We start from the raw sequence: 288358 nt of genomic DNA on the forward strand, positions 1-288358 counted from the left end.
ATTATGCTATCACCAAAAACATCAGCAAGCAGTGACATTGAAACGCGAGCTGTATTCGCGGTTGCACCTTCTTGTTGACAATAACCGTTCAGTATTTCACTTACCACAAGTTCTATGAATGTGTACAGAATATCAGTGCAGTATCGTTGTGCGTTTGTTTCGTTGAAAAATACGGGACCCACATTCCGACGTCTAGAAATTGCAATCCAAACTCCTATTTTCACAGAATGAAGTGTTTCCTCACGAATACGCAATGGATTCGCAGTACTCCACATACGAGAATTTTGCGAGTTCATGTACCCGGATAAATGAAACCACGCCTCATCAGTCAAAATAGTTTCATTAAGAATATCCTTTCCACTTTGTTGAACGAAATTTTTGAACCATTGACATTAATGCAGGGTCTTGCCATCATCCGTATTTTTCAGTTCTTGCACGACTGTCACTTTGTATGGGAAAGATCTAATTTTTTCCTTACGGCTGTGTGGACCGTTAACATAGATTTCCTGGGCGAGTTTTCTTACTGACTTGTTCGGACTCATGGACATTTTATCGGAAATATCGAGTAGTTTAGCCTCAGACAAATCGGTGCGACGACCACTTCTCCTTGCATCTTTCACTGAACCCATATTTCGAAATTTGTTAGTCAAATTTCGCACAGTATCGCGATGTGGGAGTGTTGTCTCCGGGAAAACTGAATTAAATGTTGGACGAACTGAAACTGTATTTACCGCCAGCTTTGAACACTTCTTCGACTAAAAACACGTGCTTCAATGGTTAACATTTTAACAGTGACAAAAACAAACAAAGGAACTAAACTTAAACGTTCACGTCTACACGTAACGACACACCAACGATACTACTGACGCTGGGTGAGATAAACGAAACAGTGGAATGTTGGGAGAGTCCACTTGAAGGGAAGTAACCCAGGCATGCGGACAATCATACGGCACGCGCGGCTAACTATCATACGGCATTGCGGAGATACTTTTTGAACACCCCGTATAAAGCCGAAATTTTGACCGTTAATTTTGACCGTCTTTGCAGCGGTTCTCTTCTGGGCGACGAAACTGCTGAGAATAGTGTGAAAGCGTCAGCTCCTATGTTACCGTTTCAGTTCCCCGAGTATCTCTGTTACGATGACGTGCACCTCTAAATGCGGAAAAATGTAAGTTAATCCGGGTGAGTAGGATGAACAAGCGCGTAATCTTCTGATACACCATTAGTAGTGCCCTGCATGACAGGTTTTTAACTACCTGGGCGTAGCATTGCAAAGCGAGCGTGTGACGATTATCATAGGGCAGGCGACTGGACGACTTCGGTTTATTAGGAGAATTTTGGAGAGTCGTGGTTCACCTGTAAAGGAGACCGCTTTTGCACCCTAGTGTGACCTATTCTCAAGTACTGCTCGAGTGTTCGGGATCGTACCAGGACGGGTTAAAGTAAGGCATCGAAGCAATTGAGAGACGGACTGCTAGTTTTGTTACCGGTAGATTAGAGCAACATGCAAGTATTACAGAGATGCTTCGTGAGCTCTGAATCCCTGGAGGGAAGACGATCTTCTTTTCGAGGAAAAATTAGAGAACGGCTTTTGAAGCTGATTGCGGGACGATTCCGCTGCCGCCAACATTCATTTCCCGCAAGGACTACAAGGATAAAATACGAGAAATTGGGGCTGATTCCGAGACATATAGAATGTCGTTTTGTTTCGATTTATCTGCAAGTGGAACAAGTAAAGAAACTACTAGTAGTGGTACAGAGTACCCTACGCCACGCAACATACAGTGGCTTCTGATGCATGTAGATCCAGGTGTAGATGTAACTATGGCAGAAGTAATTCACATATAAAACGTATGTTAGTAACACGAAGAAAAGCTTCCATGAAAAGGGGAAATGCGACACTAATTAAGCATTATGATATATTTTCTGAAAGTGTTTGTGTGGAGCATAATATTATACGTAGGTGATCGTGGTCGATAAATAGTACGGACAGCGCGAGGATAGAAGCTTTTGTAATGTGGTTGGCCGAATAACTAATGACGTACTGAACTGAACTGGCGAGAAGAAATTAAAAGAACACATAGGGTGACGGGGCACATCGTGACGCATGAAGGAATAGTTAATTCGGCATTGGATCGACGTGTAGTACGTGAAAATTGTAGCAGGTTCATGGTGATGCGGGTTACACGGAGATGCAAAGACACCTGAAGAGTTTAGGTTGTGTGGAAAGCTGCGCCAAAGCAATACTTGGACTGCGAACAACAACAACAGCTACAGCAAGCATGTATTTAGTGATCTCCGCCCCTACTGAACTGACTAATTTGTGTAAGAAAATTAAGTGACGCTAGTATGGGGCCCTGAGGAACACCAAACGTCTCAGTCCGGCACACAGTTTTAAAGAGTCATATTATTAGAATGAAATTTTCACTCTACAGCGGAGTGTGCGCTGATATGAAACTTCCTGGCAGATTAAAACTGTGTGCCGGACAGACACTTGAACTCGGGATCTTTGCCTTTCGCGGGCAAGTGCACTACCATCTGAGCTACCCAAGCACGACTCACGCCCCGTACTCACAGCTTTACTTCAACCAGTACCTCGTCTCCTACCTTCCAAACTTTACAGAAGCTCTCCTGCGAACTTCCCCGCGAAAGGCAAAGGTCCCGAGTTCGAATCACGGTCCAGCACACCGTTTTAATCTAACAGTCACATATTGTCAGCACAACTTCCCGGTTGATAGTGCGGCTCCGTCGGCAGCTGCGGCGTGGTAAGGATCTCGCGTCCCGCCACTGCGCATGCGCCGGCTTCGGCTTCCATCAAGCTGAGAGCCGGCACACCACGTGTGGCTTTTATCACGCGTAATCCTAAACTATCGTGTCTGATGCGAGGGGGCGGGAACATCACCCCGAGCTCACATCGGTGTAACAGTCTGGCTAACAGTGCGAAAACAACAAATTTAGCGAACATTTTTTACATATTTTTTTCGTTTGTCACTTCTCAGCCATGCTATAAGAAGAAACAGTCAAAGTATAATTATAAATACACTACTGGCAATTAAAATTGCTACACCAAGAAGATGACGTGCTACAGACGCGACATTTAACCGACAGGAAGAAGATGCTGTGATATGAAAATGATTAGCTTTTCAAAGCATTCACACAATGTTGGCGCCAGTGGCGACACCTACAAATTGCTGACATGAAGAAAGTTTCCAACCGATTTCTCATACACAAACAGCCGTTGACGCGTTGCCTGGTGAAACGTTGTTGTGATGCCTCGTGTAAGGAGAAATGCGTACCATTATGTTTCAGACTTTGATAAAGGTCGGACTGTGGCCTATCGCGATTCCGGTTAATCGTATCGCGACATTGCTGCTCGCGTTGGTCGAGATCCAATTACTGTTAGCAGAATATGGAATCGGTGGATTCAGGAGGGTGATACGGAACGCCGTGCTGGATCCCAACGGCCTCGTATCACTAGCAGTCGAGATGACAGGCATCTTATCCGCATGGCTGTAACGGATCGTGCAGCCACGTCTCGATCCGCGAGTCAACAGATGGGGATGTTTGCAAGACAACAACCACCTGCACGAACGGTTCGACGACGTTTGCAGGAGCATGGACCATCAGCTCGGAGATCACTGGAGTGGTTACCCTTGACGCTGCATCAAAGACAGGACCACCAGCGATGGTGTACTCGACGACGAACCTGGCTGCACGAATGGCAAAACGACATTTTTTCGTATCAATCCAGGTCCTGTTTACAACATCATGATGGTCGCGTCCGTGTTTGGCGACATCGCGGAGAACGCACATTGGAAGCGTGTATTCGTCATCGCCATACTGGCTTATGACCCTGCGTGATGGTATGGGATGCCATTGGTTACATGTCTGTCATCTTTTGTTCGCATTGACGGCACTTTGAACAGTGGAAGTTACATTTCAGGTGTGTTACGACCCGTGGCTCTATCCTTCATTCGATCCCTGCGAAACCCTACATTTCAGCGGGATAATGCACGACCGCATGTTGCAGGTCCTGTACGGGCCTTTCTGGATGCAGAAAATGTTAGACTGCTGCCCTGGCCCGTACATTTTCCATATCTCTCACCAACTGAAAACGTTTGGTCAATGGTGGCCGAGCAACTGGCTCGTCACAATACGCCAATCACTACTCTTGATGAACTGTGGTATCGTGTTGAAGCTGCATTGGCAACTGTACCCCGTACACGCCATCCAAGCTCTGTTTGACTCAATGCCCAGGCGTATCGAGGCCGTTATTACGGCCAGAGGTGGTTGTTCTGAGTACTGATTTCTCAGGATCTAGGCACCCAAATTGCGTGAAAATGTAATCACATGTCAGTTCTAGTATAGTATACCTGTCCAATGTATACCCGTTTATCATCTGCATGTCTTCTTGGTGTAGCAATTTTAATGGCCAGTATTGTACTAATGTATATGTCCTGTGAATATGAACGTCCTATCACTAGTCGTTCAATGTTTTCCGTTTGTTCTGAACATGAGTGTAGTTGACTGTGGGAGAACAGAGCTACGAAGAGACTGAAGGAGGTAGTATCGGTGGGACAGGAATAAAGAGGAGGAGACACCGGAAGTGGGTGAGAGCCAGCGATAATGAGAGACAGTCTATGGCACTGACAACGAGGAAAAGAGACATAGCGACAGTGAGAAGAGAGCAGGAGTGGAAAGAAATGAATGAGACAGTAGAAGTAATAGGTTGCACGAGGGAGATAGTAACAGTGATAGGATACAGCAGTAGGACAGAACGAAGGGGATTGTAGTAGTAGGACAGGACGAAGGCGATATTAGGGCTTGATAACCTTGCAGTCTAGTCCCTTTCATCTACAAATCAACCAAACAATCAACGAAGGAGGCCGTGGCTGTGAGATACAAAACGATGATAGACACGTTGACCATAAGAATGGGGGGAAATCGTTCGCGGAATTCACGCCTAATTTCTGACGAGACGCTAAATTACACTCCTGGAAATGGAAAAAAGAACACATTGACACCGGTGTGTCAGACCCACCATACTTGCTCCGGACACTGCGAGAGGGCTGTACAAGCAATGATCACACGCACGGCACAGCGGACACACCAGGAACCGCGGTGTTGGCCGTCGAATGGCGCTAGCTGCGCAGCATTTGTGCATCGCCGCCGTCAGTGTCAGCCAGTTTGCCGTGGCATACGGAGCTCCATCGCAGTCTTTACACTGGTAGCATGCCGCGACAGCGTGGACGTGAACCGTATGTGCAGTTGACGGACTTTGAGCGAGGGCGTATAGTGGGCATGCGGGAGGCCGGGTGGACGTACCGCCGAATTGCTCAACACGTGGGGCGTGAGGTCTCCACAGTACATCGATGTTGTCGCCAGTGGTCGGCGGAAGGTGCACGTGCCCGTCGACCTGGGACCGGACCGCAGCGACGCACGGATGCACGCCAAGACCGTAGGATCCTACGCAGTGCCGTAGGGGACCGCACCGCCACTTCCCAGCAAATTAGGGACACTGTTGCTCCTGGGGTATCGGCGAGGACCATTCGCAACCGTCTCCATGAAGCTGGGCTACGGTCCCGCACACCGTTAGGCCGTCTTCCGCTCACGCCCCAACATCGTGCAGTCCGCCTCCAGTGGTGTCGCGACAGGCGTGAATGGAGGGACGAATGGAGACGTGTCGTCTTCAGCGATGAGAGTCGCTTCTGCCTTGGTGCCAATGATGGTCGTATGCGTGTTTGGCGCCGTGCAGGTGAGCGCCACAATCAGGACTGCATACGACCGAGGCACACAGGGCCAACACCCGGCATCATGGTGTGGGGAGCGATCTCCTACACTGGCCGTACACCACTGGTGATCGTCGAGGGGACACTGAATAGTGCACGGTACATCCAAACCGTCATCGAACCCATCGTTCTACCATTCCTAGACCGGCAAGGGAACTTGCTGTTCCAACAGGACAATGCACGTCCGCATGTATCCCGTGCCACCCAACGTGCTCTAGAAGGTGTAAGTCAACTACCCTGAACTAGCAAGATCTCCGGATCTGTCCCCCATTGAGCATGTTTGGGACTGGATGAAGCGTCGTCTCACGCGGTCTGCACGTCCAGCACGAACGCTGGTCCAACTGAGGCGCCACGTGGAAATGGCATGGCAAGCCGTTCCACAGGACTACATCCAGCATCTCTACGATCGTCTCCATGGGAGAATAGCAGCCTGCATTGCTGCGAAAGGTGGATATACACTGTACTAGTGCCGACATTGTGCATGCTCTGTTGCCTGTGTCTATGTGCCTGTGGTTCTGTCAGTGTGATCATGTGATGTATCTGACCCCCGGAATGTGTCAATAAAGTTTCCCCTTCCTGGGACAATGAATTCACGGTGTTCTTATTTCAATTTCCAGGAGTGTATTTTTGTAGAAAGAAGCGGAGGAAGTATTTTAAATGGCGGAAGCAGATGTTACAAGCGAGTAGTGCCCACAATATCTTGCTGAAAGTTTCCTCGTCGGGCGCATTGCGAAGAGGAAATTGTCATAAAGCAGTAATTAATGCCTTCTTTTCCCCGCGGACTGCCAAGCGCGGCTTCCGCCACTAGTCTTTTAGGTCAGCGGTGGCCACGAAGTGCGTTCAGGCCGTAGAAGCTGCTGTGTCGCAAGCAGAGCTCTAAATCCGCAGAAACTGCAATGGAAGGGAGTGGCTAGTTTGCGGTGTGGCTCTCGTATCGACTTGGATGGCGGTTAGTTTGCAGGACTCGTGGGGTGTATTCAAGAGTTGCAGCACCGTTAGTCCTCAGCGAAACTGGATGTTGCTTTATTGGTTTGCAGCGGTGACGATTAATCACTTCATTGCTAATAGAGGATCAGTGATTAACATTTTTTCCTTTTTTTCGCGTTAGAACCCGAATCCAGGTACAGAAGTAGTGACAAAATGTTGTACCGTTTGTATTCGTTATTTTCGAGACACGTACCCGTTACAATGTATTGATTCATTATTTTTTACTTTCGGTACTGATCGTCATTACGTATAAAGTCTCTAAGACAATGGTCGTCAATCTGTGGCCATAAACAAGTGTTCGTGCGGCCTGCGGTTCTCAGCCGCATTTTTCAATAATATGCTTCTAGTAACTAACAACCGAACCATAAGAAGGTCAAGTAACTTTAAATGCTTGTTAAAAGAGTATTTAACTTGCTCACTAACAAACACAGATGCTTACGGAGACAGTAATGTTTTAAGCTGTCCATTTTAATAGGCGATGGTGAATTCGGCCGTGAGCTAAGATACAGGCAGAAGTAAAGCTGTGGGTACCGGGCGTGAGTCGTGATTGGATAGCTCAGTTGGTAGAGCATTTGCCCGCGAAAGGCAAAGGTCCCGAGTTCGAGTCTCGGTCGGGCACAGGTTTAATCTGCCAGCAAGTTTCAACTCTGGTGTTAATTTCTCCGTTTCCAAGGGGTACAAACAGAGGCATGATATGTACACACTGGCACCAGATCAGCTGCCTTCTGTTTTCATTATAACTATGAAATGTTCAGTTTCAAGTTTTCCCCTCGTATGTCAAAAGTTTGTTGTAGGTCTTCCTGTTTTCAATCTCTTACAGCAAATGGAGCAATTATTGATACCCTCTTCGTGGAATAATTCCAAACCAAGAATGGTGCCATTCTGTAATACGGGGTGTTCAAAAAGTCTCTCCGCAGTGCCGTACGATTGTTAGCCGCGTGTTCCGTATGCCGCAGTGAATAAACCGAAATGACACTCAGTAAAATACAAGTTATTAATTTATGGAATATTCATTTTTACTTACCAATTTTCACATTAAATGTTGAAAGTGTCCCCCCTGTTATTGAATACAAAATTCAATTAGTCTAATCATGTTTCCAAACAAGCTTCTGTAACAGAAGCAGCGAAAGTGAATATTATACTTTTCAATTCATCGATGGATTTTGGATGGTTTTTATAGACAGTTGCTTTCGCTGCACCCAGAAGAAAAGGTCTGGTGGTGTTAGGTCAGACGATCGTGGAGGCCAAAGTCCCTGTGAAATTATGCGATCACCAAAAACATCAGCAAGCAGTGACGTTGAAACGCGAGCTGTATTCGCGGTTGCACCTTCTTGTTGACAATAACCGTTCAGTATTTCACTTACCACAAGTTCTATGAATGGGTACAGAATATCAGTGCAGTATCGTTGTGCGTTTGTTTCGTTGAAAAATACGGGACCCACATTCCGACGTCTAGAAATTGCAATCCAAACTCCTATTTTCACAGAATGAAGTGTTTCCTCACGAATACGCAATGGATTCGCAGTACTCCACATACGAGAATTTTGCGAGATCATGTACCCGGATAAATGAAACCACGCCTCATCAGTCAAAATAGTTTCATTAAGAATATCCCTTCCACTTTGTTGAACGACATTTTTGAACCATTGACATTAATGCTGGGTCTTGCCATCATCCGTATTTTTCAGTTCTTGCACGACTGTCACTTTGTATGGGAAAGATCTAATTTTTTCCTTACAGCTGTGTGGACCGTTCCGACACTCTCATAGATTTCCTGGGCGAGTTTTGTTAGTGACTTGTTCGGACTCATGGACATTTTATCGGAAATATCGAGTAGTTTAGCCTCAGACAAATCGGTGGGACGACCACTTCTCCTTGCATCTTTCACTGAACCCATATTTCGAAATTTGTTAATCAAATTTCGCACAGTATCGCGATGTGGGAGTGTTGTCTCCGGGAAAACTGAATTAAATGTTGGACGAACTGAAACTGTATTTACCGCCAGCTTTGAACACTTCTTCAACTAAAAACACGTGCTTCAATGGTTAACATTTTAACAGTGACAAAAACAAAGGAACTAAACTTAAACGTTCACGTCAACACGTAACGACACACACCAACGATACTACTGACGCTGGCTAAGATAAACGAAACAGTGGAATGTTGGGAGAGTCCACTTCAAGGGAAGTAACCCAGGCAGGCGAACAATCATACTGCACACGCGGCTAACAATCATACGGCACTGCGGAGAGACTTTTTGAACACCCCGTACAACTGAAGTCCGACGACTATAGTGAGAAAGTTCCATATTAATCAGATGGGGCAAAAAATGGTTCAAATGGCTCTGAGCACCGTGGGACTCAACTGCTGTGGTTATCAGTCCCCTAGAACTTATAACTACTTAAACCTAACTAACCTAAGGACATCACACACATCCATGCCCGAGGCAGGATTCGAACCTGCGACCGTAGCAGTCGCACGGTTCCGGACTGCGCGCCTAGAACCGCGAGACCACCGCGGCTCAGATGGGGCAAGTCTTGCACGTTGCATGTACACGCATACCGTCTAATTGGCCACGCCATGTGATAACAGCTCTCAACAGAGCTGTACCAATTCTTATATCAGGTGTTTGTTGCTCTTTTCTGTCGGCATTATTATGAAAGTAGCACTGATCGATTTTCCCTATTTTTGCAATAACGCAACATTTCAAAGCAACACAGATTTTACAAATAAAAATTAATCGTTCTCTAAATAGAGTTTTAATTAAAAACAAAATTTAGCACTGCTGCTATGGCTAATTGATAATTCTGTTTTTTTAACCGGTTATTAGTAAAAAATAAAAACACCACTTACAACCGAGACGAAAGAAATACCGAAGATACCAGTTATTCAGAACTAAAATGCTGGTATCGTTGTTGACCAGACGGTTTTTTGCCGTCCGTTTTACGGTTCTGTTCGTGCACCAATCCGTTCGTGCATGCAAAACTTGGAAAATGTAGTAGTTTGAAAACGAATAATCGTTTATAATGCCTCGTTTTTCCCGCGCGTCGTTCGAGTGGAACGGCAGAGAGACAGCTTGAAGGTGGTTCATTGAACCCTCTGCCAGCACTTTATTGTGAATAGTGGAGTAATATCTTGGATGTAGGTGTAAACAAATATTTTAAGCCTAACTTTTTCCAACGCATTTCAGTTAAAATAAGACAAGCTGATGGCACAAAAGTATTAAACATTCGTTGAGGAAGAAAAGTAACGTACGAAGAATTTTCTGTTTCGTTTAAACATGCTGAATCCTGGCCCATTATTTGTTCTGCAGAAATGGCTGCTGTTTACAGCATCAAAAAATAAAGTACGGTTATTTAAAGGGGGCAAATGATACCACACCGGCACGTACCTTGTCTATGACGAGCTCGCGATGTTGCAGAGGAATGGGACGAAGCCCAGCGTTCCAAACAGCACGGCAACGGAAACTGAAGCGTTCGTACAGGGGCCGGTGGCCAAAGCCTCCCGGACCACAGGTGGCGCTGGTTTAAGGGAGGTAGATGTACGTCACTGTTGTGACGTCATCCGGCACAGCGGAGCTCTGCATGGGTAGGGCATTGCCGGGGGACGGGCGGCAACGTTGCTACCTCCCCTCTTCCCTTCCAGTGTGGATGACTAGCGGGCACGTGATGGCTGGCGTCACGCAGAGTAACAGTTGAGCAGCCCCTGCTACCTTGAAGGATACGCAACACGTGCAGTTCCGGAAGTTGCAGTAGCCGAAGCTATGACACAGCGGTCTCGTGCAGAGCGGGGGGAGGGGTAGCTCTGTACATTCCCGCACAACTTCAGGCCGCTTCTACTGAGCCTTGGTAAGTAGCGATAGGCTCACCAAGGAATCGTAAGCGCTAGGATTTCACCCGGAACAAGTCCCGCCCACTCACCCCCGGTTTTTCCGGTCTTTGTTCGGCGCCTGGGCATCGTTTCAGTTGACCCACGTGGCTTACCACGTTCGGCTGCACTTGGAGTGAATGTTACATTAATATCTTGCTAGGTCTTAAATTTTCCCAGGTAGTTAAAAGACACATTACAAGAAACGTGCACAATTGGCCTCAGCTGTGCCAGGTACTTCCACAGCAAACATAACAGAAAACAATGTAGCACTGAATTCTTTAAATACGAGAACTCAGTATCCAGATGAATAGCCTATGAAGAACCATACTTCTATGTTAGGAAAAGCACCCAAAGCTAAAACAGGATAAACCTACCCTCAAAGAATAATTTGTTTGGAGAAAGAGGAACCACAGTATACTTGACACTTAAGTTTCAGAACTCAGACAGTATATGTGAAACAAGCACCAATGTTCACTATACTTCCAGAGGGCATCAAAATTACTTTGTTGTTGCTAGATCGATCCAAGCTGATTTCGCATGCTATTCACTAAATAGTTTTGCTGAAAATTTTAGGGATGAAAGAAGAACTAGCACAGCATGAAGGACGTTTTACAGCCATGAAACACCGCAGCATATATTTCCTCCATAACTGCTCTGTGACAAACATAAACATCACATTATTATTTTTTTTGAAATGGTTTGAATGACATTTACAGAATTAACAAATCTTTTGGTTAAAACAGACAGGACAAAGAATAACGACACATTATTTTCCTGAGACGTTTGCAACAGCATACAGGTCACTAATCACACAGAAACAGCTACAATTCTTTGTAACCTCGTTTATAATGCGCAGGTATGGTACTGGAAGAATTTACAAGTTAAAATTCACCCATTATCCATGCAAATACTAACGAAATATGTCATACATGCAAATATCTTACTGCTTTCATTAGGCATTTCTACTTTATGACATTCTTATATTCTTTAATTTTCGTGAGCTATTATGAGGGCCTACATAAACAAAACAACCTTCACTTATTTCTATATAACGATGAATTTAGACAACAGAGTTATTCGAGTGCATCCGTGGCTTTACTGCCGACATGACAGATTCAAGACCATTGTTTTCGCATTGTATGTTTGCTCTGCTGTTTCCCTCAAATAAACGTATTATAATAAGTGAATTAGTTAATGAAAATTTCTCTTTATTGCCCTTAAATAACATCACGTTATTTTTTGTTTTCTATTGCTGGCGATGCTTCCAATTCTCTACAAATATTTTTATTTCTTTAATAATGCAGATTCATATTACATTACTATCCAGAAAAGCTTAAATTTCTTATCGTTACTGAATTTCATCACAGTATAACACGTGTTGGACTGCGACAATAACAACTTTGTTGTAGCTTCCAGTTTGCGGAACTGGCGGCCGTTTAGGGAGGGCCTTACACTATGGATAGGCGTGGAGGGGGGTTGAATGGGCGGGACTTGTTCCGGGTGAAATCCTAGCGCTAAGGGCACGTGGCTCAGCAGGCTTCTGTTCAGTGGAGGGAGAGCGGTAGGATTAGGGTTCACAGCTTGTCCCAACATGCGGCTGTGTCCTATTTCTTCTGTCGAGTCCGGCCAGACATATACCTTTCATTAGGCACAGCTATGGCTCATTCTAGGCTCATGATGAAAGCGCGAGGGACAGCTATAACTAAGGAGATATTACGATTGAGATGTGCAAGGTGATCCTTATTAACTTCTAAAAACCCTTGAAGCGACGTAGATGATGCTAAGACGAGAAATTTAATATAAGACACATGGGGCCGCAACTGTTGGGAAATAGGTCAAAAGTGGATTACAAATGTTGGACATGTGACGTCACCAGATATCGCACCTCTCCCCACGTGCGACGGTTGTGATTGTCGATCCTACCCTCGCCTCCATATCTTTTCCTCAGTTAGTCTTTTACTTTGTTTACTCTGTTAGTTGATGAGTTCACTCGTTAGTAAGTAGGATGTTTGGTTAGTTAGTTAGCTAGTCAGATGATTTCTTTGATATTTAAAAGTTGTGTGGCCTCATGACCACGAAACAAACAACACTTATCCGAATCTGCGGAAAAAATTAATATTTGTGTCAGCATTTGCAAAACTCCAATTCCTCTCTCTCAAACCCCACCCTATGGGAGAAAGGGAGAGTTTTAGTTTAAACGAATCAAAATTTACGAGGTTAATAAGTATTTTTTATTTAACCGTAACAATTTTCCACGCAAAAATGAGAACATGGATTTTCTTGAATTACAGCGCCAACTACCAAAAATCAAAGCAAATGTTTAAGACAAAATATACGTAGTTTTTTTATATAGAATCTGATTCTGCAATAAAAATGGGGGATCCCATTTGAAATTTTAAAGTTACCTCCTGCCCCATCCCCAGGGGGCTGGGGTGGCGGGCTAATTTTAGCACCAGCAGTTGTCCTCCTCGAAAAGAATCAACTTTGGATTCTACACATTTTTTCGTGTGAAACTTATTTTTCGAGTTATTCTGGTTTGTCAATTTAAAATTTACATCCTGTATAACAAAGTCCTCTTTTTATAAAACAGTGCTTGTAGAAACCACGGTTCGTGAGTCGAAGCGGCCTCTTTGTGACAGAGCTCGCTCATGCAGTGGGCGTCCACCACAGCTGTATGTCGCACAGTCGAATGACGTCAGGATGGCCAACCCACTGCTGTTTCTGCGCCTCGGTGCTGCATTTGTATTCCCCGCCAGATCCGGCGCTGCATTCCTCTGCCGGCATCTATCTCGACATACGCTGCAGTGTCGAAGGTTTATGGTTGGACGTACCTTGTCATTGAAACCACAATGTCTCCATCATGAGACATTTATTTCTCGGTAATTCTGACATTTTCTCATCTATTAGGTCTACAACTTTGCTTCCGCCGTAGTGGAAAGTAGTGATGCAAGTCGTTCGTCGTAAGTGACATACAGTAAGCTTAGGTATTTGAGAACGTAATGCCATCAAAATATCAGTCGATTTTTGAGTGCATCATGAAGTTATTCTCGACTGAATGCGTCAACTTATGAGCCCAATTCTCGTCATCTGCGGGAGTTTCTAATTTTCTGCTTTGATATGAAGAAATCTGCGGCTGAGGCTCATAAAAAGCTGACCTATTATGAGGTGCCTGTTAGTGACAGAACTTCGCAGAAAATGGTTTCCATGCTTCGAGAACGGTGATTTTGACTTTAAAGACCGGTATGGTTGTGAAAGAGAAGCTTTCGATGCTACTGCAACCGACGGGAACAATCACATGAGATCGTTATCGGAAGCAACTGATGTGTTTGAGCCGAGCACTGAAAGACAAACGGCCACACTACAGCGATAGACATGAAAAAATGATTTTGCATCATGACAGTGCACGACCCCATGTCGAAATTTCCGTCAAAACATACTTGGGAACGTTGAAATGGGAAGTTCTTCCCCACCCGCTGTATTCTCCAAATATTCCTCCCTCTCACTGCCACCTTTCTCGATTTATGACACACGAACTAGCTGGTTAGCCATTGCGGTCGTATGAACAAGTGCAAAAGATACCCAGCTTATACACTGCGGGATTCGTATGCTGCCCTAAAGCTAGGAGAAAGCAGTGTCCAACGATGGCCAATACTTCGAAGCGTAAATTTTTTGTAAGTTTTTCACAATAAAGTCTCGAACTTCGGGAAAAAACGGCGGAAGCAAAGTTGTGGACTCCTATATGCACTCATGTTCAGAAAAAAACAGAACATCTTGAACGACTGGAGATACGTCGTTCATATTCACAGGGCGTGTACATTAGGACGTTCTGCACAAATGATGAGCACCTCGGTTCAGCATTTGTCTGTTGCCTAGTAGGCACAGGGTCCGTCGTGTACCCTGATAACTTGTTCCACGTATGATGGCATCGACACCTGCTAGACGCGAATGGCGTCCTGTGTTATAGCCATGCATTCCGGATTGACCACCATTTGTGGTGCATTGGGTCACAGTGCTGCACCCATCGTGTCAACATATGCGACACATTTTCGATTGGCGGCAAGTGTGGTGATCTGGCGGGTCACGGCCATAAACTGATATCCTGTAACACCAAGAAAGCACGTATTCGTGTAGCAACATGTGGTCGTGCATTGTCTTGCTGAAAAATGGCGCCTGTGCAGAAAGAATATGGCTACGGGTTGCAATATATCATTCACATAGGTCATACTGCTCACAGGGCCCTGGACACACACCAGCTATGATTTGTCGTTGTACCCAATAGCACCCCGCAACACAGGGCCTTGAGTTGGCACTGTACATCTCGTGCGAATGCAGTCATTGTGATGTGCTAAGAAACAGAACATGGATTCGTCTGAAAACTGATGCCATTCCTGTCCCCAGTGACACTGTTCCATACACCATTGCCGTCTAGCATGTTTCTGCACATTCGTCGCTGGCCGGTGTGGCCGAGAGGTTCTAGGCGCTGTAGTCTGGAACCGCGCGACCGCTACGGTCGCAGGTTAGAATCCTGCCTCGAGCATGGATGTGCGTGATGCCCTTAGGTTGGTTAGTTTTAATTAGTTCTAACTTCTAGGGGACTGATGACCTCAGATGTTAAGTCCCATAGTGCTCAGAGCCATTTGAACCATTTTTGCACATTCGTCAAAGGTATTTGGAGATGTGGACAACACACACGTAACCCATGCCATAAAAAATGGCGGCTGACTGTCACCCTTGATAGTGTACGATGTGTTACATTGTTCGTAGATCTGTCCTACAATGCCACTCGCATGAGGTTTCGATCTTCTCGGGGGGGGGGGGGGGGGGGGCTGGGTGGTGCGACCTCACCCATCTCGCCGTGTTCTCAACCATCTGTAAACCATTCTGATTCTGCACACATCTGTTGCACTGCCGAACAGCAATTTCCCGGATGGATGCATCATATTCTCTCACGCCAACAATGTGCCGTCTTTCAAACTCTCTGATCTGACGGTACGATTCGCGCATATGTCTGCGAGGTACCCTGCGTGTCTGTTCGAATCACACTGATCCATTACCTTCGGTTTACAGCGACAACGAGAGCCGCAGGTACATTTTATCGATAGGTGTGCCACGCTATCGATGTTGTCCTTGAACTCGCGGGCCAACTTGGTTCAAATGCTTATCATGTCCTGTGAATATGAATGTCCTGTCTCTAGTCGCCGGCCGGTGTGGACGAGCGGTTCTAGGCGCTACAGTCTGGAACCGCGCGACCGCTACGGTCGCAGGTTAGAATCCTGCCTCGGGCATGGATGTGTGTGATGTCCTTAGGTTAGTTAGATTTAATTAGTTCTAAGTTCTAGGGGACTGATCACCTCAAAAGTTAAGTCCCATAGTGCTCAGAGCCATTTGAGCCATTTTTCAAACACTTCCACTGGCCAGACATCCGGGGTGCCTTGCAACGAGCTTTTCGGAAGCGATCTCCACCCCCTCGCACTCTTACGATTTTATGGACAGCGTTGCAGGGTTCATGATGTCATTTCCCTTCAGCAGTACTTCAGACATTAGTCGAGTCCATGACACGTCGTGCTGCGGCACTTCTGCGTGCTCGCAGGAGTCCGACACGATATTGGGCAGGTATAACAATTTCTTTAGTTCTTTCATTGTTGCTTGAAAGTGGTTCGATGAACCCTCTTCGAGGGACTTGATCGTGAATTGTAGAGTAATTATGGAGATGGAGATGGGTAGATGTAGACACTACCCAACTGGCAGCTTGGACTGTGAGTTTTCTTTGGTCAGAGATTGCTCACTTTTCAGTACGAAAATATATGTACCGATTATCACATAAATCGCCATCACCAGCATATGCCTTACAAGTGGTGCAGACCACCTCTGAAACGTGTATCTTTTGAAAATGCACTAGTTGTAAATCACATGCTGGATGCCGGCGATTTATCGTGAGAACGATACATATTTATATCCATATAGATAAGGAACAGGAGGGGCCTATAACAATTCCATGGGGAACCGCAGATATCACCTCGGTTTTAATAACTGACAGTCCACGCATTGCTACGAAATCTGACAGTAAATCACGAACGGGGTCGCAGAACTGAGATGACATTCCACAGGGACGCAATTGAATTTGTTGGCGCTTGTGAGGAATGGTGCCCAAAGCTCTGTGGGCCACAACATTCCGGCTCCCAATGATGACCAGGAAAAACGGTGCGGACTGTGTCCCCCTCCGCTACCTACCGCGATAAGCATTTCCGGTCAGCACTTCCTGCGGATACAGCAGTCCCGAGCTCAGCAGCCAAACGTAACGCTATGAATGGCAACGGCAGAACAGAGCGTAGGATGTAAAGCGGACGAGAACTTACGACGGCTCGTTGCCAATTGTCGTTGTGGCTGACTGCCAGATGTGTGTGAATGAGCACTCCAGATTCATTCATCTACATTTACATGATTAACTCTGCAATTCACAAACACGTGCCTGGGAGAGGGTTCATCGAAAAACCTTCAAGCTATTTCTCTACCGTTCCACTCTCGAACAGCGCGTGGGAAAAACGAACTTAAAATTTTCCGAGCAATCCCCGATTCTGATGTTTTATTACGGTGATCATTTTTCCCTGTGTAGGTGGGGGCCAGCAAAATAAGGAGAAAGTTATGATTGAAATTTCACCACAAGATTCTGCCGCAACGAAAAACGCCTTTATTTCATTGATTGCTACACCAGTTTGCACATCATATCTGTGGCACTTCCTCACCTGTTTCACAATAACACAAAATGAACTGCTATGTTCAGCCCTACATGAGAGCTGTTAGTATGGACCAAAACAGGGAAAAATGTCCGGTAAACGTCGGCTGTAAAGTGCGTGTCTTAACAGGTATGAGCACGTGTTCATTTTCGCTACTGTGCAGCACATCTTTGCTACCAAACAAGTGCTCATAGAATGAAGGCTTTCACGACCGTATCACATAGCTGCTGGCAGCAGAGAGTTATTTTGACCACACCCCTTTTCCTACAGTGTTTATGAGGGGTCACTCCAAAAGAAATGCACACTATTTTTGTAAAAATACAGTTTTCATTCTGCATGTGTGAAAGCTTTACGGTGTGTAGATACATCCTTCCCGCTTGTTTTCAAACTTAGTTCAACCTGTTCCCGTGAGTGGCGCCGTCAGACCATGTCTTCAAGATTGCTGCTACACTTGACGTTCGTCAGAAGCAACGTGCTGTCATAGAATTCATGTGCTGTGAAAACGAGACAGTGGGAAACATCCACAAGAGCTTGAAAAAGGTGTATGGAGATGCTGCTGTTGATCGCAGTACAGTTAGTCGGTGGGCAAGCAGGTTACGTGACGAAAGCGGGCACGGCAATATTGAGGATTGTCCTCGCAGCGGCAGGCCTCGTGCTGCACACACTCCAGACAATGTGCAGAGAGTTAACGAATTGGTGACTGCTGACAGACGCATCACAGTGAACGAATTGTCACGCTATGTTGGGATAGGGGAAGGAAGTGTTTGCAGAATACTGAAAGTGTTGGCGTTAAAAAAGGTTTGTGCCAGGTGGGTTCCCAGGATGTTGACAGTGGCTCACAAAGAAACAAGAAAAACGGTATTCAGCGAACTTTTGGAACAGTACGAGAATGGTGCAGATGAATTTCTTGGAAGAATGGTGACAGGTGATGAAACATGGCTCTATCATTTTTCACCATAGACGAAGATCAATGGAGTGGCATCATGCAAATTCACCCCAAAAAAAATTCAAAACCACACCTTCTGCTGGAAAAGTTATGGCTACGGTGTTTTTCGATTCCGAAAGACTCTTGCTTGTGGACATCATACCAAGTGGAACCACCATAAATATTGATGCATATATGACGACACTGAAGAAACTTCAAGCTCGACTGAGTCGTGTTCGACCACATCGGCTAAAGCAGGATGTTTTTCTGTTGCACGACAATGCACGGCCAGATGTCAGTCAAAAAACCATGGAAGCGATCACAAAACTCGGATGGACAACACTGAAACACCCGCCTTACAGTCCTGACCTGGCTCCATGTGACTATCATCTCTTTGGGAAACTGGAAGACTCTCTTCGTGGAACAAGGTTTGAAGATAATGACTCCCTTGTGCACGCTGCCAAACAGTGGCTCCAACAGGTTGGTCCAGAATTTTACCGTGCGCGTATACAGGCGCTGGTTCCAAGATGGCGTAAGGCAGGTGAGAGGGATGGAAATTATGTGGAGTAATGAAAATATTGTTCCTAAAGGATGTATCTACACACTGTAAAACTTTCAGACATATAGAATAAAACATGGATTTTAAAAAACATAGTGTGCATTTCTTTTCGAGTGACCGTACGTCGCTCTCGGACGTCCGATCGGTCAGTCAGCAAGATTCAGCGGAGTAGCGACTCTGAGGATGTCCAGCGCAGACCTGGACGAAACGCCAGGAACAGAGGAGTTTCTTGGACTACGACTTTACATCCCGAAATGCTTACGAGCAGATCTCATAGCTCTTAAGGTATGCATTTTAGAGACCACGATTACTAGTTTTTTTTCCATACTGCCTCCTCCGAAAATATGGAACACAAAGAGGTTGCAGTAGAAGAGATTTGTTTCATAGTATCAAAGGTAAAGTACTGCTCATAGCTCTTAAGAAATGCATTTTAGTTTCCGTGTTCACTAGCCCCCCCCCTTTTTTTTTCGAACTGTCGTTCTCGTCATATACCCGAGTACTGACCATTGCTCCTGGGACACTCTGTATGTTAATTAAATACGAGCGTTGTCAAACAAATTTCAGCTACTGCCTTCATCACCGAAACCCAAAATAATGGAGTCGACGCTAGAACTTCCACACTGGTATACAGCACTGACTGGCCAATGTGGATGTAGTGTTCTGTTAAGCCGTTTTTCTGGGCTCTGTGAGCCAGGTGTACCTTTGGTGATCCATGAAGCTTTCATGGACTGTACGAGCGACATTAATGGGTGATATCTTGTAAAACTCCAACTTTGCGGCATGGACGGAATCGAAAAGGTGCTGCTCTCTTTGGTGCAGGGCGAAACATCGCTTTAGCTTGGTACTTGGTGAGGATGTGACCTACTTTTGTCGATTGCCTTCGCACTTATGGTAGCAAAGACATGGATTTAAATCTTTCTACTTAATCTTCTTCGTTCCTTAAGAGGTGCACGGAACACAGAGAGCACATCCGGAAGTCAGAGCCCAATAAATCGGTAAACATAGGTACAAGTAGTGATGGGGAGCTCGTGAATGAGTCGTTCAAATGAACGCTTCACTCCATTGAAGTGTGAACTAACCACTCAATTTCAATGAACTGCTACTTCAAACTCTTCACAGATAACACACTCCACACTTCCTTCAAGTTCACTCACTCTCTTCCCCTCTCCCTCATCCCATTACATCGGCGTTACGTCACTCATTCTCCCTTCACTTCAGTCCCCCCTCTACTGCCTGTCGACGAATCGCGCGGCGTTTGTGGGAAACTATAGGTTTGCGATGGGTTGGGGAGGTGAGGAGCGATGGGAAGGCAGCGTCAGCTGCTTCCTGCAGTGCTGACATCATTACCCGTGACTATTTGTGCAGTTCAGTTATACTTCGCGTCTACCGGACGCCTACCGTTGGCAGCGCTTTCGGACAAATTAATACTACAGATACAAACGAAGAGGCTGGCTGTGTGAGCACGCACAGCCAACATGAAAATAAAAGTTTTGTTAATAACACTGAAAGAGGGATTTTACCTGAAATCGTATCTACTACAGGTGACAGTTTACGTTTTGAATTTGGAGGGTTATATTATTCTCAACAAAATAAAATCTACAGGGAAACTTATGAATAATTACTTAACGCAGATATATAGACTTTGTGACAGTGGTAAACATACTCACTCTACTTTGAATTAAATTTTAAAAGGAACATGAAATTGGACTGCATTTTGTTGGTGGCCCTAGTTTTTGTCCATGAATACAACAAATAATGTTTCTCTTAGCTGATAAAGACTTTTTTGGGCGTTTCATGAGAAAATGTCGAGCAAGATTAAATGTGATACTTTCTTTATATGTGACAGGCTTCTCTGTTTATCTTTCCTTTGTCCCCTTCGACCACGTTCTATTTAAGTTAGCTCAGACGCTGTAAGAGCGTAAAACGTTGCGTGCACGTTACTGCATAGTTGGCCATCTGTTGGTAAAATTATGAAGTATTACGAAGCTTTATTGTACGAGCAAGGCGAAGCGAGCGTAGCCGCGGCTGAGCGGCGAACTGGGCAACTTCGCCAGGCTTCGTACTTCATGAATGAACTACTTCATTTGAACGCTTCAGGGCAAAGAGTGAAATGAATGAAGTAGTTCACGGGAATCAACGAGTTCGACCCATCTCTAGGTACAAGGAAGGTGACTGCGAAGAAACCTTGACTTGAGGAGGTTGACAAAAGAATCAGGTACAGAACTGTTCAGGGAAGGACAGAAATACACCAATACGAGGGATGTTCGGAAACTTAGGTCCAATAAGTCACGAAACGGAACCCACTGTGAAAATCAAAAACCTCTTTATTTGTGACAGTCAGCTATAGCTTTCAGCTACGTCTTTACACAGTCGCCGCTCCATGTTCGGCACTCGTCGAAGGGTTTTACCAACTTTCCCACGTCCTCGTCGCAGAAGAGATCCGCCTGTGCTTTCTACTAATTATCTATGTTGTTCTGCAACTCGTAGTCTGTGCCAAAAGTCTTCATGGTCAACGGATCATGTGAGCAGAGATCAAACTCAAGGAGAGCTGCATTGTGGGTTATCAAACTCTTCCCACCGAAAACGGTGAAGGAACAGCTACAATGCCCCTGCAGAGTACGGCCGAGAATTGTCACGAGGGGGGAAACACACGACAGTTATGTTATGCGGGCTGCATCACATCAGACGAAATCTCACCAGGCACTAGTACTTGGCGGGAAACACTATTTTCTAGGAATCTGTATGTGCTCACTGTGCGCTCTGAAGTGAAAAGAGTGACATGACGCGATCGACGGGCATGCTAGAGACATTGCCCAATATAACTGGAGAAAGCTTTATCGGATTTTCATTGTGGTTTCCATTTCGCACGCGATTGGACCTTACTTAGCCCTCATATATGTCACGGAATGCATAGGAAATGCAGGGAGGCCAGGGACAAATGTCTGCAGGAAAATTGAGAAGAAATCGAAAAAGAAATGAGCATCAGAAGGACTGATTCAGTTATAGAAAAGTCAAAATTAAGGACGGCAACAAGAAGAGTGCAATGGTAATTCCACTGTTTTGTTCGTTTAATAAATTTTATCGGGTTTTATTAAACGAACAAGACAAATTAAATCTACATGGGTTCTTCCAGTTATTTGATGAACTGCTGTAGATGTTGTTGTTGTTGTTGTGGTCTTCAGTCCTGAGACTGGTTTGATGCAGCTCTCCATGCTACTCTATCCTGTGCAAGCTTTTTCATCTCCCAGTACCTACTGCAACCTACATCCTTCTGAATCTGCTTTGTGTATTCATCTCTTGGTCTCCCTCTACGATTTTTACCCTCCACGCTCCCCTCCAATACTAAATTGGTGATCCCTTGATGCCTCAGAACATGTCCTACCAACCGATCCCTTCTTCTGGTCAAGTTGCGCCACAAACTTCTCTTCTCCCCAATCCTATTCAATACTTCCTCATTAGTTATGTGATCTACCCATCTAATCTTCAGCATTCTTCTGTAGCACCACATTTCGAAAGCTTCTATTCTCTTCTTGTCCAAACTATTTATCGTCCATGTTTCACTTCCATACATGGCTACACGCCATACAAATACTTTCAGAAATGACTTCCTGACACTTAAATCAATACTGGATGTTAACAAATTTCTCTTCTTCAGAAACGCTTTCCTTGCCATTGCCAGTCTACATGTTATATCCTCTCTACTTCGACCATCATCAGTTATTTTGCTCCCCAAATAGCAAAACTCCTTTACTACTTTAGGTGCCTCATTTCCTAATCTAATTCCCTCAGCATCACCCGACTTAATTAGACTACATTCCATTATCCTTGTTTTGCTTTTGTTGATGTTCATCTTATATCCTCCTTTCAAGACACTGCTGTAGATAGGCAACCAAAATATAATACCTGCCCTATCATCCTAACAAATATTTTTAGAAACGGTAGTTTTGAAAGCATTTTTGTATAGACATTTTTAAATTGAAAGATATTTTAATTTTTACAGGTGTACTCTTGTTTTTTGAAAGATAAGCAGATACGTACAGGTATGAGATGTCTATACACGCGCTCATAAAACAGACTTTCGTTTTCTGTAGTAGTAAATCATCCTTGGATGGGCTAAACAATGGACGTTACAAGTACTGTTGTACAGTCAATTTCATCTTTGGCGCAGTCAGTGCCGCTATTTACTTCTGTACTTAAATATGTACTTCAAACGAAATAGTATAGCCAGGTTAATCCTTAGAGTCAACTTTAAAGGCAATCTTTAATGCTGACAGCCAACTTTAAACTAAGTCATTATACATTTCACGTAATGTCAATGTAAGTTTTTCCATATTGTCTCAATTGTACCCTTTCCATGTTTATTCTGATGATGCTCTTGTTCATTAAAGTTCAAAACCGATCTCTAAAATATATAAAGTTCGACTTACGGCTGTTTTCAAACACTTTCTTACTGTGTACTGTCCAAGTTTCATCGACTTGTGTTAGTTGGCCGTGACACATCATGCGAAAGCTACTTTCGTCCCTGAGTTTTGCACACCAGTGGACGAGGCACAGCACGATCTTCTCACAACCAAATAACATTCAGATTAGATTTCTGTATCTTACATCGTGCGCTTTTGCTGAAGTGCCATTATTTTGAGTGTCGAAGCATGTAGTACACTTGCCGACAATTTGTCGTGTACTGTGTACCGTCTTCAAATTGGTTCAGTCCTAATAGCGAGCAATGTGCTTTCCTGCCCGGCGTGTGGAAGCGTCTCTTGCCGCCCTTTGCTCATCTCAGCTGCAAATCGTCTGTTACGCCGGCGAGAAGTGAGACGGCCAGTTCATCTCAGTGGACAGCAAAAAAACGCTGCAGTTGAACGCTTGCGTCATGCCGCAGTTAAAGAAGGCAACTGGCACGTGGACAAACCGTGCAGTGGGTATTCAATTAATAACAGCGTAGCTACTGCATGACAGCGAACAGAGGTCACGTCGCACTCCGAATTAAGGCTGCTGCAATTACTGCATAGAAGCGCTTTCCGGTTCCAAGAGTATAGCAGCCGGACTGACTGTGTCTCTCTCAAAGCGACACCTACTGTTCATCTCGTAAGTCAGTGGCTTTGAAGGGAGCATTTAGCTACCAAATAATAAACAGCAGGTCGTATCCAAAAGGTCCATACATTTGAATTTTACTTGGAAATGGTTACATATAGTCCAGAATAGTGCTGGATGGCGCCCCATACATCCTTCTTATACAGGAGTGGCATATGTCTACAAGCTGAACAAGGTTTGCTCTTCCTTTTTTTCTTTTTCTTTTCCACGACGTGGCAAAAAGTTTTTCTTACACGTTGCTGCAGCGTATATGCGATGTAGTGCAACTCCCATTCGGATATACGAGGGACGTTCAATAACACAGGCCAACGATGGAAAAATTTTTTTTGCTGAAATTACTTTATTCTCATGTTTTTTAGGGTGGTAAATTCAAATGATATTTAAAAAAATGTATCATCCACCATTTCTTCACATTTTACAGTTAAATTTATTAAATTAAGCGATTTTTTAAAGAATTTAACAGCTTTTATGTATCAGGTTACCCCCCATTCAGAGGCTGTTGCACGCAGCGACTTGTAAATAATAGATTTCAGCTATCTGTCGTCCTTTGGAATTTTTATTGGCAGATCTAGATTTCAGCTAGAAACTAGCCATTCTCAATGCACTATCCTTTTTTGGTCAATGCATGTAATGCCTGTTGGTCTGGCTTTGTACACATTGTTATTTGATTTCAGAAAAGAAATGTTGCATTAATAATTGAATTCACCTCGTATAATCACCGATATATAGGCAGGAGATCTGTGTAGCACTCGTGTCGTTCCGACGTCCTTGTGCTAAATGCGGAATTATACATGAACTATAGCAACTCTATTCGCAAATGGGTCCAAAAAAGAACGACGGGCTGTTATTCTTTTGATGATTGCCGAAGGACAAACGCCGGTGGACATCCACCGTAGAATGAAGAATATGTATGGGAACTGGTGTCATCCATCGTTCCCTCGTCCCAAGAAGTTCAAGAGCCAGCCAGTTGCTGGAAAGGTGATGCCCACCTTGTACTTTGATTATCGGTGCCCGTTGCGTATGTTGTTGTTGTTGTTGTTGTTGTTGTGTTGTTCAGTCCAGAGACTGGTTTGATGCAGCTCTCGATCCTGCTCTATCCTGTGCAAGCTTCTTCATCTCCCAGTACCTACTGCAACCTACATCCTTCTGAATCTGCTTAGTGTATTCATCTCTTGGTCTCCCTCTCCCATTTTTAGCCTCCACGCTGCCCTCAAATACTAAATTGGTGATCCCTTGATGCCTCAGAGCATGTCCTACCAAGTGATCCCTTCTTCTAGTCAAGTTGTGCCACAAATTTCTCTTCTCCCCAATTCTATTCAGTACCTCCTCATTAGTTATGTGATCTACCCATCTAATCTTCAGCATTCTTCTGTTGCACCATATTTAGAAAGCTTCTATTCTCTTCTTGTCTAAACTATTTATCGTACACGTTTCATTTCCATATAAGGCTATACTCCATACTTTCAAAAAAGACTTCCTGGCATTTACATCTATAATCGATGTTAATAAATTTCTCTTCTTCAGAAACGCTTTCCTTGCCATTGTCAGTCTACATTTTATATCCTCTCTACTTCGACTGTCATCAGTTATTTTGCTCCCCAAATAGCAAAACTCGTTTACTACTTTAAGCGTCTCATTTCCTAATCTAATTCCCTCAGCATCACCCAATTTAGTCGACTACTTTCCATTATCCTCGTTTTGCTTTTGTTGATGTTCCAGGTCCTTCGCTGTCTTGACAGAATTACAATGTCATCGACTAACATCAAAGTTTTTATTTCTACACAATGCAATTCAATTCCTACTCCAAATTTTTATTTTGTTTCCTTTACTGCTTGCTCAATATACAGATTGAATAGCATCGATGATAGGCTACAACCTACAAGCCCCTCTCACTCCCTTCCCAACCACTACTTCCCTTTCATGCCCCTCGACTTATAACTGCCATCTGGTTTCTGTACAAATTGCAAATAGCCTTTCGCTCCCTGTATTTTATCCCTGCCACTTTCAGAATTTGAAAGAGAATATTCCAGTCAGCATTGTCAAAAGCTTTCTCTAAGTCTAGAAATGCTAGAAACGTAGTTCGCCTTTCCTTAATCTATTTTCGAAGATAAGTCGTAGGGTCAGTATTGCCTGACGTGTTCCAACATTTCTACGGGATCCAAACTGATCTTCCCCGAGGTTGGCTTCTACTAGTTTTTCCATTCGTCTGTAAAGAATTCGTGTTAGTATTTTGCAGCTGTGACTTATTAAACTGATAGTTCGGTAATTTTCCCATCTGTCAACACCTGCTTTCTTTGGGATTGGAATTATTATATTCTTCTTGAAGTATGAGGGAATTTTGCCTGTCTCATACATCTTGCTCACCAGATGGTAGAGTTTTTTCAGGGCTGGCTCTCCCAAGGCTATCAGTAGTTCTAATGGAAGTTGTCTACACCCGGGGCCTTGTTTCGACTTAGGTCTTTCAGTGCTCTGTCTGACTCTTCACGCAGTATCATATCTCCCATTTCATCTTAATCTACATGCTCTTCCATTTCCATAATACTGTCCTACATCTACATCTACATTTATACTCCGCAAGCCACCCAACGGTGTGTGGCGGAGGCCACTTTACGTGCCACTGTCATTGCCTCCCTTTCCTGTTCCAGTCGCGTATGGTTCGCGGGAAGAACGACTGTCTGAAAGCCTCCGTGCGCGCTCTAATCTCTCTAATTTTACATTCGTGATCTCCTCGGGAGGTATAAGTAGGGGGAAGCAATATATTCGATACCTCATCCAGAAACGCACCCTCTCGAAACCTGGCGAGCAAGCTACACCGCGATGCAGAGCGCCTCTCTTGCAGAGTCTGCCACTTGAGTTTATTAAACATCTCCGTAACGCTATCACGGTTACCAAATAACCCTGTGACGAAACGCGCCGCTCTTCTTTAGATCTTCTCTATCTCCTCCGTCAAACCGATCTGGTACGTATCCCACACTGATGAGCAATACTCAAGTATAGGTCGAACGAGTGTTTTGTAAGCCACCTCCTTTGTTGATGGACTACATTTTCCAAGCACTCTCCTAATGAATCTCAACCTGGTACCCGCCTTACCAACAATTAATTTTATATGATCATTCCACTTCAAATCGTTCCGCACGCATACTCCCAGATATTTTACAGAAGTAACTGCTACCAGTGTTTGTTCCGCTATCATATAATCATACAATAAAGGATCCTTCTTTCTATGTATTCGCAATACATTACATTTGTCTATGTTAAGGGACAGTTGCCACTCCCTGCACCAAGTGCCTATCCGCTGCAGATCTTCCTGCATTTCGCTACAATTTTCTAATGCTGCAACTTCTCTGTATACTACAGCATCATCCGCGAAAAGCTGCATGGAACCTCCGACACTATCTACTAGGTCATTTATATACATTGTGAAAAGCAATGGTCCCATAACACTCCCCTGTGGCACGCCAGAGGTTACTTTAACGTCTGTAGACGTCTCTCCATTGATAACAACATGCTGTGTTCTTTTTGCTAAAAACTCTTCAATCCAGCCACACAGCTGGTCTGATATTCCGTAGGCTCTTACTTTGTTTATTAGGCGACAGTGCGGAACTGTATCGAACGCCTTCCGGAAGTCAAGAAAAATAGCATCTACCTGGGAGCCTGTATCTAATATTTTCTGGGTCTCATGAACAAATAAAGCGAGTTGGGTCTCACACGATCGCTGTTTCCGGAATCCATGTTGATTCCTACATAGTAGATTCTGGGTTTCCAAAAACGACATGATACTCGAGCAAAAAACGTGTTCTAAAATTCTACAACAGATCGACGTCAGAGATATAGGTCTATAGTTTTGCGCATCTGCTCGACGACCCTTCTTGAAGACTGGGACTACCTGTGCTCTTTTCCAATCATTTGGAACCCTCCGTTCCTCTAGAAACTTGCGGTACACGGCTGTTAGAAGGGGGGCAAGTTCTTTCGCGTACTCTGTGTAGAATCGAATTGGTATCCCGTCAGGTCCAGTGGACTTTCCTCTATTGAGTGATTCCAGTTGCTTTTCTATTCCTTGGACACTTATTTCGATGTCAGCCATTTTTTCGTTTGTGCGAGGATTTAGAGAAGGAACTGCAGTGCGGTCTTCCTCTGTGAAACAGCTTTGGAAAAAGGTGTTTAGTATTTCACCTTTACGCGTGTCGTCCTCTGTTTCAATGCCATCATCATCCCGGAGTGTCTGGATATGCTGTTTCGAGCCACTTACTGATTTAACGTAAGACCAGAACTTCCTAGGATTTTCTGTCAAGTCGGTACATAGAATTTTACTTTCGAATTCACTGAACGCTTCACGCATAGCCCTCCTTACGCTAACTTTGACATCGTTTAGCTTCTGTTTGTCTGAGAGGTTTTGGCTGCGTTTAAACTTGGAGTGAGGCTCTCTTTGCTTTCGCAGTAGTTTCCTAACTTTGTTGTTGTACCACGGTGGGTTTTTCCCGTCCCTCACAGTTTTACTCGGCACGTACCTGTCTAAAACGCATTTTACGATTGCCTTGAACTTTTTCCATAAACACTCAACATTGTCAGTGTCGGAACAGATATTTTCGTTTTGATCTGTTAGGTAGTCTGAAATCTTCCTTCTATTACTCTTGCTAAACAGATAAACCTTCCTCCCTTTTTTTATATTCCTATTAACTTCCATATTCAGGGATGCTGCAACGGCCTTATGATCACTGATTCCCTGTTCTGCACTTAAAGAGTCGAAAAGATCCGGTCTGTTTGTTATCAATAGGTCCAAGATGTTATCTCCACGAGTCGGTTCTCTGTTTAATTGCTCGAGGTAATTTTCGGATAGTGCACTCAGTATAATGTCACTCGATGCTCTGTCCCTACCACCCGTCCTAAACATCTGAGTGTCCCAGTCTATATCTGGTAAATTGAAATCTCCACCTAAGACTATAACATGCTGAGAAAATTTATGTGAAATGTATTCCAAATTTTCTCTCAGTTGTTCTGCCACTAATGCTGCTGAGTCGGGAGGTCGGTAAAAGGAGCCAATTATTAACCTAGCTCGGTTGTTGAGTGTAACCTCCACCCATAATAATTCACAGGAACTATCCACTTCTACTTCACTACAGGATAAACTACTACTAACAGCGACGAACACTCCACCACCGGTTGCATGCAATCTATCCTTTCTAAACACCGTCTGTACCTTTGTAAAAATTTCGGCAGAATTTATCTCTGGCTTAAGCCAGCTTTCTGTACCTATAATGATTTCAGCTTCGGTGCTTTCTATCAGCGCTTGAAGTTCTGGTACTTTCCCAACGCAGCTTCGACAGTTGACAATTACAATACTGATTGCTGCTTGTTCCCCGCATGTCCTGACTTTGCCCCGCACCCGTTGAGGCTGTTGCCCTTTCTGTACTTGCCCAAGGCCATCTAACCTAAAAAACCGCCCAGGCCACGCCACACAACCCCTGCTACCCGTGTAGCCGCTTGTTGCGTGTAGTGGACTCCTGACCTATCCAGCGGAACCCGAAACCCCACCACCCTATGGCGCAAGTCGAGGAATCTGCAGCCCACACGGTCGCAGAACCGTCTCAGCCTCTGATTCAGACCCTCCACTCGGCTCTGTACCAAAGGTCCGCAGTCAGTCCTGTCGACGATGCTGCAGATGGTGAGCTCTGCTTTCATCCCGCTAGCGAGACTGGCAGTCTTCACCAAATCAGATAGCCACCGGAAGCCAGAGAGGATTCCTCCGATCCATAGCGACACACATCATTGGTGCCGACATGAGTGACCACCTGCAGATGGGTGCACCCTGTACCCTTCATGGCATCCGGAAGGACCCTTTCCATCTACATCTACATCTACATCTATACTCCGCGAGCCACCCTACGGTGTGTGGCGGAGGGTACTTATTGTACCACTATCTGATCCCCCCTTCCCTGTTCCATTCACGAATTGTGCGTGGGAAGAACGACTGCTTGTAAGTCTCCGTATTTGCTCTAATTTCTCGGATCTTTTCGTTGTGATCATTACGCGAGATATATGTGGGCGGTAGTAATATGTTGCCCATCTCTTCCCGGAATGTGCTCTCTCGTAATTTCGATAATAAACCTCTCCGTATTGCGTAACGCCTTTCTTGAAGTGTCCGCCACTGGAGCTTGTTCAGCATCTCCGTAACGCTCTCGCGCTGACTAAATGTCCCCATGACGAATCGCGCTGCTTTTCGCTGGATCATGTCTATCTCTTCTATTAATCCAACCTGGTAAGGGTCCCATACTGATGAGCAATACTCAAGAATCGGACGAACAAGCGTTTTGTAAGCTACTTCTTTCGTCGATGAGTCACATTTTCTTAGAATTCTTCCTATGAATCTCAACCTGGCGCCTGCTTTTCCCACTATTTGTTTTATGTGATCATTGCACTTCAGATCGCTCCGGATAGTAACTCCTAAGTATTTTACGATCGTTACCGCTTCCAATGATTTACCACCTATGGCATAATCGTACTGGAATGGATTTCTGCCCCTATGTATGCGCATTATATTACATTTATCTACGTTTAGGGAAAGCTGCCAGCTGTCGCACCATGCATTAATCCTCTGCAGGTCCTCCTGGAGTACGTACGAGTCTTCTGATGTTGCTACTTTCTTGTAGACAACCGTGTCATCTGCAAATAGCCTCACGGAGCTACCGATGTTGTCAACTAAGTCATTTATGTATATTGTAAACAATAAAGGTCCTATCACGCTTCCCTGCGGTACTCCCGAAATTACCTCTACATCTGGAATGACTCCCCCCGGTATGCACACGGAGTGCACATTGGTTTTCTTCCCCTCTCTTGCTGCCATTTCCCTAAGGGGCCCCATTACGCGCCTGATGTTGGAGCTCCCAACTACCAGTAAGCCCACCCTCTGCGACCGCCCGGATCTTGCAGACATCAAGTACAGCGCTCTTGTATAGACTCTCTATATACTCCTTCCTTCCTTCTACTTTTCCTTCTCTGCTTAGAACTGGGTTTCCATCTGAGCTCTTGATATTGCGTATTTATTTCGTATTTATTTGAAAGAACGTGGTGTCCCCACCACTGGGGAATGGTCCCCGTGCGATTGTCGCGGCTTCGGTGCCTTAAAAAAGGCCTAAAAGGTCATCGATTCGTGTTGGACGAGGATATGCAGCAGGCAGTTGTGCCCTTCTTTATGCAGCAGGTCACGACATATCTTCAACCTTGTGCGTTGGTGGAATGAAAGGCGCGACAGGTACCCGTAAAAATGATCCTCCATTTGGATAATTGCAAAACAAATCTAGAAATGCGTCAAAAAATGTTCAAATGTGTGTGACATCTTATGGGACTTAACTGCTACGGTCATCAGTCCCTAAGCTTGCACATTACTGATCCTAAGTTACCCTAACGACAAACACACAAACCCATGCCCGAAGGAGGACTCGAACCTCCGCCAGGACCAGCCGCAAAGTCCATGACTGCACGCCTGAGACCGCTCGGCTAGGAAATGCGTCAACAAAATTGTTAAGTTGTCCTTTTAAACTGATAATTGTATTTCTGGGTACCTAACGGAAACGTCTCCAGCGGTAGTCCATAGACTGGAGGGCTCTCATATCTGGTGATCACATTGCGCTTTCAAGCTGCTGAGCATTTGGAAGGAAAACGCCATCAGTGCACATTGGGCGTTGCGGAGAAAGACCCCACTAAGGGCTAGGCGAGCAAACATTGTCAGGAGACTAATTTCCGGATGAGCTCTCGCAAGTGCTGCGGAATTACAGAGCGTAATTTCCGGAGTGAGTGTCGTGTGTGCGGCTTCCAGCGGCCATCGCTGCCACTCGCGGGCAGGAATGACGTTTCCCTATCTGGAGACTTCGGCTTCATACTGTTACTCCTTAAGCCGCAGCATGCTGAGAACAAAGTATTCTAGCAGTTTCCTTTAATTTACGTCTATGGTCACAAACTTTTTGTTAGCAGAGTACCGGTTTCGGTCTTTAATGACCATCATCAGATCTGCAGCAAAAATGGGAAAAACATAAATGCACTCGCAAACTGTATACAACTTAAGAACAATACATAGACCATAATGAAAAGTAGTACTGACAAAATTTATATTTGTGCGCTTTAAAGAAGAAGAGGCATGCTTGTTTCATAAAAACAAAGTCCTAATGTAGTGCAATCATAGTGGCATCGTCAAATGTTAAATGCGGAATCTGCACCAGCATCGTCAAATATATATATAAATAACATCATATGCACGAGTCATGGTATCAGTAGGACTACTGTTTAAAACAAGCTGCCGCACAGTAGTCACAAGATGTTTCACCATATGTCGCTAATGTCGGCATACACTAGTTTCAATAATTAATTGAAACAGCGAAATTAAAGGGGGATATCACATGTGCTCTAGTGCCAATATTCTAGATAATGACATAAATATTAAACACCGTTGATAGAATATTAAACAACCATAAAACAAATCGCTAAAGGAACCACAAATGAAAGAAAACATAGTGCTGCATTAGCGACATCTGGTGGAACATCTTGTGGCTACTGTACGGCAACTTGTTTTAAACAGTAGTGCTACTAATAACATGGCTCGTGGATATGATGTTATTTATATGTACACTCCTGGAAATTGAAATAAGAACACCGTGAATTCATTGTCCCAGCAAGGGGAAACTTTATTGACACATTCCTGGGGTCAGATACATCACATGATCACACTGACAGAACCACAGGCACATAGACACAGGCAACAGAGCATGCACAATTTCGGCACTAGTACAGTGTATATCCACCTTTCGCAGCAATGCAGGCTGCTATTCTCCCATGGAGACGATCGTAGAGATGCTGGATGTAGTCCTGTGGAACGGCTTGCCATGCCATTTCCACCTGGCGCCTCAGTTGGACCAGCGTTCGTGCTGGACGTGCAGACCGCGTGAGACGACGCTTCATCCAGTCCCAAACATGCTCAATGGGGGACAGATCCGGAGATCTTGCTGGCCAGGGTAGTTGACTTACACCTTCTAGAGCACGTTGGGTGGCACGGGATACATGCGGACGTGCATTGTCCTGTTGGAACAGCAAGTTCCCTTGCCGGTCTAGGAATGGTAGAACGATGGGTTCGATGACGGTTTGGATGTACCGTGCACTATTCAGTGTCCCCTCGACGATCACCAGTGGTGTACGGCCAGTGTAGGAGATCGCTCCCCACACCATGATGCCGGGTGTTGGCCCTGTGTGCCTCGGTCGTATGCAGTCCTGATTGTGGCGCTCACCTGCACGGCGCCAAACACGCATACGACCATCATTGGCACCAAGGCAGAAGCGACTCTCATCGCTGAAGACGACACGTCTCCATTCGTCCCTCCATTCACGCCTGTCGCGACACCACTGGAGGCGGGCTGCACGATTTTGGGGCGTGAGCGGAAGACGGCCTAACGGTGTGCGGGACCGTAGCCCAGCTTCATGGAGACGGTTGAGAATGGTCCTCGCCGATACCCCAGGAGCAACAGTGTCCCTAATTTGCTGGGAAGTGGCGGTGCGGTCCCCTACGGCACTGCGTAGGATCCTACGGTCTTGGCGTGCATCCGTGCGTCGCTGCGGTCCAGTCCCAGGTCGACGGGCACGTGCACCTCCCGCCGACCACTGGCGACAACATCGATGTACTGTGGAGACCTCACGCCCCACGTGTTGAGCAATTCGGCGGTATGTCCACCCGGCCTCCCGCATGCCCACTATACGCCTTTGCTCAAAGTCCGTCAACTGCACATACGGTTCACGTCCACGCTGTCGCGGCATGCTACCAGTGTTAAAGACTGCGATGGAGCTCCGTATGCCACGGTAAACTGGCTGACACTGACGGCGGCGGTGCACAAATGCTGCGCAGCTAGCGCCATTCGACGGCCAACACCGCGGTTCCTGGTGTGTCCGCTGTGCCGTGCGTGTGATCATTGCTTGTACAGCCCTCTCGCAGTGTCCGGAGCAAGTATGGTGGGTCTGACACACAGGTGTCAATGTGTTCTTTTTTCCATTTCCAGGAGTGTATTTGACGATGCTAGTGCTGATTCCGCATTTAACATTTGTCGATGCCACTATGGTTGCACTACATTAGGACTTCGTTTTTATGAAACAGGTATGCCTGTTCACATTTAAAGCGCACAAATGTAAATTTTGTCAGTACTACTTTTCATTATGGTCTATGTATTGTTCTTAAGCTGCAGATCTGATGATGGTCATTAAAGACCGAAACCGGTAATATGTTAACAAAAAGTTTGTGATCATAGACGTAAATTATAGGAAACTTATTACATATACGGGTCACTGTTTTTTCGCGACGGTGTCGCAGCTTGTATTCTAGCAGTGTTACACCGCGCCCTCCCTACTGCAACCGCAAATGTTCGGTGCGGGAAGCATTATCGAGTTTAATAAGGTGTAGGAAAACCGTTGGCGTTCAAAACAGCTCACCCGTCGTCTCCCTGTATTGTTGTCAAAGGAATCCTACACCCTTCTTCCTGTAAAATAGTGGCAAATTTAGGCAGAGACGGGAAGACAGCGATCACGCACCTTTCTCTTCAAAGTAGACCACAAAATGCTCAATGGTTCTGATCTCTGGTGATCCCGGTGGCCTTGTACTCACACCAGTCGCAAAAAACAGACAATACCGTCACTGCGCGATAGCGATGGAAATGTTACCGATGATGGTGCCACTAAAGCGGAGTTACTAAATACAGTTTTCCGTAATTCCTTCACGAAAGAAGACGAAGTAAATATTCCAGAATTCGAAACCAGAACAGCTGTTAGCATGAGTGACATAAAAGTAGATACCTTCGGAGTTGCGAAACAACTCAAATCACTTAAGAAATGCAAGTCTTCCGGTCCAGATGGTGTACCAATCAGGTGTCTGCAGACACAATAGCGCCTTTCTTAGCAGTCATATACAACCGCTCACTTGACGAAAGGTCTGTTCCTAAAGACTGGAAAGTAGCACAGGTCACACCAATATATATATTTTTTAAAATCTTATGGGACTTAACTGCTAATGTCATCAGTCCCTAAGCTTACACACTACTTAACCTAAATTATCCTAAAGACAAACACGCACACCCATGCCCGAGGGAGGACTCGAACCACACAAATATTCAAGAAAGGAAATACCCATTGAATTACAGACTCATTTCACTGACGTCAATTTGCAGTAGGATTTTGGAGCGTATACTGTACTCGCACGTTATGAATGACTTATTGATACATAACCCGGTTCTAGGCGCTACAGTCTGGAACCGCGCGACCGCTACGGTCGCAGGTTCGAATCCTGCCTCGGGCATGGATGTGTGTGATGTCCTTAGGTTAGTTAGGTTTAAGTAGTTCTAAGTGTGGTGTCACCGCCAGACACCACACTTGCTAGGTGGTAGCTTAAATCGGCCGCGGTCCATGTAGTACATGTCGGACCCGCGTGTCGCCACTGTGATCGCAGACCTAGCGCCACCACCAAGGCAGGTCTCGTGATACGAGAGTGGACTCGCCCCAGTTGTACGAGAACCTAGCTACCGCCCCAGTTGTACGAGAACCTAGCTACCGCCCAGTTGTACGAGAACCTAGCTACCGACCAGATGTACGAAGCCTTTTCTCTCTCATTAGCCGAGAGACAGAATAGCCATCAGCTAAGTTAATGGCTACGAACTAGCAAGGCGCCATTTGTATCAGTGCCTATAGCTTACGAGTATTCAAGAGAGATGTATTCCAAGGACTAATAAAAAGATAAGTAATAAGCATCTACATACTTTTCTTCTTATTCATTTATAAGTTCTCATGTTCCAGACTTCACGCCCGTCTGCTTTATGCCGTGCGTGCACTATCGGCTACAGCGTTAGTCTAGAGTTCATTTTCAGCAATCTCAACTTCACGGTGTCGGCCCAGCTACCGACACAACATTTATTTCTAGGGGACTGATGACCACAGCAGTACTGAGAGCCATTTGAACCATTTGATACATAACCAACACGGATTCAGAAAATATCGTTCTTGTGCAACACAGCTAGCTCTTTATTCCCATGAAGTAATGAGTGCTGTCGACAAGGGATCTCAGATCGATTTCATATTCCTAGATTTCCAGAAGGCTTTTGATACCGTTCCTCACAAACGACTATTAATCAAATTGCGTGCATATGGAGTATCGACTCAGTTGTGCGACTGGATTCGTGATTTCCTCTCAGAGAGGTCACAGTTCGTAGTGATAAATTATCGAGCAGAACAGAAGTGATATCTGGCGTCCCGCAAGGTAATGTCATGGGTCCTATGCTGTTCCTGATTTACATAAATGATCTAGGTGATAATCTGAGCAGCCCCTTTACATTGTTTGCAGGAGACGCTGTAATTTACCATCTAGTAAAATCATCAGACGATCAATTTCAATTACGAAACGATCTAGAGAGGATTTCTGTACGGTGCGAAAAGTGGCAATTGGCACTAAACAAAGAAAAGTGCGAGGTCATCCGCATGGGAACTAAAAGAAATCCGATAAATTGTGGGTATACGATAAATCGCACAAATCTAAGGGCTGTCAATTCGACTAAATACCTAGGAATTATAATTACGAGCAACTTAAATTTGAAAGACCACATAGATAATATTGTGGGGAAGGCGAAACAAAGACTGCGCTTTGTTGGCAGATCACTTAAGTCTACATTACACTTGTCCGTCCTCTGCTCGAATATTGGTGCGCGGTATGGGATCCTTACCAAGAAGGATTGACGGAGGACATCGAAATAGTGCAAAGAAGGGCAGCTCGTTTCGCGTTATCGCGCAATCGGGATGAGAGTGTCACTGAAATAATACGCTAGTTGGAGTGGCAGTCAATGAAACAAAGGCGGTTTTCTTTGCGGGGAGATCTATTTACGAAATTTCAATCACCAACTTTCTCTTCCGAATGCGAAAATATTTTGTTGGCACCCACCTACGTAGGGAGAAATGATCATCATAATAAAACAAGAAAAATTGGAGCTCGAACGGGAAGGTTTAGGTGTTCCTTTTTACCGCGCGCCATTAGAGAGTGGAATGGTAGAGAAGTAGTATGAAAATGGTTCTACGAACCCTCTGCCAGGCACTTAAGTGTGAATTGCAGAGTAATGATGTAGATGTAGTTGTAGATGTTGCTGTAGAAGCCAGTCCTGGACGACGCGGGATGTGTGAACAGCGAACCTGTCGTTTAGGAACGCAGCGTAACCTTTAGGGAACAAACATTGTAGAATGCAGTGGAGCTTATTAGCCAAATGGTCACATAATCCTTGGCAGAAATACGACTTGACTAATAAACCTTGGGACCCTTAGAATACCACGATATCGCTGCCCAAATCGTCACCGAGCGCCAGCTACGTTTCTCTCATGGAACGTAAACTCGCCCACAAGTTGTCAACAGTGTCAAACAAGACGCATCGGGCCAGCTGATACTCTATCATTGCTCTATGGTCGAAGTTTTATGGTTTTTCCTCTTACGGGCATTTGCATCACTGATGAGTGGTTTTGGAATTCCAGCTCGTCGTGCGATTCCCTAATTCTGATGACCTGAAATATGCCATCGACAATCGAAAGGCAACAATATTGACGCTACTGGACTTCAGCAAAGCTTTTGACACAGTTAACTTTGACATATTGCTCAGAAAAATGCAACAGCTTAATTTCTCTGATAATGCAATGAGATGGTTTGAAAGCTACTTAAAAGACAGACAGCAATGTGTTGTCTGCGTAAATGAAAAATCTTCCTGGAAACATGTTTCCTCGGGAGTGCCACAAGGATCAGTCTTAGGACCACTTTTGTTTTCTTTATATGTCAACGATATTTCGTCGGTTCCGTCCTCCTGTAAATATCATTTCTATGCCGACGACCTCCAGCTCTACCTAAGCGTCAGACCTGAAGATGTAAACACTGCAATCGCTCAGATGAATGATGATCTGTCTTCAGTAGTGAGATGGGCGAAAAACCTGGGGCTTAAACTAAATGCAAAAAAGACGCAAGTAATCTTAATAGCCCATCAGACATTAATAAGTTCAGATTTCCGCGAACGGCTACCTCCTATTCTGCTCGACGGTACTCCAATACCATATCAGAAAACAGTGAAGAACTTGGGTGTAACTTTGGATGAGCATCTCAACTGGGCGGAGAATACAGTCGCAGTGTGCCGAAAGACGTCTGCTTGTCTCTATGCTCTCAAAAAGTTTCGGAACATATTTCCACAGGACTTGAAACGCCAGCTCGTGCAAGCACTTGTTCTACCGAACCTCCACTATTGTGATGTGATTCAACAAGGCATGAGTAGTGAAAACAAAAGACGGCTAGAGCTAACCATGAATGCCTGTGTGCGTTACACTTGCAACATTCGCCGATATGATCATGTTAGTGCTTCATACTCCGAGCTAGGGTGGCTGCGGCCGGACAAATTGCGTGACTACCACACTCTATGTCTACTCCACCGACTCCTCATCGCGCAAGCACTCCAGTACCTTGCTTCAGAGATTAAAAACCTGTCATGTCATTATAATCGAAACACGAGGTCACTCTTATTTGGTATCCTAACTGTGCCCACTCACAAAACAAAAACTTTTGCAAACTCCTTCTCAGTTGCCGCTGTCCGCCTCTGGAACAAACTGCCCCTTACCTTGCGCAAAATTCGATCTCCTTCTGCTTTTAAGAAGAAGTTGAAGCATTTCCTACTATCATCCTCACAAAGTTCTCCACAAAATTAATGTACAAGGACAATCCCTTCATCAGTCAAATAGCAAAGCTAGCGTCTGCTATCTTGCTCCTGAGATGCCTTCCTCTTCATCTTTCTCTATTAGCCACGCAATCTTCTTTTCCTTTATATTTCCTTAATTATGTTTCATCATGTCTCTATTCTTCTCCTCCCTTCACCATGAGTCTCCCTCATACTCCCTGCTGCTGGTACTCCTATCTAAAATCTGTCTCTTCAATAATGTCTAATTATAACAGTACTTGTGACCTAAGAATATAAACTCTATATGTATGTATTTTTCCAGGTGTACCTTTCAAATTGTTTATTTCACTTTTTGTACTAGATGTAGTTTAACATGCCTACTAAAACATATGAATGTAAAATAAGTAGAATGCCTGGTTAGATGTAAGAGAGGGCCTGATGGCCTTAATCTTGCCAGGTTAAATAAATCAATAAATAAATAAATAAATAATTCTGGAGCTCTGTTCATGTTGTTTCGGTGCTGACAGGGTTCACGAGAGCACATTCGGGTCTGCGGTCACTTCTGAGCTGGCGTCTTACTTTTCGTCATAAACGTCGTCAACGACCGTCCGCCACGATCACTCAACAACACACACTTTCGTGCGAAAAGTGGCTGTTGACCCTAAATAACAAAAAATGTGAGGTCATCCACACGAGTGCTAAAAGGAACTCAAACTTCGGTTACACGATAAATCGGACTAATCCAAAAGCCGTAAATTCAACTAAATACCTAGGTATTACAATTACGAACAACTTAAACTGGAAGGAACACATAGAAAATGTTGTTGGGAAGGCTAACCAAAGACTGCGTTTTATTGGCAGGACACTTAGAAAACGTAACAGACCTTCTAAGGAGACTGCCTACACTACGCTTGTCCGTTCTCTATTAGAATACTATTGCGCGGTGCGGGATCCTTACCAGATAGGACTGACGGAGTACATCGAAAAAGTTCGAAGAAGGGCAGCACGTTTTGTATTATCGGGCAATAAGGGAGAGACTGTCACAGAAATGACACAGGATTTGGGCTGGAAATCGTTAAAAGAGAGGCGTTTTTCGTTGCGACGTAATCTTTTCACGAAATTCCAATCACCAACTTTCTCCTCCGAATGCTAAAATATTTTGTTGACACCGACCTACATAGGGAGTGTAACGTCCCCTTAGAAAAATTAATGAATTAAAATGTAGACTTTCACGGCATAACAGACCGGATAATTATAATGGACAATTAATGAATTACTGTGCTAGAATGAGATTTTCACTCTGCAGCGGAGTGTGCGCTGATATGAAACTTCCTGGCAGATTAAAACTGTGTGCCCGACCAAGACTCGAACTCGGTAGGAGACGAGGAACTGGCAGAAGTGAAGCTGTGAGTACCGGGCGTGAGTCGTGCTTCGGTAGCTCAGTTGGTAGAGCACTTGCCCGCGAAAGGGAATAGGTCCCGAGTTCGAGTCTCGGTCGGGCACACAGTTTTAATCTGCCAGGAAGTTTCATATCAGCGCACACTCCGCTGCAGAGTGAAAATCTCATTCTGGAAACATCCCCCAGGCTGTGGCTAAGCCATGTCTCCGCAATATCCTTTCTTTCAGGAGTGCTAGTTCTGCAAGGTTCGCAGGAGAGCTTCTGTAAAGTTTGGAAGGTAGGAGACGAGGAACTGGCAGAAGTGAAGCTGTGAGTACCGGGAGTGAGTCGTGCTTCGGTATCTCAGTTGGTAGAGCACTTGCCCGCGAAAGGCAAAGGTCCCGAGTTCGAGTCTCGGTCGGGCACACAGTTTTAATCTGCCAGGAAGTTTCAATTACTGTGCTGATAAACCTCTATTTATTTGATTTTCAAACAGCTGAGCAAAATTGAACACACTCAGGCATTACTCTCTTCACTTATTCTGATCAACACTAAACTGACACAATATTTTTAGCGCAATGCAATCTGACTTTCAAAAATCCCTACAGAAGAATGGCCCCGACTAACACTAACTTATACTTTTCATGAATCACTTACGTCACAAAAATCTTCGTTACTCAAACTACTGCAATACAGCGAGCGCCAATACTGCCAGCTAAATAAAAGATTCTAACTACTGAAGGCACTAACTACTGATAGGCATAGTTAGCAAATGAAAGATTTTGATAGAGAACAAACAATGTATTTACCTTAATAGTGTTCAAAAGTCATAACATATATATCAGTTCATGATATCCAGCATTACAAATTTACACTTTCTGGCGGACACACCTCCAGATCGCCCGCTCTTAAAATTCTGCCATCTCTCTCCCTACATCACCACTGCTGGCGGCTCACCTCCAACTGCGCAATGCTACGCGCTGTTCACATCCAACTGTCCAAAACTACAATAGCGAGTATTTCAACAATGCCAACCAGCCACAGACTGCACACAGTCGGTAATTTCCATACAGAGCTCTACGTGGCGATACCAACATAGAAACCTAGACAGCCTACTTACAGGAGGAACGATCACCACGATAAAATAAGGGAAATCATAGCTCGTACGGAAAGATATAGGTGTTCATTCTTTCCGCGCGCTGTACGAGATTGGAATAATAGAGAATTGTGAAGGTGGTACTATGAACCCTCTGCCAAGTACTTAAATGTGATTTGCAGAGTATCGATGTAGATGTAGACTTTGCGGATGACGTTTTTCCGCTTTTTCCGCTTTCTGTGTTTGCGGAGTAAATCTTCGATACGCCGCCTTTCACTTCCGCTCCCTTGGTTGGGGAAGCACGCACCGTATAAGAACAAATAATTCGCCCAAGTTCGAATTCACTTACCGGCGGCACAATGCACTCACAGTTACCTAGAACCCTGTTTGACCACAACTGATACTTACGACGTATTGAGGATATTGGACAATTACTCATCGTGGTCAGATTTAACACAGCAACATGGAGGATTGGCCAACGTCCACGTTTTTCACTTCTGCCGGCGTTTCCATATTTTTGTCCAAACCCTGTAGATGGTCGGCATGCTTGCGTGTTAGCCAGAGTATATCTGCTGTTGCCGACACGGTAATTACGCCAGTGGGAGAAAGCTGATACGTTGCCTGAGTCTTCGCGGAATGCCCGCACCCGGAGTTTCAGAACTACATCTTTCCGTGATCCACCGCACTTCCCTTCTAGCGTCTGCCACTCGAGTTTGTCGAGCATTTACGTAACGCTCTTACTGAGCGAACCAGGCGTGATATAATTCTGCTGAAATCACCCTCCTTTTTTTTGTAGTGAACAACAATTTCACTCATAACTTTGCTTCGCTATTTATAATACTAGTGGACCCGACAGACGTTGTCCTGCATTTTTTGTTTGATATTTAAATGATACCCATCTTCTCCTTCTTCCCAAAATACACTCCTGGAAATGGAAAAAAGAACACATTGACACCGGTGTGTCAGACCCACCATACTTGCTCCGGACACTGCGAGAGGGCTGTACAAGTAATGATCACACGCACGGCACAGCGGACACACCAGGAACCGCGGTGTTGGCCGTCGAATGGCGCTAGCTGCGCAGCATTTGTGCATCGCCGCCGTCAGTGTCAGCCAGTTTGCCGTGGCATACGGAGCTCCATCGCAGTCTTTAACACTGGTAGCATGCCGCGACAGCGTGGACGTGAACCGTATGTGCAGTTGACGGACTTTGAGCGAGGGCGTATAGTGGGCATGCGGGAGGCCGGGTGGACGTACCGCCGAATTGCTCAACACGTGGGGCGTGAGGTCTCCACAGTACATCGATGTTGTCGCCAGTGGTCGGCGGAAGGTGCGCGTGCCCGTCGACCTGGGACCGGACCGCAGCGACGCACGGATGCACGCCAAGACCGTAGGATCCTACGCAGTGCCGTAGGGGACCGCACCGCCACTTCCCAGCAAATTAGGGACACTGTTGCTCCTGGGGTATCGGCGAGGACCATTCGCAACCGCCTCCATGAAGCTGGGCTACGGTCCCGCACACCGTTAGGCCGTCTTCCGCTCACGCCCCAACATCGTGCAGCCCGCCTCCAGTGGTGTCGCGACAGGCGTGAATGGAGGGACGAATGGAGACGTGTCGTCTTCAGCGATGAGAGTCGCTTCTGCCTTGGTGCCAATGATGGTCGTATGCGTGTTTGGCGCCGTGCAGGTGAGCGCCACAATCAGGACTGCATACGACCGAGGCACACAGGGCCAACACCCGGCATCATGGTGTGGGGAGCGATCTCCTACACTGGCCGTACACCACTGGTGATCGTCGAGGGGACACTGAATAGTGCACGGTACATCCAAACCGTCATCGAACCCATCGTTCTACCATTCCTAGACCGGCAAGGGAACTTGCTGTTCCAACAGGACAATGCACGTCCGCATGTATCCCGTGCCACCCAACGTGCTCTAGAAGGTGTAAGTCAACTACCCTGGCCAGCAAGATCTCCGGATCTGTCCCCCATTGAGCATGTTTGGGACTGGATGAAGCGTCGTCTCACGCGGTCTGCACGTCCAGCACGAACGCTGGTCCAACTGAGGCGCCAGGTGGAAATGGCATGGCAAGCCGTTCCACAGGACTACATCCAGCATCTCTACGATCGTCTCCATGGGAGAATAGCAGCCTGCATTGCTGCGAAAGGTGGATATACACTGTACTAGTGCCGACATTGTGCATGCTCTGTTGCCTGTGTCTATGTGCCTGTGGTTCTGTCAGTGTGATCATGTGATGTATCTGACCCCAGGAATGTGTCAATAAAGTTTCCCCTTCCTGGGACAATGAATTCACGGTGTTCTTATTTCAATTTCCAGGAGTGTATCAATGGATATTGCAAAGCGTCGTAAGAGCGATGACTGTCTTCAGTCATATGCACTGTGTTATCTCTGCATTGGATTCGTATATCTCGACGTTCAAATGCGTCGCCAACCATAGCAACTGCAACTTCATTAATGGTCGGTGCATTATATCGGCCCGCCTGCTACGCAGATGGTACTTCGTCTGCTGTATACTTGTCGTTTTGCAGTCTGTTTGAAACGGTATTAAACAACTGGACCAACTGGTTGTGATTCTGTAAAAACGGTTCTAAAATACCCACAATTTCTCGCTCCTCCATCTGCTCGATGTGGTTGTACTGGCAGCGTGCGTTTATTTGGTGCTCCTCATCACCCACGAAGTAGATTTGCACAAGTTTCGAATCGGTATCAGGCATCGGCATTAAAGAACCAATTTGGTGATACCCTTGACCGTGAGTCTTAAACGCTGAATGAAAATTGCGACCATCCTCATTCTGAACGATTTTTGTTGCTTCAAATGATGTCACTTGAAAGCATGAATTGAATGGTTCCGGCGGCGAATTCAGTGGTGGCAATACAACTTTTCCAGACGCGCAGCAGAAACCGGCCGATTCACATTTGTATTTGAGTGCATGGCAGTGTTGGCATTGTTTGTTCATAGCACCGATTACAGTTTGTGAATGTGACGAATAATCGATGTCCGACTCATATTCAAACGCAAGGCGAAGACGTTATGCACGTGTCAATGTGCGATACACTTGCAAACTCTGTTGTTCACGTGTTCTCAATGCGTCATGGACTCGTTGACAGGCCGTTCTTTGTCTCAATGCATGAGCTCGAAGGCGTTCGTTGCGTTGCTCTCTATTTAACCGACGGCTCTGGACTAATTGTGAATTCCGAGTCCGTCGACCAATTTTTCCTCCTCGTCCACGAACACATGGCATTGTTTTATGTATGTAACTTATATGTGGATATAATACACTTAATATTCAGTGAAATGCGACACCTGAAATATCAAAAGACACCGTAAAAAAAATGAAAATGTCAAAATAACGAAACACACATAATGTAATACACTCAAATTAAAATGTCGAAAAATAAACGAAATCCTATGCGCGTAACTTATATCTGAATACAATACGCTCAATATTGCACACAAAACTGCAACGCCACCTACCGTGCTTATTTAAGAATGTGATTTAAGAATGTAAATTTTCCAGGCCCCCACTTGAATGCATACACAAAAATTCATTCAAGTCGATCCAGCCGTTTAGTTGCACTATGGATAAATAACTTAGGTATCGACTGCAGCGCCATCTGCCGGGCTGATTTGTGAATCTAAATCATCCAGGCCCCCACATGAATGCATTCACAAAAATTCATTCAAATCAATCCAGCCGTTTCGTTGCAGTATAGATAAATAACCTAGATACCGACTGCAGCGCCTTCTGGCGGGATCATTTGTGAATCTAACGCATACAAAAAAATTCATTCAAATCGGTCCAGCCGTTTAGGAGGAGTTCAGTGACATACACACGTACAGTAGAATTATATATACACTCCTGGAAATGAAAAAAAGAACACATTGACACCGGTGTGTCAGACCCACCATACTTGCTCCGGACACTGCGAGAGGGCTGTACAAGCAATGATCACACGCACGGCACAGCGGACACACCAGGAACCGCGGTGTTGGCCGTCGAATGGCGCTAGCTGCGCAGCATTTGTGCACCGCCGCCGTCAGTGTCAGCCAGTTTGCCGTGGCATACGGAGCTCCATCGCAGTCTTTAACACTGGTAGCATGCCGCGACAGCGTGGACGTGAACCGTATGTGCAGTTGACGGACTTTGAGCGAGGGCGTATAGTGGGCATGCGGGAGGCCGGGTGGACGTACCGCCGAATTGCTCAACACGTGGGGCGTGAGGTCTCCACAGTACATCGATGTTGTCGCCAGTGGTCGGCGGAAGGTGCACGTGCCCGTCGACCTGGGACCGGACCGCAGCGACACACGGATGCACGCCAAGACCGTAGGATCCTACGCAGTGCCGTAGGGGACCACACCGCCACTTCCCAGCAAATTAGGGACACTGTTGCTCCTGGGGTATCGGCGAGGACCATTCGCAACCGTCTCCATGAAGCTGGGCTACGGTCCCGCACACCGTTAGGCCGTCTTCCGCTCACGCCCCAACATCGTGCAGCCCGCCTCCAGTGGTGTCGCGACAGGCGTGAATGGAGGGACGAATGGAGACGTGTCGTCTTCAGCGATGAGAGTCGCTTCTGCCTTGGTGCCAATGATGGTCGTATGCGTGTTTGGCGCCGTGCAGGTGAGCGCCACAATCAGGACTGCGTACGACCGAGGCACACAGGGCCAACACCCGGCATCATGGTGTGGGGAGCGATCTCCTACACTGGCCGTACACCACTGGTGATCGTCGAGGGGACACTGAATAGTGCACGGTACATCCAAACCGTCATCGAAACCATCGTTCTCCCATTCCTAGACCGGCAAGGGAACTTGCTGTTCCAACAGGACAATGCACGTCCGCATGTATCCCGTGCCACCCAACGTGCTCTAGAAGGTGTAAGTCAACTACCCTGGCCAGCAAGATCTCCGGATCTGTCCCCCATTGAGCATGTTTGGGACTGGATAAAGCGTCGTCTCACGCGGTCTGCACGTCCAGCACGAACGCTGGTCCAACTGAGGCGCCAGGTGGAAATGGCATGGCAAGCCGTTCCACAGGACTACATCCAGCATCTCTACGATCGTCTCCATGGGAGAATAGCAGCCTGCATTGCTGCGAAAGGTGGATATACACTGTACTAGTGCCGACATTGTGCATGCTCTGTTGCCTGTGTCTATGTGCCTGTGGTTCTGTCAGTGTGATCATGTGATGTATCTGACCCCAGGAATGTGTCAATAAAGTTTCCCCTTCCTGGGACAATGAATTCACGGTGTTCTTATTTCAATTTCCAGGAGTGTATAAAGATGAATCAACAATCAATCAACCAATAATCAATCAACATATGAAGGGCTTATTTCAATAGTGGTACAAGTCCATTATCTCCACTTTCCGGCCTATAATGCTTCTGACATTAATGATCCAAAAAAACAGAAAGAAAGGTTCATCTCTAGCAAGAATCTGTGTGCTTGAATATTTCTCGTACCTCAACTGCAGATTTTTCAGCGCTCATTTAACTTTAGGACTCTGTATCTCAAAATGAACAAAAATGGACTTCTACCACTATTAAAATAAGCCCTTCATATGGAGACGTGGATCTGCTAATGTGAACAACAAGCGACCACAAGATAAGTATATCTACAGGAGATGTGGATTTGCGATTTTATTACAGGCATAACCCACAGCGACGAAACGCTCCGGTTTTCTTTGGATCTTCCTTGTCTCGTCTGTTAATCCTACGCTTTATGGTTCCCGTACCGATCAGAATCGTACTCTGTAGAAAGAAGGTTTCGGGGGCCACTTCATTCGTGAATGAATTAGATTTCTTCAAATTAATCTCGGTCTTGCGTCGGCCCTTTATGCGGTCATTCCACGTAAGGTCGCTGTGGACGTTTACCTGATGGATATTTCATGGTTATTACCGTATCCAGTGGTCCATCGCCGGATGGTTATTCCTTGAAATTCGGTGTGCGAATGTATACCTTTGAGGCAATTGTTGACTGTAAGCTGAAGACATTGATAAAATTACCATTGAAAAATACACACATCAAAAAAGTTTTGCATCACTCCGGTTCCCAGAACTCCTGAAGATAGACGTTGACTGTCGATATTGTATAACAGATACAGTCCCTTTGTCTGTTCAGAAATGTCACTAAATCCGCCCAAAGATGGAAACAACCATGCATCAGCAGCGCCTGTTAGACGGTGGGGTCCGGCAGCCGATCAGTTCCAGTCATTCCACCAGGAAGGAGGTACACGGCTCGTGTTGTCTGTAGTTCAACCATGCCTGTATGGTTAGTTACTTTGTGCCAGGAAGGGCTCACAGCACAGGAAGTGTCCAGGCGTCTCGGAGTGAACCAAAGCGATGTTGTTCGGAAATGGAGGAGATACAGAGAGACAGGAACTGTCAATGACATGCCTCGCTCAGGCCGCCCTAGGGCTACTACTGCAGTGGATGGCCGCTACCTACGGATTATGGCTCGGAGTAACCCCGACAGCAACGCCAGCATGTTGAATAATGCTTTTCGTGCAGCCACAGGACGTCATGTTACTACCCAAACTGTGCGCAATACGCTGCATGATGCGCAAAATCACTCCAGACGTCTATGGCGAGGCCCATCTTTGCAACCACGACACCATGCAGCGCGGTACAGATGGGCTCAACAATATGCCGAATGGACCGCTCAGAATTGGCATCACGTTCTCTTCACCGACGAGTGTCGCATATGCCTTCAACCAGACAATCGTCGGAGACGTGTTTGGAGGCAACCCGGTCAGGCTGAGCGCCTTAGACACACTGTCCAGCGAGTGCAGCAAGGTGGAGATTCCCTGCTGTGTCGGGGTGACATTATGTCGGGCCGACGTACTCCGCTAGTGATCATACAGGGTGTTTCAAAAATGACCGGTATATTTGAAACGGCAATAAAAACTAAACGAGCAGCGATAGAAATGCACCGTTTGTTGCAATATGCTTGGGACGAAAGTACATTTTCAGGCGGACAAACTTTCGAAATTACAGTAGTTACAATTTTCAACAGCAGATGGCGCTGCAAGTGATGTGAAAGATATAGAAGACAACGCAGTCTGTGGGTGCGCCATTCTGTACGTCGTCTTTCTGCTGTAAGCGCGTGCTGTTCACAACGTGCAAGTGTGCTGTAGACAACATGGTTTATTCCTTAGAACAGAGGATTTTTCTGGTGTTGGAATAGCACCGCCTAGAACACAGTGTTGTTGCAACAAGACGAAGTTTTCAACGGAGGTTTAATATAACCAAAGGACCGAAAAGCGATACAATAAAGGATCTGTTTGAAAAATTTCAACGGACTGGGAACGTGACGGAAAGGTAGGGCGACCGCGTATGGCAACCACAGAGGGCAACGCGCAGCTAGTGCAGCAGGTGATCCAACAGCGGCCTCGGGTTTCCGTTCGCCGTGTTGCAGCTGCGGTCCAAATGACGCCAACGTCCACGTATCGTCTCATGCGCCAGAGTTTACACCTCTATCCATACAAAATTCAAACGCGGCAACCCCTCAGCGCCGCTACCATTGCTGCACGAGAGACATTCGCTAACGATATAGTGCACAGGATTGATGACGGCGATATGCATGTGGGCAGCATTTGGTTTACTGACGAAGCTTATTTTTACCTGGACGGCTTCGTCAATAAACAGAACTGGCGCATATGGGGAACCGAAAAGCCCATGTTGCAGTCCCATCGTCCCTGCATCTTCAAAAAGTACTGGTCTGGGCCGCCATTTCTTCCAAAGGAATCATTGGCCCATTTTTCAGATCCGAAACGATTACTGCATCACGCTATCTGGACATTCTTCGTGAATTTGTGGCGGTACAAACTGCCTTAGACGAGACTGCGAACACCTCGTGGTTTATGCAAGATGGTGTCCGGCCACATCGCACGGCCGACGTCTTTAATTTCCTGAATGAATATTTCGATGATCGTGTGATTGCTTTGGGCTATCCGAAACATACAGTAGGCGGCGTGGATTGGCCTCCCTATTCGCCAGACATGAACCCCTGTGACTTCTTTCTGTGGGGACACTTGAAAGACCAGGTGTACCGCCAGAATCCAGAAACAATTGAACAGCTGAAGCAGTACATCTCATCTGCATGTGAAGCCATTCCGCCAGACACGTTGTCAAAGGTTTCGGGTAATTTCATTCAGAGACTACGCCATATTATTGCTACGCATGGTGGATATGTGGAAAATATCGTACTATAGAGTTTCCCAGACCGCAGCGCCATCAGTTGTTGAAAATTGTAACTACTGTAATTTCGAAAGTTTGTCCGCTTGAAAATGTACTTTTGTCCCAAGCATATTGGAACAAACGGTGTATTTCTATCGCTGCTCGTTTAGTTTTTATTGCCGTTTCAAATATACCTGTCATTTTTGAAACACCCTGTAGGAGGCGCCGTAACGACTATTACCATACGTGAATGCCATCCTCCGACCGACAGAGCAGCCACATCGGCAGCATATTGGCGAGGCATTCGTTTTCATGGACGACAATTCGCGCCCCCATCGTGCACGTCTTGTGAATGACTTCCTTCAGGATAACATCGTTCGACTAGAGTGGCGAGCATGTTCTCCAGACATGAACCATATCGAACTTGCCTGGGATAGATTTAAAAGGGTTGTTTATGGACGACGTGACCCACAAACCACTCTGAAGGATCTACGCCGAATAGCCGTTGAGGAGTGGGACAGTTCGGACCAACAGTGCCTTGATGAACTTGTGAATAGTATGCCATGACGAGTACAGGCAGACATCAATGCAAGCGGACGTGGATATTGGAGGTATCAGTGTGTACAGCAATTTTGACCACCATCTCTGAAGGTCTCGCTGTATGGTGGTAGAACAGGCAATGTGCGGTTTTCATGAGCAATAAAAAGGGCGGAAGTGATGCTTATGTTGATCTCTATTCCAATTTTCTGCATAGGTTCCGGAACTCTCGGAACCTAGGTGATGCAAAACTTTTTTTGGTGTGTGTTTAAAAATTGTAGGAAATAACCTCCGCTTAGTTTGCATTCGCGTAACAGCCTCTTACAGTGTACGATGCGCCACGAAGGAATTATCTTAATGGGACGGCAGTTGTTATGTACATGCACAGGCAAATAAATGATTACAAGTTCAAAAACTTTAGATGATTTATCCTACAGAAAGAAGTTTGCAAACTTAAGAATGCATAGATCCACTTATGGCCCCTTATTGAAGCAGCTACTCGGCTCGGCATTGGTTGATAGAGTTGTTAGATGACCTCCTGAGGGATCTATCTATCTATATCCGAATCCCGCTCCAGCTACTGCCAGGTCTCGGTGCTGACGAGTCCTCTCCATTTGGCTCGGTCCTCCCACCACTTTCCTTCCTCCACTTGCTGCCAGGTCACACCTCTCCGTTCAACAGATATTCTTACTCCCATTTTCCACCGTGTTCTTGGGCGCCCTCTAGGTCTTTTCCCATCCATCTTTAGTTCTTCCATAATTTTGGGGAGTCTCTGCCCATGCATCCTCTTAACATGCCCATACCATCTTAATCTCTTTCTTTCAATTTCTTCTCTCATACTTTATTGTTTGAGGTCCTTTCTAATCTCTACATTCCTTACTCTGTCCATTCTTGTTTTTCCCTTAACTGCTCTGAGAAATTTCATTTACCCTGCTTGCAGTCTGCTCCAGTCCCTTTCTGTCATTGTCCATGTTTCTCCACCATATGTGACAATAGGGATGTAATAATTCTTATACATAAGGAGTTTTGCTCTTTCTGAAACCTCATTGTTCCAAATCAGATGTTTTATTGTTTGATAGAATTTGCCTCGCTTCTGTAACCTCCTATTAATTTCGTTAGTTATTCTTCCATCCCTAGATATTTCACTCCCTAAATAAGTGAAACTTTCTACCACTTTGAGGGGTTCTTCATTCAAGGTAATATTTCCGTTGATTCCTTTCTCCCTTCCAAATACCGTTACTTCACTCTTATCTTTATTTATTTTTAATCCATACCTTTTCATTATTTCCTTCGACGCATCAAGCTGTAACTGTACATCTACCTCTTTATCAACCCATATTACCATATCATCTGCAAAAATCATCTTTTTGTCTTTTTCTTTTACTATATCTTTAACTGCCCTATTCATTCCCTCCATCACAACATTAAAAAGCGCAGGAGATAGAATACTTCCTTGCTTAAGTCCTTGTCTTATTTCGATGTATTCAGAGTTCCCCAATGGTGTTCTAATTCTACAATTGTGGCCTCTGTACATTGTCTTTATAACATTAATGTATCCGTCTTCTATATCTATCTTCTTCAGTTCTTCCCAGAGTCTTTCCCTGTCAACTGAGTCATATGCCTTTTCTATGTCTATAAAAACCAGTATCACCCTTTTGTTATACTCCCAACTTTTTTCCATCAGTTGACGGATAGAAAATATCAGGTCGATCGTGCTCCTTCCTTTCCTAAACCCATGCTGTTCTTCACTCAGCTCCTTTTCTATCTTTTCGCTTATTCGATTTAGTAAAATTCTTTAAAAAATCTTGGCTGTATGACTCATGAGGGTTATTCCTCTGTAGTTTTTACAAAGTCTTTTATTGCCTTTCTTGAAGATGGGAACAATGTCTCCTGTTCTCCAGTCGTCAGGTATTTTACTATTTCTCCACACGCTTGATAGTACTCTATACAGCCACTGCATTCCCACTGGACCTGCTGCTCTTATCATGTCCACTGATACTTCATCAGGTCCTGGGGCTTTACCCCCATTCATCTTCTTCACAGCTTTTTCCATTTCTTCCCGTGTAATTTGTCCTAATTCTGCTTCCCAACTTCTCTCCTGAGGGATATCGTGCCAAATTCTGTCCATTTGGCGCATTAGACCGCCAACATACTCCGGATAGTTGGAGCGCTCTGCCCATAATGCTGTAAACGTTCTCAGTTGGCGAGGGATCCATTGAGCTTGCTGGCCAAGTTATGATTTGGCAAGCACGGTGACAAGCACTCTAAAATATTACCGTGTGCGGGCCTGGAATCTCATTGGCTGGAGTGGAATTATCTTCGCTTATGAGTCCCGCTTCGAAGCTGAACCCCGATGACCAGCGTCTAGAGACGCCCCAGGCATCGGTGGGATACCAACCCGATTATGGCCCGCCAAACCGCCCGACAGCGAAGGGTGATGTTCTGCGGTGCCATTTCATTTTATAGTAGGGACCCCTTTGGTTGTCATCCGCGGCATCATTACAGCACAGCGGCGGTCGACGATGTTCTACAGCCTGTTTAGTTACCCTTCATGGCAAACTGCCCTGGGCTTATGTTTCAGCAAGATAATGCCCTCCCGCACGCGGGTAGAGTATCTACTGCATGTCTTCGTGATTGTCAAACCGTACCGTGGCCAGCAAGATCGCCGGGTCCGTAATTGAGAACGTTTGGAGCGTTATTGGCATGCCCCTCCTACAGGCTTGGGATTTTTGCGATCTATCGCATCAATCGGACAGAATTTGGCACGAATCCCTCAGAAGGGCATCCGACAACTCTACCAGTCAATTCCAAGATCAGTAACTGGTTGTGTAGGGGCTAGAGTTGGGCCAACTCGTTACTGAATTGCTCAGTTTGTGAAGCTTCTCTTGAATAAATCAATTCTTCACATCTACCGATATGCGTCCCATTCTGCTAATTCTTTCATGGTGCGTCATTTTTTTTTCTTTGAGTGTATTTTTGACGTGTCATGTAGTATTTAATTATATTTTAACTGAAGTTCAGTCATGATCACAACACTTACGTCTCAATAACATAGGTGACCGGCTCCGATTATATTTACATAACCATCTTCAGACCTGTGAATTAATTTTAGAAAATACTAGAGACCAATCTTAAAATAAAATGAAAAGTGTCTAATGACGACAAAATTTTAACAAGATAAAATAAATCTTATTATACCCATGACTTCCTTGGAGGATTGTAGGCGGAGCTCTCCTCAGCTGCTACAATGTCAGCTGACGGTTATGAGTGCTGAGCATGAGCTTAAATATGCAGAGGCTCCGAAACCGGTCACCTATGTTATTGAGACATAAGGGTTGTGATCAAGACTGAACTTTAGTTAAACTATATACCCTATTGATCACTGTTTCCAAAAATGTTTACCAAAATTGTATATAGTATTTAATTACTCTTTAAGGATGACCAAAAGGCGGAGGTTACAATTGTGAATAATTGAACAGTACAGTCCGACCGCAATACGTCATTTAAGACCCATCTAAAGTCCGACTATGTATGTTTCATGTTAAGGACAATCAGACATATCGCAAGGCATTTAATTAGTAAATATGCCCCATCCAAAATATCTGTGAGCCACTCTAGATTGTACTCTGCCGTACAAGCAGCATTGTCAGAAGACGAGAATGAAGGTGGGAGTCAGAAATATATCCTTGACAAGGTCTCTGGTAGCACGTGGGGCCTTCGACCACAGACCTTAAGAAGGGTGACACTAGCAACATGTTACAATGCTGCACAGTTTGTGTGCGCAGTCTGGTACAAATCTAAACATAGTTGACAAGGCGCTAAACGAAACTTGCAGGCTTATTACCGTTATCTTCAATCTTCAGCAACTTGGAAAACTCTACCAAACTACCAGATATTAGTCGTGAAATAGGTGCCAATACGCAGAGAAATAATCTGGCGTATGAGGAAAGCCAGCCAGTATACAGACAGGTTCCAGAAGCCACTTGGTTGAAGTCCAGAAGTACTTATCTCAGGATATCCTCAGGTTTCCAAACAGGAGCAGCTATAGCAGGAAAACAATAATTATTGTCGTTCTCTCGACTTGAGAATAACTGTGTCAGGCCTCTCCATTCGGGAACCCGCCAACCTGGTCAGAAGCAGAATTGAATCTTGCGGTCTATCAACCGTATTCGTTCAGGAGTTGGAAATCCAGGTATCATCTCCCCCTGCACAGGATAAGAGCTTCTGCTTGTGTCTTCGAGCGCAGTTAAAGTTGCAAATTTTTGGTCTACAGTAGTGCAACATGATAGTTGTTTCATTCATTTGCTTGGCAGAGCGGTCCTTGGCGCATCAGTCCGGAACCGCGCTGCTGCTACGGTCGCAGGTTCGAATCCTGCCTCGGGCATGGATGTGTGTGATGTCCTTAGGTTAGTTAGGTTCAAGTAGTTCTAAGTCTAGGGGCTGATCACTTCAGATATTAAGTCCCAAAGTGCTTAGAGCCATTTCATTCCTTTGCATGTAATGTTAATTACAATGGACTGTATTTGTCTTTGACTGGAATAAATAATAATAATAATCATGTGGCCACAATACAAGAGACGTGATACAAATTTTTGTATCTAATTAATCGTTCAGTTCATATGACTCCCACAGCACTAACCACAGCAGCGAACATATGTTTTTATATCGCGATATCGTCGACAGGAATAATGACGGTAAAAGGACGCCTCCGCTATCGCACCAGTTCGTACCATACGTTCAGCTGTCGCAATGCCTAATAAAAGATAAGTGTTTCGTCAGACACTACGCTTCATGAAACAGGTTGCTCTTGTTTCGAAACAGTGCCTCTTTTTTTTTAGTGGAGCACGTTCTTTCATCACACTTCAGTTTCATAGTTGACGTTTGATCTCCATTTTTTGGAAAAACATTAATGAAAATAACAAACGAAGAGCTTGATAGCCAGTCTATCGACAGGGCAAATTCAGATTTTGGTGAGCATGATGATACTCCAGACGGGGGAATTTTGAGGGGCGGAAAGAGCTTAAACATAAAGACTTGTTATATTAGTGAATAATCACTAAAGGCACCCACACTCGTTCAATAATATTGTCAAACCGTCAATATATTGATCGTCTGAGGGCGCGTATTGACGTATTGCCAATAGTAGAAATTCTGACGAGCAGTATTGGTGGCCCTCAAATATTATAAGTATTGTCAATCCATATTGAAAGGATAAGGTTATTTATTGACGCTTTGACAATATTCTCCTGTAGGACGTTAAGAGAGCTTCACGAACCAGCCGGTTAGTGTGCGCTGTTTGTGTTTTCAGTTCGCCTTTGTGCATTACATACCTCAGATCCAAATTTTCGAATAGCCTTTTAACACACAAAAATTTTAATAGACCAATGCGAGGGTAACATGGTATATAGCATTTTAGGATGTTCAGCGGAGGATTCTCTATGACACTGTTTACTTTATGCATTTGAAAATATAGTATAGGTTGGTCAATTACATAGCAGTTTGCTAAAACTGCTTTCACTTCGAAAAAATACGTCATGTATATGCACTGACTTGTTAGAGGTCTGCGAAATGCATGTAAGTTTCACCAAATTATTACCGCACAGAACGTCAAAAATACGTTTCACGTTAATTGCCTGGACATTCTCTTGCCAAGCAGATGTAACTGTTTCACAGATTTTCGTAGAATTTCGTCAATTGTGTTTGCTGATATTACAAAACAAAACTTGGAGCATTCGGAAGATCTGACTTTCACCAGAAATCTCACAGTTATTACAAATGTTTCGTCACCGCCAATTGCCTCTGTGATTAAAGTAATTTTTTTGTTTTTTTTGTTTTATTTCCTGTTGTTGTTGTGGTCTTCAGTTCAGAGACTGGTTTGCTGCATCTCCCCTTGCTACTCTATCCTGTGCAACCCTCTTCATGTGCGAGTAACTACTGCAACCTACATCTTTCTGAATCTGCTTAGTGTATTTATCTCTCGATCTCTCTCTACGATTTTTACCGTCCACGCTTCCTTCCAGTACTAAATTCGTAATCCCCTGATGCCTCAGAATGTGTCCCACCAACCGATCCCTTCTTCTAGTCAAGTTGTTCCACAAATTTCTCTTCTACCCAATTCTATTCAGTACCTCCTCATTAGTTACGTGATCTACCCATCTAATCTTCAGCATTCTTCTGTAGCACCACATTTCAAAATCTTCTGTTCCCTTCTTGTATAAACTGTTTATCGTCCACGTTTCACTTCCATATATGGTTACACTCCATACTTTCAAAAAAGTCTTCCTGACACTTAAATCTAAACTCGATGTTAACTAATTTCTCTTTCTCAGAAACGCTTTCCTTGCCATGACCAGTCTACATTTTATATCCTCTCTACTTCGACCGTTATCAGTTATTTTGCTCTCCAAATAGCAAGACTCCTTTACTACTTTAAGCGCCTCGTTTTCTAATCTAATTCCCTCAGCATAAGCCGATTTAATTCGACTACATTCCATGATCCTCGTTTTGCTTTTGTTGATGTTCATCTTATATCCTCGTTTCAAGACACTGTCCATTCCATTCAACTGCTGTTCCAAGTCATTAGCTGTCTTTGACAGAATCACAATGTCCTTGGCAAACCTGAAGGTTTTTATTTCTTCTCCCTGGATTTTAATTCCTACTCCAAATTTTTCTTGCTCAGTATACAGATTGAATAACATAGGGGATCGGCTACAACCCTGTCTCACTCCTTTCTCAACCACTGCTTCGCTTTTGTGTCCCTCGACTCTTATAGCTGCCATCTGGTTCCTGTAAGAATTGTAAATAGCCTTTCGCTCCCGGTGTTTTATCCCTACCACCTTCAGAATTTGAGAAAGAGTATTCCAGTCAACAAAGGTTTCTCAAAGTCTATAAATGCTACAAATGTAGGTTTTCCTTTCCTTAACCTATCTTCTAAGATAAGTCGTAGGGTCAGTATTGCCTCGTGTGTACCTACATTTCAACGGAATCTAAATTGATCTTCCCCGGGGTCGGCTTCTACCAGTTCTTCCATTTATCTCCTATCAACATTGTCTTACTGTACGATGCAGATCTCATCGGAAAATAATTTATGAAATCTTTCGGGTTCGTAAATGTAATTAGTTAGTAAATGAACATGTGACCAGTCCCTCCTTTTTAGTAAATGAACATGTGACCAGTCCCTCCTTTTTTCCATCCATTCTCTCACAGATTTTCTCTTTTTCACTATTTTCTGTTGCTTGCAAAACATAGCTCCTTCTTTCTTTTGGACGTTCGACATCTTAAAGTTGTAAAACTGAGTTTTTAACTGAGAATTTTTTGTATATTGTTGATCGAGTGATATCGCTTCATTATACTGAAGGCTTGACATTACTATTATTAATAAATGTTGAACGTGTGAAGGCCCCATAATAAGGGTTGTAGCAACAACAACAAAAAAAGCACGTTTGCAGTCACAGGAATAAAAAGTGGTTCAATGAAATTTGTTCTTTTGTACCGTACCTGGTGATGACATTACATAAAGTGAACATTTTTATTTGCTGAAATATTTTTGACTATACGCAAAGACTTTGATAGTGGCGTGCGTGAAGAAGAAAAAAGGAACTAAATTTAATTTAAGAGTAATATCGATAAGATCGGCATAGGAATTGTATAATAATAAAGAAACTCTTTGTTCGGGGTAATTAGAATGACAATCTTTTTTCAAGGCCAAAGAATTCACTATTAGGTTTCTCTCGTTCTGGAATGCAAGCAACGGTCGGCCATTGAACAGTATGAGTCCGTAATAATTTAATAATTGTTAAAATATATAATAGAAAGAGTTATTACTGTTTCATTTAAGTACACAGTCTTTCCCATGCAGGAAGTAGTAAATTTACTAATTTTGATTGACTGCACCAGCGCGGAAGGATCGCACGAATAATGGTCGTCGTTTGCCACCGTTACCGGCCGTAACATTTCTTTTAATATTTTCACAGCTTCTCTCAGACGTTTAACAATTTCTCTTTCACACGAGTTATACGAATATATCAGCAACTTGAGGCATTTGCAGTATTTCTCGTCATTTGTGGACTATCAGTTCAGTGATTCAAACAGGCCGCTTCACGGCGATCGAATATCATTTCAAAGGCAATATTTTGAGGTAAAAAATTATAATTCACGTTCCCTTACGTAGAAACAACAATATTTCGCTACGCGACATCCACGAATAATAATATTTTATCATGCTTTGAATGCCCTGAGATGTTTAGCTTTTCGATAGACGACAAGTATTTCACGTAGGGGTATAATATTTTAAGGCGCCTGACGCCACCCATCCTTAGCAAGACTGTGCGCCGTAACGTAAAGCAAAAGTTACTTTAATTTAAAGAATCAGAGCAGATTTCAGTATAATGCTTTTTTATTCCAGCCACTGATCACAATCTGAATTCTTTAGACGATGACCGGTTTCAGTCTGTAACGACCATCCTCAGATCTAAAATAAATAAATATGTACATCTAGTGAGCAGTGTGTCTTTTAACATAAAACAGCAATATGTATTACAATATACTGTCATGCAACCAGGGAAATGTACCGATTTAAGATGCTATGCTGATTATATGTTTTGACGATGCCATTATGGCTGTATCACTTTAGGACATGGTGTAAAAAAGATACGTTATACCATATTTTATCTGTACATTTCCCTGGTTGCATGGCAGTATATTGTGATACATATTGCTGTTTTATGTTAAAAGACACACTGCTCACTAGATGTATATATTTATTTATTTTAGATCTGAGGATGGTCGTTACAGACTGAAACCGGTCAGCGTCCAAAGAATTCATATTGTGATCAGTGATTGGAATAAAAAGAGCATTTTACAGTATTGGATCACTGTTTGTATACGCGATTATGTCGCAGTTGGTGAAATTTCAGTATATTGCCCGCCGTTTGTAACTGCAATTCTGTCCTTTTTTGTAGTTTATCTTTCACTGCAGTACTTGTCAGTATAATTTTGCCCCGTTAGAATACACGTCATAAGAACCAGTACATTTAGGCATTAGTACCCTTTCAACCTGATAAAGACAGGGAAATCTCGTAGAGAGAAACATAGTCGCCACCCTGTAAGCACAAAATGTTACAGCTAATCTGATGGTCAGCTGGCACTGACTGCGTTTCGCACAATTTTCAGGCGGCGCACAGTCAAACGTAGTTCACTGAGAAAGTCATATTACACTCAGTCGCAAAAGTATTCACACTGCACGCAACGGCGCATAATTTTGCAGTTTGCCGCATGAACAAATGCAGAAATTGCACTTTGTAATGTATTTGGGACTCTGGGTACGATGTCGCAACGTGAAACACGCGTCAAATACGAAGAATTGTTGTTGGACATGTGTCTGTTACGTAATATTTCCTGAAAACGACATGGGAAGGTTCAACAACAGTATTCGGACAAAGGCGGACAACGTGAGAGAATAGTTCATTCCGAGACGCACAGAGGGTGAAGCGACTGCAGTGTGTCCGACATTTCCGCGAGACGATAGCGATGATTAGCGAACACGTATCGCGAGCCTGTGCAGGTCGACGATGGGACGTTCGAGCAAAGGCAACTTGTCGTTTATCATCACGCGAAGGGGAAAACCCGCAGGGAAATTGCCGCAATAGTGAACATGAAGAAAAGTACAGTTCACGACATTATTAAACGGTTCGACAAAGAAGACCCATTGGAATTCCGTTGCAGTACAGGACGGCCACGGACATTTTCACAGAGAGATGAACGTGTGATTGTGCGAAAGGTACAACAGAATCCGAAAATATCTGCCACACGAATTGCAAGTGAGGTGGAGGGAGACCTTGGTATAAAAGTTCATCCCGAAACCGTGGGGAGTACGCCGAATACGATCAGGCTTGGTGGAATAGGGTGATATTTTGCGACGAATGTAAATTTACATTATGGCAAAGCGACGGAAAGGCAAACGTGTGACGAAAGACCAATGAAGAGCTGAATCCTAGGAACCTCAAACCAACAGTAAAGTTTGGAGGTGGGAGCATCATAATGTGGGGATGCATGTCCGGCAATAGTGTGGGTGATTTAGTGTTCATTGATGATACGATCAACAAGGACGCGTATTTGAATACACTGCGAGGACATTTGAAGCAGAGTGCACGACATCTAGGTATTGCGAACAACTTTCATTTTTATCAGGATAATGGTCCCAAGCATACCGGGCATATTGTACAAATGTGGTTGCTCTTCAATTGCCCGAAAGTATTGCACCCCCTCCCCAATCACCAGCCCTTAACCCAATCGAACATTTGCGGGATAGATTGAAACGGACCCTCCGCGCGGACATCATCTATACGAAGGAGAACTTGTAAGACAAACAGCGCCAAGAATGGGCAAATATAGGCCCAGATTTCACGAAAAAACTCGTGGAAAGTATGCCTAGTAGATTGGAGGAGGTATTGAAAATGAAAGGTGGACCCACAAGGTATTGGCATTTTCGTCGGACAACTTATGAACATTTATTGGACAGTGTCCGAATACTTTTGTAGCAGCGGGGTGTGCCGGATGTTTCATTTTTGTTGTTATTTTTCTGTTATTTATGTTTTGGAAACGAAATAATACAATAATTCTTTTGTAATTAATGTTGTTACGCATATATATATATATATATATATATATATATATATATATATATATATATATATATATATATATATATATATTGCTAATAAATATGTTTGGGTTTCATAGTGTTTGTCGAGTACTCATTGTGAAACTTCCCACTGTCCGAATACTTTTGCGACTGAGTTTATACGTTGTGCAGCTCCAACGCTAGGTGGTGACGGCCAGAGACTGCGAAGAGAGAGTTTTGTAGCCGAAGCAGATAGCTGCCTTGCCTTAACGGAACGCTGTTGGGAGGGGGCCAGCCAGATGGACGCGCGGATACCGCCAAGGTGACCCTGACGTCATCGGCAGCGGCAACGTGGTGGGGGTAGAGCGGGGGGTCGCACTGTTTGCAAACCGCACGTCGCCACGACACGCTGCGGGAATAAAACTGAGTTACTGAGGCTCTCACCTCACACAGTAGTAGTAGTAGTAGTAGTAGTAGTAACTGTTGTGGTTGCAGCAGCTTTATTCATCTGAGGGTCACTTTTATAAGGACACCGGGCATGTGGGAAGTTCCTTGAGGCTTTTCGTGAATGATACTACTGTACACAGAGAAGTCACAACGCTAGAAAATCGTATCAAAATGAGGAAGCTGCGGTTCAGTAGTTAGGGTACAGTACACAAATGACGTTGTAAACTGTAGGTTTAGCGGTAGTATTTGTAGCATTGGTAGGGAAAGAAACACAAATGATAGTGTGTGACAGGAACAGAGCACCGTCGACTTCTCTTTTTATTTTATTTATTTTTTTTTTCCTTGCGCGTAATTAGGAGCACACACAGTTCAGTGTTAGTCCGTTGCGAATTTTATCCTCGCAAAATATGAAATGCATTTTACAAGTAACAAAATTTAGCTGCTCGCGTCCCTTCTGCGCTTTCATACCACGATAATACTTTTGATGTAAGTATAGTTTACCTGGTAAACCCAAAAAAATCTATATAAGTATTGTTGTTTTGTACTCAACAGAACGTTCTACCTAATGATCAAAGACTTTGACTTTTCTGGAGACTAGAAATCTACTCTGTAGGAATCAGCATGGGTTTCGAAAAAGACGATAGTGTGAAACCCAGTTCGCGCTATTCGTCCACGAGACTCAGAGGGCCACAGACACGGGTTCCCAGGTAGATGCAGTGTTTCTTGACTTCCGCAAGGCTTCGATACAGTTCCCCACAGTCGTTTAATGAACAAAGTAAGAGCACATGGACTATCAGACCAACTGTGTGATTGGATTGAAGAGTTCCTAGATAACAGAACGCAGCATGTCATTCTCAATGGAGAGAAGTCTTCCAAAGTAAGAGTGATTTCGGGTGTGCCGCAGGGGAGTGTCGTAGGACCGTTGCTATTCACAATATACATAAATGACCTTGTGGATGACACCGGAAGTTCTCTGAGGCTTTTTGCGGATGATGCTGTAGTATATCGAGAGGTTGTAACAATGGAAAATTGTACTGAAATGCAGGAGGATCTGCAACGAATTGACGCACGGTGCAGGGAATGGCAATTGAATCTCAATGTAGAAAAGTGTAATGTGCTGCGAATATATAGAATGATAGATCCCTTATCATTTAGCTACAAAATAGCAGGTCAGCAAGTGGAAGCAGTTAATTCCATAAATTATCTGATAGTACGCTTTAGGAGTGATTTAAAATGGAATGATCGTATAAAGTTGATCGTCGGTAAAGCAGATGCCAAACTGAGATTCATTGGAAGAATCCTAAGGAAATGCAATCCGAAAACAAAGGAAGTAGGTTACAGTACACTTGTTCGCCCACTGCTTGAATACTGCTCAGCAGTGTGGGATCCATACCAGATAGGGTTGATAGAAGAGATAGAGAAGATCCAACGGAGAGCAGCGCGCTTCGTTGCAGGATCATTTAGTAGTCGCGAAAGCGTTACGGAAATGATAGATAAACTCCAGTGGAAGACTCTGCAGGAGAGACGCTCAGTAGCGCGGTACGGGCTTTTGTTGACCTTTCGAGAAGATATCTTCACGAGGAGTCAAGCAGTATATTGCTCCCTCCTACGTATATCTAGCGAGGAGACCATGAGGATAAAATCAGAGAAATTAGAGCCCACACAGAGGCATACCGACAATCTTTCTTTCCACGAACAATGGGGTTGGGTTGTTTGGGGAAGGAGACCAGACAGCGAGGTCATCGGTCTCATCGGATTGGGAAGGGTGGGGAAGGAAGGCGGCCGTGCCCTTTCAAAGGAACCATCCCGGCATTTGCCTGGAGCGATTTAGGGAAATCACGGAAAACCTAAATCAAGATGGCCGGACGCGGGATTGAACCGTCTTCCTCCCGAATGCGAGTCCAGTGTCTAGCCACTGCGCCACCTCGCTCGGTCCACAAACAATACGAGACTGGAATAGAAGGGAGAACAGATAGAGGTATTCAAGGTACCCTCCGCGACACACCATCAGGTGGCTTGCGGAGTACGGATGTAGATTTAGACAACAATTTCCTATTATCATTAATAAGTTCGAAAGTTGTTTAACAGCACCATAAACTTGTTTTACATCAGTTCGACGAAGTGTTGAGGAGATGTATGATACCTTTTCATGCCTTTTTTTAACTTTACCTTTTTCGAGGAAACTGCGTTGATCAGCGCTGCATGATAAATCCGTATATTTCGTTTTTTAAAAATTTCTTGCAATATCTGTATGTTTCACATTACGAACCAACAATTTTCTGTTTAAACTTGTACATTGACCATTTCTATTTCGCTATAAATACAGTTTCTTTTTAGGTAGCAGACAGGAGGATAACTACGAAGAACAGAAATGTTCCGTAAGTTAAGCTGCCGTTCATATATCCTCACTCAGTTTCTAGACGAATATACTAAAACAATGATAGCACATCCAAACAAAACAATCGCAATGGCGTAACACCCTACAGGCGTACAGGTACCATAGTTGCGATTTTAACTGACCAGAGCTACGCTTACCCAAGACAGTCTACCGTAGCCTAAGGTAGTTTTACTGCTGTGCCGGTAACTGACCCTCAAGAGAAACAATTGTAACGTATCGCGCATAAACAGGCAGAAACAGCCATTACTGTATGGTTATGAGAGCGAGTTAATACGTTAATGCCGGCGTTTACCAACGGCGGTCGACGCTATTTCTTCCCAATGGCGCTGTTTATCGCGGGTGGCTCGCGCTAGATCCTCCCACTACACGGAGTTCATCATGGGTGGCTCGCGCTAGATCCTCCCACTAGACGGAGTTCATCACGGGTGGCTCGCGCTAGATCCTCCCACTAGACGGAGTTCATCAACGGGTGGCTCGCGCTAGATCCTCCCACTAGACGGAGTTCATCACGGGTGGCTCGCGCTAGATCCTCCCACTAGACAGAGTTCATCACGGGTGGCTCGTGCTAGATCCTCCCACTAGACAGAGTTCATCACGGGTGGCTCGCGCTAGATCCTCCCACTAGACAGAGTTCATCACGGGTGGCTCGCGCTAGATCCTCCCACTAGACGGAGTTCATCAACGGGTGGCTCACGCTAGATCCTCCCACTAGACAGAGTTCATCATGGGTGGCTCGCGCTAGATCCTCCCACTAGACAGAGCTCATCACGGGTGGCTCGCGCTAGATCCTCCCACTAGACGGAGTTCATCAACGGGTGGCTCACGCTAGATCCTCCCACTAGACGGAGTTCATCACGGGTGGCTCACGCTAGATCCTCCCACTAGACGGAGTTCATCACGGGTGGCTCGCGCTAGATCCTCCCACTAGACAGAGTTCATCACGGGTGGCTCGCGCTAGATCCTCCCACTAGACAGAGTTCATCACGGGTGGCTCGCGCTAGATCCTCCCACTAGACAGAGTTCATCACGGGTGGCTCGCGCTAGATCCTCCCACTAGACAGAGTTCATCACGGGTGGCTCGCACTAGATCCTCCCACTAGACAGAGTTCATCACGGGTGGCTCGCGCTAGATCCTCCCACTAGATGGAGTTCATCATGGGTGGCTCGCACTAGATCCTCCCACTAGACAGAGTTCATCACGGGTGGCTCGCACTAGATCCTCCCACTAGACGGAGTTCATCACGGGTGGCTCGCGCTAGATCCTCCCACTAGATGGAGTTCATCACGGGTGGCTCACGCTAGATCCTCCCACTAGATGGAGTTCATCACGGGTGGCTCGCACTAGATCCTCCCACTAGATGGAGTTCATCACGGGTGGCTCGCGCTAGATCCTCCCACTAGACAGAGTTCATCACGGGTGGCTCGCACTAGATCCTCCCACTAGACAGAGTTCATCACGGGTGGCTCGCGCTAGATCCTCCCACTAGACGGAGTTCATCACGGGTGGCTCGCACTAGATCCTCCCACTAGACAGAGTTCATCACGGGTGGCTCGCACTAGATCCTCCCACTAGACAGAGTTCATCACGGGTGGCTCGCGCTAGATCCTTCCACTAGATGGAGTTCATCACGGGTGGCTCGCACTAGATCCTCCCACTAGACAGAGTTCATCACGGGTGGCTCGCACTAGATCCTCCCACTAGACAGAGTTCATCACGGGTGGCTCGCGCTAGATCCTTCCACTAGACGGAGTTCATCACGGGTGGCTCGCGCTAGTTCCTCCCATTCGACGGTGTGTCCCAAATCTGGCTCTCACTTAACTGTACTAATTATGCTACCAGCATTACACTTACGTATGACGCGTTACCAGACAGCCGGGGGCAACGAACAACTCTGAATACAATGTGATCATTCAACGAGAGTGCTTTCTGAACAAATCAGATGTCACATAATTTGTGATTAATCTAGTGTAAAATTAGTCTGTGATCCTTAGGGTTTTCAAAATAAAAAGTTAGTATATTAACAACGTAGGAATACACAGATTGCCACTTATCGCAAAGGAGACACGTTAATTTGCAGACATACCTAATTAAAACAGACTTACATAAAAATTTCGCCCACAGCCTTCACCAGCAAAAGAGAAATACGTATCATTCATACACACAAGCATACATACCTCATGCACACATGACTGCCAGCTCCAGCATCTCGATACCTATATGCACATATACAGATCGCGGTCGTACACAAGGTATGAAAGGATAGCGGAATGGCGGAGCTCTCCTTATTACTCAGTGATTCATGTGAGGTTTCCGACGTGATTATGGCCGCACAACGGGAATTAACAGATTATTAAAGCGGAATCGTAGTTGGAGTTGGACGCATGTGACATTCTACACTTACGCTCATGAATTAAGGATAATTGCAGAATTTGGTGCCGCACAACGTGGAACTACACAAAGCTGGGGCCAATAGCATAGGCACATAGGGAACACACACGACACAGATCAGTAAGTCCACGGTATTGGTGATAAGTTGTGAAAACTGTCCCGAAACAAATGTGCTACAAAACGCCACTGTTTCCTGCGCATGTACCCCGACATCAATATGGGATATGATCACCATGCACACGTACACAGGCCGCACAAGGGGTTGGCATACTCTGGATAAGGTGGTCCAACAGCTGCTGGGGTATAGCCTCCCATTCTTGCACCAGTGCCTGTCGGAGCTCCTGAAGTGTCCTAGGGGTTTGAAGACGTGTAGCGATGCGTCGACCGAGAGCATCCCAGACGTGCTCGATGGGGTTTAGGTCTGGAGAACAGGCAGGCCACTCCATTCACCTGATATCTTCTGTTTCAAGGTACTCCTCCACGATGACAGCTCGGTGGGGCCGTGCGTTATCATCCATCAGGAGGAAGGTGGGACCCACTGCACTCTTGAAAAGGCGGACATACTTGTGGAAAATGACGTCCCGATACACTTGACCTGTTAACAGTTCCTCTATCAAAGACATGCATGGGTGTACGTGCACCAATCATAATCCGACCCCACACCATCAAACCACGACCTCCATACAGGTTCCTTTCAAGGACATTAAGGGGTTGATATCTGGTTCCTGGTTCACGCCACATGAAGACCCGGCGAGAATCACTGTTCAGTCTATACCCGGACCACTGTTCCAATCACCATGTACTGTGTTTTTGACACCAGGCTTCATGGGCTCTCCTGTGACCAGGGGTCAGTGGAATGCACCTGGTAAGTGCGAATCAACCATGTCTATTCAGTCATCTGTAGACTGTGTGCCTGGAAACAACGGTTCCAGTGGCTGTGGTAAGGTCCCGAGCAAGGCTACCTGCAGTACTCCGGTGCCGTCTGCGGGCACTGATGGTGAGATATCCTTCTGGTGTTGTACGCTGTGGACGTTCCGTACTGTAGCGCCTGGACATGTGTCCTGTCTACTGAAATCGTTGCCATAATCTTGAGATCACACTTTGTGGCACGCGGAGGGCCCGTGCTACGACCTGCAGTGTTTGACCAGCCTCCAGTCGCCCTAGTATTCTACCCCTCATAACGTCATCAATATGTGTTTTTTGAGCCATTTCCTACACTCAGTCACCATTAGCGCGTCTGAAAACGTCTGCACACTTACTCGCTGCACCGTACTCTGACATGCACCAACACACCTGTGCGTGTGTGGACTGCTGCCAGCGCCACTGTGCGACGACCGCAGGTCAAAGGCACTGCACGGTCATAGCCCGACGTGATTTAAACCCGCAAACCGCCCACCATGTATCAGCACTGTCCTTAATTTATGAGCATGGGTGTATTTCGGAAATCGTTAGGGAATTCAATATGCAGTGGCCGACGGCCTTCACTTAACGACCGAGAGCAGCGGCTCTTGCGTAGAGTTGTCGGTGCTAACAGGCATGCAACATTGCGTGAAATAACCGCAGAAATCAGTGTGGGAATTACGACGAATGTATCCGCTAGGGTAGCGCGGCGAAATTCGGCGTTAATATGCTATGGCAGCAGACGATCGACGCGAGTGCCTCTGCTGACAGCACGACATCGCCTGCAGCTCGTCTCCTGGGCTGGTGACCATATCGACTGGACCTTAAACGACAGGAAAGTCGTAGCCTGGTCAGATGAGTCCCCTATTTCAGCTGATTAAGAGCTGATGATAGGACTCGAATGTGGCGCAGACCCTGCGAAGCTATGGACCCAGGTTGTCAACAAGGCACTCTGCAAGCAGGTGGTGGCTCCAGAATGGTGTGAGCTTTGTTTACGTGGTATGGGCTGGGGTCCTCTGGTCCAGCTGAATCGATCACTGTCTGGTAATGGTTATTTTAGGCTACTTGGAGACAATCTGCAGCCATTCATGGACTTCACGTTTCCAAACAACAATGGAAAGTTTATGGATAACAATGCGCCATGTCATTCGGCCATAATTTTTCGTGATCGGTTCAAAGAACATTCTGGACAATTCGAGCGAATGATCTGGCCACCAAGATCGCTCGACATGAAGCCCATCGGACATTTATGGGACATAATCGAGAGAGGAGTTCGTGTACAAAATCTCACATCGGCAACGCTTTCGCAGCTATGGACGGATGTATAGGCAGTATGGATCAATATTTCTGCAGGAGAATTTCAACGACTTGTGAAGTCCATGCCACGCGGAGTTGCTGCACCTCTCTGGGCAAAAGATATCCGACACGAAATTGGGAGGTATCCCGTGACGTTTGTCGTTTCAGTGATTAAAAGGGTTTAAGAGTTTTCAGATAAAAAATGCAGAGGAGTTACTTTCCAGTACGCCCTCGTAATTTTGGTTGAACATTAGAATGCCCCGTCGCTGGCCATAATATATACTTCGTACAGAGAGGAATTACTTGTTGTTTACAAAAGACAGCTTCACCGATATTACCTATAATTGTGCTCTGTTCCTATTTGCTGGAACTGCTAGCCTCATGAAGTCATTTCCACATCCGCTTTCAGCGTCAGCGGAAGAAGAACCTGGTAAAGCTCCGGATTCCCATTCATAATTATGTAATTCTTGCGAGTAATTATCAGGAAATCAGCTCCAGTCAAAATTTAGCCTCCAGAAGTTGCTGTGAAAATCTGTTCCGCGAACTGTCAATACAGACACGACTAATGGCACGAGTGTTTACCGATGATAAATTGCGTGAAGTGCCGCGGCGTAACATCAACGGAAAGGAAGACAAGGTAGATAAAAACATGGCGTCTTGAGCTCTCGGCCGATCAATGATGATATCATCGCGGACCACCGCGAAATGGCAAAAGCACAGTGATACTTCCCAACACAGAAAAGTGGACTTATTAAGTGCAATGAAAGTACTGTGTGCAAAAACTCAAGACATGCACATGGAAGCCGAAGAAGAGTCTGATAAACAACAATAAAACCTGACCACTGAAGATGCTTTAAAATCGAAACGTGTCTGGTCTTAATAAGACTTATATTACGGTTGCAAAAGACAGCAATTAACCTATGCAAATTAGCCTCGTAAAACTTTTAACCTCGATTTCTAGAAAATGCTCGAGAACGTGAAAAGCAGATCTAAGTATGTCCTACAGTCGTGCGAAACACTAGCATAGTCGGCCGCTGTGGACGAGCGGTTGTAGGTGCTACAGTCTGGAACCGCGCGACTGCTACGGTCGCAGGTTCGAATCCTGCCTCGGGCATGGATGTGTGTGATGTCCTTAGGTTAGTTAGGTTTAAGTAGTTCTAAATTCTTGGGGAATGATGACCTTAGATGTTAAGTCCCATAGTGCTCAGAGCCATTTGAACCATTTCAGCCACTAGCAAAACAGGTAACCTGCTGGATGTGTGCTTCCCTTCTAAGATCCCCTCAGTTTAGCAGGCCAACAGAAATACAAACGCAAAAACTGGTCAAGTGCGAGTGGGACAGACGCACTGAGGATTCCGTACAAACGTAATTATGATTCCTGGGAATCGAGAATCTCAAGATTTTTGTCTGTTATATCGATACTGGCAAGATATTGCTCCCCGGGAATTTCAAGACTATATGTAGGCTGGCAATGGCAAGGAAAGCGTTTCTGAAGAAGAGAAATTTGTTAACATGCAGTATTGATTTAAGTGTCAGGAAGTCATTTCTGAAAGTATTCGTATGGAGTGTAGCCATGTATGGAAGTGAAACATGGACGATAAATAGTTTGGACAAGAAGAGAATAGAAGCTTTCGAAATGTGGTGCTACAGAAGAATGCTGAAGATTAGATGGGTAGATCACATAACTAATGAGGAAGTACTGAATAGGATTGGGGAGAAGAGAAGTTTGTGGCACAACTTGACCAGAAGAAGGGATCGGTTGGTAGGACATGTTCTGAGGCATCAAGGGATCACCAATTTAGTATTGGAGGGCAGCGTGGAGGGTAAAAATCGTAGGGGGAGACCAAGAGATGAATACACTAAGCAGATTCAGAAGGATGTAGGTTGCAGTAGGTACTGGGAGATGAAAAAGCTTGCACAGGATAGAGTAGCATGGAGAGCTGCATCAAACCAGTCTCAGGACTGAAGACCACAACAACAACAACAACATCGAAATCTCTGCAGTAGCTCCTCGGATTAGCCTGAACGTACAAAAAGAAACGAGCAGGGACAAGAGGGAAAATTTAACAAAATATTTTTGTCTATTTACTAAAACGTGACTGTGTAGTGTTGTGGTCTTCAGTCCTGAGACTGGTTTGATGCAGCTCTCCATGCTACTCTATCCTGTGCAAGCTTCTTCATCTCCCAGTACCTACTGCAACCTACATCCTTTTGAATCTGCTTAGTACAACTTACATTTTTTGTTTGCATGCGGTAATATTCCGAGCGACTGCTACAGTCGCAGGGTCGAATCCTGCCTCGGGCATGGATGTGTGTGATGTCCTTAGGTTAGTTAGGTTTAATTAGTTCTAACTTCTAGGCGACAAATGACCTCAGAAGTTAAGTCGCATAGTGCTCAGAGCCATTTGAACCGGTAATATTCCTCTAATTTCCTTTTTACGGATGGTGCAATGATGTCAAAGTGGCAAAAAATATTAAGACAAAATTACAATTTAACAATTTTCTAATTTTTTTCCTTTAAGTGTACTGCGAATCCTCGCTTCTTGTCGAATTTTACGATTCTAGGTGAAAGGAAAGTTCCCTGTAGGTTTTGATGAGTGAGTTTGCGAGTTTCAAAATATGCAACTTAAATGGCTGAATCTCTTCATCACATTGACTCAGAAGCTTAAAATTTTTACACCGCCAAAGGACCGTAGATCTTAGCATGTGACATAAATCTGAATTTGATATGCGAACCTGTTCACGAGATAAAGGAGTTCTAACAGACAGACAGGCAAAAAAATTAGTTCATGTTATTTAATTACAGATTAACAATTTTCGGATTTTTTCCCGTTACTTGTACAGTGAAACCTTACTCCTTGCCAAATTTCATGATTATAGGTCAACGGGAAGTACGCCATAGGTTTTGATAGAGTTTTCGAGTATCAAAATATGTTACATAAATGAAATTATCTTTTGATTCAGTTTACGAGCAACCTTAAAATTTTTACACCGCCAAGTGACTATAGACGTGATAACAATTTAAACTTCACACGGCAATCTGTTCAGGAGAAGAAGGGATTGTAACAGACGGAGGGACATACAGACAGACGGATTAAAAGTGACGAAAATTATTTTTTCGTGTTATGTAATTACAAATTAACAGTGTTCGGGTTTTTTCCTCCTGCCGTCGGGGGTTCGACTCCTCCCTCGGGCGTGTGTGTGTGTGTGTGTGTGTGTGTGTGTGTATGAGTGAGTGTTGTCGTTAGCAAACGTTAGTTTAAGTTAGATTAAGTAGTGTGTAAGCCTAGGAGCCGATGATCTCAGCAGTTGGGTCCCATGGAAACTTGTTGCCACAAATTTCCAATTTTTCGGATTTCTTTTCTTATTGTACTGTGGAACCTTGCTACTTACCAATTTTCTTGATTCTAGGTCAACGGGAAGCACCATATAGGTTTTGATGGGTGAGTTTTCGACTATCAAAAGCCGGCCGGAGTGGCCGAGCGGTTCTAGGCGCTACACTCTGGAGCCGCGCGACCGCTACGGTTGCAGATTCGAATCCTGCCTCGGGCATGGATGTGTGTGATGTCCTTAGGTTAATTAGGTTTAAGTAGTTCTAAGTTCTAGGGGACTGATGACCTCAGAAGTTAAAGTCCCATAGTGCTTACAAGGGGAGGCCGCCAATTGTGAAATTCAGATTCGATTCATACTGCGCATAATAAAAGCTCATGGCCAAAGGTGTAATGTGGCAAAGCACCAAGATGCACTTCTCAGCCGTTGTCGAGAAAATCGACGGTTAAAAGAAACCGTTATGGTAAAATACTCTCTACGATTATTAAATTTCTACAGCGTCGTGGCGCAGCGGTAAGCGCTCGGGTTCGTAACTCGAAGGTCGTCGGTTCGAATCTCGCGCCGTGCAATTTTTTTAATTATTAGTTTTTTGTAATTCAAATATATATATATATATATATATATATATATATATATATATATATATATATATATATATATAAACTATTAATGAATTGCTTATGCATGTTGGTGAAGGCGGATCGCTCTCCAATTGTACCGCCTCCATTTTTCCGTTTGTTTAACAGGGTGTACCAAAGCTCTCCCGTCCGCACTGATTTTCGACGATGTTATAAGTTGCGCTAGGGACCGCATGTACCTTCTTTCGAAGTTATCAGGCAACTACGCTGTTATGCGGCGGCTCGTTTCGGCCCATTCAACATCTGTCCTTCAAGTGTAACGAGCGAGTAACGGAGTTTATATTTCATACCTGCCACAGCAAGTTTGTGTTCGTGGGGTCTCTATTCTAATTCGAATGTTTGACTTACGCTATACGTATTCGTTTCGGAATATCGCTTCTACGTCTTCCGTTAACTATACGTGGTTAACATTATGAAGATAATTAATAACATTTGTGAAATACAACTTTGTTTGCGGAAAACATAATGATGTTCGAAGTCGCCAGTTTTTCCACGACAAACGACTTTCAACAACTTATTATATGCATAATTGTTGCAGCTGATTGCCGGGAATTTTATATATATATATATATATATATATATATATATATATATATATATATATATATATATATATATATATATATATATATATATATATATTTGAATTACAAAAAACAAATACTAAAGAAAAATGTAGCATGGCGCGAGACTCGATCCGGCGACCTTCGGATTACGAATCCGACCGCTTACCGCTGCACCACGACGGTGTAGAAAATTAGTACTCGTAGAGAGTACTTCACCGCAACGGTTTCTTTTAACTGTCGATTTTCTCGACAACGGCTGAGAAGTGCATCTTGGTGCTTTGCCACATTATACCTCTGGCCATGAGCTTTTATTATGCGCAGTATGAATCGAATCTGAATTTCACAATTGGCGGCCTCCCCTTGTTAGAGCCATTTGAAGCATTTTTTTTTCACTATCTAGAAACGTGACATAAACGGCCGTATCTTTTCATTGAACTGGCTTAGAAGCTCAAAATTTTCCACTCCGAAGGGACAATAGAGCTTAATATGCGACAAAAATATTAACTTGATAACACGACGCATTTCTCAAAAAGAGGATTCTTAACAGTCGGACAGAAAGAAAGAAAGAAAGAAAGACAGACAGACAGACAGACAGACAGACAGTCGAAGTGATAATACGGTTGAGACATGGAACTCTAAAAACAGGGATAATATGCAGAGAACGATATTGCAGTGCCTGTGTTATTCCCAATTACGATGCAAAGCCCCTTTGGAGATGTATGCATACAGACACAGCGACAACTACAGCCGTTATGAACTACATTAAATGTATTCACAATTGCGAATATGGACAACCATCAGTTGTAGAATGGAATGACAACAGTGAAAATTTGTGTCGGACCAGGATTCGAACCCGGATTTCCCCGTTTATCGCGGGCGGTCGCCTTACCATTTGAATATCACAGCCATACCCAGACTTCCATATGTCGGCAACCAAGCGTCTACAACCTGTACTCGTACATCCATTATATACACTATGTGATCAAAAGCATCCGGACACCTGGCTGAAAATGATTTACAAGTTCGTGGCGCCCTCCGCGGTAATGCTGCAATTCAGTATGGTGTTGGCTCACCCTTAGCCTTGATGGCAGCTTCCACTCTCGTTCAATCAGGTGCTGGAAGGTTTCTTGGGGAATGGCAGCCCATTCTTCACGGAGTGCTGCACTGAGGAGAGGTATCGATGACGGTCGGTGAGGTCTGTCACGAAGTCGGCGTCCCAAATCATCCCAAAGGTGTTCTATAGGATTCGGTTCAGGACTTCGTGCTGGCCAGCCCATTACAGGGATGTTATTGTCGTGTAACCACCGCGCCACAGGTCGTGCATTATGAGAAGGTGTTCAATCGTGTTGAGAGATGCAATCGCCATCCCCGAGTTGCTCTTCAACAGTGGGAACCAGGAAGGTGCTTAAAACATCGATATAGGACTATGCTGCCACCCAAAACAACAAGGGGTGCAAGCCCTCTCCGTGAAAAATACGACCACACCATTACATCACCGCTTCCAAATTTTACTGTTGGCACTATACACGCTGGCAGATGAAGTTCACCGGGCATTCGCCATACGCACACCCTGCCGTCGGATCGCTACATTGTGTACCGTGATTCGTCGCCCAACACAATGTTTTTCCACTGTTCTATCGTCCAATGTTTACGCTCCTTACACCAAGCGAGGCGTCGTTTGGCATTTACCGGTGTGATGTGTGGCTTATGAGCAGCCGCTCGACCATGAAATCCAAGTTGTCTCACCTCCCGCCCAACTGTCATAGTACTTGTAGAGGATCCCGATGCAGTTTGGAACTCTTGTGTGATGGTCTGTATAGATATCTGCCTATTACACATTGCGATCCTCTTCAACTGTCGGCGGTCTCTGTCAGTCAACAGACGAGGTCGGCCTGTACGCTAGCCCGAGCCACGAACGATGGCGGTTCGTACATGTCGAGGAAATTGGTGGTAAGCTCTTATGGGACCAAACTACTGAGATCATCGGTCCCTAAGCTTACGCACTACTTAATCTAACTTAAACTAACTTGTCCCTTCACGTTTCCACTTCACTATCAGATCGGAAACAGTGGACCTAGGGATGTTTAGGAGTGTACAGACGTATGACACAAGTGACACCCAATCACACGACCACGTTCGAAGTCCGTGAGTTTCGCGGAGCGCCCAATTCTCTCACGTCGTCTAATGACTACTGAGGTCGCTGATACGGAGTGAATGGCAGTAGGTGGCAGCACAATGCACCTAATACGAAAAACGCATGTTTTTGGAGGTGTCCGGATACTTTTGGTCACATAGTGTACATTCCCGTACAGGTGAGATATTTTTCTTAGAAGTAGCTTGCCCCGTGTCGGCGGATAAATTGATACTGTAGTGCTTGTGTTATTCCGACCGCTCGCGATAAGCGGGAATTTTGCATTCGAGTCGTTATTCCATTTTACAGCTGATGGTTGTCCATATTCGCGATTGCGAATACATTTAATGGGAAGAGAGAGTTCTGGATACCTGGAAAGTACAAGGATTGAATAGCGTGACTGAGGTGGTCAAAAGCCGAAAAACTGGCGACAGATACAATAATGGCGAAAACAAATTAGCATCAGGCCGTGACGTACGGCGCTGCACAGCAATCGCTGCTCCCACCTTCTCCCAGACAAGGTGAGCCACGGCGTGATGACGACGTCCGTTCCCGTAATGTACGCCGCCAGCCATATGGGAGGGAAAAGCTGCCCGCGTCACATCGTCGTGGCATCGAGTGTGATTCAGCCTTAACGGCCGTCTAATGTGATGCGGTGTGGACGAAAATAGCCATCGTAAGTGTGGATTGTCTCACGAAACTCGACAGAAAGTTCCTTGTCAGTGCTTGTCGTCCGGAGGGTTGTGTATAAAAGAGAACGGCAGCTTATTTATTTCCTTACCGGTCTTTGTGTAGGGTAACCATAGTTTCTTTAGACGGAGTGGGATTTTTCATACCTTGTCTTGGCCAGCAAGTGGGACAATCTTTTATACGAGGCGTGTTTTTTTAAGTAAGTGCCGTTTTGAAATTAAAAAAAAGACGTGCTAAGATATCTCAATAATTTTATTTTTACATGAAAGCCTGTACCTTAATCTACGCACTGACGCCATTACAGTCTGATTCTTCCTTGTTTACGTTGTGTACTGAGTGTTTAAGATTCCTCCGATAATCGTCGAGTCCTACCGACTGTGAAGTACGGGCTGTTATAAGATTACTTAGTGCTAAAGGCCTAAAACCGATCGCTATTCATCGTGAGATCTGTGCAGTTTACGGAGAAAACATTATGAGTGATGGGATGGTAAGAAAGTGGGTGAGAGCATTTAAAGATGGCCGCACAAATGTGCATGATGAACAACGGAGTGGGCGCCCTTCGGTCGTTAATGAAAGTTTGGTGCAGGAAGTGGGCAATAAGAGGAGAGAAAACAGACGATTTACGATTTCCTCCTTGCGGGATGACTTTCCTAATGTTTCTCGTAGTGTTTTGTATGGCATTGTGACCGAGCACTTGAATTACCGAAAATTGTGCGCACGTTGGGTACCGAAAATGTTGACGGATGTGCACAAAACCAAACATTTAGACAGTGCATTGACTTTTCCTGAGCGGTACCACAACGACGGTGATGATTTCTTAAGCCAACTTGGTACGGGCGATGAAACATGGGTGGCCTTCGTCACACCAGAATCAAAGCAACAGTCCATGGAAGTTGAGCAAGGGCATCGTTTTGCTGCAAGTCAATGCCCGTCCGCATGTGGCGAGTCAGACCAAAGATCTCATCATATCTTTTCTCTAGATCATCCTCCGTACAGCCCCGATCTTGCGCCCAGTCACTACCGTCTGTTGCTGCTCTTGAAGAAACACCTGGGCGGTCAGCGTCATCAAGACGATGACGAAGTCAAAACAGTGGCGATGCAGTGGTTAACAATTCAGGCGGCAGACTTCTATGAGGGGGGTATTCAAAAACTGCTACAACGTTATGACAAGTGCCTCAATATTGACGGAAATTATGTAGAAAAGTAAATTAAGGTACAGGCTTTCGTGTAAAACTATACGTATTGAAATATCTTAGCACGTCATTTTTTTATTCCAGAACGGTACTTACTTAAAAAACACGCCTCGTATATCGTTAAATATCATTTTTAACCCTAAAATTTCCCCTTTCTCTGGAATTGCAGGCGTTACTAATACTGCTGACGGTTGTCAAGTGTATACAGGTTGAAGAAAAATTCGCACACTCGGTCTTCGCAACGCGATTCCTCACATACTATAGCCCGAGCCACGAACGATGGCGGTTCGTACATGTCGAGAAAATTGGTGGTAAGCTCTTATGGGACCAAACTACTGAGATTATCGGTCCCTAAGCTTACGCACTACTTAATCTAACTTAAACTAACTTACGCTAAAGACAAAACAAACAAACACACACACACACACACACACACACACACACACACACACACACTCACACACTCACACTCATGCCCGAGGGGAGGACTCGAGCCTCCCACAGAGGGAGCCGCGCGGACCATGACAAGGCGCCTGAGACCGCGCGGCTATCCCGCGCGGCCGCATGTCGAGACACGAACGGGGATTGCATTGTTGGCGATTGCAAGCGACAGTGGCGGTGCGCGTATGTGCGTGCTTTCCGCTTGGAAAAACCGTATGTCCTGCAAATTATGTCTCTCGTTTGCTTATGCATAATTTATCACTTACGTATCAGACTGATACGTGGCAAAGTGTGTTGTCAATTAACACGCGTATAGTGTGTTTTCACCCGGAAAAAAGATGCATTTTCACCCAGAAAAAACTATTTTTAACCGGGAAGTCCGTGATTTTTTTTTTCTCGTCCACGTATGCACCCTGATGTATACGATACTATCAGCGAGTTGGGGGTCGCAATCATTAAAATAAAGGCGTTTTTTTCGGTCGAGATCTTTTCACGAAATTTCAATTAAAAACGTTCTCCTCCAAATGCGACAATATTTTGTTGGCTCCCACCTATATAGCCGGCCGGAGTGGCCGAGCGGTTCTAGGCGCTTCAGTCTGGCACCGCGCGACCGCTACGGTCGCACGTTCGAATCCTGCCTCGGGCATGGATTTATGTTATGTGCTTAGGTTGCGAGGTGCCGGAGCTAGCAGTGTATTTAACACTAAATTCTTCTAGAATCCACATATGTAAATGATGCTCTAAGCCCCCCCCCCCCCCCCTATTCTAACTCCGACTTTTGCTGTTGCACATGGATTAAAAAGAAACTCGAACTGACTGTAATCGACCCTGCAAGTGGAGCAGAAAAGAGTTTGGCACCTGCAATAATTTAATTTGATAAATAAGTTAAATAAAGGAAATATCATTAACGTAGTGAGAAATGATAGGGTTGTTCTACCGATTAACAGAATGAAAGTTCTGTCCAAAATAACAATATGATTTATTATGACTAAACTCAAAATAATAAACAAAACACATGAAACCTTTACAATACATCAAATTGGCTCAAATTGGATACTCAAATAAATACTGTGAAGGTGAAGTTGTCCCTAAACTAGATTGTGACATTTATGACGAAGTGGTATGTGGAGCCAATTCCTTGCAACTCAAATCTTAAGAGAAACACCCAGCCAACCCAACATTAATTGCTGCTACAGTAGTGAGAACTCAGACAATGAACAGCCAAGACCGAACAAAGTTAGAAAAAGACGAACAGGCGCGCTCTGCCGAGCTCTGATTACCACAGTGCAAATTCCCTAGCCTGCCGGTGCTGCGGACATACATTACCAAGCTGTCTTCTTAACTGCAATGGCACGATCTGGTGTACCGGAAGCGATGGCTGGTTGCTTCATCGTCCTGTCGTGGTGATGACAATGTCGCGAGTATAGCCCGAAAAAAATTATCCTGGTCTGGTTGTTCCAGACTTCCTAGCAACACAAATGCGCCTCTGAAGGAGACGAAGAAGGCTCGCCACGCAATCACTGACGGTAGAGTGACTGATTTTAACAAGCGAAGTCACACTGTAACTCCGATACAGTCAACTTTAGCCAAAACTGCTCAAGACAGACAACATAGGCCGCTTGTACGCAAAACGCTCAATTGCCAGCTGTACTCGGAAAGTTACGTTGAACTCGAAACTTCAGCAACTTCGTCGAACAGTTACAATTAAATGAAAATATATTAGACAGCCAACGGAAGGCAGGCTGTCCAGAGCAGCGAGAGCTCAGTCTTGTAACCTACTCCGATCGAAAGGCGAGTGCTGACCTCTCAAGAGCACCCGTACAAGCCGAAAACAGAACATTCCCGTCCCCACGACAGTGACTGTGGTTAAACGTTCCAATCAGCAACTCGAAAACCGGCGGAAAATTCCCCTCTATTGCCGATGCAGTACTATTCCACCAATGGAGATACTTGGCGCCAATTTCTGCGCCGATTTTGTTACGTCACGGAGATATTCCCTGGGCAAGCCAATCACGGTTATGATTTTGCAGAAAACGCGGGAATTTGCCCGCCAAGACTGCCTGGGAACACAAGTCATTCCCAAGCCTCGCTCGTAGCCCGCCAGAAAGTGTTTTCACCAAGTTTCTGCGAAGTAACGGAATCTCTAGCCCAGCCGCTCCGTCAGACTCCTGTGGGCGTGTCGCCGCCGCTCTTATGACAATGTCGACGTCTGGAAAGCATCCACTCGACTCCCTCACACATGTCGGCTTAACCCTTTCGAGATCAGCAGAACCCGCCTGTCACCGGACCACCCGGGTGACGAGAGACACTGCGTGGGAAGTCCGCCTATGAAGGAATAGCAACTTTTCACCGCATGCAATTAGTGAGGAAAATCGAGCTACTCAGAATAAGATAGTAATATGAGAAAGGGCTCATGCCACCTCTTACTGTACGCGGTACTATGCCATCTGTATACAGGGTGTTACAAAAAGGTATGGCCAAACGTTCCTCACACACAAATAAAGAAAAGATGTTATGTGGAAATGTCTCCGGAAACGCTTAATTTCCATGTTAGAGCTCATTTTAGTTTCGTCAGTATGTACTGTACTTCCTCGATTCACCGCCAGTTGACCCAATTGAAGGAAGGTAATGTTGACTTCGGTGCTTGTGTTGACATGCGACTCATTGCTCTACAGTACTAGCATCAAGCACATCAGTACGTAGCATCCACAGGTTAGTGTTCATCACGAACGTGGTTGTGCAGTCAGTGCAATGTTTATAAATACGGAGTTGGCAGATGCCCATTTGATGTATGGATTAGCACGGGGCAATAGCCGTGGCGCGGTACGATTGTATTGAGGCAAATTTCCAGAACGAAGGTGTCCCGACAGGAAGACCTTCGAAGCAATTGATCGGCGTCTTAGGGAGCACGGAACACTCCAGCCTAGGACTCGCGACTAGGGAAGTCCTAGGACGACGAGGACACCTGCAATGGACGAGGCAATTCTTCGTGCAGTGGACGATAACCCTAATGTCAGCGTCAGAGAAGTTGCTGCTGTACAAGGTAACGTTGACCACGTCACTGTATGGAGAGTGCTACGGGAGAACCAGTTGTTTCCGTACCATGTAAAGCGTGTGCAGGCACTATCAGCAGCTGATTGGCCTCCACGGGTACACTTCTGCGAATGGTTCATCCAACAATGTGTCAATCCTCATTTAAGTGCAAATGTTCTCTTTACGGATGAGGCTTCATTCCAACGTGATCAAATTGTAAATTTTCACAATCAACATGTGTGGGCTGACGAGAATCCGCACGCAATTGTGCAATCACGTCATCAACACAGATTTGCTGTGAACGTTTGAGCAGGAATTGTTGGTGATGTCTCGATTGGGCCCCATGTTCTTCCACCTACGCTCAATGGAGCATGTTATCATGATTTCATACGGGATACTCTACCTGTGCTGCTAGAACATGTGCCTTTACAAGTACGACACAACATATGGTTCATGCACGATGGAGCTGCTGCACATTTCAGTCGAAGTGTTCGTACGCTTCTCAACAACAGATTCGGTGACCGATGGATTGGTAGAGGCGGACCAATTCCATGGCCTCCACGCTCTCCTGACCTCAACCCTCTTGACTTTCATTTATGGGGGCATTTGAAAGCTCTTGTCTACGCAACCCCGGTACCAAATGTAGAGACTCTTCGTGCTCGTATTGTGGACGACTGTGATACAATACGCCATTCTCCAGGGCTGCATCAGCGCATCAGGGATTCCATGCGACGGAGGGTGGATGCATGTATCCTCGCTAACAGAGGATATTTTGAACATTTCCCGTAACAAAGTGTTTGAAGTGACGCTGGTACATTCTGTTGCTGTGTGTTTCCATTCCATGATTAATGTGATTTGAAGAGAAGTAATAAAATGAGCTCTAACATGGAAAGTAAGCGTTTCCGAACACATGTCCACATAACATATTTTCTTTCTTTGTGTGTGAGGAATGTTTCCTGAAAGTTTGTATGTGCATAACGCTATTCCATGACCTTCATCACCTCATTTTACAGGCGGTTCGAAGAACCCACTGCCGGCCACTTTACTTTGCAGAGTAGTGGTGTAGATGTATCTTGTTCCCACGACATTAAAGTATATAAAAGCTCTTGATTTGGTATCCTTCGTGGAGTTGCTATTTAAATGTCCTACAGTGTAATTTGGCATGTGATGTAAGGGATCGGATGTTAAGCGCGAGGCAGGCGAGCTGAGTGAATCAGGGTCGCTGCTTCGCGCGGGCTGAAGGTACCTGCGATTCCGACTGCCTCTCACCGGCGCGAGAAGCGAGGAGGAACCGGGTGTGCGGATGAAAGGCTCGTGACGCAGTCGGACCGCTGCCGCACGAGGTCACGGCCGGCGGGGACTTGCAGACTTCTAGGAACAGCCAACAGCCTCTGGCGACCGCAGGACGCCGAGTCTCACAGACAGCGGCGCACTTCTCGAATGCAGACAGCGCCCTACATTCTACCAGCTACATAGACGCGATTGCAAATGGTAGAGGGGGGGGGGGGGTGTCGTGTAACACACACCCCAGCCAGACGCAAACAAAATACACTACTGGCCATTAAAATTGCTACACCACGAAGATGACGTGCTACAGACGCGAAATTTAACCAACAGCATGAAGATGCTGAGATATGCAAATGATTAGCTTTTCAGAGCATTCACACAAGGTTGGCGCCGGTGGCGACACCTACTACGTGCTGACATGAGGAAAGTTTCCAACCGATTTCTTACATAAACAGAAACGTTGTTGTGATGCCTCTTGTAAGGAGAAGAAAAGCGTACCATCAGGTTTCCGACTTCGATAAAGGTCGGATGGTAGCCCATCGCGATTGCGGTTTATCGTATCGCGACATTGCTGCTCGCGTTGGTCGAGATCCAATGACTGTTAGCAGAATACGGAATCGGTGGGTTCAGGAGGGTAATACGGAACGCCGTGCTGGATCCCAACGGCCTCGTATCACTAGCAGTCGAGATGACAGGCATCTTATTCGCATGGCTGTAGCGGATCGTGCAGCCACGTCTCGATCCCTGAGCCAACAGATGGGGACGTTTGCAAGACAACAACCATCTGCACGAACAGTTCGACGACGGTTGCAGCAGCATGGACTATCAACTCTGCGACCATGGCTGTGGTTACCCTTGACGCTGTATCACAGACAGGACCGCCTGTGATGGTGTACTCAACGACGAACCTGGGTGCACGAATGGCAAAACGTCATTTTTTCGGATGAATTCAGGTTCTGTTTACAGCATCTTGATGGTCGCATCCGTGTTTGCGACATCGCGGTGAACGCACATTGGGAGCAGGTATTCGTCATCGCCATACTGGCGTATCACCCAGCGTGATGGTATGGGGTGCCATTGGTTACACGTCTCGGTCACCTTTTGCTCGCATTGACGGCACTTCGAACAGTAGACGTTACATTTCAGATGTGTTACGACGCGTGGCTCTACCCTTCATTCGACCCCTGCGGAACCCTACATTTCGGCAGGATAATGCACGACCGCATGTTACAGGTCCTGTACGGGCCTTTCTGGATACAGAAAATGTTCGACTGCTGCCCTGGCCAGCACATTCTCCAGATCTCCCACCAATTGAAAACGTCTGGTCAATGGTGGCCGAGCAACTGGCTCGTCACAATACGTCAGTCACTACTCTTGATGAACTGTGGTATCGTGTTAAAGCTGCATGGGCAGCTGTACCTAGAGGTGGTTGTTCTGGGTACTGATTTCTCAGGATCTATGCACCCAAATTGCGTGAAAATGTAATCACATGTCAGTTCTAGTATATTATATTTGTCCACTGAATAGCCGTTTATCATCTGCATTTCTTCTAGGTGTAGCAATTTTAATTGCCAGTAGTGCATACTGAAGCACCAAAGAAACTGGTGTAGGCGTGCGTATTCAAATACAGAGATATGTAAACAGGCAGAACACGGTGGTCGACAACGCCTATATACAACAAGTGTCTGGTGCAGTTGTTAGACCGGTTACTGTTGCTACAATTGCAGTATATCAAGATTTAAGTGTCTGAATATGGTGTTATAGTCGGTGCACGAGTGGTGAGACACAGCATCTCCGCAAGCGAAAGAAAGAAAGAAAGAAAGAATGGGACCAACGACAACTGAAGAGAATCGTTCAATGTATCAGAAGTGCAACCCTTGCACGTACTGGTGCAGATTTCATTGCTGGGTCATCAAGTGTCAGCGTGCGAATCATTCTCGATGCATCATAGATATGGGCTTTCGGAGCCAAAGGCCAACTTGTGTACCCTTGATGACTGCACGACACAAATCCTGGGCGGCGCAGGGTATCCGCTTGGTTTGAGCCGCCTTGCATGATTCCAGCGGATGCCCCTTCGGAGGTTCCAGTTCTCCATCGGGCATGGGTGCAACGAACGCTCTTTTACTCAATGATGAGTTACCCCAGAATATGATGCCATACGAAAGCAGAGAATGAAAATAGGCGTGGTAAGCTAATTTACTGAGATGAATATCGCCAAAATTTGCAATGACCCTAATAGCATAAGCAGCTGAACTCAAACGTTTCAGCAGATCTTAAGGTTTTTTTTTTCTCCAGTTCAACCCTTGATCAATGCATACACCTAGAAATTTTGACTATTCTAACTTACAATGAAATGAACACCCTTAGCTGCTTACAGGCGTTGACACAGGTCAACGGGGACAGATGAAAATGTGTCCCCCGACCTAGACTCGACCCCGGAATCTCCTGCTTACATGGCAGACGCTCTATCCATCTGAGCCACCGAGGACACAGAGGATAGCGCGACTGCAGGGATTTATCTCTGGCACGCCTCCCGCGAAACCCACACTCTCAACGTATAGTCCCGCACCACACTCGTAGTGCCCCCGCCCATTATACTCGTTACTCGCGGCGCGTTGCCGATTCCCGTAAAGAGTTCGGGCACTGTTTGTGCATTCGCACAGAAGAAGAAGATGGTCAGGTGGCCGGTGAGCCTTAACTATATATATACTAAGATGGTATCTGTTCTTTCGGACATGTCCGAAAGAACAGATACCATCTTAGTATATATATTCAAACTTAGCTACCGATTTCTGATCGAAGTCTATATTCATTAATGGTGTCATTTCATTTACTGTGTGGAACTGTATATACTGTGTTTTGTCAAAGTTTAATGAGAACTCATTTGCAGAGAACCACTTAATGATTTTCTGAAAAACATCGTTTACAATTTCATCAGTTAATTCTTGTCTCTTGGATGTGATAGCTATGCTGGTATTATCGGCAAAAAGTACCAGCTTTCCATCTTCGTGAATATAGAATGGCAAGTCACCAGACCTAGCCCCAAGTGACTTCGTGGCCGGGCGGTTCTAGGCGCTTCAGTCTGGAACCGCGTGACCGCTACGGTCGCAGGTTCGAATCCGGCCTCGGGCATGGATGTGTGTGATGTCCTTAGGTTTAAGTAGTTCTAAGTTCTAGGGGACTGATGACCACAGATGTTAAGTCCCATAGTGCTCAGAGCCATTTGAACCATTTTGAACCCAAGCGACTTCCTCCTATTCTCTGACTTCAGACTTTGGCTTGCTGGAAAAACTTCACATCAAATGAGGCAGTGATAAGTTGCAGTCAACGAGTACTTTGCAGAGTTTGACAGAACCCGTTTTTCCGATCGGATGAAAAAGCTGGAGGATCCCTGGACCAAGTGTGTATCCCTCAAAGGAGATATGTCGAGGAATAGGATGAGTCGTTTACGAAACAAACATTTTTTAAAACTTTGAACATAGCTGCTAAGGGTCACAGACCGTGTCAGAATTATATTAGAACAAATAAGCCCTCGGTCACAAATATTAAGTCAAAATTGACCAGGTTTCGACGCTAGTATGAGCGTCGTCTTCAGAATTAGACTAACTGTTCTAAAACATATTAGGTATATAATACATTAATAAAAATAAAGTTTGTACTGACTGGAAAAGATGCAGTATTTACGAGTCACATATTAAAAAAGATCTAAGCTGGAAAGGCGACGTCATGAATAGTTGTGAGATGGCGAGCCGGTAAGGGCTGCTCGTACTGTGAACAAGGGTTGCAAGATGCAGTACTTACAAGTCACATATTAAAAAAGATCTAAGCCGGAAAGGCGACGTCATGAATAGTTGTGAGATAGCGAGCAGCCCTTTGCGGCTCGCCATCCCACAACTATTCATGACGTCGCCTTTCCAGCTTAGATCTTTTTTAGGGTGGTCCCCCGTCCGTGTCGGCTTTTTTGACACATTGCTGGTGTCAGATACATCACATGATCACACTGACAGAACCACAGGCACATAGACACAGGCAACAGAGCATGCACAATGTCGGCACTAGTACAGTGTATATCCACCTTTCGCAGCAATGCAGGCTGCTATTCTATCGTGCGATGCGCTCGGTAGTGACGTTTAAGGAGGTGGGGTGCGTCACGGAATGCGTTGGCGGACTGACGCACGCCCGCGGCCCGCATGCCTTCCCCAAGCGCCCGTATTGCGTCGCGCCTGCACGCGCCCCTACCACGCGCAGTGCGGCCCCCTCTGCCAAGTTTGCAAGCGCCGTCCGCTTCTCTGACCTCGAGCGCCCGTGCTCCACCGTTGCCAGACGTCCGCCTCTTCCCTCTGTGTAGGGAAGTCCCACCGCCGTCCTTCCGCACCGGCCACAAGGCGCTTGTTGGCGATCGTACAATTTGTCAAACTTTACAAGTTGTTCGAAATATTTCACAACGTGGGACCCTGTTTGACGTGTTTGTCAAACATGTTTGACACGGTTGAGAGAAATTTTGTTTGACGCTAGATCTGACAAGGTGATGGACGTTGTTTGTTTTGGATGTACGCGTTTGTTTACAAAGCTCACATGAAGCTACTGGGGGATTATGCTAGTAGCTTTAGGTCTACATTGCAATCTACAGCTTGTCATCTGCAAACAGCAAAATGTTATTTTATTTTTCTGTTTATTATCCACGTCCGACTGAGAATCACTATGTATAGAATAATTTGTTTACATCGTCTAAAATTGTTGAGAGACACAATTACATAGTTAAAAAGACATTGTGTCACATCTTGTTTTGGTTGTAGGACACCACCATCCCAAGGAAATTTCATCAGCCGGCCTCTGTGACCGAGCGGTTCCAGGCTCTTTAGTTCGGAACCGCGCTGCTGCTGCGGTCGCAGGTTCGAATCCTGCCTCGGGCATGGATGTAATGTCCTTAGTTAGGTTTCAGTAGTTCCAAATCTAGGGGACTGATGACCTCAGTGTTAAGTCCCATAGTGTTTAGAGCCATTTGAACATTTTGAAATCTAATCACTTGGGGAAGCAAAAAGCGAAAGCTAATGTAAAATGCATCGTAACGTGAATTAGCCATCTGGAGATGAACCTTTCATCTCGAAACCAGTAACTGCGCTATTTAAATAACTAAGTAGCATTGTAAAAAGTGGCTGCTTGCTGTTGTCCTCTCTGTAAGAGTCAACCTGTACTACGTACAGTTTTGTTATGCGGTGTTACTTACAGTTTTTGATGTTCTAGTATTTTCTCCTTTGTGTCGAGGTAACACGCTTATTCCCTTCGCTTTTGTCGTTTCACATGCATTTTCTCTGATTTGTTCGCCAAGTACAGTGTTTTTCCCACCATTACCTGCTGTTGTGGCCGTGTGTTGTTCATTTGTTTTGTGGCATGTTTATCTGGGATGTGGCGCGCGGATTTGAAGTCTTCTTGACGTTTGCGATGGCTTCACAAATGCTGGTCGGGTCGGAGTAAGTTTCCTCCAACGAGGAAACGAGCGGGAGGTGAGACGACGAAGTCTGTACCCCGTACTCTAGGAATGGGTTTGACAGTTAATTACATCCTCTTTGCTAACAAAGGCAGTGATCTGAGCAGTTGAAAGGAATGGATGGTGTCTCGAAAGGAGGCTATAAGGACAACGTCAACAACAACAAGACTATAGTAATGGGATGTAGTGGAAATTAAATCAGGCGGTAGTAGGAGATGGGGCACTGACAGTGCACGATGATTTGTGCTACTTGGGCAGAAAAATAACTGATTATGGGGGAAGTAAAGATGATGTAAAATGCAGACTTGTCAATAACAAGGAAATCGGTTTAGAAACAGAGTAATTTGTTACCATGGAATACGAAGTCTTAACTGAAGGTAATCATCTGGAGTGTAGTCTTCTACGGACGTGAAATGTGTACGATAAACCATTCAGACAGGAATACAAGCTTTTGAAATGTTTTGCTCTGGAAGAATGTCGAAGATTACCTGGAGAAAATAGTTAATGATACTGTTTCTACTGAATTGAATTGGGGGAAAAGGAAGGATCAATTAATAGAACATACCTAGGGACATCAGGAATTTGTTAATTTAATAATGGAGAGCAGTGTGTGTGGCACGGGGAGAATTAAAAATTGTAGAGGAAGACAAAGAGATGAATACAGTTCAGCAGGTTCAAATGAAAGTAGGTTGCAGTAGTTACACAGAGGTGAAGAGACTTGCGTACGATAGAGTAGCGTAGAGAGTTGCATGAAACAAGTTACCAGGCCGAAGACATCAGCAATGTATTTATAGTACGTTCTAACGACTCGGACATCCTGGGTGTTTCAGTTGCCCTACCTATCATTTTATGTAACCCACAACACCTTAAAATACCAGAAGCAAGATTTTCATGTTCTCTAGCTCCCTACGCGCAAAGTGTTAGTCCTACAGCAAAAATGAACAGGACCTTTTTGTAGGAAATGTAATGTAGGAGGGGACTGCACAACCTAGTGGAGGTTCTGTAATGGTGTTTGGAGTGTACAGTTGGAGTGATATGGGACCCCTGATATGTCTAGATACGACTCTGACAAGTGACACGTATGTAAGCATCCTGTCTGATCACCTGCATCCATTGTGCATTCTGACGGACTTGGGTAATTCCAGCAGGACAGTGCGACACCCCACACATTCATAATTGCTACATAGTGGCTCCAGGAACACTCTTCTGAGTTTAAGCACTCCCGCGGGCCACCAGACTCCCCAGTCACGAACATTATTGAGCACACCTGAGATGTCTTGCAACGTGCTGTTCAGAAGAGATCTCGAGCCCCCCGTACTCTTACGGATTTATAGACAGCCCTGCAGGAATCTGGTGTCAATTCTTCCCCCGGCACTACTTCAGACTTTAGTCGAGTCCATGCCACGTCGAGTTGCGGCACTTCTGCGTGCTCGCGGGGGTCCTACACGATATTAGGCAAGTGTACCGGTTCCTTTGGTTCTTCAGTGTGTGATCGAGCAGTGTAAACAGCGCGCGATAGTTACGTTATTTTTTCATTACAAGAGACAAAGATACGAAATTCGTTCGGATAAAAAATAAAAGACGACTCATGACTTTACTAGAAAATTATCACACGTACAAAACAAAGGCAGAAAAGAAGCTACTACCAAATGAGCAAGATAGTGTAACGAAACACTCATACACTCCTGGAAATGGAAAAAAGAACACATTGACACCGGTGTGTCAGACCCACCATACTTGCTCCGGACACTGCGAGAGGGCTGTACAAGCAATGATCACACGCACGGCACAGCGGACACACCAGGAACCGCGGTGTTGGCCGTCGAATGGCGCTAGCTGCGCAGCATTTGTGCACCGCCGCCGTCAGTGTCAGCCAGTTTGCCGTGGCATACGGAGCTCCATCGTCGTCTTTAACACTGGTAGCATGCCGCGACAGCGTGGACGTGAACCATATGTGCAGTTGACGGACTTTGAGCGAGGGCGTATAGTGGGCATGCGGGAGGCCGGGTGGACGTACCGCCGAATTGCTCAACACGTGGGGCGTGAGGTCTCCACAGTACATCGATGTTGTCGCCAGTGGTCGGCGGAAGGTGCACGTGCCCGTCGACCTGAGACCGGACCGCAGCGACGCACGGATGCACGCCAAGACCGTAGGATCCTACGCAGTGCCGTAGGGGACCGCACCGCCACTTCCCAGCAAATTAGGGACACTGTTGCTCCTGGGGTATCGGCGAGGACCATTCGCAACCGTCTCCATGTAGCTGGGCTACGGTCCCGCACACCGTTAGGCCGTCTTCCGCTCACGCCCCAACATTGTGCAGCCCGCCTCCAGTGGTGTCGCGACAGGCGTGAATGGAGGGACGAATGGAGACGTGTCGTCTTCAGCGATGAGAGTCGCTTCTGCCTTGGTGCCAATGATGGACGTATGCGTGTTTGGCGCCGTGCAGGTGAGCGCCACAATCAGGACTGCATACGACCGAGGCACACAGGGCCAACACCCGGCATCATGGTGTGGGGAGCGATCTCCTACACTGGCCGTACACCACTGGTGATCGTCGAGGGGACACTGAATAGTGCACGGTACATCCAAACCGTCATCGAACCCATCGTTCTACCATTCCTAGACCGGCAAGGGAACTTGCTGTTCCAACAGGACAATGCACGTCCGCATGTATCCCGTGCCACCCAACGTGCTCTAGAAGGTGTAAGTCAACTACCCTGGCCAGCAAGATCTCCGGATCTGTCCCCCATTGAGCATGTTTGGGACTGGATGAAGCGTCGTCTCACGCGGTCTGCACGTCCAGCACGAACGCTGGTCCAACTGAGGCGCCAGGTGGAAATGGCATGGCAAGCCGTTCCACAGGACTACATCCAGCATCTCTACGATCGTCTCCATGGGAGAATAGCAGCCTGCGTTGCTGCGAAAGGTGGATATACACTGTACTAGTGCCGACATTGTGCATGTCCTGTTGCCTGTGTCTATGTGCCTGTGGTTCTGTCATTGTGATCATGTGATGTATCTGACCCCAGGAATGTGTCAAAAAAGTTTCCCCTTCCTGGGACAATGAATTCACCGTGTTCTTATTTCAATTTCCAGGAGTGTAGTTTACAATGACAGGTCGTATAATGGACAGATATTTTCGAATTATGCAAGAACAACGTCACAAAGTGACCTTCAAACGCATTTTTCTTGAATAACTCGAGAATCCCAGCGAATGTGTATCCCAGTACAAAATTTAACTACACTAAATTTCCTTCAAAAAGGCCCTGTTAATTTTTTCTGTAGGACTAACGGTCTGCGCGTAGCGAGCGAGAGAATATGAAAATCTCGCATGTGGTTTTTGAAGGCGTTGTGGGTTGCCTAAAACCTATAGGTTGGGGCAGCTGACTCACTTTGTATAAATTTTGTTATTGTTCCCAGAATGAGATTTTCACTCTGCAGTGGAGTGTGTGCTGATATGAAACTTCCTGGCGGATTATAACTATGTATCGGATCGAGACTCGAACTCGGGACCTTTGCCTTTGGTGGGCACGTGCTCTACCAATTTTTTTTCTCATTTTGTTCTATATTGTTCGTTGAATTTGTTCAGAGCGGACGTCCAATGACACCCGTTCAGGTTGAGCTACCGAGCCGGCTGCCAACTGAGCTACCCAAGCACGACTCACGGCCCTTCCCCTCAGCTTCAATTCTGCCAGTACCTCTTCTCCTACCTTCCAAACATCACAGAAGCTGTCCTGCAGACCTTGCAGAACTAGCACTCCTGGAAAAAAGGATATGGCGGAGACATGGCTTAGCGACAGCCTGGGGGATGTTTCCAGTATGAAATTTTCACACTGCAGCGGAGTGTGCGCTGATACGATACTTCCTGGCAGTCTTAACCTGACAGGAAGTTTCTTTGTTATTGTTGTTAATAATTTTTTCCTTATTATGTGAAATACACTCATAAGCCTAAAAATTATGACGACTGCCCACCGCAACGTTGGATGCCGCTTGGCGGCGTCGCCAGCCCGTGACGCGGTAAAAAAAGCCGACACGGACGGGGGACCACCCTAGCGAAGATATGGGCTGCTAATGGGAAAATCCATAGAGATAAGCGACTCTCACAAAGGGCAGATTATGATTACGCAGAGAGCGTGAACGAGTAACTCGAAATCGGCGAAACTGGTAGACTGTTCATGTGCTACTGTCGTGAACATATAGGACAGTGAAACTTCCGCTAGGCGCAAAATGGTTGGACGTCCACGATTCTGCTCAGAACGTGAGGTTCGGAGTCTTACCATCTCCGTAAAGTAGCATAGATGGCGATCTGTGGCATCTCTGCCGAAAGAGCACTATGCTGGTGCACGCACAAGTGTTTCAGAGCGCACCGTTCATCGTACATTGTTGAACATGGAGCTCCGCAACAGATCATCCCTACGTGTTCACATGCTGGCCCAACGACATCATCAGTTACGATTGCAATGGGTACGGGACCATCGGGATGCCACCGTCGATTAATGGAAACGTTTCGGCTCTTCGGGTGAATCACATTTTTACTTTACTACGTCAATGGTCGTCTCCATAAACGTCATTCCAGGAGTTCTGGGAACCGGGGTGATGCAAAACGTTTTTGATGTGTATATTTCCTGGTATATGTCCCACACAGTGATATAATTTTGTATGTTTTAGGTAAACGAATAATGAATCTCGTGAAACTGAGAGCATAGTGCAAACATTTTATCTGACACCATCTCAGTTTAAACCGGTACTGTCATCGTTAACGGAACCCAGGTCCATCCAGTTACCGAGTAAACCACAGCAACGATTTTAACCAAACTTGGTACACATATCTCTTACTGTGAGGCAGCCATCATTGTGGGGGTAGGAACCAAATGGCTATCATGTTTCAGGTGGTATAACGTCGTGTGGCGGTTTTTGTGTATCATCAACATGGCCAAATGCAATGAATATGGATGATACGATACTCTATGGTATTCTACGGTTTGAAATCACTCTGTTATTTAGCAGTAGCATTGATTTGATGTTGTAAATGATACTGACAATATTATACACATGTATAATGCATTACTCATACTACAACTTCTCCCGGATAATTATTTTGTTCAAATTGCACAAGAATTCCACCTGACGTAGTGTAATAATGTTGACTATAAGCTGTGTTCATATCACTAAAATTACAGATCGTACATCAGAGCTTTTATAAATTTTGTCTTCGATGGATTTAATTATTCTTAGCAAAATGATCTTGAAGAGGAACCACCGAACACTACTCGCACACAACACTGATGTATGCTACCAGAAATATTTTTCTCCGTGATTGGTGCGTAGTTTAATTTTGGCCTCATACATCAGCAATGAAATCTTGTTCAACAACAAATACCATGAGCACTGTTCTTAGAAGGTGCAGTCTGATTCGATTAATTTTTTCTTTTATAGATAGAGTTCAGTACCACCGGTGCACATTTATTTCTTACACATCGGAATATTGTTTGCAGTTTCAAGTAATTTAAATTTGCCGCTGAGATAAAAGTTAAGATGGCGGCCAACAAAAGATACAGGATTTCTTTTTTAGTTAAGATTTTCCTTTGCTCAATAAGTAATTAATCATTTAAATTGATGCCTCCAATAAAAAAAATTATTAAATTGTTTTGCAAATTTGTTTAACACAAACCCATGTTATTTTCAACTAGAAGTACAGACGAAATTACTATATAATCGCAACTAACAATGGCTGCGCTTCTTGCAGCTATGATAAAACAATTAATACAAAATTATAATTAAAAGAGGAAGTGATTTTTCAATAATTAATCATAAACAGTTTTAACGCATTTGTCTCTATTTGGTTTTTTACCAGCAAATGAACATAAAAGTACAATAATTTTACATTAAATGTTTTTCATTCAACAGACTTCAAATCGATTCGCGTCTTGCGTCGACGACGTACATCAGAAGAAGACGACAAAAGGGTACAAAACAAAAGAATTACATAGATTAACAAAGAATGTGAGACAAGTATTGTCTCTGTTTTATATAATTATCATCTTTTTAAGAAATAATTATCTAATTGAATAAATATTATTGAGTTACGTAATTTTCCAAACGTTCACATTCCACTCGTAATAAAAAAATATATATATCATGGATGTTACAGACGTAAACAGTGAGATGCGGGGAAAACTGCTGTATCATGCATGACGTTGCTATTAACTATTTTCTCAGAGCGTATTTATTGCTAAGAGTCAGAATTTGGTGACCGTACACATCAACATGTCTTGTCCATGCCCTATTCTTCTACATAGTCTCCATCACGTTCTATGGCCGTACGCCAACGTTGTGGAAGAGCATTATTTCCTGCTGGTAAAAGCTCTTGTCCTGTTGGCGTAGCCATGTTTTCACTGCATGACTGACACTCGCGTCCCCATAGAGAATATTTAAGCGGCCTAAAGAGATGGAAGACAGAGGGTGCCAGGTTTCGACCGTACGGTGGATGAGGCAATGATGACCCAAACGTGGCTGATCATGGAGATCTCTTTCTGCATTTCCTAAAGCTGTAACTCTCTTTACCCACCGCCCAACTGTACTCCTATCAACTGCAGCATCGCCATACACTGCACACAAACGTTTATGGATGTTCATCACGGTTTCTTGTTCTGCACAGAAGAATTTAATAACAGCACGCTGCTTGTAACGTGAGTCGTATGTAGAGGCCATTTCGACGCTGTCCTACGGCTCTGGCATCTGCCATAACGGTTCGAAATTCCACCGGCGCACAGAACAAACATCAAATGTGAAGCACCAAAAAGGACGTTTGTCAATGTATATTAATGGCTTAAAAAAAAAAAAATGTTTGGCATTACTTACTGAACAACCCTCGCATATTCGCTAAACATTTCGCTGACGGTATCCTCACACGCTGTGGGAATTTACGTACACATATATACCACTGTGCCAGACATCGTTCAAGAGATCCCCCTTACTGTGACAGATCTATCCTTTCACTTCAAGAGATTGCAGTTTCCAGTGAGACATCAGTTTCCCATTACAATTAACGAGTCACAGGGGTAGCTTTATGTCACTAGCTCAAGTATTTATTCGTCATGTAACTAGAAATGTTGTTTATAATCAAATTTTGAGTTAGATAAACGTTGCACAGAATTTTTATTTTAAATATTATGATTCTCAATTTGGATGCTGTAATTAAGCATTTGTACGTCGCTCGTATTTCTTTATACGACTGTTTCACAATTTCAAAGGTGTTTTCACGGATACATGGAAATCAAATTTTTTCGGTATTACTCTGCCGCGTTTACCAGCTAGAAATATTTGTGCACCAATTTCCTTGTGGTTGCCATTTTTGCAGTAGTTATATATAAATTGGAGCAATTTAAAACAAAAACGCCTTTTCGATTCTGCACATTTCGTTAAATAAAAAATTATATGTGGTCGACATTTTGTCAACTATTGGGAGCGTTCTGAGTTGTTGTACTGTTCTAAAAAACCAGGTTCGCCAGGGCCGCTTTCTTTTTATTGATTAGTGGATTCGACAGATCTGTGTTGTCATCATGGATTCTTGTAACATATTAACAGAAGTTCATAAACTTTACGAAGTTGCAAGGCACATAGTGACGTTGCGTCATTTTCCATCACTACGTGGCTTGCAAGTTTGTAAAGATTATGAACTACTGTTAAAATATTACATGATCTGACGATGACAGCACAGATCTGTCGAAACCGGTAATCAGTAAAAATATTTATAAGCGATCCTGGCGAAACTGGTTTCTGAGAATGATACTGAATCAAAAAAACTCGTTGTGTAGCATGCAAAAGGCGTTTGATTTTGAACTACTGCAATCTTTATGTATCTTAACCATTTGTATAATTATTTGTGTAGACATTTGTTTAATCACTTTTGTACTGACGGTGCCATATACAATACAACAGTTGTTTACCGGAAGATAAATCAGTGAAGCCAACAAATGATGCATATTGTGCGTGTATACCGTACATAAAGTACGAAAAATGAGAGGGGAGCCGTAGGTCAAAACTACGCATGTACACGGGTTAGTGACGTCACAGGGAAGTGTTACAGAGATGATCCTAGCGTCTCCCAGCTACTACAATCTACAGGTGTTTTCTGTACTACAAACTGTCTACGACATAATTTGCACTCTTGTGTTACGTAAACTGATGAAAAAGTTAAGCCTGTAATTGTGCCGTGGTGGAGTCCCATTAAGCACTCGGTGTTCAGTAGTTCCCGGCCATTGTGTATAGCCGCATCTCTTTGAGCGCGGCGCACTGTCTTTCCTGTTGCGTAACCCGTGGCGCATGATGACATCACTTCGCGCGTGGCCTCGTGATTTTCACCACACCGAAATCACGCTCATGCGTTCGCACCAATTTGTCATGCCCATATGTGACGTATTTCTGCTAGAACAACTTTGGTTTGAAGATGGTTTTAGTCACCAATCACCAGGGGCCCGGCTAGCTTAGTCGGTAGAGCATGAGACTCTTAATCTCAGGGTCGTGGGTTCGAGCCCCACGTTGGGCGAATATTTTAATTTGTCAACTATGGTCTCGAACTTAGCGCCGAACTTACTACGCTTTCGCCAAGTCAACTACAACAACTAGAAAGAACATTTTATTAGAGTATTGACGTTAAAAATAGCGACTGAAACAACCGAATTAAAACAGTCGATGCGGTCGGGCTCTAATTATTTAGAGCGGAAACATTCGATCGTTTCCCCATTGTCTAATCATTATTTTTTATTTCTCTCTATTACTGGCTGACATTACTCTTACTGCCGTTCCGTTATTTGCTCTGCCAATAAGTAGCTGTTAGCTCAGTTTTTCTGACACAATGAATCCTGCAGGGCTTCAATAAATCCGTAAGAGTACGAGAGGATGGAGACCTCTTATGAACAGCAAGTTGAAAGGCATCGTAGCTATGCTCAATAATGGTCATGTCTGGGGACTTTGGTGGAAGTGTTTAAACTCAGAAGAGTGGTCCTGGAGCCACTCTGTAGCAATTCAGGCCATGTGGGGTGTCGCATTGTCCTGCTGGAATTGCTCAACTCCGTCGGAATGCACAATGGACGCGAATGGTGCAGGTGATCAGACAGGTTGCTTACGTAGGTGTCACCTGTCAGAGTCGTATATAGACGTATCAGCGGTCTCATATCACTCCATCTGCACACGCTCTACACCATTACTGAGCCTCCACCAGCTTGAACAGTCCTCTGCTGACATGCAAGGTCCATGGCTTCATGAAGTTGTCTTCAAACCCGCACACCTCCATCTGCTCGATACAATTTGAAACGGGACTCGTCCGATCAGGCAACATGTTTCCAGTCATCAACAGTCCAATGTTGATGTTGACGGGCCCAGGCGAGGCGTAAAACTTTGTGTAGTGCAGTCATCAAGGGTACACGAGTGGGCCCTCGGCTTCGAAAGCCCATATCGATGATGTTTCGTTGAATTGTTCTCACGTTGACACTTGTTAATGGCTCAGCATGAAATCTGCAACAATTTGCGGAAAGGTTGCACTTGTCAAGTTGAACGACCCCTTCAGTCGTCTTGCAGGATCTTTTTTCTGGCCGCAGCGATGTCGGAGATTTGATGTTTTACCGGATTCCTGATATTCACGGAACACTCGTGAAGTGGTCGTACGGGAAAATCCGCACTTCATCACTACCTCGGAGGTACTGTGTCCCATCGCTCGTGCGCCGACTACAACACACGCCGGCCGCGGTGGTCTAGCGGCTCTAGGCGCTCAGTCCGGAACCGCGCGACTGCTACGGACGCAGGTTCGAATCCTGCCTCGGGCATGGATGTGTGTGATGTCCTTAGGTTAGTTAGGTTTAAGTAGTTCTAAGTTCTAGAGGACTGATGACCACAGATGTTAAGTCCCATAGTGCTCAGAGCCATTTGAACAACACCACGTTCAAACTCACTTAACTCTTGATAACCTGCCACTGTAGCAGCATGAAGCGATCTAACAACTGCGCCAGACACTGGTGTTATATAGGAGTTGCCGACCACAGCGCCTTATTCTGCCTGTTTGTGTATCTGTGTATTTGAATACGCACGCGTATATAAGTTTCTTTGGCGCTTCAGTGTATAATTACCGGCAGTGTATTGTAAGAGGGGAAAGGAGAAGCCCGGATGAATATTCATCACGAGCAGAGAAATGGGGAGGCAGACATGATGCTCCAGATGGTGACTCACGCGAAGTTTCCATTCGTAGCAGCAGCTTGTTGACGTTAGCAGGGCCGCGCGGTAACTCGCCTTCCAGGAAAGTACAGCCAGGTTAGCGTGGCTTCTGCGGTAACTTTTTTCAGCACACATGGCGGTGACGTCGACTCTTGGTTTTCGGCTGCTGGCACGTGTCCAGACAAGGCGTCACTCGCCTGCGGAATTTGTCGAATGCGCCATTTAGCCTCAGCTTGCTAGAATGGCTTAATTTTTCGCTGCGCGGGAGCTGAAATTTTATGCTGTCAGCATATGGCGGTGAAACCACGCATCCGACACCATACGTCGTAAGTGGTACTTCTTATGATTAAAACAAATGTGTATAAGGTATGCAGAGCACGTAGCAGCTCTAAGTAGCTCATAGCAACACGTAATTGTAACGAGCAATAAAGACAATTCCTTTACAATACTGACAGAAATATGGGAGGGTAAATCACAGTTATTTGTTGCGAAGACATATTGCGTGATTGTGTTATGACTAGGCGGTGTCTTCCAAATTCAAAAAATAAAGCAATAAGTAGACACCAGTAACCCCACTCACTCCCATGTATAAAATGAGTCCGTTTTTCGTAAATCTAGTTTCTCAGGCATCGCAATGTTTATGACATCATATCTCATGAAATGTTGCAAAATTCTTTGCGGAAGAATTGCAAAACTGGTAGAAGCCGACGTCGGGTAAGGTCGATTTGAGTACCGGAGAAACGCAGGAACATGCGAGGCAATACTGACCCCATCTTAGATGATACGTTAAGAAAAGCAAACCTGCGTTTATAGCACTTGTAGACTTAGAGAAACCTTTTGGTAATAGAATACAGAGGCGGAAGGCTGTTTACAACTTGCACAGAAACCAGACGGCAGCTCTCAGAGTCGAGGGACATGCATGGGAAGCAGTCCTTGATAAGGGAGTGAGGGTTGGAGCCTAATGCCAATGTTATTCCAGCTGTACACTGAGCAAGCAATAAAGAAAACCAAAGGAGAATTTGGAGAATGAATTAAAGTTCAGGGAGAAGAAATAAAAATTTTGGGATTTGCCAGCCACATAGCAGCAACACAGCAGTTAAACAGAACGGACGGTGTCTTGAAAGGAGGAAATAAGATGAACAAAACCAACAACAAAACAAGGATAGTTGAAACAAAATCAGGTGATGATGAGGGAATTAGATTAGGAAATGAGACACTTAAACTAGCAGATGAGAATTGGTATTTGGGCAGCGAAACAACTGATGATGGTCTAAGTAAATATAGACTGGCAAAGTCAAGAAAAGCGTTTCTGAAGAAAAGAAATTTGTTAACATCGAATACAGATTTTAAGGATTGGGAAGTCTTTCCTGAAAGTATCTGTATGGAGTGTAGCCATGTACGTAACTGAAACATGGTTTAGACAAGAGGAGAATAGAATCTTTTGAAATGCAGTTCTGCATAAATTGCTGAAGATTAGTTGGGCCGATCACGTAACTAATGAGGGGCACTAAACAAAATTGGGGAGAAGGGAAATTTGTGGTCCAACGTGACTAGAAGAATGTATCGGTTGATAGGACACACCATGCGTCATTATCAGCGCACACTCCGCTGCAGAGTGAAAATCTCGTTCTGGAAACATCCCCCAGGCTGTGGCTAAGCCATGTCTTCGCAATATAATTTCTTTCAGGAGTGCTAGTTCTGCAAGGTTCCCAGGAGAGCTTCTGTAAAGTTTGGAAGGTAGGAGACTAGGTACTGGCAGAAGTAAAGCTGTGAGTACCGGGCGTGAGTCGTGCTTCGGTAGCTCAGTTGGTAGAGCACTTGCGCGCGAAAGGCAAAGGTCCCGAGTTCGAGTCTCGGTCGGGCACATAGTTTTAATCTGCCAGGAAGTTTCATATCAGCGCACACTCCGCTGCAGAGTGAAAATCTCGTTCTGGAAACATCCCCCAGGCTGTGGCTAAGCCATGTCTCCGCAATATCCTTTCTTTCAGGAGTGCTAGTTCTGCAAGGTCCGCAGGAGAGCTTCTGTAAAGTTTGGAAGGTAGGAGACGAGATACTGGCAGAAGTAAAGCTGTGAGTACCGGGCGTGAGTCGTGCTTCGGTAGCTCAGTTGGTAGAGCACTTGCCCGCGAAAGGCAAAGGTCCCGAGTTCGAGTCTCGGTCGGGCACACAGTTTTAATGTGCCAGGAAGTTTCATATCAGCGCACACTCCGCTGCAGAGTGAAAATCTCGTTCTGTTAAGGACTCACCAGTTTAATAGTGGAGGGAAGAGTGTGTGTGTGTGTGTGTGTGTGTGTGTGTGTGTGTGTGTGTGTGTGTGTGTGTGTGTGTGTGTGTGTGTCAAAACTGTAAAGGTACACCAAGAAATGAATACAATAAGCATATTCAGAAGGATGTAAGTTGCAGTAGTTATTTGGAGATGGCGAGCGTTGCACAGGATAGAGTAGCTTGGAGAACTGCATCAAACCAGTCTTCGGACTGAAAAAAAAACACTACCACGTCCTGAATTGTGTGTCGTACAGCGATCTGATTTTCCATGTATAAGTAGGAGTATTTGTGGAGACTGTCCGCAAAAGGTGTTGCGAACAGAGTGAAGTAAAAATCAGTAGTATAAAGTGTTATGCCTGATGCTGTAGTTTTAGTATATGAACAGCGAAAAATATATTAAGCGATAAGTGGTTTCCTTATCACAATTTTATGGGTTTGTATCGGCAATAGAAAGCTTCGTAAAGGTTTTTATTGGTGTATGATATTTGACGGACGTCGCTGATTGCTTCTCATCTTCAAATACTGAATGAATACAGTCTGGGTAGCGTGTGCCGTCTGAATTTGGGTGCGTTTATGCTGCCACTCCTCTGTTTGCCAGAGTGACCCAGCGATGACAAAACAGGCCTCTCCTATACGTGGTGCATTTATTGCACATTTTGGAAACAGTTGATTTCTTTTCTTTCTGTGTATCTGCCGGCTTCATACTGACTATTTGTATATCTGTATCTGTAACAAAGAAGTATTTAAGGAGAAGCTCTCTCAGTAGTAAATAAATTTGCTGGTTGTGGTTGTAAATTTGCTGGTTGCTGGTTGTGCTGTTGTAATTTGTGCAAAAAATTAAAATTCACTGCCAGAAAATTAAGCATCTTCTTTTACACTTGAAAGTAAGTGGAACAACGAGAAAAATCATCAGCATGAACATTACCGTACAAGTAGTGGAATATATTTCATTTGCATGTGTACTTTAATTGAAGATGGTCTTGTTTGGAAAAGAAGTCTCCTAAAATAACTATTTTGTGAATTTCCTTCTCCACTTAGTAGGTGACTGAGACCATCGCTTTTTGATTCTTTGTCATATTTATCAGTCTTTTGCATGAGACTTCTCGGCGGATTGAAACTGTGTGCCAGAACGAGACTCGAACTCGGGTCCTTTGCCTTTCATGGGCAAGTGCTCTACCGACTGAACTACGCAACCACGACTCGTCACCCATCCTCACACCTGCACTTCGACCAGCACCTCGGTTCCTACCTTCCTAACCTCGCAGAAGCACTTCTGCGAAACTTGCAGAACTAGCACTTCTGGAAGAAACGATATTGCGGAGACATGGCTTAGCCACAGCCTGGGGTATGTTTCCAGAATGAAATTTTCACTCTGGAGCCGAGTGTGCACTGATATGAAACTTCCTGGCTGATTAAAATTGTGTGCCGGACTGAGATTCGAAATCGGGACCTTTGGTTTTGGCGGGCAAGTGCACTTACCAGCAAAAGGCAAAGGTGCCGAGTTCGGGTTGAGACCGTCACACTGTTTTAATATGCCAGAAAGTTTCATATCAGTGCACACTCCACTGCAGGGTGAAAATTTCATTCTACTCTTTTCTACGTTTTTTATTGTGAGTGGTAGTTTTCAGAAATGTGGAAGTGAAAACAAAAATTTTGTAGTTTGCTGGACGCATAAGAGAGCTTTCGATTTTGTAACTCCACATGTGTACTCACTACAGCACAGTATTCTATCGCTTGCGCCTTTGTCCAGCATTGTGCGCGGGGTCGGCGTGGTTAAACCGGATTTGGCATGTTAATGTGAAGGGGTGGCCGGATGCCCTTCCTGCCGCCACCTCCCCCCCCTCCCCCGGACGGAATCAGCGTACCCCATCTGGCTGCATCCAGTGCGGATGTGTTTCAAATGTCTGTGAGTCGTGTAACTGAGGCAGGACGCGAGGACCAGCCTGGTATTCACCTAGAGGGATGTGGAAAACCGCCGAAAAACCACATCTAGGCTGGCCAGCACACCGGCCCTCGTCGTTAATCCGGCGGGCGGATTCGATCCGGGGCTGGCGCGCCTACCCGAGTCCAGGAAGCAGCGCATTAGCGCTCTCGGCTAACCTGCCGGGTCCCACTACACCACAGTAATCCTGATAAAATTGTTTGTTTGTTGGTTGGTTGATTTGGGGGAGGAGACCAAACAGCGAGGTCATCGGTCCCATCGGATTAGGGATGGATGGGGAAAGAAGTCGGCCGTCTGAAGCGATTTAGGGAAATTACGGAAATCCTAAATCCGGATGGCCGGACACGGGTTTGAACCGTCGTTTTTCCAACCGCTAGTCCAGTGTGCTAACCACTGGTAAAATGGCGACTTTGCTCCGCGTCATAGAGCACCTGAAAGCTTCAAATGATGATAAGTCATTACCTAATCCAATACGGCTTATGCCAGATTCTTCAGCCAAAGTGTATCTTCGAAAGGAGCGGAGTCAAAGTACCCCTCGCAACATGTACGAGGCTCACTCCAAAAGAAATGCACACTATTTTTGTAAAAATACAGTTTTCATTCGGCATGTTTCAAAGTTTCACAGTGTGTAGATATATCCTTCCCGCTTGTTTTCAAACTTAGTTCAACCTGTTCCCGTGAGTGGCGTCATCACAGCATGTCTTCAAGATTGCTGCTACACTTGACGTTTGTCAGAAGCAACGTGCTGTCATAGAATTCCTGTGCTGTGAAAACGAGACAGTGGGAACATCGACAAGAGGGTGAAAAAGGTGTATGGAGATGCTGCTGTCGATTGCAGTACAGTTAGTCGGTGGACAACCAGATTACGCGATGAAAGCGGGCAGGGCAATATGAGGATTGTCCTCGCAGTGGCAGGCCTCGTACTGCACACACTCCAGACAATTTGCAGAGAGTTAACCAATTGGTGACTGCTGACAGACGCATCACAGTGAACGAATTGTCACGCTACGTTGGGATAGGGGAAGGAAGTGGCTGGAGAATACTGAAAGTGTTGGCGTTAGAAAAGGTTTGTGCCAGGTGGGTTCCCAGCATGTTGCCAGTGGCTCACAAAGAAACAAGAAAAACGGTATGCAGCGAACTTTTGGAACAGTACGAGAATGGTGGAGACGAATTTCTTGGAAGAATTGTGACAGGTGATGAAACATGGCTCCATCATTTTTCACCAGAGACGAAGAGGCAATCAATGGAGTGGCATCATACAAGTTCACTCAAGAAAGAATAATTCAAAACCACACCTTCTGCTGGAAAAGTTATGGCTACGGTGTTTTTCGATTCCAAAGGACTCGTACTTGAGGACATCATGCCAAGTGGAACCACCATAAATTCTGATGCATATGTGACGACACTGAAGAAACTTCAAGCTCGACTGAGTCGTGTTCGTCAACATCGGCAAAAGCAGGATGTTTTGCTGTTGCACGACAATGCACGGCCATATGTCAGTCAAAAAACCGTGGAAGCGATCACAAAACTCGGATGGACAATATTGAAATACCCCGCCTTTCAGTCCTGACCTGGCTCAAGTCGACAATCGACCCTTTGGGAAACTGAAAGACTCTCTTCGTGGAGCAAGGTTTGAAGATGATGACTCCCTTGTGCACGCTGCCGAACAGTGGCTCCAACAGGTTGGTCCAGAATTTTGCCGTGCGAGTATACAGGCGCTGGTCCAAGATGGCGTAAGGCTGTTGAGAGGGATGGAAATTATGTGGAGAAATGAAAATACTGTTCCTAAAGGATGTATCTATACACTGTAAAACTTTCAAACATGTAGAATAAAAGATGGATTTTTTAAAAAATAATGTGCACTTCTTTGGAAGTGACCCTCGTATATAAATAGAGGCAGTTACAGACAACTGGGATGAGATGAGGTGGTCACTTTTCCGCGCCAGCACGCCCAGCCTTGGTGTCGGCCGTGACCCGGTGGAACAGAACAAAGGAACGGCGCTCCCCGTGACGTGACGAGGAGACTAGCTGCTCGCCGCCGACCGAGCCATAGCGGCAGCGGGCGGATAGGCATTAAGCGGCCTTTACACGAGCGCCTCGTCTCATTCAATTACTCGTGCAAAGTGAATCGACTGCAGCGCCTATGGAGAATGAGTCTCGCGTGTTTCCAGTGGTTGTTTCCGTTTGGCCGTCCGCGCTGAAATCGCATGCGTTTTTACAGATGTCTGCTGTGCATTTCTGCACCTACATCTACATACGTACACAAGACACCGTGCGGTACATGGCATAGGGTATCACGTACCACTTTCAGCCATTTCCTTTCCTTTTCCATTCAAAAACGGAGCGAAGGAAAAACGTCTAAAAGCTTACGCACGAGTCCTAATTTCTCGCATCTTTTCTTCGCGGTCATTATGCGAAATGTATGTTTATGGCTGTAGAATCGCTCCGTTGTTGGTTTGGATGTGGTCTTCAGTCCTGAGACTGGTTTGATGCAACTCTCCGTGCTACTCTATCCTGTGCAAGCTTCTTCATCTCCCAGTACTTATTGCAACCTACATCCATCTGAAGCTACTTAGTGTATTCATCTCTTGCTCTCCACTACGATTTTTACCCTCCACGCTGCCTTCCAATACTAAATTAGTGATCCTTTGATGCCTCAGAACATGTCCTAGCAACCGATCCCGTCTTCTCGACAAGTTGTGCCACAAACTCCACTTCTCCCCAATTCTATTCAATACCTCCTCATTAGTTATGTGATCTAACCATCTAATCTTCAGCATTCTTCTGTAGCACCACATTTCGAAAGCTTCTATTCTCTTCTTGTCCTAACTATTTATCGTCCTTGTTTCACTTCCATACATGGCTACACTCCACACAAATACTTTCAGAAACGACTTCCTGACACTTAAATCTATACTCGATGTTAACAAATTTCTCTTCTTCAGAAACGCTTTCCTTGCCATTGCCAGTCTACATTTTATATCCTCTCTACCTCGACCATCATCATTTATTTTGCTCCCCAAATAGCAAAGCTCCTTTACTACTTTAAGTGTCTCATTTCCTAATCTAATTCCCTCAGCATAAGCTGATTTACTTCCACTAAATTCCATTATCCTCGTTTTGCTTTTGTTGATGTTCATCTTATATCCTCTTTTTCAAGACACTGTCCATTCAGTTCAACTGCTCTTCCAAGTCCTCTGCTGTCTCTGACAGAAATACAATGTCATCGGCGAACCTCAAAGTTTTTATTTCTTCTCTATGGATTTTAATACCTACTCCGAATTTTTCTTTTCTTTCCTTTACTGGTTCCTCAATGTACAGATTGAATAACATCGGGGATAGGCTACAACCCCCTCTCACTCCCTTCCCAACCACTGCTTCCCTTTCGTGCCCTTCGACTCTTATAACTGCCATCTGGTTTCTGTACAAATTGTAAATAGCCTTTCGCTCCCTGTATTTTACCCCTGCCACCTTTAGAATTTGAAACAGAGTATTCCAGTCAACGTTGTCAAAAGCTTTCTCGAAGTCTACAAATGCTAGAAACGTAGGTTTTCCTTTTCTTAATCTTTCTTCTAAGACAAGTCGAAAGGTCAGTTGAAACTTCCCCTTTGAACAATTTATACAAGACTGTGCTTAAACTGACACACAATATTTTGTTAGCGCAACGCAATCTGACTTTCAAAAATCCCTACAAAAGAATGGCCCTGACTAACATTAAACTATACCTTTCACAAATCACTTACCTCACAAAAATCTTCGCTGCTCAAGCTACTGCAATACAGCGAGCGCCACTACTGCCAGCTAAATAAAAGATTCAAACTATGGAAGGCACTAACTACTGATAGGGATAGTTAGCAAATGAAAGATATTAATAGAGAACAAACAATGTATTTACCTTGATATCATCATATATAAATATAGCAGTTCATGACAAATTTCAAAACTCCGCCATCTCTCTCCCCACATCCACCACTGCTGGCGGCTCACCTCCAACTGCGCAACGCTACGCGCTGTTCACAGCCAGCTGCCTAACACTACAATGGCAGACAACAATGCAAAGCAGCCACAGACTGCACACAGCACAACCAGTGATTTTCATACAGAGGTGGCGTTACCAATAAAAAACCTAAACAGCCTACTTACACAGTATTGCCTCACGTATTCCAACATTTCAACGGAATCCAAACTGATCTTCCCCGAGGTCGGCTTCTACCAGTTTTTCCATTCGTCTGTAAAGAATTCGCGTTAGTATTTTGCAGCTGTGACTTATTAACCTGATAGTTCGGTAATTTTCACATTTGTCACACCTGCTCCGTAGTCCTTCTCAAATGCCGGTTCTCTAAATTTTCGCAGCAGCACCTTTGTGAAAAGAGCGTCGTCTTCCATCCAGGGATTTTCATTTGAGTTTCCGAAGTATCTCCGTAATACTTGCGTGATGATCGAACGTACCAGCAACAAATGTACAAACAGGGCTCCATATTGCTTCGATGTCTTCCTTTAACAGACGTGGTGGGGATCCCAAACACTCCGACTGTATTCAAGAATGGGTCTCAGTACAGTTCTATAGGCCGTCTTCTTTATGGATGAACTACACTTTCCCAAAATTCTCCAAATAAAACGAAGTCGAGCGTTTGCCTTCGCTACTACCAACCTGACGTGCTCATTTCATTTCATATCGCCTTCCAACATTGTGCCAATACATTTAATCGACATGACTGTCAGGCAGCACACAACTAATTCTGTATATTGGATTGTTTCCCTACTCATCTGCATTAACCTACATTTTTCAACATTTAAAATAACTTCCGTTTCATCATATCAACAAGAATTTTTTTTCTAAAACACACACACACACACACACACACTTCAAATTGTATCGAGCGGATGTGATATGGAGACAACATCACGAATGCGTGGACCCCGCATGTCAACAGGGGACTGTTCAAGCTGATGGAGGCTCTGTAATGATGTGGGGCCTGTGCAGTGTGATATGAGGCCCCTGATACGTCTGGATACGACTGAATGGACTGGACTGATTTGGGGGAAGAGATCAAACAGCGAGGTCATCGGTCTCACTGGATTAGGGAGGGATGGGGAAGGAAGTTGGCCGTGCCCTGTCAAAGGAACCATCTCGGCATCAGCCTGAAGCCATTTTAGGGAAATCACGGAAAACCTAAATCAGGATGGCCGGACGTGGGATTGAACTGTCGTCCTCCCGAATGCGAGTCCAGTGTGCTAACCACTGCGCCACCTCGCTCGGTCTCGCGTAGAGTTATCAGTGCTAACAGACAAAACAGACAAGCAGAACTGCGTGAAATAACAGCAAAAATCTGTGTGGGACGTACGACGGACATATCCGTTAAGGCAGTGCGGCGAAATTTGGTGTTACAGGACTATGACAGCAGACGACAGACGCGAGTGCCTTTGCTAAAGCACCACATCGCCTGCACCGCCTCTTCTAGGCTGTGATCGTATCGTATCAGTTGGATTATAGACTACTGGAAAACCGTGGTCTGGTCAGATGAGTCCCGATTTTAGTTGATAAGCGCTGATGGTAGGGTTCGAGTGTTACGCACACCCCATGAAGCCATGGATCCAAGTTGTCAACGGGGCACTGTGAAAGCTAGTGTTGGTTGTGTTTACTTGGAATGGTTTGGATCCTCTGGTCCCACTGAACCGATTATTGACTGGAAATAGTTATGGTCGCCTACATGGAGACCATTTGCAACCATTTATGGATTTCATGTTTCCAAACAATTTTCATGGATGACGATGTGCCATGACACCATGTACTACAGTTGTTTGGTGTGGAGAACATTCTGGACAATTCGAGCGAGTGATTTGGCTAGTCAGATCGCCCGACATGAATACCGTCGAAAATATATGAGACATAATCGAGAGGTTAGATCGTGCACGAAACTCTTCATTGGCAACACTTTCGCTGTTATGAACGGTTGTAGAGGCAGAATGGCTCAATATTTCTGCAGAGGACATATTGTGTCCATGCCACGTTTAGTTGCTGCACTAGGGCAGGCAAAAGGCGGTCTGACACGATATTAGAAAGTGTACCATGACTTTTATCACACTTGTGTATATTAGGTGGAAGAATCCAGCCTCATAGCCACAAGCATTAAAGCGCCCACTTCTGGGACTCGGAGAGACGTCCCTGGCCGCAGTTTGAATCCACCCAGCGTATTAATGATGTGGAATGAGCCAGCCAGCCTGCCTGGATGTGGGTTTTAGGCGGTTTTCCACATACCACTTGGTGAATACCGGGCAGGTACCCGCATTCCGACTCAGATACACAAATCTGAACACGATCTTGTATTTGAACACAAGGTAACATTAGAGCAGAAGGATGCGGTCCAATAAATTCAGCCCCAAATGGGAGGGGGGGGGGGATGGTGGACGGCAGGGAAGTCAGTATATTAGATGGAGAGGTCGTTTATGTGGGTGGACAAAAATGCAGCAGTCTTAAGGGCTAGATCATTTTATTGACAAGTGAGCTGAGAGGTAATACATCATCATAGTACGTAAGTAATTCAGACAAATGAAACATGCATCGTACAATAATGCAGACGTGTACCCCCTCCCCCTCGTATGCACTCATGTATTCTCGCATGCAGACGACCATAAAGGTGCCGAATGGCATCCTGTTCACAGACCGTCCGAAGCTTCTTGTGCCTTTTGTTGTTGTTAGGCAATGCTTATTACAGGCCATGGAGAAGGAGTAGCCTACCACTTCTTCGTCATCTCTCATATGTGTTCAACTGGCGAGAGTTTTCGTGACCACGCTGGCTAGGACAGTTGTTGTACACAACGAACAACACGTTCAGTCGCAGCAGCTGTATGTGACCGTGCATTGTCCTGCTGGAAAAGCATATCAGGTTCCTGACGAAAAAATGGCGGGAGCAAGGGTATTCTAACCTATGCAGTGTAACGGCTACTGGGTTCTTTATCCAGCACGAACGTAAAATATGACCGCGAGTTGTAACTTATGACCTACAACACCATGAAACCTGTGATCGTACCTACTTGTCATGGGTGATTGCTCGCTGCAATAGGCAGCTTGCGGAGTGTACCCCATATATGTTTACGTCATCACTCACCTATAGACAGAATCTGTTCTCTTCACTGAAGACGCGACAGAATGCCATTCCACACTCCAGTGTACTCGTTCACGAAACCAGAGTGGCCATGGTCAACAGTTTCGTGGTGTCAGTGACTGCTTAGCCATATGCACACGTGGTCTTAATCCTGCTGCAGGCAGACATTTCCCAATGGCCGCTTATGACACAGCGAGTGCAACATGTGTCCGGATTTCATCCTTGGATGACGTTTGGTCAGACGTCACTACTCGCACAATATGTCGAGCTTGACGTGTCTCTGTACGACGCAGACGTCTGGAACCTGGTCTACAGGTGCGTGGGAAGTTACACAGACCTCTCTTCAAAGCCGCAACACACTAATGATGCATTGTATCCAACATGTGCAGCAATCCGTCGATATGTCCATCCAGCTTCCTGAAGACACACAATGCGACCCAATTCAAATGGTTGAAACGGTGCAACACGAGTATGAACTCGTTGCGGAGCATGATTGTACCCTAAAACGAATGTTGCCAACACCGTTCAACTCTAAACTTAATACATAACATAGCTACTGCCTGCAGTCAAAGCAGAGGATGCAGAGACCAGCCTCCTGAATACAGTCTATAGCCGATGGTCGTGACAAATGATGCACTAACAGTACAACCCGGCAGTATTCATGTATCATACCCTGGTGCCATTGCACACAGTCCTTAAAAGGTGTGGCATTCTTTTTTTCCAGCACTCTATACGATAAACAATAATGGAGCTAACAATGCGCCTAGTGCAACGCCATAAGCGATTTCGCCCCATTCACGAGAATCTCCTCCACTTACGTTGGTTGAGCTATTGATACAACTTTCTGCATTGTTTTGGGTAGATCTGACATCATCCATTACTTGGCTGTACTATCAATCCCATCAAACCTCAGTTTGTCTAGGAGAATATTGTGATTCACACAGTGAGATTTCTTAGTTACCAACCGATGTTACTGAATACTTGTAAAATTTCGTTAGTGAATATGACGGTTATTAAGTCGGAACTCATCAAATACAGTGGAATGTCAGGTCTTAAATGGCTACACAGGATAACTGAAATGGCCTGGGAGTCGGGACAGGTTCCATCAGACTGGACAAAAGCAGTAATCACACCAATCTTTAAACATGGAAACAGAAAAGAGTGTAACAAGTACAGAGGTATCTATTTAATCAGCGTTATGGGTAAAATCTTCTCAGGTATTGTTGAAAGGAAAGTGCGAGTATTAGTTGAGGACCAATTGGATGAAAATCAGTGTGGGTTTAGGCTTAGAGGTCGTCAGGACCAGATCTTTAGCTTACGGCAAATAATGGAGAAGTGTTATGAGTGGAACAGGGAATTGCATCTATGCTTTATAGATCTAGAAAAGGCATATGACCGGGTTCCTAGGAGGAAGTTATTGTCTGTTCTACAAGATTATGGAATAGGATGCAAACTTTTGCAAGCAATTAAAGGTCTTTACATGGATAGTCAGGCAGCAGTTAGAGTTGACGGTAAATTGAGTTCATGGTCCAGAGTAGTTTCAGGGGTGAGACAGGGCTGCAACCTGTCTCCACTGTTGTTCATATTATTTATGGATCATATGTTGAAAACAATAGACTGGCTGGGTGAGATTAAGATATGTGAACACAAAATAAGCAGTCTTGCATATGCGGATGACTTAGTTGTGATGGCAGATTCGATTGAAAGTTTGCAAAGTAATATTTCAGAGCTAGCTCAGAAATATAAGGACTATGATGCGAAGATTAGCATCTCCAAAACGAAAGTAATGTCAGTGGGAAAGAGATATAAACGGATTGAATGCCAAATAGGAGGAACAAAGTTAGAACAGGTGGACGGTTTCAAGTACTTAGGATGCATATTCTCACAGGATGGCAACTTAGTGAAAGAACTGGAAGCGAGGTGTAGCAAAGCTAATGCAGTGAGTGCTCAGCTACGATGTACTCTCTCCTGCAAGAAGGAAGTCAGTACCAAGACTAAGTTATCTGTGCACCGTTCAATCTTTCGACCAACTTTGTTGTATGGGAGCGAAAGCTGGGTGGATTCAGGTTACCTTATCAATAAGGTTGAGGTTAAGGATATGAAAGTAGCTAGGATGGGAACAATGGCAGGAGGGTGTCCACAATGAGAAAATCAAAGAAAAACTGGGAATGAACTCGATAGATGTAGCAGTCAGGGCGAACAGGCTTAGATGGTGGGGTCATGTTACACGCATGGGAGAAGCAAGGTTACCCAAGAGACTCATGGATTTAGCAGTAGAGGGTAAGAGGAGTCGGGGCAGACCGAGGAGAAGGTACCTGGATTCGGTTAAGAATGATTTCGAAGTAATAGGCTTAACATCAGAAGAGGCACCAATGTCAGCACTGAATAGGGGATCATGGAGGAATTTTATAAGGGGGACTATAATTCAGACTGAACGCTGAAAGGCATAATCAGTCTTAAATGATGATGATGATATGACGGTTGGCAGACATTCACGTGTTTGATTACCATGTGGACCCAGTTTTAGTATGCTGACTCGATGTGTTTTGTTTTGTGTTGCAGAAGGCCCGTTCCAGAGCGATGCGCTGCTGGTGCCGGAGAACTGCCTGTTCGACCACATCCACAACCAGACCAAGTGCTGGCAGTTCGACCGATGGAACGCCACAGCTGCGGATTCTTGCCGCGAGCGCGGTCTGGCGCTGCGGTCGTTCGCCATGCTGCTACCCTGCGGCATCTCGCTGTTCTCGGGCGTCGAGTTCGTCTGCTGTCCCAAACACTTCAAAGGTCAGTCAGTCTCTTTCTTTCTTTCTCTCTCTTATATGCTGCAAAGCTAACGTGAACGTTACTTCCGACGTGTTTGTGCCGTTTCCACACGGGACGTGGGTCTCAGTGTAAAGCACACCAGACGTGGTATCCATTGTGGGTGACTCATGCTTAAACTGTCCTCTCACGGGACATGACAAAGTACATGGACGAGGATTTGGTGACGTCACAGCGTGGAATTCGGAGCCTACGGGAATGACGGGCCCCCCCGACGAACTTGTGACGTCACACTAGTTGCCTTACTGGCATACTTGGCGAACGCTCGGCTCCATGCTGGCCCCACTGGAAATCAATATGTCACTGAAACGCTACTGACTATAAATAAACCATGCTGTAAAAAGTGGCTGGCTGCTGTTATCTTCTCAGCAAGAATCGATCTGTATTTTGTATGCAGCCACAGACTCAGAGTGCACTTTTCAACAAAATAACACCCACTAAAGATCTTAACTTTGTCTTGTGCTACCGACAGTTGGCATTGATTTAAATGTTCAGTTAGTAATTTTAAACCTGTCTGAAATAGCTGTTCGCTTCACAGTGGATATCTGCTGGCACTCATATGACTTGCAGTTTCATGTGCTGTGAAGTATGCGCTGCCTGTCTTTCTCGTGGGCTTCGGCGGAATTCCATTGTGAAGTGTGAAATGTACACCCTCATAAAAATGAAAGCACAGATTCGAGGAGTTGGTCCATTCGTGGTGCAACTTTCCTTAAGCATTACAATGCAGTATCACATATGAGTGCTGTGACATGTGCAACAATCCGACACCTCGGGGTTTACTGTCATCGATCGTCCTCAATACAGTCCCGACGTGGACGCAGCTCGATTTTCATCTGTTTCCCAGACTTCAAGAACGCCTTCGAGGACTTCACTTTGATATTAATGAAGCAGTGCAAGGAAAGGAGAAGTTGTGGCCCTGTCGATGAAGTCAAACATTGTACAATGGTGATATCAATTCTTATGATTTATTTTGATAAACTCCTCAGCTTCGAGAAGCCTGAAGAAAAATTACAGTACCAAACTCAGAGTCAAAGCCGCCTTCAATAACAGAGAGAGATGATTTTATAAAACGACATTAGAGCCCCAGGAGAAGGCGGCATTATCTCAGAGTCTGGAGACTCAAAAGCTAAACAAACTCTAAGAAAATCCATGAAATTCTTACAGAAATATGTAAGACAGAGAAAATGCTACAGGAATGAAAATGTGCGTTGATTTACCCACTGCAAAAAAAGGGCGAAAAGTCAGACCCTAATAGCTACGGAGGTGTCTCATTATTGCCGGTCACGTACAACATTCTCACCAAGGCATTACTCAACAGACCACAACCACAAGCTGATGCAAAGACAGGAGAATTCCAAGGACGCTTCAGAAAAGAAGGTCCTGTATTGAACAAATCTGGAACCGACGAACGCTCCTGAAGGACAGGTAGACGAACACTTCAGTCAAATTCGTGGACTTTAATAAGGTCTACGACTCCATAGACAGGCAGATTCTCTTTATGGAACTTGACAGAAAAACTAGTACACAGACACTTACAGACACCACATCTAAAATAAAATTTATGGGAGAAATCTCAGACCCATTCGAGATACATACAGGCGCCAGACAAGGAAATGGTCTCTCACAGCCTTTATTCAGCGTTGTCTTGTACAACATTATCAAACAATGGGAAGGAAAAGTAAAAGGAATTCAGTCAGGAAGAACGTATGCAAACAAGACGATCATAAAATGCCTGGTATTTGCAGATGACCGGGCAATACTCAGCATAATTGACAAGAAGTGCAAAAAGCACTGGAATACTTACATGAAGTCTCTGCGAAAACAGGTCTACAGATATCGTATGAGAAGACGCAATACATGGAAAGAAACAACAACAACATGGAAAGGTTAACAGACAGGAAAAATTCAAATATCTTGGGGGATATACTGTATACAAATAGGAGGATCAAACAAGGCATCCAATATACAAAGGACAGAAAAACTTCAGAAAGCATACAAACTGACATGGACGCACTACAACAAAAGAAATGTTTCAAGACAGGATAAACTACACCACAGTATAGTTGTACTACCAGAACCGCTCTACGCATCAGATTGGGGCGTCAGGCATCACAGAGGCAGAAAATAGTAGAATGTAAAATCCTCAGAAAATTTTTTGAAGCAGTACTCAGAGATGGTATAGGGATCAAGCGATCAACCAAAGAATGATATAAACACGCAGACAGGCTTACAGACATGCTCAGAAAACGCCGATTAACATTCTAAGCGCTCATACGTAGAATGAACAACAACAAACGCACGAAGAGGATTTTTGAAGTAATAAACAGTTAAGTCGAAAAAACCAGTTGGTTCCAAGAAACAGAAGAAGACATAAAACAAGCAGGAATCAGTATTGAAATGATAAATGAAAGAGACAAATTCAGAAACAAAATTATGAACATGAAATTTGAAGTAAAAGTTAGGAAGAAAACAGGAAAAAGTAGACAGAGCTAAGTTGACAAGAACACAAACAAAGAATGAAAATATGTAACATTAGTCATTGTCCTGGAAATATAATACTCTTTATTTCACGTCTATGCTCAGATTACCAGTTTGTCAGCAATGACCATCTTCAGATCTGCAGCAGAACATAATACAAATGCAACTAGTGGGTTGTCTAAAGCTTAAAACAATAGAATAGGCCATGATGAAAAGTATTACTAACATACATGTGTAAATTATGCGCTTTAAGTATGACGAGGCATACCTGTTTTAAAAACACGTTCTAATATTATGGAGCCATAGTGGCATCGTCCACTGATAAACACAAAATCAGCGCTAGGATCGTCAGACATATACAAACTACGGTGTATACTACATTCATCCTTGTTCAAAACAAACTCTCGTACCCTGGCCACAAAATGTTTATGTCGCAAGATCACCAGATGTCGCTACTGCAGGCATACACACATTCTTCAATGATATAATTGTACGATGTAAAATAAAAAGAAGAATACAATCGGTAAAGTCTGTAGCGGGCTTACCAGGTTTGTAAGTCTTTGCAGTAATAAAATGCAATAAGTTAAAACACGACAATAGTTCATTGTATTTTATTACTGTAACAACTTGCTGCCAGGGGAAAATAAGCATTAATGGCTTGTTCTTGCCACATGTTCTTGGAGGTGCTAACTAACCTAAAAATATACTACTCACAATAGCTGTACTCCTTAGTTTGCAAATGGCGTAAGTACTGATGTAATGCACTGACGTTAGTCAGCAATAAAAATATCTGCACTTATATCCGTTACACCCTTTATATGAAGACATGTTTCTTCTTCTTCTTCTTCTTCTTCTGTTACGGCCTCTGTAGGATCACGGATGGCCCTTCGAGTGTTGCATTTTCCTACTCCAGAAACTCTTCATCCTCTCTCTTCTTCTTTCTCGTTGCTGTTGTGAGATTTTTAGTATCTTTTCCTCTTGTCTGCTCCACTGGCGACACCCTATCCCTCTCCTGTCTTGTTCTCAGTCGTCGGTCTCTGGTACATTGGTCGGTGTGTACTTGATTATCTAATTTTCCTTTCCGTCCTCTTTGATCCCCAATTCCGAATGATCATTCCTAAGTTCAAAATCCGCTTGCTTACTGTCTTCCCTCTTGTCCTCCTCTTTTGTTTCCCACGCTCTTTTCGTCACTCTGTCCTGGTCAAATGTCCCGCACATTTCACCATTTTCAGTCTTTCTTTTCCTGGTTTTGTCCTCATCCTATAGTACAGTTCTTCTTTAGGTCTTCGCATCCCCATCACCACCACTTTTAGAGCTGAGTAATTTTCTCTCTTCGTTTCTTTGTTGTTTTGTATCATATCTTCCTACTTTTTCTGTCCCAGCCACATATTCAAAAGGCTAGATAGTTTTCAACGCAGACATTGAATAGTGAAGTAGCTGAAGGAGTTATGTCATTTTGGCTGGATTGTGATGTGGGCCACGATTCTACCGAATGCATATGTAGGATTTCTTTTATTTCTTTCTCTTTGTAGGGTTTTGTGCCTCAGTCAGTAACAATGGAACCCGCATAGGATTACTTTGCTGTCCGTCTGTCAAGATTCCTATTTGTCAGGAACGCGTACAGGGTGCTATTTATGTCAGGCTGGCGGGTAGGTATATACACTCCTGGAAATGGAAAAAAGAACACATTGACACCGGTGTGTCAGACCCACCATACTTGCTCCGGACACTGCGAGAGGGCTGTACAAGCAATGATCACACGCACGGCACAGCGGACACACCAGGAACCGCGGTGTTGGCCGTCGAATGGCGCTAGCTGCGCAGCATTTGTGCACCGCCGCCGTCAGTGTCAGACAGTTTGCCGTGGCATGCGGAGCTCCATCGCAGTCTTTAACACTGGTAGCATGCCGCGACAGCGTGGACGTGAACTGTATGTGCAGTTGACGGACTTTGAGCGAGGGCGTATAGTGGCATGCGGGAGGCCGGGTGGACGTACCGCCGAATTGCTCAACACGTGGGGCGTGAGGTCTCCACAGTACATCGATGTTGTCGCCAGTGGTCGGCGGAAGGTGCACGTGCCCGTCGACCTGGGACCGGACCGCAGCGACGCACGGATGCACGCCAAGACCGTAGGATCCTACGCAGTGCCGTAGGGGACCGCACCGCCACTTCCCAGCAAATTAGGGACACTGTTGCTCCTGGGGTATCGGCGAGGACCATTCGCAACCGTCTCCATGAAGTTGGGCTACGGTCCCGCACACCGTTAGGCCGTCTTCCGCTCACGCCCCAACATCGTGCAGCCCGCCTCCAGTGGTGTCGCGACAGGCGTGAATGGAGGGACGAATGGAGACGTGTCGTCTTCAGCGATGAGAGTCGCTTCTGCCTTGGTGCCAATGATGGTCGTATGCGTGTTTGGCGCCGTGCAGGTGAGCGCCACAATCAGGACTGCATACGACCGAGGCACACAGGGCCAACACCCGGCATCATGGTGTGGGGAGCGATCTCCTACACTGGCCGTACACCACTGGTGATCGTCGAGGGGACATTGAATAGTGCACGGTACATCCAAACCGTCATCGAACCCATCGTTCTACCATTCCTAGACCGGCAAGGGAACTTGCTGTTCCAACAGGACAATGCACGTCCGCATGTATCCCGTGCCACCCACCGTACTCTAGAAGGTGTAAGTCAACTACCCTGGCCAGCAAGATCTTCGGATCTGTCCCCCATTGAGCATGTTTGGGACTGGATGAAGCGTCGTCTCACGCGGTCTGCACGTCCAGCACGAACGCTGGTCCAACTGAGGCGCCAGGTGGAAATGGCATGGCAAGCCGTTCCACAGGACTACATCCAGCATCTCTACGATCGTCTCCATGGGAGAATAGCAGCCTGCATTGCTGCGAAAGGTGGATATACACTGTACTAGTGCCGACATTGTGCATGCTCTGTTGCCTGTGTCTATGTGCCTGTGGTTCTGTCAGTGTGATCATGTGATGTATCTGACCCCAGGAATGTGTCAATAAAGTTTCCCCTTCCTGGGACAATGAATTCACGGTGTTCTTATTTCAATTTCCAGGAGTGTATTTACAGCTGTGCGATCACGCCCGTACCACACAGCGTCTGGCCTTGTCATTAATGTTTAAGACATCATATCTCCTGAACCAAGTGTCGTACAATGATATAATTTTGCACTTCCATTCACTGATATGTGTACATACTGTCTGTAGAATGTGTCTCGAATATAGACAGTGGTAAAGAAGTAATAAATCAACTAAACAAACACTGTTTTTAGCCTTGTTTCATAATTTATTATTAATGTTACTGCACGACCTAGGTTTCCGGTTGTAAGCCCATTTTCATGTACTTTACTGAATCCCAAAGATGATACTGCACAGATGAACTCAATGACCAGGCACAGATAATCATCTAAACTTCTTGAGGTATCGATCCAGAGTTTATTTTGTACAATTACGTCAATGACCATTTTTAACAAATTACATACATTATTACACAGTCACCAATTACACTGCAATGATCGGACTAAAGTTATGCGTCAGCCAAGAGCTTTTTAACTACGATGGACTGGGGCCTAAAGTTTTGCTTCTATCGTGGGGTTGTGATCTCATCTAAAAGAGGTGAATAATTGATTGGGATTGGTCGTTTAATAATAGGTGTGGGGATATACATACCTGTTTTTTAATTTCTAAAATTTCTAATTGGTTGAGTTTGGTCCCCTTTCTCTCTGTGTGTAGGACTTGTACATCTATTCTGTAATGTTACTTATAATCCGTCTTGATTGCAAAATTTTTATTCACATGACCGGTTTCGGTTCATTTAGAAACATCTTCAGATCTGATATATCGGTTACAGGAGTAATCCGTCAAAATCCAGAAACTTTCGCATGATGTGATGCAGCATGTGAAGTTGCTGGATTTGGACGGGTACTCCTGTAACCGAAATATCAGATCTGAAGATAGTTCTAGATGAACCGAAACCGGTCATATGAATAAAAAAAATTACAATCAAGACGGATTATAAGTAACATTGTAAAATCACTGATTGCTGCTATCCTATCAGACATTATGTTTTTGCAAACATCTATTGTGTATTTGTGATTTTTGTTCAGGTAATGTTCTGCAAAGGCTGAATCAGGCTTCTTCAGTCTCCAGCTTCCGTGGTGTTCTTTAAGCCTGGTACAGATTGACCTCTCCGCCTGTGCAATGTAGCAAGACTCTCACGACATGTGATTTTATAAACCCCCACTTTTTGTGATAGCTGGTTGTTTGTCTTTTGCATTGACCAGGAAACTATCTATTGTCTGAGGGACATAGAAAAACACAGAGAAACTCTTTGTCTTCAATTGTACATTAAGCTATGGATCGATACCTTACGAAGTTGAGATGATTATCTTTGCCTGGTTATCATGTTTATCTGTGCATTATCATCTTTGGGAATCAGTAATGTACTTGAAAATGAAACGGGGCGTGAGACGTGCTTGGGTAGCTCAGATGGTAGAGCACTTGCCGCGAAAGGCAGAGATCCCGATTTCGAGTCTCGGTCCGGCACACAGTTTTAATCTGCCAGGAAGTTTCATAACCGCACGTACTGGATACTTGAAAATGGGCTTGCAACCCGAAACCTAGGCTGTGCAATAACATTAATAATAAATTGTGAAACAAGGCTAAAAACAGTGTTTGTTCAGTTAATTTACAATGCTTCATCAAGAACCCACAGTTGATTCAATTAAGATGAAGTAATAAATTATAACGTCATGCCTTAAGCGGTACTTCTACCGCCTGAACAGCGGAAAAATAGTATCGAAAAACATTTTCCCTTTCATCATTTTTAGGGGTCAAAGAAATTTCGTTAAGATCTGAAATTGCTTGTAAAGTTTGTTGCAAGGCGCTAAGTTCTGTCATTCTCAAATATAGAATAAATGAAGTCTAGCAATTCACACTTCACGGGCTACCCTGCCTTTTCACCCCCACCCCACCCCTTTGATACGTAGGTGATTCTTACTGCTTAGCAGTAATGTATGTGTGTACCAAGTTTGGTTGGAATTGATCAAGTGGTTTAGGAGGAGATGAGGATGTGGAAAACACACACACACACACACACACACACACACACACACACACACACACAAACTTCCACACACAAACACCCACACACCCACACAAACACCCACCCACCCACACAAACACCCACCCACACACACAAACACCCACCCACCCACACAAACATCCACCCACACAAACACCGAGCCACCCACACAAACACCCAGCCACCCACACAAACACCCAGCCACCCAACACCCAGCCACCCACACACACACAAACACCCCCAACCCCCCCCACACACACAAACACCCCCCTACACACACACACACATAAAAACACACACACACACACACACACAAACACAAACACGTATCCATATCCGTTTTAAAAGTGTATGCATACTTAGGTCTATGATCCCTTTGCGGTATAACAAATTTAAGCTTCTAACTCGTTGTAATCAAATAATACAACCATTTATGAAACAGATCTTGATACTCTCAAACTCACTCATCAAAACCTATAGAAGAGCTATCTGAATACACGGAACTCTCGCAGCGTGTGTCCTACCCACACTTGTCTTTCTTTTTACCTGCGACCACAGGACTTGGAGAGACGCTGCTCTCCTTGCTTACGGACCACACGTGACTCGTGTCTTACCTGCGCCGCACGTGACGGAATTCGCGGCAAACGGCGGATCGGCATTTGGATGTCGCGCCACGGTTCGTCTAAGGCGAGGTCACCTTGCCCGGAAACCGGTTCTCCAGCCTCTGATTTCTTCACGAGTTGACGTCACCCGACCAGGCTCTGGGAAACGAGAGATCTGGGTTGGGCCTGTTTCTCAGATGAGAGCCACAGTTGAGGTCTCTGCTACAATCGGAGGTCTGCGCGGATACGGACATCCTCTGCAGCAATTACGTCGCGGATCGAAATACTGCCGATGTGGATGTCCTTGAGGACATCAGTATAAGTCCACAATACTAATTAATTTGTGGTTAAAAGATAAACGATATCATAGATATACACTACTGGCCAATAATATTGCTACACCACGAAGATGACGTGCTACAGACGCGAAATTTAACCGACAGGAAGAATATGCTGTGATATGCAAATGATTAGCTTCTCAGAGCATTTACACATGCTGACATGAGGAAAGTTTCCAACCGATTTCTCATACACAAACAGCAGTTGACCGGCGTTGCCTGGTGAAACGTTTTTGTGATGCCTCGTGTAAGGAGGAGAAATGCGTGCCATCACGTTTCCGACTTTGATAAAGGTCGGATTGTAGCCTATCGCGACTGCGGTCTATCGTATCGCGACATTGCTGCTCGCGTTGATCGAGATCCAATGACTGTTAGCAGGATATGGAATCGGTGGGATAACGGAACGCCGTGCTCAATCCCAACTGCCTCGTATCACTATCAGTCGAGATGACAGGTATCTTATCTACACGGCTGTAAGGGATCGTGCAACCACGTCTCGATCCCTGAGTCAACAGATGGGGACGTTTGCAAAACGACAAGCATTTGCACGAACAGTTCGACGACGTTTGCAGCAGCACAGACTATCAGCTCGGAGACCATGGCTGCAGTTACCCTTGACGCTGCATCACAGACAGGAGCGCCTGCGATGGTGTACTCATCGACAAACCTGGGTGCACGAATGGCAAAGCGCCATTTTTTCGGATGAATCCAGGTTCTGTTTACAGCGTCATGATGGTCGCATCCGTGTTTGGCGACATCGCGAAGAACGCACATTGGAAGCGTGTATTGGTCATCTCCATACTGGCGTATCACCCGGCGTGATGGTATGGGGTGACACTGGTTACACGTCTCGCTCACCTCTTGTTCACACTCTCGTCACTTTGAACAGTGGACGTTACATTTCAGATGTGTTACGACCCGTGGCTCTACCCTTCGTTCGATCCCTGCGAAACCCTACATTTCAGCAGGATAATGCACGACCGCATGTTGCAGGTCCTGTACAGGCCTTTCTGGATACAGAAAATGTTCGACTGCTGCCCTGGCCAGCACATTCTCCAGATCTCTCACCAACTGAAAACGTGTGGCCAATGGTGGCCGAGCAACTGGCTCGTCACAATACGCCAGTCACTACTCTTGATGAACTGTGGGTTCGTATTGAAGCTGCATGGGCAGCTGTACCTGTACACGCCATCCAAGCTCTGTTGACTCAATGCCCAGGCGTATCAAGGCCGTTATTACGACCAGAGGTGGTTGTTCTGGGTACTGATTTCTCAGGATCTATACACCCAAATTGCGTGAAAATGTAATCACATGTATGTTCTAGTATAATATATTTGTCCAATGAATACCCGTTTATCATTTGCATTTCTTCTTGGTGTAGCAATTTTAATGGCCAGTAGTGTAGTATCACTGTGGTGTATCGGGGTGATGAGAAGTGATAGAATGTGATGGCATGCAACTAAATGTGAGATAGTATGTCCTGAAGCTTATCGTGAAACTGGCTGTCCTTTAAACCGTAACAGCAGACAGTGCAATAATACGTTTTATAGGCACAGAAAAAAAACAAGCATCCAGCTTGAGATTTTCACTCTGCTGCGGAGTGTGCACTGATACGAAACTTCCTGGCAGATTAAAACTGTGTGCCCAACCGAGACTCGAACTCGGGACCTTTGCCTTTCGCGGGCAAGTGCTTTACCATCTTTTTTTTTTATAATCTCATTTTGTTCGTTTTCTTTCGTTGTATCTGCGCGGGGCGGACGTCGAAAGACACCCATGTCAGTTCGATGTTGATACATTAACTCAGTTTTTTTTATTACAGAGGGTACCTAGCCCTCTGACCAAACACGCTGCGTTACCGTGCCGGCACCATCTGAGCCACCGAAGCACGACTCACGCCCGGTACTCACAGCTTTACTTCTGCCAGTATCTCGTCTTCTACCTTCCAAACTTTACAGAAGCTCTCCTGCGAACCTTGCAGAACCAGCACTCCTGAAAGAAAGGCTACCGCGGAGACATGGCTTAGCCACATGGATCTGCAAGGTTCGCAGGAGAGCTTCGGTAAAGTTTGGAAGGTAGGAGACGAGATACTGGCAGAAGTAAAGCTGTGAGTACCGGGCGTGGGTCGTGCTTCGGTAGCTCAGATGGTAGAGCACTTGCCCGCGAAAGGCAAAGGTCCCGAGTTCGAGTCTCGGTCGGGCACACAGATTTAATCTGCCAGGAAGTTTCAAGCATCCAAAGGCTTAATTTGTCCAGTGGTTCCAGGTCATATGAACTGCAATGTCGTGCACTTCTCAGGAGGGATAGTTTGCTCTAAAAAAGTATGATTTTTGTACGCAGACCAGGAATCGAGCAAAAGCAAATTATTTTGACCATCTGTTGATCAAAGCAGTGCTTATACCTTAGTTGTAGTTCTCTTACACCCATTTTCCCATCCTTGCTTGCTGTGACGTAAATACACCCTACTGCATTTTCAAGGTCACACACATGAGAAAGAATTGCAGTGGGCAGAGCATCTCCAACTTGTCGCAGCACAATAAATAACTTTCCACCCAGATTAACTGTCGGTATAATTGTATACGAATGCATTAAGGCATTGATGTCAGTTGATCTTGTCCGCAGCTCGTGGTCGTGCGGTAGCGTTCTCGCTTCCCGCGCCCGGGTTGCCGGGTTCGCTTCCCGGCTGGGTCAGGGATTTTGTCTGCCTCGTGATGACTGGGTGTTGTGTGATGTCCTTAGGTTAGTTAGGTTTAAGTAGTTCTAAGTTCTAGGGGACTGATGACCATAGATGTTGATTCCCATAGTGCTCAGAGCCATTTTTTTCAGTTGATCTTGATACAACTCCCTTGGCACCTCTAATTTCCATGGTTCTTTCCATACGTATTTCCTCTTCATATCCCAATTTGTCGGAATTGAAAACAAATATTTTACTGAACGATTGGATAAGTTTGTGTACCTCATCCATACATTTTCTGGCCGCTAAAGCAGTTTGCTGTGTTACGGTATATTGATAATTTTTACTTACGGACCGTCTGACAGCAACTGAATAAAACACAATTTTAGTGCCATACGCTTTTATTTTCTGCAAGGTATCATCAGTGGCCTGGAAGATGTACGTATGTTCGCTGTTTAATCTACATTTTGGTCGCGGTACCTATAGGTTATAAACAGTTCCGGTGATCGGTATTTCCTATTAAGTAGTAATGTTTTGAACTGTACTTACAGGTTGCGTGGACGATTTCCTACATATTACGCTCCCGCTGCGTTTTTGGTGGTGTTCTTCTTCTTATGAACGCCAATTTGCGGCTTTTTCCCCACACTTCACAGCACTATGCACTGAACACTTGTTTCGGTGCAATGTTTTGGTTTCTGTTGCCAACTGTCAGATGTTATTGCCACACTTTCGAGTGTAATTATTGAAGTATCTGTGATCTGTTCGTGTGTGTGTGTGTGTGTGTGTGTGTGTGTGTGTGTGATTTTGTTTCCTGGTTGTGTGAGAGGAACGATTGATTTCTATCCTTTTTTTCTTTTTTTTTATCTTACTTCTTTTATAAAGTGTAGTAAGAAGCCTGTGCTGATGTGTGTTTGTTCATTTAACACATGTTCGTTTTCAGCGATGGCTTTCTGAATGTGGAAGTTTTTTTTGTGTTTGTATAAGATGTTTGTCATGGTTGCTTATTCTCATTATTTCCGTTTCCTGTTCCATGTTTGTAGGATGGTGGTTATGGTGTTTTAAATGTACTGCAAATAATGTGGAATGGTTTGTTTCGTACTTCCAACACCTGATGTGTTCTTTGTATCGTGTTTTAAAATTCTTGCATGTCATGTCTATGTATACTCGATCACAACTTTGACATTAAAGTTTATATATTCCTGATTGTTGGAATTTGTCCCTCTTGGTAACTGGTTGCCTTAGGTGTGATTGGAGGGTTTGCCCAGACGTATATGCTATTTGGAAGCCCTGTCGCTTTAGGATGTTTGCAACTCTGTGTGTTAGTTTATGCGTGTAGGTCATTGTGTAACATTTGTGGTGTTGTCATCTTGTGTGTTTGTTGAGTGTGTTTGTAAGTTTTCAGCTTGTGAGTTCCCTTGTATTCACTTTGCTGTGCATCATCAAGTTGACGCTTTGTTTCAAATTTCGTTATCTTTCGTCTCCCAATTCTGTAGCACTGTTTGAACGTATACAGCCATCCACTGCTTTCCTTGAAATACGTTAATCTATGTCGCGCACAGTCTGATGTGTGTAACTTTGTAGGTCTCTATAATGCACATACTGTAAATTGTATCGAGCAGCCTTCAAACGCGCAAACACCAGCTTTTGTAAGAAGTGCGGCGTGTCCTCCCTTGAATATGCGTAGCTTTTCTTATACACTACACGCTCATATTTCTGCGGACCATCTGTTCAATGTCCACTCCTTGGGCAACGATTGTGCTTTACTACGTGTCACTGGAGATGGGATTTGTGACTCCCTGTCCCACAAGGCTGACGAAGAACGTAGCTCGACACCTGTTTCAATATCATTTGCATTTGTTAAGCACGTATCGTCGTCATTACAGGCCTCATTTACATCGTCCGCACAGTCCAGCGTGTACGACACCACAGATGCTTCTGACTCATCTTGCAGAAACCGTGAAACTGCCACTTCTTTCTCACTCTGCGAAATTCCTTGTGTGCCTTTCTACTAAACGTCAATTTCAGCAACAGTTGTTGCAAATAAAACGCAGTCATTTCTCTGTTTATCTTCGCCATCGCTCTGCTATGTACACTGCTGGCCACCGTAAATGCAACACCCTGAAGGAAGCATCCGAATCAAGTGAAATTTACACCATGGGTTTGCAGCGATGAGATATGCAACTGATTAGAATTTCAGCGCAGACGCACATCACGCGCGCCTGTGGCGCCACCTCATAGCGCCATTTAAGGCTTGGCGATTTCGACGAGTGTACGTTCGGCACGTGTGTTTACCTTGTGGTTGTTTCACAAGACGATCAGTTATGCCTCGTAGACAACAGCGAACATCTTTTGATCAAGTATCCGAGTTCGACAGAGGAAGGATAGTGGCTTACCGAGATTGTGGATTATCATACAGAGAAATCGCTAGTCGTGTTGGACGAAACCAAACAACTACACTCCTGGAAATGGAAAAAAGAACACATTGACACCGGTGTGTCAGACCCACCATACTTGCTCCGGACACTGCGAGAGGGCTGTACAAGCAATGATCACACGCACGGCACAGCGGACACACCAGGAACCGCGGTGTTGGCCGTCGAATGGCGCTAGCTGAGCAGCATTTGTGCACCGCCGCTGTCAGTGTCAGCCAGTTTGCCGTGGCATACGGAGCTCCATCGCAGTCTTTAACACTGGTAACATGCCGCGACAGCGTAGACGTGAACCGTATGTGCAGTTGACGGACTTTGAGCGAGGGCGTATAGTGGGCATGCGGGAGGCCGGGTGGACGTACCGCCGAATTGCTCAACACTTGGGGCGTGAGGTGTCCACAGTACATCGATGTTGTCGCCAGTGGTCGGCGGAAGGTGCACGTGCCCGTCGACCTGGGACCGGACCGCAGCGACGCACGGATGCACGCCAAGACCGTAGGATCCTACGCAGTGCCGTAGGGGACCGCACCGCCACTTCCCAGCAAATTAGGGACACTGTTGCTCCTGGGGTATCGGCGAGGACCATTCGCAACCGTCTCCATGAAGCTGGGCTACGGTCCCGCACACCGTTAGGCCGTCTTCCGCTCACGCCCCAACATCGTGCAGCCCGCCTCCAGTGGTGTCGCGACAGGCGTGAATGGAGGGACGAATGGAGACGTGTCGTCTTCAGCGATGAGAGTCGCTTCTGCCTTGGTGCCAATGATGGTCGTATGCGTGTTTGGCGCCGTGCAGGTGAGCGCCACAATCAGGACTGCATACGACCGAGGCACACAGGGCCAACACCCGGCATCATGGTGTGGGGAGCGATCTCCTACACTGGCCGTACACCACTGGTGATCGTCGAGGGGACACTGAATAGTGCACGGTACATCCAAACCGTCATCGAACCCATCGTTCTACCATTCCTAGACCGGCAAGGGAACTTGCTGTTCCAACAGGACAATGCACGTCCGCATGTATCCCGTGCCACCCAACGTGCTCTAGAAGGTGTAAGTCAACTACCCTGGCCAGCAAGATCTCCGGATCTTTCCCCCATTGAGCATGTTTGGGACTGGATGAAGCGTCGTCTCACGCGGTCTGCACGTCCAGCACGAACGCTGGTCCAACTGAGGCGCCAGGTGGAAATGGCATGGCAAGCCGTTCCACAGGACTACATCCAGCATCTTTACGATCGTCTCCATGGGAGAATAGCAGCCTGCATTGCTGCGAAAGGTGGATATACACTGTACTAGTGCCGACATTGTGCATGCTCTGTTGCCTGTGTCTATGTGCCTGTGGTTCTGTCAGTGTGATCATGTGATGTATCTGACCGCAGGAATGGGTCAATAAAGTTTCCCCTTCCTGGGACAATGAATTCACGGTGTTCTTATTTCAATTTCCAGGAGTGTATAATGCGGATATGTGACCGTTGGATGCAGGAGGGTACGACGGACCGACGTGGTCGATCGAATCCACCTCGGTGCACCACTGCACGTGCTGATAGGCAAATTGTGCGCATGGCGGTGACGGATCGCTCAGTGACATCCCGAACCATAGCACAGCACATTGCGTCTGTAACGCATCATCCAGTGTCTGCGCGTACCATTCGACGCCGTTTACAGCAGAGTGGTCTGTCCGCAAGACGTCCATTGCTTCGTCTACCATTGACGCAGAACCACAGACGTCTCCGTCGCCAATGGTGTGATGACAGACGGATGTGGACGGCAAAATGGAATGACGTTGTCTTTACTGACGAGGCACGCTTCTGTCTGCAGTACCACGATGGTCGGATTTGAGTGTGGAGGCACCGTGGAGAGAGGATGCTGGACAGCTGCATCATGCACCGCCACACTGGTCTTGCACCGGGTATTATGGTATGGGACGGTATTGGATATTACTCTCGCACGCCTCTAGTACGCATTGTCGGTACTTTAAATAGCCGGCGCTACATATCCGAAGTGCTGGAGCCAGTTGTCCTTTCTTACCTTCAGGGCTCGGCCACAGCCATATTTCAACAGGATAATGCGCGACCACACGTGGCACGCATTGTCCAAAGGTTCTTCGTCAATAACCAGATTGAACTGCTTCCCTGGCCGGCTCGCTCTCCGGATCTTTCGCCGATAGAAAACATGTGGTCCATGGTTGCTCAACGAGTGACCCAGATTACATCCCCAGCTGCCACACCAGATGATCTTTGGCAACGTGTGGAAGCTGCTTGGGCTGCTGTACCCCAGGAACACATCCAACGTCTCTTTGACTCAATGCCGAGACGTGTGGCAGCGGTGATCTCCAACAATGGCGGCTACTCTGGCTACTGATTCTGGCGGGAACCACATGTCACAGACGTCTGTAAACGTAATCATTTGATACTTGGTCAACATGTTATCTACAAAATAAATTTTGTTGTGCTACCTCTTGTCTTGCTTGGTGTTGCGTTTACGGTGGCCAGCAGCGTATCAACTGTTATGTATGAGGCGGAACTATGGGCCTCATGGAAAAAGGGTGACCCAGCTGAGTCACGGAATTTGACTCTTAGTCTGATCACGAGGTGTGGCCATTAATTGCACGTGTTGATCACGAAGGCTGACGTGAGGATCAATGAACTATGCTTGACGGGATGTGTCTGGAACATCTTCAAGGGAACCTCCCCATCGCACCCCCCTCAGATTTAGTTATAAGCTGGCACAGTGGATACGCCTTGAAAAACTGAACACAGATCAATCGAGAAAACCGGAAGAAGCTGTGTGGAACTGTGAAAAAATAAGCAAAATATAGAAACTGAGTAGTCCATGCACAACATGGGCAACATCAAGGAGAAGGTGAACTCGGGAGCGCTGTGGTCCCGTGGTTAGCGTGAGCAGCCGTGGAGCAAGAGGTCCTTGATTCAAGTCTTCCCTCGAGTGAAAATTTTAATTTTTTATTTTCAGACAATTAATAAAGTTCAGGAACTCATACATAATCAACTTCGCTCTCCAAAATTCCAGGACATGTCCAGATTTGCTTGGACATATGCAGGATTTGACGGTCTACACACGGAAAAATTTTAAAACGTTAAAAACATATCTTTTGACAGAGCACAGGGAAAACTGTGCGACTGTGAAACTGTTGAATTCATTTGTTACAGTTTATGTGACAAACTCTTATGTTTTCATCACTTTTTTGGGAGTGATTATCACATCCACAAGAAAACCTAAATCGGGCAAGGTAGAAGAAGCTTTTTACCCATTCGCCATGTGTACAAGTTAGGTGGGTCGACAACATATTCCTGTCATGTGACGCACATGCCGTCACCAGTGTGTATAGAATATATCAGACGTGTTTTCCTGTGGAGGAATCGGTTGACCTATGACCTTGCGATCAAATGTTTTCGGTTCCCATTGGAGACACACGTCCTTTCGTCTACTAATCGCACGGTTTTGCGGTGCGATCACAAAACGCAGACACTAAACTCATTACAGTGAACAGAGACGTCAATGAACGAATGGACAGATCATAAATTTGCGAAAATAAAGGAAGTAAATTTTTCACTCGAGCGAAGACTTGTACGAAGGACCTCTTATTCCACAGCTGCTCACGCTAACGACGGGACCACGGCGTTCATAAACTTACATTATCCTTGATGTTGCCTATCTTGCGTATGGACTACTCAGTTTGTATATTTTGCTTATTTTTTTATAGTTCCACACAACGTCTTCCTGTTTTCTCGATTGATCTGTGTTCAGTTTTTCAAGGCCTATCCACTGTGCCAAACTAAATCTGAGGGGGGGTGCGATGGGGAGGTTCCCTTGTTAGGTGATACGAAAGTTAGTCGACAGGAATATAATTACATACTTAGCTTTAATTCAGCATCAGCGGTGAACGTCGATCTTGACTTTGTACAATAATATTTACAAGTGCAGTTATAGACTGAACTGCGAATACTTCTTTACAATTCTGATTGTTTCACACATACATATCAATTGTCAATGCACAAACTGTATTTGGGCCTGGTTAGGTCGTAGCTACTGACTTAGCTGAAGGCTGTGCTAACTAGCGTCTCTGCACATGAGATCTCTGAAGCTATAACAAGTGAACCATTCCTATTAAAGTCGGCCGTAGAACTGGCCAGTGCGCTAGCTTGTCTCGTAAGACCGCCCGAGTGGCGGCGCTCGGTCTGCTAGCGGGTGTCGACAGTGGCGACTCGCGGATCAGATGTGTACTGACAGACCGCGGGCGATTTGAAGCCTACAACCTAGCAAGTGTGGTGCCTTGCGGTGACACCACATCAACACCACTACCACTGTTGTGAGTTACTCGTCAACTAAGCAGAACAGCTACGCTCCGTAGCCTCATGGTGTGCCCAGCATTGGATACCTCCAGTCCCGCCCTCTGTTGCTATTAGCAGACACTATTGTGGTTGCGAGGTAGACAATACGTTGGGTGTGAAATGCCGTAAAGATCATTGGCCTTTTGCGAACTCGCACTCAAGGTTTCCTTGTCAGTGCTGAGAAACCACACTGGGGATTACGAATAGGTGATGCAGTAAACAAGTCACACAGAGTTCGGGATTCATAAGCTGACTGCGAGTTCCATGACATCAACCTTGTTAGGTATAGATATACGAGGGCGGTTCAGAAAGTAACCTCCGATTGGTCACAGTGCGGGTTGTGGGGGGAGTAGCGACGCCATCTGTGCGTTCACGCACTCAACAGGTCAGTCTGCATCAAGCCGTGGTCGAGTGAACGTCGTACCTGCGCTAGTTTAGTTTTTGTGGCAGTTTGAAATGTGTGCTGCAATAGAAAACCCCGCCAAATGTGAAGTGCATGCTGTCATAAGGTTTTTTACAGCCAAAGGATATTCTGCAGCAGCTATTCATCGTGAGCTTTGTGCCGTGTACGGACCAAGAGTTATGAGTGAAGGAGTTGTCCGTGAATGGGTACGTTTATTTAAAAGTGGACGAGAAAACGTTCATGATGAAGAGAGGAGTGGTAGACCATCATTGGTGACTGACGAACTCGTTCAGACAGTTGATGCAAAAGTTCGTGAAAATCGACGTTTCTCAATGTCGGAGTTGTCTACTGGTTTTCCACATATTTCTAAGACTCTCTTGTACGAGATAGTGACAGCAAGATTCGGTTACCGTAAGTTCTGTGCACGATGGGTGCCCAAAATTCTTACCGACCACCACAAAACTCAAAGAATGGCCTCTGCATTAGACTTTCTGTCACGTTATGAGGACGAAGGAGAACCATTGTTAAACAGAATCGTGACCGGTGACGAAACCTGGATTAAGTACATGAACCCTGAGACAAAAGAACAATCAAAGATGTGGGCACATTCAAATTCGCCTACCAAACCAAGAAAAGCCTCGCAAGATTTTTCTGCCAGAAAACTGATGGCAACGGTGTTTTGGGATGCCAAAGGGGTGTTGTTGGTTGAATTCATGGAACGTGGTACGACCATTAATCAAGACGTGTACTGTGAAGCAATAAAAAAGTTACGACGGGCTATACAGAACAAACGCCGTGGTATGCTGACTTCCGGTATCGTTTTTTTGCACGATAACGCCCGTCCTCACTCTGCTCGCAGAACAACAGCCCTTCTTGAGTCCTTCAAGTGGGACGTTATCAACCATCCACCTTACAGCCCAGACCTGGCGCCAAGTGATTATCACCTCTTCATGCATTTGAAGAAATGGCTCGGGTCACAGCAGTTTGATGACGACGAAGAGCTCAAAGATGCGGTCACAGGCTGGCTCCAGGCACAAGCGGGTGATTTTTATGCAGAAGGAATTTCAAAGCTTGTGAAGAGATACGATAAGTGCCTCAATCGCTATGGCGACTATGTAGAAAAATAGTGCAAAGATGTAGTTGTAAGATGTATATATTAAAATATTTTTATTTAACTTGGTGTATTTTTTTAAATCAACCGGAGGCTACTTTCTGAACGGCCCTCGTATTAGCCATTAGTGACACATGAAAATTTGTGCCAGGCTGGGATTCGAACCCGGATTCCCCACTTATCGCGAGCGGTCGCCTTAAAACACTGTGGCTGTCACGCCCTCCGGACAGACACAAATTTCTATATGTCACACTGTGTACATCCTTATGACGTATCCATTCAGTTCATCGTCAACAATATCTTTTTTCCTTTTTAGACGTTTTACAAACGTAGGTGGGCACACAACGATAACAACATTGGTCTCGATTCTTCGTTGTCTCATTCTCCCTGTTGCAGGAATCCACTATACACGCCTGTTGTGATACCTACGGAACAAATCTGGGACGGTGTCGGACGCAAACTTCGCTCGCACAAACCACCGTCTCGTAATTTAGGGCATCTGCGCGACTTGGGTGTAGCTACAGGGTGTTTCAAAAATGACCGGTATATTTGAAACGGCAATAAAAACTAAACGAGCAGCGATAGAAATACACCGTTTGTTGCAGTATGCTTGGGACAACAGTACATTTTCAGGCAGACAAACTTTCGAAATTACAGTAGTTACAATTTTCAACAACAGATGGCGCTGCAAGTGATGTGAAAGATATAGAAGACAACGCAGTCTGTGGGTGCGCCAGTCTGTACGTCGTCTTTCTGCTGTAAGCGTGTGCTGTTCACAACGTGCAAGTGTGCTGTAGACAACATGGTTTATTCCTTAGAACAGAGGATTTTTCTGGTGTTGGAATTCCACCGCCTAGAACACAGTGTTGTTGCGACAAGACGAAGTTCTCAACGGAGGTTTTATGTAACCAAAGGACCGAAAAGCGATACGATAAAGGATCTGTTTGAAAAATTTCAATGGACTGGGAACGTGACGGATGAACGTGCTGGAAAGGTAGGGCGACCGCGTACGGCAACCACAGAGGGCAACGCGCAGCTAGTGCAGCAGGTGATCCAACAGTGGCCTCGGGTTTCTGTCCACGTATCGTCTCATGCGCCAGAGTTTACACCTCTATCCATACAAAATTCAAACGCGGCAAGTCCTCAGCGCCGCTACCATTGCTGCACGAGAGACATTCGCTAACGATATAGTGCACAGGATTGATGACGGCGATATGCATGTGGGCAGCATTTGGTTTACTGACGAAGCTTATTTTTACCTGGACGGCTTCGTCAATAAACAGAACTGGCGCATATGGGGAACCGAAAAGCCCCATGTTGCAGTCCCATCGTCCCTGCATCCTCAAAAAGTACTGGTCTGGGCCGCCATTTCTTCCAAGGGAATCATTGGCCCATTTTTCAGATCCGAAACGATTACTGCATCACGCTATCTGGACATTCTTCGTGAATTTGTGGCGGTACAAACTGCCTTAGACGACACTGCGAACACCTCGTGGTTTATGCAAGATGGTGCCCGGCCACATCGCACGGCCGACGTCTTTAATTTCCTGAATGAATATTTCGATGATCGTGTGATTGCTTTGGGCTATCCGAAACATACAGGAGGCGGCGTGGATTGGCCTCCCTATTCGCCAGACATGAACCCCTGTGACTTCTTTCTGTGGGGACACTTGAAAGATCAGGTGTACCGCCAGAATCCAGAAACAATTGAACAGCTGAAGCAGTACATCTCATCTGCATGTGAAGCCATTCCACCAGACACGTTGTCAAAGGTTTCGGGTAATTTCATTCAGAGACTACGCCATATTATTGCTACGCATGGTGGATATGTGGAAAATATCGTACTATAGAGTTTCCCAGACCGCAGCGCCATCTGTTGTTGAAAATTGTAACTACTGTAATTTCGAAAGTTTGTTTGCCTGAAAATGTACTGTTGTCCCAAGCATATTGCAACAAACGGTGTATTTCTATCGCTGCTCGTTTAGTTTTTATTGCCGATTCAAATATACCGGTCATTTTTGAAACACCCTGTATATGGTGTCAGATACCTCCGGATACCTACCATACAAGAATGGCTGCTGTATTCTGTTCCAGAAGTCGACCGAGAAAGTAGTGATCAGGCGGTCCTAACGTTTCGGCTCGTCAGTGTGGATGCTATCCTCGGGTCGCCGCATCAGCGAACTTTTTTGAGCGCCGTTCCAGACCGCTAACGCTCGGTTCTGCGGCAGCTGGCAACTGTTTTTACAGCCCAAACCAAAGCCGAACTCACGACTGGCACTCGGCCCAGTACAACAACCTTGCTCCAGAAACACGCGCTCGTAATATCAGTCTTCTGCACCGATCGTCCTTTGTCAGCACACACTTGTACGGCGACGGAGCTAGGCAATCCCACTGGCTGAGTCACTGAGTAGGGATGCGAAAAACCGACCGGTATTTTAGTTCTGAATAACCGGTATTTTTCGGTACGGTACGATTATAAGAGATTTTTCACATTTTTTACTAGTCACCAAGTAAATAAACCAAAATATCAGTTAGCTATAGCAACAGTGCTAAAATTTTTCACTTTCATTGGATCTTTTTTTTTTTTTTTTTTTTTTTTTTAAGAACTGTAACATTCATCCTTCCGGGTAGTGATGGTGGGGACTGGGCATAAGTACGTACAAGTGATTTATTTAACGCATTGGATTTTATAGTGCAATGTTATGGGTGCTCTGACACTTACTTGTACCCCCCAGTAAGAGCTCGTTAATCTATTTATATTACTCTCACAAAATGCCTAAGCTTTGCCTATCCTATCTGAAGGTGGCAGGGATAAAATACAGGGAGCGAAAGGCTATTTACAATATGTACAGAAACCAAATGGCAGTTATAAGAGTCGAGGGACATGAAAGGGAAGCAGTGGTTGGGAAGGGAGTGAGAGAGGGCTGTAGCCTCTCCACGATGTTATTCAATCGGTATATTGAGCAAGCAGTAAAAGAAACAAAAGAAAAATTCGGAGTAGGTATTAAAATCCATGGAGAAGAGATAAAGACTTTGAGGTTCGCCCATGACATTGTCATTCTGACAGTGACAGCAAAGGACTTGGAAGAGCAGTTGAACGGAATGGACAGTGTGTTGAAAGGAGGATATTAGATAAACACCAACAAAAGCAAAACGAGGATAATGGAATGTAGCCGAATTAAGTCGGGTGATGCTGCGGGAATTAGATTAGGAAATGAGACACTTAAAGTAGTAAAGGAGTTTTGCTATTTGGGGAGCAAAATAACTGATAATGGTCGAAGTAGAGAGGATATAAAATGTAGACTGGCAATGGCAAGGAATGCGTTTCTGAAGAAGAGAAATTTGTTAACATCGAGTATAGATTTAAATGTCAGGAAGTCGTTTCTGAAAGTATTTGTATGGAGTGTAGCCATGTATGGAAGTGAAACATGGACGATAAATAGTTTGGACAAGAAGAGAATAGAAGCTTTCGAAATGTGGTGCTACAGAAGAATGCTGAAGATTAGATGGGTAGATCACACAACTAATGAGGAGGTATTGAATAGAATTGGGGAGGAGATTGAGGCGTAACTTGACTAGAAGAAGGGATCGGTTGGTAGGACATGTTCTGAGGCATCAAGGGATCACCAATTTAGTATTGGAGAGAAGCGTGGAGGGTAAAAATGGTAGAGGGAGACCAAGAGATGAATACACTAAGCAGATTCAGAACAATGTAGGTTGCAGTAAGTACTGGGAGATGAAGAAGCTTGCACAGGATAGAGTAGCATGGAGAGCTGCATCAAACCAGTCTCAGGACAACAACAACAACATTGCCTATCCGTTTCCCAGAATTATCCTGCAGATAATTAGTTGTTCAGGATATGCCTCCCTCGGGCATGGGCGTGTGTGTTTGTTCTTAGGATAATTTAGGTCGTGCGTAAGCTTAGGGACTGATAACCTTAGCAGTTAAGTCCCACAAGATTTCGCACACATTTGAACATTTTTTTTAATCATATTTCTGAAAGTCGCATTCTTTCGACGCACCGACCAGTCTCCGACTTCGATTTTTGTTTTGGCATCGAAGCTTCTGGAATATGAAATTAGGATCCACTAATGTACTTAGGTAGTGGGTTAATATGTATAATTATAATAATTTTGAATAAATAATTTTTAAAAAATCTCCGTACTTCGACGAAATGTGAACCTACCAATCCACGTCAAGTCGGTTACATTTTCCGCGGGAACTCGCGTGTCGAACAAGTTAACGGTTAACGGCGCCGCCGCGGCGGCTCTCCAGCCGTGTGGAATCCGTTGTACTGCCTACGGTCGGGACAGCCAGGCGCTGCACGCCGCCGTGTCTCCGGGTTCGCGACTCTCAAGCTGGTCCCCGCATTCACCGCCGAACTCTTACGAAGACGGCCGCCGCGGACTACTATAATCAGTTCATCGTAAGAATAAACCTGATGTAAACAAACACAAACGCGATGGTTGGTCAGAAGCCGTAGCACACGTGCACTGGTGTTGTTACGCGCTTGGAAGTAGGTCCTACTTATGTATTAGATATATTATTACTAAGTTATGTTAAATGAAACTTTAAGATATTCAAATTTATTCACAGCCATCAACGTTTTTCTTTATCACTCTTTAGCCACGTAGTTTTTATTTCAAAAATCGTGTACAGTCACGGCCTCTGCAGCGTTGTGCTCTGATTGTCGCGCTGTCAATGCGCAGTAGGAAAATGGCTGAGGCTGATTTCTGTTCCGTAGTGAGACAAGCGCGTGGAACACGGTTAAAAAGTGCCGAGAAATAGGTTCTTCTTGATGTTTTTCATTAATCTACGGAGGTAATCGGCTTTGAAGTTTTCCCAGCGTTGTGTATAATGCAGTTGATAAACAAATACACATTGAACGTGTAGCGCAGTCGGTAACGTGTCGGCACGGTAGCTCAGCGTATTCGGTCAGAGGGTAAGCTGCCCTCTGCAATAAAAAAAACTGAGGGTGTTTTTTTAAAAAAAAATCTCATTTTGTTCGCTTTCGTTCGTTGTATCTGCTCGGGCGGACGTCGTAAGACATCCCTATAAGTTCCTTGTTGATCGATTAACTCCGTTTTTTTATTACAAAGGGATGCTAACCCTTAAGTTAATGGATCAACAACGAACTTAAACGGATGTCTTACGACGTCCGCCCCGAGCAGATGCAACGAACAAATAGCGAACAAAATGTTCAAAAAAAAGAGAAGCGTAATGGAATGTAAAGCAACGGCCGTTATTCGTGCGTTTGTTCAAATTTCCCCGGTGTCATTATTTTCTTCTCGTTAAATTTGAAATACCTACATCTCGAAATTATGAAACTCATCATTTTTTTTTATGAATAATGCCCGTCTTCTTGTTTCTAATTACAGATTGTACGCGTAATTCCTTTTTCCATTTCAAATACAAATTCTTGATTATCTATCTTTTATACAAGACTGTTCATAAACGTTGTTTAAATTAAGAAAACATAATAATTTAATTTTTAATGCAAAAATGAAAAGCCAAATCCTCTTTATTTGGACTATGTCCACCGTTTTGTAACACAGAGGTAGATAAGTATCGTAGAAACATGAAAAACAGTCATTTTCACTGCATCGAGCACATCATACAAATGCTGCATTTTTACATTTGTTACTGTACCATTACAATATGAACCCAAAAGAACTGATCTGGAGCCAAGGTGCGGAATTTGGCCCGAGAAGTAACAAGACTGTTAAGCTGTCAGACGTACTGGAACTAACGCACGAAGCTTCTTTCACGCGTCACTGGCGAACGCTGGCGGGATATACACTCCTGGAAATGGAAAAAAGAACACATTGACACCGGTGTGTCAGACCCACCATACTTGCTCCGGACACTGCGAGAGGGCTGTACAAGCAATGATCACACGCACGGCACAGCGGACACACCAGGAACCGCGGTGTTGGCCGTCGAATGGCGCTAGCTGCGCAGCATTTGTGCACCGCCGCCGTCAGTGTCAGCCAGTTTGCCGTGGCATGCGGAGCTCCATCGCAGTCTTTAACACTGGTAGCAAGCCGCGACAGCGTGGACGTGAACCGTATGTGCAGTTGACGGACTTTGAGCGAGGGCGTATAGTGGGCATGCGGGAGGCCGGGTGGACGTACCGCCGAATTGCTCAACACGTGGGGCGTGAGGTCTCCACAGTACATCGATGTTGTCGCCAGTGGTCGGCGGAAGGTGCACGTGCCCGTCGACCGGGGACCGGATCGCAGCGACGCACGGATGCACGCCAAGACCGTAGGATCCTACGCAGTGCCGTAGGGGACCGCACCGCCACTTCCCAGCAAATTAGGGACACTGTTGCTCCTGGGGTACCGGCGAGGACCTTTCGCAACCGTCTCCATGAAGCTGGGCTACGGTCTCGCACACCGTTAGGCCGTCTTCCACTCACGCCCCAACATCGTGCAGCCCGCCTCCAGTGGTGTCGCGACAGGCGTGAATGGAGGGACGAATGGAGACGTGTCGTCTTCAGCGATGAGAGTCGCTTCTGCCTTGGTGCCAATGATGGTCGTATGCGTGTTTGGCGCCGTGCAGGTGAGCGCCACAATCAGGACTGCATACGACCGAGGCACACAGGGCCAACACCCGGCATCATGGTGTGGGGAGCGATCTCCTACACTGGCCGTACACCACTGGTGATCGTCGAGGGGACACTGAATAGTGCACGGTACATCCAAACCGTCATCGAACCCATCGTTCTACCATTCCTAGACCGGCAAGGGAACTTGCTGTTCCAACAGGACAATGCACGTCCGCATGTATCCCGTGCCACCCAACGTGCTCTAGAAGGTGTAAGTCAACTACCCTGGCCAGCAAGATCTCCGGATCTGTCCCCCATTGAGCATGTTTGGGACTGGATGAAGCGTCGTCTCACGCGGTCTGCACGTCCAGCACGAACGCTGGTCCAACTGAGGCGCCGGGTGGAAATGGCATGGCAAGCCGTTCCACAGGACTACATCCAGCATCTCTACAATCGTCTCCATGGGAGAATAGCAGCCTGCATTGCTGCGAAAGGTGGATATACACTGTACTAGTGCCGACATTGTGCATGCTCTGTTGCCTGTGTCTATGTGCCTGTGGTTCTGTCAGTGTGATCATGTGATGTATCTGACCCCAGGAATGTGTCAATAAAGTTTCCCCTTCCTGGGACAATGAATTCACGGTGTTCTTATTTCAATTTCCAGGAGTGTATATTCATCCAAAACTTGAGAATGCGAGAACTTGGCGACTTCCAACAGACTTAACACGTAATTTCAATTCTTTCGGAGACGTTTTCTCGCTGACACCCGTCACATCTACATCTACTTGATTACTCTGCTATTCACAATAAAGTGCCTGGCAGAGGGTTCAGCGAACCACCTTCAAGCTGTCTCTCTACCGTTCCACTCTCGAACGGCACGCGGGAAAAACGAGCACTTAATTTTTCTTAAATTTTATCGTGATGACCATTTCTCCCTATGTAGGTGGGTGGCAACAGAATGTTTTCGCAATCGGAGGAGAAAACTGATGATTGAAATTACATGAGAAGATCCCGTCGCAACGAAAAACGCCTTTGTTTTAATGATTGCCACTCCAATTCACGTATTATGTCTGTGACACTATCTCCCCTACTTCGCGATAATACAGAACGAGCTGCCCTTCTTTGTACTTTTTCATGAAAAAAAAGTTTATCGCTTACTGCATATTCATTGTTGATGCAGTAAGACTTCAGCATCATATATGATGTATTAATTTATAACTTGTTAACTGCTAACTGTATTCGGTGCCCATTTTGCAGTCAGTGTCCACAAATACCACTAAATGTCCCTACAAAATTATACCATTGTGTGACACGTGAGAGTTTGATTCTTTGAGGGCTCAGGTGCGATGGTGGTGGCGGGTTTTCTCCGAAATCGTTGATACAGAATGATATCACCTGCCCCTATCAATGGATTTTATACGACCCGCAAAACCTTCAAAAACCATGCAGGAGATTATCGTATTCTCTCGTTCGCTATGAACAAACTGTTACTCCTACAGAAAAAAATTAGCAGGACATTTTTGTAGAAAATTTAATATAGTTACGTTTTGTACTAGGATACGTTTTCAGTAGAGGCCATGGTTTTCGATTTATCCAAGAGATATGCATCTCAAAGTCACTTTTGTGCATTTTTCTTGATTAAGGCGAAAACTAAAGCCTCTAGGGCAAACGTACCCCAGTAAAAAAATTTAATTACATTAAATTTCCCACAAAAAGGACCTGTTCATTTTTTCTGTGTGACTGACAGTTTGTGTGTACTGAGCGAGAGAATACGAAGTCTTTGTGCGTGGTATTTGCAGGCGTTGTGTGTTGCATAAAACTCAAAAGCAGGGTCAGCTGAATCACGTCGCTTGGATTAAGAACAGCAGAAGGTCTACAATATTTCCTTCGGAAGCGCCGGGTATCACTTGCTTTTCACTCGATGACTTACCGTAAGTTATTGTGAACTGTGCCCTTTGTGGCAGGAAATGCCAGAGAGAATGGAGACATGCGTTTGTTAGGAGAATTGCGAAAGGACTACGTTTGTAAATGGCTAAGGCCGGTATTACACTATCAAATTTCTTTGTCAAAGATTTGATCAAAGATGTTATCAAATATTCCGTCAAATATATTTGACAAAGATCTTTGACGTAGCGCTAGAAGGGGTATTACACTGTCATCGTATTTTTCGTCAAAGTTCAAGATGGCTGACAACAACAACTTGTTATTAACCGCAGCACATTGCATTGGGTGCACATGCAGCAGAGAAGTGGGGGAAAAAAGGAACCATACATACGAGGTTGACAGTCTTAAATTCCTGGGACTAGCACTTGATAATAAACTCAGTTGGTGGGAGCACACCACAGAAATGCAGAAACGCCTTAACAAACCTGTATTTGCAATTCGAGTGTTAGCAGACGTAGGCGACATAAAAATGAAAAAGCTTGCAAACTTTGCCTACTTTCTTTCCATAATGTCATATGGTATAATATTTTGGGGTAACTCTTCAAGTCAAACAAAATTTCTCAGAGTCCAAAAGCGTGTAATACGTATTATTTGTGGAGTAAATTCACGAACGTCCAGTAGAAACCTCTTCAAAGAACTGGGTATACTAACTACTGCCTCTCAGTATATTTACTCCTTAATGAAATTTGTTCTAAATAATATACCTCTTTTTGCAACAAATAACTCAGTTCATACATACAATGCCAGGAACAAAAATGATCTGCGCAAGGACTTAAAAGTACTTACTTTAGTTCAAAAAGGGGTCCACCACTAAGGAACACTCACTTCAATAATTTGCCAGCAAACATAAAAAATTAAAGATCAGTTTAAAAGGAGCCTGAAAGACTTACTAGTGGCCAACTCCTTCTAATCCATTGACGAAATTTTTAATAGAAACAATTGATGTGTTTATTCATAGTATTAGTATTGTTATTTCAGCTTAAAACAAATTGACATGTTCCACATCCACGAGGATCTCCTCAGCACGGATCAATGGAACGAAAAAACTAATCTAATCTGGGTGAAGCCGTGGGTTTTACGACGACACGATAAAAGCATTCAACAAAACTTGTTACGTGAGCTTATAGTGGAGGACATCGTACATCAATTATTTAAGAATGGATGAGCATACATTTCTGTATGTGCTCAGTGAAGTGTATCCTCGTATCACAAAGCACAGTATTCACTTAAGAACTGCTACATCTGCAGAAGACAGGCTCACTGTAACACTCCGATTCCTTGCTACAGGAGAGGGTTAGGTTAGGTCAGGTCTCCAATCTTCTTAATCTGTTTCTGTATTCAGGGTGCCTCACGTTGTAAAGCGCCACATCAGCTTCACACATGTCTATTAATTTTGTAATTGTCGGTACACACCAATTATATTTACCGGCAATGTTTATAAAAACACTACAGACGACAGAATGCTGCAGCGATGCTAGCGCTCCATGTGGTAACATGTCACACTGCAGCGAACAGAAGACAAGCGACTTCTTAGATTTGATCAAATATTGGACATTTGACAAAGTTCCCTACTACACCATCAAATATCTTTGACAAAGATATTGGACAAAGATATTTGACAACGAAATTTGACAGTGTAATACCGGCGTAAGGCTAGGCCAAGAGTAGTGGTCGGCTAAAGCAGTGAGACGAAGGCCCTGGCTGTCGAGCTGGGCTGGGAGCAGTGCGCGCTTTCTGTGGCTGCAGCTGCTTCCTCTCTCAGCCCGTGCGCAGTCTGTTTCGCTCAGGACTTTGGGGCCCCGGTGGGTTGGACGCCTGCTGTGTGTCGGGCTGATCGCTAGCAGAGCCGACACCGGCCAGAGCTAAAGGGCCGGCCGTAAAGTTTCTGACCACCCAGCGCATACCAGTGAGTCATTTGTAGACGAGAACTCGCTAATTTAATGTCACTGATCAGAGACTGTTTTTAAAACAATACACCAAAGCGTCAAGGAAACTGGTATAGGCATACGTATTCAAATACAGAAAAATGTAAAGAGGCTGAATACGGCGCTGCGAGTGGCAACGCCTATACAGGGTGAAAAGTATTTAAACCGACAAACTCTGGGAGGTTGTAGGGGACATCAAAACAAACATTTTTCCCTAATGTCATTTTTTCCTATGAGGATTATTTAAACCGGTGGAGGCCGTATTGCGCTCGTCAGTTGTTAGACGCCGTATTACGATCTTCCATTGTTAGAGGGCGTATTACGCTCTTCAGTTGTAGGCAACTGCAGTCCACCAGTGTAGTAGTGCACTGACTCTGTTTACTAATGGAGCGATACACCTGGAGTGATTACACTGAAATGGCTGGTGCGTACTACGTAGCGCACCGCAACAGACGGGCTGCACAGATGGTTTATCAACAACAATATCCTAATCGCCGTATCCCGCATCGTACGACCTTTGGTGTTGTGTACCAACGTCTGCGTGAGACAGGGTCATTTAGCCGATTACCTGGTCAGGGACGCCGTCGCACGGTAAGAACGCTGCAATTTGAGGAAGCTGTCTTGCAGCATGCGGAAAAATGATTCAAATGGCTCTGAGCACAATGGGACTTAACATCTGAGGTCATCAGTCCCCTAGAACTTAGAACTACTTAAACCTAACTAATCTAAGGACATCACACACATCCATGCCCGAGGCAGGATTCGAACCTGCGACCGTGGCGGTCGCGCGGTTCCAGACTGAAGCGCCTAGAACCGCTCGGCCACACCAGCATGTGGAGTGGGACCCTTCAGTCAGTGCGGTTCTTCGTTAATGTGTGGGTCGGTGTTTAATTGGGCCGTATCTGCTACCTAGGCCATTAAATGGCAGGCACTATTACAATTTTCTCGCCAGAGCATTGCGAGAATTGCTGGAAGACGTCCAGCTCCCTACAGGACAACGCATGTGGTTTCAACATGACGGGGCGCCGGCACATTTCGGTCGTCGTGTGCGGCGATTCCTGGACCGACGGTTCCCAGAAACTTGGATTGGAAGAGTTGGTCCTGTACCATGGCCTGTTCGATCCCCAGATATGTCCCCTCTGGACTTTTTTGTGTGGGGCTAGATGCGCAACCCTGTTTACGCAACTCCTGTTGCATCAGAAGAGGATCTGGTTGCCCGGATAGTATCAGCAGCAGGAACAATTCAGGATACCCCTGGGGTTGTTGCCCGTGTCAGACAGAACATGATCCGACGGTGTAACCTTTGTTTACGTGTCAATGGAGGCATTTTTCAAAATCTAATGTAACTGAAATTGGATTGTGTTAATGTGTTGTCTATGGTCATAAAAAATGGAAAAGAAAACTAAAAATGGCGTTTTCTACATCTACATCTACATCTACATTGATACTCCGCAAGCCACCCAACGGTGTGTGGCAGAGGGCACTTTACGTGCCACTGTCATTACCTCCCTTTCCTGTTCCAGTCGCGTATGGTTCGCGGGAAGAACGACTGTCTGAAAGCCTCCGTGCGCGCTCTAATCTCTCTAATTTTACATTCGTGATCTCCTCGGGAGGTATAAGTAGGGGGAAGCAATATATTCGATACCTCATCCAGAAACGCACCCTCTCGAAACCTGGCGAGCAAGCTACACCGCGATGCAGAGCGCCTCTCTTGCAGAGTCTGCCACTTGAGTTTATTAAACATCTCCGTAACGCTATCACGGTTACCAAATAACCCTGTGACGAAACGCGCCGCTCTTCTTTGGATCTTCTGTGTCTCGTCCGTCAGACCGATCTGGTACGGATCCCACACTGATGAGCAATACTCAAGTATAGGTCGAACGAGTGTTTTGTAAGCCACCTCCTTTGTTGAGGGACTACATTTTCTAAGGACTCTCCCAATGAATCTCAACCTGGTACCCGCCTTACCAACAATTAATTTTATATGATCATTCCACTTCAAATCGTTCCGCACGCATACTCCCAGATATTTTACAGAAGTAACTGCTACCAGTGTTTGTTCCGCTATCATATAATCATACAATAAAGGATCCTTCTTTCTATGTATTCGCAATACATTACATTTGTCTATGTTAAGGGTCAGTTGCCACTCCCTGCACCAAGTGCCTATCCGCTGCAGATCTTCCTGCACTTCGCTACAATTTTCTAATGCTGCAACTTCTCTGTATACTACAGCATCATCCGCGAAAAGCCGCATGGAACTTCCGACACTATCTACTAGGTCATTTATATATATTGTGAAAAGCAATGGTCCCTTAACACTCCCCTGTGGCACGCCAGAGGTTACTTTAACGTCTGTAGACGTCTCTCCATTGATAACAACATGCTGTGTTCTGTTTGCTAAAAACTCTTCAATCCAGCCACACAGCTGGTCTGATATTCCGTAGGCTCTTACTTTGTTTATCAGGCGACAGTGCGGAACTGTATCGAACGCCTTCCGGAAGTCAAGAAAAATAGCATCTACCTGGGAGCCTGTATCTAATATTTTCTGGGTCTCATGAACAAATAAGGCGAGTTGAGTCTCACCCGATCGCTGTTTCCGGAATCCATGTTGATTCCTACATAGTAGATTCTGGGTTTCCAGAAATGACATGATACGCGAGCAAAAAACATGTTCTAAAATTCTACAAGAGATCGACATCAGAGATATAGGTCTATAGTTTTGCGACGACCCTTCTTGAAGACTGGGACTACCTGTGCTCTTTTCCAATCATTTGGAACCCTCCGTTCCTCTAGAAACTTGCGGTACACGGCTGTTAGAAGGGGGGCAAGTTCTTTCGCGTACTCTGTGTAGAAACGAATTGGTATCCCGTCAGGTCCAGTGGACTTTCCTCTGTTGAGTGATTCCAGTTGCTTTTCTATTCCTTGGACACTTATTTCGATGTCAGCCATTTTTTCGTTTGTGCGAGGATTTAGAGAAGGAACTGCAGTGCGGTCTTCCTCTGTGAAACAGCTTTGGAAAAAGGTGTTTAGTATTTCAGCTTTACGCGTGTCATCCTCTGTTTCAATGCCATCATCATCCCGTAGTGTCTGGATATGCTGTTTTGGGAGGGAAACTACGTAAAATAATTTGCGACCGGAGAAATCTTCCTCTATGGGTTTAAATACTCCTCATAGGAAAAAATGACATTAGGGAAAAATATTTGTTTTGATGTCCCCTACAACCTGCCAGAGTTTGTCGGTTTAAGTACTTTTCACCCTGTGTAAGACAACAAGTGTCTGGCGCAGTTGCTAGATGAGTTACTGCTGCTACAATGGCAGGTTATCAGGATTTAAGTCAGTTTGAACGTAGTGATATGGCCGGTGCACGGGCGATGTGGGACAGCATCCCCGGAGTAGCGATGAAGTGGGGATTTTCCCGTACGACCCTGTACCGTGATTGTCAGGAATCTGGTAAAACATCAAATCTCCGACGTCGCTGCGGTCGGAAAAAGATCCTGCAAGAGCGAGACCAATCGACGACTAAAGAGGATCGTTCGACGTGACAGAAGTGTAAATTGCTGCAGATTTCTGTACTGGACCACCAGCAAGTGTCAGCGTGCGGAACATTCAACGAAACAGCCGAAACCGAAGACTCAGTCGTGTATCCTTGATCCCTACACGACACAACACTTTACGCCTCACTTGGGCCCAACATCGACATTGGGCTGTTGATGACTGGAAACATGTTGCCTGGTCGGACGAGTCTCGTTTCAAACTGTTGAAAATGGCTCAAATGGCTCTGAGCACTATGGGACTTAACATCTGAGGTCATCAGGCCCTTAGACTTAGAACTACTTAAACCTAAATAACCTGAGGACATCACACACATCCATGCCCGAGGCAGGATTCGAACCTGCGACCGTAGCGGTCGCACGGTTCCAGACTGAAGCGCCTAGAACCGCTCGGCCACTTTCAAACTGTAACGAGTGGATGGACGTGTACGGGTAAGCAGACAACCTCATGAATCCATGAACCCTGCGTGTCAGCAGAGGACTGTTCAAGCTGGTGGAGGCTCTGTAATAGAGTGGGGCGTGTGCAGTTGGAGTGATATGGGACCCCTGATACGTCTAGATACGACCCGGACAGGTGACACATACGCAAGCATCCTGTATGATCACCTGCATCCATTCATGTTCATTGTATATTCCGACGGACTTGGGCAATTCCAGCAGGACAAAGCGACGCCCCACACGTCCAGAATTGCTACAGAGTGGATGCAGGAATACTCTTCTGAGTTGAAACACTCCCCAGACATGAACATTATTGAGCGCGGGATTAGCCGAGCGGTCTGGGGCGCTGCAGTCATGGACTGTGCGGCTGGTCCCGGCGGAGGTTCGAATCCTCCCTCGGGCATGGGTGTGTGTGTTTGTCCTTAGGATAATTTAGGTTAAGTAGTGTGTAAGTTTAGGGACTGATGACCTTAGCAGTTAAGTCCCATAAGATTTCACACATATTTAAACATTTTTGAACGTTATTGAGCTATCTGGGATGCCTTACAACGTGATGTTCAGAGGAGATCTCCACCGCTTTCGTATTTATGGACAGGCGTGCAGGATTCATGGTGTCAGTTCCCTCCAGCACTACTTCAGACATTACTCTAGTCCATACCACGTCGTGTTGCGACACTTCTGCGTGCTCGCGTGGGCCCTACACGATATTAGGCAGGTGTAACAGTTTCTTTGGCCCTTCAGTGTACTTGTATATTCAAGAGCTGCTGGATTACCCATCTAAGTGCTTAGGGGACGCCCATTAACGGGGGTAGACAGAGGTGACGCTCGATTTTGGAACCCACAGTGATCATTTTTTTTAATAAAATAACAAACAACTTTAGACCCTTACTGTACACCCTTAAGATTTTATTATGTATTTTTAAGTATTGATGTGCTGGAATTACATTTTCCTGGAGACAACCTGAGTCTGAACTTTAACTGCGATAATGATAGAAGATGCAGTGTTGACTTACAATTTGCGCAAAGGCCGGGACTTGAAATGTAATTCCATTAGATCAGTAAATCACCTGTACCTGGAGTGCTATTCGTCCCCGAGACTCAGAGGGCCATAGACACGGGTTCCCAGGTAGATGCCGTGTTTCTTGACTTCCGCAAGGCGTTCGATACAGTTCCCCACAGTCGTTTAATGAACAAAGTAAGAGCATATGGACTATCAGACCAGTTGTGTGATTGGATTGAAGAGTTCCTAGATAACAGAACGCAACATGTCATTCTCAATGGAGAGAAGTCTTCCAAAGTAAGAGTGATTTCGGGTGTGCCGCAGGGGAGTGTCGTAGGACCGTTGCTATTCACTATATATATAAATGACCTTGTGGATGACATCGGAAGTTCACTGAGGCTTTTTGCGGATGATGCTGTGGTATATCGAGAGGTTGTAACAATGGAAAATTGTACTGAAATGCAGGAGGATCTGCAGCGAATTGACGCATGGTGCAGGGAATGGCTATTGAATCTCAATGTAGACAAGTGTAATGTGCTGCGAATACATAGAAAGATAGATCCCTTATCATTTAGCTACAATATAGCAGGTCAGTAACTGGAAGCAGTTAATTCCATAAATTATCTGGAAGTACGCATTAGGAGTGATTTAAAATGGAAGGATGATATAAAGTTGACCGTCGGTGAAGCAGATGCCAGACTGAGATTCATTGGAAGAATCCCAAGGAAATGCAATCCGAAAACAAAGAAAGTAGGTTACTGTACGCTTGATCGCCCACTGCTTGAATACTGCTCACCTGTGTGGGATCCGTACCAGATAGGGTTGATAGAAGAGATAGAGAAGATCCAACGGAGAGCAGCGCGCTTCGTTACAGGATCATTTAGTAGTCGCGAAAGCGTTACGGAGATGATAGATAAACTCCAGTGGAAGACTCTGCAGGAGAGACGCTCAGTAGCTCGGTACGGGCTTTTGTTGAATTTTCGAGAGCTTTCCTTCACTGAGGAGTCAAGCAGTATATTGGTCCCTCCTACGTATATCTCGCGAAGAAACCTTGAGGGTTAGAGCCCACACAGAGGCATACCGACAATCCTTGTTTCCACAAACAATACGAGACTGGAATAGAAGGGAGAACCGATAGAGGTACTCAAGGTACCCTCCGCCACACAGCGTCAGGTGGCTTGTGGAGTATGGATATAGATGTAGATGTATAGTACAGCCAGGATTTCCCCAGTAAGTTCAAGAGCTGGTGTGTTAAGTCAATATCGGAGAGCCTCGGCAGTACTGATGATTTAAGAAGAAGAGAATTAAGATAAGCCGAGGTGTGAACTTAAATTTGGCAGCGAGCGCATTGGACTAGAGTAGGCCATGCAGCGGTTTAGTGGTTATCACATCTGCCTAGTAAGCGGAAAACCCCAGGTTCAAGTCCCAGCTTTGGCACGAGTTTTAATTCAATACTTCAGCTTCCATTTTTGTCGAAGACATCCTTAAGTAAAAAACTTGCACCTGGACGAAACTACACGACATCGAGCAAAGGCCTTCGCGAAGTGAGACCCGTTAGTGGTGGCTCTTGAGCATCACAGTTGTTGACCTGCAACAAAATTTCTAAAACTGCTTTGAAGCTGATGATACTGTCTAACTATTACGTAATGATGTTAAAAAATGGTTTTTAACACAATGGCGGCACTGTGAAATAAAAGTCAAAACTTAAGACAAAAAAGTCATTATAAAACGAGCACCAAAAATGGAAATTAAAATATATCGCAAAAATCTTACGTTCTACAAGATATAAAAAGGTGTAATGTAACTGCATGTATATTTCATGAGTTATACACTCCTGGAAATTGAAATAAGAACACCGTGAATTCATTGTCCCAGGAAGGGGAAACTTTATTGACACATTCCTGGGGTCAGATACATCACATGATCACACTGACAGAACCACAGGCACATAGACACAGGCAACAGAGCATGCACAATGTCGGCACTAGTACAGTGTATATCCACCTTTCGCAGCAATGCAGGCTGCTATTCTCCCATGGAGACGATCGTAGAGATGCTGGATGTAGTCCTGTGGAACGGCATGCCATGCCATTTCCACCTGGGGCCTCAGTTGGACCAGCGTTCGTGCTGGACGTGCAGACCGCGTGAGACGACGCTTCATCCAGTCCCAAACATGCTCAATGGGGGACAGATCCGGAGATCTTGCTGGCCAGGGTAGTTGACGTACACCTTCTAGAGCACGTTGGGTGGCACGGGATACATGCGGACGTGCATTGTCCTGTTGGAACAGCAAGTTCCCTTGCCGGTCTAGGAATGGTAGAACGATGGGTTCGATGACGGTTTGGATGTACCGTGCACTATTCAGTGTCCCCTCGACGATCACCAGTGGTGTACGGCCAGTGTAGGAGATCGCTCCCCACACCATGATGCCGGGTGTTGGCCCTGTGTGCCTCGGTCGTATGCAGTCCTGATTGTGGCGCTCACCTGCACGGCGCCAAACACGCATACGACCATCATTGGCACCAAGGCAGAAGCGACTCTCATCGCTGAAGACGACACGTCTCCATTCGTCCCTCCATTCACGCCTGTCGCGACACCACTGGAGGCGGGCTGCACGATGTTGGGGCGTGAGCGGAAGACGGCCTAACGGTGTGCGGGACCGTAGCCCAGCTTCATGGAGACGGTTGCGAATGGTCCTCGCCGGTACCCCAGGAGCAACAGTGTCCCTAATTTGCTGGGAAGTGGCGGTGCGGTCCCCTTCGGCACTGCGTAGGATCCTACGGTCTTGGCGTGCATCCGTGCGTCGCTGCGGTCCGGTCCCAGGTCGACGGGCACGTGCACCTTCCGCCGACCACTGGCGACAACATCGATGTACTGTGGAGACCTCACGCCCCACGTGTTGAGCAATTCGGCGGTACGTCCACCCGGCCTCCCGCATCCCACTATACGCCCTCGCTCAAAGTCCGTCAACTGCACATACGGTTCACGTCCACGCTGTCGCGGCATGCTACCAGTGTTAAAGACTGCGATAGAGCTCCGTATGCCACGGCAAACTGGCTGACACTGACGGCGGCGGTGCACAAATGCTGCGCAGCTAGCGCCATTCGACGGCCAACACCGCGGTTCCTGGTGTGTCCGCTGTGCCGTGCGTGTGATCATTGCTTGTACAGCCCTCTCGCAGTGTCCGGAGCAGGTATGGTGGGTCTGACACACCGGTGTCAATGTGTTCTTTTTTCCATTTCCAGGAGTGTAGCTCCCGCTAAGTCGAAAAATGTTGTTTTGAAAAAACAGACGTCTAAAATTTGTAGTATTGAGGTTGAACAAGCCTTTAATCGGCAGTGATAGCACCGTACGTTTGACCTTTTTTCCGCCGAAGTCGCAACACATTTTGACGAAATTATGCTGATTAACTGGCTTCTGCTTACCAACCAATCAAAGAGTTTTTTTGCAGGATTGAGATTACTTTTAGAAATTTTCTATTCGTGTAAATAAGTTTGTTTGCAATTTTCAGGCACTCACGGTTTACATCGCATAAAGAACAAGCGAAATTACAAGCAGACGCGAGATAAGCAGGTACTTTCAAACTGTTTACCATAAACGAATCACATCACGAATAGAAATCTTGTTGAGAGTAGTATTTTAGTTGATACTAATGCCCTCTCTGATACATCCGAAAGCAACAGGTCATGCGCGACTCGAAATGCAGTTGTTTGTATTTTAGTGTTAACAGCAGCTTATGCATAGGATGGTAATTTCCTAGTCTAGCTGCTGCCAGTCTCTGACAAATGTTGCTGCATGACACACGCTGTTCCAGCGAGTCGATTACTTGTTCTAGGACGGGAGACAGAGGTGCTAAGGGGATTACTATGTACTTGTGCACAATAGGGCAATCCTCCATTGTGGTGGCCATGGGGTGGTTCAGAACCTTGATGACGAATATGCCTGGCCTCACATTCCCATGCAGCCTAACAGCGAGCCACTGTCACATCCAAATGCCCCACAACTCTCGATAGTACGTGATCCGCCCAGCAGGCCAAATGGCGTGCCATAATTCCAAACTTTTCAGGTGCTGATAACTCAGTCTCACACATACACGCAGCGCCTCCATGTCCTTCAGTGATCACTCAACATAAGATGCTGCTCGCGCCTGTTATATACCCTATCAGGTCTTGCAGCAACACTTAACACGATCAGCACTAATGCGCTCTGGTGACCATTCTGCCTATGACAGAAAATGACAACTCCTACCACTTACATATCTGCCGGTGGTGTGTGTGCACGTAGGATGTTACATTCGCATCTCACCCTTCTGGGTGCTTCAGTTTTTCTGTCAATCAGAGTACAGGCTGACGCAGAAATGTAGCGACAAACTTCGCGGTGTTGTAGGATAGGAGGATAGGAACCCCTGTCTGGAAACATCACCCAACGACGCTACAGAGCGTCTAAGTTACAGGTGCCGGCACCTGCCACTAGGCAACCCCTCTAGCAGCAATCGTGACTTTGTACACGGACAGATTGTAGGCGGAACATCCCGCATGTCTCTTATTCAGTGATCGCGACTGATTGCCACCATCGGACAAGATGGAGCTAGCTAGTGAGTGGAAAGGCTTGTCTCCCATGAGTGTGATGCTCTATTGCCTCTGTGGATGGCGAGACCTCTAGCCTAAAACACCGACGGAAACTTGAGGATGCTGCATTATGGCACCATTATCCAATGTCGCACGGCCACTTCTGTCAAGGAATTTTTTATCTAAAAAGCAATCCTGTCGTTCCACAGCCCTCTATTCACCTGATCTGAGCCCTTGTGACATTTTGGGTTTCCCGAAACTGAAATATGTCTTAAAAGGGCGTAATTTTGGGATGGTGGAGGAGATTCAAAAGAATGTGACCGACAGGTTCAAGTCTCTACCAGCTGAAATCTTTCAGCGCTGCTGCTAACACTGGGAACAACTATTCCGGTGGTGTGTAGCTGCCGAACGGAACTACTTTCAAGAGGACAATATTGTTGTTTGAAAAGATAAAAACTTTGGTATGTAAAAAATCAGTCACATTACTTTCCTCACACAGCTCGTTAAACTATTTCACCATTCACCGTGAAACTATTATGAATTCCCCTCCCCCCCCCCTTCCCCCATCCCTCCCCCTAGATCAGAGCCCTGATACACTTTTGAAATCTGATGATGCAAAGTCTGGTAATCAGGAACTGCACACCACCACATCGTATCCTGCCTACGCCCAAATACTGAACTTTCTTCCACCACCAGGATGCGAACCGGGCACTTCCGCCGTCGGGTGCCACTGCACGGCTTTCCGTTGGCGACGGCTGCTGCATAGGTGGTTGCCGTATTCGTTAACGCACTGGATTCAAATTCAGGAGTGCGCGGTTCGTCTTGGCTTTGCCACTGCGTCCCAAAATTACTTGATCGGAAAGGCGGTATTGTTTCTTTTAAGACTTCCCGAACCTTTGTTACCCAATTCCAGTTAACTATCGTCGCTGACGCTACGCGAAACCTAAAGCTTACTTCCTTCTTACGCAACGTCTCTATCCGTCTCTTTTGAAGGTTGCCGCATCCCGTCAGAAACACCAAGGCCAGTAAGTACGAATTCCGTCCGCCGTGCTGCAGAGACTAGCGGTAGAACGCTACTACTGCAGGAGAGTCAGGTGGCAGGAAATCTTGTACGCACTCTTAATGTTATGGCTACACCATCTCCAGACAGCTTGTAGGTAGCCACGGAGTCGGTAAAGACGCTATGAAGCATCATTTGTCCTAATTTGTGATTTACACTACTGGCCATTAAAATTGCTACACCTTGAAGATGACGTGCTACAGACGCGAAATTTAACCGACAGGAAGAAGATGCTGTGATATCCAAATGATTAGCTTTTCAGAGCGGTGGCGACACCTACAACGTGCTGACATGAGGAAAATTTCCAACCGATTTCTCATACACAAACAGCAGTTGACCGGCGTTGCCTGGAGAAACGTTGTTGTGATGCCTCGTGTAAGGAGGAGAAATGCGTACCATCACCTTTCCGACTTTGATAAAGGTCGGATTGTAGCCTATCGCGATTGCGGTTTATCGTATCGCGACAATGCTACTCGCGTTGGTCGAGATCCAATGACTGTTAGCAGAATATGGAATCGGCGGGTTCAGGAGGGTAATACGTAACGCCATCCCATCCCAACGGCCTCGTATCACCAGCAGTCGAGATGACAGGCATCTTATGCGCATGGCTGTAACGGATCGTGCAGCCACGTCTCGATCCCTGAGTCAACAGATGGGGACGTTTGCAAGACAGCCACCGTCTGCACGAACAGTTCGGCGACGTTTGCAGTAGCATGGACTATCAGGTCGGAGACCATGGCTGCGGTTACCCTTGACGCTGCATCACAGGCAGGAGCGCCTGCGGTGGTGTACTCAACGACGAACCTGGGTGCACGAATGGCAAAACGTCATTTTTTCGGATGAATCCAGGTTCTGTTTACAGCATTATGATGGTCGCATCCGTGTTTGGCGACATCGCGGTGAACGCACATTGGAAGCGTGTATTCGTCACCGCCATATTGGCGTATCACCCGGCGTGATGGCATGGGGTGCCATTGGTTACACGTCTCGGTCACCTCTTGTTCGTATTGATGGCACTTTGAACAGTGGACGCTACATTTCAGATGTGTTACGACCCGTGGCTCTACCCTTCATTCGATCCCTGCCGATCCCTGCGAAACCCTACATTTCAGCAGGATTATGCACGACCGCATGCTGCAGGTCTTGTACGTGCTTTTCTGGATACAGAAAATGTTCGACTGCTTCCCTGGCCAGCACATTCTCCAGATCTCTCACCAATTGAAACCGTCTGGTCAATTGGTCAATGGTGGCCACGCAACTGGCTCGTCACAATACGCCAGTCACTACTCTTGATGAACTGTGGTATCATGTTGAAGCTGCATGGGCAGCTGTACCTGTACACGCCATCCAAGCTCTTTTTGACTCAATGCCCAGGCGTATCAAGGCCGTTTTTACGGCCAGAGGTGGTTGTTCTGGGTAATGATTTCTCATGATCTATGCACCCAAATTGCGTGAAAATATAATCACATGTCAGTTCTAGTATAATATGTTTGTCCAATGAATACCCATTTATCATGTGCATTTCTTCTTGGTGTAGCAACTTTAATGGACAGTAGTGTATATTTATGGTGTGCATTTAGTATTACATACTTCACTATTACACCGTTAGGCACAGTTAGAAACATGCATACTGCATCGTCAGACATAAGAGATGCGGCTATGAAACAACGGGACTATGGCTGTAAAGCATTTTATATCAAAAAGATACATATTTAGTTATTGTCGCCCTCAACAAACGCCCCTCCTCTGTCCCTACAACGCGATGAGAATTTTCCATTAATCGAAACAGTGCTGGCCAGCCAGCGTGGCCGAGCGGTTCTAGGCGCTTCAGTCTGGAACCGCGCTACCGCTATGGTCGCAGGTTAGAATCCTGCCTCGGGCATGGATGTGTGTGATGTCCTTAGGTTAATTAGGTTTAAGTAGTTCTAAGTTCTATGGGACTGATGACCTCAAATGTTAAGTCCCATAGCGCTCAGAGCCATTTGAACCTTTTTTTTGAAACAGTGCTGGATGTCTTCCTCTGTGATCTGTTTGATGACGCGTGCCGCTTTTTCTTTCACTGCTTCAGCGGACTAAAATCTTTTTCCCTGTAATGCAGATTCATTTGTTCTTCGAACGTTGTTTTTTTCCCTTATTTTCTTGCGGAGGTGAGCAAGAACCTGAAGATAGTCTGACCTTCAAGAACTCATTGAAGACACACGATTGGACGAACATGGAAAAAAAACAATCATCCGTGCTTTGTATCCTTGATTTGTTTGCTCGTTAGAGTTTTTTCGGTCTGGGTGATGGTGGGCCCTCATTGCATGGATTGGCGCTTAGTTTCATTTTCACGAGGTTTTTTCGAGAGGATTTTCAGCACCAGTTCCGCACATACTTTTCTCATGCTTCGTTTGCTGTGTAAAATTTGCCTTATGCCTTCTTTGTCAATTCCTACAGTTTTAGCAATCAATCCAGTCTCAACTAACGGTCAATCCAATCATATTACTTACTTCTTCGTTATTTTCATCCGTTTTTGACGTTGAAGGGCGTCCCAAGCATGAGTCATCCTGAACGTTTTCTCAGCCGTTTTGGAAACGCTTGAACCACTCAAAAACCGGCGTACGTGAAAATCAGTGTTCAACATACACTTCTTTTAGTAAAAGATAGTTCTCAGTAGCAGTTTTTGCAAGGTTCATGTGAAACTTCACGACAATTCGTTGCTTTATTATTACACTTACTTTCTCGGCAATACAAAATAACAGCTTTTACACCATCGAAGGCCAGACGCTCATTCGACTGAGAAGGTTTCACGATTCACAGCTATTGGTCTATTATTTTATTCATCTTCAGCAACTGTAGACGTATATAATGAAATAATAAGCAACCGGCTGCATATAAAAAATTTATGTACCGGTTTCGGGCATTTAGTGCCTTCTTCAGAAGGTTATGCCTATCGCATTATTTGCGCATGTCAGTAATAAAGTGCATACAGCAAAACGCCATGGTCCTAAAAATATATGCAGCAGGAATAAGTACTACACTACTGAACCCATTAATATAATAAGAGCTCTTAGATGCCTCCATGTAGTTCACAGTGACCACATAAGCTGTTGGTCCTTTATCTTTGGCGCGTGCGTTCTTACTCTGACACATCAGTCCCAGTTATGTCATAGCCATACATTGTACACAAGACTCGTCATTTTACGTGTAAGATCGTCTAAAGATCGTCGATTACTGTTGACGGTTAACACTTTCAAAGAACTCTGTTCATTAACGAAAATCGAGTACCAAATGCCTGCCAAAGATTGTAACATCCTGTTTCGTATACATCGACGCCAACCGCTATACAGCAGCCGAATTCCTATGTTATAGCAATTCCTAAGAACGTTCTGACACCTATGTTACAATGCTTTCCATCTACTGACACTTGACGGAGTATTATAATATTAACTGGTGTATTGTGCATACGTCACGCTTGGTAACTAACTAAATGGTTCGCAGGCGGTAGCAAAGTACTTTGGGATGACAAGCGCTCGTTAGAAAGAGTCAGAGACAGCTTGAATATACTGCACTGAGGAAAAAGATGGTTGCTATTAAATTTATAAGAAGTAAAAATACTTCGTACTGTCAAAGATGAACGAGTCAGTGTATTAAACGAAAAGACAGAAGTGTGCAATGGGCAGTTGTGGGCCCACTTTAGCGATGTTCTAAAGAGGCTGCCACACCTGATGTCCTTTAGTAGTAATAAGAGTTTTGATGATCCTAGTTTGTAATTTATAATGTACGAGTATGTACTGAGCACATCTTGGAACATGAGTCAAGAGCTGAACGCAGGGATCAGTTAGTTAGCAAGGATTACGTATGTAGGACGATAGGTCAGAAAATACACTCCTGGAAATTGAAATAAGAACACCGTGAATTCATTGTCCCAGGGAGGGGAAACTTTATTGACACATTCCTGGGGTCAGATACATCACATGATCACACTGACAGAACCACAGGCACATAGACACAGGCAACAGAGCATGCACAATGTCGGCACTAGTACAGTGTATATCCACCTTTCGCAGCAATGCAGGCTGCTATTCTCCCATGGAGACGATCGTAGAGATGCTGGATGTAGTCCTGTGGAACGGCTTGCCATGCCATTTCCACCTGGGGCCTCAGTTGGACCAGCGTTCGTGCTGGACGTGCAGACCGCGTGAGACGACGCTTCATCCAGTCCCAAACATGCTCAATGGGGGACAGATCCGGAGATCTTGCTGGCCAGGGTAGTTGACTTACACCTTCTAGAGCACGTTGGGTGGCACGGGATACATGCGGACGTGCATTGTCCTGTTGGAACAGCAAGTTCCCTTGCCGGTCTAGGAATGGTAGAACGATGGGTTCGATAGCGGTTTGGATGTACCGTGCACTATTCAGTGTCCCCTCGACGATCACCAGTGGTGTACGGCCAGTGTAGGAGATCGCTCCCCACACCATGATGCCGGGTGTTGGCCCTGTGTGCCTCGGTCGTATGCAGTCCTGATTGTGGCGCTCACCTGCACGGCGCCAAACACGCATACGACCATCATTGGCACCAAGGCAGAAGCGACTCTCATCGCTGAAGACGACACATCTCCATTCGTCCCTCCATTCACGCCTGTCGCGACACCACTGGAGGCGGGCTGCACGATGTTGGGGCGTGAGCGGAAGACGGCCTAACGGTGTGCGGGACCGTAGCCCAGCTTCATGGAGACGGTTGCGAATGGTCCTCGCCGATACCCCAGGAGCAACAGTGTCCCTAATTTGCTGGGAAGTGGCGGTGCGGTCCCCTACGGCACTGCGTAGGATCCTACGGTCTTGGCGTGCATCCGTGCGTCGCTGCGGTCCGGTCCCAGGTCGACGGGCACGTGCACCTCCCGCCGACCACTGGCGACAACATCGATGTACTGTGGAGACCTCACGCCCCACGTGTTGAGCAATTCGGCGGTATGTCCACCCGGCCTCCCGCATGCCCACTATACGCCTTTGCTCAAAGTCCGTCAACTGCACATACGGTTCACGTCGACGCTGTCGCGGCATGCTACCAGTGTTAAATACTGCGATGGAGCTCCATATGCCACGGCAAACTGGCTGACACTGACGGCGGCGGTGCACAAATGCTGCGCAGCTAGCGCCATTCGACGGCCAACACCGCGGTTCCTGGTGTGTCCGCTGTGCCGTGCGTGTGATCATTGCTTGTACAGCCCTCTGGCAGTGTCCGGAGCAAGTATGGTGGGTCTGACACACCGGTGTCAATGTGTTCTTTTTTCCATTTCCAGGAGTGTATTATAATACTCCCTCAAGTCTCAAGAGATGCAAAACATGGTAACATAGATGTAAGCTATTTTTCAGGTATTGCTACAACATGGATATAGAGATGTTAAAAGGTCGTTGAGTCGAAAACTGTATCATTGGTTGGCATTGATATATTCCTTGCATGTATAAGCAACAGGGTGTGCAATCTTTGGTAGGTTACTAGTTCCAAAGTACTTTGCTACCGCCTGCGAACCATTTACTATATCTTGTTATACCATGTTGGATGATACTAGTAAACAGACAATCTTCTAAGAAGCCAACTATCTTGTACAAAAGAGCTTGAAACGGCTGATAACTTGAGAAATGAGTTAATGTGTCAAATGTGTGTGTGTGTGTGTGTGTGTGTGTGTGTGTGTGTGTGAGAGAGAGAGAGAGAGAGAGAGAGAGAGAGAGAGAGAGAGAGAGAATTCCTGAGCGACCAAACTGCTGAGATCATCGGTACATAGACTTACACAGTACTTAAGCTAACTTAACGCTAAGGGCAAGACATACACTCATGCCCGAGGGAGGACACGAACCCCCGGCGAGAGGGGCCGCGCAGTCCATAACATGGCTCCTCAAACCGCGCGGAGTCAAATGTTTGACATTAAGCATGCAAGGCAGAAAATGTTCAGGAAATGTTTGAAATTATGCTTAAAATTTATTGCAAAAACACTAAGTGCTATCATTACGAAATACCGGATGAATATTGTTTGGATAATCTGATCTCCATTTTAAGCATAAGCTAGTTTTGGAGGTATCTCAATCTTTCTGCCGTCATATGTCCTGAACTGTGTGTCGTACAATGATGTAATTTTGCAGGTACATTCAGTGGTGTATGTGGACGCTGTCTGCAAAATGTGTTGCGAATAGAGTCTGTAGTAGGAGCCAAAGTCCTTGCAATTAGAGACGCGCTTCAATATACGGCAAATCAGTTCAACGATATCCTTATTGTCACGGATTCGAGATGTGCACTGGAAAATCTGGAAAAGCAGCAAAGGGGCTCCAGCACTAACCGTCATGTATTCGATGTTGTTAAGTTACTCTACCAGTGTGAAAGTCATCTGATATCAGTGGTCATGTGAACATTCTTACACCAGCAGATGAGGCTTTGGACGCCCACGCAGCGCAGACACCAGCCAGTATTGTCGTATTGCAAGCAGTGGCAGATCGTACAGCTACCATAGCACAGGTTTGTCAACGTGAACTGTACTGTTGTGAACCACTTATTAGCTGTGGGATTACTGGCACACACACCTCTAGCCTGTCCTCCACTCACGCCACAGCATCGACATGCTCGGTTCGACTGCTGCCATCAGAGGATCACTTGGAATGCCGCGCCGTGGTCTTCAGCGATGAAAGAACATTCTCCTGCCTGCAGGCGTGCCGTAATGTATCCCAGTACAGTATTCGCCATCTGTACGGTCGACTGGTTACCACAGTGAGCACCTGCGTTGCCACACATGGAGGCTACACCTCTTGCTAGTGTGGGTGTTTCAGCATGGGTCGATACCTGGTGCATGAGAACCGCTGGCGCTATTGATATGTGAATGAAATCCTTTCACGTACTCCATGTTCACTGTAGCAACACTAAATCTTGAATGAATTGGAAACTTCTAAATGGGCGTACTAATTTTTTTTAGACAGTGTAGAAATAAACAGCCAAAAGCGGTTATTTCTGAAAGTGGTTATTTTTCGGGTTTAACAGTAAAAAAAAAGTCAGAAAAAAATGGTTCAAATGGCTCTGAGCACTATGGGACTTAACTTTTAAGGTCATCAGTCCCCCCAGAACTTAGAACTACTTAAACCTAACTAACCTAACGACATCACACACATCCATGCCCGAGGCAGGATTCGAACCTGCGACCGTAGCGATCGCGCGGTTCCAGACTGTAGCGCCTAGAACCGCTCTGCCACCCCGGCCGGCTAAACTGAAGAAAAAAAAACCGGTGTAACCGAATGCCGGTTGTTTCAGCGATAACAGCCACCTCTACCTGACTGCCTTGATCCATGTATTTCAGGATGTCGTGGAGAAAGCAATCGGCCCACGGCGCCACTTTTTGTAAAGAAAATTGTCATGTCTCCGGAGGAAGAGCGGACTTCGTTTAAATAGCTGAAGGTTTGCTTTCACTGCTCTCCCCACTGTAACGTCAATCGGAATCGCCACTGTTCCGACCAGTGTACACTCTTGCTGCGGTTCCTCTTGTGTAGGGATGTGCAGGCCTTGAGAACACACAAGTTTTGGCGAACTGTTTGCTGCTCAACAAAACACCCGTCCGTCAGTCACAGAGCTATTTCGATGCCTGTGCGCTGGTAAAGTCCCGAGATTCAATGCTTACAACAGCTTCAAAACAGTTCTTCTATTTCAGTGTCGTTTTTTCGGCTGAATAAAGCTAGAATAGGCATGGAGATTGTCGTAAATTTCTGTACTTTGTTTAAATCATTATTTACATCTCATTCGTTCACTTTTTGAAATCACGGCTCATTATAGTGTTTTGATTGTATCAGCCACATGCCAGCTAACCGACAAATTGGAACAGCGGTTCCGAATAGCGAATAGTAGGCAGAGGTTTTCTAGCCCTGGTACCTACACTCCTGGAAATTGAAATAAGAACACCGTGAATTCATTGTCCCAGGAAGGGGAAACTTTATTGTCACATTCCTGGGGTCAGATACATCACATGATCACACTGACAGAACCACAGCCACATAGACACAGGCAACAGAGCATGCACAATGTCGGCACTAGTACAGTGTATATCCACCTTTCGCGGCAATGCAGGCTGCTATTCTCCCATGGAGACGATCGTAGAGATGCTGGATGTAGTCCTGTGGAACGGCTTGCCATGCCATTTCCACCTGGCGCCTCAGTTGGACCAGCGTTCGTGCTGGACGTGCAGACCGCGTGAGACGACGCTTCATCCAGTCCCAAACATGCTCAATGGGGGACAGATCCGGAGATCTTGCTGGCCAGGGTAGTTGACTTACACCTTCTAGAGCACGTTGGGTGGCACGGGATACATGCGGACGTGCATTGTCCTGTTGGAACAGCAAGTTCCCTTGCCGGTCTAGGAATGGTAGAACGATGGGTTCGATGACGGTTTGGATGTACCGTGCACTATTCAGTGTCCCCTCGACGATCACCAGTGGTGTACAGCCAGTGTAGGAGATCGCTCCCCACACCATGATGCCGGGTGTTGGCCCTGTGTGCCTCGGTCGTATGCAGTCCTGATTGTGGCGCTCACCTCCACGGCGCCAAACACGCATACGACCATCATTGGCACCAAGGCAGAAGCGACTCTCATCGCTGAAGACGACACGTCTCCATTCGTCCCTCCATTCACGCCTGTCGCGACACCACTGGAGGCGGACTGCACGATGTTGGGGCGTGAGCGGAAAACGGCCTAACGGTGTGCGGGACCGTAGCCCAGCTTCATGGAGACGGTTGCGAATGCTCCTCGCCGATACCCCAGGAGCAACAGTGTCCCTAATTTGCTGGGAAGTGGCGGTGCGGTCCCCTACGGCACTGCGTAGGATCCTACGGTCTTGGCGTGCATCCGTGCGTCGCTGCGGTCCGGTCCCAGGTCGACGGGCACGTGCACCTTCCGCCGACCACTGGCGACAACATCGATGTACTGTGGAGACCTCACGCCCCACGTGTTGAGCAATTTGGCGGTACGTCCACCCGGCCTCCCGCATGCCCACTATACGCCCTCGCTCAAAGTCCGTCAACTGCACATACGGTTCACATCCACGCTGTCGCGGCATGCTACCAGTGTTAAAGACTGCGATGGAGCTCCGTATGCCACGGCAAACTGGCTGACACTGACGGCGGCGGTGCACAAATGTTGCGTAGCTAGCGCCATTCGACGGCCAAGACCGCGGTTCCTGGTGTGTCCGCTGTGCCGTGCGTGTGATCATTGCTTGTACAGCCCTCGCGCAGTGTCCGGAGCAAGTATGGTGGGTCTGACACACCGGTGTCAATGTGTTCTTTTTTCCATTTCCAGGAGTGTATATTAAACTACTGGCGTTAAAATTGCTACACCAAGAATAAATGCAGATGATTAACGGGTATTCATTGGACAAATATATTATACTACAACTGACATGTGATTACATTTTCGCGCAATTTGGGTGCATAGATCCTGAGAAATCAGTGCCCAGAACAACCACCTCTGCCCGTAATAACGGCCTTGATACGCCTGGGCACTGAGTCAAACAGAGCTTGGATGGCGTGTACAGGTACAGCTGCCCATGCAGCTTTAACACGATTCCACAATTCATCAAGAGTAGTGACTGGCGTATTGTGACGAGCCAGTTGCTCGGCCACCATTGACCAGACGTTTTCAATTGGTGGGAGATCTGGAGAATGTGCTGGCCAGGGCAGCAGTCGCACATTTTCTGTATCCAGAAAGGCCCATACACGACCCGCAACATGCGGTCGTGCATTATCCTGCTGAAATGTAGGATTCCGCAGGGATCGAATGAAGGGTAGAGCCACGGGTCGGAACACATCTGAAATGTGACGTCCACTGTTTAAAGTGCCGTCAATGCGAACAACAGGTGACCGAGACGTGTAACCAATGGCACCACATACCATCACGCAGGTATGGCGATGACGAATACACGCTTCGAATGTGCGTTCACCGCGATGTCGCCAAACACGGATGCGACCATCATGATGCTGTAAACAGAACCTGGATTCATCCGAAAAAATGACGTTTTGCCATTCGTGGACCCAGGTTCGTCGTTGAGTACACCATTGCAGGCACTCCTGTCTGTGATGCAGCATCAAGGATAACCGCAGCCAGGGTCTCCGAGCTGATAGTCCATTCTGCTGCAAGCGTCGTCGATCTGTTGGTGCAGATGGTTGTTGTCTTGCAGACGTCCCCATCTGTTTACTCAGGGATCGAGACGTGACTGCACGATCCGTTACAGCCAAGCGGATAAGATGCCTGTCATCTCGACTGCTAGTGATACGAGGCCGTCGGGACCCAGCAAGGCGTTCCGTGTTACACTCCTGAACCCACCGATTCCATATTCTGCTAACATTCATTGGTCCTCGACCAACACGTGCAGCAGTGTCGCGATACGATAAACAGCAATCGCGATATGCTACAATCCGACCTTTATCAAAGTCGGAAACGTGATGGTACGCATTTCTCCTCTTTACACGAGGCATCACAACAACGTTTCACTAGGCAACGCCGGTCACCTGCTGTTTGTGTATGAGAAATCGGTTGGAAACTTTCCTCATGCCAGCACGTTGTAGATGTCGCCACCGGCGCCAATCTTGTGTGAATGTTCTGAAAAGCTATTCATTTGCATGTGACAGCATCTTCTTCCTGTCGGTTCAATTTCGCGTCTGTAGCACGTCATCTTCGTGGTGTAGCATTTTTAATGGCCAGTAGTGTACAATGCATACACATTATAAAAACGTGAGGGGAGGGGGGGGGGGGAGGGGAGGGGCTTTCACACGTCCAAAGGCTTTTTGCACAAAAAAAGAAAAAATGCAGTCCAGCTATATATGGTTACAAGTCTTTAAAAATGAATGGGAATGGTACGAGAGAGGGCTGAGCATACTCGACATGCGTTATGCAGTCGCATAAGCCAGTTGAGGAGCTACTTGACTGGGAAGTAGCGACACCGGTCATCAAAACTGATAAGAGCCAGGAGAGCGGTGTGCTGACCCCATGCCTCTCCGTATCAGCCTAAGTGCTGAGGATGACACGGCGAACGGTCGGTGCCGTTGGACCTTGTAACATCATAGATTAAGGGTCGACCTGCGATAGCAATCGCAGAACTTGCGTACGGGCCGCGAGGTGCCGCCACGAGCGCAACCGTATGTAAGTGCCGACGGAGTTCGGCCAGCTCTCATTTTGTTGGCATCTCATTTTTGCATATTGTCTTATCTGCTTAGTTGCTTAGCTCTTATTCGTTTATGGCTCATGTTACTGTGCCTCTTTCAGCCATTCTGATTGTTTTGATTTACTCCCAATTGAGAAGTGCTCATTTTGGCATTTCGCTTTTGCATATTTCTCATTTTCCTAAAAATATGCTCCTTAGCTTTTTACAGTTGAACTGATTAACATAGTCGCATGTACTGTTTGTTCATTTTAGCCTGTTCATATTTTGATGTCCTTTAATTACTGTAATAATCATCGGAAGCATTTCTTCCCTTAAACTTGTGTAAAGTATTCTCGATGTAGGATTTGTTCTATATATATATATATATATATATATATATATATATATATATATATATATATATACAGGGTTATTACAAATGATTGAAGCGATTTCACAGCTCTACAATAACTTTATTATTTGAGATATTTTCACAATGCTTTGCACACACATACAAAAACTCAAAGTTTTTTTAGGCATTCAAAAATGTTCGATATGTGCCCCTTTAGTGATTCGGCAGACATCAAGCCGATAATCAAGTTCCTCCCACACTCGGCGCAGCATGTCCAAGTCAATGAGTTCGAAAGCATCGTTGATGCGAGCTCGCAGTTCTGGCACATTTCTTGGTAGAGGAGGTTTAAACACTGAATCTTTCACATAACCCCACAGAAAGAAATCGCATGGGGTTAAGTCGGGAGAGCGTGAAGGCCATGACATGAATTGCTGATCATGATCTCCACCACGACCGATCCATCGGTTTTCCAATCTCCTGTTTAAGAAATGCCGAACATCATGATGGAAGTGCGGTGGAGCACCATCCTGTTGAAAGATGAAGTCGGCGCTGTCGGTATCCATTTGTGGCATGAGCCAATTTTTTAGCATGTCCAGATACACGTGTCCTGTAACGTTTTTTTCGCAGAACAAAAGGGGCCGTAAACTTTAAACCGTGAGTTTGCACAAAACAAGTAAACTTTTGGTGAATTGCGAATTTGCTGCACGAATGCGTGAGGATTCTCTACCGCCCAGATTCGCACATTGTGTCTGTTCACTTCACCATTAAGAAATAATGTTGCTTCATCAGTGAAAACAAGTTTCGCACTGAACGCATCCTCTTCCATGAGCTGTTGCAAGCGAGCCGAAAATTCAAAGCGTTTGACTTTGTCATCGGGTTTCAGGGCTTGTAGCAATTGTAAACGGTAAGGCTTCTGCTTTAGCCTTTTCCGTAAGATTTTCCAAACTGTCGGCTGTGGTACGTTTAGCTCCCTGCTTGCTTTATCCGTCGACTACCGCGGGCTACGCGTGAAACTTGCCCGCACGCGTTCAACCGTTTCTTCGCTCACTGCAGGCCGACCCGTGGATTTCCCCTTACAGAGGCATCCAGCAGCTTTAAACTGCGCATACCATCGCCGAATGGAGTTAGCAGTTGGTGGATCTTTGTTGAACTTCGTCCTGAAGTGTCGTTGCACTGTTATGACTGACTGATGTGAGTGCATTTCAAGCACGACATACGCTTTCTCGGCTCCTGTCGCCATTTTGTCTCACTGCGCTCTCGAGCGCTCTGGCGGCAGAAACCTGAAGTGCGGCTTCAGCCGAACAAAACTTTATGAGCTTTTCTACGTATCTGTAGTGTATCGTGACCATATGTCAATGAATGGAGCTACAGTGAATTTATGAAATCGCTTCAATCATTTGTAATAGCCCTGTATATATATATATATATATATATATATGTCACAACCTTCAAAGCCTGTTCCTATGGTGTTTGTATAATCGACTGTTGCTGCAAATTTATAAGGGGCGTTCAAAAATAAACAGGCTGGAGGCATAATTACAAAAACCAGTACCTGTATGTTAGAAGTATTGACCCTGGCTGTTGGGCCACTTGTCCCACTGTGACACAAGGCGGTAGGTGGCTGTCTCATAAAATTCTCGGGGCTGCGATGTTAACCAGTTCCCAACGTACAGCTGGGTGTCGTCGTCCGAGGTGAATCGCTTGTCGCTCAGAGCCTTTTTAATGGGGCCAAAAATGGCCCCCTTCTGATTCACTGCCTGCAGCAGGGTACAACAGCGTTACTCGCTAACCTTGACCACCCTTCGCCAAGTGATCAAATCAAAACGACCAGGCAATCTCACCCGTGGGGTCATTCTGCTCCACGACAGTGCAAAGCCTCATACGGCCAACGCAGTGGAGGCAGTCCTGCAGAAAGTCAAATGGGAGGTTCTCGGTCACCCTCCATACAGTCTAGACCTCTCCCACTGTGAATACGCCATTTTTGGTCCCCTTAAAAAGGCTCTGAGCGACAAACGACTCACCTCGGACGACAATGTCCACCCGTACGTGCGGAACTGGTTAACATCGCAGCCCCAGGAATTTTATGAGACAGCCATTCACCGCCTTGCGTCACAGCGGGACAAGTGTCTCAACAGCCAGGGTCAATACTTCTATCGTACAGGTACTGGTTCCTGTAATTATGGTTCAAATGGCTCTGAGCACTATCGGACTTAACATCTGAGGTCATCAGTCCCCTAGAAAGTAAAACTACTTAAACCTAACTAACCGAAGGACACCACACACATCCATGCCCGAGGCAGGATTCGAACCTGCGACCGTAGCAGTCGCGCGGTTCCAGACTGACGCGCCCAGAACCGCTCGGCCACTCTGGACGGCTCCTGTAACTATGCCTCCGGCTCGTTTCTTTTTGAACGCCCCGTATACTATAAAATGACATTACAATACCATGTAGAAAGAATCTAAGACGAGCAAGGTGGCACAGTGGTTAGCACACTGGATTCGGAAGGACGGTGGTTCAAACCCGCGTCCGGCCATCCTGATTCCGATTTTCCTTGTTTGCCCTAACTTGCTTCAGGCAAATGCCGGCATGGTTCCTTTGAAAGGACTCCTGCGCCTTTCTTCCCTAATCCGATGGGACTGATGACATTGTTTGGTCCCTCCCCCAAATCAGTCAATCAACCAAAGAATCTAAAGATTTAGTTGGTAATGAAAGAGCCAAAAATTGCAACGATCAATAGATGGTATTCATTGATCTCTACATCACGAAGCACTTTGTGCTAAATATGCAGGCATGAAGCGTGTGGAGAAACTGGTGGTACGAATAGTACAATTTCTGAAGTCGCACGCATTTTTCCGCTGTCAGCTGCTACTGTTTTTCGATGGAACTGAACGAAGCGTACAGAGACAAATGGTTCAAATGGCTCTGAGCACTATAGGACTTAACATCTGAGGTCATCAGTCCCCTAGAACTTAGCACTACTTAAACCTAACTAACCTAAGGACACCACACACATCCATGCCCGAGGCAGGATTCGAACCTGCGACCGTAGTGGTCGCGCGGTTCCAGACTGAAGCGCCTAGAACCGCTCGGCCACACTGGCCGACTGTACTGAGACATTATGCATTACTGCAAAGTACGTTGCCCAAGTCAAACAGCACTCCTCTAACGATTTTTCGAATTAAAACTCGCTATTATTGAATAAATGAAGGAAAAGGAAGTGCAGGAACGAAAATTAGAACAACTGGAATTGATTGCAGACATCATATTGGAAGTAGACTTGACTACATACTGCCCACGATGGGACGGACATAGCAAGGAGAGAAACAACTTGTTTCTGATTTGTTGGAGGTGGATTTAAAGAGAAAACTGCGCTGTAGAAGGGACACACTGTGACAAACACAGCCCATTTCCCTGAGCTCATCTGAATTACGGAAAACCTGGGGTCTGAATAATTCATTGTGGTCTTGAAAGAATTACAGACTTAGTTTCCCACATGTTGTCAGGACACTGCTAATCTTGCACCTGTTTTCGAGACGGCTTGTCGCTTTAGTTGCAAGCGCCCCTCTGCATGTGCGCATGTGACTGACTGATCTGCAAGGTAGGTCCCATTTCAAAGACAAATCACAAACGTTAACGGCGTGCAAATTGTCTACACTGCTCTCCTTAGGTGTAATTTACACGTGTCCATGATGAGGCTGCAGAAAGTGCTACAGTATTTCGAACAACATATGTGTATGAAAGGCGTTTTTTTTCCATTGTAACGTCCCCTTAGAAAAATGATGAATGACGGTGCTAGTAAACTTCTACGTTTTTTGATTTTCAAACAGCTGAGCAAAACTCAACGTACTCAAACAGTTTTCTCTTTACTTATTCTGATCATCACGAAACTGACACACTATTTTTAGCGCAACGCTGTCTGACTTTCAAAAATCCCTACAAAAGAATGGCCCTGACTAACAATAACCTACCGGCCGGTGTGGACGTGCGGTTCTAGGCGCTACAGTCTGGAACCGCGTGACCGCTACGATCGCAGGTTCGAATCCTGCCTCGGGCATGGATGTGTGTGATGTCATTAGGTTAGTTAGGTTTCAGTAGTTCTAAGTTCTAGGGGACTGATGACCACAGATGTTAAGTCCCATAGTGCTCAGAGTCAACTATAACCTTATCTTTCATGAATCACTTACCTCACAAAAATCTTCGTTACTCGAACTACTGCAATACAGCGAGCGCCAATACTGCCAGCTAAATACAAGATTCTAACTACTGAAGGCACTAAATACTGATAGGTATAGTTAGCAAATTAAAGATTTTGATAGAGAACAAACAATGTATTTACCTTAATAGCGTTCAAAAGTCATAATATATATTTAATTTTGTGACATCGAATTAAACAAATTTTCTTTTTCTGGCGGACACACGTCCAGATCGTCCGCTCGAAACTCTGGCATCTCTCCCCACATCCACCACTGCTGGCGGCTCACCTCCAACTGCACAACGCTACGCGCTGTTCACATCCAACTGCCCAACACTACACAAGCGAATATTCCAACAATGCCAACCACCCACAGCCGGCCTCGGTGGTCTAGCGGTTCTGGCGCTGCAGTCCGGAACTGCGGGACTGCTACGGTCGCAGGTTCGAATCCTGCCTCGGGCACGGGAGTGTGTGATGTCCTTAGGTTAGTTAGGTTTAAGTAGTTCTAAGTTCTAGGGGACTTATGACCTAAGATGTTGAGTCCCATAGTGCTCAGAGCCATTTGAACAAACCACCCACAGACTGCACACAGCACAGTCAGTGATTTTCATACAGAGCGCTACGTGGCGTTACCAACATAAAAACATAAACAGCCTACTTACACCATTATTAAACTAATTAATCCATCATTACATTGCAACCTGAGTGCGAAAATCTCTGAAATTGTCTGCTTCTATCTGTATGCTGACAGTTCGTACCAGATAAAAATTGTGTGTCTTCAGCGTGCAGTAATTATTATACCGGGTAATGAATAAGTCAGTATAAATTTGAAAACTGAATAAATCACGGAATAATGTAGACAGAGAGGCAGAAATTGACACACATGCTTGGAATGACATGGGGTTTTACTAGAACCAAAAAAATACAAAAGTTCAAAAAATGTCCGACAGATGGCTGTTCATCTGGTCAGAATAGCAATAATTAGCATAACAAAGTAAGACAAACCAAAGATGATGTTCTTTACAGGAAATGCTCAATATCTCCACCATCATTCCTCAACAATAGCTGTAGTCGAGGAATAATGTTGTGAACAGTACTGTAAAGCATGTCCGGAGTTATGGTGAGGCACTGGCGTCGGATGTTGTCTTTCAGCATCCCTACACATGTCGGTCGATCACGATACACTTGCGACTTCAGGTAACCCCAAAACCAATAATCGCACGGACTGAGGTCTGGGGACCTGGGAGGCCAAGCATGACGAAAGTGGCGGCTGAGCACACGATCGTCACCAAACGACGCGCGCAAGAGATCTTTCACGCGTCTAGCAATATGGGGTGGAGCGCCATCCTGCATAAACATCGTACGTTCCAGCAGGTGTTTATCAGCGAGGCGGGGGTGACGCGATTCTGTAACATATCGGCGTACCTCTCACCCATCACGGTAGCAGTTTTGCTGTCCAGCGCCATCTGTCGGACATTTTGTGAACTTTGTTTTTTTTCCCCCTGACAAAACCCCATATCATTCCATGCATGTGTGTCAATTTTTACCTCTCTATCTACATTATTTCGTGGTTTATTAAGTTTTCAAATTTATACTGACTTTCTGATCACCCTGTATAATACTGAAAATTTTATTTGTTTGTGACATTTCTTGTTGAGAAATATGAAAGTCTTAGGCAGTGGACTGCACTACCGTTTAAATATGCCACGTCCACTGTTTCCCCCTCCTCACGTTCAGACAACTTGGCGCGGTGGTGGGGGAAATGTGCCGACCAGGTTGACAACTATGGCACTCGTGCGGGCCGAATTCTTGTCCACCCCTGTGCTAACCGTTATGCCACCATGCCACAGTGGCTTCACACAACTGCACGGACCCCGTCCTCATTCCAAATTCCCAATCATCCCTCAGCCCATTTGGTATTCCCTTAAACTCGAACAGCATTTCAGAGGCTCTCCATCTGTATTGCAATAGCACCTCGGCATCAAACATGTTATGTGAGCCTCACTGCCCCCTTTTTTTTTTAACTCACTTGCGCCTGATTTTATTCAGAGAAGCTCAGTAATGTATTTAAATACCGTAAATGTACATGTGATTCAAAGTGTACTTGAAGTGAAATGGTTCATATGGTTCTGAGCACTATGGGACTTAACATCTATGGTCATCAGTCCCCTAGAACTTAGAACTACTTAAACCTAACTAACCTAAGGACATCACACAACACCCAGTCATCACGAGGCAGAGAAAATCCCTGACCCCGCCGGGAATCGAACCCGGGAAACCGGGCGCGGGAAGCGAGAACGCTACCGCACGACCACGAGATGCGTACTGTACTTGAAGTGAAGTGAAGCGCAGCTGGACAGCAAGAAATTGTTTAGCGCGCTATCCCCGCAACGATAGTAGTTGTGAATCTTTGAGTATGGACTCTAAAGAAAAAAAAAGACAATTGATTTATTAAAAAAAGGACTGTTAATCTGTATCTTGTGGAAAGAGGGCGTGTTGCTAGGCCGTCGTTCAGAACGTATTGTTACATTTAATGAAAATTGGTATTTTAGTCATAAAACCGAGTAAAGTATGTGTAAGAGTTGCCAAACATTTATGCATACAAATTTTCTGGCAGTGAAGAATAGAAATATCTTGTTTTTGGAAAAGGAGGTGATCTTCATTGTCGTCGCCGTCTAACAATCGACAGAATTGTAAGTGTACAAAAATACAGGAAAAGAAACGCATTCGCTATAGTTTTCATTCTGTACGTAACAACCTCTCGTAATTTCTTAATTACAGTAACTGGATTATGTCCTTGTACAATAGTATGGTGCTGAACTCCACTGACCAATTTTGATGTAGCAGGACGTGTAGTTTGAAGGAAGTTTGTGTGCCAATCAATCAACTTTTCTCACGAAAAGCTGATTGCTGTTTGATCTTATTTACTTATAACAGTGGTCCCTTAGGTATGATAAGCTACGAAAACTTGGGCTCAAAGCTATCCACACTACTGCCAAGCAACCAACAAGTCGTACTTCAAATCTTAAAGAACATCAACTTTCACCAAATTATAATACGTCACTAACTGGTGCAGAAGCTGATCATTTAAGGAGGCAGCAACCAAAATTCAGGTACCAATTACAACTTAAAGTCTCAATCAAAATCAATCTCTCTCTCTCTCTCTCTCTCCAAACACATACATTAATATTCATATTATTAAGATAAAAGTCATTTTATAAAACGACACTTGTGATCCTGCCTGAAACCCAGGCATAGGTGCTTTAGTGAAATGAAAATATATGCTTCCAGAGACCTTTTAATGTTTCACACACCTGTGATGTATATGCAGACTGAAGCGATGTATGAAAATTTGTACTAAGGCCGGGGTTCGATCCTGGATCTCTTATTCACTTGGTAGATGCGCTAACCAGTATGCCACCATGGCACGGTCACTTTGCACAGGTGCACGGACATCCTTAGCATGACTCTCACCTTGAATCCCACTCGTGGTACAAATTTTCATTCATTGCTTCAGTCTGCATACACAGGGTGGTCCATTGATCGTGACTGGGGCAAATATCTCACGAAATAAGCGTCAAACGAAAAAACTACAAAGAACGAAACTTGTCTAGCTTGAAGGGGGAAACCAGATGGCGCTATGGTTGGCCCGCTAGATGGCGCTGTCCTAGATCAAGCGGATATCAACTGCGTTTTTTTTAGAATAGGAACCCCCATTTTATATTACATACTCGTCTAGTACTTAAAGAAATATGAATGTTTTAGTTGGACCACTTTTTTCGCTTTGTGATATATGATGACTCACAATTTTAGACGAACAGTTGGTAACAGGTAGGTTTTTTAAATTAAAATACGGAACGTAGGTACGTTTGAACGTTTTATTTCGGTTGTTCCAATGTGATACATGTACCTTTGTGAACTTGTCATTTCTGAGAACGCATTCCGTTACAGCGTGATTACCTGTAAATACCACATTAATGCAATAAATGCTCAAAATGATGTCCGTCAACCTCAATGCATTTGGCAATACGTGTAACGACATTCCTCTCAACAGCGAGTAGTTCGCCTTCCGTAATCTTCGCACATGCATTGACAATGCGCTGACGCATGTTGTCAGGCGTTGTCGGTGGATCACGATAGCAAATATCCTTCAACTTTCCCCACAGAAGAAATCCGGGGACATCAGATCCGGTGAACGTGCGGGCCACGGTATGGTGCTTCGACGGCCAACCCACCTGTCATAAAATATGCTATTCAATACCGCTTCAACCGCACGCGAGCTATGTGCCGGACATCCATCATGTTGAAAGTACATCGCCATTCTGTCATGCAGTGAAACATCTTGTAGTAACAGCGGTAGAATATTATGTAGGAAATCTGCATACTTTGCACGATTTAGATTGCCATCGACAAAATGGGGGCCAATTATCCTTCCTCCTATGATGCCGCACCATATATTAACCTGCCAAGGTCGCTGATGTTCCACTTGTCGCAGCCATCGTGGATTTTCCGTTGCCCAATAGTGCATATTATGCCGGTTTACGTTACGGCTGTTGGTGAATGACGCTTCGTCGCTAAATAGAACGCGTTCAAAAAATCTGTCATCGACCCGTAATTTCTCTTGTGCCCAGTGGCAGGACTGTACACCACGTTCAAAGTCATCGCCATGCAATTCTTGGTGGATAGAAATATGGTACGGGTGCAATCGATGTTGATGTAGCATTCTCAACACCGACGTTTTTGAGATTCCCGATTCTCGCGCAATTTGTCTGCTACTGAAGTGCGGATTAGCCGCAACAGCAGCTAAAACACCTACTTGGGCACCATCATTTGTTGCAGGTCGTGGTTGACGTGTCACATCTGGCTGAACACTTCCTGTTTCCTTAAATAACGTAGCTATCCGGCGAACGGTCCGGACACTTGGATGATGACGTCCAAGATACCGAGCAGCATACATAGCACACGCCCGCTGGGCATTTTGATCGCAATAGCTATACATCTACACGATATCGACCTTTTCCGCAATCGGTAATTGGTCGATTTTAACACGGGTAATGAATTACGAAGCAAATACCGTCCGCAGTGGCGGAATGTTACGTGATACCACGTATTTATAGGTTTGTGACTATTACAGCGCCATCTATCACAAAGCGAAAAAAGAGGTCCAACTAAATATCAATATTTCTTTACGTGTTACACGAATATGTAATAAAAAAGGGGGTTCCTATTAAAAGAGAACGCAGTTGATATCCGTTTGACCTATGTCAGCGCCATCTAGCGGGCCAACAATAGCGCCATCTGGTTTCCCCCTTCAAGCTAGACGAGTTTCGTTCTTTGTAGTTTTTTCGTTTGACGCTTATTTCGTGAGATATTTGGCCCGGTCACGATCAGTGGACCACCCTGTATACATTATAGAAGTATGAGACTTGACAAAGTCTCTGGAACCATATAGTTACATTTAATAAAATTAGGCCTGGGTTTCAGGCAGGATCTTCAATTTGTTCGACGCTGAAGTGCTATTCCAATACATCTGGAGAGCCTCTGGAATGTGTTCAAGTTTAGGGGGAGTACAAAATGGGCTTAGCCGTGAATGGAAATTTGGATTGAGGAGGGACTCGTGCTAGGGTAGGCAGTGCAGTTGGGCGAAGCCACTGTGCCTCAGTGGCAGTGGTTGGCCCAGCTGCCTAGTGAGCACAAGACCCAGGTTCGAATCCCAGCCTAGGTACAAATTTTCATTCATCGCTTCAGTATACAGGGTGTTACAAAAAGGTACGGTCAAACTTTCAGGAAACATTCCTCACACACAAAGAAAAAAATATATATTATGTGGACATGTGTCCGAAAACGCTTACTTTCCATGTTAGAGCTCATTTTATTACTTCTCTTCAAATCACATTAATCATGGAATGGAAACATACAGCAACAGAACGTACCAGCGTGACTTCAAACGTTTTGTTACAGGAAGTGTTCAAAATGTCCTCCGTTAGCGAGGATATATGCATCCACCCTCCGTCGCATGGAATCCCTGATGCGCTGATACAGCCCTGGAGAATGGCGTATTGTATCACAGCCATCCACAATACGAGCACGAAGAGTCTCTACATTTGTTACCGGGCTTGCGTAGACAAGAGCTTTCAAATGCCCCCATAAATGAAAGTCAAGAGGGTTGAGGTCAGGAGAGTGTGGAGGCCATGGAATTGGTCCACCTCTACCAATCCATCGGTCACCGAATCCGTTGTTGAGGAGCGTGCGACACTTCGACTGAAATGTGCAGGAGCTCCATCGTGCATGAACCACATGTTGTGTCGTACTTGTAAAGGCACATGTTCTAGCAGCACAGGTACAGTATCCCGTATGAAATCATGGCAGTGAATCGAGGAAGTACAGTACATACTGACGAAACTAAAATGAGCTCTAACATGGAAATTAAGCTTTTCCGGACACATGTCCACATAACATCTTTTCTTTGTTTGTGTGTGAGGAATGTTTCCTGAAAGTTTGGCCGTACCTTTTCTGTAACACCCTGTATATACCGGGTGGTCCATTGATAGTGACCGGGCCAAATGTCTCACGAAATAAGCATCAAACGAAAAAACTACAAAGAACGAAACTCGTCTAGCTTGAAGGGGGAAACCATTGGCGCTGCCATAAGTCAAAAGGATATCAACTGCATTTTTTTAAAAAATAGGAACCCCCATTTTTACTACCCGCTTCAAGCTAGACAAGTTTCGTTCTTTGTAATTTTTTCATTTGACGCTTATTTCTTGAGATATTTGGCCCAGTCACTATCAATGGACAACTATACACACATTTTGAACGTGCCATAGCAATAACGTATTTCCGATGAGCTTGATGGACATGGTTACCACAATGTAGCAGTGCCCTCTGTTGGTGCCCCCACGTGACGTACCGGTGTTTCGTTCGCAGATAACGGCAAGATGAAGAAGCCACTGGAGCTGGCTGTTGCGGCGGCAGCGCTGAAGGGCAAAGAGCAGAAGATTCTGGAGGCTGCGCAGCAGCAGCAGATGGTCCAGCAGCAGCCGCCACAGCTGCCAGAGGAAGAGGACGACGAGGACGACGACGAGGAGGAGGAGGACGAGCTGCCCGAGGACGAACTCGGCGAGGACGACGAGGACGAAGATGCGGTCAGTGCTCGAGCTTTCGACTCTTAAGACCTTCCTCCTCATCACCGTACTCTTTATTTCATACTACTCTCTCTTCCTTCTCCGTGTCCCTTCTTTACTCTTATGATTTGTCCTCATCTCCATCCTCCTCATTTCATAATACTATGTCGTCCTCGTACTTCCCGTAACTTCTTCACTGTTCTTAGAACTTTTCACCTCATCCGAACACTCGTGATGTGATCTGTTGTTGTTGTGGTCTTCAGTCCTGAGACTGGTTTGATGCAGCTCTCCATGCTACCCTATCCTGTGCAAGCTTCTTCATCTTCCGGTACCTATTGCAGCCTACATCCTTCTGAATCTGCTTAGTGTATTCATCTCTTGGTCTTCCTCTACGGTTTTTACCCTCCACGCTGCCCTCCAATGCTAAATTTGTGATCCCTTGATGCCTCAGAACATGTCCTAGCAACCGGTCGCTTCTTCTTGTCAAGTTGTGCAACAAACTCCTCTTCTCCCCAATTCTATTCAATACCTCCTCATTAGTTATGTGATCTACCCATCTAATCTTCAGCATTCTTCTGTAGCACCACATTTCGAAAGCTTCTATTCTCTTCTTGTCCAAACTATTTATTGTCCTTGTTTCACTTCCATACATGGCTACACTCCATACAAATTCTTTCAGAAACGACCTCCTGACACTTAAATCTATACTCGGTGTTAGCAAATTTCTCTTCTTGAGAAACGCTTTCCTTGCCATTGCCAGTCTGCATTTTATATCCTCTCTACCTCGACCATCATCAGTTATTTTGCTCCCCAAATAGCAAAACTCCTTTACTACTTTAAGTGTCTCATTTCCTAATCTAATTCCCTCAGCATCACCCAAGTTAACTCGACTACATTCCGTTATCCTCGTTTTGCTTTTGTTGATTTTCATCTTATACCCTCCTTTCAAGACACTGTCCATCCCATTCAACTGCTTTTCCAAGTCCTTTGCTGTCTCTGACAGCATTACAAAGTCATCAGCGAACCTCAAAGTTTTTATTTCTTCTCCATGGATTTTAATACCTACTCCGAACTTTTCTTTTTTTTCCTTTACTGCTTGCTCAATGTACAGATTGAATAGCATCGGGGAGGTGCTACAACCCTGTCTCACTCCCTTCCCAACCACTGCTTCCCTTTCATGTCCCTCGACTCTTATTGCTGCCATCTGCTTTCTGTACAAGATGTAAATAGCCTTTTGTTCCCTGTATTTTACTCCTGCCACCTTCAGAATTGGAAAGAGAGTATTCCAGTCAACATTGTCAAAAGCTTTCTCTAAGTCTACAAATGCTAAAAACGTTGGTTTGTCTTTCCTTAATCTATTTTCTAAGATAAGTCGTAGGGTCAGTATTGCCTCACGTGTTGCAACATTTCTACGGAATCCAACCTGATCTTCCCCGAGGTCGGCTTCTACCAGTTTTTCCATTAGTCTGTAAAGAATTCGCTTAAGTATTTCTCTTAAATCTACATCTGTCTCCTCCTCTTACAGCTTTCTTCTCATCCCCACACTTGTAATTTCGTAATATTTCACCTTCCTTCTCCATCTCCTTCCCCTCTCCTCTCTTCTACTGTTATAATTTTCTCATCATCCGTATTCTCCTAATTATGAAATACATCCTCTTCCTTCATAATCTCCTCTTCTCCACTCTAATATTATGTATTCCTCCTCTAAGTCTTGTACTTCTTGCTCTACCTTTACCATCTCTTTCAGCCTCCTCAACCCTTACATCTTCATCACACCACCCACTTAATTTTATGCTGCTAAGCCATCCTTGTACATCTATATCTCTTCCTCCTAATGTCCATCCGCTTAATATCATAACACTTTTTCCTCCTCAACCACATTCTCTCCCCCTCCTCCTCTACTCTTACAGCTTTCTTCTCATCACTAGCTTCTTCACTTCTTACTATTTTCTCTTCATTTTCAGTCTCTTCCCCTGCTTCCTCCTCATATTTCCTTGCTGCATTCTTCTTTTTCTTCATCCTCCATCTTTCCTTTGCACATCTTTACCCACCTACCGCTTTTCTTTTGCTGCTGTCTCCTCAGTTGCTTCTAATATTCCTCACATCTGTGCACTCTTTCTCTTATAACTTTTTTTAACTTCCCCTTCACACATCCGCTTGTATTGTGCGTCCTTCTCCTCCTCCTTTCCATTTTCTTCTGTTACTTTTTAGGGCTCCATACTGGAATCTATAAAAATGGAACACTTATAGGATCATTTTGATATCAGTCCGCCTAACTGTCCAAAACCCATTTTACTCCTGAACGGGTAGACATATCAAGGTGAAATTTATGTCACGTATTATGGTCAATGGTTCCTTGGCTACGTTAAAAAGTGAAGTTTGTAAGTCAATGGAATCAAAAGGTGAGGCCATCTATGTCACGTGTTTTGATACTCGGAAACTCACTCATCAAAATCTGTAGGGTGCTTCCCCTTGAGGTAGAATCTTTAAAGCTAGCAGGAGGGAAGAATTCGCAGTGCAAGTAAAGGATAAGAAGCAGAAAATTGTTAATATGTAATTATATCACAGAAAAAATATTTCTTTTGTCATTCGTTATCTGACTTTAAACTTGAAATTAAAACGTTTTCGGAAGTCTAGGAATCCCTGGGACCAATATCTTGCTAGTATCAATGTCGATAACAGGCAAAAATCGTCGAGATCCTCAAATCCCAGAATGGGTGAACTGCATATATACATAATTAAGTTTGTAACGGAACACTCAGTACGTGAGTCGTACCTGCACCTGACCAATTTTTTTGTTCTTCATTCTCTTCCTCCCATACCCAGTTCTCATACTGCTTTCTCCTCTTTATTTATCTCATGTTCCACTGTATTTTCATTACTTTCGCCTTCTTCTTCTCCTGATTCTCATCTTCTTTCTCATTTACTTCCAATTTCAGCTCCTCCTCCATCTTCTATAATCCAATTCTAGTGTTACTGATCATCAGACTTTTCGCAAGTGATGCAGATAAAAATCCAAACCTCCAGATAGGAAAATTGTTTGATAAATAAAAATGTAAATGTCGTGTGACTAGGGCCTTATGTCGGATAGACCGTTCGCCAGGTGCAAGTCTTTCGATTTGACGCCACTTCGATGACTTGCGCGTCGATGGGGATGAAATGATGATGATTAGGACAACACAACACTCAGTCCGTGAGCGGAGAAAATCTCCGACCAAGCCGGGAATCGAACCAGGGCCCTTAGGATTGACATTCTGTCACGCTGACCACCCAGCTACTGGGGGGCGGACGTTTGCAAAAAGTGATGCATACTTTGCATCCTTGTGTTTTATTCGTGTTTAGGAGTGGTATTTCAATTCTCCTTCTTTCTTATGCAGTTTTGCTTTCTACGTGCATATCTGAGGGTACACCAAGCCTGCTGTTTCACACATGTAATATGGCACCACTTTTCCCTTTGTCTCCTTCTTACGAGGGTGGTTTCAGAAGTCTGGTAAATTTCTTAAAATAATGAAACTTCTTTGTTGCACCTTCACCGTTGGTAAGCTTGATTATTCCAAAAATCATAAAAAAATTTCAAAGAAGTACACTTCATTGTTGACAGCCACCTGAATTGGTCAGTGTGTCGACTACGACTGAAAATGAAGACAAGAAAATTTCGTGCTGTTATTAAACATTTTAATTTGAAGGGTTGGACTCTGTAAAAAATAAAAACAGAATTGGATGAAGTTCTTGCAGTCTCTGCACCATCATTGAAGACCCTTTATTTCTGGAATAATTAATTTAAACGTGGTGGGACAATCACTGAAGACGAAGCGCGTTCTGGGTGTCCAATTGAGGTCATCACAAAGGAAACCATTGACAGAATCCGTCATGAGTAATGCAAGGCCACCGAATAACAATTTGCGAGGTTGCTGAGACTGTATGCATCTCAAGTGAGGGAGTGCATAATATCCTGCACGGAGAATTGGCTATTAGTGAGCTGTGTGCGACGTGGATACCGCGACTCCTCACTGTCGACCAAAAGCACATTCGGCACAACGTTTCAACACAATCCCTGCTACGTCTGATCGCAATCCGCAAGACGTTTTGCGCCGGCTTGTGACTGCTGATGAAGCCTGGATCCATCATTACACACCAGAGACAAAACGGCAGTCAGAACAATGGACAGAGGCTGGTAAAAATGCACCGAAGAAGGTGAAGACTAGTTTGTCAGCTGGTAAGATGATGGCCGTTGTTTTTTGGGATTCCCAAGCAATAATCTTCATAGATTACTTGGAGAAAGACAGAAGCATAACTGGACCCTGTTATGCTTCATTGTCGAATCGTTTTAAACTTGCGTTGGCTGAAGACAGATGAAGGTTGGCACGCAAAAATATGCTCTTTCACCAGGAAAGTGCACCATCCCACACACAAGCGATTACAATGGAGAAACTACCGGAATTCAGCTTTGAACTGATTCCTCATTCACCCTATTAACGAGATTTAGCCGCAAGTGACTGCTTGCTGTTCGCTAATTTGAAGCTTTGGCTTGCTGGGAAAAAAAATTATCAAATGAGTAAGTGATGGTTGCAGTCAGCGAGTATTTTGCCGAGTTTGACAGAACCTATTTCCCCGATGGTATGAAAAAACTGGAGGATCGCTGGACCAACTGAATATCTCTCAAAGGAGTCTAAGGCGAAAAGTAAGATGAATTGTTTATGTTAGATTTTAGTTTTGTTATTTCGACGTTATTGTAGTTTTTTACTGCTCGTCGTGTGTGAATTTTGGTAAATTGCTTTTTTTGTGTCTTTGGTAGGTATGGACATGACTGACTATGTCAACAGTTTTCGGTTGTCGGCGATAATGGATGATGGGGGACAGTGCGTTGTCTCTAATAAAATTTCTTCAACTAAACGGATTTTTGGATGAAGTCGTGAAGTGTTCAGTACGTCGTGAACAAATGAGGCTTACTGAAGTTCCGGCGTCTCGGACCAGGGACGGCTGTATGTGGAGATGTCATAAGGATAACAGGTCAATTTTGTTCAAGTGGCTCTGAACACTATGGGACTTAACATCTATGGTCATCAGTCCCCTAGAACTTAGAACTACTTAAACCTAACTAACCTAAGGACATCACACAACACCCAGTCATCACGAGGCAGAGAAAATCCCTGACCCCGCCGGGAATCGAACCCGGGAACCCGGGGTCAGTTTTGTTGGTTTGTTGTATTTTTTGAGGTAGTGATGGTTGTGGACGTGTTTGTAGTTTTGGGTTTTAAGATTTGGTATCGGTAGTTTCTGTTGACCTATATAGGTCAAGGGAAGTGTTTGATTCCAGTGTGTGGTTGTGGGAGTTCCGGTATCGGGAGTTGCTGTTGAGCTATATAGGTCGATTCAAATTTGTGGGATCTGGAGCTGCTGTTGAGCTGTATAGGTCAAGGGAAGTGTTATTCGTGGGATCGGGAGCTGATGTTGCGCTATATAGGTCAAGGGATGTTTTCGATTCCAAATTGTGAGTTCGGGAGCTGCTGTTAAGCTATATACGTCAAGGGAAGTGTCCGATTCCAGAAGATATGGCGTTTAGTGGAATTTGTGGAGTTTTGTGTTGCCGGTTTTTTTTCGTCGTTTTGTGTTGTTTGGTATGGTATGGTGGTGTGTGTCTAAATTTTTTTTTATATTTACTTTGTCCCCACCCGAGAACCCCCAATTTCCCTCGTTAGTTTCATTAGGTTTTTGTCGAACGTGTGTGTGTGTGTTGGTGTTTCAATGTATTTTCGTGTTTGTGGTCATGTTTACGTCATAGGCGCCATATTAGAGTCGTAGTGTATGGTCGTTTCCGCCATATTTGTGACGTCATGGGTCAAAGTAGACGGGTGGAATCGGACGCTTCTGTATTTCCCTCTCAAGTAATCCAATTACACTCATGTATTAGAGCAGCGCTTTTTATCTGTGAGCGTTCATTTTCCTCGCTATCTCGGATTAGGTGAATGCCAGACAAGGCTGATAGTTAACGCAAGTGCTTTTGTTTCAGGACCAGGAGCAGGATCAGGAGCAACAGGAACAGGACGACGCCGTGACAGACGAAGAGGACGAGACGGAGGAGGGCGCCGGTGATGACTACGATGATGATGACGAGGAAGATGAGGGTGCTGTGGACAAGGAGCAGGATGCGAGCAGCGCGTGAGTACTGGGGATTCCCCCGCCAGGTCTTGAGAGTTCTGGGGACTCCCCTCCCATGTCGCATGTGTGACCAATGGTCCTGTGGCTTCCAAGGAGGCGTGGTCATCAGCGATTCTCCTAACACGTTGCGTCAGTTTTTCGCAATCCCTTATAGGGACTTAGGATGATTTGGACAGAATTTCTACCTGGTGCAATGAAAGCCGAGAGAGGGAGAAGGGGGAACAGGTGTGTGTGCGTGTGTGTGTGTGTGTGTGTGTGTGTGTGTGTGTGTGTGTGTGTGTGTGAGAGAGAGAGAGAGAGAGAGAGAGAGAGAGAGAGAGGAGAAGAAGGGATAAAAAGCTGTCAACAACTCGAAGGCTGACTGGTATACCGCAGTGTTTTGCTGGGCGTGATCCTGTTGGAGGTGGTATGCCATTGCCTTCCTCCAACCATTGAGCTGAGTTATACCCAGGAAGTTATAGGGGGACCTGTGGCTTAACGTGCCCTCGGAACTACGGTGCATCTCGACATTTTTCACTCCAACCAACACTGCGAGAGGTGAAACAAGTTAAAAAGCTGCAGATAAAAGTCCTTGGATTGGGCGGTGTTAGATGTCTGTGAATCGACAGTAATTTTTCCTGTATCGTTCGCAAATGGAAAAAAAGCCACGGCTTGTGGAGCAGGAATGTAAAGTAGGAGCATTTCCAGAGAAGCTGGCAATCCGCTACCTTAAAGTGTATAATAAATTCCTTCATTTATTTGACCAATGCAGTACATAGGTTAATGTATACTTTAACGATAACGCCATTAAGGGAACCACACCGTGGTTCAGGTAGAAAAAAATCGATTTTCGCTTTTCATCATATTTCGATAGATTACGGTTTTTATTAAGTACTCTGTAAAGGATTTTGCCGAAAAAAAATTTTTTTTCGAGCATTTAAAGAGCACTTTCCTACCACGTGCATATATTTTAGATATTTATATCCCCTACATTTCACTTTAGGGATTTTTTTTTACTCCCGAGTGTGTTGGCTATCCTTGAAATGCAACGGTCGGTATTCTTTTGTTTCTGCTGTTTGTAAAAAACACGCTTTCAAACACGCGGTTAGTTTTGTTCAAGTGTGATTGCGAGTACTCACGTCTGCAGTGCTTGTTTACGTGTGTTTTGTTGTGTTAATTGAAGATGACGAAACGTAAAGGCATTTTCAAGAAACGACAATTTAGAGGAAACAAGTTTAGAAAGCTTTCTGTGCAAGATGTTATGTCGCCTGGCAACGACGTTTCTAATTGTAATTCTTCAACAAGTGCATCATCAAAGAAGCTCTCAACATTTCAAGAGAGTTACACCGACTTTACTGTAAGTGACAAGGGGTGCAGTAACATTATTATAAATTTGAGAATATTATCAGATGTAATTTCTATATTTGTACAATGTAGACAGTGTGGTGAGTCACAGTGTGAAAATATTTGAGCGTGCCAGTGGGAGAAAAGGCTTAGCAATTGCTCTGGATTTAATTTGCACTAAATGCTCAGCTGTGATTTCATTTATGAGTTCTTCAAAACCAGATGCAAGTGGCCCTTATGAAATCTGTGGTGTCACCGCCAGACACCACACTTGCTAGGTGGTAGCTTAAATCGGCCGCGGTCCATTTAGTACATGTCGGACCCGCGTGTCGCCACTGTGTAATCGCAGACCTAGCGCCACCACCAAGGCAGGTCTCGTGATACGAGAGAGCACTCGCCCCAGTTGTACGAGAACCTATCTACCGACCAGATGTACGAAGCCTTTCTCTCTCATTAGCCGAGAGACAGAATAGCCATCAGCTAAGTTAATGGCTACGAACTAGCAAGGCGCCATTAGCCTTACAGTGATTGTAATTAAAGTCTCCTGTGTATCGTCAAGATCGATGTACCACAATGATATTAAAGTTAAGTATTAAACCTGCTCCGTACTTTTCTTCCTAACATTAATTACGTAGCCTGTTCCAGTACTTCACGCCCGTCTGCGTTAGTCTAGCGTGCATTTTCAGCCATCTCAACTTCACGGTGTCGGCCCAGATACCGACACAACAAAATCAATGCTAGATTAGTGTATGCCATACCATCCATTGGCAAGGGCCTGGCTGCAGGGAGAACATTTTGTTCAGTGATGAACTTACATCAGCCACCAAACAAATTTCAAAAACTGACTGCAGTATTAGAGAAAGCAGTCTGTGAGGTCAGTGAGGAAAGCATGAAACTGGCTGCCAGGGAAGTAGTGGAAGAAAATGATGGATGTTCGGATACTGCAGTTGCACTTGATGGAAGTTGGCAGAAAAGAGGACATAATTCCCTGAATGGAATAGTGACTGCCACGAGTGTAGACACCGGAAAAGTGTTAGATGTGGAGATAATGTCGAAGTACTGCAAATGTTGTAAAGTCAATGAACATAAAAACACAACTGTGTGGCTAATTTTAGTGGATCAAGTGGTGGTATGGAAGTTCATGGAGTACAACAAATATTTCATCGCTCCGTAGAAACAAGAGGCGTACGGTACACCAAATACTTGGACGGTGGTGACAGTAAAGCCGTCGGCATACGGACCGTGCATCCGAACGTTGAGCGTTGAGCGTGCCCAATTTCTGACGTCATAGCGTGGAATAGCACGTTCGGGAGTCTTTCCGAACGTGCAGAGCAATATCTAGCATGTCAGATATTCTGAGCGTGCGTCTGAGAGTTGACCAATGAGATGGCACAACGCCACGTACGTCACAGGCACGCCGTCTCCCTTCAGCACAGAGTTGTTAGGCGCCATATTGGCATTCATTTCAAGTCTATACATGTATATGCCGTTTCTGAGCACCAGCGAAGTGAGAATCACTGGAAACCCCGTTGTTAACTGTGTGATTCGTTCCAATAAAATAATGAGAAACACCATAGTCGTGGCAAAAGAATTATTGTAACGAGCGTATTATGAGAGTAGGCCATTTGAAGGCAGCGACTCACTGAAGATCCATCCAAAGCGCATTGTTCTTCGTACAATTTGTTATAATTAAATTACAATTAGTAACATAATTATCTACTATTAACGTTTTTTAGCAACCGGTAATGCAATATATTTAAAATGTGGATAGTGTTGTATGTTTAGTGTAATGAGTAGCGTCTCTGTCTCGTAGTGAATTTTTGCTGGGGTGGTGGTTCGCGTCTGAAAAGTTCCAAATTTTGTTTCCCAACATTCGCGTTTTTATTAGGTTCTGATACTTTATTATTAGTTTAAAATAAGAATATGCTACAATATTTGATGTTATGTAAATATAAGGTCACCTTTTTATGAGGGGTGACTGTTGGATTGGCTTAATCTACAGGACAGCTTGCGCTACTTGTATAAAGATATTTTGCTCCTTTTTCTTTTACGCTTCGTAATTCACATGTTGCAGAGATTCTGCTGCTGGGTAGGAACAGTGATCAAGTAAGACTGACCTTGGGGTTTTACTAAAATGTGGGAATGATGAAATAATGTTTATCTTATTCGGAGAAGTATTCTAAATTTGTACCGCACTGGTTGTGATGGAACTTTTACAAGCCTGTGCACTTATTAATTAGACATGGCACTTTTCTTTTCGTGGACTGTAGAGGAAATGTGCGTTTTAATAGAGCTAACGTGGGAATTTTACGCGCGCCCGTTGAGTAAACAGTGTGATTTACGAACTAGAAACACCCCTCAAACTGCCGCTGGAGTGCGTTGCGATCGCGTATACCACGTTGGGGCCCACGTACCGTATGCACAAGTCGCATCGTTCCTAACCGTTCAGCAGCACGTTGAACTTGGCACGCTCAACGTTAACGTTCGACAGCACGGTCCGTGTGCCGACGGCTTAAGGCATACAACAACGTGGTGAACTCTTAAGCCATATTGAGAAACCATTATTAGCAAAATACTGTAGAATGTGTAGGCCTACACCAACGGAAATTTTTTCTTTGGCTTCCTTCCACGTAAGGATTCGACTTTGAATGTAGGAACGCTGGACGCCGCGTGTAATCCGACCTGACTCGGTTTGACCTCCCATTTTAAAATTGAATTACTCACGACACAGCTACGCGAACCAGCAAACACATATACGACCGACACGTCTAAAGTCTCACACACAAATGATTTTCAATTTGATCACATCACAGAAACGGTCGCGCATGGGCACTGTGCAGGACTTTTGAAATGACCCTCGTAATTTAAATTTACGGCAAATTTCATGAGATATCAACCTCTGAGCATTCGAAAATAGAATAGCTTCAGTGACCTTGCTGTCGGCGTGTATGAGTCAGTCCATTTTAAACAAACACTTGATGGACACTAACTACTTGTTTCGACTGGCGCTCAAACTCCATGGAAAATTTGAAAAGATGTTGTAGATGAGTCATTCGACCTCGGACAGAAGCTCAATATTAGCCTGCGCAGCCGGAACGCCCAATAGTTCGTCACTTGCTGCGTTACCGGTACCTTCGCAGTTTACGTCCTTTCCGCTAGCAACCGCTTCCCGTGAACAGCAGTCACGAGTTGTTTGACGTACAAACAGCGTGAATGCTGTTTCCTGCAGCTGTTGTCGCTCCTGGATGTGACCTCACCGCTGCATTTCCTCAGCCTTTCCACACGTCGCCCTGCGCGAGTGTCCCGTGGCAGCTCTATGATAGGACACAAAGCGGCTAGAGACGTGACAACTGCAACATTTTTATACAACGTGTTTCACGATTAGTAGGGATCACTGGCAGGGGCGAGAAAGTACACGATAATACTTCGTAGAAACAAAAATGTTACGGTAAACATGGAGCAAAAAATGAGGCGTTTGCGAGCTAACTGCAAAAGTGTGGCTACGTGTCATCCACTGACTTCTGTACGAAATATTGTCCCAGTTGGTACAAACCAATGATCCTACCCCACCCGCGATTCTTTAAAGAATAAAAAAAGCTTCAGACGTCTAATTACGTCACAGTTCAGTAAACAATAAAGAACACCCTTGCCGAATTCGGTCTAGATAAGAAAACAATCTGATCAGCGCCACTTTAAATAACACACTGTCAAAGATCAAGTTCAGAGGCGAGGTATCAGAACCATTTGAAATCTGTACAGGGGTGAGACAAGGTGACCTGCTCGCTCCATTGCTTTTCAACTGTGTCCTGGAAAAGATAGAGAGTGGAAAACAACCGTACCGCCAGGTTATGGGATTCAATTTGGACACACAAGAAATGGCCTCAGTGGAAACTGTTTGGCTTTTGCTGATGATCTGACACTCATTGCAAATAATATTGACGAAGCTAAGGTTCAAGTGCCCAGCCTACAATCAATTGCTGCTAAGACTGGTCTAAACATAGCATTTAACAAAACTGAATTCGACACAAACGACAACCACACTCATCCACAATGAAATACAACGAGAGAAAATCAAGCAGTCAAAGAAACTTAAATATCTCGCAGAAATAATTACACCTGATGGTTCAGAAAATGCAGCTGTAGAAAGTAGGTGTTCTAAACTAGAAGTGCTTTTCGTCTGTGCAAAGACTTATACAAAAGCAAAAGCCTGTCTTTAAACCTAAAACGTTGTCATTATAACACCGTAATTAGACCGTCAGCTTTGTATGCATCAGAATGTTTAAAAACATGACGAAGAAAGGACCACTGCGTAAACTTGAAATAAAAGACTGGAAAATTTCGCGGAAAATCCTTGGCCTTATCAAAGAAAACGGAGAATTCCGCCGAAGACACAACTATGAATTATACGAACGAACATGCAGAAGACATTGTTACCAGCACGAGGCATCGGAGAATGATGTTTTTTGGTCATCTGGAAAGAATGAACCCGCAAAGACTTACTCATCGCATACATTCATCAATTTCAAAAACAAAATCGTATTCAAAATGGGCAAGCCAAGTTAAAAAGGATTTACAGGAAGCTGAAATTTCATTTGATGACATTCAGGATCGAGAAGTTTTCAGAGAAAAAGTCAAAATTACTAAAAACCTTATTTCACTTACTATGCCAGTTCCACGTCCTGCAAATGGTCAAAACAGAGAAAAGAATCAGTCAGCCAAAATGAAAATCTACTGCCAAAAGCGGAAAACACAATCAGGGGAGAGATAAAAATCTTTGTGGTCCATAACAGGCCAAAACGATAGCAAAAAAAAAAAAAACATTTGTTTTTGACGATAAGCATGAAAACCTAAATGGTTGAAGACACAGAACCCTAACTATATAGATTTAATTACGTTACGATTATTCACCAATAGTGTGTGAGAAAGTCAAAAGAAGACTGTAGGTTCTGTAATTTTTTGCTCCGTTTTAAGAAAACCTACTTATTACACATCTCAATGTTTATAACGTCGTAGCTCCTGAAATGCGTTTGATGCAATGATATAATTTTGCAGGTATATTCAGTAGTATACGAGGTCTGTTGAAAAACGAAGTGCGGTTGGCATCCCTGCACACGCCTTTAATGTGTAACTGCCGGAAATTTCATTGTTGTATGTCTGTTAGATGTTGCTCAGTGCTGTATTGATTAGAACGTTGTGTCGCACAGTTTATGAATTTCGGGATGTCAAGAGTTAGAGAAGCAACGCATCTGCATTAAATTTTGCGTGAAACTCATGAAAACCTTTACAGAGACATGCCAAATGATGCAGAAAACCTATGGTAATGAGTGCTTAAGACGTACTCGGTGTTACGAATTGTTCACACGGTTCAAAATGTACCGGACGGAAGTTAAGATGACTCTCGTTCAGAACGTCATTCGACGTCTACCAACCGACTTTGAAGGATTAGTTCATCATGAATTCGTGTCACAGGGAGAAACTGTTAATCGATTATACCATCGTAACGTGTTGCGACGCCTGCGAGAAAATTTGAGAAGGGAAGGGCTTGAAATGTGGCGAGACAATTCATATCCCTCGCATCACGATAATACACTCGCACATTCATTCCTGTTGGTGCGTGACTGTTGCACAGAAAACAAAATCACTTTGTGCCTCATTTTTCGTACTCTCCAGATGTGGCCGCTACGGACCTTTTTTCATTTCAAAAGTTGAAAACCCCGTTGAAAAGACGATTTGAAACAATAGCCGAGATAAAAGAAAATTCACAGACGATGCTTCGTGCGAACCAGCAAGAGGCGGGCCAAGACTGTTTAAGGAAGTGGAAACTGTGTTGGTAGTGGTGTTTCAATTGTGGAGAAGAGTATTTCGAAGGAGACGCAGCACAATAAGTTGAAGGTAAACGTAGAAAAATTTTGTGGGCCGAGTTTCGTAATTTTCTGAACAGACCTCGTATTTGTATACTGTGTGCAGACTGTGCTGCGAATAGAAGTATCAGTAATGAAGTAATAAATTAAGAAGTCATGCCTGGCGCTGATGTGAACTGTGAAAATGTAATCTATACAAATTATAAATATTTATGTATGTTTCACATCTCATCCTAAACCACTGGACCGATTTCAACCAAACTTTGTACACGTATCATTTATTCTCTGGAGAGAATCACTTTGGGATTAAAACCACCTACTTATCAAAGAGGTGGCGGTGGCTATGAAAAAGTAGTCCAGGCCACGAGGAAACTTTTAATTTGTTTGTCCGGTATTTGAGAATGAAAGTGCTTAGAGACGTGCAACAAACTTCACACATAATTTCGAATGTTTACAAAACATTTTCTTCCTCGCGACCCCCACAAAATGATGAATGGAAAGAAGTTTGCCACTCACATCATTCTCGCTGTTCAAGCAGTAAAACTGCCACGCGAAGCATGACGTTTTTAACTGTTTCCATGGAATTGTGTGTGCTGTATTCATATATTCCACTAAATGAAGCAGAAAAATAACATTGTACGACACTTAGCCCAGCAGCTATGACATAACACTGAATGCGTGAAAAACTACCGCATCATGCGAGACATATAAATTTATTACTAACTCTGTCCGCAACACTTTTGTCAAACAGTATCCACATTTGCCACCGAATGCACCTACAAAAATGAAACATTGTATGCCTTATGTATGTATGTATGTATGTATGTATGTATGAATGCTTAATCCGGGGACCTAGAAACGATGGAACAGGCTTTGTCCCGCTGTAGCCCTCAGTGGTTCACAACCCAACAACAGGCCCCAGCAGTCCACCCACTCCACCGCCGCCCCACACCGAACCCAGGTTTATTGTTCCGATTGGCCCCCTAGTGGACCCATCCCCTGGTAACATCTCATACCAGACAACTGTGATCCCAAATGTATGCATGGTAGAATAATTATGGTGTACACATACGTGGAAACAATGTTTGCGCAGCAATTATCAACACAGTTTAGCTGAGGTGGAATAAGGGCAACCAGCCTGCATTTGCTGAGGTAGATGGAAAACCACCTGAAAAACTATCCACATGCTGGCCGTCACAACGGCCCTCAGCACTAATCCGCCGAGCGGATTTGTGCTGGGGACCAGCATGCCTTCCCATTTGGGAAGCAGCGCATTAGAGTGTGCGGCAAGCTGGGTGGGCTGTACGACTTATAGTTAAGAAGATTTGATGTCAAATAGGCTGCTAAGATGCAAGAAAAAACCAGCTCATCATGCATGAAGTTTCAGTTTAGGCCTATTACTTCTTTGCTGCTAACTCTATTTGCAACACATGACACTCACTGTATCTACATATGCTGTTAAATGTACATAGAAAAAAATATCACTGTGCGACAAACAGTTCAGGAGATATGACGTCATAAACATTAAGCTGTGTCAAAATGAAACTTGAGGGTGAAATTCACTAGACATTCAGGTGAAATACGTGCACAAACATGCATTAGATATGTTAAATATGTGTGAAGCATATTTGTCATGTGCATTTGTGAGCAAAGCCACAGATAAAAAGCTCATCATGAACTCCTGGAACACTTTCAATCAAATATGGTTGACATATTAGTTACAATCTGGAAGTTAATAGTGTAGGAGTAAGAACCACAAACTTCCTATTGGGGTTAGTGTGATACTGATGAGACAGGAGTGAGGGTGAGGAGATAGACAATGAGGGGGAGAGGAAGAGATAGGCACAGATAGGAGGAGAATGATGAGGAGAAGGAGTTGGACAGAGATAAAGAAGGTGAAAATGCACCGAGGGAGGGGAGAGGTGGAGATGGACAGACAAAGGAAAGAGGAGGAGATGAACAGAGACAGGGAGAGTAAGAGGCAGAGAGATGGTGGAGGAAGAGATAAACAGACAGAAGGGGAGGAGAAAGAGGAGGAAATGGACAGAAAGAGTGAGACCAGGAGATCAAGAAAGAGAGGGGGCAAAGAGCAGATTAACAGAGAGAGAGAGAGAGCGAAGGGGGGGGGGGGGGGGGAGGAAATGGACAGAGCAAGGATGGTAGAGAATATGTACTTACAGAAGAAATTGGGTCAAAAAATACCTGGGCAGCTATGGTTTTCCCAGCTAGTTATACTACAATAAGAGCAGCTGAGTAGTTTAGGACAAGAAGTTGTTGCTTTTTTGCAAAGTACTGTAGCTGTTTTTCTCCTGAAATACATCTAGTAAGTGGTTTAGAAGTAAATACCATAATTATCAGTTTTAATAGATTAGTGTGAATCATAATTTGTTGTTAGGTAATTTTACAGAAGTAGCTATCAGCACTTGCTTTTGCCTGTTAATGCATAACCTGATTCGTGCTGAAAGCTCTCCTTTATAATAGAATTAACAGAACATGAGTTGTGGAGGCATGAATGGTCTTACGAAGTATTGTGTATAAGCACAAGTTTACATATTCACATTTAGAGAATGTGTTAGAAATTGGTTTTCCAGCAGTATTGTGACTGTCCCTCTGACAGGGCCCCAGCTGCACCCGCTCTGCCCAGCCCCACGGCTGCACCCGCCACCGCCTCCGGAGCCGGCTCTCAGGCAGCCACCCCCGTGCCCACGCCCGACCCCTACTTCACGCACTTCGACCCACGCATCGAGCACCAGGCCTACAAGGACGCGCAGCAGCGACTCGAGGAGCAGCACCGGGAGAAGGTCACCAAGGTGGGCCGACACACTGTGTAACAGCAGTACACGTACAACAGACAACTTGAGACTCGTATTGTAGAAACATGAACAAGGTAACTTTCTGTTTTAGCATTGCCACCCCAACAAATTTTGTAGTACGATTTTATCCATTTGAAATGATCGGTGAAAGCCTGCATCTTCGAAAAAAGTGGGTTTCATTATAAAATAACTTTCTGATACCAGTCATAATGTTCTGTTATTTATCTTTTGCATGACAGATGACAAAATGGTAGATATCGAAATAGATGACAGAGCGATAGAAAAACAATTAAAATCGCTCAAAAGAGGAAAGGCCGCTGGACCTGATGGGATACCAGTTCGATTTTACGCAGAGTACGCAAAGGAACTAGCCCCCCTTCTTTCAGCGGTGTACCATAGGTCTCTGGAAAAGCGTAGCATTCCAAAGGATGGGAAAGTGGCACAGGTCATCCCCATTTTCAAGAAGGGACGTCGAACAGATGTGCAGAACTATAGACCTAAATCTTTAACGTCGATCAGTTGTAGAATTTTGGAACACGTATTATGTTTGAGTATAATGACTTTTCTGGAGACTAGAAATCTACTCTGTAAGAATAGGCACGGGTTTTGAAAAAGACGATCGTGTGAAACCCAGCTAGCGGTATTTGTCCACGAGACTCAGAGGGCCATAGACATGGATTCCCAGGTAGATGCCGTGTTACTTGACTTCCGCAAGGCATTCAACATGGTTCCCCACAGTCATTTAATGAACAAAGTAAGAGCATATGGACTATCAGACCAACTGTGTGATTGAATTGAAGAGTTCCTAGATAACAACGCAACATGTCATTCTCAATGGAGAGAGGTCTTCCGAAGTAAGAGTGATTTCAGGTGTGCCGCAGGGGAGTGTTGTAGGACCGTTGCTATTCACCATATACATAAATGACCTTGTGGATGGCATCAGAAGTTCACTGAGGCTTGTTGTGGATGATGATGTGCTATATCAAGAGGTTGTAACAATGAAAATTGTACTGAAATGCAGGAGGATCTGCAACAAATTGACGCATGGTGCAGGGAATGGCAATTGAATCTCAATGTAGACAATTGTAATGTGTTGCAAACACATAGAAAGAAAGATCTTTTATCATTTAGCTATAGTATAGCAGGTCAGCAACTGGAAGCAGTTAATTCCATAAATTATCTGGGAGTAGGCATTAGGAGTGATTTAAAATGGAATGATCATATAAAGTTGATCGTCGGTAAAGCATATCCCAGACTGAGATTCATTGGAAGAATCCTAAGGAAATGCAATCCGAAAACAAAGGAAGTAGGTTACAGTACGCTTGTTCCCCCACTGCTTGAATACTGCTCATCAGTGTGGGATCCGTACCAGATAGGGTTGATAGAAGAGATAGAGAAGATCCAACGGAGAGCAGCATGCTTCGTTACAGGATCATTTAGTAATCGCGAAAGCATTACAGAGATGATAGATAAACTTCAGTGGAAGACTCTGCAAGAGAGACGCTCAGTAGCTCGGTACGGGCTTTTGTTGAAGTTTCGAGAACATACCTTCACCGAGGAGTCAAGCAGTATATTGCTCCCTCCTACATATATCTCACAAAGAGATCATGAGGATAAAATCAGAGAGATTAGAGCCCACACAGAGGCATACCGACAATCTTTCTTTCCACGAACAACACGACACTGGAATAGAAGGGAGAACAGATAGAGGTACTCAAAGTGCCCTCTGCCACACGCCTTTGGGTGGCTTGCGGTGTATGGATGTAGATGTACATGTCGACATGTTTCCAGAAATGATTTCCATTTTCAAGTGCGTTTCTTGTGTGTTATGCCATTTATTTATGGTTTTTTCAAGCTGTGATGTGCTGCATTGTTCTGTTACCTTTACCAGAATATATAACATACACGATTTTTTAAATTAATTATTGCTCTTTATATAGAGTTAATAGATGTGCACAGTGGAGGCAAGAGCCAAAGTCAAATACCAAGGGGAGCTGTCCAAGGATTTCCTTATCAGAACGGATGTGAGACAAGGTGATGTTATTTCACCACTGTTATTTAATCTGATCCTAGAGAAAGTAACCTGAGAAATGAAGAGAGAAAACAAAGTGGTGACGCTAAATGGTAAGACAGATTTATTGGTTTATGCAGACAACATCACTGTTCTAGCAAAATCAGAGGAAGAGATGGCAGAAACTTTAGAGGACCTTGCGCAAAGTGCAAGTAAGATCGGGTTACAGATTAATGCAGAAAAGACTGAGGTAATGGAGGTATCAAGAGAAGCCCCTAAAGACATCCCATTGCAGGTAGGGATATGGAAATTTGCTGAACTGAAGAATTTTAAATACCTTGGTACATGGTTCAACAGACAGAATGATTTAAAACAGGAAATAAATGAATGTATTGTGAATGGGTCTAAAATTTATTTCAGTCTAAAGCGGATAATGTCATACAACAACGTGTCAATTAAGACCAAACTTAATGAATGTAATGCTGTGACAGTGCCAGTATTGTTGTATGGGACAGAAACCCTAAGCACAACAAAGAAGGATGAAGAAAACTTATTGGTCTTCGAAAGAAAAATTATGAGAAAGATCTTTGGGCTGATGAGGCAACTGAACAGAATAAGCTTGGCAGGCCACATTGCTAGGAGACCAGACACCTCTCAAGCAATAGCCTTACTTATGGGAAGATCTGATGGTATCTGTCCAATCGGAAGACCCAGAAAGCGATGGGCGGATAAGCTGCAGAAAGACCTTTGCCAGCTAGAAGTTCGTGACAACTGGATCCAAAGAGCACAAGATCACCATCCATGGAGGAGCATTGTGAGGTCGGCACATGATCTACAGGGTCGTCGAGCACCGATTTGATTGATTGATTAATTGATTGATTGATTGATTGATGGAGTTATGGCGAATTTGCAAAAACAGTAAGTAACCTTTTCCCAAATTAACCATTAACTATATATGAAGGTTGATTATTAATTTACAAACTTATATATATATATAAAGGTAAATGCAACAGAGCAATGAAGCACTTCATAAATCGAAAACAACATGAATAAATGGAGTAATTCACAAATGTTTCATTGTTATAAACTTCATCCTGATTAGTTTTATTACATTACAATAATTTTACATGATTTATTGTATTACAGTTTGCTTACTAGGTGCTCTCAGCTTAAAATACATGTTCTTCTATCAAAGAATTATTGTTATTTTCTAAAATTCAAGTTCATATATTTGTTTTGTCTGGCAATTTCATATATGATTTTTGTATGACTAATATAGTGCATCAGTACTTGTCCTCCTGAATGTAGTAAATGTACATAACCTGGAGCAGTATTCATAATCAATTTTAGTTTTATAAAAGAACAAAACTTCATATAAAATTTGTGAATTTATAGCACATAAATAGTGAAGTACCTCAGACCTGCATATGTTTATCTTACATTATTAGCATTTATATTTACTTAAAACATTTATAAAGAAAAGTGAAAATTGTAGTAGGATCCATGCCTATTAACAATTCACTGTATTAGGTGCTACATTAATCCAGGGTATCAACACTGAAACATGGCTGAGACAGTTACATTTCATTATCCATTTTTTGATAAGCAGTGTTCCACAGCTATGAAATTTTGCAGAAATGACATTGAGTATGACATCTTCAGCTGCTGAATTAAAGAACTTTATTTGCTACTTTATTTTAATGTAACGCTACTACCTTCAGGCACAAAAGCTGAAATTCACTTCTGTGTGTCAGTACTATAGCAAACTCCCAATTATCTGGGTTAATATGGTCCTGAGATTGCACTGCTAACTGAAAAACATGGATAATCCAATACAAGTGTTTTGACCAGAAACTGCTGTTTACAAAGCAAACTTTTTATGTGAAAGCCCTTTGCGTTCTTTACCTGTTAGTAACTGGGAAATGAAACTTTTTTACAAAATTGTACTGAGACATACTGCATTTCATTTCGTTTCAGGTTACTTTTGAAAAACAATTCTCCATGTTTTTTTAACTCACTTTTTTTCGTGATGCTACTTCTCATTTTCCAAAGATTCACACAATCAGTAGAAGGGAGGACCGATAGAGGTACTCAGGGTACCCTCCGCCACACACCGTCAGGTGGCTTGCGGAGTATGGATGTAGATGTAGATGTAGAATCTAGTGAATCAAATGAATATCATCTTGCATAGTCTGGTAGCAGATCAACAGGTTTCAGTGCTTTCGTATGTGTGAGAACAACTTCCTTATATCGCCTTGCCTCCACTCTGTTTCTCTATCGGACACAATTTTTTCACTCTATCTGTGTCACTTAGCTGCTCAAATCTTGATGCATCAGTGTTGCTATTTAACCACCGTTGGATGTTTTAGTCATGTCCCCACAATAAGAAATTTGATTCCTAAATTAAAATACTCATTCTTGTTATAACAGAATATTTCATGCTCCAGTTTTTATTTTTCCAAAAACAACTGAACTATGCACTTATAACTTACAAGCTGGGTAATGCACCCAACAATCAGCAGCCAAAAAAAGGTAAATGTCGTGTGACTAGGGCCTTCTGTCGGGTAGACCGTTTGCCGGGTGCAAGTCTTTTGATTCGACGCCATTTCGGCGACCTGCGCGTTGATGGGGATGAAATGATAATGATTAGGACAACACAACACACAGTCCCTGAGTGGAGAAAATCTCCAACCCAGCTGGGAATCGAACCTGAGCCCTTAGGATTGACATTCTGTCACACTGACCACTCAGCTACCGGGTGTGGACAATCAGCGACTTACTGAATGTAGTTATCACAGGTTGATTGCAAATCATTAGTAATGATATACTACTTACACATATATATGGTTTCAACTTTCATTCCAGAAGATGGTCATGTAAACCAGTAGTGGCTAAAATTATTTAATTCTACTAGCTGAAGGTGTTAGTCACAATATCAGTCCTGCAACATGGGTAAACCAGTCATACAGCTCAGTGTCATGTGTTTAGAGCTGAGATATCTGTTCATTGGTTGACCTGAAGACAAGGGTGTTTAAAGATAGCAAAATTTTCTGAACTATCTATAATTGACACTTTGATACATAATTTATTTTGATGCTGAAGGTACATTGTTGTTGAAATACTGATTTTTTTTATATTGAAAAGAGTGATTCTTTTTAGATTTGTAATGATAAACTGTTTTCTAAATTTGTCGCATGAGAAGTCTGTCATTGTTGATTTACACACAAGATCTGTCAAGAAATTTATTTAATGAAGAAAAGTATTTTTGACATTTTTGTTACTCCTAAACGAAAGAAAATGTATGTAACTAACAGGATACATTAACTGAGAGAGCAGAGAGAAAACAGTTCTTCTAAACTGCAAATTGTGTTTGGAAGTTCTGAAATCAGCAACATCAATTATATATGTTGATAGACACACAAACATACACACAAAATTCAAGCTTTCGCAACCAATGGTTGCTTCATCAGGAAAGAGGGAAGGAGAGGGAAAGACGAAAGGATGTGGGTTTTAAGGGAGAGGGTAAGGAGTCATTCCAATCCTGGGAGTGGAAAGACTTACCTTAGGGGGTGTGTATATATATGACACCACAGTTTGATGTTGGCTCAAAGAAATGAGGTTCAGAAGTGGTGTCAATCTGAATACTAACAGGCACTATCAATTTTTGACTAGGCTGATTACTAGTTTCCAGATACCTGTTACACTTGACTTTAGCCACCAGTGGTAAAATTAGCAACAACATAACCATTTTTTTGTAAAGTGGTCAGCACATCAATTATCACTACTACATATTAGTAACTTGGGATGCATTCTTTTAAAGCTCCAAAAAGAGACACAATAAGGAACTTTGTTGACTATAGGCCAACAGTTCACGCCCATTCAATAACATTGACTTGACTGAACAACTAAACTAATCAGATGGAGATACATAACTGACTTCAGACTACAAAGAAATCAAACATAATTCTTTAAAACAAAATTAAGTGTTTACTGTATAAATGAACTGAGGTGCTATATACTATATCAATTTATTACAGAAATACTAAATGAATCTTTGTTCTATTAAATTCAGTTGACATGATATGTGAAAAATGTGATTACTAGCACCCAATACACAGTCAAAGAATGCAGAAAATAGTATTACGAAAGCCCAGTACATAGATATTGTATATATGTCAAAAATATAATACTGATGTATGGATGTCAGTATTATTTCCACAAAATATTGCTGTTTTTGTCATCTCTAAGAGAGTTGGCATTCTGTCACATTTCTCTCTTTATTGCCTTGAAATATTTTCAGCTGCAATGTAGCTAAAGTAAATAAGATATTTATTCAGCGAAAGTGAGCAATAAGAATGATAGATAACTGTGTAGTCTACAGGGGCCTCTTCAAAGACATTACAATTCTAATACTAGCTTTGCTGAGCATTTAATCTTAAAATTATTTGTTGCTAAAATGAGGGCACACTGAAAATAAATGTTTCCAAGTTTTTTATCTGAAATCTCTTAAATCTTTTAAAATAAACCAAACATTATTACCATTCTACGTCTTTATTCTCAATGCCAACATATTTGCTGCCTTCTACAACAAAAGAGCTCCGAATTCTGAGATGTAACATGGTGGTGTGTAATGTAACTAAATAGGTACATCAGAAATGGCGTCCTATAATCAGGTTTTGAATTTGAAGAGTTCGTCACACGTAGAGCGCCCTCTCCCAGCACGGAGCACGGCAATGCCAGACCAGACACAAGTGCTGCTACATACGAAACAATCTGAGACAGTTCCTTGGGTTCACTGTCATTGGTCATCCTGACTTGGCCCCATCCAGTTTCCATCTGTTTCCAAAACTTAAAGAACACCTTCGAAGACTTCACTTGGTGAAGAAGCGGTGCAAGCAGAGGTGAGGTTGTGGCTCTGTCAGCAAACTCAAATATTCTACAGTGACAGTATCAACAAACTGGTCTCTTGTTGGGAGAAATGTAATAGTTGCTAGGATAGCTACATTGAGAAATAAATATGTCGGCATGAAGAATAAATATATAGAATGTTAATAGCACTTGTTTTTAGAATGAGATTTTCATTCTGCAGTGGAGTCTGCACTGATATGAAACTTCCTGGCAGATTAAAATTATTTGCCATACCAAGAATCAAACTTGTAATCTTTGCCTTTCATGAGCAAGTGGTCTACCAACTGAGCTAAACAAGCATGACTCACAACCTGTCCTCACAGCTTTACTTCCACCATTACCTCATCTCCTACCTTCCAAACTTAACCTACTAGGAATTCTTATATCAGTGCACACTCTGCTGCAGATCGAAAATCTCATTCTGTTCTTTGAAGTTTGAAAGGTAGGAGATGATGTACTGGCAGAAGTAAAGCTGTGAGGAAAGGTCACGAGTCATGCTTGGGTAGCTCAGTAGAACAATTGCCTGCGAAAGTCTAAGGTTCCGAGGTCAAGTCTCGGTCTGGCACTCAGTTTTAATCTGCAAGGAAGTTTCAACTTTTGTTTTATTTAAAAAGCTTTGAGTTTTTCACATAAAAAAGTTTGGGGAACTACTTTTCAGCATACCCTCCTACCGAGTGAGGTGGCGCCGTGGTTAGCACACTGGACTCACATTCGGGAGGACGACGGTTCAGTCCCACGTTCGACCATCCTGATTTAGGTTTTCCGCGATTTCCCTAAATCACTCCAGGCAAATGCCAGGATGGTTCCCTTGCAAGGGCACGGCCGACTTACTTCCCTAATCTGATGACACTGATGACCTCTCAGATTGGCCTCTTCTCCCCCCCTCCCACACACCATCCTAAATATGAGTTTAAGATAAACTATATTTTAGAAATCAGAGACTCTGCTTAGCTGTGTGACAGAATTATGATTACCAACATGATGATGGATATATTAAACTAAATGGGTAATATAAACAGACTTTTTAATATAGCTGAGGAGGCAACCAAGTGTTTCCTGATCCTGGTCTGTTAAATTTAGCTAGTCTAAGTGTGAGGGGCCTCTAGAAGTATAGTGATAATTTATTGCAAATCTGGTGAATATAGGTTATTCTCTAATAGCCGCTTCTCTTTTTTTAACCTACTTCTGCTCCCTGTTCTCCAAACCACTATTAGGTGCATGGTAGAGAGTACTTCCAGTGTACCAATTATTGGGCTGCTTCCCATTCCATTCACATTGGAGCATGGGAAGAATGTTTAAATGTGTCTGTGCATGCTGTACCTAATCTAATCTCGGTCTCATGATACCTATGCAAGTAATAAATAGGGGTTGTAGTTCCTAGATTCAACTTATAAGTTTAGTTTGTAAATAGACTTTCTTGGGGTAGTTTGCGTCTGTCTTAAAGTGTCTGCTAGTTCAGAATGCATGACTCACTCTATAAACCTGAAAATGCTCTTTCCTAATGACATATTTGGAACATGATGAATGAATTAATGTGGGATACAGGGCTGTTGGATATTATACTCACCATGACATAGTCAGCCAATGATTTCTACTATTAAAGGTGTATTTCCTGTTGTTATCCCTGTTTCTTTCAGATCTTCTTTTACAGCTGCAGTCCTCTTTATTGTCTTATTTTAGCTTAACTAAAAGTTTCGTAAAAATCCATAACTTGGTTTGTTTATCTGTTTGATTTGATTGCGTTAATATGCCCATAGAATTTTAGCCTGTTATTTTTAATATCAGAATAAATGTGTGTGTACATTTGAATTTCCTTATTTTCTCTTAGTCTACGCAGTCCATTTGGGGTGTATGTTCTACCTAAAGTTTTCCTGAGTAGTTTTCATGCCCTCATTTCTTCATTCTCTCTCCTTCTGTCATAAATGAATATGCCAGTCCTGTAAAGATGCTGTGGTTTGATGAACCTGTAGAGTGCCTCAGTATTGTGTATTTTGAAATGTAGTTTTGATGTAAGTTTTAAGTCTGTTCCCAGTTTGTAGCACTGAATTCCATAAATGCTCTTTTAGAACAGCTTCTTGAATTGAGAAATCCTCCAATACTTTGCACATACAGTTTCTAGAATAGAAGTTTGCGTCTTACTGATCCCCCCCCCCCCTCCCTCCACACACACACACACACACACACACACACACACACACACACATTCCCAGAAGGGAGGAGGACGAGCATTTTAAAGCACCTGCTTCTGAACATGAAGACACACACCAGCCCAAATCAAATCTGCCTGACGGATTAACCATGGGGAGTGGTGTACTGGCCAACCTGTTGTTGTTTTTAGGCAATTTCCCACATCCACTGAGGCAAATACTCGGCTGGTTCTCATGTTCTGCTGCAGATACTATAATATTTCCCACAAAAATGAAGTCAGAATAAAGATCGAATGCTATGTTGCATTGTGCCTCTGAATACTAATTGCCCTGAGATGGGAAAATCACAAATGCTAGAGTGAGACGAAAATAATTTTGTTTAGTTTTCAGGTAAGATACAACTTAAAAAAACCTCTCACTGTGCATGGTTCTGTGTGCATTGCCATTAGTTTCCCCACTGTGATGAAACCATGCACACCGATCACAGTAGGACAGCAATAAGTTGGCTGACAGTTGACCATGTTCAAATGTAGTACAGTATGATGAAATACATCACAGTGCACAACAAGAGTAATCTGACTACATATAGCAGACAATTTAGGCTGCTGGTTCTAAGCGGTGTAATGCTAATATGGATGTGATAGTACACCGATAGTATGTAATAGTTGTATCGCCAAACCTTTGCTTCCCAACAGAATTAAGCTACCGAAACATATATTTCTACAGGCAATTAGTGATATTTAAGGTACATGTTCAATAAATAGTAAGTCATTTTAACTCAGTAGTAAGATTATTATTCACAATTAGCTTAAAAATACAAATATGGCATTCTTACATGCATCTAGACAGAAGAAGGGATTGGTAGGACTCTAAGGAACTTCCTTTGTTTCATATAAAACCAGAATGAAATTAATCCATTAACTCTAATACATTGTGGTGAAGACTATACATATATCTCTACATAGTACTTAATTAAATGACAAAAATTAAATTATTGCATCACACAATGCTCGAATGCTTTGACCATGCACTAGATGCAAACAGGAGGGGTACATAGATTCCTCCCCAGAAGGGAAGGGAGGGGGCAGGGACCTGGTAGTAGTTTCAAATTGCCTTTGGAAGAGGTGACCCCATCATCACAAGTCTGTATGTGGGTGTGTGTATAGTCTCTTAAGATTTCTGTGGGTTCAGGATTATATGAATGATGTATGACATATGCTATTCATGACCTTGTAGGTGTGGCTGAAATGTTCCCATGAAACATAATAAAAAGCATTTGTTGCTGGCATTAATGTTACGTAATTTGGTATTTGTAGACACAACATCCACAGTACCCTGATTTGCAAGTAACAGAGCCCCATAACTGATTTCAGTTTACTAAGAAAGAAGTTAAATTATGGCAGTATTGAAAAAGAAACTTTGGTGCTCACTTTATGGAGGAGATGCTGAGTCACAGACAGACACAACAAAAAGATTGCCATAGCTGTTGGGTTTTTAGCCAAAATGCCTTTTTCTAAAGTAGACAACACACACATTCACACACAAACACAACTCACACACTCGTGATTGCTGAGGCCAGACATTGGGCAACTGCACATGATGGGAGAAGCGATCTGGGTGGTGGTGCTAAAGAAGAGGCTTGGGACCAGAAGGGGAAGGGATAGTAGGTTGGGTAGGAGGAAGATAAAGTGCTTGTTGTGGGAGTATGCAGTGACGTGGTGGGGACAGAGCAGGGCAGCTAGATGCAGTTGGGTAGTTTGAAGCAGAAAAGCATTTTCTATTATTAGAAGATAAATTACTGTGTTTGTAAGATTTTTGTTGTGAACATATTTGCAGGTGATGAAGGACTGGTCAGACTTAGAGGAACGCTACCAGGATATGCGTGCCAGCGACCCTCGAGCTGCCGACGACTTCAAGCGCCGCATGACACAGCGTTTCCAGATGACAGTGCAAGCCCTGGAGGAAGAGGGGGATGCTGAGAAGCACCAGCTGGTCGCCATGCACCAACAGCGGGTCGCCGCACACATCAAGGAGCGCAAGAAGGACGCCATGACCTGCTACACTCGTGCTCTCAGCGACAGCCCACCAAATGTAAGTGCCAGTTGGGAAGAGCCGTGCTCCTGTATAAGATGAAGTGTTACACAATGGATGTTCAGGGCAGGAGAACAGCTACCCAGTATTTTTGATATTTTGACATATCCGAGATATACAGTATGGACATCAACAGTGAAGAAACAAAAACGATGCATTCTGCAGGAAATACCCATTACGAAGGAATATTTGTTTGAAAATAAAAGTTCAGAAATAGTGAATGCATTCACATATTTAGGCTGTAAACTATCCTTCCTGGAAGAAACAGGCATAGCTGAGAAAGCCACCACATATAAAGGGTGTTTATAAATGAATATCGGGGCTTTAACACTTTATAATATTTATTACATTAAACTTACAGTTATAAATGATATGTAAAATGAAAGAGCAACTCAAACAGTTTTACCAAGAACCTTATAAATGTTCAATGTGAGCATCATTTATCACACAGCACACATCAAGTGTTTTTTATGCCTTATCCCATTGTAAAGTTTATGGGCCTTTCTTTTTTGGTGAACCTACTGTAAATGGCACTTCTTACCATGATACACTAGAGCAGTGGCTCTTGCCTCAGTTGGAAGAAGCCAGAGAAGTTCATTTTCCAACAAGATGGTGCGCCACCTCACTGGCATAGCGAAGTACGCGGTTGGTTGAACTTCACTGTACCCAAGCGCTGGTTAGGCCGCAAGGGGCCCAATGACAGTGCTTGCTTTGCATGGCCTCCACGTTCACCCGACCTAATGCCACGCGATTTTTTCCTGTGGGGCTTCATCAAGAATCGTGTGTACGTGCCCCCGCTACCAGCAGACCTCCCTGAATCAAAAACCAGATTGAAGCAGCTGTTGCTACAATCACTGAAAACACACTTATCAACGTTTGGGAAGAACTCGGCTATAGACTTGATGTGTGCCGTGTAACAAATGGTGCTCATATTGAACATTTATAAGGCTCTTGATAAAACTGTTTGAGTTGCTCTTTCATTAGACATATCATTTATAACTGTAAGTTTAATATAATAAATATTACAAAGCATTAAAACCTCGATATTCATTTCTAAACACCCTGTATACATAAACAATAGGAGTCATTAATAATGTAATGAAACATTTCATACTCCTGAAGCACACCAGAATATGCCTCTATAAGACCTTAGCAAGATCTGTGCTGTGATATGGCAGTGAGACCTGGACAATAAAGACAAAATATGTGAAAATACCAACAACCAGTCAAATGAAAGCTTGCTTTTTGCTGAATAATTCGAGTAACTGTGGTGAGATTTTCAGAAGTAACTACAATTTGTCTGGGACCAACATTCCTCACTAGGTCATCAGCCATACTGCCTGTCTGTTGGAACTTCGTGAAGAGCTTTTGGATGGTTTTCATAATAGGTAATTTCAGAACATTAAGCCATGTTTGAAAACTACATCGTGTTGCCTATTGACTGTATTCTAACCCTTGGTATTTCAGTATCAGAAAAATACATTTCTCAATGGAATATATAAATTATACTTCCTCCATCAGCACGCTAGCCTACTTTTACATTTCAGCAGTGGAAATGTCTGCTCTGAGTTGCAGTGCACTATTTGCATGCACTATCTGTTGTGATTACAGCACCAATTGTTAGCAGCTTTTTGAAAAATTTCGAAACTACTGTATAAAATTCTTACAGCTTTCACAAAGATACACTGTCTGTTACACTTATCTATCAGTCTTACTTTTTGATATATTTAATCTTGAAATTGGGAACTCTGTCACTGTGCATCCTGTATATTGTAGATTGGTTCAAGAGCATTTACATTTACTTGAAGGTAGAGGAAAGGTTACAGGCTTTGCATCGGTTTTCAACTGTGTCCTGGGCATCATTTCGAAAGACATTAGAATTAAGACAGCATCCATGGAATATGTAATTAATAGTAATAATATCACAATGCGAACCTTTTGCATGGTCTGCCAATAATGTATATTGAACTTGAAAGCACAGCTAATGAAAAATGATCAGAATGTATTATCCAGCGAGGACAACTGAAGACCTGGCCAGTGTGACAGTACTGTCATGTTGACACCTGAGAATCAGGAAGGAGAGGTAGCAACAGCATCTGCTGCAGTACCTTCACAGGTCAAGCACTGTCATATGCTACATGGCCATATGCCAAAGCCTTACATAGCACAGAAAATAAAAATTGTTTGACAATACTGCTAGTACACTATCACAGTGATATTATTTCACAGTGTAATATATATGAATCCAATCTGAATAAACCACTAGCCACCATAGTTATGAAGTCCCATTTTCTTTTTTATAAAAAATTAATTTAGTACGCCTTTTTATTTATTTAACTGGGCTTATAAAGCACAATTAGTGTAATTTTTACTAATAGGAGGATGTGCTAAACACTATATAACATTAATAGAACATCTGCAAAAACTTCTATGAAGGCTTAAAAATATAATACAAGACCACTGGTGATGAACATGTGCTCAATACCAGCCCAATAAATCAAAAAGTATAAAAAGTAAACAGCCTTGTCCTTACACATTAATAAAAAATGTCATTTATCAATATGCGGACTAATTTATTCTGGCACCTTTTCAAATCAATTGGACAGACAGAATAATTGTTCCCAGCATTTTTGTGCTATCCTTGAAATCCAGTTTTGAGCAAGAGAAGCTGAGTTTTTGTGACATTGGTATTTCTTTGAATTGTTCATAAACTGCAGAAGCTGCTGATTAATAAAAAAAAATTATCAATACATCAAAGGCATAGTGTGTACACTTTGTTTCTTCTTCTTTGGGATAGATACTTGACTTCATCTCTGTTAAGCACAGTTCCTTATTATTGTAATTTGCTCACCATTGACTTTCTTAATTTCAACATTTTGCTCACATGGTAAATCATCTTTCTTGTCAGAAATATCACACCCTTGTTTTTCTCATCAACAGTATGTTTAATGATACTAGGAACAAGACACCACTGCTACCTGCAAAGACATTTTTTATTGATCACTTTTCGCAACTGCACTATGAAGTAACTCCTTGCAGTAATCTGAACTGGAATGTCGTTGTAAGTAACCACGTGACCAAATTAGTTTCCACTAAGGGCAGGTCTACACACTGAAGTGACAAAAGTGCTGCGATAGCGATATGCACATTACAGATGTGGTACCCTCTGCAGGCCTGGGGGTTAGAATAGGCCCGAGGTATTCCTGCCTGCCGTAAGAGGCAACTAACAGGAGTTTCACACGTTTCGGCCTTTATGTGATGGTCCCCTGTTGGGTTTGACCTCTATTCTTCAAAATTTTCCCGAAGAGCGGGCCAATTGGGAAAGGATGCCTTACATGATGCATCGTGTCCATTGTGCATTAAGATCTTTAGCCCACTTTCTTGTTGTCACGTTGCAGTCTCATCCATTCTCCACCTCTTGGGGAGGACACCCTCCTAGGTGCGTTTTCCACCATGCACTATACAGTATCACTTTCTGTGTCGATGATGACCATGGACTTCTTTGCATCTATCCAGCACGGTAGCCAGTCCATTGTGGTGGGGCCGCCATGTGCCCTGTTGTTGTAGCCCCCTGACCACACAGGGATTGCTCTGCTGATGCCTGTGCTGTTAACTCCCCACATATGCCAAGGGGTGAATGCCCATCCCCATCCCCCTGGGGCATCAGGACTCCCAGAAATGGCCTTTGCTGTGGCCAGGTGGCGCCTGTGGGGAGGAGCCCTGGTCGGAGGGGGTGGCATCAGGGCAGATGACACGCGATGAAGCATAGTCCGTCATATCTTGTTGGTGTTGAAACACCAGCAGTCTGTAAGCGATCATGAGCTCAATTCAATGCACAGAAGTTCAATTCAATGCACAGAAGTATGACCCCAAATCATTCCCCTCCCTGGCCACACCGTGGGAGGAATGTCAGGCTAAGGATGGCAGCGGATCTTATTCGCCCCAGTACCTTGTATGTTCGAGGGCTGATGGGGAGTCTTTCATCATGATGAAGCCTCAGTTTTTTGTTGAGCATTTAGAGGACAAGTTTGGAGAGGTGGAGGGCTTGTCCAAAATGAGATCTGGGTCAGTCTTGATCAAAACAGCATCCTCTGCCCAGTCACAGGAGTTACTCGCTTGTGACAAGCTGGGGGATGTTTCTGTAACCATCACTCCCCACAAGAGCTTAAATATGGTCCAGGGTATCATATTCCACAGGGACCTTCTTTTGCAGTCGGAGAACTACCACCCAGCCTTTCGCACTCTCAAACAGTGGCTGGAACGGAACGTCCTCTATTTCACTACACGCTGCAATGAATCCTGTAATGCCCCATTTACAGAGTGGGAGCTCCTCAGTGCCCTTGCACATTGCCCCAACAGAGCTCCTGGGCCTGATCGCATCCGCGGCCAGATGATTAAACATCTCTCATCTGACTACAAGCGACATCGCCTCGTCATCTTCAACCGGATCGGGTGCGATGGTGTCTTTCCATCGCAATGGCAGGAGAGCACCATCATTCCGGTGCTCAAACCTGGTAAAAACCTGCTTGATGTGGATAGCTGTTGGCCTATCAGCCTCACTAATGTTCTTCATAAGCTGCTGGAATGTATGGTATGTCGGCAGTTGTGTTGGGTCCTGGAGTCACGCGGCCTGCTGGCTCCATGTCAGGGCAGCTTCTGCCAGGGTCACTCTACCACTGATAATCTTGTATGTATCGAAACAGCCATCCAAACAGCCTTTTCCAGATGTCAACACATAGTTGCCATCTTTTTTGACTTACCCAAAGCGTACGACACGACCTGGCGACATCATATCCTTGCCTCATGAGTGGGGTCTCTGGACCCCGCTCCCAATTTTTATCCAAAACTTCCTGTCACTCTGTACTTTCCATGTCCAAGTTGGTGCCTCCCATAGTTCCATCCATATCTAGGAGAATGGAGTCCCACAGGGCTCTGTATTGAGTGTCTCTCTATTTGTAGTGGCCATTAGCGGTCTAGCAGCAGCTGTCGGTCCCTCCGTCTCACCTTCTCTGTATGCAGACAACTTCTGCCTTTCCTACTGCTGCTCCAGTACTGGTGTTGCTGAGCAGTGCCTACAGGGAGCCATCCACAAGGCACAGTCATGGGCTCTAGCCCACAGCTTCCAGTTTTCAGCCACAAAGTCGTGTTTGTGCACTTCTGCCAGCATTGTGCCGTTCATCTGGAACCAGCACTTTACCTTAATGACGATCAACTCACTGTAGTGGTGACATATTGATTCCTAGGACTGGTTTTCATTGCTCGTTTGACTTTGCTCACTCATATTTGTCAGCTTAAGCAGAAGTGCTGGCAGCACCTCAGTGCCCTCCGTTGCCTGAGAAACACTAATTGGGGTGCAGATCACTCTATGCTGCTGCAGCTCTACAGAGCCCTTGTCCAACCCCGAATTGACTATGGGAGTGTGGTTTATATTTCAGCAGTGCCTTCAGCGTTGCATTTGCTCGACCCTGTGCACCACTGCAGTGTTCGACTAGCGGCAGGAGCTTTTAGGATTTGTCCAGTGACCAGTGTACTGGTGGAGGCTGGTGTCACTCCATTGCAGATCAGCCTTGCGCAACTGCTCACCAGTTATGCAGCACACATTCGTTGTTCCTCTGAGCAACCGAATTACCATCTCCTTTTCCCGCCCATCACAGTCCACCTCCAGCATCGGCAGCCCAGGTCGATTGTGGTTCGCGTGCGGTCCCTTCCCTCTGAACTGGATTCCTTCCATTTACCACTTCTACTTGTGGTCCGTTCATGTACGCCTCAGCCGCAGCTTCGTCTGGACCTTTCATGTGGCCCTAAGGACTCAGTTAACTCTGCGGCTCTCCACTGTCACTTCCTCTCGGTTCTTGATGTGTTTCGGGGCTCTGAAGTGGCTTTGCCTACGTGCACGGCAGCCATATTGAACTGCAGAGCTGGTGGCCATTTCTTGTGCACTTCAGTATCTCCGTTCATGCCCTGGGGAGTCGTTTCTTTTATGTACTGATTCCTTGAACAGCCTGAAAACTATCGATCAGTGCTACCCTCATGGTAGCATCCATCCACGAGTCCACCTATGGTCTGGAGTGGTACAGTCATTCAGTTGTGTCCTTCTGGACCCCTGGTCACATCAGAATCCCAGGAAATGAACTTTCAGACAGGCTGGTCAAACGGGCTACATGGAAACCACGTCTGGTGATGGGCATCCCCGCAACTGCCTTTGTTCATTATTGTGTTGCAAGGTTTTTCAGCTTTGAGAGACGGAATGGCAAAATCTCAGTGCGCACAACAAACTGCGAGTCATGGACCCTGAATGTGTGGAAGTCCTCAATGAGGGCGTCTCGCAGGGACTCTGTGGTTCTCTGCAGGCTCCGCATTGGCCATTGATGGGTGACCCACGGCTGCCTCATGCGCCGTGAAGACCCACCTCAGTGTTGGTGCAGCACCCGGTTGACAGTGGCCCATATTCTTCTGCTATGTCCTTCTTTCGCTGCCCTGAGACTTCATCTTTGATTGCTGGACTCGTTATCATTGATTTTAGCAGACAATGCCTCATCGGCTGATCTGGTTTTACATTTCATCTGTGAGGGTGGGTTTTACCATTCAGTCTGAGTTTTAGCACCCATCCTTTGTCCCTCTGTATCCTCCACCCTAGTGCTTTTAGGGTGAAGGCTTTAATGTACTGCGGGGTGACTGGCTTTTCCTTTTTATTTTCATGGTCAGCCAGCCACTGTAATCTGCTTCCTTGTTTTACTCTCTTCTAACTGTTTCTTGAATCTCTCTGTTGCTCTCTTGTCCTCTTTTGTTCCTTTTAGTGTTTGTTGCCTTTCCTTTGTTCTTGTGGTCTTTCCTTTCTTTCCGTTTTGTGTTATATGTCTCGTCTATTTCATTCTCACACTTGTGGCAGTGTTTTATTAGGAACAAGGGACCGATGACCTTGTAGAGTGGTCCCTTTCCCCCCTTTTAAACCAACCAACCAACAGATGTGGTAGTACCGTGTACACAAGTTATAAAAGGGCAATGCATATGAAAAAGTTTCTGACATGATTATGGCCACACAATGGGAATTAATGGACTTTGAACGTGGAATGGGAATTGGAGCTAGATGCATGGGACATTCCATTTCAGAAACTGACAGGGAATTCAATATTCCACAATTGACAGTGTCAAGGATGTGCTGAGAATACCACATTTCAGGCATTACCTCTCATCGTGAACAATGCAGTGACCAACGACCTTCACTTAAAAACCAAGAGCAGCGGTGTTTTGCGTAGAGTTGTCAGTGCTAACAGGCAAGCAACACTGTTTGAATTAAACCCAAAAATCAATGTCGGACATACAATGAACATAACCACTAGCTCAGCGCAGTGAAATTTGGTATTTATGGGCTATGGCAGCAGACAACTGGTGCAAGAGCCTTTGCTACCAGCACAACATTGCCTGTAGTGCCTCTCCTGGGCTCATGACCATTTTGGTTGGACCTTCGATGACTGAAAAGCCACAGCCTCATCATATGAGTCCTAATTTCAGTTGGTAGGAGCTAATTGTAGGTTTTGAGTGTGGTGTAGACCTCCACGAGGCTATGGACCGAAGTTGTCAACAAGGCGTTGTGCAAGCTGGTGGTGGCACCATAATGGTGTGGGCTGTGTTTACATGGAATGGACTGGGTCCTTCAGACTTTCAGCTATTTGGAAACCATTTGCAGCCATTCGTGGAGGACACATTCCCAAAGCACAATGGAATTTTTATGGATGGCAGTGTGCCATGCCATGTCACCGAGCCACAGTTGGTATATAGAACATTCTGGACATTCGAGTGAATGGTTTGGCCACTCAGATTGCCCAACATGAATCCCATTGAATATTTATGGGACATAATCAAGAGTTCAGTTCACATGCAAAATCCTCCGTTGGCAACACTTTCACAATTATGTACAGCTAAAGAGGCAGTATGGCTCATTTCCTGCACATTTCACAGAGTTTTACTTTCACTGTTCACCCCCCCCCCCCCCCCCCCCCCCCCACCAATACACATTTAATATGGCCAGTGCACTATTGTTTAACGTTCAATGAGCCTCATTAATAGTTTGCAGGTGAACATCCACACACTGCTACAGTAGTTTACTATTGAATGTTTACAACCACTAAAAACCTAACCACACAGTTCTTGAAGAATAAGAAAGTACATATGGAACAGATACTGTCATTGTTTTAACACATGGCCTAATTGTGTTACTCATCTGAAACTCGGCTGTGGACTGACTGTCTCGGGACCATAAATCAGGCCCTTATATATCTTCACAATAATAGGTGCTGAAACTACACATTGTTCGATGTTTAATGTACAAAAATTACAATTAAAACTTGACTCACTAAATTAACTGAATACATCGAAAAGTTGTTTCTTTTTAACAGTTCTACTAGAAGAGTTAGGCTGAATTATTTGTTTAAATCATGAAATTAACAAATTTTGTTATGCAAACAATATTTTTGACAAAATTGTTCATTACTGTGGAATTAATAAGAGCTGGCTTTGCTAACATGTTTTCGAATAGAGCCAAGTAGATCCTTTAAGAATACTGGTAGTTGTTCCTCCAGATGTGTACAATTAGTATAGAATTTATATTTGTTTATAAGTCAATAATAGAATTTAAGCTACAAAACAATCACTGATTTCACTCTATAATGAAAGATACTAACTAGTAATAGTCCAAATAAATTAGAAAATCAATTACATACATAAATTAAGCACAAAATTGGACCTGGTATTATATTCTTCAGAACTGAGGGCCAACCTTTCTTTTTTATGAAAATGCAGATTATAATCACTTATGTTCATGGTAATTAGTCAGACATGAAAAAATGAATTTTAAAGAGGCATAAGGGGGAAGTAAAAATATCCCAGCTTGCTTCGCCACAAGTTGCTGCACTACACTGGCCAAAAAGAGGTCCAACACAACATTAGGAGGTATCCCATGACTTTTATCACCTCACTGTAGTTTACTTTGTCAGGTATTACAAGGTACACTGATAATGTTTTCTTCTGTTACTGCTGGTGTATTTCTTGAGTGGGTCTCTTCTAATAGCTAGTAGAAGCACATGAAATTTGTGGTTATGCAAAACATCTTTCAGACTGAGTGGCTGCCCACTACATTGACCTAATTGTACTAAATTTGCCTGTTCCAGACGCATCGTGTGCAGAAGTGCCTGCAGAAGCTGCTGCGTGCACTGCACAAGGATCGCCACCACACCATCTCCCACTACCGCCACTTACTCGTCTCCAGCTTCGAGCAGGCCGAGCGTGAGAAGGCCGCGACACTCGAGCACCTCACCGAGATTGACCGCACTGTCAATCAGTCACTGCAGATGCTCGAGAGGTACCATTCACTTGCTCTCACAATGTTTCAAAAGTATTTCAATGCTTGGGTCCATAGCTAACTGAATTGAAGTTTTTGGAAACACCATTTTTTTCTGCAGTAAGGTGCTTTTTATTTTAAATAAACACTTTTCACTTGACTGGTTATATAGCAACATCAAACAAAACAAAAAATCATATTATTTGCTTTCATTTCTCAACATCTCATTATCCGTATAGGAGTATCAAAGGATTGACGTGTAATGACACCACATGTATGAGGTCAATTTCAAGAAAGAAAAGAGTGCACTCTACATGTGAGTTGCATCACCATTCCAGCACATTGGAATCTTTCTTTTTCTTTCTGTATTTATTGTGGATATTCTCTCACTTGAAATGTGATCTCACACAATGATTTTATGACTGCTCAGCCATTTAAAATAAAACATCTTCAAACCAGTTAACCATTTAAAATGAATATATTAGTGTAAATGAACACCATGTATACATGGATAGGTACCTGTCTTTCTACCATAATTTATTGAAGTCCTGTTGCATCTCTTGTGGCTTTATTTCTTCTCAAACAAAACTATTCCTCTGCCAAATTTTCCTCCATTACCCTTTCCACCCTTTTATTTGTGACCCTTAACACAACTTTGGCGTCACGTTAAGTGCTCACTGTATTTCTTGTTCCCAGTTTCTCTTCTACTGGAATCATTACCATTGTCAGAAAGTCCTCTGGTCATTTGTCGCTGGCACTTATTTTGTTGCAAAGCCTCAATATTTCTTATATTTTTTCTTGGTCCAAACACTTGAATATTTCTCCTACTGCACATGCTGCTTTCTCCCACCTTTCATTGTAACTATTGTGGTCTTTATTTCTCCCAGTTGTCACACATAAAAGCTAAACCTTTTGGAAGTATTAGTCTGTTACTTGGGAAGGGGAGAGGGGCAAGTTAAAAACGAAGTGCAGGTCACTCACCTCCCAGAATGAGAAGGACCCACCTAGACATTACGGGTAGGGTTGGGGGGTGGAGGCAGGGGGCAGAAAGAGGGTATCAGAAGGAAGGAGAAAAAAGAGGTACACCCATTTTTCCTCTTTTTTCCCCCTCTTCATTTCCCTACCACTTCTCTTTCTATTCTCTCCCTTTTTTTCACCACCACTCCCTTCCGCCCTTACTGTCCTAGTTCTTAATTGTACTCATCATTTCTCTTCACCATAATCTATTGTTGCTTCTCACTCTGCCTTCATCATCTCTGGATTGAAGCTGTCTTAGTGCTTACCAGTGTATCATCTCTGACTTACGCTTCCTAACCCCTCTCCCTACATCATTTTCTATTCTCATTCCTACTGTAGGTGGATCCCATTCATCTTGGGGTCTGAGTGACATACCTTTCCTTTTTAACCTTGTGTACACTATTACTCTCTTCTCCCTGAGTAAGGAATTAATAGGTCCAAAACCTAGGATGAATTAGAGAAATAATATACTGTAGCATATTACCTACATTTCACTGTGTAGCATTTGCCTTCTGCATTGGTGAAAAACTTCTACATTTCTACCTACATTTTGAATTATTTAGCATGTTCATGATTGTGCTACTTGACTCAAATGACACATATTTAACCTACATTCCAGTGATGTGATGATGTATTCAATTATTCGTCCATTTACTCAGACTGGTTAAATAAAATAAAAAATACATAGAACGTAAAACAAAATTGTTAAATGTCACTCCTCTAAGTGATTTTTTATTTTATTTAATCAAACTATGTAAGTGGAAATATTGCAAACTTCAATACTCCCATCACATCACTGTAACACAGGTTAAATATGTGTCATTTGAGTCGTGCAGTACTGCCACAAACAGACTAAACTGTTCAAAATGTAAATACAAATGTGGAATTTCTTCACTAATGCGGAAGACAATTGCTGTGTGGTTAAATGGAGCTAATATGTTAGAATATTTTATTTCTCTCATAATTCTGCATGAGACAGTTTTCTCATTAAAACTAACAATTGTGTCATCTTGTTGCTGTTAGGTGAAAAATTGTAACATATGTAATGCCCACTAAGTCTCTACGGTCTGTGAAATTGGAGCTGTAGCTCTGAATGGCATTGGACAGTCGTTAGAAAATAATAGTATTGTGAATGTAATTACTTTCACATTTTATGTGTGCCTATTGCCACTACAGAACATTTCACCCCTTGAAGTCAGTATTGGCCAGCAGTTTTGTCTCATAATTTGTTAAATTTTCTTGGTAGAATTTTCCTTTGATGCTCTTAGCACTCTTTATTTCTCCCATTATGACTGGTGGTCCTTTCTCATCATATACTTCACTCAAGAATTCAAGTTCCATAATTGTTGGTCTGTTATCTGTGTCTTATGATCAAGCATTATACATCAGTAAACACCAGCTTAGTCAGCACGACGTTGTACCTCCCAGAAGTCTCCAGTGACAACACACAATGTGCAGGTATCCAGAGCTGCGCACCAAGATTGGCCAGCTGATGGAGGACTACATCCAGGCCCTACGTAGCAAGGACGAGACTCCGGGCTCTCTCTTGGCCATGACGCGGGATGCGGAGGCAGCTATTCTGGAGAAGTACCGTGCAGATGTTGCAGCCAAACAGGAAGGTACTGTCACTTAGTTAATTATTTATTCATCCACAGATCATTTTACAATTATATTAGATGTGTCAGCTTAATTCAAGCTGCACACACACACACACTCACACACACACACACACTAGTACCCTGTTTCTGGGCTTCAGGGAGGTCCCCCCATTCCGGATTGAATCCACCTAGCAGATTAATGATGAGGACCAGTGTGCCAGCCAGCCTGGTTGTTTGTTTCTATTCTAGGCAGATTCCCACAGCTGATACGATGAATTCCAGGCTGGTACCCAAATCCCTTCTCAGTTGCACAATTTTCAAACATTTCAAAAGTGTCCTCACATTTTTGTATGGAACAGTGCTAAACCCAGACAGATGGGGTACACAAATCCTATCCCAGGGGAAAGGAGTGACAACATGAAAAACATCTACCACTAATATTGCCAAATTCTGATTAATTTGCCAACCTTTTGAAGAAGTGAGATAAGGTGAGGAAAAAGAAAATGTCTGCTTAATTCAGCAATAAAGCAATTAAAAATCAACTAATCCAAGTGTGTAATTACCTGCAAGCTTAGTTAATTCAAAAACTAATGTTACACTATTTATTAACATTTATTTATTTATTTATTTACATTTTCTTTGTGTGGAGCCATCGTAATGATGGCTTTTGCAAACTTCAGACTTAATACTATGGTTATATTTATACTTATAAAATACGCTATATTCTATAGCTGTTGCTTCTTATGTCTATTTTTTACATTTATCACATTACAACTGATATGCTAATGCCTCATGTTACAATCACTATCTTAAAATTCATTGAAAGAATATAAACATTTTTCTATTAGAAAAGATTTTAATTTTGTTTTAAAAACATTTCCCGTCACATTCTTAGAGAGTTTGGTAACTTGTTATACCAAATCAAACCACTGATATATGGACTTCTATCAGTCATTTTTAACGTTGTTCTGTTACGGAAATAGTTACACTTTGTTCTAGTGTTGTGATCGTGTACGTCACTGCCCTCGATAGCTTCTGTTGGTTGACTTATAAAAAATACAACTATTTTGAAGATGTACAGAGAATATATTGTCAGATATTCGTGCTGCACAAACACTTCAGAACGTGAATCTCTGTGTCCCATCCCATGTATAAGTCTTATTGCTCTTTTCTGTAGTAGTAGTAGTAGTATTCTTTTTAAATGTACATCAGCTGCACAGCCCCATAGTTCAATTCCATAATTGAGAAAGAGGTAAAGTGTTCCATAATATACTAATTTCAGTGCTTAGCTAGGAACTATCTTTGCGAGCTGGCTGAGGGGATATATGGCACTACTGACTTTTCCGCATACATCTCAGTACTAGTCACTATACACATTGCACACGTGCATGCACCCACACGCATACTCACACGAACATATACACATGCCAATTTGGCAGACATCATGATCATGATGATTCTCCTGCCTCTCCATAATGTTGTTGATGTGTTTTCATTTGTCTGCCTGCTTCCATTATGGAGGGGAAGATAGTCTCAGGGATACAAAAGCAGAGCATTTTGGATCAGAGATCGTTGGCATACAGTTTTCCAGCAATATGGGTTATACTCTGAAGGCAATAAGAGTAATCTGCTGAATTACAGACACATATCACTAAAGCTGATTTGCAGTAGTATTTTGGAACAGATACTGTGCTTGAACATCATGAATTACCTCAAAGGTAATGGTCTGTCGACACATAGTCAGCATGGATTCTGAAAATATCATTCTTGTGAAGCACTACATGAAATAAAGAGTGCTGTCAACAGGGCATGTCAGATTTATTCCATTATTCTAGATTTCCAGAAAGCTTTTGAACCATTCTTCACAATTGTGACCCTATGGAGAACTGCTTCAGCTTTGTGACTGGATCCATGATTTTCCCTCAGAAAGGTTACAGTACGTAGTAATCGATGGAAAATCATTGAGTAAAACACAAGTAATATCCATCATTGCTCAATGAAATGTTATAGGCCCTCTGCTGTTCGTAATCTATGTAAACGATTTAGGAGTCAATCTGAGCAGCCTTCTCAGATCAGAAGATCAAAACAATTGCAAAATAATTTAGACATGATGTCTGTATGGTGCAAAAACTGTTAACTGTTTCTGAATAAAGAAAAGTTTGAGGTCATCCACATGAGTATGAAAATAAATCTGTTATATTTTAGTAACATGAGAAATCATACAAATTTAAAGGCTGTCAATTCAGCTAAATACCTAGGAATTATAATTACAAACAACTTAAATAGAAATGATTACATAGATAATATTGTGGGGAAGGCAAACCAAAGATTGCATTTTACCAGCAGAACACTCAGAAAATAAAACAAGTCTACTAAAGAGACTGCCTACACTATACTTGTTCGTCTTCTGATAAAGTACTGCTGTGCATTGTGGGAGCCTTACCAGGTACCATCAACAGAGAACATCAAAAAAACTCAAAGAAGGGCAGCTTGTTGTGTATTACTATGAAATAGGGGAGAGAGTATCACAGATATGATAAGCGAGTTTGGATGGCATTCATTATAACAAATGCATTTCTCATTGTGGTGGAACCTTTTCACGATATTTCAACCACCAAATTTCTCCTCTGAATGTGAAAATATTTTATTGTCACCTAACTACACAGGGAGAAATGATCATCATAATAAGAAAAGAGAAATCAGAGCTTACCGGTATACATAAAGATTTAAGTGTTCATTTCTTCCATACACTTTTAGTGTATGGAACAATAGAGAAATAGAATGAAGGTGGTTTGAAGAACCCTCTGCCAGGCACTTAAGTGCAAATTACAGAGTAGTAATGTAGATATAGATGTAGATGTATATTGAAGTAAGTCAGAGATTTTTTTATTTTAAAAAAGAACTGTGCACATAAAAATAGGTGTGCCTGTAAATAGGAGTTACCATATCTGTGGATTAGCCACCACATGAATTGTCAAGAACAAATGAAGATGCCAATGTAACATGTACAGGTCACATGACATTTGTAGTACTGTGCAGTTCACTGCTTTCTAAACCTGTCGTTTTCCCAATAGCAATGAATTTTTGTTGTTAAACAGTATTTTGTCAGCTGTTCCCATACATGTATTGTAGACATATTTAGTGAGAAATATCCAGATGCCGCAGTACTTGCATAACATGTTCATGGTATGCAGGAATTCAAGGTGGTGGATAAAGAAAAAGCGTTTAGCATACTGTACATGGTATTAATCACTTGTTAACAGCCATGGAATTGCAGAACTGGATTGCATTTTCTTCACTGATGTGGTTTAGTTTCACCTTAGTTCATAACCAACTAGCCAAAATGCGGGAACTTTGCAGCCAAAACTCCTTGTATCTGTCGTTAAAGTACCTTGCACTGTCAGAAAATCAGAATGAGGTGTGCTGTATCACTGGACAGTGGGTCCTTCATCCTTTTAATCTACAGTGAACTGTGTTGTATACTAATGTTATTTCACTTCTTGAGGCAGATGGTTGTCACTGTTGGTTGCAGCAGCATTGTGCCACTTGTCACACACGTAACAAAACAATTCATTTATTATGTGAATTTTTTGATGATAAAGTCATCTGTAGAGGATTGTGTCTCATACATTAGCCCGGTTTTTTCAGTGGGGCTACCTTAAGGGTAGGATCTACAAAAACAGGCTACACTCACTGAAAGCACTAAAGATTAACTTAACAATGCAGATTAACAACACTGGTGTCAGCTTTCTCTGAAAAGTGGCTTTAAACATGGTTAAACAAGTTTGTGCTTGCAGTACTGGACAGGGCAGACCATTTTGAACTGTTACAAATAATGTATGTGAGGTAATAAAATATTACCATACACACATGCGTGCACGTGACACACACTGGACTACTTTTTGATTTGACTTGTGTAACATTTTGATTGCCCTCTGTAAGTAAACCTTTGATGTACAGTATGTATTATTTAAGAGGTGTACTTTTAACTGCCTGTTAACCTTGTTGCTTTTACTATGGAGAAGAAAGGCTATTCTTTTTACCACCTCCCTTCCATTCAGCTATATTTAATATTCTAGTTTATTAATGGCTTTATCATGAGACACATTAGTGTTGATGTCAATGTGATACACAAGTGTATCCTGTTAATGTAACCCATTGTCCTCTAACTTTCATAGATCAGGCCAGAGAGTCAAGCTTGTTCACATGTTATTTTTGGCGTCAAGGGAGGCAAACCTGCCCCAGATCGAATTTTCTTTGTGGTTTCATGATGAGGGCTGGTGACCCGTCCACTGTGGATGTGGTTTTTAGGCAGTTCTCCACATCCAAGTAGGTAAATACTGGGTTGCTACCCACAAAACACACACACACACACACACACACACACACACACAGATATGGATGGGTCGCACAGATTACTTCTTGGGTGGGGGGAGGGGGGGGGGAGGCGGCATCATGAAGGGCTTCCGGCCACCAGTTGTCACTAACATTGCTACAACCCATACAACAATACCAACTCTGTGGGGAAGCCGGGAAAGGCAAGACAAAAAGGAAGATTCTCTAACATTGCTAAAGTTGCTGCAGGTGAAGCTTTTGTTGCTTTTAGATCGACTAAAAGTAAATTAAAGCAACTAACACACTTGAATGGGAGAAAAATAGTGAAATAATAGCCTTTGTTCACCATTAACAAAAAAACATCACAGCTAACGTTCCCAGTTTCCAGTTCTATGAATGTAGCAATTTTGATGCTTTTAGTGCTGTCTTTCCTTGTAGAATTTATTGTACTATATGACAGCTCTTTTGTAGTTTAAAATACAGATGAAAAGTTAGAGGACAAGTGATAGTCAGAAGTTGCAAGGTCAGGACTGTATGGCAGGTGACCGAACTGCTCATAAGCGAATTTTTTAATAAGGTTTTGGATGACACAAGCAGAATGGGGATTTGCATTGTCTTGAAGCAACACAATGCCTGAACTGAGCATTCCAGGCCTTTTGTTTTGAGTCTCTTGCCAAAGTTTTCTCAGTGTTTCACAGTATATCTCAATGTTTCACAGTATAGTGCCACACTGGCTGTTTCACCTCTGAAAAGTAACTGAGTCAGCAGAAACATGCAATAATTGGTGTTTGGCATCTTTCTACGGAGAGGGCATAGAAAAGTTGGTTTCCCTCTGGTACAAATGTCTGGAAAATGTTGGGAACTATGTAGAAAAATAGTTCAAGGTGTTCTTTCCTGTAAAAATAAATTTTGGTTTTAAAAGAAAAAGTGTTTTTATGAGCTTTTTTTCTTGCTTTCTGGACACGCCTCAAAGATGTAGATTTAACGAACACTTCCATTCTTGTTTCTCACTCGTTACTGTTACCCGGCCGACAGAGAAGGAACGCCAGCGCCAGCTAGAGAAACAACGCAAGGAGCAGCGTAAGAAGGAGAGGGCAGAACTGTCGCGCCAGCAGCAGCAACAGCAGCAGCAGGATGCTCCGGCAGAGGCGGCCGTGATACCGGCAGAGGAGGACGCAGCTGTGGCGGCGGTGGCCCCGCAGCCCGCAGTGCAGGCGCAGGCAGGACAGCAGGCTCCACCCGTGCAGCCAGCCGCCTACAGCTCGGCCGCCCCACCCGAGTCGGAGACCGCAGCCGTGCACCACCAGGAGGAGCCGCCCGCCAGGGTCGCACACGCGCAGACCCACGATGTGAGCCACAGTGAAGCGGTGAGTGCTACGTTCTAAACCTGAAACAGCACTTTCGTCTGTCCTCGGAGCTTCGGTGGCATCACACAAATACCCATTCGTAGCCACACCCAGAATCTACACAGTCTTACTCGCGTGTGGTGCAGGAGTCAAATTAAAGTATGCATTTCTACGTAGATTATCTTGGCGAACATTTATTGATTGACTCAGATTAATTATTATACTGCTAAACCCAGTGCTATTTTATAAAAAAAAGTTTGAGGGTACTCAGACATTGGATATAATGCAGCGAAAATTACTTATAGCTGAAGCATGGGATACCACCCATATGCTTTTAGCCATGAAGTCATCAAGTCGAACTACAAAAAAAATCGTATTGGACTCTTCAGGTGACTTTACTACAGCTCAAATGAAGCAGGCAATGCCGAGAAACACCCAAACATACAAGAGAATGTGGTATCAAACACTTCAGTTTACATCACCTCAAATGAAGCATGCGATTCCCATCAACCCCTGAACAATAAAATGGTATCGTATACTTCAATTAACCTATAATATAACTCAAATGAAACAGGAGAGTCCAATCAATCATTGCTCAGGTCTACAGTTTCACTTTCATCATCCACTGATGTTGAACTTCCTGGCTTTTCACTCGCACACGAATTATTGACAGTTTTTGGTTTTCTAGATGCAGGAGAACAAGTAAAATAGTTTGTTAGTTTTCTGCTCATCGCTCACCTCCAACTTAACTTACAAGTTGCAACGAAAGACACGACACATTGTAAAACTTTGCACAACCGACAAGAATGGAACAGCAAACGCAAATGAATAAAGAACAACAAAACAAAGATGGCAATGAATCGAGAAGGATCATGGTAGTGGGATCGTAGAGACATCTATTGGTAGCTCGGCGTTTGAGCATACTCATATCCGTTTAGCACTACCATCACCCACTATTAGCGGGTGAGGGTACTACATGCTTGTCGAATTGGCTGCCAGCGATTCAGTTGTCGAGAATGGTTGCTGCAGCTTCGAAATGCTTGAAACAGTTGATGACATCACTTTTCCCACCATAAACTGCACTGGTATCATTCATATTGCAATTACTTACACGAAAAAATGAAATAAAAAAATTTACATTTGTGAAATGAATCTTTGGCACTCGTCTAAGTTCTCAACATCGCAAAAAAATTACTTTGTCGATGAAAAAGTTTAGGGGCACGCATCCCCCAGCGTTCCCCCAGAAAAACAGCACTGGCTAAACCTATACTGAACTGGTCACTAGTTGAATCAATACAGCAATTTCCTGATTATTTAGTTACACATCACACTTTTTTCTTGGCCAATTTTGGTTGAAAACATGTGGACTTGGTTGTGGGGCATCACAGAATATTCCCCCTTCAGCCCCTATAGTTTCCTGAAGCTCCAGTAGGTGGTTGTGCTAGATATAGCATTCAAAATGGCATCTGTAACTGAGGTGTGTTCCAGGCAGACAGTCCCCCCCCCTCCCCCCCCCCCACCTCCCACCCCCCTCCCACCCCCACTCCCCTCTTCAGAAAACCAGAGAATCACAGATATCCATAGGCACTTCCAGAATGTCTGCAGAGACGTGATTGTGAACAAAAGTGTGGTGAGTGTTTGGGCAAGGCATCTGTCATTATTGCAACATTGTCACGCAAACCTGCCTGATGTCCCACGTGCTGGCCAGTCGCACACCGCTGCGACTCCTGCAGTGTTGGAATGTACAGACTCTCTCATTCAAAGTGACTTACAGAACGCAAACACCTCGCTGCGCAATTGGATGTCTCTGTTGGTAGTGCTGTCACACTTGTCAACCATTGGATACGCAAAAGCGTGTGCCCACTGGGTTTTTCAGTGCCTGATAGAAGAGCATAAAGAGCAATGAGGGATCATATGTGTGAAAGGCCTGCATGTTACAAGGCTCATAGTGACAATATTTTGTTGAAATTATCACAGCTGATGAAACTTGATTTCATCACTTTCAACTGGAAGCAAAACTGCAATCCATGGAGTGTTGCCACATTACTTCTCCTCAAGAAAAAAAAAAAGTTCGAAGCTGCACTCTCAGCTGGTAAAGTATTGGCAATGGTCTTCTGTGACTCTGAAGGGGTTATTCTGTTTGATGACCTTCCTCATGGTGCAACAGTCAGCTCGTAAGCATTTTGTGCTACCCTCAGGAAACTGAAGAGTTGACTTCAGTGTGTTTGTTTCCACAAAAATGCAAATGAACTTCTCCTTCTGCATGACAACCCAAGGATTCACACAAGTCTGTCCACCTCAGAGCATCTCCCAAAGTCTCACTGGACTGTTCTTCCTCAAACACCCTAGAGCCGAGATCTCACACCTTTCGACTTCCATCTGTTTGGCCCAGTGAAGGATGCACTCTGGAGAAAGCAGTACATGGATGATGGGGAGGTTACTGATGCAGCAAGACATTGGCCCCGATATCAAGCAGTAGAGTGATACCATGCAAGCGTACAGTCCTTCCCAGTAAGATGGCTTAAGTCCATCACATTGCACAGAGATTGTATTGAAAAATAGGGTTTTGTAGCCAAAAGAGTGGGAAATAATACGGCGTATTGGAACTCTGATAAAACCAACTGCCTCTCAAAAAATTTACCCTCTGTAGATTAGTTAGCTTGTGGATTTTCTGGGCGTAGTTCAGTGATTTTTAAAATAAATAGTGATGGCTGAAGGATTTTGTTATAATCAGAATGAATATCTTCATTTAGAATATTAATTTTTGGTTGTGAAGATGCAGATGTTGAAAATGTCAATGGGTGGTTAAACAGTGATGACAGTGAATGAGGATTTGAGCAACTAAGTGATGCAGATGTAATAAACAAAGGGCGTTCAGTTGAGGAAAAACAGCAAAGATGAAGTGATCAAGGAACCCATTATCACTCATACTGAGACACGGAAATGTGTCAATCTGTTATGTATGCTGGGCAAAATTTGGTTTACGATACCATAGTTTTAACTCTACAGAAAATGAGAACCATCATAAAGGGGAAAAGAGACTAAAAAACAGGAATTGAAAGAATTGGAAGATTATTTCCCAATCTGAAAGCAAGTGATAGAAAGTATGTTGTTTTTAAGTATAATTTTGTAAATAAGTTGTCGATTTTTGGTGAGTAAGGTATGAGTAGTGCAGTGGGCTTTCAAATGTTACATGTACATGTTTTGCAGATACAGTAAATAGCAGTTCCTTGCAAAAATGTATGACGAGTGGCAATGGAAAATGTTCTAATTTTAAGTGCCATTTGAAAAAAATATATGTTCTCAGGGATGTTGTGTTTCTGGTACTCCATTGCAGGTCCCTTAGGCATGATCCAGGTACCAGACCACAGAGAAAGTCTTTCAGGCTCGCATTAGTAGATGGCACATGGACTTTGCACCAAGCTCTGTTTATTTATAATATTATTTATTGTATACAATTTACAAATATTTTTATCAATGATCATATAAGGGGTGTTCAAAAAGAAACAAGCCAGAGGTATAATTACAGGAACCGGCACCTGTATGTTAGAAGTATTGACCCTGGCTGTTGAGACACTTGTCCCACTATGACACAAGGCGGTGAATAGCTGTCTCATAAAATTCTCGGGGCACCGATGTTAACCAGTTCCGCACCTATGGCTGGCCAAAAGCCTCCAATTTGAATTTCTGTAGGAGTGTTGTGACTATATTGGCCAAATCAGACTTTGCATTGTCATGGAGCAGAATGACCCCACATGTGAGATTGCCTGGTAGTTTTGATTTGATTGCTTGGCAAAGAGTGGTCAAGGTTTGCAAGTAATTTTGGGCATTCACTGTTGTCCCGTGCTGCAGGAAGTGAACTAAAGGGGGCCATCTTGGTCAAAGAAGAACGTCAGCATAACCTTTCAGATTCACCTCCAGCTGTACGTGCAGAACTGGTTCACATCGCAGCCCCGGGAATTTTATGAGACAGCCATTCACCAACTTTTGTCCCAGTGGGACAAGGGTCTCTACAGCCAGGGTCAATACTTTTAACATACAGGTCCTGTTTTCTGTAATTATGCCTCTGGCTCATTTCATTTTGTATGCCCCTTATACTTGCAAGCTCTGTATACTCCCACTTATATTGGCATCAAAATACCCACATTTTTCTGATGAACAACAAGCAAAAAGAAAACACAGGTGGTTAACTGCATCCAGTTAACTAGGAGCCCAGGCTAATTACTTCAGACAGCTGATCTCAGCACAGTTCACGCAGTACTGCTTATGTTCAGTCTTGAATACTGCTGACTATCGAATGTCAGTTCCTTGATATTGCCAAATTTTGGTCAGCAGTTAGTCAACTCACATCATAATTTTCCCTTTAATCTTAATTAATTTGTGCGTAATTCTGCTTTAGACTGTATATTTGGACACAGCATTGATGCGGGTGTCATTTGGTGGCAGCAGGTTTTAAACTCGATGAATCATTTACTAGATTGTTACATTGAGAGATTTTCAGTTGTTAAATACTGTCAGTATTTGCCTGATTGTATTTGTATTGTACTAAGCTTTATCTGGGCAGGTTGTCAGACTGTGCACACAGCAGTGATTACTTTTTCAACACCACTCTATAACAAAAATTAATTTGAACATGGAAGTTTTAGAATGTAGGTGTATTTTATCCTCATTTTGGTTATTTGGATTTTTATGTATAGGCCACTATTTTTGTTCTGGGGTGTATGTGTACACAATTATGTGTAGTCACCAGTCTTCTGACCCACCCCAAGTTCCTCTCTTGTGCCAATTCGTTCAACTCATAGTAACACTTGTACCATATGTCCAATCTATCTTCTACAGTTTTGTATCCGCTACATGTGAGTTATTTGCTGATGTCTTAACACACCATACATCCTGTCCTTTATTCCTGTTGGTGTTTTCCTTATGTTTCTCTCTTCACTGATTCTGCAGAGAACCTGCTCATTCTTTATCTTATCAGTCCCTCTAATTTTCAAAGTTCATCTGTAACACCACATCTCAAACACTTCAATTCTCTTCTGTTCTGGCTTTTCCCACAGTCCATGTTTCACTACCATACAGTGCTGTGTTCCAAACATACATTCTCAGAAATTTTTTCCAAAGATTAAGGTCATGTTTCATACTAGTAGACTTCTCTTGTCAAGGAAAACCGTTTTTGCCTGTGCTAGCCTGTCCCCCTTACTTTGTTTGTCAGGTGCAATTTTGCTTCTGAGGTAAAAGAAATCCTGTACTACATTTATCTTGTTGTCTCCAGTTTTCATGATAAGTTTATTGCTAATATCATTTCATTTAACTTGCTCTAAATCAGTTGTGCAAACTCAGAAAACTGGGACTAATGGAAACTGTACTTTGGCAGACTTTCTCAGTACGACGTGAGGTGTACCATCGGGAGAACAAGAGCATCTACTTCACTCTGGCTTTTGCCGGCATCACACTCATGGCAGCTGTGATAGTTGGCATAGCCGTGCTGCGGAGAAGGAGCGCTCGGTCACCGCAAAACCAGGTAAGTGGCGTCTCACTTTGCATTACATGAACCTCGGATCTGATCGAGAGGAAGGCTCAGTGTAAAAACACACGTGAAATCTGCTCTTAGAATGTTTCGTTTTACACCTAGTGTCAATAGAATTAGTTTCTTGTTTCCCATTATGCAAGTAAATGTTGTGTGAACTGCAATTCTATGTTCCTCATCTTACAGAGAAACCTCAAATTAATTCACTGCAATATTATTTTCATGATTGTTAATTGGTGGTGACAGTAAAACACAGAGAATAATCAGTGTTCCCAGCAGCAACTGAGTAAGGTGAGTCTCACAATGTACCCTACTCTTGGGTTCTTCAGACAAAGACTGTTCTGAGTTGCTGCAGAGACACTGACTATCTTCTGTGTTTTGTCAGCACTGTCAGTACCTGTTCTTGACTGAATAATTTTAGGTTACGTTATTGAGCTTATAATAAGAACAAACCTACATTTTTCTGTTGATACCTTTGTGTGGGACAACATCACAAAAAGAAAATTGAAAATTTCTTCAAATATACAAGGTGCATTCCATAAGTAACGCAACCAAATTCATAAAAAATCATTTATTGAATATATTCATACAAATAATCAAAAATTTTCAAAATAGCACCCTCTTGCATTGATACACTTCTGGAGGCGGTGTTTCCATGCCTGGAAGGGATCCTGGAATGCCTTTTCTGGAATGTCCTTTAGAGCTGATGTAACATGCGCCTGGATGGTTTCAATCGTGTCCCAATGTTTTCCTTTCATGACTCCTTTTAACCGAGGAAACAAAAAAAAGTCTGCAGGAGCCAGGTCAGGACTGTAGGGAGGCTGGGGAACCAGTGGGGTCTTAGTCCTGGCCAGGAAGTTGTTATCAATGAAGGCACTGTGACTCGGTGTGTCGTCATGGTGAACTTTCCATGTGTCCTTGATGTTGCTTCGGCAGCGTGAGACCCTCCTTTTCAGTCTTTTGAGCACTTCTAAGTAGAAAGCTGAGTTCACTGTAGTCCCAGTAGGTATAAATTCATGGTAGACACTGCCTCTAACGTCAAAGAAGACAATAAGCATGGTTTTAATCCTGGACTTGCTCATGCGTGCCTTCTTGGGATGGGGCGATGATGGGTTGTGCCACTCTGAACTGTGCCTTTTTGTCTCAGGGTCATACTTAGAAATCCACGACTCATGACCAGTGATAACTGAGTTTAAAAAAATGAGGATCATTTTCACACATGTCCAACATTTCTCGGCACCAAAGCACTTGCATATGCTTGTGTTCTTCAGTCAACACTTTTGGGACGAGTTGGGCACACATCTTTCTCGTGTTCAAATCTTCAGTAAAAATGTGGAAAACGGTTGTTTTTGACATGTTTAGAGTTGGTGCTATCAATTGAAGGCTCAGCCGTCTGTCAGAGTTGAAACAACCGCGCACATGCGTCACATTTTCGTTGACTCGTGCGGTTGATGGCCGTCCTCTGCGAGGTTCATTGGTGATTTCCTCTCGGCCCTCCATGAACGACTTGTGCCATCTGAAAACTTGTGATGTGGACAAGCAATCAGTCCCAAAGGCATGCTGAAGTAATGGAAACATTTCGGTGGCAGACTTCGCAAGTTTAACGCAAAATTTGATAGTGCACTGTTGCTCTACAGAATGATCAATTGTGTAGTGTTACATAAACTTGAAATGGGGTTGACGGAAATGTACGTCCTGACTCTGGCAGCTTGCAGCCGAATGAGACAAAGAGTGCTTTGAAGCTAACACCCCCTTTCCACTTATCCCAGCCGGTTACAACACGCTGTGGTGTACTGTTGTGTCAGAAAAAAATTGGTTGCATTACTTACGGAACGCACTCTGTATAGGAGACATGCTACCCAAAGCTTTTACATGGATGTTTTTCTTCAAGATTCCGTATCTGAAACTTTATTTAAAAAGATTCAGAATATCAGATGGGGAGATGGAATAAAATTAATGTAAATGAACAGAGATCCCAAATCAAAACTGAAATTCTTTTGCCAGGGGAGTTTTTTGGTGTTTCTGAACAATTCATTAACTTCTAATTTAAAAAATGAAAGATCCTTAGTAATGCTGACCAGCAGAATAATGTTTGAGGAAAGGAACAGGAACTGTGTAACATAACCGAAGTTCTTCAAAACAAATTTTCAAGGGTACAGCCAGGGAAAAAAGTTTTTATGCTTCTAATTTTCGGGAAGTATATCTGTGCCATTTTAACGGATTTTTAATAAGTTCATGGCTTCTAAATTAGAAATCATCTTTCACTTTACAAATTCATCAAAAAGAGTATATTTGGCTGTTTTTGCTTATGCCGAAGTTTGAAGACTCCTTTTTTTTTTCTTTTTTTCATTCTGAGCATGGTTATTTTCTGTGTTCGTAGAGAGTTAGAAATCTGTCTGCAGCTGATAGCGGCAGAAACAATAACAGAAATGGTGACACATGATATGAGAAGTACTGTGTTGATTGCAATGACAGATTCTCCTACTATTTTTCCTTCTCTTCCTTTTCCACTATAGAAATCTAGTCTCCCATCAAAATTAGATTTGTGTCTTCCATAACTATCTGAATAATTTCTTTTGTCTCATTAAACACTGTTTCAGTCTCATCATCATCATCTACAGAGCTGTTAGGGATACAAATCTATTGTGGTGGTTGTTTGCATCATGTCTACCTTGGCTACGATAGTGTGTTCAGCATGTGGTTTGTAGTAGCTTACCTGCAGTCTTAGTTCTTATGCATTAGTATACTTACTCCTGCTTCAGTTTCTGTTTATAATTCAGTACTCACTCGACAGTAAGTCCTGTTTGTCATTTACTAATTCCCATTATATCTAACTTCTATTTATCAATTTCCATTTTTAAATTCTCTATCTCACCTACCTGTTAAGGAATGACACATTCCACACTCCTACCTGCAGAACGCCTGTTTTATTTCTACAGATGACAGTACCCTCCAGAGTAGTCCCTGCCTGGAGATCTGAGTGGGGGACTATTTTACATCCAAAATATTGTGCCCAGGAGGATGCTATCATCATTAAGCCATGCAGAAGATCAGTAAGCTCTTGGGAAAAATAATAACTTCAGTTTATCTTTGTATTTACAAAACCAGTGTAGGAAAGCATTGTTGGCCTATGTTACAAGGTCAGATCAGTCAGTCATTTCGACTGTTGCCACTGTAACTACTTTAAATGCTGCTGCCACTCTCCAGGAATCACATATTCATCTAGCCTCTACACATATACCCCTCCATTGTGGTAGCACCTATGCTAATGGCTGTCTGCATAGTTGAATCATTCAAGTCACTTTGGATCGGTGTGGGGTGTAAGAGTACATAGATGATGTACTATGATACCCACTGGCTATGTATGCTCTAGCCAGTGACAGTGGGCATTAATGCCTGAAACTAGCCCAGCAAAAATATTTGACTAAATAATAGAAGATCAAAAGAGAACTGTCGAAGAACTTATAGTTTGGAACTGGTGTTAGACAGTGAGATGGACTATCCCCAGTACTCTTCAACTGCCTGCTGGAGAAAGTTTTATGTGATTTAGCATCCAGTGTAGGAGAAGCTGGTTATCCTCATTGCGACTGAAGTGGAGTAGCAGAGTGCCGTCAGCAAGGCAGAGTACATCATAAAAGTCAGAGCGGCACCCAGCATGATCATTAAGAGAGAAGATGGACTCCTTCAAATACCTTGGAGCACAGATAAGCCCATATTAGTGAGGGTCTGGCCATGAACTATAGGGGCACCAGAATGGAGACAAACAAGTATTTCTATAAGAAAATTTACAGATCTAATTCCCTTTCCCTCAGTCTAAAGCTCTAAACCTACAGTGCCATAATAAGACCTTAAGTGCTGGAGGCTTCAGAATGCCTGAACATCTTCAGAAAGGGACAACACTGGAAACTAGAACTAAAGGGCAGAAAGATTTTGGGAAAAGTGATGGGGACTATCAATATTGTGTATACACAACAAGGAACCCTGCCAACATCTAGAGCATTTTACAAAGTAGTGATAAGAGGAATACTAAACTTCTACAATTGTATATAGTCACAATGTACAATTGGAGACTCACATCGAGAATCTTCAGCATTGTCTTCCAGGGGAAAGTGACTGATGTCAAGTGGGCAAGGCTAGCTGGGAAAGACGTGGAGCAGCCAGAAGTGGACCACAATGACATTCATGACATAGATCAGTACAGAATGCTCATCAGAACCTTATCAGTTGTCACAGTGCATAAAAAAGCAGGGATTTTGTGTGGGGGCAGCCATGGAAATGAATGAGAGAGTGCTGGTCTAAGAGAAACATGCTAGAATTAAGGACTGATCAAATGTGAACTTGAACATAATATAATTATTTTTTGCATATGTAACTTTTTGAATCAAACAGAGCTTTTAGATAAATTTCCCGATGGCTCTCATGCTGATGGGCTATTTTGCTGTACTCAGTCCATTTTGTTCCTCATCTTACAGGAACCTCTGGCTGTACTACCCAACAGCTTGCCTTTTGCCTGAAGAGATTCCTGTCTGCTACCTCCACTACTTCTCTCTGAAGTTTCTCAAGGTCTTTTTTAACTTGTTGGATCATTGTGTTTTCTTTAATTTTCTTTTATCTGTCATAATATTGTGTGTAAAACTCTTGGTTGGGCAGATTTGATATTTGTCCTGTTCTTTATGGGATTTTGGGCTGCATCCATCACATGTTTTTGTTTTTCCAAAAATTTTGTTCATTGTTCTTTTTCCATCCTTCAGGATGTTTACAAAATCACATTTTCTGTTGAGAATTAAAGTTTCACTCACATAGAGAAGTTCCAGTTTAATCACATTTCTGTAATTGTTAAGCTTTGTATGTGTAGATATGCTTTTTTTAACTGTAGATGATAAATGAAATCTATTTATAAATATAAAATGTGTGTGTGTGTGTGTGTGTGTTTTTTACAGGGTGTTAAAAATGCATGCCTTAAGAGCTATGAGCACTTGTTCAGACGAAGACATGTGTTCCACAGTAGTGAAGGTAAACAAGTGCCCATAGCTCTTGAGGTATGAATGTTAGAGTCTGTATTACTAGACATAGTTTCTTGTTTTGGTGTAAGGGGCGGTCCTCAAAGTCAGTAAAAGTATTTTTCAAACATCCTGTGTATGTATGTTTCATATCTCCTCCTCCTAAGCCCTTGGATCAATTTCAACCAAACTTGATAAGCGCAACATTTATTGTGTGGAAAGAAGTAGTAGAGGACTAAGAACCACTTATCTCCCATAGAGCCGGAGGTGACATCGAAGTTGCACACGGAATGTAGGGGAAGGAGGTGATGGGATACAGACAAAAGGTGGAGGCAGAGATGGACAGAGAGGAGGGGGGGGGGGCAGAGATGGTCAGAGGGAGGGAGGGAGGAGGAAGAGATGGACAAAGAGAGGAGGGAGGAAGTGAAGGATACAGAGAGGGGGAGGAGGAGATGGACACTGGGGGGGGGGGGATGAAGAGATGTTTGCAATACATGTGATGTACGCATGCCTCGGTGAAGCGGCAGGTGAAAGGCTAGTATTGTAATAATAAAAGAAAATTTATACAACCAGCTTTTATTGACACATATGTGTCAAAAAAGAGCTCCATGACAACTAAAATAACATTCGTATTATTTTGTCCAACCGTTGTATCTTCTGATTTTTTTACATACTCTTCCACTACTTTTGTAAGAAGCAGCACCAACACATACTGGCATGCCCACAGGGTTTTGTCGAGGTAGACCAGGCAGCGACCCCAGAGGAGCGGCATGTAGCCAACATGCAGATCAACGGCTACGAGAACCCCACCTACAAGTACTTCGAGGTGAAGGAGTAAGGTACGAGTGGGAGGCCGTAGTCTGCCGGCGCCACTCGTCTGGCGTTTCCTCGGTGTCACCCAGATATCCCTTGCCCTGTCCCGAATGCAGATATTTGTCTATATGGATGGTATCCTTTTTTAGTTTGTAATATGTGGCAAAGAAGTAAGATTTTAAGAAGCAGAATATACAATACCTTAACAGCAGAAGCTATATGTACAGTGTGTGTCTGCTAACCACCTCAATGTATTAACACTACTACTACTATTATATTAATAATAGCTACTGTACACTGTTAAGACAATTTGATGTAACACAGTACCGGTGTGTATAAAGCAAAATATGTAATGGTGTCTGTATATTTTTTCGTTTGTAATAATACCTACTGCTCGTCTATGTTTGTTATATTGATAATAATAATACTATGTCTAATAAAAAGGGTAAGTATTTGTAGGGAGTTGCTGTCTATATGTGTGGAAACTTTGATTGCCATCATTGACTTTCGTTACCAGTACCGCTGTAAGATAAATATTTGCACGGCTTCACTACTTGAGCAAGGCAGTGAGGCAACTGTAGGTGATCCGTGGTGCTTGCACTGTGAGCTAACAGAGTATTCACTTTGAGCACACTTCTCCATATCCACTGTATGTTTCTCCCTCTGACCATCCTGGTTTCTACTTCTAATCTTAAATGATTTGGCACGTACTATCCCGAAGACAGCAGATCGGAGGCAGTACGGGAGTGCTGTATGAACTTTGGTGTTCAGATGTCAATTACGTTCTAAAAGTTGTCATCCTCTTGACATCTAAATGAGAGCCTGAACATCCATTATAGGCTACAGTAATCTACAACTTTTTTCCTCCCCCTTTGATTTATCGTTTGAGATAGCAAACTGTTTCAGTCACATAGAGATGGCTACAATATTTGATGTCATTCCTACATAATATTATAAAGATGGGTGAGCAAATGTACAATTGTGGTGTTAGCTTTTTGAAACATGATAAAAAAAGTATAGTGTGGTGTTATTTTTGGATGTGGGTGTTTTTCTTTCTGTGCGGTGGGATTAGGAAGTACACTTAAAATAATATTAAAATAATAAGGCTCCCTCCATATATAGTATTTTACTTTTTTAATTGTATTAAAGCTAATATAAATGATTAAAAAAAACTAGATTATTACACAAGCTTTGCAAGTATAAACTAGAATACTAATAATATATGCATTTAATAATGTAACAATGTTCACTTGATGGGTAAATGTTTTATGAAGAGGTACAGTTGCATCTAGCTCCTGCATACTTAAACTTACTTGTAAATGTTTGAGGAACTTCTTTAGTCCTCAAATGTCAAATATACAGCATATTACTACACACTCCACAGAATGCCCGTATGGTTCACTCTTAGCAGTTTGCTTCTAGTACTCTGTACTACTTTCTGGACATTTACCCATCAAACTTGTTCACCTAGATGATAATAAGATGGAGAAAATTGTAAATTACAAGAATATTTTGAAAATCATTTCATCATACATATTGTTTTGATAAGTGTGGCATCTCATAATTAAATATAGTTGGCACCTCTGATTAAGAATTTTTGTTCAATCTTGTGGATCACTTTCATAGTAAAATTGAATAAAGATGTGTACCCTACAAATGTTGTGTTACAACATCTGTGACGTTATTTCCTGGGAGTAAACAGGAAATTTTAGCCCTCATTTTCCATCTTTCATGTGGGGCAATCCTGACCGTAATACCTATTGAAAATACACTTGGAATATTGAAACAGTTTTAAGTAGTTCTGATTATGTGGCCTCGAAGGATTCAACATTGCTAAGTGGCAACATGGTTATACAGTAAACTAGTTGTCATTTTCCTTTCACTACAATACCCAAATTGAAAACTTTGTGTGTTTTGTATCACTTAAAGATTCCACTGTTTGATCATTTTTGAAGCTAAAGGTTTTGTCTCATTCAGATGCTCAGTTTGAGCAATACTGTTATTTATTTTTGTTTATTTATGAGATACTGAAGAAACTTCAGAAGCAATGTTTGTTTTTAAATCCTAAGAACCTTTCTATATGTTACAGAGGTCTCTGATTTTCAACTTAAGATGAAATAGGAATAGTAGTTTTTTGTCCATGCTGTATATGGAGACTGATATGAGAAGTCATCCAGAGTGTCTCCTCTTGTTCTATTAAAAACTGACAATGAACTGCACTCACCTCATCTGTGAGGCTATAGCAGAAACTTAACTGAACTCATGGCATAGCATAAAGAGTGCAAAAACTCTTTTTACTATAAAAAAATTAAATGGATAATCATGAAATTTTGTTCAAAGTCTGGTGTGTCACTATTGCTACCATGTTTCAAATAAGGGAATTAAGAGTTGCCTATATATGGTTTTTTTCTACCCAGCGTATTACTCTCTTAATCTGAATTACTGCCCACAATACTTTAATGTTTGGTGCAGGTGGATTTAATTAGGTCCGTTTTTCCAGCTAAGCATAAGAAACCCAGAGAGACTGTTGTTGGTAATTTATATACTGATTTTTCTGATAAAAATGCAACAGTTGAATTTTTTCTCCATTAACAGGAGACCATTCGGTAACATCAGTGTCAGTTTCTAAATATTTGTGGTTAAAAGAAAAATATTGAGCACATGATTAGGGAAAGAGTAATTTTGACATACGGATTCACATTATTCAGCAGAGACCAAGAAGCCACATGTATCCAACTAAAACATTTTCTCTCTCCCCCCTTTTGTTTTCTAGAGAGCTACTTGTGGAGACCCAGTCTTGAGGTGTATTTTTCTGTACCAGAAAAGTTTTACAATGGCCACAGAAGGATCCTGTTGGCCAATGTTAGATAAATATGGAAACAAAAATCAGGAACAATATGTACAAACATTATACCTTTGCACTGGTTTCCTGGTCAATACGGATTGGGCAAAGTTAAAAAACTTTAATTCTTTTTTTTTTTTCATCAGAGGTGTCATTAATAAGTATAAGACTTTACATCTTTTCAACACCACACAAATAGAGGAAATTTCAAAAGCACAGTGCACAAAGAAGAAATACATGTTTGCCAAAAAATAAATTTAAAACTTTCAAATTTGGCATTTAAAATAAGTTTTATAAAGTTAGACTATAACTATAATTACTTTCTTCTTTCTTTCCTTGTAATATTTTGTGTATTCTGTGGCCATTGTAAATTTGATTAAGAAATAAATAAAGACGCTAAGTAATATGTGGTTTTTCCTAGCTCTTCCCCCTATACCACCTGCTCTTACATGAAAGGGAGGGAATAAAATTTCAACAGAGAGTTGAACAAATAAAATGTAAAAATTATAATCAGTAAGTATCCATGGTTGACGACTGATGTGGCTGACAGAAGCTGGTATTATCCATCATGTACCACATCTGTTAGATAATGCTAAAACAACAATGACGTCAAGAAAATTTTGTATTTTGGGTATCCACCTCTTCAGAACTGAATCATGGTGAATAAAACCACTTCAACTGTATGATAAATCATTATTTCTGATCCAACTAGTTTTGCAACATTAGAACCACGCCTTTAGGGTTACAGCTGTATGTAAACAATAGTAAAAACGAATGAAGATCTACCCAGAGGTGTATGGGAAGTATTATGTACTCACATTTATAATTTATTTCAAACATTAAGCAGTAAATGATCCAACATTCTTTGTCCCATTGTGATAAAACTGTTTAACTGTCAAGAGGTCAGTAGTGCAATTTAAAATGAAGGAGAATTTAGGGAACACAATTGTAATACAGGAAAACTAGAATAAGAATAAAGTGGTAAACCAAATGTATGTTGTAGATAAAACAAATGATATGTGTAGGTGGTGAAAGCCATGTTCTCACTCACAAGATAAAATAAATCTCAAAGCAAAACTTACATGATACAGGAAAAAGTCAAGTTTAGATAAAATGCTGCATAAAAAAATAGTCTGTCATCTAAATAAAAGGACTGGAGAAAGGAAAACATAAAATCTTGTGCAGGCATACCTAAGGCTTAAACATCGTCATGCGAATGTGAGGTCCACAGTGATTGCCTAGATGAACTGTGCTGAACCAGTGCCACTGCCAATAAAGAAAGTAGGCACTTGCATGTAAGAACATATGCAACGGAAGGCGACACGGGAATGTAATTGTAAGAGGTGACAGAAAAAGTTGGGTAGTATCTTAACAAGTAATTTTATGAAAGGATGAAAGGTAGAAGAAGCTAAAAAACAACTGTTGTTTTGTTTTATTTTTAAAAACTATGGGGCAGCCATGCATAGTGAAATACAATTATGACATAAAAGGAATTGTATAGTATTTTATCAGTAAACTTCTTTATGAATTGCAAATAGATAAATAGTGATGCATGAATCTCACAATGCTTAACAATTCTAGAGGTGACGCAAGAGAAATGTAGCGGGGTGACGTCTTCAAATTCCAACAATATTTTGACAGGTGCATTGTCATTTTCAAGGCACAGATGTAACAATACAGGACTGCACAAGGAAAGGTATGCTGAGCATATGCAGAAAGAAAGATAACGCACACGCTCTCTCTCTCTCTCTCTCTCTCTCTCTCTCTCTCTCTCTCTCTCACACACACACACACACACACACACACACACACACACACTGCAAGTGCCTGCACCACCACACAACCAAAGATGACCAATATCAGAAGTTATCACAGCGAAAATTAATAACTAATGAGGGACATAGCATTAACTCTGTCTCTCTGGCAGTGAGAGAGTAGTATTCTACATGGAATTTAGGCAAAAGTATCTATTTATAAGGTCACTTGCTAATTTAATCTCAACTGCTTCCTTAATAACACTATCCCAATAACTGGAATTGCACGCCAGAATTTCTGTGTTGTTATATTCCTTAGAATTACTGGTGCCAAGGCAGTGTTCTGCAGTAGCAGATTTTCTCAGCAGTTGTAAGCATGTGTGTTTCTTATGATCAGTACACCATTTCTTCACGGTCCTGGTGGTATGTACTTATTCCCAATGGACTGTTTTAGACACTGCCAAAAACAAAAGCATGTTTGTGTCAAGCAAGCAATATTGTTTTATGGTATAACCCAGCCAAAGACATCATTAAAGGCATTCATTTTCTTTGTCATTGTTTTCCCTGTCTGTGCTTGCTCATGCACTTGCACATGCTGACATGCATGCACTCACCGCCCCGCCCCCACCACACTCGCTCATTCTCTCTCTCTCTCTCTCTCTCTCTCTCTCTCTCTCTCTCTCTCTCTCTCTCTCACACACACACACACACACACACACACACTTCTAAATTGAAAAGTATATGAAATGTTCACAAAACAAAACCAACTAGGATCTCTTTCCTTAGAACCAGCTACAACATGCAATGGCAATCCTCAAACCACATGCTGATCGAGACACATTGTCCTAAATGAGTGAACATGTGTTCAACACACAAGTAATATCACAACGAAGCATGCCTGTGTTTGACCAACAGTCAACAAGGTCATGACACATTAATGAAGTGCAGCCAGTTAAATTTAATACTCCAAGCAACATGGCTGTTACAAACCCCATTTCATCGAACACCACCACTGAATGATCATCTGATGCACAGTAGTGCCTCCAGTCTTAATTTAGTTGCTCCAAGTTTGAGCAAAACATGAGACATCCTAGTAGTTGCTCTCAAATGACATGTAAAACTCATTTCCTTGTCAATAAACAGAACTCATATCGTACTACTGAGATACAGAATCAGATTTCAAACAGATGCCAAAATGAGCTCAAAAAACAGCTAATACAAGACACTGAACTTTCATGTGTTGGACTACCAAAATACACACAATCCGTGTGTGCCTAATCACCAGTTGCATGTCATCGTGGAACAACTCACCTGAACATGTGACACATAACAGAGCAGGAATACACGTGCCTAGCACACACTTTACAAACCCATTCTGAAAACAGTTGTCAGTGTCTGTCACAGGAAACAAACTTTACCTGTTGCTAATAGAACGTGACAGGATAGCCAGTACTCTCACATAAAAAAGGAATACCAAGTAATGTGACAGCAGAGAGCAACAATTCAAAAACACCTCCAGGTGTTTACCGTATAGGATCTAACACTGCCAATTTCATTGCACATGACTCAGCTCACCAAATTAATGCTGTAGTCATTAATACAAAAACCAAATAAAGGTTTTCAATACGATTGTGCATTTCCGATCTTGGTGTACTGGTGACAGCACTAAGCACCAGGAATAAACTTTCAAGGGCTAAATATTCAGACATTTCACATGTGTGGCAAATGTATGTATCACATTAGGAATGGTACATCACATTGGAAACCTCACAAGGTGATCAGAATGGATTTCACTAGATGTGGTGCCAACACACACATACACTGGTGCAAAATATGTAACCTATGTGAAATTAATAACAATTTCTACACATGGTTTGCATCCCAATCAAACACAACACACATTCCTAACCTCTAACCAAGTGTCATTTGCTAAACCACTCCCAGTGGAATTAATGCATTTCCCCAACATTCAACAAATGAGTAACCGCAGACAAATTACTTGATGCACTTTAACTAGAGAGAAGCATACTAAACAGTTTGCAATTCCACTGTACTGCCCATGGTGGCCTGACTGAAAGCCATTCACAACCACCTCTAAATACATGGTCATGTGGAGTGGCCATGCGGTTTGAGGCATCATGTCATAGACTGCATGGCTCCTCCCACCAGAGGTTCAAGTCTTGCCTCAGGCATGGGTGTGTGTGTTGTTCTTAGCATAAGTTTGTGTAAACGGTCAGGACCACATGGCACAAATACAATGCCTAAACACACCACATTCACTTTAAGCGAGACACTGTCAGAAATCCGTCTCCTGTAGTCTCTGGCCTGATGCAGTTTCACTGCAGTCCAGGGTCCTTCGATAAATCAAGAAAAATCTGCCAGTTTACAAAATGCACAAAAAGACTCAAATCCCAGCATATCTGAGAGACTAATTCTGGTGAGTGGAGCCTCCATGTTAGATGAAAATAACGGGCTTCAAATGGGCAGTACAGATCTGTCAAAAATATTAGTGGAACTGGCTCAAGGCTCTGGCCCTTCACAGAGATCTGCTCATTTGTGGCCCACTACTGCACTGCAGAGTGGAAGATTTATTTTGGAAATAACTCTCTAGGTGATGACTGCCATTTCTCCACAATACCCTTCTTCCAGGAGTGGTAAGTCCAGCAAGACTATGCAGAAGAGCTGCTGTGAAGTTTGGAAAGCGAAACAGAGATGTTCTGGAGGAAGTAAAGGTGTAAGGACAGGCATGCCTGGATATGTCAGTCAATAAGGACATTACCTCTAAAAGTCAAGACTCTGGGTATGAGACCTGGCCCAGCACACATTTTTAAACTGCCAGGAAGTTTCAGATCAGTGCACAAACATCTGCAGAGTGAAAGATTCATTATGATTTTCAATGATTGTCAAATAAAGTACCAGAAGCCACAGTGATCAGTGATGTTACAACATATGAGGATTGTGAGAGTGTGGCTGTTTGTGACAAGCTAACAGTTCACTTGGGAGTTGCAGGTGAACATGTACACACCACACAAGCATCACCAAAGTTCTGTTTGGTCATCTTATGCTGTTTACATTTATGTCCGTCTCACAGAAGACCTTGCATTGTCATGATGCCATTGATGGTACCACTCTATGGGCCTGGATGTGCAGGTTTACTTTCCATTAATGAGTATATAATATTTAAAGGGATGTCATAAATGTAATCCACTTTGTAGTGTTTAATACAATACTGAACACTAATACTTTTTTGTAATATGAGTCCATAGCTCCTGTAAATTTTTTATAGTGATGTCATCTTGCTTTTAGCTGTTAGTGTTTTATTTTACAATTGTAATTTTGGAATTTGTGTCATTTTCCAGCATCTGCAAAACATTGTAAAGTGGGATTAACAATATGTACAACCTATTTTGTAGTTTGTTGGCATTCATATACTTACACTCTTGTAAGTCTACAAACACTATGTGGCAATACTGGTTGTTTATTTAATTATGACTCATGTTTTGTCCTTTTATGCCAATTCCAAGTGATTGAATTTATGTCATTAACACTTGAAAATGGCATAAAAGGTTGAAACCTAAGTCGTAATTAAATAAACAACAATGCAGTGAAATGGCAGTGTGTTCATTTAAAAATTATTGTATGACTGTTGCTCAGAACATCAAAGACCGTTAACTGCAAACGTGGATCCCACTTTCCAGTGATCTCATTATGTTGAGTTACGTTTTAGGTGCTTGAAAATGGCTTAAATGCCAAAACTGCAGTTGTAAAATAAAACCAACAACTGAAAGCAAGATGAAATCATTTAAAGAAAACTAAACACAATCACTGATAAAACCAAAATTATATCCTGCTACACACTTACAAATTAACAATAATGACACATTCTACAGTGTCATATGCACTAGTGCACAATGCTGCATATTCTCATATTTTAGTGCTTTGTTTGACCTTCATCTGAGTACAGTATACCTGCTTAGCTGAGTTGTAACATGTTTGCCTCCCATGCAGTGGGTCCGGGTTCAATTCCTGCCTCGGTTGGAGATTTTCACCACTTGTGGATTGGGTGTTGTGTTGTCCTCATCGTCATTTCTTCATCACTGACATGCAAGTCACCCAATGTGGCTTCAGCTGAAATAGGTCTTGCAACACAGTGACCAAACTTCTCCAGAAGGGGCCTCCTGGCCATCAATACAACATGATCATTTAATTTTTCATCTGAGTGCATTAATTGTTTGGAACGCACACCTATCCATTATGGCCGAAATGCAACTGCACCAATTCCAAGTTCAGCAGAAGCCTGATGAACTGAGCTCTGGAGAACAAAGTGTCCTGGAGGATTATGGAAAGCAAAGGAGGAGCTGCCATCTCCAATACAAGACCTGGAAGACCCTCAACATGTCTGGAACAGGGCTGATGAGATGCAAGACTTATCTGAAGATATGGGGTATCAGTGATGATGGATGTTGTGAATGTAGGAAAAAAAAGTACTCTGAACAATTGTAGGTCTGCAGTAACCTGAGCAAACTCTGTGACATATAAAACTTCTTTGCAGCAAACAATGGTGCCACTCTAGTTGCTCGATGTTGGACTCCTAAAGTATTAAATTATCTGTAATTAATATTAGATTGTAGCTTTCATTATGTTGTATTTTAATGTTCCTTTGACTCAGATTATAAATAAATAAATAAAATCTGAAAACAAAAGCAAAAATGCTGCCCAGGCCATGATCTTTCTCTCAGTGACTTATCACTAAAGACTGCTTCCAGGGCTTACACTACCAAACTGCTGCCAAGCTGCAGTAAAGTTCTGTCTTTTAGTTCTTGTCAGTCACAGGACAGGAAAAACAATGCTACCATATAAGGCCACACTCTGACCAACCAATTAGACATGAAAAAAACAGTCTTCATGTGCACACCATGCCTTAGCTTGTGATCATGAGTCAATAGTAGGATTTAAGCTACATTGCACAACATTACATTTTGTACCAGGCCAATTAATGGTAAATGTTACAGCACTAGTGTGATTGCCGATATTTTGCTTAATAAGATGTTACAAAAATTGTCTGCCGAATAGTGGTGCGTGAAAGTAATTTGACATCAAGTTGTCACCATCAGTGAGCCCTAGATTCCTATGATACCCCAGAAGCCATGTAAAAATCAAAACAGTTGGTTATTTCCTGTCAATCTTTTACAAAAATTGAAGATGGCTACCAATATTTTACAGTGTGAAGAGCTAAGTAGTCTTAAACTTTTTACAAAAGGGAAGAAAAAATCACTGGACAACACTATAGTGAAATACGTGGTAGCTTTGACAAGAACCGGAAAGAAAACTGATCTCATTTGATGAAGAAGAAAGTGCTGTATCACCATGACAATAAGTCACCACATTCATCTGGCACTTTCCAGCAGAAATCGCATCAGCTACTGCTGCACCATTCATGTTCACCTGACCTGACTCACTGCAATTTCTTCTTGTTCCCAAATATGAACAGATTATTTCTGACTTCTTCTCAGAACAGGAGCTGTTGTCAAAACTGAGAACTTTTTATTGGTTACAGAGATACAGCTGGTCGTAGAGATAAGTTTCCATTTCACGTGTGGGTATGCCAGTTGCTATGGGTTTATTTGTCAATGGTCATTTTCGTTTTGAAGTTCAAGTTGTGGTTGAGTTTACATATCTGAATTGATCAACTATGATTGCGATTTGCTGGTCAATTCTGCTGTATTGTTTGAAAATGCCACATGAATTTTCAAATGATGAGTATGCTGAAATGATGAAAAACAAATAATTCTGCATGTAGTGGATATTTATTTTAACTATTACACATTTTGATGGTTACTCATCATTATCAGGTGGAAGGTGCCTTCTACACAGATGTTGTTATCCTAAAGGACTGATAAATTTGTGCAGCTGTATGTGAGGCAGCCAAGAGGTTATGTTAAGAATTTTACTGTTGATAAATGAGCGACTTAACCACAGACCTTATAGATGTAGTGTAACAAATGGTTTAAAGAAACTGAAAGTACTTACAGTGCAAGAAATTTTGATGGCCCAATTAAGCTTCATTATCAACAGTGAAAATCACAAAGTAATAACCTCTTGGCTGCCTCACATGCTGCTCCATAAAATTGCCAATGGTTTACAGTAACATTAATCAGGTATACAGTCCCATCTCATTAATGTGACCACCAACTATATCCAATGTCAATGAGCAGTAACCACTCACAGACAGCAGGTGAGAGCACCAGCAGTGGAAGCAGAAGTAGAAATAGAAGTTTATTGTCTCATAACACACAATTTCAAGCCATTGACTTAAAAGTACAGGAGAGTCATCAAAAGACAAAAACTGGTTTACAATTTTCCTTATAATACCAGTAATATAATATACAGAACCGAATAATTACTTAATTAAGCAATTAATAATTTTCCTTCAAAAGTAACAAACTTTTAAGATTAACAGTCCTAGGTACTTGCTCTCTCCTGCTCAAATTTTCAGGTTGTCATTTATGAATTATTCTACTGAATAGTAACATTTCTGCACTAGTTTCTCATATAAGGATTTTTTCAGTGCTTCTAAATTTATGCTGAGCAATTCTCTTCCTTTCACTTTATCATAAATTTTCATACCCATATAATGTGGAGTTTGAGCATAAAGTTCTAAACAGTGGGTGGGCAGCATAAATTATTTTGATTTCTGTTGTTGTAATCATGTTGAAAATCATTTGTTACAAACAAATCAGGGTTACTTTGTACAAAGATAATCAGCTCATATATGTATAGTGAGGGAACACTTAGTATACTCAGATTTTTTAGGAGTGGGTGACATGATTTTCCTTGCCCTACATGGTGCATATTTCTAATGATGGTTTTCTGAAGTTTTAGTATTCGACACATATGGTTTGAGTTACCCCAAAATACAATTCTGTACCTTATTACTGACTCAAAATAGCTGTGAATACTACTTTTCTTATGGCCATTCTGGTAGCATTGTACAATATTCTCATTGCATATGCCAGGCTATTTAATTTATTTGCAAGGTATTGTATGTGTGACCCCTATGATGGGTTTTTATCTAGTTGCATTCCTCGGAATTTCACATACCTAGCTTCGTGCAAATCGTCATTTCTGTGACTGACCTGAATATGATTTAATTTTGCTTGTTTTGTTTTAAATTGCATTAACTGAGTCTTTTCCATCGTTAATTTTAACCCATTTAAATCAAATCAGGTATCTAAGTTTTCTAAACAATTTAATACAGTTTGTGGAATTTGATCTGTAATGTTACTTTCAACGATTAAAGATGTGTCATCTGCAAATAAAACTTAGTGACACTCAATATTAAGTGGAGGATGTGTAAAGCATGTCAGGAGGATGTGGGAAACAATGCAGTCATTGTCCTAATGTGGAAAGGGAGTGCTCTATCTCATGTCAAAAAGAGCATGATCATTGGCTTTTGGGCCAAGGATAGAAACATTTCTGAAAGTGCCAGTTTTGTGAACTGTTTGTGTGCTGCCATCTTAAAGTATATAGCACTTGGAAAAATGGTACTATCCAAAACTGGTGCTGAAACAACTGTGGTGCACCACAGGCCATAGATGACAGTAGTAGAGATGTGTATAGGCAAACAGATGTGAAACTACTAAGCAACTGACCACCCAGATGAAACAAGGGGCTACCAATAGTGTGTCCTTAACATCTGTTCAGCAAATGCTGTTGCTTAGCAGGTGCCTGGTTCAAGCACCCATGCTAGCTGCTGCTCACTGACAATGAAGACTGCAATTTGCACAGCAATACTGGAACTGGCTGTCCACAGAATGGTGACAGGTGGCCTTTTTTAGATGAATCACATTTTATGCTTCAGCAGACAGATGGCTGTTGGCATTTCTGGGGTGAAATTTCTGAAAGCAAACACCCTGCAACATTTATTGCAAGGGTCCTGGCCAGAGAAGGGAGTGTTATGACCTGGGGAATATTTTGTGACATTCCCTGGATGGCATTGTCATTCTGGAAGACACAATATCTCAACACAACTCTGTCCTTGGGGACCATATTCAGGCTTTTGACATATGGTCACATTGATGTGGCTGGACAGTGTAGAAGAAAAATGTGACTGTACAATGTAAAGATGTCTTCCATCTAATGTGAAATTTAAAATTTTCCCAATGAATTAAATGCTCAAAGAGATTTTGAAATACCAGCCAGTCGTTGTAAACTTCACTCCATGATATTTTGACTGGTTGCCTGCCATTCATTTTCAGGTGAGACATTGAAAACTGATGAAGACATTCTCATCTCTGCCCTGTATAGTGCATTGAGAGTATTGCTGTGCAAATGTCAGAGTCATGGTGACAGATGAACCACACCACCCAGCAACAGAGCCCTTGCTGATGGAACTGTGAAGATCAGCTGTCTTCAATGATGCTGCTCGCAGCAGTCATCAGAGTATTCTTGTGTCTTCATCTGGAGCAAATCTCAAAGATGGCAGGATTCCACACATTATCCAGCTTGTAGCTGCTGTCATTCTTCATTAGACTTGCCACGATGCATATTTCATGGATTCTTTTATAATAGAATCCTAAAATGATGTTGCTAAGGCCAAAATTAATGTTTTATCGCACTCCATTGTATGGCCATAGGAGATACAATGTTCCATGATTGCAGACTTTCTGGGTTGCAAAAGGTGAGTGCAACATTTATGTTCCTTGCAGTGTTCTTCCACTGTGTGTGTTGTTTGTCCTAAATAGGCCATATCATATTGGCAAGGTATTTTGTAAATTCCCACCTTCTGCAATAACCTTCTGATCCCAGCAGGTCCAAAATATTAGATGGTGGGTGGAAAATCACTTTCACGTGAAAATTACTAAGGATTCTTGCAATTTTGAAGGAAATATTCCCAATGAAGGGAGAAAAGCTAGGGACTCTACTGGTGCATTCTCCTCTTTATCCACTTCCCGGTTCTTGATTTCAGCTAAGAATGCCCTGTTAATTTGCCATGCAGAGTATCAATTGTCTCTGAACACTAACACTATCTTTAAATGTGCAAGCTCTTTAGGCAAACTATTTGCATCCAACACTATATGGGCTCTGTGTACAAGGGTTTTAAGCACACTCATGGTTTGGAATTGTGACAACTTCAAGAGCATAAGTACAAATCAGTGTTAGTGGGCTTAAAATAAACAGAATGTCCCAGAGAACTGTCATTCTTCTGTCTAGCCAAAACGTTCAGGAATGAGAGAGACGATCTTTCTCTAATTCCATAGTAAACTGAATGTTCTCATGAATGGAGTTAAGATAATGTAAAAGCCACACTATCAATGGAACATTGTGAGGAAAGACCACTTGAATCACTTGTTCTTAAACCACTGTTTTTTGGAGATATGTGGATGACAGTTTCATAAAGTGGCTCCACAGAGAAGATAAGTTAATGGAGTTTTCACATCATCTTAACTCCATTCATGAGGACATTTGATTTACTGTGGGACTCAAGAAAGATGTTTATCTCCCATTCCTGGATGCTTTGGTAAGACAGAAGAGTGATGGCTCTCTGGGACGTTCTGTTTTATCATAAGCCCACTCGCACTGATTTCTACTTACACTCTTCAAGTTGCCACCACCCATCCCAAACCACGAGAGTGCTTAAAACCCTTGTATATAGTGACCATACAATGTCAGATGCAGATAGTTGGCCTAAACAGCTTGCACATTTAAAGACAAAGTCCAGAGAAAATGGATACTGTACCATATAGGACAAACGACACATAAAGTGGAAGAATGCTGCACAGAACATAAATGTTGCACTCACCTTTTGCAACCTGGCAAGTCTGCAGTTGCAGAACATTGTATCTCCAATTGTCAGTCAATGGAGTATGATGAAACATTAATATTGGCCACAACAACATTTTTCCAGGATTACATATTAGAAGAACCCATTGAAATATGCATCACAAGAAAAGAATCCATTCAAATATGCATCATGGAAAATCTAATAACCATGACAGTAGCCACTAGCTGGATAATGGGCGGAATCGCACCATATCTGAGATTTGCTCCAGACAATGATGCCAGGATACTCTGATGGCTGCAGCAAGCGGCAATGCCAAAGACAACTGATCTTCGCAGTTCCACCAGCAAGGGTGCTGCTTATGGGCAGTGTGGTCCATCTGTTACTGTGTCACTGTGACTCTGTCACAAGCACAGAAGTACTCTCAGTGCACTATATACGGCTGAGCAGAGAATATATTCATCGGTGTTTGATGGCTCACATGAAGATGACTGGCAGGTGTCCAGTCAAAATATTATGGATTAAAGTTTACGACAACCAGCCATCTTCCATCTGATTGTGGACGGTGTAGCAGATAAAATAAATTTTCATCACTGAAGCAGAATCATATTTTTTTCAGTTAACTGACAGCCACTGCCCTCAAACACATAATCCATAATGCATATAATTGACATTCTGATATGGTATTTGTGTACAGTTTTTGTGATGTAAATATTGTTGCAGCTTGTAGAGTATATGGTAAAAGATTTCCTAATTGTAGAGCGCCAGATTCTAAAGTGTTTGCACTAAACTGCATGAGGCTGATGCTGTACACAGCAGTCATACCTCATCTGAACACACAGATGAACATAATGTGGATGAAGTAGAAGAAATTTATTCAGTTGGTCCAATACAATCTTTCAACAAGAACATGCAGAAATTTCTAAACATATCAACATTCAACATACAAGAATATAGAAGACATTATTTCATCTGTTACACTACCATCCAAACAACACACCAAGAAGACTCATTCTCAGTAAACTAAAATCCTCCCTGTATCGCTACATAACACTGCCGTGTTCTCTAAATCATTTTCTATGTCAAGAACCTGATGCTGAAATAATCTTCTTTGAAATATCAGAGAAATTACATTCGTTTCATAGTTCAAAATACAGCCAATGCTCCACCTTTTACCACAACATCTCTCTCTTCCATACAGTTATCTGCAGCTCACTCTCACCAACCTTTTCTCTCCTCATTACCTACAGGTTTCTTTATTGAAATTTTGTTCTTTCTTTACAGTCATTGTCATTTTCATTTCAATCTTATCCTCCTTCATTATCCTTCCTACTTCTGATAATATTAAAAATGACATCAAATGTGCTAAACTGAAGAGTGTGGCTGACTGTTGTCATCACTTTGCCGGGGTGATGCTGATTTCAGACTGTTGGTTGAAGGACATGCTTTGCTAGACTTCAATTACATATCTCATCATTGACAATGCAAGGCAGACACACCCCACCCCAAGCAGTGGCCAGCTGCAGTCTGTTAGTGGGTCACGGTCCCAATGTCAGTGGCATGTTTCTTCTTCTTGATATGACTGTGTTCTGCTATTGAATGCCTGCACGCAGGCAATTTAGGCCTGGCTCCCATACACTTTGGCAGCGAGGAAAGACTCCCACACATGGGACCTGACCTGCTGCCCTCTGGCAGGAGCCTGACTGTGGCAGACACGGACAGCAGTTCGGCAAAACGGTGGCACAGAGTTCCACAGGAGATGGCTGGCCTAACCCATCTTTAATCTATGGCTGCTCCTAGTGCTGGCCCAGTCACCTTGTCATCTAGCATAGTCCTGGCATCATGGTGGTGCCGCCAGCATCCAAATGAATCAACCTCAAAATTCACAGGTATTCATATGGCTCCAGGGTGCATTTATTGCAATATTACGCAGGCCTCAGACACGTTGAGTACAACATGGGTCTTGCTCTGGTGTAGTGACACCATCTGCCTGCTCTAGCCATTACTGCTGCATGGTGCAGGTTTTGCTGAACACGGTTAGCCCATTTTGCAATCCTTTGGCATACATGTTGCCATAAGCTTCATGCCACCTCAATGTGCTTGCTGGACAGCAGTAGCTAACATAATGCTTCACAGCGGGTTTAGTACAAGTTCCTACAAGTTTCATTTAAAACTAGGTAACAACACTACATTGTCGCCCTTCCACAGGGAAGACCTGGTCCCTCAGTTCCCCACCATAACTACTTCCACTGCTGATCTAAAACATAAGTGAGATACACCCAAGATTATACTAGAATGACTATACATTTCCTACATTACATTAAACTTTATGGCTGTCATCACTTCGGAATCTCTGCTTGTATCACTTGTCACAACATCTATCAAGGGTCCCTTGCCCTGCTGATTAACTCAAATACTGAAAAACATATTTCACTGCCAGGCCTCTTCCCATGCTTATGCACAAGCAGCTTCTAACTCCTCATTTCACATGTACAAACTAAAGTGACACTCCTCCAGTCTTAGTAAATTATCCTCAACATATCAGTTTTAACAATACATTGTCTGGTTCCATTGAACTGTTACACTTGGCATCCTATTTGTCCATCCAGTAGTTTTTTAACCCTTTGTTGTGGAACAACCTTTAGAATTGTGTCCTTGCAACAGCAGTTCCCCATGTGCTTTCCCAGCAAACATACTCCCAGAACTGTCCTCACAAGAATACCACAAACAGCACCACCATTCACAACACTCTGACAGGTACTTCCTCTTAATCCTTCCACTGTAGTGTTTATTACAGACTGAATTTCCCTTAAATGCTTGATTTTCCAGTACACCTGCTCACCCAAAACAACTTCCTGGTGCCTGGTAGCACTATGCCATCCTAATTACACCTCAGTGTATTTTTACATTGTTTAACTGGTTTGATTTGTACAATAGACACTCCTTGTGACAGCTCTACACTGGAAACAGCTTTTTGTTGTTGAAGGTCAACTTTAGCATGAGGGCAGTCAGAACACTTACTTTAAGGCTCATGTTGTATCCTTCCCCCACTTCATACTCATTGTATATATCAGACTGTGGCTGTGCTGTAAATAGGTCACTGTGCATGTCAGCTACTTTCGTTGCAAGGCTGTGACACAACACTTGTGCTCGTATTACATTCCAAACCTCTGGCGTACACTCATCTGCTGATTCAAAAAAATGGTTCAAATGGCTCTGAGCACTATGGGACTCAACTGCTGTGGTCATCAGTCCCCTAGAACTTAGAACTACTGAAACCTAACTAACCTAAGGACATCACACACATCCATGCCCGAGGCAGGATTCGAACCTGTGACCGTAGCAGTCGCACGGTTCCGGACTGCGCGCCTAGAACCGCGAGACCACTGCGGCCGGCTCTGCTGATTCGTTCTGTAGATTTGATCATCCATTTTACAAATTCCTTCCCTCTTTTCCTCCACTCACCCTGCTTCCATGGAAATATACATGCCTCTACCCTTCTTCCACAACATCTGCAACACAACAATCAACAACTTTTTGTGCATTACCTGAAGTATCTAAAACAACATCTTCTGCCATTCCACTCTGCGCAATGCAAAAATCATTGACACATGCACTTCCCTGTGCATCTGCCCCCGGCTCTCTGGCCTCAACACAACACTCCTTATCATACAGTGGGACAGATACTACAGCACTTAAGTCAACCATGTTGCTATACCCGCACTTAATCACTCTAGTATGGCCCACACTCATTCTTTCTACCTCAGACTCCACAATTCCACTTGATGTCTGAGGTGGTAATTCTACACTACTCACCTTAACATCAACAACATCATTACTCGCTGTCTTGCTGATATACTCCAGGACTCGTATTGTGACACTATTTACCATTAACTTAATCTTTCCACTAAAATTGACCACCAGTCTGTGACATCCTGCCCTACTCTTCATATGATCAACAGGTTTAAATACATTAATGGTAGGCAGATGTTCTGCAGGAACAGGTAAACTGTTCAGAAGCCTGCTTCTCCTCTTCCTTTCAACTCCATCCTTCTTCCTCCTCGCTGCTTTCTCTCTCTCCCTTCTTTTCATTATATCCATAATCAACATTTTCTTCAGATTCCGAGGCCTGTTTTTGATCAACCAGTTGTGCTCTCTCTGCCAAATTCTCTCTATGCTCTGGAGTTTTGTGATAAGCTATTTCTTTCTCCTTAGCATCATGTGCTTCTAAGCTCCTCCACTTGCAACTTATCTGCTTGGTCTCTTAAAATTTGAAACACTTCCTTCGTGGTAGCTCCTTGCAGTACTGACAACCCTAGTCCCTGTGGTACTGACCACGACATGATTACCTATTATTAATTATTGCACAAACACAAATAGTAAAAAACATTTAAACATTCCAGTGGCCCAACTCTTCTTGTTGCTTTACATGCTCAAATATTGAGCCATATTCCTTGCTTTGCACAAAACGAAGTCAAATCACAAGAGCATTTAACCATCACACTACTGCATGATTGGCTGCTTTACTTGTTATTATACAGTGAAACATCAACTAAACCTATCTTGCCCTTTTGAATCACTTCTAATGGTTAACAATGTATGTATCACTGCACAATGATCCACACCACTTGCTTGTGACACTCATACTGCCCATATAAATGAGGTGGAAACTAACACTTATACTTACACCATCTCAAAAATACTGTCTGTATTCACCTGCTACATACTGAACTTACAGGCACAGCTCAACCCCTGCCAAAATCGATTGGCTTGCCTTGACCTTGCAGAAAGAAGAAAAAAAGAAAAGAAACTGCACCCCTGGAATAGTCGATTCATTGTCTTCATAGAGTTGTAATCTGCTGTTTGGACGTCACACTGCGGGATGTGGTACACCCCCTGCTGTCCACTGGTGGTGACATCAGTTCTCCTAACACCGCTCCGTGTGGTGGCTGAGAGTAATGCATTATTAGACTTCAGTTATACATCTCGTCATTGACAATGTAAAGAACACACATCCCACTCTGGTGTGGCAGGCCAGCAGTGGCCAGTGGATGGCTGGCTTCCACACTGGCAAAGAGATACGTATGCTGGCACCCTACATAGCTGATATGAGGCTGCAATCTGTCAGTGGGTCAAGGCCCTAATGTCAGCAGTGCATTTCTCCTTCTTGCTGTGACTATATTCTGCAGTCGAATGCCTGCAACTCGGACAACTCAGGCTCAGCTCACATCCATCACACCACCGAGGGAAGCCTGCTGTGCATGGGACGTGAACTGCTGTTCCCCTGGCAGGAGTCTGGCAGCAGCAGATGTAGATGACAGGTCAGGGGCATTGTGGAACAGAGTCAGCAGCGTGGACTCAGCACGCCCTGAAGTTGCTGGCCCAGTGTAATCTGGCTACAGCAATTGGTGCTCATTTGTCTCATTGTCTAGCATAGCCCTGTCATTGTGATGGTGCCGCTGGGCTCTGAATTAATCTGCCTCAAAATTTACAGTTATTTATATGGCTCTGGGCTGCATTTGTGGCCCTATTATTTTTTATCACCTACTATTTTTGTGCACATGTTGTTATAACCTGTTTGTCACGCCCCACTGCACTCTCTGGACATCAGTAGTTAACGCTATGCTTCACTGCAGCTTTCTTTCAAATTCCTACAAGTTCCTCTTAAAACTAGGCAGGACACTACAAAACTAGTCAATACCTTTCTGTGTGACCCTTAATGCCGGCCGAAGTGGCCGTGCGGTTAAAGGCGCTGCAGTCTGGAACCGCAAGACCGCTACGGTCGCAGGTTCGAATCCTGCCTCGGGCATGGATGTTTGTGATGTCCTTAGGTTAGTTAGGTTTAACTAGTTCTAAGTTCTAGGGGACTAATGACCTCAGCAGTTGAGTCCCATAGTGCTCAGAGCCATTTGAACCATTTTTTGACCCTTAATATTTTTGGTACATGTTGTTCCTGCCCGCATGTAAGAGAGGGTCTTAAGGCACTAATCTGGTCGGGCTGGATCAGCAATAAGTGAGTGAATAAAATAAATTATGTATCCATGTCTTCTATTCACAGTGAATTCAATTTTAGAGGCAGAGATGAATGTAAACAATTACATTTTTGTCATTTGCTTATTGTAAATTGCAATGTAATCACATTAGTGCTGTTTACTGATTGAGCAACTTTCACTCATGATGGTATCAGTAACACCCTTAACTCATACTATTGGTCTGAGAAATACCCATGTGTCTTCATAGAGACACATTTCTGAGAACATAACTGTATGGTGTAGTGGAGTACATTAGACAATCTGTTGATTCGACCTGTTCTGTTACTGCATCATCTTCCAAAGGCCCATAACGTAGACTTTCTTGAAAATGAGCTTCCAGCATTAATGGAAGTTGTTCCTTTGGCTACAAGCATGCATATGTTCTTCCAGCAAGATGAGGCTCCTGTTAGCTGTCAGGTAACACATCATCTAAACCTAATACTGTCCAGGAGATGGACTGGCAGAGATGGTCACATTTCTTGGCCACCTAGGTCTCTGGACCTTATCCCTTGAGATTTGTATCTGTGGGAATGGCTGAAAGGTGACACCTACAAAGAAGAACATAAACATGAGCTATGAATTGATCTTTCAGATTATGAATGGTGCTGCACTCACGTAAGACTCCCAAGATGACCTCAGAAGAGCTACACATGGTGTAGTACACTGATTTTGCAGGTGGTATGTATTAAAGTCAACATTGAACTTAATGAGTTGCCTCTGCTTAACACCTTCTATAAGTATTTGTTTGAGCTACATTCTAGCAGCCACAACATTATAGCCAATAAAAACTAGGCATGTGCTATATGGCATGTTTTATTCAAAATAGTGTACATTACCACCTTCTAAAATATTTACTATGACTCCATAAAGTTAATGAAGCCATTTCAAGACAATGGGGACCAGCTGTTTGGAATTCCCTATCTCTTGTATGAATTGGAGGATGCTGGAGAACCCACCATCTGCAGAAAAATCACACTGTGTGCAGTACTAATAGGCATATTCTTCTTCTCCTTTTTGTCAGTGTTTCTCCTGTCTGACACAGGCCCTGCTGTACTCAGGATCTGGCAAATTTATTTTCATAACCAATTTGAAATCTGATGGCAAAATAAAGCTTTTATTCCATCTGGCACTTGCTTATTGTCTGTGAAGTTCACTGATGACATCACTGTTTAGCACCCTAAAACATTTTTTTCACACTCATCAGTGCAACTGCAGAAAACAAGCCCTTCTAGTTTCAGATGTCTCCCAGTTATCATCAAATACTCTATTTTATCTATTAAATGAAGTATCCCCAATTTATTTGCACGCTGTATACAGCAGAACAAAACTTGCATAATAACAATAGCTAGTAATATTATGACAATTCTGTTTAAAGTTCATTACTCAATTTTTTCAGAGTTTTATCACTTCAATAAATTTCACAGTATACAGTACATACATAATACAAGTACAATTCAACAACTTTTTTCTTTTACTGATATTTATTGATTAACAAACTCATTGGTACAGCATTTTCTGAAATCGAACATGCCGAAACAGCTGCAATTCGTATAATCATATTTGTTTGCTGGTATGTGGTTACTATATAGAATTCTGGATAGAGACATAACAAAGGCTTGTACTAACTCATAATTAATTACAGTTCCCTAGGTACTGCTATTCATAGCCCAAACACTACATGATATTTACTTATAGATCATTACTTGTTGCCCTTAACAATACAATGATCCTGTATAACAGGAATACTCAAACGTATTTCACAGTTATACAGGATGTCTGAGATGTCACTATACTCCTGTTGCATTTGAACAGCTGGGGAAATAAGGTGTTGGTTTATTGGTCCCTACTTTGAACCTGATGAAAAGCATTATTGTCAGTACTGTATTTGTTTTAGTTGTGAAGTCATGGATGATGTGACGTGGGAATACACACACACACACACACACACACACACACACACACACACAGAGAGAGAGAGAGAGAGAGAGAGAGAGAGAGAGAGAGAGTGAGTGAGTGAGTGAGTGTGTGTGTGTGTGTGTGTGTGTGTGTGTGTGTGTGTGTGTGTGTGTGTGTGTTCATAAGCACCCACAAACAGGGCAGACAATAGCAGAGATAATAAGTGCCTTTAATGGTCTCTTTGGCTGGGTTCCACCTCTTAAAACAACAGTGCTTGGTTGGCAGAAAAATGTTTCTGGTAGTGTCAAAGACAGTCCATTGGACATAAGTGAACACCGGAGGAAGTATGTGCTGCCATTGCTCAATTAATCAACCAGTTTCGGATGAAATGAATGTGTAAAAAAGCAGCCAAACTTCAAGTACTGCAGTCAACAAGCAATGAGTCATCACATTAAAAGGGGGTTTGAAAATGATGGCATTTGGGCCAATGTTTGTTAACAAATTATCTGTCACTGATATAGATCAACAAGTGGAAGCCTAAATTGCTTTGATGGTACAATTTCCAAATTCATTGTACTGCTGAAGAGTGTTATTTGGTCATGAACCTATGGCATATCACAGTTCAAATAGTAGGAATGTGGCTTTCTGGTTTATGGAAAATCTACTTTACGTGCAAGACTTGGAGAGGGACCTACCTCATATTATAATATGGGACAGGATGGTTGCGACAATACCAGATTGGAATATATTTTTTTGAAAGGTATGTAACTGTAAATTCTTCTTTGGATGTGTAGCAAATGTAGTTAATACTTCAGACAACAGAAACTCCATGTAGGAATATCATCAATTCAGAAAAAGACAGATTGCTACTTGCCATAAAGAAGACACACAAAGTTGCAGACAAGCACAATTAAAAGACACCTCAGTTTGAAGAAAAGGGAATCACGAATCATGTGTGGTTACAGCAGGATGGATCTCCAACACACTTTACTATTTAGATTAATCAAGTGTGCCATACTGGATGCAGTTCAGAAACTTCTCCTGACCATTGAACTGACCACCAAACCAGACAATTCATTATGGTGAATTATTTATTTTTTATTTATATACATATTCTGTAGATCCAGTTACACCTACGGGACACTAGGAAGTGGACCAAGCTAAAAATATATAAGTATACATTACACATATTGCAGGGTAAATAAAAACATAAAACTGAAAAAAAACAGAAACAAAGTGAAAAAAAACAGTGAGAAATATATGCATAAAATTCTATACATCTTTTCTGAAAAACTTATCTAATGAATAAAAAGTTTCACCAAGTAAATAAATCTTTATTTTATCTTTAATATGCATTGCTGCTATGTATGCCTGTGGTGTTATCTGACAATATTGGAATAACTTTCTGTACCTGAGCTAAATTTTTGAGGTCACACTGGATGTCAGACTTCTTTCTTGCATTGTGGTCATGTTACATTCCATTGCTTTCATAGTGCATAGAATTTTCAGCCATGTAGCTCATAACTGAATAAATATATACAGAAGTTGTAGTATATATCCGAAGTTTCATAAAGAGATTACAATGGCACATTCTCAGGGATACTCTGCACATAATTTGGACAACCTTTTCCTGTAGAAATAAAGTTTTCTTTAATGTGAGTGATTTCTGTCAGAAGACAATTCCATACTGCATAACAGAGTGGAGTTGTCCAAAGTGAGTGGACTTTGTTACAGTGATGTCTGCTGAATGATGTTCTCGGCTAACCCTGCTGTCTCTGTGGAGGGGTTGGGAGGTTCTGAGGGAGGAGACCAGACAGCAAGATCATCGGACTCATCGGATTATGGGAGGATGGGGAAGGAAGTCAGCCATGCCCTTTCAAAGGAACCATCCGGCATTTGCCTGGAGCGATTTAAGGAAATCACGGAAAACCTAAATCAGGATGGCCGGACGCGGGATTGAACCATCGTCCTCCTGAATTCTGTGGAGGCCTAAGAATTTTGGTGCAGTGTACCCTTTGCATTTGCTGATTTCCATATACCATAGGGGCCTCCTGTGGGAATTTGTGATCAGAGCTGAGCTGGATATAATACGTTTTGCTTAACTTTACTGACAGCGAATATACTTTGAAACAGGTTAGAAGCTGTGAAAGTAATTGGTTGGCATCAGCTTCTAGATCACTGGTGTGCTTGTTGTTTGTTACAAAGTTGTCAATGAACATGTTTCATATGAAAAAAGAAGGTTACTTGCATATCTAAGAGACAGCACCTGACCAAGAACAGATCCCTGTGGGACTCTACAGAGAGCAGTGCCCTAAACAGACTGCTCTCATCCTAAACTACCTCATGCATCCTGTCTAGGAGGTAGAATTTTAGCCAGTTTACCACTGTATCTCTGATTCACTTTGGTGAGAAATATTTTATGGTCAACATAGTCAAAAGTCTTAGAAAAATGATAAAATATCCCAGCTGACTTCATTTTATTTGTTTAGAGACTCCAGTTGAAACTGTCACTTAGAATTCTTGACTAGAATTTGCAAGTGCACTCATATGATATGAGGTCTGAAGACAAACTCCAAGGTAGTAAGAAAGAATAAATGATTCAAGAACACCTTACTTAATATGAGCAATGCTGGTCTTCTCCAAGCTAAAAATGCACTGGGTATTTTCCAAGATCCTCTGAAATATTGTGTAGAAATTTGAAATTTATTTAATATTCTATGCTGCCTTTCAAATAAAAACCCTGGCCATAAATATGTCGCAGATATTGCTTTATTCACTATTTGTTTAACTTCTTCCTGTGTATGCAATGCACAGTCCACAACAGTGTTGCACAATTATTCCATACACAGAATACTTGAAAATCACATCTGTTTAGTAGCACATCCAAACTGAGAATTACATATGTCTCAAAGTATCTAAGGTCAAAGAATTACTCCTAGTGTCAAATTATCAATTACAATATGACCTCTTTATGCAGGGGATTAACATCCTCTGAATTAATTCAAATAGATTAAAGGAAAACATTTTTACTCAATCTGCAACAAAAAATTCCAACCAAATCATTTTAAGGAAACGGAGAAGGATTTATGAGAACTCCAGATCACAGAAAATATGGTCATATATAAAACTGAAAAAAATAACCAGAGACAAGTCAAACTGAAAACACTTCAAATCTCTGTAGAAGAAAGGACAGCAAGACCAGAAAGAATGAAATAATACTGGGCTAATAGAAAGCCACAGAACGTTAAAAACTGACTGCTTTTTTAATGTACCCCAAAGTATGCTGAAAAAAGTCCACACTTGTATACGAGTATTTGCTTTGTAAATAAAGACCGCCTTTTCTTGCTGCACTGTATTTTATTTCTCCCACATATGTTTCGTCTTTTTCGCTTTAATGCATCATCAATGGGATCTAGAACGATACAGCTTTGTTTTGATGTGTATTATTGGTAGATTATAAAACACTTCACGTCTCGTTTTTTGTGTAAATACGTCATTACTTACAGTTCTTACATACAAAACGCTATGTGAACTGTTTTTTAATCTAGATATAATACATATCAAAATAAAGCTGTATCATTCTGGATCCCACTGATCATACCTTAAAGTGAAAAGGGCGAAACACGTTTGGGCGAAAAACAAATACAGTGCAGCAAGAAAAGGCGGTTTTTATTTACAAAACAAATATTTCTGTGCTTGCGGCGGAGGTTGGTCTCACAAACAAAACTGGCTCTTAGCACTATAGGACTTAACATCTGAGGTCATCAGTCCCCTAGAACTTGGAAGTACTTAAACCTAACTAACCTAAAGACATCACACACATCCACGCCCGAGGCAGGATTCGAACCTGCGACCGTAGCGATCGCGCGGTTCCAGACTGAAGCGCCTAGAACCGCTCGGCCACAACGGCCGGTTCGCAAACAAATTCGTTATGTTCGCACTTGTTTGCTTTCAAGGAAATTTATTGCGCTTTTGTCTTTTTGTGTTATAAAAACTTGTGCCTACGCACTCCGCTCCCACCAAATGCAAGCATCTAATGAAATTATCACATTCGTCTTTCTCACGTCCCCAATTGGATCTTAGAGCACTTCGACAATTTTCTACCAATAATAGTGTTTTCCTTCAGTGTTGGTGGCATGAATTGTGTGTGGTTCTCTTGGACACCAGAAGCGCCTATGATACCTGTATGGTGTGCGGACATATGCCATGCCGGACATTTGCCACGATTTTACCTGCTCCGAAGGGTTTGGGTCCCTTGTCTCCCCCTCCTCCTCCTCCTCATCGCTTACTGAGCCTTTCCGCTGGGTTACTTAACAGAACCAGAATCTCTTTGGATTTTCCGCCACATGTCTAGAGAGAGTTTCGTTGTGGAAACTACGAGGGCCGTTCAGAAAGTAACCTCCGGTTGATTTAAAAAAATACACCAAGTTAAATAAAAATATTTTAATATATACATCTTACAACTACATCTTTGCACTATTTTTCTACATAGTCTCCATAGCGATTGAGGCACTTATCGTATCTCTTCACAAGCTTTGAAATTCCTTCTGCATAAAAATCACCCGCTTGTGCCTGGAGCCAGCCTGTGACCGCATCTTTGAGCTCTTCGTCGTCATCAAACCGCTGTGACCCGAGCCATTTCTTCAAATGCATGAAGAGGTGATAATCACTTGGCGCCAGGTCTGGGCTGTAAGGTGGATGGTTGATAACGTCCCACTTGAAGGACTCAAGAAGGGCCGTTGTTCTGCGAGCAGAGTGAGGACGGGCGTTATCGTGCAAAAAAACGATACCGGAAGTCAGCATACCACGGCGTTTGTTCTGTATAGCCCGTCGTAACTTTTTTATTGTTTCACAGTACACGTCTTGATTAATGGTCGTACCACGTTCCATGAATTCAACCAACAACACCCCTTTGGCATCCCAAAACACTGTTGCCATCAGTTTTCTGGCAGAAAAATCTTGCGAGGCTTTTCTTGGTTTGGTAGGCGAATTTGAATGTGCCCACATCTTTGATTGTTCTTTTGTCTCAGGGCTCACGTACTTAATCCAGGTTTCGTCACCGGTCACGATTCTGTTTAACAATGGTTCTCCTTCGTCCTCATAACGTGACAGAAAATCTAATGCAGAGGCCATTCTTTGAGTTTTGTGGTGGTCGGTAAGAATTTTGGGCACCCATCGTGCACAGAACTTACGGTAACCCAATCTTGCTGTCACTATCTCGTACAAGAGAGTCTTAGAAATCTGTGGAAAACCAGTAGACAACTCCGACATTGAGAAACGTCGATTTTCACGAACTTTTGCATCAACTGTCTGAACGAGTTCGTCAGTCACCAATGATGGTCTACCACTCCTCTCTTCATCATGAACGTTTTCTCGTCCACTTTTAAATAAACGTACCCATTCACGGACAACTCCTTCACTCATAACTCTTGGTCCGTACACGGCACAAAGATCACGATGAATAGCTGCTGCAGAATATCCTTTGGCTGTAAAAAACCTTATGACAGCACGCACTTCACATTTGGCGGGGTTTTCTATTGCAGCACACATTTCAAACTGCCACAAAAACTAAACTAGCGCAGGTACGACGTTCACTCGACCACGGCTTGCGACTGACCTGTTGAGTGCGTGAACGCACAGATGGCGTCGCTACTCCCCCCACAACACGCACTGTGACCAATCGGAGGTTACTTTCTGAACCGCCCTCGTATTAAATACATCTCCATTGAAATCCACGCCAAATTTCGAGCCTCAGTAAAACTTCGCCAATCTTGGAGATTTTGCGCTCGTCTAAATTATACTTACCTTTTTCGGTGCTCCTGCAGCAGCTTTCTGTCGTGGGGATCAGTTCCGTCTCTTATTAATTTATTTGGTATGAATGTCTTGAGTGCTGTTGATACTATTTCTTTGAACTTAAGCCACATATGGTCTTCACTTACATAGTTTGGAAGGATTGGTGATTGCCTCTTAGAAAGAAGTCAACCGAATTTTTAGTTGCTTTTATAAATATATATCTTTGGCGTTTAGTTTTGGTGAATTTCTTTGTTACGGAATTGAGCCTCGCTACGACTGTGTGTTCACTAGTCCCTGTATCCGTCGTGATGCTCATGATTATTTGTGGCTAAGAGGTGAAGTGTGTTTTCGTAACCATTTACAATTTGAATGGCCTTGTGAACTAATTCTTCAAAATAACTTTAAAAATAGCATTTAGAACAATTACGGAAGTTGTTTTCTATCTATCAGAGGGTCTGAAAATGTATTTTTATCAACATACGGAAGGTAGCTTGAAGACACTGCCAACTGTAATTGTATGAGTAGGGTACATATTTGTGATGAGACTCAAGTTTTCTTTGAACTGTCCAGCAACTGTTTCATCTGAGACCGGGGGTTGGTAAAAGGAGCCAGTTATTAATTTATTCCGGTTGTCGTATATAACCTCTGCCCATACTAAGTCACAGAAACTATCTGCTTCAATGTTGCTTGTGAGCTGGAACACACATCACACTATTTTTCCTTCAGTTGTGCTTCTTGTTTCTGTTGTAGTGCAGATCATTACAGTTATAGCTTTTCCCTCCAAAACCTATGATGCTTTCTCTGTGACCCTGTAAACACCAGAGCTAAACAATGTAGAACAACCCAACGTGCGTTACGAGCATAGCATTCTGTATTACTTCATTTCCTTATTTTTAAAATTTTAAAATTGTACGTCGACTTTAGATGACATGCCAATCATTGATGTTCTTATCTCTATTTAGTGAACGTATTTTCAGTCATGTTTTGAACATTGTCCTGCTACACTTTGTTAACTAATGTTTCGCCGCAAGGGATTTTAGAGAGTAAATTAATATGGAGTATGTCGTTCTTCTTTTCAAACATTCACATACCCATTTCTTCTTTCCTTGTTGTCTTTTAGGCATGCAGTTGTAGTAATTAAACTACGCACAAATGCAGTGATCAAAAAGAAATGATTAGCATACATTCGCATTCTCGTTACATCGTTCCTTTCTTGTTGCTCCCATGGCGATGGACTGTTTCTACCGCAATCAGTAAGCGTGAAAGGAAGCTACCGTACAGACAGAGGAATCTATACTCCTGGAAATGGAAAAAAGAACACATTGACACCGGTGTGTCAGACCCACCATACTTGCTCTGGACACTGCGAGAGGGCTGTACAAGCAATGATCACACGCACGGCACAGCGGACACACCAGGAACCGCGGTGTTGGCTGTCGAATGGCGCTAGCTGCGCAGCATTTGTGCACCGCCGCCGTCAGTGTCAGCCAGTTTGCCGTGGCATACGGAGCTCCATCGCAGTCTTTAACAATGGTAGCATGCCGCGACAGCGTGGACGTGAACCGTATGTGCAGTTGACGGACTTTGAGCGAGGGCGTATAGTGGACATGCGGGAGGCCGGGTGGACGTACCGCCGAATTGCTCAACACGTGGGGCGTGAGGTCTCCACAGTACATCGATGTTGTCGCCAGTGGTCGGCGGAAGGTGCACGTGCCCGTCGACCTGGGACCGGACCGCAGCGACGCACGGATGCACGCCAAGACCGTAGGATCCTACGCAGTGCCGTAGGGGACCGCACCGCCACTTCCCAGCAAATTAGGGACACTGTTGCTCCTGCGGTATCGGCGAGGACCATTCGCAACAGTCTCCATGAAGCTGGGCTACGGTCCCGCACACCGTTAGGCCGTCTTCCGCTCACGCCCCAACATCGTGCAGCCCGCCTCCAGTGGTGTCGCGACAGGCGTGAATGGAGGGACGAATGGAGACGTGTCGTCTTCAGCGATGAGAGTCGCTTCTGCCTTGGTGCCAATGATGGTCGTATGCGTGTTTGGCGCCGTGCAGGTGAGCGCCACAATCAGGACTGCATACGACCGAGGCACACAGGGCCAACACCCGGCATCATGGTGTGGGGAGCGATCTCCTACACTGGCCGTACACCACTGGTGATCGTCGAGGGGACACTGAATAGTGCACGGTACATCCAAACCGTCATCGAACCCATCGTTCTACCATTCCTAGACCGGCAAGGGAACTTGCTGTTCCAACAGGACAATGCACGTCCGCATGTATCCCGTGCCACCCAACGTGCTCTAGAAGGTGTAAGTCAACTACCCTGGCCAGCAAGATCTCCGGATCTGTCCCCCATTGAGCATGTTTGGGACTGGATGAAGCGTCGTCTCACGCGGTCTTCACGTCCAGCACGAACGCTGGTCCAACTGAGGCGCCAGGTGGAAATGGCATGGCAAGCCGTTCCACAGGACTACATCCAGCATCTCTACGATCGTCTCCATGGGAGAATAGCAGCCTGCATTGCTGCGAAAGGTGGATATACACTGTACTAGTGCCGACATTGTGCATGCTCTGTTGCCTGTGTCTATGTGCCTGTGGTTCTGTCAGTGTGATCATGTGATGTATCTGACCCCACGAATGTGTCAATAAAGTTTCCCCTTCCTGGGACAATGAATTCACGGTGTTCTTATTTCAATTTCCAGGAGTGTATATTTATACTTGGCAGAACTAATTACATACTGACATAATCGTCAGTATTGCTTTCCCAAAAGTTATAAATATTTCGATTTCGGAAAAGAAGCTCTGTATTTGGCCAAGATGTCGAAGAAGAAGATCCCTTACGTACTGGCTGTATCGAGTGAGATGTGGAGACGGCGGTTTGAAAGCGGACAGAAGTAGTACGAGGAAGGGCGTCCCTTACCTGAGGGATCGCTGCCTGGCGAAGGGGCAAATGTCCGGCGTGGCAAATGTCCGGCATTCATCTGTATTCTTCCATCCCCCACATTGCATCCTGTCCAGACGACTCGCAGTGCACTCCTCAGTCTGCAGTTAGCCCTCGTGGCGAGCACCTCCTTGTTTACTCGGAGTTCCGCAGTGTCGGTCGCGCCGTGAGCTCAAGTAGTGTTTCAGTGTTTGTGTACGTGTTGTGCTGCGGTTCGGCTTTTCGGCACCTGATTATCGTTTTATGGCTGCTCTGTGTGGTGTGTCATGAGTAGCGGAGAAGGAGGCGGTCCACCCGTTGCACAAGAGTACGAACGCTGATCAAGGTACCGTTACTGCGGCAGCTGCCAATGCGCTTTTAGGCTGTGAACAGTCAGTTTGACGATGTCGCCACTACGGTAGTCCAGCAATTAGTTGAAAATATGAAACGAGCCAGTGACGTAGACTGTCAACCCGTTGTTGAGAAAAAGGTTGCTACAGAAAATACCATCACAAGTATCACTAAAGGAAGTGTATGTACCACAAAAGAAATCAGTACAGTCTGATGGGAAATATGACAGTGCTGCTGTTACTGAAGACGCTAGTGAAAGACGTGCCTCAGAAACAACAAGTAAAAACCAAATGACTGGTCCCTGTTATGGTTATATGCAAGGTAGAACAGGTAGCTATATGTATCCAACGCGTGTTAGGAAATTACTATTAAAGATTTTGAGGTACAAAGGAATTACACACATTGGTTGAGAGCGGCATAGATTTAAATCAGTGGAGGAAGTTGAAAATTTCTGCTCGACCGGTATTCGAACTTTTTTCAAAGGAACCTTCCTGGTGTCCAAGGTTCAAATGGCTCTGAGCACTATGGAACTTGACTTCTGAGGTCATCAGTCCCCTAGAACTACTTAAACCTAACTAACCTAAGAACAGCAAACACATCCATGCCCGAGGCAGGATTCGAACCTGCGACCGTAGCGGTCGCGCGGTTCCAGACTGTATCGCCTAGAACCGCTCGGCCACCCCGGACGGCTGGTGTCCAAGGGAGGGGGAAAAATGGACAGGCGTCGCAACCCAGACCTGACCACTATCGCTATAACCCGTTCTCTTCCCCCCCCCCCCCCCCCTCCCCCTTTTTCAGGAACCAAGGAAAAGGTAGCGAACGTGGAGTAGAGGTACAAAGCACAGCAATGATTTATTCATTTATTAGGTTAGCGCTAGCTGCTTTGCTTGCATAGACTGTATGGCCTGCCGATACATTATTTAAACGGATTGTTACGTTGTTACCAAACTGCAACACCTTCTAAGCATTTCACGCTAACTAAGGCCATATAAGCAGGGTCCTCTCAGAATGTACTTCTGACCAAAAAGCTACTACGGAAGCTAGAGTTGAAAGTATTTGTTAATCATACCTTTTGGATTCTTGCGAAGATATTCCCATGGCAACTTTCAACCCCCTAACAAATATTTCTGTATATCTAATCGAGGAGTGAAAGACCAATTTTTATATTTTTAGCTTTAAAATTTTTTTAATGTAACGATACATTTTCTTAAAAATTTTCATCTGCTATTGCACTTCCTTATGAGTTGAATTTTCAGAAACGGAGAAACAGGTAATTTAATATTTCTAACCGAGAAGTTAAATACCATTTGTCAGAGGTGTGGCATCACAAATTCTTTAGTAATTATTTATTTTGAAAATATTTCATCCACTGTTTTCCCCCTTAGTTGTTGAATTTCCAAGAATGCTGAAACACGAATTTTTTAATTTCTGACTGTGACACCAAATACCATGTTTCGTAGGTTTAGCTTCAAAATTGCTTTAATAGTGACGTTTTTAAAAAACCCTTTAATCCACTATTTCACCCCCTTAGGGTTGGAATTTCGAAAAATGCCTTCTTAAACGACGCCTACAGAATAAAATCCACACCTGATTCAAATTTCTATCCTTAGCGGTTTGGGCTGGATGATGAAATGAAATGTCATGTGGCTAAGGCCTCCCGTCGGGTAGACCGTTCGCCTGGTGGCAGGTCTTTCGATTTGACGCCATTTCGGCGACCTGCCTGTCGATGGGGATGAAATGATGATGATTAGGACAACACAACAGCCAGTCCCTGAGCAGAGAAAAATCTCTGACCCAGCCGGGAATCGAACCCGGGACCTTGGGATTGACATTCCGTCACGCTGACCTCTCAGCTACCGGGGCCGGACGGCTGGGCGGTGAAAGTCAGTCAGGACATTGCCCTTTATATAGACAGATTTGAGAACTTTTAACATTGCAGCGCGTCAGTAGTCCTGAATAATTTAATGATTATAAAGAATCCGCCTCGACTGCAAATAGAAACCGGATGTTAACCTAGGTTTCGGCACGGATAACCACGCCTTCCTCGGAACACACTAAAACTGCAAACTGCCTAAAGAGGCATGGTCACACATTAATACAGAACGCCCATCCGAACGTTGGCTGGGGTGAGGAAGCACGCTTCTGACGTTTGAGCTAAGTACAGCTATAGACATGGTACACACGTACCGTTTATTTTACATTTTATGCGAGTCTTTTGCCCTTTCGGGCGTTCTGTATTAATGTTGGACCATGCCTGTTTAGGCAGTTTGTAGTTTTAGTGTGTTCCGAAGAAGGCGTGGTTATCCGCGCCGAAACATAGGTCAACATCCGGTCTCTATTTCTAGACAGATTTATTTATTTATATTCCTTTTCTTGTCGTATTTTTTAAAATGATTTTAATATCATCGAGAATACCAGGAAACCGGTGTCACAAGGAAAAGGGAGCAGCAAGTCGCCGTAACTCAGGTTTCCTGCTTACTAGGCAGACGCACCAACCTCTTGCTATCCGGACACGTGGTCATCGTAACTGCGCGGACTACCCCAACACACCTCCCGTCAGACCTGAATTCTCAAATTATCCACACACAACTAATATATATAAGTAAAATTATCATCATTTGCGTTGTGAGATAGTGACAAAGTTCATCTATATGCAGATGAATATGCTGCAGTTCAAAATAATGTGCCTGGCAGAGGATTCATGAAACCACTTTCAAACGACGTCTTCACCGTTCCGCTCTCGAACAATGCACGGAAAAAACGAGCACTTAAATCTTTGCGTGCGGACTCTGCTTTATTTTATTTTTTTATACTCTACGTCGAACTCGATGTTGTGATACGTTTTGCAATACGAGTTTGCATAAGGTGCACTGGGAACTGTCGGTGGGGTTGTGATGGCCTCGGTTGAGCATATTCTGTGGTACAGCCCTGGGCTACCACCATCGTGTACAGGTGGCGCAGCTTCCATTAGTTGTTTGTCATCGCTGGGGGTGTTGAAGAGTCCGGAGTCCGTGATTTATGTATCTTGCTCCTTGCTGCCTGTTTCCAGTAGTCGGTGAACCGAGGGGCTGATGTCAGGCTGCAAACTGCCGTTCGGTCCCCAATGAAGAAGAAAGTGTCGTAAGTACGTAGCTTATTCTGTTTTGCATGAACTTTGAGAGGCATAGCATTCTTTTCAGAGAGGTTGACTTGACCGCCTCTAGTCATATGAGACCTGAGTATGTGGGGTGTCTCGACCTAAGCTGTATCCCATATGATGCAGTCGGTGCTACATTTGCGTTGGATAATCTCAGGTCCATTCTTGGAGATTACAGACGCAGTTTCTTAACCTCTCAGTTTCCTTCATCGCACTTACTACTCAGTCATCAACGTACTTTGGTAATAAAATACGCTTGTACATTAAATGTATTCGGAGTTGCGAATATGGACAACCATCAGCTGTGTAATGGAATGACAATGAAAATTTGTAACGGACGGGGACTCGAACCCAAATTTCCCGCTTATCGCAAGCGGTCGCTTTACCATTAAGTTGTCCGAGCACCTTTCAAGGCCAAATCCAGAACCCATGTCATCAACAATGAGTCTACAAGCTGTACCCGTCCATCCATTATGTATATTCCCGTGCAGGAGAGACACTTTACGTGAAAGTCGCTTGCCCGATGTCGTCATTCGATTATACAGCTTATGGTTATCCATATTCGCAGCTGCGAACAAGCTTAATGTATTTCTTAACTGTTGTAGTTGCTGCCGTACCTGTTCCTTCGGACGTGCATGCATGTCCAAAGGGAAATTACATCGTAATTCGTAGTAAAACAGGCACAGCGACATTGCAAAATACGCTTGAGCCATCCTGCTACTAAAGGCAAAATGAATTAATGTATCACCTCCGTCGGTAGAAACAGGGTCAAAGAAGTGCTGTAATGAATGTACTCACAGCCAACCAATTAGTGCAATTTATTTGTTTGCAAAGCGTAATTTAGTGCCATTCATACCTACACTACTGGCCATTAAAATTGCTACACCAAGAAGAAATGCAGATGATAAACGGGTATTCATTGGACAAATATATTATACTAGAACTGACATGTGATTACATTTTCACGCAATTTGGGTGCATAGATCCTGAGAAATCAGTACCCAGAACAACTACCTCTGGCCGTAATAACGGCCTTGATACGCCTGGGCATTGAGTCAAACAGAGCTTGGATGGCGTATACAGGTACAGCTGCCCATGCAGCTTCAACACGATACCACAGTTCATCAAGAGTAGTGACTGGCGTATTGTGACGAGCCAGTTGCTCGGCCACCATTGACCAGACTTTTCAGTTGGTGAGAGATCTGGAGAATGTGCGCCCGCATCTCGTGGTCGTGCGGTAGCGTTCTCGCTTCCCACGCCCGAGTTCCCGGGTTCGATTCCCGGCGGGGTCAGGGATTTTCTCTCCCTCGTGATGGCTGGGTGTTGTGTGCTGTCATTAGGTTAGTTAGGTTTAAGTAGTTCTAAGTTCTAGGGGACTTATGACCACAGCAGTTGAGTCCCATAGTGCTCAGAGCCATTTGAACCATTTTGATTTTGAGAATGTGCTGGCCAGGACAGCAGTCGAACATTTTCTGTATCCAGGAAGGCCCGTACAGGACCTGAAACATGCGGTCCTGCACTATCCTGCTGAACACCCCATACCATCACGCCGAGTGATACGCCAGTATGGCGATGACGAATACACGCTTCCAATGTGCGTTCACCGCGATATCACCAAACACGGACGCGATCATCATGATGCTGTAAACAGAACCTGGATCATCCGAAAAAAATTACGTTTTGCCATTCGTGCACCCAGGTTCGTCGTTGAGTACACCATCGCTGGTGCTCCTGTTTGTGATGCAGCGTCAAGGGTAACCGCAGCCATGGTCTCCGAGCTGATAGTCCATGCTGCTGCAAACGTCGTCGAACTTTTCGTGCAGGTGGTTGTTGCTTCGACTTCTAGTGATACGAGGCCGCTGGGATCGAGCACGGCGTTCCGTATTACCCTCTTGAACCCACCGATTCCGTATTCCAATGCGAGCAGCAATGTCGCGATACGATAAACCGCAATCGCGATAGGTCACAATCCGACCTTTATCAAAGTCGGAAACGTGATAGTACGCATTTCTCCTCCTTACACGAGGCATCACAACAACGTTTCACCAGGCAACGCCGGTCAACTGCTGTTTTTGTGTGTGAAATCGATTGGAAACTTTCCTCATGTCAGCACGTTGTAGGTGTCGCCACCGCCGCCAAACTTGTGTGAAAGCTCTGAAAAGCTAATCATTTGCATATCACAGCATCTTCTTCCTGTCGGTTAAATTTCGTGGTGTAGCAATTTTAATGGCCAGTAGTGTACTAAAATGTCGCGTAAGCAGCCTGTTATTAGAGGAGTAAATTTAGAATTTGGTGTACAGAAAAGACGGAGTTACTGCAGAATGGGATACCACCCGTCTGCTTTGACCAATATCACCACCACCATCCCAAAAACCCCTATTTCGAGCGTATCCAACATGGCGACCAAAACATCAATCCTAAATCCTGCAAAAATATAAATACCACGCAAACCAATACACTGACTAAACCCAATGAAATTTGCGGGACAGTCGCGGAAAAAAGGGTTTTGGGTGGCGAAAAGGTAAAAATTCAACACTAATCACAACACCGCTCAAGACACAACATACTGCAAAAAACAAAACTCTCGGAACTTCCAAAAAATAATACCCTACAAAATCATATAAAACACACGATAAGATCACGAACTCTCAGTTTAATAAGCCACGGCTGCAAAATACTAACACAAATTCTTTACAGACGAGTGGAAAAACTGGTAGAAGCCGACCTCGGGGAAGATCAATTTGTTGGAACACTTGAGGCGATACTGACCCTACGACTTATCTTAGAAAATAGATTAAGTAAAGGCAAACCTACGTTTCTAGCATTTGTAGACTTAGAGAAAGGTTTGGACAATGTTGACTGGAATACTCTCTTTCAAATTCTGAAGATGGCAGGGGTAAAATACAGGGAGCGAAAGGCTATCTAAAATTTGTACAGAAACCAGGTGGCAGTTACAAGAGTCGAGGGCCATGAAAGGGAAGCAGTGGTTGGGAAGGGAGTGAGACCGGGTTGTATCCTATCCCCGATGTTATTCAATCTGTATATTGAGCAAGCAGTAAAGGAAACAAAAGAAAAATTCGTAGTAGGAATTAAAATCCATGGAGAAGAAATTAAAACTTTGAGGTTCGCCGATGATATTGTAATTGTGTCAGAGACAGCAAAGGACCTGGAAGAACAGCTGAACGGAATGGACAGTGTCTTGAGAGGAGAATATAAGATGAACATCAACAAAAGCAAAGCGAGGATAATGGAATGTAGTCGAATTAAATCGGGTGATGCTGAGGGAATTAGATTAGGAAATGAAACGCTTAAAGTAGTACATGAGTTATGCTATTTGGGGAGCAAAATAACAGATGATGGTAGAAGTAGAGAGGATGTAAAATGTAGAATGGCAATGGCAAGAAAAGTGTTTCTGAGGAAGAGAAATTTGTTAACATCGAGTACAGATCTAAGTGTCAGGAAGTCGTTTCTGAAAGTATTTGTATGGAGTGTAGCCATGTATGGAAGTGAAACGTGGACGATAAATAGTTTAGACAAGAAGAGAATAGAAGCTTTCGAAATGTGGTGCTAGAGAAGAATGCTGAATATTAGATGGGTAGATCACATAATTAATGAGGAGGTATTGAACAGAATTGGGGAGAAGAGATATTTGTGGCACAACTTGACTAGAAGAAGGTATTAGTTGGTAGGGCATATTCTGAGGCATCAAGGGATCACCAATTTAGTATCGGAGGGCAGAGTGGAGGGGTAAAAATCGTAGAGGGAGACCAAGAGATGAATAGACTCAGCTGATGCAGAAGGATGGAGGTTGCAGTAGGTACTGTGAGATGAAGAAGCTTACACAGGATAGAGTAGGATGGAGAGCTGCATCAGACCAGTCTCAGGACTGAAGACCACAACAACAACAACATCATGGTATGTTCAAATGTGTGTGAAATCTTGTGAGACGTAACTGCTAAGATCATCAGTCCCTAAGCTTACACACTACTTAGCCTAAATTATCCTAAGGACAAACACACACACCCATGCCCGAGGGAGGACTCGAACCTCCGCCGGGACCAGCCGCACAGTCCATGACTGCAGCGACCCAGACCGCTCGGCTAATCCCACGCCGCCATCATGGTATCCCAATCTCCAGTTAACCTGTATAGCTAATTCTAGATCAAGTTACCAATAAAGAACCCCTAACTACGAAAGGCGGTATCTCAATCCCCGGTTCACCTACACTGAGAAGACAAAACACTGCCTACCGCGAGGGTCGATGCCGCCTGGTGATGTTGCGTGCACGTGAAGAGCTATGAAAAATACGTTTGCACATTAGAGACGGATTAGTGACCACCCTTGCGAATACGTGGGCTGCAAGTGGGGAAAATCCACTGAGATAAGCTTCTTTTGTCAATCATTATTACGCAATGCCTGTGAACGAGTATCTCTAAAACAGCGAAGCTGGTCGAATATTCACGTGCTACTGTCGTGAGCATCTGCGGAAAGAGGCGGGAAGTGAAACTACCACGAGGCGCTAAATGGTTGGGCGTCCACAACTCTTAACAGAACGTGGGATTTGGAGGCTTGTCTGCTCTGTAAAGTAGGGTAGGTGGTGACCTGTGGCATCTCTGCCGAAAGAGAACAGTGCTGGTGCACGCTACATTGTTTCGGAGCACACCGTTCATCGGACATTGTTGAACATGGAGCTCTGCAACAGACCACCCCTAAGTGTTCACATGTTGAACTGACGACATCGTCAATTACGATTGCAGTGGGCACGGGATCTTCGGGATTCGACCGTCGATCAATGGAAGCTTGTAGGCTGTTTGGGTGAATCACATTTTTGCTACATGAAGTCGATGGTCGTCTCCACAAACGCCGTCATTGGTGTGAACGGCTGCTCGAAACGGCCGGCTGCTGTGGAAGAGCGGTTCTGGGCGCTTCAGTCCGGAACCGCGCTATTGCTTCGGTCGCAGGTTCGAATCCTGCCTCGGGCATGGGTGTGGGTGATGTCCTTAGGTTAATTAGGTTAAAGTAGTTCTAAGTCTAGGGGACTGATGACCTCAGATGTCAAATCCCATAGTGCTCAGAGCCAATTGAACCATTTTTTTGCTCGAAAAGTGCAGCGCGCATCGGACGCAGGCTGGTGGGAGCAGTATTATGCTACGAGAAATCTTCTCCTCCGCTTGCATGGGACCTGTGGTAGTAATGGGAGACACCCTGACAGCTGCAAACCACCTCCATCCCTTCATGCTTGATGTCTTCCCCGATAGCGATGTTACGTTCCAGCTGTGTAATTGTCCGTGTCTTGGAGCCAGTCCCGTGTTGCAGTGATTTGTGAGGAGCTTTATATTAAACCTACTTTGATGTCTTGGCGACCGAATTAGCATGATGTAAATCCTATAGAATCCATATGGGTCGCTTCTGCGCGTCATCACTGCGCACGCAGATCAGCAACCCTTTTTTCATATGAATTACATGACATTGTGTAGACAATGGACCTCACTTAGCTCCATAAACGTACCAACAAACTGTCCGATCCCTGATACGCAGAATCAGTATTGTATCTCGTTGCAAAGGCAGACAAACACGCTATTAAGCAGGTGGTCATAATGTTTTAGCTCATCAGTGTACAAGGGCAGTTCAATAAGTAATGCAACACATTTTTTTTTCTCGGCCAATTTTGGTTGAAAAAACCGGAAATTTCTTGTGGAATATTTTCAAACATTCCCGCTTCGTCTCGTATAGTTTCATTGACTTCCGATAAGTGGCAGCGCTGTACGGAGCTGTTAAAATGGCGTCTGTAACGGATGTGCGTTGCAAACAACGGGCAGTGATCGAGTTTCTTTTGGCGGAAAACCAGGGCATCTCAGATATTCATAGGCGCTTGCAGAATGTCTACGGTGATCTGGCAGTGGACAAAAGCACGGTGAGTCGTTGGGCAAAGCGTGTGTCATCATCGCCGCAAGGTCAAGCAAGACTGTCTGATCTCCCGCGTGCGGGCCGGCCGTGCACAGCTGTGACTCCTGCAATGGCGGAGCGTGCGAACACACTCGTTCGAGATGATCGACGGATCACCATCAAACAACTCAGTGCTCAACTTGACATCTCTGTTGGTAGTGCTGTCACAATTGTTCACCAGTTGGGATATTCAAAGGTTTGTTCCCGCTGGGTCCCTCGTTGTCTAACTGAACACCATAAAGAGCAAAGGAGAACCATCTGTGCGGAATTGCTTGCTTGTCATGTGGCTGAGGGTGACAATTTCTTGTCAAAGATTGTTACAGGCGATGAAACATGGGTTCATCACTTCGAACCTGAAACAAAACGGCAATCAATGGAGTGGCGCCAAACCCACTCCCTTACCAAGAAAAAGTTTAAGGCCATACCCTCAGCCGGTAAAGTCATGGTTACAGTCTTCTGGGACGCTGAAGGGGTTATTCTGTTCGATGTCCTTCCCCATGGTCAAACGATCAACTCTGAAGTGTATTGTGCTACTCTTCAGAAATTGAAGAAACGACTTGAGCGTGTTCGTAGGCACAAAAATCTGAACGAACTTCTCCTTCTTCATGACAACGCAAGACCTCACACAAGTCTTCGCATCCGAGAGGAGCTCACAAAACTTCAGTGGACTGTTCTTCCTCATGCACCCTACAGCCCCGATCTCGCACCGTCGGATTTCCATATGTTTGGCTCAATGAAGGGCGCAATCCGTGGGAGGCACTACGCGGATGATGAAGTTATTGATGCAGTACGACGTTGGCTCCGACATCGACCAGTGGAATGGTACCGTGCAGGCATACAGGCCCTCATTTCAAGGTGGCGTAAGGCCGTAGCATTGAATGGAGATTACGTTGAAAAATAGTGTTGTGTAGCTAAAAGATTGGGGAATAACCTGGTGTATTTCAATGCTGTATAAAACAACCCCTGTTTCAGAAAAAAAATGTGTTGCATTACTTATTGAACTGCCCTCGTATATAGCTCAACCCTAGACCAGGTTACTGATAACGCCTTCCCACAACTACAAAAGCTGGTATCCTATTCTCGAGTACACCTATATAGCTCAACCTTAGCAGAAAAGTGCACATACAGTTCAGTGGCTTTTCTGTTTCGTGGCGCAGTTGGTAACAGCATGCGCAGTGAATGATGGAAGGTGAACATGACGAATCGTGAATCGAATAGAAGTTTTGATGGAACCCATGAGAAAATAGCTTTCTGTACACGTCGTAAGTCATCAGTGCTTTTGAATTAAATCATAGGAGACGGTAGGTGGATCAAAGCTTATTCAGAATACACTCAGCTGGCGGCTACACGGGTAGTGGAGGCTGTGTGGCGTGGACTGGGCGGTTTTTTTAGGTTAGAAGGCCTCGGAAAAGTACGGGGTGGGTTGCAGTCTCAAAGGGTGCATGGCAAATACAGGACGTCCTTGGATCAAGTAACAGTCGGAATTGTAGTTGTAATTTGTTGTAGTTGCGCTGGGAAAGTCCCTGAGCTTCAAGCGCTAATAGAAAGCACAGAAGCTGAAATCGTTATAGGTACAGAAAGCTGGCTAAAGCCTGAAATAAATTCTGCAGAAATTTTTACGAAGTCTCAGACGGTGTTCAGGAAACATAGATTAGGTAGAATTGGTGGTGGAGTGTTTGTGTCTGTCAGTAGTGGTTTATCTTGTAGTGAAGTGCGAATTGGTATGGGTGGAGGTTATACGTAACAACCGAACTACCGACCCCTAGACTCCGATGATATAGTTGCGGAACAGTTCAGAGGAAATTTGAGTCTCGTAACAAATAAATACCCCACTCAACGGCTATAGTTGGTGGGGGCTTCAACCTTCCCTCGATATGTTGGCAAAAATACTTGTTCAAAACCGGTGGTAGGCAGAAAACATCTTCCGAGATTGTCCTAAATGCTTTCTCCGAAAATTATTTCGAGCAGTTAGTCCACGAACCCACGCGAATTGTAAATGGTTGCGAAAACACACTTGACCTCTTAGCCACAAACAATCCAGAGCTGATAGAGAGCATCATGACTGATACAGGGATTAGTGATCACAAGGTCGTTGTAGCTAGGCTCAATACCGTTTCTTCCAAATCCACCAGAAACAAACGCAAAATAATTTTATTTAAAAAAGCGGATAAAGTGTCACTAGAAGCCTTCCTAAGAGACAATCTCCATTCCTTCCGAACTGACTATGCAAATGTAGACGAGATGTGGCTCAAATTCAAAGATATAGTAACAACAGCAATTGAGAGATTCATACCACATAAATTGGTAAGAGATGGAACTGATCCCCCGTGGTACACAAAACAGGTCCGAACTCTGTTGCAGAGGCAACGGAAAAAGCATGCGAAGTTCAGAAGAACGCGAAATCCCGAAGATTGGCTAAAATTTACAGACGCGCGAAATTTGGCACGGACTTCAATGCGAGATGCCTTTAATAGGTTCCACAACGAAACATTGTTTCGAAATTTGGTAGAAAATCCGAAGAAATTCTGGTCGTATGTAAAGTACACAAGCGGCAAGACGCAGTCAATACCTTCGCTGCGCAGTGCCGATGGTACTGTTACCGACGACTGTGCCGCTAAAGCGGAGTTATTGAACGCAGTTTTCCGAACTTCCTTCACCAGGGAAGATGAATGGAATATTCCAGAATTTGAAACACGAACAGCTGCTAGCATGAGTTTCTTGGAAGTAGATACCTTAGGGGTTGCGAAGCAACTCAAACCGCTTGATACGGGCAAGTCTTCAGTTCCAGATTGTATACCGATTAGGTGCCTTTGAGATTACGCTGATACAATAGCTCCCTACTTAGCACTCATATACAACCGCTCGCTCACCGATAGATCTGTACCTGCAAATTGGAAAATTGCGCAGGTCGCACCAGTGTTTAAGAAGGGTAGTAGGAGTAATCCATCGAACTACAGACCTATATCATTGACGTCGGTTTGCAGTAGGGTTTTGGAGCATATACTGTATTCAAACATTATGAATCACCTCGAAGGGAACGATCTATTGATACGTAATCATCATGGTTTCAGAAAACATCGTTCTTGTGCAACACAGCTACCTCTTTATTCGCACGAAGTAATGGTCGCTATCGACAGGGGATCTCAAGTTGATTCCGTATTTCTAGATTTCCGGAAAGCTTTTGACACCGTTCCTCACAAGCGACTTCTAATCAAGCTGCGGGCCTATGGGGTATCGTCTCAGTTGTGCGACTGGATTCGTGATTTCCTGTCAGGAAGGTCGCAGTTCGTGGTAATAGACGGCAAATCATCGAGTAAAACTGAAGTGATATCAGGTGTTCCCCAGGAAAGCGTCCTGGGACCTCTGCTGTTCCTGATCTATATAAATGACCTGGGTGATAATCTGAGCAGTTCTCTTAGGTAGTTCGCAGATGATGCTGTAATTTACCGTCTAGTAAGGTCATCCGAAGACCAGTATCAGTTGCAAAGCGATTTAGAAAAAATTGCTGTATGGTGTGGCAGGTGGCAGTCGACGCTAAATAACGAAAAGTGTGAGGTGATCTACATGAGTTCCAAAAGAAATCCGTTGGAATTCGATTACTCGATAAATAGTAGAATTCTCAAGGCTGTCAATTCAACTAATTACCTGGGTGTTAAAATTACGAACAACTTCAGTTGGAAAGACCACATAGATAATATTGTGGGGAAGGCGAGCCAAAGGTTGCGTTTCATTGGCAGGACACTTAGAAGATGCAACAAGTCCACTAAAGAGACAGCTTACACTACACTCGTTCGTCCTCTGTTAGAATATTGCTGCGCGGTGTGGGATCCTCACCAGGTGGGACTGACGGAGGTCAGCGAAAGGGTGCAAAAAAGGGCACCTCGTTTTGTATTATCACGTAGTAACGGAGAGAGTGTGGCAGCTATGATACGCGAGTTGGGATGGAAGTCATTACAGCAAAGACGTTTTTCGTCGCGGCGAAATCTATTTACGAAATTTCAGTCACCAACTTTCTCTTCCGAATGCGAAAATATTTTGTTGAGCCCAACCTACATAGGTAGGAATGATCATCAAAATAAAATAAGAGAAATCAGAGCTCGAACAGAAAGGTTTAGGTGTTCGTTTTTCCCGCGCGCTGTTCTGGAGTGGAATGGTAGAGAGATAGTATGATTGTGGTTCGACGAACCCTCTGCCAAGCACTTAAATGTGAATTGCATAGTAGTCATGTAGATGTAGATATACTAATAAACACTGAGGCACCAACCTTCTCCTGTGATTCAATTAAAAACATTCATCCATTTACTCAGTCGTTATGCAGGCACTTAAGAGTACAGTTTAAATTTTAGGACATATTCAGTTTTATGTGAGAACATTCTGGACGATATATTTATTCCAGTGTGCCACGACGTAATTTCGTACACTCCACATCATGACGACTGCAGCATGCTAAATGACACAATAACATACTTCACAAACACATTGCCACTACACAGTTAAACTGCTAGAGCACGCCTCCTTTTCATACACCACGTCAGCTACCAATTTCACTTCCATTCCAAAACACGCACACCACGGCTCGATGACGTCATACAACACATCGCGGTGCAGCGCAAATACGTCATGATCGAAGTAGACGGGTGGTATCCTGCAACCAATTATACAAGGAAATAGTTTCCGAAATCGAATTAGGTGTTAAAGTCATTAGCGTGAATAGATTTTCCAAGAAAGTAATCGGTGAAGGGAAACCAAACCAACAACTTTTAAGCACCCAGTATATTCTCTAACTTTCCACTCTCATATGCTTCCCACGTATGTTGATGATGAGCAAAAAACTTTCCTTTTTTCATTATGTATAGCTTTATATGTAACCTTGCCCGTCTAGTTAGCGTTGCGGTCTAACACACGGATTTCCGGATGGGAAGGAGCACCTGGCCCCGGCACGAATTTGCTCGGTGGACTTGTGTCGAGGTCCGGTGAGCCGGCCGGTCTGTGGATGGTTTTTAGGTGGTTTTCCATCTGCCTCGGTGAATGCAGGCTGGTTCCCCTTATTCCGCCTCAGCTACACTATGTCCGCCATTTCTGCGCAAACAAGTTCTCCACGTACGCATACACCACCATTACTCTATCACGCAAACATAGGGGCTACACTCGTTTGGTGTGAGAAGTTCCCTGGGGGGATCCACCAGGGACTGAACTACACAATAACCCTGAAAGAGTGGTTCCGTGTGGGGCGGCGGAGGGGTGAAGTGGACCACTGCGGCTGCAGCGGGTATGGAACCTCTCCGTAGTTTCTCGGCCCCCAGTTAACATACAATACAATACAACACAACGTGTAGCTTCATGATGACGTGCCTATCATTTCGTTGATGGTCATAGTTTTGAGATGAGATATGAAAATAGTTTGCAATAAAAATAGATTTCACTGTGATTTTGCGTTTGGCGCATATTACGTAATATGTGAAATTTAGCGAACCTGTTGAGGTTTCCCTTAGACTTGAATTGAGGTCTCTATCTCTCACTGATCTTGAGATAATTGATCTGATGCAGCTCACTTATTTGTGATTAAGCCAGAATGAACTATCAATAACATTCTTCATATTTCATAAAGAATGTCAGCTATTGAAATTCGATTTTTGTAAATCATAGCACACAAAGAGGAGAGTATTTTTGCATATGGTTATTATGCAAGACTTCATTATCTATGGTGGTGTTCTCCTAACAACAGGCTTTTTCGATGAAATTTTTAAGGGCCATCAGTAGCTGATGAAACAGGAAATGTTGGGTGATTCGGAACAACATAACTGAAGACATTACACGTTTCGTTTGTAATGAGGATGAGCTTTTTGAAGAGCTATTTACCCTACTTTCCCTCAGTTTCTCACTTAATAAACCACTGTTTAAGAATTCTCTCGCAATTGTCCGTGCACAGCATGTTAGTGACGTAACATTGTGTAAACTCTGCTGTATTTTGGGAAAAAATGTAAATTTTAGCACGGCAATATGAGAAATGTAAGTTTTATTCGAAACTCGCCACTCATGGTGCTTCTCTGAAATTTACAAATAGTTGTCGAGCCTGGCGAAAATAAATTGCTGCTCTTGTTGCAACTTTCAGCAGAATTCTTTTCAAATCCTCGTCATAGCGGAGGCCACAGTAAATCTTTTTGAATGGTGACTATGCAAGTGTGGGTGTGATAGGCTTCAGTTAACACACTACTGGCTATTAAAATTACTACACCACGAAGATGACGTGCTACAGACGCGAAATTTAACCGACAGGAAGAAGATGCTGTGATATGCAAATGATTAGCTTTTCAGAGCATTCACACAAGGTTGGCGCCGGTGGCGACACCTACAACGTGCCGGCATGTGGAAAGTTTCCAACCGATTTCTCACACACAAACAGCAGTCGACCGGCGTTGCCTGGTGAAACGTTGTTGTGATGCCTCGTGTAAGGAGGAGAAATGCATACCATCACGTTTCCGACTCTGATGAAGGTCCGATTGTAACCTATCGCTATTGTGGTTTATCGTATAGCGACAATGCCACTCGCGTTGGTCGAGATCCCATGACTGTTAGCAGAATATGGAATCGGTGGGTTCAGGAGGGTAATACGGAACGCCGAGCTGGATCCAACGGCCTAGTATCACTAGCAGTCGAGATGAAAGGCATCTTATCCGCATGGCTGTAACGGATCGTGCAGCCACATCTCGATCCCTGAGTCAACAGATGGGGACGTTTGCAAGACAACAACCATCCGCACGAACAGCTCGAAAACGTTTGCAGCAGCTCGGAGACCATGGCTGCGGTTACTCTTGACGCTGCTTCACAGGCAGGAGTGCCTGCGATGGTGTACTTAGCGACGAACCTAGGTGCACGAATGGCAAAACGTCATTTTGTCGGATGAGTCAAGGTTCTGTTTACAGCATCGTAATGGTCGCATCCGTGTTTGACAACATCGCGGTGAACGCACATTGGAAGCGTGTATTAGTCATCGCAATACTGGCGTATCATCCGGCGTGATGGTATGGGGTGTCATTGGTTACACGTCTCGGTCACCTCTTGTTCGCATTGACGGTACTTTCAACAGATGTGTTACGATCTGTGGCTCTACCCTTCATTCGATTCCTGTGAAACCCTGCACATTCTCCAGATCTCTCAGCAATTGAAAACTTCTGGTCAATGGTGGCCGAGCAACAGGCTCATCACGATACTCCAGTCACTACTCTTGATGAACTGTGGTATCGTATTGAAGCTGCACGGGCAGCTGTACCTGTACACGCCATCCAAGCTCTGTTTGACTCAATGCCCAGGCGTATCAAGACCGTTATTACGGCTAGAGGTGGTTGTTCTGGGTACTGATTTCTCAGGAACTATGCACCCAAATTGCTCGAAAATGTAATCACGTGTCAGTTCTAGTATAATGTATTTGTCCAATGAATACCCGTGTGTCATCTGCATTTCTTTTTGGTGTAGCAATTTTAATGGCCAGTAGTGTATTTACAAAAAAAAAAGTGTAGGCTTCAGTTAAGAATAACACTTCCCCTCCAGCGCTCGGCATTTCCCCTACAGCGACCGCCCGTTGCCCCCCCCCCCCCCCCCCCACTACCACTCTCGCCACGCCTGCTATACCGACTACGCATCTACTGGCCACGTTGTTCTGCATGCGCTACACTGGTACAGCAACAGCCAATGTCGTAGACTCGAGTGCTGTAGTAAATGTGGAGGAGGACACCTGCCAGTTAAGTGCATAGCCACTAATTTACAGTGCTGACATTGTGGAGGAGGCCACTTTGCTATGTATAAGAACAGTGCAGCTTTGCTCAGGAAGTGTAAAGAGGATGCGTTTGTTATAACTTAATGACACATTGTTCACACACTCAGGCCATATTTAGTGAAAATACCTATCCTGGTGTCATAGGAAGGTCTCTGATAGACAATACTTACAGACATGCATTCAGTTCTCAAGTTTATTCACTCCTATTTTTCAACCTGTTCATCAGCAAGAAGGTTTCTGTTCTTTCATTGCTACCGCAACACCTTACTGCCCAGTTAAACGCACAGAAAGTGTTTACCAGTTGGCTCAACTCCCAGAAATGGCTAACATGAAAAACATCAGATGGACTTTTAGTTTATAGAGGCAGCAGTTCCAAACATTCTATTCGGAAACCAGTAAATGAATCATAATTTTGATTATTTTTTGGGGTAGTGGGGAGGGGGTGGTGGGAGAAGGAATTACTCAAATACGAAACCAATTGCAACTGTCAGTACTTGTTAAACTCGGTCAGGTGATGGAGAAGAGGAACATACCTGCAGAAAGAAAATGATCGATTTTATTTCTACCCACTACATAATATTTTTCAAGAAGTTTACTCCATCCGGACCTCAGAAGCTCCAATGGCACCGACCGATTGAAGTGCAATCGTAAGCCGAGAGATGTCACTGTAAGCAGATATTGAGCGCCATGTGATCAGTACACCCTTTCTCCTGGCCGTTGTCAGTTTCGTGACCGGAGAGGCTATTTCACAATAAAGTGGCTCCTCAGTTGGCCTCAAAAGTATTGAGTGCAGCCTGTTTTCCAACAGCGCTCGGCATATCCGAACGGTCACCCATCCAAGTGCTGACTGAGTCGACAGCGCTTAATTTCGGTGACCTGAAGATCATCGGCGTTACCACTGCTGCAAGCCTGTTGGCTTCATAGATTTTAAAAGACTGTTGAAGCTAAGTTGACATACGAATAAAACAAAGTCAAACGATTATTAATATCCTAATTACCGGACAAGCGTAGCGTTGGCAATCTCTTTAGTAGCTCTGTTGCATCTTCTAATTGTTCTGCCAAAAAATCACAGTCTTTGGTTCGCCTTCTTTCCAATTTAAGTTGCTCATAAATGTAATTCCTAAGTATTTAATCAAATTTATGACACTTAGATTTCACTAATTTGTAGGGTAATTGAAATTTAACGGAGTCCTTTTAGCACTCATGTGGATGACCTCACACTTTTGTCATTTAGGGTCAATTGCCAATTTTTGCACTATACAGATATCTTTTCTAAACCGTCTTGCAATTTGTTTTGTTCTTGTGATGAGTTTACTAGACGGTAAACGACACAATCATCTGCAAACAACCTAAGCCAGCCGCTCAAATTGTCTCCTAAAGCGTTTAAATAGATAAGGAACAGTAGCGGGCCTATAATACTACCTTGGGGAACGCCAAGAAGCACTTCTGTTTTACTAGATGACTTTCAGTCAGTTATTACAAATTGTGACCTCTCTGACAGGAAGTCATGAATCCAGTAGTACAACTGAGACGACATTCGATAAACACGCATTTAGTTATAAGCCCCTTGTGAGTTACAGTATCATTGGTCCCGGAATCTGACATGATAGAGCTGCACCAGTATGCCCTGATCAGCCATCTAGAGAGCATCGATTGCGGCAGGGCACACAGTCTGTATCGTGCGAAAGGAGAGAGACGCCGGTTTGTGTTCCTCACTGTATGATGTGGACAGTGCTGGTCTCGACTCCTTCTGGGGAGTTGCAAATGGGCAGGTACACAAGGCCATGATCTACTGGAGCATCTAACAATCAGCTGACACGCGCAATGTAACCACAGTCTAACATAACCATGGGGGTAGAATAAGTGGAGATGGCGCTACAGACTTAACGCTGTTGTTTTGAAGCCAGTGGGCGGGGCCTGCCGCCATCGTGGATCTCCCAAAACATTAGCAGAAGAGTATTTACAATTCCTTCTTGTTCGTTATTTCTGTCGTGTACACGCGATATTTATTTTATGTAGTAAATCTTACACTGTTTTAGTGAACAACACAGCGTAAGGAACGCAACTTCAAACGTTCTTCTGGTCTTAAATGCGTATTCGATACAGTAATACGACACGAAAATATGACGCTTCTGGCCTCAGTACTGTAATTCCTTTTTGTTTATACACTTCGAAAAACCGAGAAGAGAAGTATGTGCTATGAAAAGCGTGCTTTCGTAATCCATTTCGATTCACTTTCACTGTGTTTGTGTCGATAATTGATAAAGCCAGAACTCCAAAAGCAATGATTGATATTTCAGCGGCACTGATTTGTATTCTTTGCATTTTCAAGTCAAATGCAAATTTTAAATGTTCAAGTTTGCAAGAAACTTGCCTTATTTCCTTTGGCATCCCAAAGATGTATGGAGGGATGATATAAACAAGCCAGCTGTCATGTCAACAAAGTGAAAGTTTCGTTAAATTACGAAGGAAAAGAACGTAATTTAAGATTGTGAGGCCCATTGTAGTTTACCCGTCTGCTTTGTTTTTAAATTGCACTTACCAAGTGACAGTCAATGTGGCAAATAACAGTAATTTACAGGGTAATACGACAACACAATGGTCAATGAAATGATCTAAATAGCGTGGACATAAATAGGGAACTTTGCTTTAACAAATATGTAACCCTTTAAGTACTTATAGTTTAATCACTGTAACAGGTTACTGAAGATTTAATTAACTACATGTAGTTACATTACTTTCCTATTAAATTAATGCATTTTAAAACATTAGTCCCCATTTCCTAGACATTTGTTGCCAGGACTTTTTAGTTACTTGGGAATAACCAAACAATGAAAACCAAGTGTATTGCTCAGCTCCAGAGAGCTCTTCGCTTTGGATTGATAGGAAATCTAAAGTCAAATCACAGAAATAAAACCATACTGTAAAACTTTACAGTGCATCAGAATTTCATATAGATATAAGAAAATAGCGCTTAAATAAGGCCACTTACGAATGAAATGTGATTTGTTTCAACTTTAGACTGCAATCAGAATGATTAGTACACCAGTAAGAGACAAAAGCCAGCATTTTTCATCAAAACACTTCACGACTACACGGAATCAAACTACCACAAGCGAATGTTTTGGGGTACCTAACATGGCGGATCTTCACTTGGGTCGGTTTCAAGTTTGTGACGTCATAACTCCTCCTCTTATTTTTACCTCCATGAACATACCAGTTGCGACACTTCGCCTCGATTTTGTTAACTTCCGCGCCAGCATCACGCCAACGACCAGTATATTAAACTGTTGAGTACGAAGCGATCGTGAAAGCGAAAGCTAATAGCAGTTGTTTATTTTGGTTTGTGCAATGGCTTTTACAAATGGGAACGTAGCGTAGCGCAATAAATTACTGCAACAACTAGAAGAGGATACCACATCTGTCTTTTTTTACGTTTCCTAAGAACCCTGAGAGGTATATAACATCGTATTTCTAAATTGTATCGCCAGGATTCGCTTGCAAACTGCAGGTATACTGATGATTAATGTTTCGTTCTAGGAGCAGGAAATGGATATAGAATAGCAAACGAGAACGTCTTATGAAAAAAGACCCTGTTTACCTCTATAATAATGTTAAGTTTCGTCCGCTACAATCCGAACAAAACCAGTTAATGAATGCAGATACTAATAAACTCCTGTGGAATATAGTTAACAACATTGTTTGATATTCCAGATAAGCCACCTCATCTGACGCTGAAGAGAAAAATGCCACAAAGGTTCCCCAATCCGTCTAAAGCTGTAAAATATTCCTATGGCACTGAAGCAGCCAGTTCAGTTCTCCATATATCAGCGCCAGATTCATTTGAATCGCCAACACAGACCTGCTTCGACGATGAAGTGGTACAATTAAGTTCAATTATTCGCGTCTAGAAAAAGCATGTGGATTATCAGAAAGTGCAGATCGTTAGACTTCATGCAAAACTGTATCATTTTAAGTACAGACAGCAAAGGAAACTATATCAGAAGGATCAAGTGAAGAAGGATAAATAAATTTTAAATACCATAGGAATCCAATATTTTTTAAAAAAAGGTGCCTTTGGCTTGTTGAATAAGCTAGATTAGCATGCCATCTGCAAGATGGAAAGGCAAAATTAAGCTGTTTGCTCTAAATTTATTATATTACAGCACAAAGGCATACATGTTTTGAGAAAATGTTTTAAGTTTCCATCAGTATATACAAGACAGAGGTATGTGAAAGGTATACAAATAAAATGTGGGATAAGTGACAATATGTTCCACCGTTTAAAGCAGAAGGTACAAGATTTCTCCAACATTGATAAACTAGTGCATATGTCATTGATGAAAAGTCTCTAATTTCAAATTTAACATATGACGGCACTTCTGACAGTTTTATTGGTTTGAGGACTTGGGATCCGCCGATGACCTCAGCAGTTTGGTCCCATAAGAACTTCGGATTTATACTCACAGTATGTTTATCCCACTATTTGGCAGTTGATTGTCCCACTTAGAATAATATATAGATGAAGGTCGTACTTGTGGTAACAGGCGACAATGGCTAAAACACAGTAGGCTTACGGAACGACAAATGCAGCATCGATCCCTTTTGAATGTAGAGGTACTAGTCTGTGCTTCTTATGTGTGAATCTGTGTGTTTATATTCCGTCGATATCAACCTGGTAAGCTGCAGTTCTATCCAATGTCACAAGTGCTTTTTCACAAATGTATTGTAACTTGCCACTAGTTTCATGATTTTTATCCCTACGTGCGCTTATTTTGGAAACATTTTTAGAAACATGTATGTCTTCTGATATTACAAAAAAGTCTTGGAGGTGAGAAAATAATTCAAATATTTCGTAAACCACTTAAAACGATGCAAAACAAAGATTACGCTTGCGACGATTCTACAGTTCTTCTTTCTCGCCGCCTGGAGCGCTAGTGTGGCTCCAGCTATCAAACGGTAACAACTTTTACAGCAGTGAGTGTCGCACTGTTATGTTAGACTGTGATGTAACTGTCTGAGGTTTGTGGCAGTGGACTCCATCCCTCGACATAAACTGCGCAATGCGGCACTGGCAAGCCGCCTGCCTCACCTACAGCTTACTATATGCACTTCAGTGTATATAGATTTCTATGCTTCTGACAAGCTTGTTTTTATCTTTGAAATAAAAACATGTCAAAGATTTTTTGACTTACTATAAACCCCAAACCAAAGAGGATCATTTGGCCTAGATATATAGAAGTAACACTGATACAGGTTTTTTAAAATATGTATTGTGTGTAAGTGAATTTTATCCATAATGAATGCAGCCGAACATTGCGAGTGTTCTGTTATAGGGTGTACAATAATAACCAGTGTCAGTCACAATGGAAGATGAATTTATTTAACACAAGACTGGTTTCGGCTTGTGTCCTTCTCCAGGAGGTTTACATTTAGTTACATGTTTCCGTACTCCATGTTTGAGATCACTGTTTAAAAGAAAAACAAATAATGTGATGACAACTAAATAGAGACAATGGAAACAACTGGAACAATCTTTCTGTGATGAATATTTTTCAACACATGTCACTTAGCCACTTCCAGTTTCAGTTATGTCTATTTAGTCATCATCACATTATTTGGTTTTTATACAAACACTGAGTATGGAAACATGTAATTGAATGTAAACAATCTGAAGGAGGTCACAGGCCTGAAACTTGTTGTGTGTAAAACAAAATTGTCTTGTATTGCGCCTGGTAGCAGTTATTATACTATACCATGCATTATACATTTCTGTTTTATGATAGATTTTTATGTCCTTGTCCGCAGCTCGTGGTCGTGCGGTAGCGTTCTCGCTTCCCGCGCCCGGGTTCCCGGGTTCGATTCCCGGTGGGGTCAGGGATTTTCTCTGCCTCATGATGACTGGGTGTTGTGTGATGTCCTTAAGTTAGTTAGGTTTAAGTAGTTCTAAGTTCTAGGGGACTGATGACCATAGATGTTAAGTCCCATAGTGCTCAGAGCCACTGAGAGCCATTGAACCATTTTATCTCCTTGAGAATCTCATCATTATTCACAGAAATCTGAAGGCTGTAAATTCAACTAAATACTTAGGGATTACAAATAACCTAAATTGGAACGATCACATAGATAATGTTGTGGGTAGAGCAAACCAAAGACTGCGGCTCACTGGCAGAACACTTAGAAGGTGCAACAGGTCTACTAAAGAGACTGGTTACACCACGCTTGTCCACCTTGTTCTGAAGTACTGCTGTGCGGTGTGGGATCCGCATCAGGTGGGACTGACGAATGACATCGAAAAAGTACAAAGAAGGGCAGCTCATTTTGTATATCGCGAAACAGGAGAGATAGTGCCACAGACATGATACGTGAATTGGAGTGGCAATCATTAAAACAACGGCGTTTTTCGTTGCGACGGGATCTTCTCATGAAATTTCAATGACCAGTTTTCTCCTCCGATTGTGAAAACATTCTGTTGGCACCCACCTACATTGGGAGAAATGATCATCACGATAAAATAAGAGAAATCAGTGCGTGCACAGAAAAATTTGAGTGCTCGTTTTTTCTGCATGCTGTTCGTGAGTGGAACAGTAGAGAGACAGCTTGAAGGTGGATCATTGAACACTCTGCTAGGCACTTTATTGTGAGTAGCAGAGTAGTCACGTAGATGTAGATGTGGAACAAAATGTCTAATCTCTCTAATCTTCAAACCAACTTTTGTGTTGAGGACAGCTTTATTTAGAACCTAGGTGTCCCGATACAATGTTTACCGAACTCGAAATGTTCATGCTGCAATTATTACTTGCTGGCTATTTCTGTGAAGTACATTTCAATTAATGAAAATAGCTAGTTGTATATATTCGGAATGAGGTCAAAAAGTAAACAATTACTTAGTTCATATTTGTTTTGTGTCATGGCTATTTTGTGTAAGTTCATAATATGTACTGTATCTGCTAACCATGTATAATATGTGTTTCTATTAGATGTGGATGTAGTTTGTTTTGTTTATATTGTGTTATCACTTTACAAACACTACACAGTTAACATAAAGTACTGTAGGTATATACACACATTCATATTTTCTCAGACGAATGATATCTTCATAATAGCTAGTAATATAGGAGTGAAATAATTACAAAAAAATCATAGATAAAAATTATTTATTTAAGAAATCAGACATATGACAAATGCCAATCTTTGAAACACACTGTTTGTATTTTGTAGGTTGTCAAATTTAATATCTTTTAAAATATGATAGTATAAAAATACAGAGATTTTTATGAGTATCTTTGGATCAAAAGTTTGTGACTTACATGCGTTTATAATTAACACAACATCATTAACAACAGAAATGTTGCTTTAAAGAAAGTAATGTATGTAACATTTTTAAATGGATTTTCTCACAACAAAATAATGCAAAAAGAGAAATACAAAATGGCAGCAAAACTTAACGAAATCACACAAAAACAGCAATATCTGCTCAGGTACCCTCTTATTTGTGCAATGGCTAAACATGAGCAAACTGCACAATTGTAATTATAGCAATCAAATGCAGCAATTATTAGATTAGAGTAACATACAATAGCAAAAGTCTAAAATCTAGATAAAATCAACAGATTAAAGATCGACACAAAACAAGAAATTTATTGCTTTCAGTGCTTTTATGGCATATCCTGTGATGATAGCATTGCATTAAGCCCCAGCTTAGACAAAATGTTAAGGCCTACAATATTGTGGGTGATAGTAATCTAAAAGTCGTTCACTGATAATGGTAATAAAAAGTCAACAAACCTGAAATATACTGGTTAGTGCATCATTTTGCACTCTATTATTTCATTAAAAAGTCTCACATCTAAATCGTTCATGCCCTGTGGAGGGGCAAATCCTAAATATTACATTTGTTGCGTATAGGTTAACAAAAGTAGTAAGTTATGTCCACATATTATTAATAACTGCTGAGCATAATCTGCACACTTCTATGAAATAGAAAAACGAGACAACAGAACTAGGAAAACATAGTTCTCAAAAACCTATATATAACTTTAATCAATAAAAAATCAACAAACAATGACGATAACAATAAAATCAACACTGATACGAAATATTCATACCTAGAAAATAAAGATATCATGTAACAACTATTTTTCTCTATGTGCACAACAGTTCTTAAATAAAACAGTAAATTTTTATTCATAACATAGATAAATTAGGAGAGTATTTCTTACACCTGTTCTCATAACAAAAATTTCTTAACACATGGAAAATTAATAAAAAGAAATAACATTAACATATAATGAAACTGTTAAAATTAAAAAAAGAAATTTGATAAAAATTTAAAACATTCCAAATGCAAAGGCAACAGTGCTCCTTTAAATTCTCATCCAGTTTTATTTTTAGTTTTTCTCCATTTCAGATATACGTAACTACATTTGCTTTACATCAGCCTTTATTTATTTAGGTGTAGTTGTCATAACGCACAAAAGTGTGTAACTATGGTCTCTATGTGCCTGTGGCCATATTTATCAACAGTTCCCTTATCACAGTGTTATCTGGTAGGTAAAAGGCCACTTTGATCATAATTGGCCAGGTATATACACCCACTACACACATTATATTCCCAATTGTCAGTGCAATACATGTTCAGTTGCTTGAGTTACATCATTCATGAGAGAGCATCTTATATAAGTAAAAATGTAAATGTATGAACATTTTTCATACGTGATCTGTGTCCACAATGTTATTGTTGGTAGGCATTTAGTGTCTGCTTGACCTGATAATAATAGCATATTACACAAGTGTTATGGTGTTTCCTGTAACTACTCTGGACAGTACTATCAAGAAATTCAGTCCATACTCTTCACTACCAGTAAGTTAATATAGAAACTGCAGCTAGCTCTCCTATGGGCATGATGGGAAACTATGTTTCACTGTAATTGCTAATAAGTTATAATGGCAATGACATGTCTCACTCACAGGGTTTGCAGGCCAAGCTCCATCATTGTACCAAGCCTTCTGACTGTTTACTTGATTCCACAGAACCCATTCACTTAAAAATGAGAACAGTTTTGGAATAGTTTCTGTAAGCACCTACTGATATCCTAGAATTTAGCACGAAGAGCCATTTAAGAAAATTGTAGCTGGCACTGTATCTGTCACACAAAAGAGCATAATTGAGCATTGTGAGGAAAAGCGTTTTACTTTGATAGTGAAGACCTATCCTCTAGCTGTATATAATGATGGAACCTATCACGGAAGCTCCACATAACGTTTTTTAAACAACAATAGTAATTCTGGCTGTCGTGCCCCTCTATTTTAGCACATTTCTCGGATATTTTTGTGAAACACTTAAATATTAACATTAACAAGTATTACGTAAGGGTTCTCATTTTATCAGGCATTTTCGAATGGCGTTAAATATTCCATTAAAAAAAAAAACATACTCACTT

General features: G+C 43.7%; 1 protein-coding gene and 1 non-coding gene across 2 annotated transcripts; both read left to right on the forward strand.

The window, feature by feature from the left end:
• The first annotated feature begins 95194 nt into the window (after positions 1 to 95194).
• Trnak-cuu (transfer RNA lysine (anticodon CUU)) lies at positions 95195 to 95267 on the forward strand. Its single transcript has one exon. It is a non-coding gene; the product is annotated as a tRNA-Lys (tRNA).
• A 6269-nt stretch (positions 95268 to 101536) lies between these two features.
• LOC126424700 (amyloid-beta-like protein) lies at positions 101537 to 233927 on the forward strand. Its single transcript, XM_050087425.1, has 11 exons — positions 101537 to 101663; positions 110804 to 111025; positions 174199 to 174416; positions 180406 to 180554; positions 190356 to 190548; positions 201454 to 201708; positions 210876 to 211066; positions 213521 to 213681; positions 219031 to 219362; positions 224716 to 224862; positions 230596 to 233927. Exons 1-11 carry the CDS (start codon positions 101537 to 101539, stop codon positions 230704 to 230706), a joined length of 2106 nt encoding a protein of 701 aa, XP_049943382.1. The 3' UTR covers positions 230707 to 233927.
• Positions 233928 to 288358: the final 54431 nt, after the last annotated feature.

Source organism: Schistocerca serialis, chromosome 10 (assembly GCF_023864345.2).
Source record: "Schistocerca serialis cubense isolate TAMUIC-IGC-003099 chromosome 10, iqSchSeri2.2, whole genome shotgun sequence".
NCBI classification, from domain to species: domain Eukaryota; kingdom Metazoa; phylum Arthropoda; class Insecta; order Orthoptera; family Acrididae; genus Schistocerca; species Schistocerca serialis.

Excerpts from the sequence above, each read along its gene's own strand:
- LOC126424700 (XM_050087425.1), top strand. The coding sequence starts at position 101,537 with ATGGCGACTTTGCTCCGCGTCATAGAGCACCTGAAAGCTTCAAATGAT. Across the intron at positions 201,709-210,875 it reads TCAGCGACAGCCCACCAAAT|ACGCATCGTGTGCAGAAGTG; the intron begins GTAAGTGCCAGT and ends TGCCTGTTCCAG. Across the intron at positions 211,067-213,520 it reads TCACTGCAGATGCTCGAGAG|GTATCCAGAGCTGCGCACCA; the intron begins GTACCATTCACT and ends CACAATGTGCAG.